The 223,056-nt window shown below is 40.8% G+C and overlaps 2 protein-coding genes across 10 annotated transcripts; one reads left to right on the top strand and one right to left on the bottom strand.

Moving 5' to 3' along the window:
- Positions 1–6,549: 6,549 nt before the first annotated feature.
- Positions 6,550–114,674, bottom strand: LOC121286909 (zinc finger and BTB domain-containing protein 46-like). 6 transcript variants are annotated; one of them, XM_041204166.1, is made up of 9 exons: positions 114,488–114,674; positions 102,580–102,690; positions 82,371–83,347; positions 61,471–61,725; positions 42,181–42,347; positions 41,819–41,882; positions 29,363–29,538; positions 12,130–12,247; positions 6,550–7,405 (listed from the first exon to the last, which is right to left on the bottom strand). In XM_041204166.1, exons 1-8 carry the CDS (start codon positions 114,661–114,663, stop codon positions 12,143–12,145), a joined length of 2,031 nt encoding a protein of 676 aa, XP_041060100.1. In that variant the 5' UTR covers positions 114,664–114,674; the 3' UTR covers positions 6,550–7,405; positions 12,130–12,142. The 6 variants fall into 6 exon arrangements, with proteins under 6 accessions (XP_041060100.1, XP_041060094.1, XP_041060097.1 ...); XM_041204160.1 differs by lacking the exons at positions 6,550–7,405; positions 12,130–12,247 and adding an exon at positions 19,847–22,232 and having other exon boundaries at positions 114,488–114,662; XM_041204163.1 differs by lacking the exons at positions 6,550–7,405; positions 12,130–12,247 and adding an exon at positions 19,847–22,232 and having other exon boundaries at positions 102,580–102,694; positions 114,488–114,623.
- A 35,115-nt stretch (positions 114,675–149,789) lies between these two features.
- On the top strand, positions 149,790–221,557 carry LOC121286904 (tumor protein D54-like). 4 transcript variants are annotated; one of them, XM_041204139.1, is made up of 7 exons: positions 149,790–149,941; positions 153,910–154,019; positions 157,059–157,207; positions 165,181–165,240; positions 182,453–182,554; positions 193,489–193,537; positions 220,111–221,557. In XM_041204139.1, exons 1-7 carry the CDS (start codon positions 149,923–149,925, stop codon positions 220,216–220,218), a joined length of 597 nt encoding a protein of 198 aa, XP_041060073.1. In that variant the 5' UTR covers positions 149,790–149,922; the 3' UTR covers positions 220,219–221,557. The 4 variants fall into 4 exon arrangements, with proteins under 4 accessions (XP_041060073.1, XP_041060075.1, XP_041060072.1 ...); XM_041204138.1 differs by having other exon boundaries at positions 149,792–149,941; positions 153,883–154,019; XM_041204141.1 differs by lacking the exon at positions 165,181–165,240.
- The last annotated feature ends 1,499 nt before the right edge of the window (positions 221,558–223,056 follow it).

Here is a 223,056-nt window from a genome sequence, read left to right as displayed (position 1 = left end):
TCATGGACAAAAGGACAAAGGGGTGTTCAATATATAGCATTTAACTGGGTGTGAGGTTTGCACAGAGTGTGACACCTTCAAGACAAAGTAGATGGATCTGGACAAACTCGACAATAGAGGCCCACACAAATACAAAACTCTACAACTCCCCTCCGGATGCCATGTAATTGGTATTTCAGCTCAACACGTTGATGAATGATGTAAAAGAAAGGACTTTCCCTGACTTACAGCATCTTTCATTCAGAACCTCAGGGTGTTTCGAAGAGCTTGGGGGCAAGGTTTAATCACAAAGCCACTCTAGCAAGATTAGCAGATTCTGTTACAGGATTCAGACAATTGAGCAATGACATTCAACTGTCCTACTCTGTTGGGTGGTGGGATGATTTTGTCAAGTCTTCCTTTATTATTCATCACCCAGGATAATTCATGACACGTGCAGAAGAGATTGAAAGACTGGACTCTTAGGCTTTGAAAAGGTTAATTTTGATGGACCAGATGTGGCATCAAGCACTCCAGAACCTCAGTTCCCCGCTGACTCTTCAGATGGCGGAAAACAAGACCCTGCCATCCTAAAAATTCAGGTCTAAGTGTCAAGGACTCATGGATTGCTTAACCTTGAAGTTTGAGACTATCTGCATAACTCATTATAGTGTCACTCTCTTCCAGAGCCTGACTTCTCCATAGCATCACATCGTGCAAACCATAACCTTTGTCATTCTGCAATCTTTGTCCTTCAACCTCTCCAAATATATCTATAGAACCTACCACCCAGCCTCATCTTGCGTAAGTCCTGATCAGCTAATTGCCTTTCTTTTCCCTAATGCACACACACTGTTTATCATTCCCTCTGTTCGGGATCATCATCACCATCGTTACTTTCTCCTTAAGAAGCCCATCTTTGAGCTTTTCTTGTTCTTTCCAGCTACTTCCTTTCCCTTGTCTCAGGCCCTTAAACATGTTGACATCTCCCAGCAGTACACTCACCTCTCCTGCAACTCCCTGGGGATGATTTTAATCCTACCCACTCAGCAGAAACTATTTAACTCTAGTTTTCAACCTGCCAACAGCACTGAAAATACCCTCGGGTAAAGTCACTAAAGGTGCCCTTTCGTGTAATAAAAACAAAAAGTGCTGCAAAAACTTAGCAGGTCTGGCAGCACCTGTGGAGAGAGAAACAGAGTAAATATTTCAAGTCTATATGACTCTTCAGAGCTAAAGAGAAGTAGAATTGTGATGTATTTTATACTGTTTAAGAGGGAGTAGAGCAAGATAGAAGGTCAGGGATAGGTGGGAGTTAAGGAGAGATTGACAAAGATGTCATGGACATGACAAGGAAGTGTTAATGGTAGTGGTAAAGACTAAAGAAGGTGCTGCTAGAGGCATAAAGGTAAGTGCAGAATGTGTTAATAGCAAAGCAAGGGTCAGCGTACTGTGAAAGCACAATGTAGAAACCAGTGACAGATGGCCAGGTGGTGGGAGGGGTTGGAAAAAAGATTTTAAAAAGAATAAAAGATTAAAATTAAAAAACTCAAAAAATTGGATTAAAAAGGGGGTAAAGAAGGAGGAGAAAGTTCATGGTCTCAAGTTGTTGAACGCAATGTTAAGTCTGGAAGGTTGTAAAGTGCCTAATAGGAAGATGAGGTGCTGTTCCTCCAGTTTACACTAGGCTTCACTGGAACATTGCAGCAGGCCAAGGATGGACATGTGGGCATGAGAGCAAGGGTGTGTTGAAATGGCAAGTGGCTGGAAGGTCTGGTTCATGCTTGCAGGCTGAGCGAAGGTGTTCCACAAAGCGGTCACCCAGTCTACATTTAGTCTCCCCAATGTAGAGGAGACCGCATTGGGAGCAGCAGATGCAGTAGCCCAAATTGAAGGAGGTGCAAGTGAAGTGCTGCTTCACCTGAAAGGAGTTTGGGGCCTTGGACAGTAGGAAGGAGAAGGTAAAGAGGCAGGTGTTGCACTTCCTGCGATTGCCATGGAGGGAGGATGAAGAGTTAGGAGTGAAGGAGGAGTGGATCAGTGTGTCACAAAGGGAACAGTTCCTATGGACTGCTGACAGTGGGGTGAGGGGATGATGTTTGGTGGTGGCATTATGTTGGATTCAGCGGAAATGGCGGAGGATGATTCTTGAAGTATTAATCTCAAAGTGGATGGACACCCATAGAGTTTAAATTAGACACAGGAGAAGGGGTTTTTATTGTAGCCGAAGAAGTAAAATGGCCCAAACAGATTCCATTGTAACCCTCATCCATTAAATTACAAGATGTTGGGTGGGGGGAGGGGCTAAACTAAAAGTGAAAGGCCGGCTTGTGGTGAAACTGAAATATAAAGATTGAACAATCCTCAAACCTCTATGGCATTCAAAATTAAGAATGCTCTCTACTAAGCAGGAAGGCATGCCTAAAACTGAAATTAATCTGTAAGGTGGATGAAGTTGCTGTTGAGAATTACAGCACTACACTCAAACAAATTCCAAAATTATTCACAGGGCTGGGAAAATTATAGACTGAGTACCACATTACCCTACGAGCTGACGCTAAACCAATTTACCCCAAAGAACCCACTCTTGGACAAAGTCAATTGCGAAGTAGAAAGAAGAAGGGGTTATAACTCAATGGTCACCATGCTAACAAAATGGTGTTCAGGAATGGTTAAGGTCCCAAAACCAAGCAGCTCTAAGATTCTGTGTGGATTTAACTCAGCTAAGCAGAGCAGCGGAACGTGAGATCCACGTGATGGCCTCCATGGATAAGAGCCTTTTATTTACCAAATCAGATGTGAACAGTGGATTTTGGCAGGTCTGGGGGATGTACACTTTCAATTGCAAAAATACAGCAAGCTTAGGCCAATCAACTATGCCTCTAGGTCACTGACAGAAATGGAACAAGGATATGCCACAATAGAAAATGCTTTGACAGCAATGTGGGCATGTGAAAATCTTTCTGATTATGTTTCAAAACCAAAACAGACCAAAAACTTCTAGTCACTCTTCTGAACATGAAAGAAATTGTGAAGATGCTGCCTAGAACCCAGGATTTCAGATTAGGACTGATAAGATATGACTCCATCACAGAGTGTGTGCAAAGAAAATGTCAAATGACAGCAGACACACTTTCACAAATACCATCAGAAGGAACTGAACAAGAGGATTTAGACTTCAGGTAGGTTGAAGTATATACACCATTAATCACTTAGCACTTACCATATACTGCAAGAAAGTTGCAGGAAATAAAGCAAGCCCACAAACGGAATGAAGAATGTCTTCAAATCCGAGAATATCGTCTGGAAGGATTGCCAGATTATATCTCCAGTAATCCGATGCTATGCCAGTATTTTGAACAGTGGAAGCACCTCACTGTCATTGACAAATTACTCATCTTCAATGAGAGATCAATTATACTGAGAGCCCTTCGGCTTGATAAGCTTCAAAGACTTCAAGAAAATTAAGGAATTACAATGTATTGTGCGAGGGTGCAACAATCAATCTGGTGGCCAGGTATTACTTACTCTATAGAAGAAATTATTTCTAACTGTATTACTTGTACCATAAACAGCCAGGAGCAAAAGGAACCACAATTGCATTCTTCATTTCCATCGAGGCTATGGGAGAGCCTGGGAATGAACTTATTTGAATTTAAGAGGAAAACCTCCCTTATCATTATTGATTATGAATCACAGTGGATTGACGTAAACTGATTCTGTCATAATACTATGCAATCAATCATTCCCTCAAGAGAATTTATTTAACGCATGGCATTCCAGACATTGTAATATCTGATAATGGACTGCAACCTGCAAATGAGCAATTCCAAAATTTGAAACAACATGGCTTTGTTCATGTATCCAGTTCACCTCGCTATACTCAAGCAAAAGAGGGGCCGAGAGACGAGTATGAACCATTAGCTAATTATTAAAGATAAACAAAGACTATAATCTAGCTCTAGAGTTATTGATCTTCACCACTACAGAATGGTTTCTCACCATCAGAATTACTAATGGTAGGAGACTGAGAACACAGCTTCCAACTCTGACACAAAAATTCAAACCCAATGTCACCACGAATGCCCAAGAGAGGGAAAAAAAAATGAGGAAGAGCAGAAAAGCAACCAAGTTTGGAACTTTAATCAAAGGCACACAGCACGTGAGACACCTGTGCAGAAGAAGAGACTATGGGTCTGGGACCCACAGAGGGAAGGTACAATTATTGAAAAAAATTGCACAACCAGGATCATACAGGGTTGAGACAGGCCAGGGTATCATAAGGAGAAACCACAGCACCTTAATATCCTGAAAAAGAAAGTCAATAGACATTTAACTTTACTACTCAGACCCTGAAGAAGAGGAAACTACAAGCTCTACAGTCACCCAGGGGAAGAACACTCACACCAACAGAAGGGAGAGTACATAATGTCATTGACCTCAAAGAGATCCGAACAAGATCAGGGAGATATGTCAAAGCACCTCAGAGACTAACGTTGTGCAGTCTGAGACTTTGGGGAAAGATGTAGGAGAATGCAAATATGATAGGGATAAAGGCTTGTGGGGGGCGGGTGGTGGGGGGGTAGATGTATGTAAAGGGTTAACATCAGAAGCATACATGATGATGTAAAAATGTCAGATCACATGACAGTAGTAAGCAAAATCTTGGAGAGGAGAAGCTCTTACCTTATGTGGAGCTCCAATTGTGTAAATACTTGCTATAAACAAACAGTTCTGGTTAAAAAGAGTATGGACTGAAACAGCATACTTTTGGGAGACACCTCCCACACAACGCAACACGCGCCTGGACACACACAAAACTAGTTGATGTACAATGAGAATAATAACAGGAACCATCAGACCAACAAACACCAACTGGCTTCTCAAATGTATAGCCTCCTTACGTCAGGTGTCATATTGCAGCAAATATTCTGCTTCTGAAAATCCTAGAAATGACACAACTGTCACTTTCCCAAGATATATTGGGGGCTCTTTTTTTGTTGCCTCACTATAGTGAACAGAATGGTGACAAACTGCTTCCTCTGGATTCAATTCCTTCCTCAGCACTTTGCCTAATGAGTGACTGCCTAGCATTGAGCTGTTACACTATGCCTACCTGAAGCTCAAACAGGAGCTAACATGGTGCCTTCATCTCGTGTTTCTTAACTCATTGCCTTACAATCATCATATAAAAACCCTCAAATGGAATCTAATTGTTTGTTGTTTACCTCTATCAGTGATCCCTCACCACTCCACCCTACAACCCCCTTCCCCATCACTTTTGACATGCAGGCTCCTGGATATTGCTATATTTCATGCTAACCAGATGTCACTCTCAATTTGTGTTTTTTTTAAACTGGAAAATAGCCCATAATGACCAGAAGACTTTGGTTACTGGTGGAATCCTAACTTTGTTTGTTTAGATACATGGAGAGTGGCTTCTGAACAGAGTGCAGGAGTCAGTGATGAACTTTTAACAAAAGAATAAAGCCTTTATTCAACAAGAAAAGATAAACAATATTACAATACTCCTTCACCCACAGCTATACCTTTACAGATATGTACAGATTTGTAAGGATAACACAAGTTACAAAAGCTAACTTATACTCTAATGTTCACAGTGAGTACAGTCCATGTAAACCAATTGGCAACCTGTGGTCAGACTCACCACACTCTGAAACCAACTGACAGATGCCACCTCAAACAGATGCTATCGATCTCTCCTCAACTCTCCCAGATGCTTCTTACACTGTGAGCCAACCAGTCTCACTTAACTCCATCTTTCACGAGGGTTTCCAATCTCCACTCTCCAATAACTTGCCTTGGAATCTTCTCACAAACCAAAACTCTCAGACACCTTCCGCAAGGGTTCACCTGCAGAGTTTCAAACTCTCCTTCCGATGTTCCTCTCCCCTGGGTCACCACATGCATTCAAATTTTCCTCCATGGACTCTCACTGATTTGGCCATCAACAGTACCAATGGCTTCACATGCCCTTAGCAAAGAGTTACAGACCTTAAGTTGGCTCTTTGGACCTTCTGACTTCTCTCAAACCTTTATATCACTTTGACTCTGCTTCCTGCAGCTTGAAGCTTGGAGCCTTTCTCTGCCCTTTACTCTTAATAGGACCTTTTCCAGGTTCCTGCCCTTCCTTTGACTGGGAGGCCTGCTTGGAATTTTCTCCTGTTCCACTCCCCTGGATTCTTGGCGACTTTCTTCTTTAGCTTATGGCTGGCTATCTGTCCCCTTTGCTCTAGTCTCTCCCTGGCAGCTACTTTCAACCAAGGTTAGCTTGGAACTGGCTAGCTGAGCCATCCAGGCTGCTTCTGCCTGGCAGCTGTCTTCAAAACTGAACTCAAAAATTGCCTTTCCAGTTTCTTGTGTGGTGTCTGTGGGAGGGACCTGCCTCTCTGGACCTCTGTTGCTAGGCATCAGCCCAGTTTTCTACACTTGTGTTTTCTTAACTTCTTTTAGTCGTAAACTCTCATTAGAAATGCAGGCACCTTTTAAAGTGAAACTAAAACTCAACTTGACCTTTTCTTAACACAGATACAGAAATACAAATCAAACTTAAATATTAAAGCGAAAACTCATTCCTAACACCCACAAACACCAATATAACTTACTCAATTATCTCTATTTCCGAACACTAGTTTTGAATATAATCAAGTAATGTGGTAATATTATTTAAATTATTGTGCCTACAGACATTTGGCCTGGTTTGGAAGTGGCATTAATGAGGTGGTGTGAATGGGAGCTGTAAGACCTGATGTCCACAGAGAAAGTCCTGTACATGGTGGCATATTTTTAATGAGAAGGGGACGCAGTATACCAAATATCATGTAAATCCACCAAAATAGTAATGTGGAGATCTCAGAACCCATAGATATTGCTCTCTTCATTCTATCACCCAGTACTTAAATTCTACCAAAGCCTATGCATTTAAATGGTGGGTTGGCTCCAGGCCTCTGTTTACTCTAGGTTGCTCTACATTGATGAGAAGCCCTCTCTCATATTGCCACAAAGGATAGCATCGGATTTTGCTGCCAGCCTGCCATTGACTAAACATTTTTGGAGGGGTTTTGAAGTATCTGCATATCAATGTGATGCTCTGCTAGTAATGGCATTTTGTTCACAGCGGCATCACATTGATGATTGTTCAAATGCTTTTGAGTAAAGGGCTGACATTTCCTTAGCTTCTGCTCAGTAACATTCTTCTTAACTTCTATTAACTCTTTCGCTGGCTTCCCTGTGTTGTGCAGCACCCAAAGCCCACTCCTCATCTATTCTATCTATTGCTTCCTGAGTAATTCTATCTGGGCCAATGAGCGTGATTGAGAGAGTGGATAATTTTCTGTTGAGTGCCCCTGTTGTTGAGGTTGTCAATATGGGATCACTTTTTCTGCTTATTTCTTGCATCCAAATCCTGTGGGGAGAAATATGACAGAGAAATGAAATGAGTTTCCTGCTTCCTTCCTGAACTGCTCAGCTAATGGCAGAAAACCTAATTTCTTTTTTTGCTCTTTGAATATTAGCACTTATTCTGCACAAAGCAATTGAGGATACAGGAATTTCTACATTCCCATCTCCTATCACCTCAGCTAAATGGGATCTCAATTTCCTCCTTCTCTGTTCCTGTTCCTGCCGTAAATGTCTATTAACCCGGTATCATGGACAATGCCAGCATTTATTGTCCATCTCTAATTATCCTTGAGAAGATTGTGGTGAGTCATCTTGAATCACTGCAGTCTGTGTGGCAAAGGTACTCCCAAAGTCCCATTGGGGAGTTCTAGGATTTTGACCTGGTGATATGTTTCCAAGTCAAGATGGTGTATGACTTGGACCCTGCTGCCCTCAAACTTTTAGGGGGTAGGAGCTGTGGGTTAGGGAGGTGCTGTCAAAGAAACTTTGGCAAGTCTTATAGATGGCATGTACTGTAGCCACATTATAGAGTGATGGTGGAAATGGATGTTTAGGGTGATGGGTGGGGGTCTAATCAAGTGAACTGCTTTGTCCTGAATGTTGTCAAGCTTCTTCATTGTTGTAGAATCCAGAATCAACCAGGCAAGTGAGGAGAATTAAATCACAATTCTGACTTGTGTCCTGCAGGCGGTGGAAAGAATTTTAGAAATCAGTTGGTGAGTCACTTGCTACAGAATACCCAATTTCTGATCTGCCCTTGTAGCCACAGTATTTATGTGGTTGGTCCAATTAAGTTTTTGGTCAATGGTAACCCCCAGGATGGTGATGGTGGGGGAATTTATGATGGTAAAGCTATTGAACATAATGAGGAAATGGTTAGATTCCCTTTTTGTTGATGTTCATTGCCTGGCACTTGTGTAGCTTGTATGTCACTTGCCACTTATCAGCCCAAGCCGGGATGTTGTCCAGATCTTGTTGCATACAGGCATGGACAGCTCATTAACTGAGGAATTTGAATGGAACTGAACACTGTGCAATCATCAGCAATCTTATGATGGAAGGAAGGCCATTGACAAAGCAGCTGAAGATGGTTGAACCTTGGACACTACCCTGAGGTACCCCTACAGTGATATCTTGTGGCTAAGAAGTTTGGCCTCCAAAAACCACAACCATCTTCCTTCATGCTAAGTATAAGTGCAGCCAGGAGAGATCTTTCTCTTCTGATCCACATTGACTCCAATTTTAATAGGACTTCTTTGTGCTCCAAACGCTGCCTTGATGTCAAGGGCAGTCATATTCATGTCAGCTCTTAGTCCATTTTTAGACCAAGGTAGTAATGAGGTCTGGAACCAATTGGTCCTGGTGAAATCCAAACTGAGTACGAATGAGAAGATTATTGCAAGTGCAACTTGATAGCACTGTTGACGACACCTTTCATCACTTTGCTGATGATTGAGAGTAAACCGATGGGGTGGTAGTTGGTGACATTGATTTGACCTACTTTTTCTGGACAGGACACAACTGGGCAATTTCCCACTTTGTTGGGTAGATGCCAGTGTTACAACTGTACTGGAACAGTTTGACTAGAGATGGGGCTATTTCAGGAGCATAATTTTTTAGCACCACTGTTAAGATATTCTTGGGGACCATAACCTTTGCTGTTTCCAGTGCGCTCAGTTGTTTCTTGATATAATTTGGATTGAAATGAATGAGGTAAAGATTAGTAGTTGTGTTGGTGAGGCTCTTAGGAGGCTGAGATGGATCATCAATTTGGCATTTCTGGCTAAAAATAGCTGTGAATGTTTTAATCGTATCTTTTGTCCTCGAGCTGAGCTTTGCCATGGTTGAGTTTGGGGATGTCCATGGAGGTGGGTGGCCAGTAGTTTGGTGAGAATAGGTTTGAAGAGCAGGATACATGTCTCATGGGCAAGATGAGCATGGAGTATGTGTGAGGTAAAAGAGAAACTAGAGAAATATGTGAATTCAAGGCTAGGGCAGGGGCAACCTTAGGGAAAGTTTGACTTGATGCACTAGGGGAAGGAAGAAACTGGCTGAGGCAGTTGAATGGGTGGTCTCGATCTTAGTGACAAATAAATCTATAAGTTCCTCACAATTGTTGGAAGGGTGTGGAGGAGCTGGGTCAGGGGTTTAAAAAAAAGTTTTTCACTGGAGAAACCGAGGGTTATCTTTGCATCCCAGGATGACCCTGAAATAACAATCTATTTTGATAGAGGAGAGCAGAACCCAATAGTGCTTTATGTGGTCCAGCTGGGAATTCTGCAGAGTAACTAACCTCCTGTCTCCTCAAAGTCTGTACACCATCTACAAGGCACAAAGTCAGGAGTGTAATGGAATACTCTCCATTTGTCTCGATGAGTGCAGCTCCAACAACATTCGAGAAGCTTGACACCATCCAGGACAAAGCAGCCGCTTGATTGGCACACCATCCACCACCTTCATCAGTCACTTCCTCCACCACCGATGCACAGTGGCAACAGTATGTACCATCTACAAGATGCACTGTAGCAACTCACCAAGTCTCCTTCAACAGCACCTTTCAAACCTGTGATCCCTGCCACCTACAAGGATAAGGGCAGCAGACACATGGGAACACCACTATTTGCAAGTTTCCCTCCAAGTCACACACATCCTGACTTGGAAACATATCGCCGTTCACTGTTGCTGAGTCAAGATCCTGGAACTCCCTTCCGAACCCTACATGCACTGCAGTGGCAACAGAAGGCAACTCACCACCATCAAAGTTGGAGGTTAGAGTATAATTGAACAAATCAGTAGCTGTCGTAAAGGCATTTGGAATTTTATAGGTCCATTATAATTGATTTGGGGGAGATCTTTTACCAGGAATAAGTACAGAAGGAAGTGGGATTGAAAAGGGGGGAGGGAGATGTGAATGGAGAGCAATTCAAGGAACTGAATGCTCTGTGATTGATACAATGGGTGCAGAGAGACCAAGCGAGGTGACAAGGTCAAGGGGATAGCCATGAATATGAGTAAAGGAGTATATGGAGGAAAAGTTTAAAGGAGTGTACGAGTGCTGTGAGCTCAGAAGAAATCATCAAGGATGAGAATTTATTACATGCAGAAGTTGAGGGTGGAAAACGATGATATCTCAGTGGGAAACTTGATGTGGTAGAGAATAAGGATTTTAAAGGAGAAAGAGGGATGGAACATTGTGAGATGCTCCAAGGAGTTTAAGGTTCCAGCGTAGGGGACAGGCCAAGATAATGGCTTGGAGATAAGAGCCACATGATAACCATGATGGTCTGGGCAGAGCAAGCAATGGAAGATATAGCTTGCCAGGGATACTTCATTAAGGGGAAAGGGGTTATCATCACCCATCAGCCAAGTTTTCATCAAGGCCACGAGGCAAATGCAATTATCCACAATAAACACACAGATGGCAAGTGAATGGAGGGAGATGCGGAAAGGGGTGGTGAGAACTCATCAACTGGCAGAGTTTATAGGGTAAGGGGTGTTAAATAATTGTTCCATAAGATAGCGCCTGTATACCTGTATTTCAATTGAGTTCACAGTTTACTATTAGGTTTGTTAGCACACTTTTAAAATTAATATCAGTTTAATGCTAATATCAGTGCTGCTTGATCGACACCTCATTCACAACCTTAAACTTTCATTCCCTGCACTGCTGGCGTACAGTGGCAGCAGTGTGTAGCATCTAAAAGATGCACAGCAACGCGCCAAGCCTCCTTTGATAGTACCCTCCAGACCCGTCACCCATACCACCTAGTAGAATAAGGGCAGCAGACACACGGGAACACCACCACTTGCAAGTTCCCATCCAAGTCACACACCATCCTGACTTGGAAATATATTGCCTTCACTGTCGGTGTGTCAAATTCCTGGAACTCCCTCCCTAACAGCACTTTAAGTGCACCTTCATCAGGTGGACTGCAGAGGTTCAAGAAAACAGCTCACCACCATCTCTTCAGGGCAATTAAGGATGGACAATAAATGCTTACCAGCAACACACATCCCAAGTTTCAACCCTGTGTTCAAAGCTGAACTGTGGATAGGTGATTCGTGGGTTTTTTCTCCATTATTTATGAAATAATGAAAGGTATGTGACTATCCAGTTCAATTTCAAAAGGCATCTGCAGTCAGTGCCTGGTCTGTTCTTGGGAAGGAAAATCAAGACCATTCCAACATACTGGTCAAGCAGAATACACTTTGCCTGTTCTGATCTGAACCATATCTGTATTTGCAAGTTTGTTAATTTTAAATAAACTGCGTGCATCTCAGCCATACACTGTCACCTCCAGCCCCACCAACCCCCCACTTCTCCAGGCAGAGTTTTGCACCTGGAAATGGAGGCAGAACCTGTTACTCTAAGCCTGAAAGGTCAAAAACAATAGTAATGGCTGCTGAACAAAAACAGAATTACCTGGAAAAACTCAGCAGGTCTGGCGGAGAAGAAAAGAGTTGACGTTTCGAGTCCTCATGACCCTTCAACAGGTCATGAGGACTCGAAACGTCAACTCTTCTTCTCTGTCGATGCTGCCAGACCTGCTGAGTTTTTCTAGGTAATTCTGTTTTTGTTTTGGATTTCCAGCATCCGCAGTTTTTTTGTTTTTATCTATAGTAATGGCTGCTGGCTTTGCAGCCTTCTGGCTGCTGACCAAGAACAGCAGCCAAAAGGCCTCGAGTGCAGATTCTCTTCTTTCTGCACTGACAAAAGGAAATATTTACCTTCTTCCCAGATTCAATAGATGGCAGTATGGCCTTGCTCAGATGCTTTGCTCTGAGAAGGGCTGGGCTCAAAATCTACTGTGCATTTCTTTTGGACAATCCTCCAATGGGCACAAAGCTGGCATTCAGAGAGAGAGAGAAAAAAGAGATGGAATTAGCCTCATTTCATACAAGCATAGTCCCAGAAATTAGAGCGATCCTAAAGTTACAAAACATGGGTGGAGTAATAGGATTGAGTTTTTGCCTGCTCGTCTTCAGTTTTGCAAACAGGGTTTGAAAATTCGCAAGGCATAAAAAAGCTTTACAATTGGAGCTAGGCCATTAGCAGTGAAATCAGGAAACATTTTTCTCAGTTATGTAAACCTGCCGGGATCCTTAAAAAAAAGGAAAAGTTAATTTTTAGTTAGCAATTTTATGAAGTACATACATGATGAAATTAACCCTTTTTGACCCTCAAGTATAGAATTTTACCATAGTTTGCACTTCATGGTATTGTTGCATTGCAGCAAGTATAGTAAATTCTATTTACAAAATGTTAGTTCTATATTGGTATTATAGAATACAGAAGGCCATTTGGTTCACTATGTCCATACCAACTCATTTAAAAAGCTATTGAGTTAATTCTGGTTCTTTTCCCACAGCCCTGCACATTTTTCCTTTTCAAGTATATATCCAATGCCCTTTTGAGGAAGCACTGGACTGATGGAAGTGCCATCTTTCAAATAAATGTTAAACTGACACCCCCATGTACCCTCTCATCGAGACATAAAAGTACCCCCATGTCAGTATTCGAACAACAGGGAATGTCCTAGCCAATATTTATCCCTCAGCCAACAACTAAAACAGATTACAAGAACAAACCACTGCAGATGAAAATCTGAAATAGAAAAAGGAAATGCTGGAAAGTCATTGACCTGAAACAGGTGATGCCAAAACTGCTGAGTATTTCCAGCATTTTCTGGTTTTACCTAAAACAAATTATCTGGCCCTTATCGTATTATTGCTTTTGGGACCTTGCTGTGTGCCATATTCAGTAACTTCAAAGGCTGTAAAGTGCATTGGGACATCCTGAAGTTGTGAAATGAATCTGCTTCCAACACCCTTTTGTGCTATGCATTCTAGATCATAAGCTGCATAATTTATTTATTTTTCATTTGTATATTTTCCATGTAATGATTTTTCAAAGACAAAAGCAGGAACTCTTAGGTAAAATTGAATATGATTCTACAATCAAGTATAACTCACATTATTAGTCTAGTGTTCCTGTTCATTCGAATACCTCTGAGCTGAGTGTAATGTTGTCACAGACTTGATTCATTTTGAAAGTTGTTTTTACATGCTTATTTTAAAACATTCCTGTAGCTAGACCTGACAGAACCAGATGCCTCCTGGCTGCTTGATCATGTGAAAGAAAGAGGATATCTGAGTTGACCCTAGAGGCAATTCAAAATCTCTTTAATGCAAACTTATCAGCAATATGCATGATGCCAATCAGAAAAATGAGGTTGAATTCAATGTCACACTTCCTTCCATTTATAATGCAACATGCATTGGATCAATCTGAGCAGAAAATATAACTGTTTATTTCCTTTTTGGTTCCTTCTGTGCAAGTTACTTCAGTGCAAGCTAGTCCTGCAGTAGATTAGAGGAAGAGCAAACACCTTAGTTGGAACATAAAAGGGCCGAAAGGGAAACCAAAAGTGTTCTCAGTAAAACACGAACATGATTTATAGCTGATATGTTTACTGTTATTTATATATGGGAAAATAATTTTTCACGGTAGTAACTTGACACAATAAGTGGGAAAAAGCTACCTTTGAAAGGACAGATATAAAGATCAAATTGGTACTTAAATTTCTAAATTGATGCAATTTGATAATTACCAAAAGTTCCACTTCGAGCCATTTGTAATTTTTGTTTCGAATCAGGGGATCTAATGGATATTTACAAAATTTTAAAAGGTTTAGAGAAGGTGAGCAGTGAACAGCTCTTTCCACTGATTGGGTAACAAGTAGCTGTAGATCAAAAGAGGAAATTACGAGCTTTCATAAAGGCCATAGAACAGGAAATGCTTTTCTGCACAGATGGTTATTGAAACAAAGATACTGGGAAACAATTTAACTTACTCACAAAATATGTAGCAAATCAGCGTAGTGATTGCTTTGCATGCCAGCCTGAGGCCTCTGACAAATTCAGCCTCCTTCAATAGATGACCAGATAATTTTCTTTTGTGTGATGTTGTTTGATGGATAAATATTGGCCAGGGATAATGCTAATGCTGTTCTTCAAAATAGTGTCATGGAATCTTTTCATCCGCCTTAAACAGCAGACAAGGCCGAGGTTTAACATCTCATCCCAAGGACAGCATCTCTGACAATGTAGCACTGCCTCAGTGGAGGTCAGCCTAAATTTTGTGTGTAAATCTCTGGAGTGGGCTGGGCCTTGAACCTACAACCGATTGGCTCAGAGGTGAGGGTGCTACCAACTAAACCATGGCTGCAGTATACACTGTACAACTGAATTAGTTTTTTTTTGTTCCAAGAACTTTCTGACTACAAGCATTTCTAATAATCCAGATAGATACCTTTAGTTGTAAGTGATACTTATGTTTTGAGCATGCAACAGCTGGAAAACCTCTGCCCCAATATATATGACAGTCTACTCCACCAGTACTTTGTGTGCACTAGTAAAGTTGAAACCATAACTGAACTGCAAGCTTCGTAATCATTCAAGAGATTTTAGAAGTCCTGGTGAAATTCTGATTCAAAAATTCATGTGGTCATATTAACTCAGACATTTGGATTATAGTAATATAAATGTAAATAAAATAATGGTTGTTACCAAACAACTGTTGGCATATAATTTGTGGGTATAACTAAACAGAAATCTAATTTATTTCATGCCATTTTAATGAACTTAGCTGTGCCATGGAAGACTTAAGTCTCAATTTTAATCCTGGGGGCAAATGAGTGTGATGGATTAAAATGGTAGCCAAGAGGTTTGCTCCCCCAACATTTTAACTCGGCAAAAATATTTTTCAAGTGGGCAACACACCACAGTCATGCAAGATCGATTAACATTCAAAGGTTTTGATCTGAATTATATCAGTTCTTCAACACAATTTTAACTAGAAATATCTGACTGCATGGTACCAAAGCCACCACTCTGAATAATTTTGTGCATTTTCTTTGATAAAAGAGCAGGAATTCCATAAGGCTTGCCTCTCTCTCTCTCCCAGCATTGGCATCTGTTTGGAAATGTCTTATGCCGGGGTAGTCCTTTTGAATATTTGCTCCTATCCTCCAACCTGGATGTAATTCCCACCAATGAACAAGAGACAGTTTAGAACATTTCCAATTAAGACTTTAGTTAAAATGGCCTGGGTATTACGCTCGATTCTCCATGCGGTTTCCCATCCATCCTGCACCCCATTTGCCTTGATAATACTTCAGGCTAAAACCAGGCTTAGCATTTGAATCGAAAACTCGTTAACCTTTGGTGCCAGCTTATTTCTAGTTTGACCAGATTATGATTGGCATTCAGCAGAGGCCAAAGGAAGGAAAAGAACCTTTATTACAATGCCTCCTTATGATCTACTGCAATTCTAAACACACCCCGAAACCAGTTCATAACACCCAGTTTAGTAGTCTTAATTAGTATAGATCTAGGTACAGTATACACAATTAGGGGAGCTGTTTGATTGGAATATAACGTCAAAACAACTAAGGAAAACTATAGAGAAAGAAATTCTGATTTCAGGATGTGGGCAGTAAATCAACTATTTGATGAACAAAAAGTAATTGTAATACTTAATGTTGCAATAGTCAATATGTAGGACAATTGTGTACTTTTATACAACAAAAACTGTGAAAGATTATGTGAATTAGGTTATTAGGGGTGAATGCATTCACACAGTAACATCTGAGAGAGGCTGGGGGTAGGCATGTTAGTTTCAGACTGATGCTACATTTACAGTGTACATGCACCATAAAGATAGCATCAGAACATGCCTGACCCGACACCAGAAGGAAGCTGTGCAAGACTCCCTGGGGAGGGTGGTCTCACACCACTTTGATTTGGAATTAGTTCTGACCTTGGCAATTGATTTGCATTCCAAGTTTAGCAATGGTGTGAAGCAGTTTCTGTTTCACATCGACACTAAAACATGAATACACCTCCAAACTTACTACTGGGAAAAATACTTTTTTCCGGTAACATTGAATTGTTGACCTATTTTGATACACAAAAATTTCTTGCAACATTGAAAACAATCATTTAAATAGTTAAGTAACATTGTATCTTTACAATTACAATATAGTATTAAAATTAAAGCATTGGCCATCGCTGGCAATAGATGGCATTGTTAAATGATCAGTGCTTGTGCCTCAGCTATTTATAGTCTATATCAATGACTTAGATGAGGGGGCAAGTGTAACATATCCAAATTTACTGACTAGGTGTGAAAGTAAGCTGCAAGGAGGATGCAAAGAGGCAAAGTGATATAGACCCGCTAAATTGATTGGGCAAGAAAGTGGCAAATGGAATATAATGCGCAAAAGCATAAACTTATTCTCTTTGGTAGGAAGAATGGAAAAACAAAATAGTTTTTAAATAGTGACAGACAGTAAATGTTTGGATTCACAGGTATTTTGGGGGCCCTTGTACATGAATCACAAAGTTAACTTGTATGTACAACAAGCAATGAGGAAAGCAAGTGGTATGTTAGCCCTTATTGCAATTTCTGGTGAAGAGCCATTGACCCGAAACGTTAACTCTATTTTTCTCTCCAGATGCTGCCTGACCCTGCTGAGTATTTCCAACGTTGTTTGCTTTTTATTTCGAATTCCAGCATCCGCAGTACTTTGCTTTTGTTTTATTACAAGGGGTTGCAGTAAAAGAGAAAGGAAATCTTTCTGCGATTATATAGGGCTTTGGGAACAGTTTTGGTCTCCTTACCCAAGGAAGGATATGCTTGCCTTGGAGGAGGGTGCAATGACAGTTCACAAGATTGATTCCTGTAATGAGATGGCTGTCCTATAAGGAGAAATTGTGTAGAGTAGGCATATATACTCTAGATTTTAGAAGAACGTGAGGTGATCTTACTGAAAGGTATAAAATTCTTAAGAGGGCTTGACATTGTAGATGCTGAGGTCATAATCTCAAGACAAAGGGTCACCAATTTAGGACTAAAATGAGGAGAAATTTGATCACTCAGTGAATCTTTAGGATTCTCTACCTTAGAGGGCTGTGGATGGTAAGTTGTTGAGTATATTCAAGACTGAGATGGATGGATTTTTGGGCACTAAGGGAAACAAGGGATATGGAGATAAGGCAGGAATTGACGTAGAAGTTCAGCAACAATTTCACTGAATGGCAAAGCAGTCTCGATGGACCATATCACCTACTCCTGCTTCTATTTCTTATGTTCATAATAGTTGATCCTGATTCCTCACCAATCACCAACCAGCCACCTCTGCTGGAAGTGCATGCATTGAAGATCAGTTAAGAACTGCATTAGGCTTGCGATAACACCCACATTTCACACATAAATAACGACCATTTGGATGATGGGCTGGAAGGTTATCGGTATCCTCTAATCCACACCTTGGCAAGGATTCCACACCTCAAATGGAGGAAAGGAAAGGGAAAAAATAGAGAGAAAAAATTCTTCATAATTTTAATTGGATTAACAGAAAGATTGCCTCAATTTGCATGAGTCTTTTTAGTTTTTGCATTATTAAAAATGTCTCAGCTGCCTTCAATTTACAATATAGGAATTATATGTAATAATGTGAACATATCCAGCTGATATTCCTTAAAAAACCTGCAGTCTACATCTAAATACCTCTGCAAAGATACCAGTACACTACCCAGAAGACCATTCCAGGTCTTAATTACTCCTGTGGAAAAAACATTTCCTCAAATCAATTCTGAACTTTATCATCTTTTTGTACTTGTATCCCTTCGGTTAATAGTTATGGTTTAATTTGAATTCGTACTTAGGACTAACCCTTTCTTTTCCACCTTGTATCTTACATACTTCTCATTCACCTCCTTTCAAGTTCATTTTTTTCCAATATTTCCTCACAACTTGTATCTTAAGAATAAGCATCACTTCTGGGGTTTTGCAGATTCTCTTGTGCCTTGCTGTACATGTTATTCAATTTATGTCTTAACCAGGGCATTTCAGCAGGATACTTTAAACTTGGGCGCAAAATAGTGCAGTGTCCTCTTTTACTTTGCAGACTTCTACTCTTTCTGATAAGCATAGAGTCTTATTATTCCAGCACATTTTCAACCTTGCCTCTAGTCTAGGCCTTTCAAGGCAAAGACTAAGCAGCATTGGCTGAAAAGGCCACAAGATTAGTCCAGCTAAAAGCCAAGTCGGGCCAATCTTCATTTAGCAGAACTTCCATGTTAAAATAGTTAGCCCATTGGGATATTTATTTACATGCTTTTAGCTGCCTTCATGATTCAATGGTTGCATCCATTCTCAATGTTTCATTACTTTCCTTGGTAAGAAACCAACTGAACCTGTTATTTTAAAGAAGGGGGAACTATATCTAGTCACTGTCGTATCTGTTAATAGAAATTGCATACACACACATTTGTATAAAAATGGTTAGGTTGAAAAGGAGATTATATTTTTACATTTCTAAATACTGATAGCAGACTTTTCTTTAAAGTGGAAATGCAACGCCCCCTTTTGATCTGTTTCTCTGAGGGCCATCCATCAAACATGATTCAATGGGTTGGTGATTTACTTAGATACCTCTGCCAATATTGTTCTGCACCACACTGCAGTGATATTCAGTTGTTCGGGCCATTAAACTGAATTTTTTTTAGATGGATTCACTAACATTGTTTGCACATATCTGTATTTTTTCAGTTTTTCTAATTTGACAATTGTGTTCACAGCGAGTATACTTGATGAGTGTAAGTGCTCTTGATTACTTCAGTATTAAGATAAAATCAACTCTAACTGCTACTCACATCTTGCTAGATTTCATTTCTGTCATGTAATCAAAATGTGATTAATTCAACAATTTCTTTCTCAGTTTGAAAATCTGCTTAAGGGCATTCTAGTTCATCAAACAGGAACAATGCAGTATTCTAACATAAGCAAACAGTTTCTTTCAGGCATTGCTAATACAGGATTTTATGATACCCAAAGCACAAGTTCTAGGACTATGAATGGTATTACTTAACTTTAAAAAAGACTGACATGCTCCTCCAAAGTGTAGATTCCTGAGAGAGAGCGCAAAGCTATGATTCCCATTGTATTGTTACAGCTCCAGAATGTTCAATGAAACTATCCCATGTATAACATTACTTTTCAATATTTTCAAATGGATAAAGTGAAACAATGGATTCAAAGTCACCTTTTTGCATTTATATAAATGACTGGGAATCAACTTTTTGCATCCATGTGTAGAGCAGTAATTTAGATGTAACTGAGAGAAAGCAGTCAGTGTAACATAAGACTTAAGAGCCATAACGATCCATGGCAATCCTTCATTATTTTACCCTGTGCAAAATTCCATAGCTGGCGGTTTTTAAACAATTGTTCTGTGTTTGATATGCTACTCTCAAAAGCAGTGCATATGGCCACTTGTATAAAGGTATACATATAGCATTCTCATGCCTTTATATTTGATGGAAACATAGCATCAAAGTTAGGTATTACAGAAAAGCTTCAAAACGAGCACAGCAATGGTTTGCTTTGGCAGCACTTCCCGGTTTATTTAAGATTGATTTGGGTGTGAGTATATCCAAGCTATTCCCAGCACATGAACTTTAGGCAGACCTTTGGCATGCCTAAGATACAGAAAGCATAATCACCTAAAAAAAAATGTAATTACTACAGTTACAGAGATCAGTACAATGCACAGTCATCTTCTCCCACTACTCATAACTAACTCTGAATATTAAACACATCTTGAATACAAACACAGGTTTATAATTACAAAGTCAGTATCATATAGAATAATATTCCAAGCAGAGAAGATTTCAACAGCTTTAAGCGCTTTTAACAAATCCAGCTGAAAGCATGTTGAAAAAATAAATATATGAGCATACTCACACAGCACTCTTAAAAACTTTCATCAGGCAAAACTCCTAATGTAAAAGGCAGAAATCTGAAATACAATATAGATTTCTAAAAAGTAACCATAGTTATGGCTTAATTTAGTAAGGATTTGCACATATTACCACTAACAAGCCAAAACATGATAAGATTTGATTTTCTGAAATATATTGAACAATTCCAGTTTTTTTGCATTTTCTAAATGATAAACAAAAATCATCAGTAAAGTATCCAAAGTAAATTCTATTAAAACATATAATTTGGTATATATTCAGTATTTAGTGTACATTATAACTAAAAAAAAGCATGTGCTACCTTTTTATCAATGCAACAAATAAGTTAACTCCTTACTTCCTTGTCTAAAGAGCAGAGAGATCTGGCACAGCTTTGAACTTTGTGAAAAGCTTCATGTCATGACACAGCCAAAATTAATCTCCACGAGAAGGCCAAAAATATAGACATTGAAATGTTAAAATAACACAACGCAGCACATGACTCACACCCGCCATAGCAAAGAAGCCCCATTATGAAACACTTCTTAAAATGCACTAACTCAGAAAACTAAATCTATGATAAAATTTGTGTGCACGGAGACGTTACAGAATGAAGGAATGTCTCATCTGTTTGCAAAGTGGAGAATCTTGTTTGGGAATGTACACCTTTCTTGTTTTTATGCATAATTTGACAGTGATGTCTAATCTATTAACACACAAAATGGTGGGGTTTTCACATCAATATTTTTGGACTGCAGGAGGGAATGAGAACTTCAACTATTACAGATTGATACTTGGGAAGCAACAGTTAGATAAACTCTGTTACTCAATGGTTGTTTCATTATCTTTCAACAGTAATCAATGTGCTTTGGATCCTGCATACACAGAGGCAATCCAGATCTGGTTACATTTTAAAGGACAACAATAGCTCAGAAAATGATTGAAAATCTCAATTTACCAATATTCTTCAAAATTATGATGAAATTTAAAAAGAAAGGTGTATAGAACCACTGGTAAAATGCCCCAAATTTTAACATCTAATCCTAAATTTCACAAGTGGACAATGAACCTGAAAAATCACTGGTGTACATATCTTTCTGAATAGTATTTTTTGTAAATATAATGTTCTTGTAAAACTGCCCGACTACAATTTAACATGTACATTAGTGAACAGCTAGCACTCTAAAGAACTATGGTGCACTGATGCACTCTAGAATGTAAAAGTAACCCAAAGGCTACATTTCTTGTGAAATCCATCCGAAATCCTTGTCATCTGCTACAGGAATTTCTTGATTCTCTTGGTCTTGTTGGGAATCTATCACTTCCTTATCATCTTCCAGAATTATATCAGCCTGTGGAATCACATCATCATCCTTCCACTTCATTTCCTCTTCACCGTCTGCCATTTCTTCATCAACCTCCCTTTCTCTGTCCTCATGATCTTCAGGGTACTGGCTTTCCCCATGTTCATCAGGGTACTGGCTTTCTCCATGATCATCGGGGAACTGGCTTTCCCCATGTTCGTCAGGGTACTGGCTTTCTCCATGTTCGTCAGGGTACTGGCTTTCCCCATGTTCGTCAGGGTACTGGCTTTCCCCATGTTCATCCGGGTACTGGCTTTCCCCATGTTCGTCAGGGTACTGGCTTTCCCCATGTTCGTCAGGGTACTGGCTTTCCCCATGTTCGTCAGGGTACTGGCTTTCCCCATGTTCGTCAGGGTACTGGCTTTCCCCATGTTCGTCATGGTACTGGCTTTCACCATGATCTTCAGGGTATTGATTTTCTCCATGCTCGTCAGCATACTGGATTTCCCCATGTTCATCAGGGTACGGGTTTTCTGCAGAGAACATTCCATCTGGAGACTCATCTGCACCATCCTGGTCTAGCTGAGACATCAGACTTCCACCGGCACAATCCACACATATTCCATGACGTCTAGAGCCGTGCTTAATGCCAACACTGGCTGCTGACATGAAGACTCTGTTGCAGACTTTGCAGACATATTTTTTGTCTTTGCTGTGCACCTAAATAGATGAAACAAATTATGTTTAGTGTTTTTTCTTTAAAAAAGGATTCTACCTAAAAAGCCCCTGGTGAAATAAAAAACTTGGTAAAAGTGGTTTGGGAGATCACTCAAAAGAGCAGCTTAGATGTGATGCGAGAGAAGTTTTGAGAAAATATTTCCATCACCCATTTTTTTCACTTCTTACAGCTTTCTGCAGTATGGTTTTACAGGCATCCTTTTATATCTCGGAAGCAGTCACTATTTAAATACGTAAGCTGGTACAGCAAGTGTTGGCAAGTTATTTGATCTCCTTGCCCTCAAGATCCACATGCACACTTCAACAGGGTCACCAGATAACAATCTGAAGCAGGGAGCCTGACTGATTTTCCTCTCAGTAACTCAGGGGTACAAGACCAATCTGACTCAACTACTCGCTTGATAAATTTCTCTGAACCATTGGACGAGCGACCTGACAGCATTTGATAATGGTAAGCGTAAATCTAGAAGTAACTTTACCATCACACACAATTGAGATTTGACAAATCTCTACTGAAAGAGGCTGAAGCAGATCTTTACAATAGACAAATTATCATGGGATAAAAACTAAAAACTGCGGATGCTGGAAATCCAAAACAAAAACAGAATTACCTGGAAAAACTCAGCAGGTCTGGCAGCATCAGGCGGAGAAGAGTTGACGTTTCGAGTCCTCATGACCCTTTTTGAAGGGTCATGAGGACTCGAAACGTCAACTCTTTTCTTCTCCGCCAATGTTGCCAGACCTGCTGAGTTTTTCCAAATTATCAGGGGAACCTACTGATCTTACAAATCCTCTCTACAACTCAAGCAGTGGTGTTACAGCCTAAATTGTTCTCACTGACTTGGCAGAATAATGGTGGGAAGGTGAAAAAAAACAATGAGAATTTGCTTTTCAGTTTCTTTAACAAGTATTCTTGAAGAACAATAAATAATAAAAACAAAAAAAATGCTGGAAATACTCAGCACATCAGGTAGCATTTGTGAAGAGAAATAAGAATTAACCTTTCAGTTCATGACCTTCATCAGAACATCTCAACCTAAAATGTTTAATTCTTTCTCTCCACACATGCTGCCTGACCCACAAGAGTATTTCCAGCATTTTTTGTTTTTTTTATTTCAGATCTCCATGATCTGCAGTATTTTGCTTTGCTGTCTTCAAATTGGGATTGAAGGACAGATCCTGGGTTGCGTACAGAATTAGTTCTGTTCTCATAGACTGTCATTAGTAATAGGGACTCTGTTAGGGGACTATTTACAAGTGGAGTTCTGCAGGGTTTGCTGTTAGGGCTGTTAGTCTTCACGATTTACAATTATGATCTGGATGAAGGCATTGTGGGTACGTATCGGGATAAAAGCATTGTGGGTAGTCTGCAAATTCATAAATTACTCAAAAATCTTTGCTGGTATCAGAGCCCTTGAGACACAAAAATGATGGTCTGATCTAGATGCAATGGGAGGAAAGGCCATCATTTGTGGAGTATTGTGGGGTGGTGAGGTAACATTTAATCCAGGTGAAATGTACTGTAATGCATACCATGCTGCATCTGAATTTAAATCTGTGAAGGTTTTATAATGCGATAGTCCCAAAAGGTGCACAATGTGAAGAGACGATAGTGAAAGATAGTTAGGATTATTTGCCACAAAACAAAGAGCAGTACAATGTTCAAAACCTCAGTTAGGTCACATCTGGAATACTATGTTCAGTTCTGGTCTCTTCACATGAGGAGAAATAGAAAGGCTCTGGAGATGTTTCAGAGGGCCACTAGGTTAATCTGTAGTTTAAAAACCTTGGCTATCATAATAGGTTCAGGAAGGTGGATCATTTTATTCTAGAAAAATATTGACCTTGGGAGGCGTGATTAATGCATTTAAAATTATTAAGGGACTAAACTGTTTGCATGTTGACAGACTATTTGCGTAAGAGAGAATGAGGGATGAATATACAAGTTATTTAAGCAGGAAACTAGGTCAGATGTCATGAAGCTTTTCTTTTTCTAGAGTCTCAGATGTTTGGCACGTTGCAAACTGGTGTGTAGTGGGTATAGATCCACAGCAAACATTCCAAAAAGGGAACTAGGCAAGCTCCTGGAGGAGGCCAATCTCACTGTGTACAAAAAGTAGGTGGGATATTGGATGATGTACCCTGTCGTCACTATTATCTTGTGGTGGAATTTGTTTTTGATTACCTTCCAGGGACAGGGAGGAATTTCCTAGGGTTTTATTTTCCCTGAACAGGCGTTAAGTTTATTTTTTAAACCTTCTTTCACCTCTGCCAGGAGATTACTTGGCTATTGGTAGGCAGGTGCATTAATGGTTAGTTACAACATGGCTGAAAGGGTATTACCCAACGGACCAGGTGATCTTTTTCCTTCTATCTCTTTAGTATGATCTCTTGGGGTACTACTCAAAGACACAAGTGAAATGTTTAGTTCTAACCTGGCCTACCTGCACTGTTCAAGTCGGAATGCAGGCAACTGGAGTTGCCTCTGAATTGTTGAGGCCAATTTAAATTGTATACAAATATCAGGTTCCTTGTCAGGAAAAAAAGCCAAACATTAAAATAATTTTACATCTGTATCTCTGCAAAGGACACATGTTAAACACAAGACTCGATATATCAAGATGTACAAGAGTTAAACTTTATGATAACTCCTGTTTCTGCATGTTAAAATTGCCACAGTAGGAGGTCTGGACATATTATGTGTAGACCCACATATGGCCAAGTGCATTAGAATGCCATACATATGTATTTCTTGTCATTTGGACCTACTGATACATATGTGCCATTGAGTCCAGCAGTAGCTTCTGCCCAAGCCAGGAAAACTCAAGTTTATTTTTAGCCCCCAAGTTCAGTTTATCAATCAAAAAGGAATGGGACTACTTTCATTGCCATGCCCAATTGCTCAAATTAGAGTTCATTTACTTTTTGCATTTATGCAAATCTTCCCCCTCCTGCTCTCCAGAAATTTTGAATGCTGGCCAGTCGTTTTTTTTTAATCCCTGCACTGATGTCCTGCCCCTTTTGCACTCCTGCAAAATGTTTGATCTTTTTGTCTCTTCAACCAGACTATATGACACTCAGGGAATAGGGAGTCCCTCGACATCGTGCAGATGGCATCACAACAGAATGGAACAAGTTACATGGACTTAACTGGACTTTCCTGTCCAGCTTTCTTTTTTAATTTAGTTATGGGATGTGGGCGTTGCAGGCAAGGCCAGTATTTGTCAACCCCTAACTGCCCTTTAGAAGGCAGTGGTGAGCCCCCTTCTTGAACCATTACTATCTGATTCATGTAGGTCAACCCACAGTGCTGTTCAGAAGAGTGTTCCAGGATTTTGGCCCAACAACAATGAAGGAATGGCAATTTCTTTCCAAATCAGGATGGTGCATGACTTGGAAGGGAACTTGCAGGTGATGGTACTCCCATGCGCCTGTTGTCCTCTGTCTCTATTATGTAGAAGAGATGCTGTCAAAGGAGCCTCGGCAAGTTTCTGCAGTGTATCTTGTAGATGTGACACATTGCAACCACGGTGTACTGGTAGTGGGAGTGAATGTTTAAGGGGTTGATGGGTGCCAGTCAAGAAGGGCTGATTTGTCCTGAAGAGCATTGAATGTCTTATGTGTTGATGGAACTACACTCGTTCATTCAGACAAGTGGGAAGTGCTCACTCGTGTTCCTGGCTCATGCCTTGCAGATGTTGAAAAAACTGAGGAGTCAAGAATGTTAATTACATATTAATTTAGTCTATAATTGTATTCAGATAGTAGACATTAACTGCGGATCCACTTGCATTTCCTATATTTCAGGGCAGATTAAACTGTGGTTTCTTAGGTTTGGAGGTGCACGTTTGTAATGTGTATCTCTGTAAATAAAAGCTGATAAAATAGTGTAAAGCTGAGACTTCAATTCTATCCTTCACTACCTTGCTATCTGTTTAGAGCTAATGTGGTACTAATGTTACTTCCCATTTATCAGCTCAAACCAGAATGCTGGCCAGATCTTCCTGTGTTTGGACATGGACAACTTCATTTTTGGCAGCGTTCAGACAAAACACTACTTCACAATCATCAGAAAACAAGCTGGAGATGGTTGGGCCAGGGACACTGCCCTGATGACCTCCTGCAGCGATGTCCTGGGCCTGAGATGATTGGCCTTCAACAACCACAACCATCTTCCTTTGTGCTAGATAGAACTCCAAACAGTGGAGACCTTTCCCTTTGATTCCCAGTGACTTCAGTTTTGCTCGGACTCCTTGATGCCACACTTGTCAAATGCTGCCTTGATATCAAGGGCAGTCACTCTCAACTCAACTCTAGAATTGAGCCGTTTTGATCATCTTCGGACAAATGAGGTTTGAAATTGAGTGGCCCTGGAGGAACCCAAACTGCATCATCTTATTGGTATGAATGTGCTGCTTGATAGGATTGTCGAGAACCGCTTCCTGCACTTCACTGATGATTTGACAATAGAGTGATGGGACGATAATTGTCTGGAATGGATGTCCTGCTTTTTTGTGGATGGGACATAACCAGACAATCTTCCACATTCTTGGGTAGATGCCAGTGTTGTAGCTTTACTGAAACAGCTTGACTAGGGGCGTGGCTAGTTCTGGAGAACATCTTCAGCATTACAGCAGTGTGTTGTTGGGGCCTATGACCTTCGCCGTATACAGCTTTCTCAGACATTTTCATATGCTATCAATAGATACGCCCAATCATGATAATGTGCAAAATGTGTTTTATAAACTCATTTTGTTTAAACTCATATTTTAGGTGACAGAAATTTCAGTTACTGAGAAATAAATATGATAAATATTGCAAGCATTTGCAATCATTGCAAGGAACCATGTGACAAGATTATGCAATCACAAGGTGAAATTCTCTCATCATAACAACATTTATCGCTCATGACATTTTAGCACTGACAGTGTCCACCACAGGAAAAAAATCTACTGCAGTTACATAAGTATTCAATGAAATGCTTGTTCCACATATTACAGTTAAAAGTGTGGCAAGCGGCAGGGAAGACAGAACATGAAAAGCAACAAATAAGATTGAGAGAGAGAGAGAGAGTTAAGAGAAATATAAATCATGTAATTGCCTCTCTGACATTCAATCAACCTCCACTCAATGGAGAGGAGTGGCATCAGTTTCTATGCCAGAAATGTAATTTATTATTTCAAATAAATTTAAGCTAGCCACATCTGGTGGGTTAATTAAGTAGGGCTTTTGATACAGAGCACTCAACTGCATTCTACTCAGGCGCATTTACTAGATGGGAAGGGGAGCAACATGAAAAACATTTTGATTCTGCTATTGCTTGTAATTTAGCCAATGATTCTCAATTTTTTGCACTATCCCACTTCAGGAATTATTTTTCTTATTATACCCATTTTATTCATTAAGCATGATGTAAGCTGTTCAGTGGGTATGGTTACATTTTCATTAACATCATTCAAAAATGACTATCTTTTGCAACAATGGACAGGAATAACAAAGAAAATATGACCTGTAAAATAAAGCTTCAGTTTAGAGGAAATACAGTTTTCTTTTAATCTTTGGTGATTGTGCAAAGTCTTCCTTGAGTCTATAGCAAGCAAGTAGTCCTATTCCTGACTTTCAACTTGGGTATGGGGCTGCTTGTATTTTGAGGTAAACCTGCCACTTGTTCAGCACTTGCTACTGTACACCAATATTAAACCGAAACATAGCATACAATTTCTCATTTATTCTAAACCACCTTCCACCTTTGTGCCATGTCATGCATGAGATTACAATCACCTATCAAAATTCTGGGGGTTACTATTGACCAGAAACTGAACTGGACCAGCTATATAAATACTGTGGTTACAAGAGCAGGTCAAAGGCTGGGAATTCTGAGGTGAATAACTCATCACCTGACTCCCCAAAGCCTGTCCACCATTTAGAAGTCAGGAGTATGATGGAATACTCTCCACTTGCCTGGTTGAGTGTGGCTCCAAGAACACTCAAGGAACTCAACACCATCCAGGACAAAGCAGCCCGCTTAATAGCACCTCATTCAAAGCATTCACTCCATCCACCACCAATACACAGTAGCAGTGTTGTGTATTACATACAAAATGCAATGCAGCAACTAATCAAAGCACCTTCCAAACTCAACATCTATCACGAAGAACAAGGACAGCAGATACATGGGAACACCACCATTTGTAAGCACCTCTCCAACACATCACCCTGACCTGGAATTATATCACTGTTCCTTCCGTGCTGCTGGATCAAAATCCTGGAACTCCCTTCCAAACAGCACTGAGCGTATCTACACCACATGGACTGCAGCAGTTCAAGGCGGCTCACCACCACCTTAAGGACATTAGGGATGGGCAACAAATGCTGGCATTGCCAGCGATGCCCACATCCCATTAAAGAATAAAAAAAATATTGGTCCAAAAGTAAACAGCAAATTACAACACAATATATATCTGGTTAATGAAGTTTCTGCAAAGGTGCCAGTCTGAATTTTAATTTAAGGCCCAAAATAACTCATACATTTTAACATAAATCATAGAAAGTTACAACATAGAAATAGGTTATTCATCCCAACAACATTGGTGATTATTGTTTTTAAAGAAAGACTAGTTACCTAGCTTAATCCCAAGGTTTAACATGCCACTAACTTCAAGTCTCTATTCTTAACTAACACCTCAAACACTTCCTAAGTCTGAAAAATGTTTAAGTAAAGCAAAAGAATACATTTATTGTGCAAAATGAAAAATCTTTTTATTTCAAGGATTCAAAAATTAACCTGCACATTTTACAAAATGCTGTAAGTTAAGTTGATGCTGCATTTAAGATCGAATAATAATAAATCTAATATCTAATTTTGATCAAAGTAAGCAAAGAATATTGAACACTTAGGCATTGCAATTATTCTTGCTAATAATTATTGGTTTCACAATTTAACCGAATCAACAATGCCAGGATTTTTCAAACTACAACTTGTGTGTTGTGGCCACATTTATATTCTTGCAGCACATTCAAATAATGTTAAAGCTAGTTTTAAAAACAATATTATATGCTTTAAATACAGTCTGCAGTTCTCAATTTTAGTACCGAATATGAAGAATGCTTACCAATGTGTGCCTTTTCATGTGTTCCCGCCGAGTAAACTTCTTGCCACAGATTTCACAAGGGTATGGCCTTTCACCTGTGTGTGAGCGCATATGTCTCTTCAAGATACATTGATGCATAGCAGAGAAGCTGCAGTATGGACACTTGAACTTCTTCCTTATCACAGTAAATTCATTAACTGTAAAATGTGAAGAAAAAGTTTTATTTAATTTGAACGTATGATCCAATAATTTTTTAGAATTAATAATTTGTACACTGCAATAGGTAGGCAATATCAAAGCCAACTAGAGCCTACAGTGCATTTTTCATTAATGATAACATTTGGATACTCATTTAGTTTCAGAGCAACCTTTCTACGTCAGTTTGTAAGAAGCAACTGTATTGCTACAAGGTGCTGAGCCATGGAGATAGGAAATTACACTGAAACCTGCAATTCCTGAAAAACTCCTGACTTGAACAATGTTGTCGGAAGAACTGGGAACTTGCAGAGATGTACACCTCCTCAACAAACACCCAGGCAATAAACTAGCCTGGACAATTTCTAGTGGCCGTTTAGTTACGAATAACTGCCTCTGCCAATAAATACTATATAGTCTCAAGGAGGAGAGAAAACAGAAAAATTGCAGCAGGTGACAATATCTCAGTTAAATTGTGTGAAATACCTGCCTCACTGAAAGACTAAAAACACAAATAATTCGCAAACATGGTGAGGAATGTTTTTTTAAGTCAAGGTTAAGAAGAACCCAAATAAACATCTTATCTGTTTTGTGCAGGGAGTGGGTGGGGGGACAGTAGTGGGAAAAAGAGAAGAATGTTGGGGCAAGAGGAGGAAAAGAGCCAAACTTTGAATAACAGTCAATTACTTTTTTCCAATGAATAACAGCTTAAGCAGAGACAATTAAGTGTTTTCATGGAAAACAAGTAACAAAACAGAATAGCAGTAAGTGTAAGCTATTCTTCCCGAAGCACATGGCTAGACAACCCCGAGCGATTCAACTCAAATGAATTTACATGAGTACACGCAAGAGGAAAATTACTGCTTAAACTACTGATGCATAGGGCAGCAGAAGGCTTGCTAATTATGTCCAGATGACTGATGTACATATATGGTTCAAGATTGTTAGGCTAAAGTCAGTGATTTAAAATGACAGCAGTGCTCACTGCAATTAATTTCTAACACGAGGTCACATACCCAGAAAGGCACTCATTTTTTACTTCATGGGCATAAATGTTAATTACAGATGAACTAGAATTTCCATCTCAAGTCTGATTAGTAGCATTGATGGATGCTAGCCAAAACTGGAAAAAAAATTGAGAACCAAATTTGATCTCAAGGAGATTAATCTTATTACTTTGACAAACTAATCAACCCAACAAAGTTGGTGCAACTGAACTGACTGTATGAAAGATTTCTTAAATTATTAGGCAATGTATGATTAAAATGGGAGTTCAGAGAGTGTCAATGTCTATATGAAGCTTTTGAAAAATTAAGTTTCACAATACTGAACAGTTTCTGTATTTGGTTTATTTCTTTAAGAGAAGATGCAGAAAAGTCAGTTCCTTTTGGATTACATAAAACCAATTAGCTGCAAGTCTAGACAAGGTACAATTCCTTAAGCACATTAAACTCAAATGTTAAAGAGCATCTACTGCACAACAGAAAAAAAAATACAAAGGAGAGATCTTGCATCAATAAAGCTTATGTCCCGAGAGTTTCTTAACACACTTCACATTGAATGAGTTATTTTTGATATATATACATTTTTTTAAAGTGGGTTGTGGGAGTTGGTTTGGATACAGGAAAAAAATCAGACATCTGCTTTGAATAGTACCAGGTGATCTTTATGGTCCAACTAAAAGGTGGACCATTTAACATCCCATCCAAAAGACTGCACCAATGCAGCACGCCCTCAGAGCTCCACTTAAGCATCAGTAAATTTATTACTGAGATCCAAGAATGAGAGGCAGTGCTGCCAACTGAGCCAAACTGACATCATGTAATGCATAACAGTACATTAGAAAGACTCAAAATTGTAATGTGAGTGAATGAGGTGAAACTTCAGAAGAGTTGCATCACTTCAAAATAACAGGTTGAAAGACAATCTGATCATATTGGAAGGGATAACTGCAACAGAAAGCTACTTTTATTGACTTTGATACTTTGTAATCATGTACGTTTAGTTGTCAAACTGTTTTGTGTATTTCTCTAAGGGTACCTTCAAGGAACATTACTGCAAGCAAGATCATAACTAGTTAGATTCATGATATTTTAATTTAGGGTAAAGAAAACCTTGAGGATGCTTTTAAAACTATGCTAAAGGTGAGGCTATCAAATGCCAATTGTCATAATTATTACATCAAGCATGCAGCTTTAATTTCCATACTTAATTTTGACTGTAAAACAATGCAAAGATAAGCAGCTGCCAAAGCATTCACTGCCATCCAGAAATCCAATTCCAATATACCAGAACCAGTTACTAAGAATTTTAGGAATATACAGGGAGTGAGGATATTCATGGGAGGGGATGTACCCAGGATAAAGCTGATGGATGGATCATCGAGAGATACAAGCAATGGGAGGGGAACAAAACTGCAACTACCCAACAAGGAAGGCGAGGGGAGAAAGGGAAGGGCGGGGGCAGGGGTTAGGAGGGAAGCAAATGGATAGTTAAAGGAAAATAGCAATTGTTCATAATAGACACGAGTATCACAATATTAACTCCACACACAACCTGCAATGATAAACCCGTAAAAAGGTGACAATACAGAAAAAAACATTTTGTTGCCAGAGTTAATTAAATAAGCTCTTGAAAAGATAATTTAGACACCAGCATAGTTCATTTGTCAAGTAGAATCAAAGCCAAAATTAAATTTCCTTGCTATTGCAGGATGTTGGTTTACACAATTGAACTAACACTACAATAGTCCCAACATATGTACTGGTTCAATAACTCTATAATCTATTACAGAGTGATAGCAATAAGTGCCATAGAGATGTATTAAATTTCAATATTGGAAATTTAAATTGTCTAAGCATTCTAGTTACTTCAGTGAAATGCCTTTTAACAGACATGTCAAGTGTGAAATCATATGGGACAAAAACAAAACAGAAATCAAAGAAAATATAAAAGCAAAATACTGCAGATGCTGGAAATTTGAAACAAAAACAGAAAATGTTGGAAAAACTCAGCAGGTCTAGTAGCATCTGTGGAGAGAAAAACACAGTTAACGTTTCAAGTCCACATGACTTGTCTTCAGGAGAGTCTGAAGAAGAGCGAAGTAGTAGTGTCATACGGACTCAAAATGTTAACTCTGTCTTTCTCTCCACAGATGCTGTTAGACCAGCTGAGTTTTTCCAGCATTTTCTGTCAGAGAAAATGTACTATCCTGCTATGCTTCGGAGACAGCTGATCAAGTGGCTTGATCAAATATTTCATAATTCTACCATGAAACAAAGTAGTATCAAGGCATTATTTTGTAACTATTATTATATTTAACGTAAGAAGCATCTGATGACTTGTGTTATGTGGCAGGTCACTTTGCGGTTATAATGGGTGTTGCACCCTCTGGCAAACCTGCCCAGGAATTATGATTTAATTTAAAGCTACATGTATTTGGAAATATCTCAACAGTTTAATTTCAATTAGACATTTATTAATTTGCACCACTTCCATGCCATGTTACTCTGTAGCCGCTTCACTTGCTCAACCGACGTAAAATTGAATTTTCCAAAATACTGTATCCTTGAAAGAAAACCATTATTCTTTCACAGAAATGTAAAATGGTTACTTTAGTAATTCTGTTCTTAACCAACTGTCTCCAAACTGTCAAAATAGCTACTACTCATACAGGGTAACATCTCTCAACCTGCCAACAGGAAAACAAGGACAAGTGACTAAAATCAGGGTTGTTATTTTACAACACATAAATATTCAAATAAACTTATTTATAATATTTGTGTCTCACACAAATGGAGGTTTGGCATGTGCTTCATTTCATAATTTATTAGGGATTAATAACTTATAGGATTTTGATTGTACATAATTTCACTCAAACTACTGGTATGTACAGGTGCCAAAATATCAGATTAAAGCATCCAACTTGCTTTGTTTCTAGTCCAACTTACAGTAAATTGTCTCAAGTGCTTTGAGACATCTCAGTTGGAAATGGTGCTAGCTAAATGAAAACATTGATATAATTCCAGAAAGTCAAATTTGGAACAGTTTTAGGGTTGGAAAAAAAAAAATAAAAATTCATGAACACCACTCCAAAGTTTACAGGATAGAATTGAAATTCACCTACAAAAATCAATAACTGCCAGTTAAAAGGCATACACACCATACCCAGCTTGTAAAATTTCAACTTTATTAATTAAAAGGACTACTATTCCTTTTAATCCATTCTTTAAATCCGTAATGTTACGTCGCCTGGTCCCCTACACAATTCTCCATAGTTTTATCAATATAGCCATCAATCTTGAATCAAAGATAACTTGTAAAATACTAACACTACCCAACTTCACTACCCAACTTCACTACCCAACTTCACTACCCAACTTCACTACCCAACTTCACTACCCAACTTCACTACCCAACTTCACTACCCAACTTCAATACAAATGTGCCATAGCAGCCACTCCATAGGACAAGCCTTTCTCAATGGTTATGGGAGCAGTATGAGTTAGCAGCATGCAAATAAACCACAGTTACAAAAGTACTGATATTTCTTAAGAGAACAAAAATTCATTTGGTAAAACTACGAACAGCATTTTGCTGGAGTTGGAAATCTCACACCATTACACACCATTTCTTTCCCACCAAGATCCAGCCTAATGTTGCTCTATGCTGGGAGGGAAAAAATTTGTGGAAACAGTGTCAACTTCTCACAAGTGATGTAGTCCTTAGTGTTTTCCTTGGATTAGAGGAAGTACCTCAACATTTCTCCACCCTCCCCAAAATTGAATTATGGGATGCAGAATACACTGGTTTATTGAATTAGACTTCATTACTTTAAACTACAATGGACTACTGGAAACTGATTTAATAGAAAAGCATTTTGCAAAACAGACCAGACACCGATGCTAATCTTCACAATTCCTAAGAATTTAGAAGAACAATCAAAATACTAGTATGAAAATTATTCCTGGTTCCAAATACTTTCAACATAGACATACAAAATACCAACATTACAGGAGCAAACCAACTGACCAGATTTTGTATTGATGACAACATAACGCATACTGGATGGAGACATTGTCAACTGCAAGAACTATGCAGGGGATTAAAAACATTCTTCATCTTCACAAGCATTTCACACCTATTACTCCAATGTATGAACTAGCAGCTGCACAAGCAAAGAAGATTTGCCTCTGCCCTTATAATGGTTTGAGAGATCAAAAAGGAAACAATAAATCATTTCACCAGTAACAATATGCTTGTGTATTTCACTCAAGCAACTGCATAATGCATTCATTCTTACACAAATAATTTAACAGCTTTTCAACAGTAAAGTCCTGAGCTGCTAGCAAATTGTTCTTCCAATGTTTAAGCTGGTTTATTTCTGAAGCAATTCAACAAGAGATCAGAGACTCCCAGGCAATTCCCTTTCTATGTAGTTAGTTGATTTTACATGGGGTGGGGACAGAAGTGCCATAATAGGCCTCTGCACCCATGGGTTGGGAAGGCACGGGGAGGGAAACAGAATCATAAAAATTTAGCCACTTGTAATTACTATCAAGTGTCCATTACCAGGAGGCATGCAAGGGCAATAATGGGTTATAAAAAAGCTTGAGCTGTAATATATGCCCTTCTTGATAGTCTCTGACCCCTTCCTTTCAGCCACCATCCCCCACCTCACTCCGCAAACACCTTGCTGCTCCAGGATTGAACTGAGTCATACTCACATGTAGTCTTTGCTTGGACAAGAATATTCCATCTTCTATTAGAACTATTAACAATTGGTGCATTCTAACTAATTTCTTTTATGAAAAAGAATGTCAAGCATCTTTCTCTTAAGACAAAAGTAATGCAAAAAGCCTACCATTGGCCACCAGCTCTTTTATAGCCAATGAGCTTATATTTGCAAAAAGGAAGATAGTTGTGGTTGTTGGGAGGTCAATCATCTCAGCCCCCAGAACATTGCTGCACGAGTTGCACAGGGTAGTGCCTTAATCCAAACCAACTTCGGCCACTTCATCAATGACCTTCCTTCCGCCATAAGGTCAAAAGTGGGTATGTTCACTGATGATTGCACAATGTTGAGCACCATTTGCAACTCCTCAGATACTGAAGCAGTCCATGTCCATATGCATCAAGACCTGGAGAACATTCAGGCTTGAGTTGCTAAGTGGCAAGTAATATCCACACTACACAAGTGCCTCCAACAAGAAATAATCTAACTATCTCTCCTTGATGTTTGCCATTATCATCAGCGTAACACCCAGAATCAACTTCTTGCGGCTCAGCATTGACCAAAAACTTAACTGGAACAGTCACAAATATTGAGGCTACAAGAGCAGATCAGAGGCTCAGAATTCAGTGATGCGTATCTCACCTCCTGACTCCCCAAACCCTGTCCACCATCCAGAAGGCACAGTTCAGGAGCATGATGGAATGCTTTCCACTTGCCTGGGTGATTGTAGCTCCAACAACACTTAACAACATCCAGAACAAAGCAAACTGTTTGATCAGCACCACATCCACTGCCTTTGACATTCACTCCTACCAATGCAAGTGGCAGCATTGTATACCATATACAAGATGCACTGCAGCAACTCACCAAACCTCCTTCAACAACAACCTTCCAAACCCATGACATGCCAGCTAGAAGGACAAGGGCAGCCGATGGATGGGAACATAAACACTTGTAAGTTCCCCTCCAAGCCACACACCATCCTAACTTGGAACTATATTGCTGTTCCTTCACTGTAACTGGGTCAAAACTCCTGGGGCTCCCTTCTGAACAACTCGGAGTGTGTCTGCACATGGACTGCAGCGGTTCAATGTGGCTCACCACCACCTTCTGAGGGGCAATTAGGGATGGGCAGCAAATGCTGGCCTGGCCAGTGTCACCCACATCAGATGAAAGAATTAAAAAGCTCAAGTTACCCTTCATACTGCATGGTGCTAAATGATTGCTGCGATGTCACTGTTCAAAACTAGTCAACATGCAAAACTCCAGCTTGTACTAACTACCATTTATTTCGACAAATAAGCTGGTGAAGTTTATAAACCACTGATAGAACCAAGAAAGCAACGGCAGTGAAAGAAACCAAGAAACAAGCCCTGAACCGACACAACTGAGACAAATTACATTCGATACAATATGTCTGAGCAAAACAATGCTTGTGATTCAGTTATGGGTATAGATTGCAAAACTTAAGAGAATTTATTCAGAAATTAACTAAAATTGGGGAAGGAGGTTGCAACCAGGGAAAGATCTTTGGATAAATGCTGAGTGGAAATATGTTGGAGAGGGGAGAGATAAAACTATGAATAAAAAATTAGTGGGGGGCTGTTGCTGGGGGCACCAGGCTGATTACTGGGATGGCAGGATTGTCATATGAGGAGATATTGGGTCAACTAGGCTTGAATTCACTGGAGTTTAAAAGAATGAGGGGGGGATCTCCTTGAAATGTATAAAATTCTTACAGAACTGGACAGACTGGAAGCAGGCTGGGGGATCTAGAACAAGGGGCCACAGTCTCAGGATACAGGTAGGCCAATTATGACTGAAATTAGGAGAAACTTCTTCACTCAGAGGGTAGTGAACCTATGAAATTCTCTACCTCAGGAGGCTGCGGAGGCTAAGTCACTGAATATATTTAAGGATGAGAGAGAGAAACTTCTGGAATCTAATGGCGTCAAAAGGTATGGGGAGAGTGCAGGAATATTTCATTGAGGTAGAGGATCAACCATGATCATGTTGAATGGCAGAGCAGGCACAAAGGGCGGAATGGCCTACTACTGCTCCTATGTTCTATGCAAAGTTAAGCTGATTTCATGAAACAGATGGAATAAATTTAACAGGAAAAGTAAAGTTTATTGTAATTAATTATTATTAATATAGTCGGTAGGGTCAAGTTTTGCTTAGGACACAATTGGGAAGTTGCGCCCAAAATGCACTCTAAATTGCTCCATTAGGTAAGGCTACACTTCAAGCTGCTGCTAAAAGTCATTAGCATAATCAAACAAAATCTCCCATGAAGCTGCACAGGGAGTAAAATAGAATGTAATAGTTTATTTCTTTTCATTAATAAGTATTCAATATAATGAAAACCTGACAGGCTTTTGAGCGTGCAGTGAATAGATTTATCACAAAAAGGTATCCAGCAATCCTACGTGTAAAGATTCTTTTAAAAAAAATCACTGAAAATGACTTAAAAAATACAGTGCTTTAAATTCCATGATCTTTTGCACTGATTTGGTTACTGTAAAGGAGTGTAAACCTAATCCTCTGCTTAACAAGTTGACTAATACAAGTTAGTATTAGGCTTTTGTACACGTTGAAAATTGAACATATTTTAAATCTGAACCAATTTTGTCCTTTTCAGATGCTGATGGCAGTTATGTATTTCCCGTTTATAATTCAACTTGAATTCAAATGGATCCTATAAAATAGGAAAGCACAATCTTTTTCATCCCAACATCCTCATTGAACATCCATCTGCGGCCGAACACAGTAAAGGATTCAATTTTCCTACCTTATTTTAAAAACAAAGTTAACTAATATACTGATAGCTGCTCTACAAATATGACCACAAAGGGTCAAATAATCTTGGGTAAAGCTGGTCCAAGATTTTGTCTTTCAAAACTCCACAAGTGCTTGGGACATATGAAGCTTAAAGCCAAGTTCTTATGAAATTGAATAATCTCAAATTGTTGATGCTTACAGATCTTGATATTCTGACTCAGGCTTTATTACATCATCAAGTTATCAGTGCCATAAAGATGGCATTCCCAAGTACCACAGTGAAACTCAGTGAATTAGAAATATAAGCATAAGGGTGCATTGCCTGAATTCAGGGGCTGCATACAACCCAAAGGTCACAGTTTGGACACACCTGTATTGTATCATGACATTTATTTTAAAGACCTATGAGGTGCCTGGATAATATTTATAACTTATGGATTAAATTAATTTATTAAACTTAGAGCAAATATAGGTACATAGGAAATAGAAGCAGGCCACCCAACCCCATGAGCTTGCTCCACCACTCAATTAGATCATGGCCAATCTTCTACCTCAACACCTCCATCCCCACATCCCTTGTCTTTTAACTAGAAACCTATTAATCTCTGTCTCAAACATATTCAACAACTGAGCCTCCACAGCCCTCTGGGGTAGTGAATTCCAAAGATGTACCATCCTCTGAAGAAATTCCTCCTCAGTTCTATGTGGCCTACCCCTTATTCTGAAACTGTACCCTCGGTCCTGGACCCTCACCCCAAGGCTGGAGAAACACCCTTCCTGCATTTGCCTCGTCGAGTTCTATAACTATTTTATAAATTTCAAAGAGATCACCTCTCATTCTTCTAAACTCTAGAGAATACAGATCCAATATCCTCAATCTCCAAAGAACTAAAGCTGAAAGAAACTTGTATTCATGCTGTGCTAGTCACAATCTCCAGGTGCCCCTAAGCACTGCATTTGACCAAGAAAGCATAAATGCTACTTAATTTACTTGATTTTTTTTTCAGTCAAACTGATTGATGGGAAGTTAAAATATTTTCCTAATTGCTCCTAGCAATAACCTTTGCTCAGAACAAGATTAGACAAAAATTCTACGAAGAGTACATTACCATGCCTTCTGTAACCACCAGAAGGAGGCAGTAAAAACGATTGTGAAACTAACGCATTTTAATTTCAACTTGCATCAGAAGTCAGGGATGCACATAGATGCATAAACTGAGCAGAAAGTATTAGTGAAACGGCATTATTCTTGGCTTTTCAACTTGTCACAAGTCCAAATTTCAGATTGTAGCAATGCGCTGAATATTGTATTAAGTTAAACAGCACTAGTATCTACACAAATGTTGAAATGCCAACACGAGGGAACCAAATCCTAATAAAATATGAGCATGTAATTAAAACTGGTTTTCCTGTTCTTTAACTGAAAGAAACAGTTTACTGAGGACAAAAACTGAACTCAATACATTTCATAGGTTGGTGGTATCTAAATTTTATTGAATTCAAAGCAATTTAAAACAGTGTGACTAAATACATCAGTGTACTATACAGCAACATATTGCTATTTCTACAAAAAAACAACAGGTGATACATTACATCCTTTGTGAAGATGTGTAGAGAATTCCATAATATACATGAATCTACAATCGAGTGACATAGCAGTTACATATAACCTCTATTTTTTTGTCTTGAACAAATTAAGTGCATAGCTATAGGTAAAGCAATCCAGTTTGCATCAAGGTAAACATTGCAAATATTGTATTAAAACCTAACAGCTTGGCTGAATTGTGGAAAAGGACTGCAGTTCACAATTAAAAAAGCAGGATGCTAGCATAAGCAGTTCTAGAACAAAATGTAAGAGTCAACACTAAATTTACAAAGCATAATATATACTCTATAGCAAATACTCAATGAACGCAACAACTGTAGACATATATGGCACGTTCAAAGCAAACTACCATTTCACTATCACATTTGTTTGGTATCCAAAAACAAAAACTTTCCAGTATTATGAATCTCAAGAGGTGGAAGCTCAACCCTTTCTTTGGTGGCAGCAGACAGAGGCGAGAGCTTCCTAGTAGAAATAAAAATGTTTTTCATCTCTTGTCACATTGACAAAAGAGTTTGCACTCATTCTGTCCCTGCAGTAATGGGAAGATTGACATAATGGATATTACGTTTAAAAAAGCTGATATAGGGGAAGCTCCTGAAAGTCAAAGAAGCTAATGCTGAGCTTTATAAGAGTAAAAAATGTAATTTCGCATTTATAAAGAGCTAGCAGCCCAGTTACATGGGATCAACATTCAAATAATGTACTTCTAGCTATGTAAAAGAAATTGAATACATAATACATCTGCAATTGATTTAAATTTACAACATGCTCTTGCATATATTGTAATCTTCAAGTCAGGAACTTCTATAAGAGTCCTATTAAACAGACACTTTTACATAGCCTAAATATGCATCACTGAGATTAAAAGTAAAAATTTCAGAAAAGAAACCACGTTTAGTCCAAAACCTCTCATTTAACAAGAAATACTAAACACCACAACTGGATAAGTGAACAAAAAATATGAACAGTGGACAAGAAAAACATTATGGGGCTGCAACCTCTTTCTTTAGTGCTGTATGATTAGGACAAAGACAAAAACCTGATCAATTCCTAAGTATATAGGATTTTGCACAAAATTCAATATAAAATACATTTAACGATTTCTAGGCACTATACTCATCCATATTTTTTAAAAGCGCCTAGTAATCTAAAAGAGTAACTTTGCTCTGCAAAGTCCATGTGCTACAAGTGCAAAGAGTGCACAGTGGGAAAAGAATAATCTATTCCTATTAATAAGATTTGAAAAGGCCTGATTAGGTGCACCAAGTAACAAAATATAATATTCTCTGTATACACTTGAGGACTTATCTATGTGTTAGCTATGCAAAAGTAGTAATACAAGAGTGAAATCCAAATTGTTATATATTAAATTATTCTGACAATTCAATTTCACTGGGTTGTGGAGTGGGGAGCTGCTGGATGGGGCCAAGTACTGGTGTATCATCATAACATTCAAGCTGCTCCTCAATTTTTAGGAGATCACTATCCAAAAGTTGGTCAGGAAGTTCAATATCAACCTGGGTGCTATCCTGATAGCAAATTCTCATGTGATTCATTAGGTTTTTCTGTATACCAAAACTCTTTCCACAGTTATTACACACAAAAGCACGGTCACATGAATGTACAGATGCTACATGACGATTTAGATCAGTTCTATCACGGAAAGATTTCAGGCAAAATGAACAGTGCAAGTTTTTGCGTTTGCAGTGGACAGTTTTCTCATGACGTTCAGCATTTGACTTCAATGTGAAGCTGGCAGGGCACCTTGGGCATCGATATCGTAAAGCTTGCCCAGGAAAGACATGGATGCCTGTGGTTGTAAGGTTTGGCCTTACAGAATCAGAAGTATCAACTGGCAGCATCATTAATGCATGTCGATACTCATGCTCCCTATGTTTTAAAGGGCTGCTAAACCCTAATTTGCAGAATCTACAGGTCAACTCATCTGGATGCAAATTTGTGACTGGCAATGGGAAACTGGAATCCTTTAAAACTTTGTCTGGAATGAAGCTGGTCCCCATTTTTGGATCTTCACCTTTCAATAAATCTGTTGCAATGTTGACATCAAGGCCTTAGAGAAGGAAATCCATGTATTAGATTTCAGCAGTGTTTCCAAGGGAAAATAAAATATGCAAACTTAAAACAATGCTGACTTTACCTGGATTGGAATTTTCATACACCTTTGACACTGCCAGGATTCCCTCTGTACTATCTACTTTGATCTGCAATTGCAAGATGGCACAAGTTAATAAATGAACTGTGATTTATACTTGTGAAAATTAATACAGAAAGATTACATTACTTACTAAATAATAATTCACATCATTTAAAATGAAGTGCACCCTTTACTGATGGTGTTTTAGAAAATATTTAAGATATAAAGATGTTTACATGGAACTAAAATCCTTGTATGTATATAAATTAGTAGCCCTGCCCCATCTGATTTACATTTTAACAATTATTTAACTTTTAAATTTCTTTGTATTTTGAATGACTCACAGAATGGCCTTGGATTCTTACCTGCGATGGTGAGTTAGTTGGTTTATGTGACATTTGTTCAGGTAAAATTTCATCATATTGCAACATCCTAGGAGGACTCTGTTCTGGAAATTGGGAAGTCAGTGGAGACAAATCTCTTGCTTGGAAATCATGTGCATCTTCTGTATGATTCAAGTTATTTCCGGGCCCTGAGGAACACAGGAAACGAGTCTCACCCACGTAAACTAGCACCAGCTGGCTTTCGACAAAAAAGAAACGCACTGCAGTAAAGTGTCTTTCTGTTTCTCTTCTGCCAGTGAGAAAGAGGAAAGGAGATCCTCAAGTTTGAAAGGAATTGCCCACAGCTTCAAAAAACTAAGTGTCTTAAAGTAATCAAGGTGTTCAAGGTTATTTCTTTGAATAAACGAAACATCCTAAATTGCTGCTCGTGTTAAAGAACGAAAATTGGCAAGTTCAATTTACCAATACAGCCAAAAATACAAACTCTTCTTACAATATCATAAATTTTCTTTACAAAGTGAATTACCAAAATTATATAATGATTTGTGGTTGAAGTAAACTTTATATTACAACAGTATACCAGTATTTTTTATGAAGACCCTTAGAAAAACACAGGTCATCTCACCTTCCTACAAAGACTCCTTTCAATATCTAAATGGTGTCAAACAAACATGCTTAATCTTCACATTTTCAGCACATTAGTTATGAAAATGCAAAAAATGAGCTTTATACTGTCAGTGCATCCTAAGTAAAATATTCAGTTTTGTGATTTTAGCTGTAATAAAATAGATAAACTGTAGGGAATTAAAACACAGCAAGTTAGGGGAGTAGCCTCAATTTCATCACCAACCTGCACATATTTGAATTAGCGTTCAAAATTTCTCAACTGTTCTTGACATAATCTTGACAATCATATTCTTGACATAATAAGACATTCCCTAATAGGACACATCTTTAACACTAATTCATCTTTAAGGTTCAAATTGCTCAGAATATAGAAAGTTAAGACAGGTTTGTTTTAAAAAGAAAACAACTTCAGTTTAACAAAAATGGTATAACATAAACTAGAACGTGAGCTGTAAAATTTTAGGCTTGAAATTGCTGTTCAAGAATCTGAAAGGGTTTAAAGCCACAGCTTCTGCACCTGAAATCAGAAAACTCTAAATATTTCCACACCACAATACAAAACAAAATCTCTTGGCCTGTTACCAAGTCTCAGCTCTACACAATCATGATAGATGCCACTTGAATAAAAAAGGACCAACCGAGTGTGCCTAGGTTATCACAGCAAAAGAACAAGCTCAGAACTAGTTCTAGAGTTTCATAATGGATTACTCCCAGAGGCCTTCTTGATAACAGACGACACTTTTATTAATACAGGTCCAAAACAACGCACAAATAGTTCTAAGTCCATTGCAAAAGAGCTTCAAGTACAGTGAACTCAGTGGAGGCGTTAACAACACAGAAATGCTTTCACTAAATTTCTTAGATCTTTTGTTAAGGTAACAAAGTTCATTTTTTAAAAAGACAGTGCTAATTTTTGAATAATGCTGGCAGTTCATGTGGATATTATCTAGCCACTGAAGCATGGGTATAGTGGTGTTTCAGGCAATATGTTAAAGCTATGTAACCTAAAACAAAAACATCTGTTTTTTGCATTCTTAGTCAATATAGGGTATATATTCACTATGGTATAACATACATTGAACTATATGTTTCACATTAAATTTAAATAATCTGAACTAAATTTAATATGAATTATAATCCAAAAATTTGAAATATTTTAATTCATGTAATTATTGCATTTAGTTTGTGCATCACAATGCACTGAAGTCAATCATATGCAACATAATCGCCTGCCTGCTTGTGATGTCAATCCCTGCGCATAAACTTGAAAATTTAATCAAATTCATGGATTACCTTTGTATTAAATCTAAATTCAATATTTAAAAAGGTAAAATTTAGATCAGTAAAAAACTCATTGCTCAACTTATTTAGCAGATGCATCGTTAGAGATCCAACCTAATGAGTTGTCTTCCCTATATTAGCTCAATTGTGCATTCAGCATATTCCAATCCTCACGTTAGTTGTCGTATCTTGCCAGACCATATTCCATGTTTCATTACTGAAACTACTTCAGGAACTTAATGCCAACCACTGAATGCTCACTGAAAAGGTTCTCTTTAACCTTTTATTCCTAATCTGGTCTATTTATTTGACACACCACATTCCTTTTTAAAGCTTCCTGGTGCAGATTATGGTTTAGCTAAGTGCAAACTGAATGCAGCACTATTCACACCCCTGTGGACATGTTTCTTTTCAATAAGAAATCAAACAAGTTTCAAATGGTTGCTCATCAAAAAATTATAATTATGTTAACTAAAATACTCAATGCTAATAACACAATCCCAAATGCTTCCTCAGATCTGCCTGCACTGACCCAAATGGTGATGCTATCACAGGCAAATTATGTTGCATCTACTATAAAAATGATGTCGCCTTATTAAAAAAAATGCCCTATTAAAAGATGGTGGTGCCCAAAATGACTTGAGAAGTGAAAACACTTTCTCCTGATGGTAACTGCATTTGACAACACTTAATGGGTTCAGTAACCGAAGAGAAAATCTCGAATTTGAGAATCAGTTTCCCCATTTAGTCACCTAAAATACAACACAACTTAACAGCTGAAGGATATATTGCTCAAGGGATATTATACAATACTGGCAATTACCTGTAATCAGCTGGATTTTTATTATGCTCTGATTTTTACATGGGAACACTGATAATCAGGCATATAATATGTCAAAGGAATGCTAATGCAATAGGCATTTGTATGCAGCTGACTTTCAACGGACATCAGATAAAGATAATTTATGCACTTCAATGTGAGCATAGTTGCTGCACATGACAGGGAACTCCTATCATAAGAATCTTCCCCGTCTCTTTTCTCTTGACAGATGACGGTGGACTCATGCATTTCCAGCATTTTTAAATCTTTTACACCACATGCAAACTTTCTTCAAGCAAGTTGCCTTTAAAGTAGTGCGTTCCCTCACTAACAACTCTCCTCCATTCCCATTACATATCTAACAGTTAGACATTTATTTTATTTTGAACAGCATGAGCAATGAATGTTTCTAGTTTTGTTGAATTGGCATTGGTTTAAAAAACCTGGAGCTGTTGGCTAAGTAAAATAAATCTTTCACCTCAAATGTTTTTCAGCGATTTGAAACACTGATTGACCAAAGTATTTATGCTACGACTGCGAGCCATACAGCACCTTGCTTGTCATGCCTTGCTTCAAATTTAAATTCTCCCAAACCAGGAAGAGAAATCTCCGCAAATCTGCTTATGTATTGAACACACCCAGGCCACCAATACATTTAAGTAACCAGGTTTGACATTGCACAGGAGTTATGCTCCATATACTGCCAAATTACAGCAGTACAAAAATTGCCCCTTCCAGGGCACCTCTCACTATTCACCCATAGATTCAGTTCAGGTCACGATGTCAACTCAATACTGCTTTTGCATCCGTGACACTGAATTTCTAGTATAAATGTCTTCAGGCACACAACTTCTGTATCATTATAAGCCCACCAACTCCCACAGCCAACTTGACTACACTTCACATCCCACGTTCTGCAAAGACTATTTCAATCCCTCGATTTCTCCATCACTTCTGTTTGGATTATGTCACCTTCCATACCCTCAGTTCAGATAACTCTCCCTTTTCCTCAAGTGAGCCCCCCCCCCGCCCCCCCCCCCGCCAAACCATTGTTCTCCCACCGTGGTTGACAAAGTTCTCAAACATATCCATTCTATTTCTCACACTTCTGCTCTCACCTTTTTCCTCCAAGAATCACAAGAGGGTTCCTCTTATCATTGCCTTTCACCCAACCAGGCTCCACATTCACCAGATAATCTTCCATCACTTTCACCACCTCCACTGCCAAACACATCATCCCCCTCCTCTTCCTGCATTCCAAAGGGATTATTCCCTCCATAATACCCTGGATCCACTCATCAGTCAACCCTAACACCCCCTTCCCTTCCAAAGCAAATGCAAGAGGTGCAACGTTTTTCCTTTTAACTCCTCTCTTTTCACCACCCAAGACATCAAAAACTCCTTCCAGGTGAAACAATGATTTTCATGTATTCACTGTTGTAGTTTCCTCTCTATAACAGAGCAAAAGCAGGGTGGATGGCTGCTTTGTGGAGCATCAAATCAGTACACAAGCATGACTCCAAGCTTCCAGTCCCATCATTTTAATTCTCCACCTTGCTCCCACTCTGACCTCTCTCTCCTTGGCATCTGCAGTATCAGAGTTCCTTTACAGCACAGAAGGAGGCCATGCAGCCCAACGACCACACTGGCTCTCTGAACGAGCATTCCACCGAGTCCCATTCCACTGCCTTATCGCCATAACTTTGCACACACTCTATTTTCAGGTAGCAACCCTTTTGAATCTCTCCATCACCTTCATGAAGTTTGTTCCAGACTCCAACCATTCTCTGGATGAAAAAATTTTTCCTCACATCACATTTACTCCTTTTGCCAATTATTTTCAATCTAGAGAGAGAACAGTTTCTCACTATTTACCCTGTCCATTTCCCTCAGGATCTTGAATATCTCTTATCAATCCTCTCAGGCTTCTTTTCTCCAAGGAAAAGAGTCCCAACCTGTCCAATCTATCCTCATAGTTACAGCTCTTCAAAGGAGAGCCAATGGATGTTATCTATTTAGACTTGCAGACGGCCTTTGACAAAGTGCTGCACAGAAGGCTGTTCAGTAAGATAAGAGCCCATGGTGTTAGAGGCAAGGTACTAGCATGGATAGAAGATTGGCTGTCTGGCAGGAGGGAGAGTGGGGATAAGGGGGTCCTTTTCAGGATGATGGCTGGTGACTAGTGGAGTTCGCAGGGGTCAGTGTTGGGACCACAACTTTTCACTTTATACATTAATGATCTAGATGAAGGAACTGAGGGCATCCTGGCTAAGTTTGCAGATGATGCAAAGACAGGTTGAGGGACAGGTAGTATTGAGGAGGCAGGGAGGCTGCAGAAGGATTTGGACAGGTTAGGAGAATGGGCAAAGAAGTAGCAGATGGAATACAATGTGGGGAAGTGTGAGGTCATGCACTTTGGTAGGAAGAATAGAGGCATAGAGTATTTTCTAAATGTTGAGAGAATTCAGAAATCTGGAGTGCACGGAGACTTGGGAGTCCTAGTGCAGGATTCTCTTAAGGTTAACTTGCAGGTTGAGTCGGTAGTTAGGAAGGCAAATGCAATGTTGGCATTTATTTCGAGAGGACTAGGATATAAAAGCAGGGATGTGCTGCTGAGGCTTTATAAGGCTCTGGTCAGACCACATTTAGAATATTGTGAGCAATTTTGGGCCCCGTATCTCAGGAAGGATGTGCTGGCCCTGGAGAGGGTCCAGAGGAGGTTCATTAGAACGATCCCACGAATGAAAGGCTTAACATACGAGGAACGTTTGAGGACTCTGGGTCTATATTCGATGGAGTTTAGAAGGATGAGGGGGGGTCTGATTGAAACTTACAGAATACCGAAAGGCCTGGATAGAGGGGAGGTGGGGAAGATGTCTCCATTAGTAGGAGAGACTAGGACCCGAGGGCACAGCCTCAGAGTAAAGGGAAGACCTTTTAGAACAGAGATGAGGAGAAACTTCTTTAGCCAGAGAGTGGTGAATCTATGGAATTCATAGCCACAGAAGGCTGTGGAGGCCAGGTCATTGAGTGTATTTATGACCAAGATAGATAGGTTCTTGATTAGTATGAGCATCAAAGGTTCCGGGGACAAGGCGGGAGAATGGGGTTGAGAAACTTATCAGCCATGATTGAAAGGCGGAGCAGACTTGCTGGGCCGAATGGCCTAATTTCTGCTCCAATGTCTTATGGTCTTATCATTCTTTGAATGTCCTCTATATTCTCTGCCTTCACATCCTTCCTCAGGCATGTCGCTCAGAACTCGACGCATTACTCTAGATGAGGCCTAACTAGTATCGTATACAAGTTCAACATGACCTTCCTACTCTTGTACTCAATGCCCCTATTAAGAAAGCCCAAGATACTACAGGCTTTATTAACTGCTCTCTCAACATGCTCTGCCATCTTTAATGACCTATGTCCATATACACTGAGGTCCCTCTGTTTCTGTACCTCCTTTAGAGGCTCTCCCTTTACTTTATACTGTCTCACCATAAGTTTCCTGCCAAAACAAATCATCTCACACTTCTCTGCAATGAACTGGATCTGCCACTAAAATAATTTTTATATATTTTTTCCCACCTATTTCTATTATTATTTTTAAAATTTATTTCCATTCATTGTTTTATCCCCACCTTTTAGCCTATTTTGATTACCCCCCCCACCCCAACACACCGTCCCCTTCCCCCACCCCCACAAGGGCCATCTGTCACTTACTCATATATAAAAACAAAAAAAACTGCGGATGCTGGAAATCCAAAACAAAAACAGAATTACCTGGAAAAACTCAGCAGGTCTGGTAGCATCGGCAGAGAAGAAAAGAGTTGACGTTTCAAGTCCTCATGACCTTTCAACAGAACTGGATGAATCCAAGAAAGGGGTGAAATATAAGCTGGTTTAAGGTGTGTGTGTGTGTGTGTGCGTGTGTGCGTGTGTGCGTGCGTGCGCGTGCGTGCGTGTGGTGTGGGGGGGTGTGGGGGGGGGGGAAGTGGAGGGGGTTGGTGTGGTTGTAGGGACAAACAAGCAGTGATAGAAGCAGATCATCAAAAGATGTCACAGACAACAGAACAAAAGAACACATAGGTGTTAAAGTTGGTGATATTATCTAAACAATATCCCCCCCCCAAATACATCTTAAACCAGCTTATATTTCACCCCTTTCTTGGATTCACCCAGTTCTGTCGAAGGGTCATGAGGACTCAAAACGTCAACTCTTTTCTTCTCCGCCGATGCTGTCAGACCTGCTGAGTTTTTCCAGGTAATTCTGTTTTTGTTTTGGATTTCCAGCATCGGCAGTTTTTATGTTTTTATCTCTGTGTTTAATTGACTGCCACTGCTCTTCAAGAAATGCCTACCTCCTTGAAGAAGTTCTGTTCGTCTTTGCGACAAGACTTCTGTATCTCTCTTTTGCCTTGCTCACCTTCATTGCCTTCCATTTCTCTCCTGGTGTTTGACAAGGTGTTTACTAAAACCCGCTTTCACAGCCATATCTCCTTTCTCAGTGACTGTCTCCGTCTCCGACTTACCCCACGTTGATTTCAACTGAAATTCCACCCCTCATGTTTCGAACCCACCCAGGATTACAGGTATCTCCGGGACATAAAACGTTTCTCGGACTGCTGTTCCCATCACATTCTGAGATCCACACTCAGTGCCATGCGCCGCCATATGAACACACTCGACCCCTCCCTCCAGCAGCACCGCCGTACCCTTTTTCAAAGCTGCGCGTGCCCCCAGTTTCATTTTATTCTTCGGCTCATCCGACGCCGCAACAAGAAACTTTTCCTCTTTCTCTCAAGTGCTAAGGAACGCAAGCTCCAACAACTCATTGACACCAACACCCATCTAGGACCCTCCACCCCTGCCTGTCCCTCCGTCCCCACCCCATCTCCCACTCTCAGCCCCAGCCGTGTATTCACTATACCCCCTGACCTTCCCCTCTCCGATGCTGAATGTTCAGTGCTCAGCAAAGGACTTAGTTTCATACCCTTACACCCTCACCTCAATGAATTTCGGGCTCGGCATGATGCTGAACTCTTCTTCCGCCTTCTTCGTCTCCGGGCTCACTTCTTTGGGCAGGAGTCCTCTCCCCGTTCAACGGATCCTTTCACCCACCTCCAATATTCTCCCTCCACCTGGACCCCTCCCTCTGGATTCCTCTCCTGATCTTTTCATTGAGAACTGTTGGCGCGACATTAGTCGTCTCAATTTCTCTGTTCCTCTCACCCATTCTAATCTCTCTCTCTCTCTGAACTTACTGCACTCCATTCTCTCAGGTCCAACGCTGACATCATCATCAAACCCGCTGACAAGGGTGGTGCTGTTGTTGTCTGGCGCACTGACCTCTACCTCGCGGAGGCTGAGCGTCAACTCACAGACACTTCCTCCTACCTCTCCCTGGACCATGACCCCACCACTGAACATCAAGCCATTGTTTCCAGGACTGTCACTGACCTCATCTCCTCTGGGGATCATCCTCCCACAGCTTCCAACCTGATAGTCGCCCAACCTCGGACGGCCCGCTTACACCTCCTACCCAAAATCCACAAACAGAACTGTCCCGGTAGACCGATCGTCTCAGCTTGCTCCTGCCCCACAGAACCCATTTCTCGTTATCTTGACTCCCTTCTCTCTCCCCTTGTCCTTCCCACCTACATCTCTGACACCTTACGTCACATCAACAATTTCCAGTTCCCCGGCCCCGACCGCTTCCTCTTCACCATGGACGTCCAATCCCTCTACACCTCCATCCCCCACCAGGATGGTCTGAGGGCCCTTAGCTTCTTCCTCGAACAGAGGCCCGAACAATCCCCATCCACCACTACTCTCCTCCGGCTGGCTGAACTTGTTCTCACACTGAACAATTTCTCCTTCAACTCCTCTCACTTCCTCTAAATAAAAGGTGTGGCTATGGGTACCCGCATGGGCCCCAGCTATGCCTGTATCTTTATGGGGTATGTGGAACATTCCTTGTTCCAGTCCTACCCCTGCCCCCTTCCACAACTCTTTCTCTGGGACATCGATGATTACTTCGGTGCCGCTTCATGCTCTCGTCGGGACTTGGAAAAATTTATTAACTTTGCTTCCAATCTCCACCCCTCCATCATTTTCACGTGGTCCATCTCTGACACTTCCCTTCCCTTCCTTGACCTCTCTGTCTCAATTTCTGGTGATAGACTGTCCACCAATATCCATTACAAACCTACCGACTCCCACAGCTACCTCGACTACAGCTCCTCACACCCCGCTTCCTGTAAGGACTCCATCCCATTCTCTCAGTTCCTTCGCCTCCATCACATCTGTTCCAATGATGCTACCTTCAAAAACAGTTCCTCTGAAATGTCCTCCTTCTTCCTTAACCGAGGTTTTCCACCCACGGTCGTTGACAGGGCCCTCAACCGTGTCCGGCCCATCTCCCGTGCATCCACCCTCACGCCTTCTCCTCCCTCCCAGAAACATGATAGGGTCCCCCTTGTCTTCACTTATCACCCCACCAGCCTCCGCATTCAAAGGATCATCCTCCGCCATTTCCGCCAACTCCAGCATGATGCCACCACCAAACACATCTTCCCTTCACCCCCCCCCGTCGGCATTCCTTAGGGATCGTTCCCTCCGGGACACCCTGGTCCACTCCTCCATCACCCCCTACTCCTCAACCCCCTCCTATGGCACCACCCCATGCCCACGCAAAAGATGTAACACCTGCCCCTTCACTTCCTCTCTCCTCACCGTCCAAGGGCCCAAACACTCCTTTCAAGTGAAGCAGCATTTCACTTGCATTTCCTCCAACTTAGTCTACTGCATTCGTTGCTCCCAATGCAGTCTCCTCTACATTGGAGAGGCCAAACATAAACTGGGCGACCGCTTTGCAGAACACCTGCGGTCTGTCCGCAAGAATGACCCAAACCTCCCTGTCGCTTGCCATTTCAACACTCCACCCTGATCTCTTGCCCACATGTCTGTCCTTGGCTTGCTGCATTGTTCCAGTGAAGCCCAACGCAAACTGGAGGAACAACACCTCATCTTCCGACTAGGCACTTTACAGCCTTCTGGACTGAATATTGAATTCAACAACTTTAGGTCTTGAGCTCCCGCCTCCATCCCCACCACCTTTCTGTTTCTTCCCCCCTTCTTTTTGTTTTTTCGAATAAATTATATAGATTTTTCTTTTCCCACCTATTTCCATTATTTTTAAATATTTTTAAATCTTTTATGCTCCCCTCACCCCCACTAGAGCTATAACTTGAGTGCCCTACCATCCATTCTTAATTAACATAATCGTTTAGATAATATCACCAACTTTAACACCTATGTGTTCTTTTGTTCTGTTGTCTGCGACATCTTTTGATGATCTGCTTCTATCACTGCTTGTTTGTCCCTACAACCACACCAACCCCCTCCACTTCCTCCCCCCACACCCCCCCCCCACACCACACGCACACACACACACACACCTTAAACCAGCTTATATTTCACCCCTTTCTTGGATTCACCCAGTTCTGTCGAAGGGTCATGAGGACTCAAAACTTCAACTCTTTTCTTCTCTGCCGATGCTGCCAGACCTGCTGAGTTTTTCCAGGTAATTCTGTTTTTGTTTTGTCACTTGCTCATCCCGCTTTCCACTCTTAATGTCACCATTAGCACCTCCTTTAGCCAGTATCACCACCATCAACACCCCTTTGACGTTTTATTTATGACATATTTTGTAATCTCTCCTTTGCCTCCACCTATCACTGGCCTTACATCCAGCTTCACCTGTCCCACCCCCCCCATAAACAATACATATTTCATCATATTTCTACTCCTCTTTAGTTCTAAAGAGTCATATGGACTCGAAACATTAACTCTGTCTTTCTCTCCACAGACGCTGTCAGACCTGCTGAATTTTTCCAGCAATTTTTGTTTTTGTTTCATCTGCCACTTGTCTGCCCAATCCACCAACATGTCTATATCCTTTTTAAGTTCAAGATTATCCCCATCAGAGTTAACAACATTTCCAATCTTCGTATCATCTGCAAATTCTGAAATCATGCCCTACACACCACAATCGCAGTCATTAATATACACCAGGAAGAGCATGTGTCCCAACACTGACCCCCTAGGAACACGACTACAAACCTTCCTCCAATCTGAAGAACAACCATTTATAACTACTGTTTCCTGTCAGCTAGCCAATTTCTTACCCAATTGCCTACTTTCCCTTTTATTCCATGACCCAGAATTTTGCTCACAAGTCTGTTGTGTGGTGCTGTATCAAATACCTTTATAAAATCCGTATACACCATATCAACAGCATTTCCTTTTATCAACCTTCTTGGTTACCTCCTCAAAAGACTCCAGCAGTTAAACATGATTTTCCCTTGATGAATCTATGCTGGCTTTCATAAATTATCCTGCACTTGTCTAAGCGATTACTAATTTTATCCCGTACTATAGTTTTCAGGAGTTTCCCAGAGCTGAGGTCAAACTGACTGGCTTGTATTTGCCAGCCTTATCCTTGCAATCCTTTTTGAACAAGGGTGTAACATTCGCAGTTCTCCAGTCCTCTGGCACCTCCCCTGTATCTAAGGAAGACTGGAAAATTACTAGTGCCACTGCAATTTCCACTCACTTCCCTCAGTACCTTTGGATGGACCTCATCCAGTCCTGGTACCTTAACTATTTCAAGCAAAGATAGCCTTTCCAGCACCTCCTTCCTCTCGATTGTAAGTTCTTTTAATTTATCAGTTACCTCCTCTCTCACCTCAACCTGGGTAGCAAGTTCTTCCTTTGTAAAGATAGGTGCAATGTATTAGTTCAATCCCTCCAGTATTTCTCCAGCTCCACTCGCAAGTCCCCTTTTTGTCTCTAATCAGCCCTATTCTTTCTTTTAACACTCTTTTATTATTTACATGCTTAAAGGCGACTTTGGGATTCCTTTTTATGTTCACTGCCAGCTTCTCTTCATGCTCTTGACTTGCTTTTCTTATTCGTTTCTTCACTTGCCCTCTGGACCTTCTATATTCAGCTTGATTCTCCATTGTACTTTCTACCTGACATCTGTCATTCACACACTTCTTCCTTTTCATTTTCAACTCTATCTCTCCAAGGCTCTCTTTATTTATCCGACCTTTTCCCTTCAAGGGAATATACCTTGACATTGCCTGCAATACTTTTTCTCTGAAGCCACTATTTTTTCTGCCAACATTTGATTCTAACTCACTCAGCTCGGATGCATTATCATCCCACTAAAGTTGGCTTTCCCCCAATTAATTATACCTGCTCTGGATTGTTCGCTGTCCTTTTCCATGATCAACCTAAACCTTATGATACAATGGTCACTTTCCCCTAGATACTCTCCCAACTGATATTTGATCCACTTGGACCAACTCATTCCCCAGAACCAAGTACAAAAGTGCATGTCCTCTCGTTGAACGAGAAACAAACCACTCTTAAAAAAAATTTTGAACACATTCCAAGAACTTTCACCCCTCTTGTTCTTTTGTACTAGTCCTACCCCAGTCTATGTCTGGACAATTGAAGTCCCTGTTATGATTACTCTATAACTCTTACACCTCTCCGTAATTTTGTCGCAAGTTTGTTTCTCCATATCTCTTCTACCAGTTGATGTCTATAGACCACACCAATGTTATTGCGCCTTTCCCACTCTTAACCTCTAGCCAGAGAGGTTCTGTCCTTGACCACTCTGGAACATCCCCTCTCTCCAGTACTGTAATGGCATCTTTAACCAATATTGCCATCTCGCGCGCAGCAGCCGCGCGCACCCCCACCCCCCTTCTTCCTTTCCTGTTTCTCCTAAACACCTTGTACCCAGATATATTTAAGGTCCAGTCCTGTCCTTCTTTGAGCCAGGTCGCTGTTGTAGCAATAATATCATGATCCCATTTGTCAACCTTGCCTGCAGTTCACCAATCTTATTAATCACACTCCGCCCCATCTAATGACTTACTGTTGCCTACTCTAATTCTGTCAAACACTCCAAGTATTCTAACTATCTTGTTGCAACTGTCTGGTCTATGCTCATTATTAGTTGATACTTAACTACTTCCCAATGCCAGTTTTTCTCCTCTGCATTCTGAATTTGCTCCCCAGGTTGCCATCCCCTTCCCAATCTAGGTTAAACTCTCCCAACAGCACAAGCAAACCTCCCCGTGGGGACACTTATCCCAGTCCTGTTAAGTTGTAACCTGCCCTTCTTGTACAGGTCCCAACTGACCCAGAACCAATCCCAATGCCTTAGAAATCTGAAGCCCTCCCTCCTACTCCATTTCTCCAGCCACATGTTGAACCGCTCAATCTTCCTATTCTTGTGTTCACGAGCACATGGCACTGGGAGTTATCCCGAGATTACTGCTCGTGAGGTCCTGCCTTTTAATTCCCTTCCTAACTCCCTAAAATCTGCTTTCAGGACCTCAGCCCTTTTCCGATTGATGTCATTGGTCCCAATATGGACCATGACCCCTGGCTTTTCACCCTCCCCCAAAACAATGTCCTGCAGCTGTCCTGTGACATCCTTGACCCATGAACTAGGAAGGCAACATACCATCCTGGAGTCATGTCTACAGTTGCAGAAACGCCTGTCTGCTCCCCAAACTATGAAATCCCCAACTATTGTAACACTTCCAGTCTTGCTCCTCCCCTCCTGCGCAGCTGAGCCACCTGTGGTGCCATGGGCTTGGCTCTTGCTACAGTCCTCTGAGGAACCACCTCACTCGCTAGTATCCAAAATAGAAAAGCGATTAGACAGCGAGATAGCCTCAGGGAATTTCTGTACTACCTGCCTGTTTCTCTTCGATACTCTGGCAGTCACCCATTCCCTCTCTGCCTGTGTACTACTTAGCTGTGGTGTGACCATCTCTCTAAATGTGCTTTCCATGTAATCCTTAGCCTTGTAGATGCACCACAGTGACTCCTACCACCAGTCAAGCTCCACGACTCGGAGCTCAAGTTTCTGCAGCTTGTGACATTTCCTGCAGATGCAGTCATTGAGGGCATTTTGTGCCTGCACGACTTGCCGCATCCTGCAAAATGCACATTCCACAAGGACGAACTGCATGGACATACCTTATACTTTATATAAGGCACTTACTACAGTATTTACTAATTTATTTTAATTATCTTTACTTAGAATAAATCCTATATATACACACAAGAATTTACTGCGTCTGTTTCAGTCTTGCCCCTTCTCGTGCTCTTTTAACTCTCTGGCTCCACTATCCAATGAAGTGCAACACAAGCTGGAGGAACGTCACTTCGTCTTTTGATTAGGCACCTGATAGCCTTTTGGACTCAACATAGAGTTCAACAATTTTAACCTCCAGCTTATTTTGTTTCATACTTTGATGGTTTGGTTTTCCAATTTCTTCTCTTTCATTTCCTTGAGTTTGCTTTCGGACAGCAACTATTCATCATTTAGCCATTCAAACCTCCTCTAGACCTTTTGCTTCTTTACCCATCCTATTACCACTGCTTTTAGCCATGTATCATGAAACCTTTTGTCATTTAATCTCTCCTGCCTTCCAGCCCTATCACAGGCCTTCCCTTTTATTCTTTTTCCTACCTTTTCCCCTTTCACTTGCTCAAAATCTATTAAATTTCTAACTTTTCCCAGTTCTGGTTAAAGGTCATAGACCTGAAACATGAACTTTGTTTCATTCTCCACAGATGTGAGTATTTTACCCTTTTTTTTATTTTTATTTCTGTTTCAGTAATCTCAAGTTCCTCTGCCAGTTCCAAATAACACAAATACACACCACACTGTTGCTCATTTATTTCCTAATGCAGGTCTCGTCTTCATGGACATGTACCATAGCACCTTCAGCTTCTACATATACACAACTTAAATCTGTACTCTCACTAATTTGTGCGTCTCAAACTGCTAATCCAAACAGGTCTTGCATTTTTGACTTAAAATTTATTCACCAGCTACACAGCTGTGCAAATCTCAAAGCCCACAACATTAAAACAAGTCTAACGAGCACAAAACAAACACATTCCTAAACAGGATTTATTTGCCTGGGCTTCACAAGGCAAATGGGCTGCAAATAAGACATTTGCACCCTACTTAAGTTCTTCTTAAGTTCTACTTAAGTTCTTCTGGTGCTCAAAGCTATTGAAGTCCTTCCTTCAGAGAAACTTAGAACACAGAAGGTGGCCCATCGCGTCTGTGCTGATCAAAAAGCATTTATCCATCTAACCTCACTTTCCATTTTCTGGGCTGTAACCCTGTAGGTTCTAGCACTTGAAATGCATATCTAAGTATTCAAATACAATTAGAGTTCCTGCCCCTACCACCCTGTCAGGCAGTGAGTTCAGAACGCTACCAGCATCAGTGAAAAAAAATTTCAAGCCCCCTTTAATCCTTCCACTACTTACTTTAAATCCACGGCCCCTGGTTACTGATCTCTCTGCTAAGGGAAAAGATTCTTCCTCCCACTCTGTCTCAGCCCCACAATTTTTACACAAATTCAATTTCCTCTCAGCCTGCCTTGTACCACAGAAAACAACTTCAATCTCTGAAATCTTTCCTCTTAGCTATAAATTTCCAGTCCTGGAGTACAATCACTCCTTCCTATTATTTGGTGACCAGAACTGTGTATAGTACTTTAGCTTAACTAGTGTTTGATATAGTTCCAGCATAACCTCTCTGTTCTCATATCCTATGCCTTGGTTAAAAAAGGTAAATATCCCATATGCCATCACCACCACCTAATCCATCTGTCCTGTTTGCTACCTATAGGGATCTGTGGGTATGAACTTCAATGGCCCTCTGCTTCTCGATCATCCTCAGCTCATACCATTTATTGTGTATTCTCTTGCTTTGTCATCTCCAAATGCATTATCTCATATTTCTCCAGACTGAATTAAATTTGTCACTTGTATTCCCACATGACTAGTCCATTGATATCTTGCTGCAGTCTGCAGCCTTTTTTCTATCAACCCTATGTAGCATCTGCAAATTTCTTAATCATACCACCTACATTTACATCTAAATCATTGACATTTACCATAAAAACAAAGGACCATGTCCTAAACCCTGTGGAACTTCATTGGAAACAACATTCTTGTCAACAATCATTGATCAACCAGTACTCTTTGCTTCTTGACATGAGCCCATTTTGGATTCAATTTACCACTTTGTCTTCTATCCCATGAGCTTTTCTGACCACTTCTCAGAAGTCTTGACGAAATCCATTTAGACACCGTCAAACCCATTACCCTGATCAACCCTCGTTACCTCCTCAAAATATTCAATAAATATAGTCAAACACTGCCTTCCCTTAAATGCATGCCAACTGTTCTCAATTAATCTGTGCTTTTCTAAATGATTAATACCACCCCTCAGTTTTTCCAGCCACCAAAGTTAGGTTGACTGGCCTGGAAAGACCATCTATTCCTTTCTCTCTTTTTAAAGAACTTCTTCCTACCAACTACAGGTGTTCAGAAGCAGTTGGACATTACCTAATTTACTTACTTTGTTTTACCCCAACTGTAATGGTATCCTGCACATGGGGCTTTGGCCCATCACTGTTTCTGAAGAAAGCTAATATTGAAAGTCTTCCAAATGTTGATTTTCTCTTAATTATAACTTCTCTATTTTGATGGACAACAAAAAACTTATAGTAAAAACAGGTTAAACAGTTCTACATCTGAATTTTTCTGAAAAGAGAGATATGTTGTCAAAGCTTTTCATCTTGCACTCATCAGGGCAAACGCAAGAATGCCAAATTTCAAATTATTACAATTTATACTACAGGAGAAAAGGGTGTTGATTGGTTAGGAAGTCGACTCTGATTAGTTGACACATTGTCATGGAAAAAGCAACAGGAAACCTTAAGCTCCTCAAGCTCCCAGGTAATTTACAAAAGAACAAGGCTTGCACATATTCCTTTTGTTGGCAGAGAATGGATCCCGACACACAATTTATAAATGCAGTTTTAAATGAGCCACATTATGATCTTAACTTAAAATCTTAACTTGATTCGTGTAGCTATTAGTGCACTCAGGATTGTTCAGCAAGTGCTGCCCAATCATGGAATCACATCTAACAGGAGACGCTTTGTTTTGGGTTTTGCAAGTGCGGGCTGGTTGAGGACAGTCTGTACCCTGCCTGTTACGAACAACCCAAAGAACATGCTGTTTGATTCAGCGAATCTTTGGGATGTACACGATACATACCTGGCAACGCACCGGCACTGAAATTCATACATGACGCTGTTAGACTGCTTGATATGCAGAATGTCTTGTTGGACTGACAGCCACATCCTTTTAGTGGGAAATCCCACTCACGTAGTCAACTCCATAGTAATCTGAATTTTTAAAAATGAACAGTTTATTTGAAATTTGGCATTCTTGCATTTTTCCTGATGAGTGCAAGACAAGAAGCTTCAGCACCAACTCTGTTTGCTGCAAGGCATTTACATCATGTTACTAACAGGCTTAAGGACAAGAAACAAAGTACAGCAATACATATCTATACAGCTTTGGGGAAAAAATAAGTTCGAGGTTCGATTGGCAATCCCATCACAGTCAGGTTATGGATTAAAAGCCTACATTCTAATGCTATTTTGAACTTCTTATCCAAAAGGCTTGTCAATTTTTTGGGCCAACTACTAAATAGAGAACTGTACAGCAGCTTAAACTCTAGTCTTCCTTCAGATGGGAAGGGAGCAATTTCACCAAAGCTTACCACAACAGGAGAGCTTTGAAAAGCTGCCTTACTTTCTCTGTGGGCTCAGTCACTTTGCAAATTAAATCAATCTTACAAATGTAACTACTCTAAGGAAGTTCAAATTCCAACTTTGCAAAGGCCAGGATTAAATCTCTGCAGAAAATTGTTCTCGCCAGGCCTCCTGTAACCCTACAGAGGGCCCCAAGCATTAACAATTGTCACAAGTAACCAGTCTGTTCCATCATATCCTTTTAGCTCCAACAGGAAGTACAGAAGTTTGGGAGGGGGGCAACGGTTACAGTTATAAATGGGGAATAGAGCCACATGCCCATACAAATAAAACACTGCTGCAACAGTCATGTAAAAGACAACAGATTTTCACTCCAATGCATAAGACAATTAATTATTCTCAAACTCTTTTAGACAATTGGTTAGAGGTCTTCCTTTAACAAAATGCAAACCCAGTTTAAGCAGAGAACCAGTTTCTTTCTGAACAGTTCTATTCTCTTATCAAGAATTCTGTACAAAGAACATTTCCAAACCATTTTTATGGGAAATCATCTGAAACAAGACCTTGATTTCCAGTTGTTGGGGTTGTTTATCACTGCACATGAAAATAAACAAGCATATATACCGTAAGTACCACCTGAATCATGTGAAACATTTGAGAAATTGAAAAATACGCATGTCTAAAAGTAATGCAATTAATAAACTGCCGGTGTAATTTTAAAAATCACAATTGTTTTCTTCAGTAAGTTTTGCTGCACAAGTTTCTCTGGTGCCAGCCAACACCCTCCCCCAGCCCGCCAACTATAATGGAATACATCGTGCACCTATGATGAACTGCCATACCCTTCCACCAAAACCATCCACAACTCCAGGATCATACTGGACGACACAGATGTGCCGCAACTCCTTTTCTCCATGACTGACTGCCTCAAGTCTCTTTCACCTCCTCATTTCTAATAGCAAATTCCAAGAACTCATGGAACTCCACGTAACTACATTCGTCACAACATTCCCTTTATCACCTCCCGTTACTCTAAGAACACAGGAACTATCTTTCAATTCTTTTTTTTTAAAAAACCTTCATACTTCAATGTCTCTGTAGACAGACCAAAAACATTGCTTTCAAAAACAATGCTCATTCATTTACTCAGCTGTTCAGAAAAATAGAAAACAGCTGACTGCTGCAGTCCGAAGAAACATATGGGTTAAGTTGCATGATTTCAAATACTATGGATTATACAGTAAGTATTACACCAAAGAACTACACAGGCAAAAACCACTTGAGACAGTATGAAGCAGTTGCAAAATGCTTGCTGTAAGGCATTTACATCATGTTACTGACAGACTTAAAGACAAGAGGCATAGTACAGCAATACACATCTACATAGCTTTTGGGGGGGGGGGGGAATAAGTAGTGACTATGGGGAGTAAATTAATCCGATTAAATTTCCAAGGATTAATGAGTTAAGCAATGATCAACATGTCTAGGAGAAAAACAGGACAAGGCAGCTCATTAAAAAAGCATGAAGACATTTTGAGAAAACCCAACTTTAAATCAGCCATCAGCAAGGCTGAGCATCATAGAAGCCCATTCATCTGAATTAATTTTGGTAGATTCAGGAGGACTGCTTTTAACAAGCATCTTATCAGTCAATACATCTGGCAAACACGCCTTCTGGTTTCTCTCTCCAGCTGAAACCAGTTATTACTTCAATGAGGAGTGGCAGTCTATCAAACTACTTCAACAACCACCTGGTGGAAATTTTGCCACTAAATATATAAAGCAAGCTTTCCTGCATAACCTACATGGGGAATTGTAAAATCAGTTGCTTCAGACCCTTTTTAACAGACTATATACAATTTACCATAAACTGTGGAAATCTTAAAAAGATGTGCGTTGTACCTTTAGGCAAGTATTCAAAAATAATAGGATTATCATCTCCTGGTTGGTCAGACTTGACAGATAAGAAGTTATGCTTGCTCAGAAGTGCAGCTCTCAAGTTAGCCACTGTAGATGCCTGCTGTTCTTCTTTTACGGAGGCAACAAACTGAGAAAGATAATTTGATTCTACACCGGCTAGTGGCTCCTCAGGATTCTGACAGAAATCAGGTCTGTCTCCCCGACTATCTGAACTGCTTGGTTCAGTGACATCTGCACCTAAGGAAACACAAGCAAGTTAGTAAGCTACTTGAGCTCTTTTTGCATGTATAAATCAAACTAGTCTATTTAAATGAATCTTGACACAAAAGATATACTGTCCCAAGAACATTACTATAAACATTTAAAGGGCTGTTCGAGTGGGCAAGTTTATTACACTATTGCGTCCATCTCTGAAGCACGTTTGAACAATTTTTTAAATAACAGCTTACCTAAGCGGAAGCAATTACCTATTGCCGGGGGTCTGGTGGGCAAATTTGAATATTGGTGCCAGATAGCTGCTGATTTCAAATACCAGTATTCAAGACTATAATCAACATTCTGCGGGAGCAGCATGCAATAAATTGTTACTTTTACTGTGAGAGAAAAAGTTGTAGCCACTGTTATATTCAAATTGGCCATGCATTTCCTACAAGAAGGTTCGACAAATAGCGAGGAATTAATACTGGCCAGGAACTCCTACTCTTCTTTGAAATCATGTCATTGAATCCTTAACTTTCCTGAGGGAAGTGACAATGTCCTGGTTTAAGATTTCACAAAGTTCAGCTCAAGACAGTTCAGCACTTCCTGAGTACTGTACTGAAGTGTCAGCCTCAATTGTGTGCTCGAATCTCTGGTGTGGGGCTTGTTCCCATAGCCTTCCGATTGGGAGAGCACAGTGTTACCACTGAGCCATAGCTGACACCATAAAATAAGTTCATTCATAAAAAGGAACAAATTTAAACAATGTCAGCACACCGCATTAAACATTTGAAAATACATGTCAGCAACATACTTGTCAACTAATGTTAAATATCACTCACTTCAATGCTTAATAAAAAGAAATAGATTTGGTACATCAAGGTGGAAGAATACATTTGCATCTTTAAAAAATGGTCTTGGGATGTGGGCATGTTTGCCTAAGTTATAACACAAAATGTTGCTTCAAAATGAATTCTTCATTTGTGAAGTACACTGTGATATCATAAGCAAGGGTTGCAGCAGGATTATTGTAAGCACAGGTTCCTTCTTGCATGAACAATTGTTGCTTCAGCAATGGTGCAAAAAATATTTATATTGATGATTATGTCTTTGGCCAGTGCTTGTAGGTTAAAGCTAAGCTCAAGCTACAATTTCAAACTCATAAAATTTTACTAATCATCCGTGTCATGGACAGTAAACTAAAATTCATTTCAGTTGAATATAAGGCTTTGTGGAGGCAAGCTTAACCTTGTTAAAACTAAAAGAAAATCTCAAAAACTAGTAACTGAACAGTGAGCTGACATGTGTCAAAGATATGCTATCAGTAATATCAATGAAAAACTGAAAGCGTTCCACAAATTTCTCTAAGCCTTTGTTGCATCAAAATGTTGATATGCCATTTTAATCATCTACCCAAAAAACGGTTACATAAAGCAAACAATTGATCACACCATGAGAAACTATTAAATGTCAACATATAGGTTAAATAGGTTTGGCATTTGCACAATTCGACATAACTATGACTGAACAGCAATTTTACATGCTAATCAACAAATTAGTATTATTATTGCACAGGTTTGAGGATGTTGTGAAATCTGAGTCAATCCACAACTTTGACAATGTTACAATTTCTTGAACACTCAAAGCTGTGATCCTCAAGCAAAAAGAATTCTACTTCTATAAAAATTCAGCTTCACCCACACTACAACCCCCCAATCCTTTAAAATTAACTTTGATGTTCTATTTGCCACAGTAATGCTGCCTTGGCTACCATGGCCACTTAGACTGGAGCCAGAATTGTGCAGGGGATCTGACAGCAGTATATTAAAGTAACAGGAATGCAAGAACATCATTGCAGAACTTGGAAAGGCGGAAAAGGCACCATGGGTTCGAAGTTTTAAACAAACTTGACAGCAGTTATACTTAAGAATTACCACAAATTCAGGTTTGTATGTGTAGACAGCAGTATCATACCAGCCAAATACCCTGTAGCTAAAGAAGCTAGCCAACCTGAAACTTGTTTTATTCTTGGCAAAAATCAAAAGCAGTGATGATAACTTTTAAAGAGATTAGCATTGCTGTTTCAGTTTAATGTTTTCTTCACCTGATCTGGGAACATGGGATTTGAATGAGGAGGCAGCAGGTCCCCAAGTACTTTCCAGCCATTTCCAAATGATCAAGTTCACAGCAGATCTTTGTCTAACAACAGCTTGCATTTATATAGTGCCTTTAACATAGTAAAGGATCTCAAGGAATTTCATACTTGAATATTTGTCGCTAAGTCACTTAAGGAGCTATTGAGGCAGATGAAGAGATACGTTTAAGGAGTATCGCAAAGGAAAGGGGTTTAGGGAAGCAATTCTAGTGCTTAGAACATGACTAATTGGGGAAGCAATTAAATTAAGGATGCATAAAATGCCAGAATTTCACTTGCCTGGATGAGTGCAGCTCCCACAACACTCAAGAAGCTCGACACCATCCAGGACAATGCAGCCTGCTTGATTGGCACCACATGCACAAACATTAACTCCCTCCACCACCGACACAGAGTAGCAGCAGTGTGTACCATCTACAAGATGCGCTGCAGGAATTTACCAAGGCTCCTTCAACAGCACCTTCCAAACCCACGACCACTACCATCTAGAAGGACAAGGGCAGCAGACACATGGGAATACCACCAGCTGGAAGTTCCCCTCCAAGTCACTCACCATCCCAAGTTGGAAATATATTGCCATTCCTTCACTGTCACTGGGTCAAAATCCTGGCACTCTCTTCCTAACAGCATGGTGGGTATACCTACATCACATGGAGTGCAGCAGTTCAAGAAGGCAGCTCGTCACCACCTTCCCAAGGGCAACTAAGGGTGGGTAATAAATGCTGGCACTGCCAGTGAAACCCACGTGCCATGAATGAATATATATTAAAAAAAATTACAGCTATTTCAGTGTTGTAGGGCTGGAGGAGGTTACAGGAATAGGGAAGGACAATGGAGGGATCTGTAAACAAGGGTAAGAACATTAAAATCAAGGCAATGCTTAACTGGTGCCAATGTAAATCTATGAGTGTAGCAGTGAACGGAAATTGGTGCAAGTTAGGATCTGGCTAGCTGAGTTTTGGATGAACTCAAATATACGTAGGGGTGGAATATGAGGGGTCAGTCAAGAGTGCATTGGACTAGTCAAGTCTAGAAGTAACAATGGCATTAATGAAGGCTTCAGCAAGAGGTGAGCTGAGGCAGGGGCAGAGTTGAGGGAAATCCATGGAATAAAAGGGACAGTGGCAGCATGGATACCAAGTTGGCCAAGTGAGAATAGTTTTTCAGACTGAAGGGAGGTATACAGAGGGGTTCTCCACTACCAGGGCCACTGCTTTTCTAGATACACAGTAATGACCTGGACTTGGGCGTAGAGGACAATTTCAAAGTCTGCAGATAACACAAAACTTGAAAGTATTTTGAATTGAGGACGATGGTGATAAATGGGTGCAGGAACAGACACATTTGGAGGTAAATGTGCATTAATTATTGAAGATAGGAGAGCAGCTTGAGAAAGTGGTTAAAAAGGCATACGGGACTCTAGCTTTATAAATAGAGGCACAGAGTCCAAAATCAAGGCAGTTATGAGAAACCTTTAAAAATCACTAGTGCAGCAAAAGAGCCACTGATATGAACAAATTATTTTCTAAATGCAGTGGTTAGTTAGGCTCTGGAATGCACTGCTTAGTGTGTGGTGAAGGCAGATTCAATCATGGCGTTCCAAAATTAATTGGATAAACACTCCAACAGAAAAAAATTGCTGGGCTGGGGAAAGGACAAGGAATAGGAGTAGTGAGTTGTTGTTGCAGAGAACTTGCACAGACACAAAGGGCCACACCTCCTTCTGTGGCATACCATTTTATGATTCTATGACTTCTATCAATTACAGAGGTGGAAAAAGTAAACCTAAATGATGAGGAGGCTATCTCGCCAGGGTCAAATATGATACCAAGTTTGTGAACAGTCTGATTCAGCCTCAGTCAGTTACCAGGTAAAGGGATCGATTCAATGACTGTGAAGCAGAGTTTGTAGCAGGGAGCAAAGACAATGCTTCAGTTTTACCAAAATTTAGTTCGGAGGAAATTCCTGCTTTTCCAATACTGAAGATTGGGCTCATAGTGTGATGCATTTACGTGTACTGGAAGTTACATATATTAATACACAGAGCCCCATTCTTTGGAGGCAGAAAGAACATGTCTACACATTGCGCCTGTTTCAGCTGAACAAATTAAGTGACAGCCATTCACTGACTCATTCCTCAGGGCAATGCCTTGACCAGTCAGGGTTAAGCTGCCTGGCTTAAATTTCAAATAACGCTTGGTAGTTAACTGTCAAGTCACCATCAGTGGTGCATTCTCCATGGCAATGCCACTTTGCCAACCAATCAACATTCTCTTCACATATGGTATAAATTGTTGTCTTCCCCTTACATTGATATTCTTGCGAATGTCCTGATGAGTGGAAGACGAAAAGCTTGGAGACATCTCTTTTTTCAGCAATACACAAGCTGTCTTAACAATTTAGGAGACAGTGGGAGGGGACAAGAGAGGTGGTGGTGAGATACAGCTGGATGTTGTCACTAATCTAAAAGGAAGATGGGTGCAATTGTTGAAAGCTAATCGTCTCACCCCCAGAAAATCACAGCCGGGGTTCCTTAGGACAGTGCAATGAGCCCAACCATCTTAAGCTGTTTTAATGTCCTTCCCTCCAAATGGGCAGAAATAGGGATATTGACTGATAATTGCAGTGTTCAACTTTATCCGCAATTCCTCAGAAAATAGCGCAGTCTGTGCCTACTTGCAGCAAAACCTGGACATCTTTGAGGCTTGGGTTGAAAAGTGGCAACAAGGGCATCACACAATCCAGGCAATACCAGCAATCTCCAAGGAGAGAGTCTGGCCACCTCCCATTAATATTCAAACGCACTACAAACCCCACATCAACATCTTAGGGATCACCATTGACCAGAACCTTAACGGGACTAACAAGACAAAAAACTATGGCTACAGGAACAGGTCACAGGCTGGGTATTTTGCACTGAGTAACTCACTCTGACTCCCTAAAGCCTTTCCACCATCCACAAGGATGGAGTTAATATTGTGACAGAATACCCTCCAAATGATTTGGTGCACAGCTCGCTTAATTGACGCCATTTTAAACATTTATTTCCTCCACTACCAGCGAGACTGCTTGCCGTGTTTACCTCCAAAAGATGCACTGCAACAACTTGCCATGGCTTCTTCAGCAACTTGCAGATTCACAGCTTGTATCACACAGAAAAACCCAAGGGCAGCATGCGGAGGGAAATGCCACCAATTCCCATCCAAGTTACATACAATTCTGACATGAAAATATTTCATCACTATTACATCAAAAAACCTGAAACACCCCAACAGAATCATGGAGGAGTGGTTACCTACACTACACAGACTGCAGTGGTTCGAGGCGGCGCTCACCAGCACCTTTTCAAAAGCCATTAGGAATGGGCATAAATACTGGACTTGATAGCAACACTCACATCCCATGAATGAAGAACATAGCTGAAAAATGATGCTGTTTTTAGCTATGTCACTGAGGAGAAGTATGTAGATGTCAAATAGAAGGGGGCCAAAGATTCTTAGAGGACATCTGAAATAACAGTGCAGGAACAAGAAGATAAGCCATTTTTAGTGATTCCCTGGCTCCGGCTGGATAGGGAAGAAAGCAATCAGGTGCGTTCAGTCCCACACAGCTGAAGAATGGAAGAGGGACACTCAAGGAAGGTGAGTGTCAAACTGTGTCAAAGCCTGCAGCCAGGTCAAATAGAATGGTTTACCACTGTTGCAGTATGATAGGATGTCATTTGTGACTTTGATTAGAGCAGTTTCAGTACTGCAGCACGGCAGAAACCTGATTGGAGCAGTTCAACCATGAAGTTCAGGAAAAGATGGGCATAGATTTGGGAGGCAACAGCATGTTGATCAAAGGCTTGAAAGAAAAGTGGGGTTGGTGATGGAGTGTTATTTTCAGGACAGCAGGGTCAAAAATTTATTCTTTTTGAGAGAATGATGACAGCAGGTTTCAAGCGAAGGATGAATGGTGCCCAAGGTGAGATAACTGTCAACGTTATCAGTTAACATGGGGACCAGTAAGTGAAGCTGGCTGGTCAGCAGTTTAATGGGAATAGGGTCGAAGGAACAGGTGGTGGGTTTCATGGACAAGGTGAACTTGAAGGGGGAAGATAGGAGAAAAAGGTGCAACTTCAGGTCGAGGGCAAGGGGAACCTGAGAGGAATCTTAGTCCAGCAGATTAAGAGCAGATGTAAGAACTGCCTCAATCTTAGTGACAAAGAAGTCCATAAGCTCCTCACATTGCTCTTAGGTGCGAGGGTGGAGCCAGCAGGAGAGAGAGGTTTAACATGTCAGTTTGCAGTGAAGAAAAACCAGGAGTTAACTTTGCAGTCCAAGGTAATTCTAGAATAATGAGCAATTTTTGTAGTTTAGAGCTAGACTCGATCGTTATCCAATTTTTTGTGCTTTAACATTTAACTTTGAATAGACCCCCAAATAATTCATTCAATATAGTATAGTAAACGAGAAGATTTCCGCATTTCTTTTCGGTGACCATTACAGTGTAATACCCCTGGGAGTTCTCCAACAAACTCACAGCACAAATTCACTACTGGAAGATCAGGTCATGCACCAGTCTAACCTACAGTGGCATAACGTCCTAGTAAATTCCATGTCTTCTTCATTATCATACTCTTCAGTGCCTCCTTTACTTCAATGTTCAATGTCAAAACTGCCTATCTCAAGTTTGCTGTTCATTTGGATCACCAAAGTTCAGATCATCTTTGTGCAATTCAAAGAGTCCCAAACCGAAGAATGCTATGCATGTGCCCAAAGCTGGCTTCCAGACCATTAAACTTCAAATATTCTGAGTGTGGCGAATAAGAGGGCCAACAGCACGTTTGAATAAACTCAAGGACCAGCATATCTCTCCTTCTCCCCCGCACCCCACCCCTCAAAAAAAAACATAACACACTCAAAGTCCTCAAAAAGAAACTGCAAGAACAATTTCCTTTGTTTTTATTCCATTGAAACCCGATGAGTAAACATTAGACATGTCGGGACAACACAATTAAAGAAAGAAATTCGAGTTTTGTTGTGCAATTTTTGATGTTTTCTTCTCACCCTCTGCCGTTTCGTTCTTATCTCCCCCATCCACCCAGCAAACACCAGCCCCCCGGACCCCCCGACCCTCAGCAGCTGTCACCTCATTCCAACCTACGTTTAAAGCAATCTCATGCCTTCAATTCCACTGTATGGCAGAAAGCTGAGTGGTACTTCTGCTATGCAAAACCCATCAAGATACAATCCAGGAAGCAAAACGCGCAGAAAATACTGACAGTTCAGCTTAAGGTCAATGAGTCAAATCTAAAAAAGCAAGAGATTTAAAGCAGTGGGAAAGATATCTTAATATCAACATAGATATAAACTTATAAATCACAATTTTAAAGCATTCCTCTTGAGACTAAGAAAAAATCCACGTGGCTGACTTCCACGGACTGATTTCCAACAAAAAGCTTTTGCTTATCTTTCCAGGAGGGCTCGAGATGTTCAAAAATTTTGGAAGCTTAATTTGTTGCATGGAGCACAATCTCGCATGTAACCCAGATTCCCAAGTTCAACAAGACTGCAGCTTTGCATTCTGCAGTTAGCTTTCTACAATAGAATAGCACCCATGGCCTGAACTTGGAATAGCTGGATAATTTGAAAGCCTGCTCATTAAACAATCTGATTTTATTTGTACAGTAAAGTGTTTGTAATCAAGTGAAACCATTTATCCAAGTTGGGTTTTGAACATCTTTGTTTTAATCATTGAAAAGACAAGTGGAAAAATAATGGAGAAACAAGGAGCTTTATGAGCTCAATAGATGAAATTCAGCAATACGAATCTGACAAGGCCTCCATCTACTCTGGCATTTGAGGATTGCAAATCTATTGACCATGCCAATGAGGGGACTGGGTAAAAGGCTCTTAGTCTCGAAATTGTGATCTTCCTGCAGATCTCAAAGCTTCACAACATTTACACTGTAATGCCACCATAGTAAAAACAGCAGCATAAAATTTGGAAGTCAAGGGTCAAATTATTGTGTAATTAAGCATCAGTTTTATGATATTAAAAGACAAATCAAAGGCTGTTAAAAAAAATCATTTTTTCTTCCTTTCTGACATCAAGGGTTATAAGCTTCTATGCGTCTCCTGAATATTCTTCACCCTCAGTTTCTTCTGGCCCTATCCCTGCTCACCCTTTTACATCTTTTTCCACTATCTCTCCTGACTTTGCCCTCTCTGACCCTGAATGGTCATATGTCAACAAACATCTCAATTTAATTCCCTTACGTGCTGACCCACCACCATCCCCCACGACCTTTGTGAATTTCATCATGCTAAGCCTTCTTCTGCCACCTTTATCGCTCTGTCAATTTTCACAAGGCGGCTTCCCCTGAACAACAGACCCTTTCTCTAGTCTTCAAAATTCTTGTTTTACCTGGACCCTTCTGGCCACTTACCCTGTCTAAATTTTTTCCATTGAGAATTGTCAGCATGACATTGGCCATTTCAATTTCTAATTTTTCTACTCCTTTTACTCAGTCCAATCTTTCTCCCTCTAAACTTGCAGCATTCCTTTCTCTCTGGTCCATTCCTCACATGGTCAGTGAATCGGCTGACAATGGAGCTGCTGTTGCCTTTGTGTGGATATTTAATTTCATTGCTGCATTGCGTAATACACCGATTCTTCCTGGTCTTACATGTCAAATTTCCACGTCACAGTGGGCACTTTAATCTGAATTTAAATCTGTCACGGATTCATCAAGTTGACGACTCGGGTTTATCTGCTATTGATGGAAATCAAAAACCAGGGAATAAATTCAAAACAAGGAAAACTAATGCAATTAGACAATTCAGATGAAATTCCTCAGAAAAGGGTAATGGCCAGTGCAGACAACTGAAGATAAACCTTAAAAGGGCTCAAGAATATAGAAAATACTGGCTGCTATTTTGAAGGGTTCTTAGCCAAGGTATTAAAATGAGATATCCTAGGAAAATAAGGAATCTGGATTTGCAAAATACACGGATTAAAGGTCGTCTTCTGCCCAAAATATTCTGCTACATAAGCAGTCAATCTTGTATCACCTACATGTTGCAACATAAATCTGAACAAGTCCTAGAAGGTTTCATCACTTCCAAGCTTTGTAATTCTACTCACATACAAGTTCTGAGCTCAGAATTGCTTGAGAAAAGCAGCATCAAGCACAGGAAAGCATTTTCATAAGGAAACACAGTTAGTCAGCTAACCAATGTTGTATGCTTCCTAATGGCAAGCTTCAGTTTAACAACAGGTCTTTACTGTTAACAGACTGCTTCTTACTCACTGAACTGGCAGCATAAGGATTCATGGCAGAAGTTATTAAAAAGGTGGGGGTGGGGGGCTACTTTTGATACCTAAAACCTAAAAAATGCCTTATTCAGATGGGATTCAGAAATAGGCGTCATCGTACATTTAAATTCCTCATTTAATTTACTTTTAAAAAGGTTGTTTAGCTTTGGCTAAAGGCTGTTCTAACTATTTAAATATATTTCTATCCATTGACACAAATATTAATCCTGAAACAATGAAGACAAATTCCTTTTCTTGCTCTTGTCCCTCCTGAAGAAAATGCACAAAGTGAGGGATAATTTAAATTCTACACTAAATCAGTACCAACATACTGCTAAACCTGAAATTTGTATTAACATCCCATGGATATAAAATATATTCCTTAATTTTAAAGTGGGAGTTGGCTAGTTTATGAAGAACATTGGCTATTTTATACCTTAAATCCCAATGTTAAAAACTGGCAGGGAAGGAATTATTTGCACCAAACAAGTGACTTTTTTTTTTAAAAAGGGAGGTTTATAGAATCTCAGAATTGGGATTTGTATCCATGGTTGCATTGGGAACACACAGGAGGCCACAGGAGAACTGAAGGGATGGGCTGGGATGTAGAGGTAGGGAAGGGTACAAGGTGAATATGATCAGGCAAAACAATAGATGGGTGAGTGAACAAGGATTTCCAATTCACCAAGCTGGATGTTAAGAAACCAAAGGAGTTTGGCAATGACAGGGCAAAGTTGAAGAAAGGGCATGGGTCATGTAGAGTGGTGCTTGCAAAGTTAGCAAGGAGGGCATCAAAGTAACCAAGTCCAGAAGTAACAGGAAAATGGATATGCTTTTCAACAGCAATGGGAGCAAGGCAAGGATAGAAAATTAAGTTATAACTGCATCCTTTATGATAAAAAGGATACGAAAAAACTACATTCCTCGTCCCAACTTGTGTCCAATAATCTTACTGCATGCTGCTGGAGTTACTAATGAAAGTGATATGAAACTTGGGCTCTTACCCAATAAGTGTGCAATCAGCTACAGTAGTGAAATATGGAAGAGTAATGTCACATGGGTAATATTCCACATCACGTATTCTGCAAAATTGTGTACTATGCTGAATTTTCTTACAACAAATGAAATCCCAAGTTTATAAATAGATTCATTACACATTGTTTGGGAATTGCAAATACATTTCCAAAACAACCATCATAAACTAAAAAGGAATCTAAACACTTGCTAAAACTAAGTTTGCTGAAAGGCACCCCTGACCGTCTCCGAGATTGGATAATTTTCACTAGGTATGGTAAATGTGATGCCTCAGTTTTAGAGAAAGGCCAAAAGATTACACCTTGTAGGATTCCTTTTGGAACAGATTTTATGAGGATTTACATAAAGCTTTATTGTTTGGATTAAAACTAATTGCCTTGGGGAGTGAAGATATTTCAGCAATTCTCTAAAATATTGTTTCTCATACATTATTAAAAATCCTTGCAGTAAAACATTAGGTGCTCAGAAAACAAAGTGAACACCCTCACGTGCAGATTACCACATCTAACCTCTATCGTTTTAACTTCAGGTACTTGGGTAATTTGGATACCATGTTTCCGATACTGACAAAAATTCAATTTTCATAACAGTTGGGATAGGTGTGCTGTTTCTGCTAATGCCAAAGTCTGGAAGCTAGGGTATGACCTACTTCTCCTAATTCTTATGTTCATATGATTTTAGGATAGGAGAGCAACATCTTCACCATTAAACCATCATTCTGACAAGACCAGAGAGGCTTCTTTTTTTCCCCCACAACTGCCAAAAGCTTTGATTAAACTGCATGCCATCTATTTTAAAAAACATTTATTCATTCACGGGAATGCAGACATCAGTAGCCAACATTTATTGTTCAAGCCCAGCTGCCCTTGAAAAGTAGGTGGCTGAACCAGTTAGATTTCTGGATGGTGGTGGCCCCCAGGGCTTAGATTGTGGGACATTCGGTGAGGGTAATACTATTGAATATCAGGTGGTTAGAGTCCCTCTTGTTGGAAATGATCAATGTTTGGCACTTGCGTAGTGTAACTCTTACCTGCCACTTATTATAATATTGGATGTTGTGCAGGCTTTTCATTGCAGATGGCCACAGACAGCTTCATCATCAAGGAAATGAAAGCAAACAGAATGAAAATCCTGTTTCTGGCATTATGATAGAGGGAAATTTATTGGTGAAGCAGCTGAATAAAGATGGTTGGGGCTCGAACACTGCCTTGAGGAACTCCTACAGCGATGCCCTCCAGCTAAGATGATTGGCATCCAAGCCTTATGCTAGCTATGACTCCAACCAACGGAAGCACCCCCAGCTCCGATTCCCATTGGCCTCGACCTTACGAGAGGTCCTTAATCCACGTTCGGTCAAATGCTGCCTTGATGTCAAGGCCAGTCACTCTCACCTCACCCGCGGAATTCAGTTTTTTGTCCATGTTTGGAACAAGGCTGTCATGAGGTCAGGAGCCAAGTGGTCCTGGCAAAACCAAAATGGAGCAGATTAATGTTAAGTGCTGCTTGATAACAATGTAAGTGGCACATTCCATCACTTGGATTAATGGAACACTAATTGGATTTGTCCTTTTTCTGGACAGGATATCGCTGGGAAATTTTCCACTTTTTTTCAGTAGATGCCAGCGTTGCACTGTACAACTCCACTGGAGGTATGGCTGGTTCTTGCGCACATATCTTCAGCATTAAACAAGTTGTATCCAGGGTGCTCAGCCATTTCCGGATCTAATGCGGAGTGAATCAAATTGGCTGAAGGTTGGCATCTGTGATCGTGGGGATTTCAGGAGGAAGCAAAGATGGACTGTTCACTCAGCAATTCTGACTGAAGATGGTTTAACCTTGTCTTTTGCACTCAGTTGCTGATTCCTGTTAAAATCAGAGGCCATGTTGGGGTTTCTTTCAAATATTCTTCAATCTAGTGTCAGTCAACGTTTTACCTGCTGGTTCTCTCTTTAGTCCAGATAGCTAGGTAAATTCACTGACTGACGTGACAAAAGCCTTTTTCCACAGAACTTGCAAGCCTATGCTGTTTCTTCAATTACACTGCTAATTTGAACAAGTTAATTTGGAGGTGGCTTTACATTGTACTAATTGCCAATGGCAAGCTAGATGTTTTCCTGGCATCAACTGCATTCCTGCTAATAATATTACCTATCCTACCCCTGCAACAAAGACAGAACTGACACCGGAATGACGGCCACCTCAGGTACTCGGCTAATTCATTGCACCAGAATACTGCTCCATGATGCAAAAGTGGTATCATGATGCAAGCATGTCGACGTACAGGACAAATTCAGCAAAATTATTCCACAAAGTACTTTTTTAAGCTTCTCTCAATTTATTTGCAGTCGCCACAATGTTGGTTGATCAACCTTCTCCAACTCCTCCTGTCAATACCCATTTCTCTTCCAATCCCACTGCATTTACATCTCTCATCACCACATCTTTCCATCTGGTCTTAGGCCTTCCTTTTCTAATTCTAGCTGGAAGTCCCATTTCCATCACTCACCTAGCCACATTTCCTCTCTTTGCAACAGATGACCACAACATTTCAATCTCTTCTCAGCTACTTTGTTCAATGCTCCTACAATCTTTACTGTCCCACTGGCTCCTGATATTGTCCTTTAGCGTCACTTCACACATCCATCTCAGCATCTCATCTCACTACGACGTTATTGTTCCTCTCTTCTTGATGTTTCCCAAGTTTCTGGACGATGTAATAACATCAGTCTAAACCATCTTGTAGATTCATCCTTTCAGTTTCAGCAATACTTTGCTATCACACAACACTCCATTGAACTTCTTCCAATTACTTCAACAAGAGCTAATCTGTTGCTTAACTTTCATTTTCATACTTCCATCTTCTGCCACAACTGACACTCCTTGTACATAACAAAAATAGAATTACCTGGAAAAACTCAGCAGGTCTGGCAGCATCGGTGGAGAAGAAAAGAGTTGACGTTTCAAGTCCTCATGACCCTTCCACAGAACTGAGTGAATATAAGAGGGGTGAAATATAAGCTGGTTTTGGGGGGGGGGGGGGGGGGGGGACAGAGAGGATAGGAGCAGATAATCAAAAGATTTCACAGACAAAACAACAAAAGAACACCACCCCCCCACCCCCCACCTTAAACCAGCTTACATTTCACCCCTCTCCTTATACTCACTCAGTTCTGTGGAAGGGTCATGAGGACTCGAAACGTCAACTCTTTTCTTCTCCGCTGATGCTGCCAGACCTGCTGAGTTCTTCCAGGTAATTCTGTTTTTGTTTTGGATTTCCAGCATCCGCAGTTTTTTGTTTTTAACTCCTTGTACATATCCTGTAATAATTATTTATATTTCTCAGGGACTCCACAAATTCTAGTACGTCTCCGGACTTCCCCCCTCAGCACGCAGTCATGAACCTTCTCTAGATCGTCAAATACAATCTTCATGTTGCATTGGCTTTCCCAATATTTTTCCATCACTTGTTCAAAAACAGAAATCACCTCCAACCGCATCCATTAGGCATGAATCCAAACTGACCTTCATGGATTTCCATTAACTTTCTCAGTTTCTGCTCCATGATTCTCTTCCACGTCTCAAAGGTGTATGCTAAAAGTTTAATTCCCCGATGGTTTTTTGCAGTCTTAAATGTCTCCCTTTCCTTTGAATATTGGTATCAAAATACTTCGCAACCCTTGGGATTTTCTCCCTTCTCAGAACACAATTGAGTAGCGTGTTCAGGACCAGGGCCCTGTATTCACCGAGGCAGATCCATACTTCTGCTGGAACCTCAAGTGCTCCTATGCTTTGTAGTTTTTCATTCCTTTCAGTGCTGTTTTGATTGCTTATAGATTGATGAGAGTTGTCACTTCTTGATTTGAAGCTACCTCTTTGTTCTTGGGTTTTCTTCATTCATAAAACAGTTGTAAAACTGGCCCCACCTGATCCTCTTTCATGAAGGTTGCTGAACCCGCATCCTCAATTGTATGTACATTTCCCACTAAATGAGATGTTACCATATATCTTAATTGAGTTGTTACCAATTGTTGAGTTGAATGGGCTTCACACAAGGAGCTAATTCTCAGAATTATTTTCCAAATGGTGCAGGAACTGAGAACTGTCCCTAAATCAAAACCAAATCACTGCACGCAAAGATGGAACTCTAGTTTCACCCAACATCTAACCAAACTGCAGGTGATTTCAAAATAGTGATCTTTTAGCCATCACTCTCATACTAGTTCAGCTGCCTAAACTATAATGTAAAAGTTGAGGAGAAAGAATTGGAGCATCTCAAGTGTGATATATCACATTTAACATTAAAGTTTCATAGTGGTGAAAAAGATATGCAAGCTATTTGCACGTTTGAAAGGCAACTGAAAAATTACATTTTAATTCAAAAATATTAAATATAATTCCATCCCAAAGATTCAACATTGGTGAAATTCCCCCTTATACAGAAAACAGCAGCCTATTCATCTTGCCCTAACTTAATATTTCTAGCTATGTCATGTACTTTCCTGGTCTAATTTCTATTTTTCCTCCATTTCCTGTTTTGAGTTTTTGCTTTATCCCTATTTTTTAATTCTTGCAAATACTTATAACTAATAAGCACATGGAGGGCAAAGCAGGCAAAATCCAAAGAGAACAGAGCTGGGAAAACAGAAATTCACCAAAGAAAGAAGGTAATATTAATAACTCAAGCAGGAATGAAAATTCTTTTTCACAAGGGGAATGGCAAGCCAACACCAACTCTAACACTTCCTCCTACTGCCCTGACCAAAGCTGCAACAAACATCAAGCCATCACTTCAAGGACCATCACTATTCACAATTCCGCTGGAGATGCAGAGGAATGTCAGTCCCTCATCTCAGTTGCATCTCCATTATCAGAACTACGCTCCATACTACTGCTTCTGATGTCTTCCTTTTCCCTCAACTGAGAAGCCCTCACACACACTGTGTTTGCCAAGGCCCTTGGGCATATCTATTATGTTTCACACATTTCTACTCTCACCCCTTCCCTTCCAAAACCAGGATACGATTCCCCTGATCCTCATCTTCCAATGTGCAAGTCATCATTTTGTCACCTCCAGCTTAGTGCCACCACAAAACACATCTTTTCCTTGCCTCTCCTTTCAGCATTCCAAAATGATTGCTTCCCCACAACAGCCTGGTTCACTGCGCAGTCACCCCAATACCCTGTCCCTTTTCCACAGCACCTTTCCAAGTGCAGGGGATACAATACAGCCTCTTACCTCCTCTCTTCCCACCATTCAGTATACCACTAATGCCCTTTAGAGAAGGAAATCTGCTGTCCTTCCCTGATCTGGCCTACCTATGACTCCAAACCCACAGCAATGTGGCTGACACAAAAAAATGCCCTCTGAACAAGGGCAATTGGGAAAGGGCAATAAATGCTGGCCTAGCCAGTGATGCCCACACCCCATGAATGAATAAAGAAAAAAACTTCAAATGCAACTTAGTGTAATTTACTTAGTGTACTTGGAATTCAGTATACCGTATTCACTGCTCACGATGTAGTCTCCTTTGCGTTGGGAGTGATGAAGTGCAGATTGGGTGATCCTGAGCTTCCAGTTGCCTGTCATTTTAATTCTCCACCATGTGACTCTGACCTCTCTGTTCTCGGTCTCCTGTAGTGTTCCAATGAACCCAATGCAAACTCAAGAAAACAGCGTCCCATCTTTGGACTTGGCACTTCACAGCGTTCTGGACTTGGCAAAGAGCTCAACAATTTGAGATCATAACTTTTGGCCCCATTGGCTTCCTTTTCCATTGCATTTCCTCCTCTTGTTTCTCTTTTCCCTTTTGCTTTTGCTCAGCAGCTATTCACCATTCTGCCATTCACATCTCCTCTAGACACATCTTTTGTTTCTTTACTTGTCCTATTTCCATCCTTTTGACCCTTTGTCTTTAATCTCTGTCTTTCACCCTACCATTGACATTCCCTTTTGTTCTTCATCCCACTCTTCTCCCCCACACCCCCCGCCCCTTTCACTTGCTTAAAACCTATAACAGTTCTAATTTTTCCCAGTTTTGATGAAAGGTCATAGGCCTGAAACATCAACACTGGTTCCCTCTCCACAGATGCTGCCAGAACTGCTGAGTATTTCCTATGATTAAAAAAAATTAACATTGCCAAATAACAGAATCATAAATGATCCATTAATGCTTGCTCCAATCATTACTGAACTTTTAATGAAGACTTTATAGTGCAAAGTGGCGATAACCAGAGTTTTAAAAACAAACATTCTCTCAGGCTCCCCATGTAGACAACTTAAAGCAAATTTAAGAGAATGAAGTACCATTCAGAAGACTAAGATACATAATCAACCTGAAAGATTGATTTAAAATAACCTACTGGCAGAAGGAAGGTGGTACTTTAAACAAAGTCTGATTTCTTTAATCATCTGAGTACAATTAGTTAAACATGAAATTTTAAAACATTGGGACAGGAAGAGGTTTTTTAGTATTGAATAATTCACTCGCAGATGCCTACCCCAGTACCACCACCTAGAAAATAAATTAGAGCAAAATGAGGTGGTGCTTGCAGGGCTCAGTGTAATCCATGCATATTAATGCAGCTTAATGGAAACCGTACATTGACAGGGAAGGCAATCATTTTAGACAGACAGATATAGAGTACGAAAGCACATGAGTTCTGCACTAACCATCCAATGTCAAGAAGTGCATAGAAAAGAGCAAACAAAGGAACAAATAAGACTCAAAAATCAGCATAACAAACATTTAAGGATAAATAAGGCATTCGCTAAACCAACAGAATGTAGATTAAGCTGATTTCGTTCACACTACAGAATTCAAAGAGTAGTATTTTACTTATTATATGGGGGTCCTCACCATGCAACCTTCTTAAGATTATGAGCTTTTCATCATCTGATGCACAAACTTGAAAATTACTGCATAAATTGAATTATTCAATGAGGTCAGTTATATCTGTATTCAACATTACTCACTCAGCAATATTGATATAAACAGGATTTCTAATTAACACCTACAGCATTTGGCTGATCAGAACTATCAATTGCTCATGCAGGTCAGTATATTTATTTTAGTTTAAAATCTAATGGATTGTTGTAAAGAAATCCAAGTGCAAGCCAGCAGTAGGTTTCACAAATAAAATTGGGGTACATAACTAATCGCGGAAATCTTAATCGAATTCCACAACTGTTATTTTCTTCTAATTCATTCATGGGATGTGGGAGTCATTGGCTAGGCCAGCATTTATTACTCATCCCTAATTGCCCTTGTTCAGAGAACATTCAAGAGTCAACCACATTGCTGTTATTATAGGTTTGAAATGGAAAGCATCTTAATGAACTGGATATGCTTCTTCAGAAATAAAAAATTGTACCCCATTATTTGATTGCAGAAAATGTAAACATCTGAAATATGAATAATGATCAAATGACAGACAGGCTTAAACTGAGAGATTCCGTAATAACTGCAAGGGGTTAAGCAGACATGCAAATGGCAGTTTCAAATTTAATTGTGCTTCAACTCTGAAAACCTGCATTTTCCAAGATGTAATTAATTGTTTTAAAGCAAACAACACGGTCCATTAAAAGTCAATGCTTTATAATATGCCTTCCAAAGCTATTTTTCTTCCTTTTATTTCATTCCCCTTCCTGCGTACTCTTCAGTTTTCTTTTATCCAGAGGTAAGCGCTCCCCTAGAGTTAGTCTTGCCTTTCTCTAAGGCATTTCCTTTTCCTTAATGGTTCTGAACTTCTCGAACAATGTAATTCCTATGAAAAGTTCTATCTGTAAAATTTGGACAGTTCAAACAGAAACTAAAGAGGAAAGATAAAAGCAAAATACTGTGGATACTGGAAATCTGAAACAAAAACAGAAAATTCTGGAAAAACTCAGTAGTTCTAACAGCATCTTTGGAGAGAAAAACACAGTTAATGTTTTGAGTCCATATGACTCTTCTTCAGAGCTAAAGAGAAGTAAAAATGTGATGAAATTTATACTGTTTAAAGGGGGGGGAGCAGGCGAAGCTGGATAGAAGGCCAGCAATAGGTGGAGGCAAAGGAGAGATTGAGAAAGATGTCATCAACAAAAAGGGCAAAGGGGGTGTTAATGGTAGTTGTATGGGCTAAATGAGATGCTGATAGAGGCATTAAGGTAAGAAAGCAGAATGTGATAGCAGCAGGACAAGGGTAAACACGCTGAAAAGAACAACACGAACAAGTGACAGATAGCCCTTGTCGAGCTGGGGGAGGGGACGGTGTTGGGGAAAAAAGATTGAAAATAGGGTAAAAGGTGAGGATAAAACAATGAATAAATGAATAAAAATGAAAATAAATAAAACTAAGTGAATAAAAAAATAAATAAAAATAAAAAAATAGAAATATATGTTTGAAAAGGGGGGTAAAAAAAAACATGAGGATAGGGGAAAGTGTACGTGTTCTGAAGTTGTTGAACTCAAATGTTAAGTCTGGAAGTCTGAATAATGCCTAATTGGAAGATGAGGTTCTGTTCCTCCAGTTTGCGTTGGGCTTCACTGTAATATTGCAGCAAGCCAACAACGGACATGTGGGCATGACAGCAGGATGGTGTGCTGAAATGGCAAGCGACAGGAAGATCTGGGTCCTGCTTACATTCACCTAGTCTAACGTTGGTCTCTTCAATGCAGAGGAGGTCGCATTGGGAGCAGCGAATGCAGTGAACGAAACTGAAGGAGGTGTAAGTGAAGTGCTGCTTCACCTGAAAGGAGTGTTTGGGTCCTTGAATGATGAGGAGGTAAAGAGGAAAGCTGGTTAAAGGACCCGATCAGAGGAGAAAAATATGTACTAATGGAGGAAGCAAACAAAAAAATGTTGAGAATTTTTTTTTTTAATCTGAATATTGTGTAGATTTCAGGGCAAAGAAATCAGTAATTTTATGGGCTCTAATAGAGCGGGTTTAATTTTCTAACTTACAGAAACATTAAAAACGCCACAAAATTCCACATGTAAGACACAAGGCAATAACACAATTGAACGCTGGAAGCTCTATGATGTTAAATCAGGCCTCAAGCATCAGGCAAAATGATTCTAAAATCAAGATAACGCAAAGGTAAAACAAGCATTACACCCACTGTTAAGATGAACACACATTAGCATTTTATAAAAGAGAAATTGAAATGATTGTTAATTGCACACTGATTACAGTCACCAATAGCAAACGTCTTAATTTATATCGTTCGGTGATTATACTCGGGAGAACACCAGTGAGTTACTTGACTGGAGGCCATGCCATGCTTCCACTTTCTAAACAACGCCAAGATGAAGAAGAACAAATTCAAAGTTGGAGGCTGTGGCAAGGGAGTGGGGGTTGAAAGTTGGAAACATTTTCTTGTTATTTATCTAACAATTGCTCTAAATGATCAATTTTGAAACTTCGACAGAAGATTCCATGACCAACTTATTAATGAAGCTATGTATAGAATAGCAGTCTCATGCAAAGTTGATATGACTAGGTTCCGTTCTAAGAAGGGGTTAGGAACTCACTCGAAAATAAACTGCAACTGAAAAATATTGGATTCTACCTAATCTAACAACTCGGAGAGAATGGTTGCAGCCTAATCTCTCCAGAAACAAAGATGTCAAAATCCTAATATATCTGCAAACCAACTATCATCTACTTCCAAATCAACTGAAGTAATAGGTGTGTGAGCTCATGTCCATAATTCCACCACACCTACCTGAGAAGTTAAGCCAGTTAAAAAATACAGTTACAGTCCACCCAATCAACCTGAAGGTAAAATGACAGCTGTGACTGGTGGTTATTCCATGTTAAACTTCTACGGCAACACTAATTTAAATTATGGATCTTCAACTGGCAAATTATTGAGTGAATATCAGTGGCGCAGTTTATTCAAAATTCAATAAAATTATTATTATTCATTTGCAAAGATTTTTTCCCAGCTACTAATTTGGCGCACCTCACATAGAGGTCATACTACTTTACTTAAATATTACAAAATTATAAAAACTACTACTCTCAAATTTATTGTAGTCTAGTGTTTGACAAGGTTTTGGGGAAAGAGCAAGCGTGGGACATGTTGGATAGTTCTATCAAAAAGCCAACAAAGCACTAGGAAATTAATAACCTTGCTGTGTGACCTTAAGATTTAATGACGGATAATAGTTATTAAATTTTAAACAAACAACTGAATATTTTGCTTACCTGCCCCATCACGGCTATTATATGGCCACCCAGCAACAGTAAACATTGAAGGCATTGGGGAGCTGGCTCTGCTATCCACTTCAACATGCTGTGTAATATGGCGTACTGTTTGCTTATTTTTACGATTCTTTTTCCGACCAGGCAGCTGCCACACCTCAGGGACCTGATCAGAAAAAGTGTTCTGTGAAGTGCTGTTCTTGCCAAGGTGAGATTCTCTCAGTTCAGCGCCTCCATAATGCGAAGGAGATATCTGCTCCTCCTTGACTCTAAATGAATTGTAACCAGCATCACTGGACCAGAGTGACTGTGACGAGATGTCATCATGACTGTCAGTTTTCTGCTCATGTTCCTCTTTGCTGTAGCTGCTCCCACCATCATGACAGCTTGCAATTGCCGAATCTCCAGAAGAATTTGCAGGACTTGTTCGTCGTCTTTCCAACCAGGGAGAGCTACTCCTGCCCACTGCTACTGGCGTCACAACATCAATGCTGCTGCTTGAGGGGGCTCCCATATCATACTCCATAATATCCTCTGATGGCTCAGTCTTTATACTGATGTCTAAAGCTGCCTTGATAAAACTGTGACATGCCTGAACTATGTCTGTCATCTGCAAATAACTTGCAGCTGACATCACCTCAATGACATTCTTGCTAGTCAGTGCTAGGTGTGCTGAATACATAAAATCAATGATTACTTTGAAACCTTGCGCTGTGACTATGTCCAAATGAGTCACTGTGGCCTGGTCTGAGGACATCTTCTGCACCTGACAGTACAAAGTCTTGAAGTAACGGCTACTACCAAGCAGAACATTTTTGTGCGCTTTAAAGATTTTCCCCTCTACAATGATACAGACATCGCATAGGATGCCATGTTGCCGTTGTTCATTCAATTCCTGCAGTAAGTGGCGATAGTGGGAAGTGATCTCCATGTCGTCCTTTCGATTGTTCATTGACAAATATTGTTGCTGCTTCTGAATCCTAACAACAGGAAAGAGTGGAGAAAAAAATTAATACCAACTTAGCAAGAGTCCCAATCCTAATTTAACAAGTAGCTGTGCTTAATAAAGGCAAAATAACTTCATATTATGTCCCAATATCCATTCACAATTCAAAGTACTGCGTATTATACTTTCTAGCAACTAAAATGTATTACAGGGCAAGACATTTCGTGAATTCAAATCTATTTATGGTGTTATCCAAAAAATATAACCTGTAAAATGATAGCTCTTTACACTTTTTAGTACAAAGCATTTAAGGAGAAGGGCAGCAGATACATGAGAACACCACTTCCTGGAAGTTCCTCTCCAAGCCACTCACAATCCTGACTTGGAACTATATTGCCTTTGCTATCGCTGGGTCAAAATCCTGGAAATCCCTCCCTAATAGCACCGAGTGTACCGACACCACATGGACTGCAGCATTTCAAGGTGGCGGCTCCCCACCACATCCTCAAGGACAATTAGGGATGGACAATAAATGCTGGTCTAGCCAGCGACACACACATTTCATGAACGAATAAAAAAAAGTCAGGTGGCAAATATGGCCCATGAGAGAACAGGACTGAGGGTACCATTAAGTTGGCAGACACCATCAAAGCTTCAACTTCCAATTTTCACACACTCAACTGCACATGGTTCATCTCTGCCACTTCCTTCCCTCCATCAGCTTCATCATTTCTATTTCTGGGGATAGGCTGTCTACTAATATTCATTACGTGCCCACCATCTCTCACAGCTACCTCGATTGTACTTCCTCACAACCTGCTTCCCATATGGACTCCATCCCACTCTCACAGTTTTTCAGTCTCCATCACATTTGTTCTGATGTGACAACCATCCACAGCAGTGCTTCTGATACATCTTCCTTTTGCTTCAATCGAGGGTTCACCTCACTGTGGTTGGCAGGGCTCTCAAATGTGTCCACCCCATTTCTCACACTTCCGCTCTCACCCCTTTCCCCAGAACCAGGGTAGAGTTCCCCTTGTCCTTACTTTCCACCTCACCAGCCTCGACATTCAAAGGATCATCCTCCACCATTTCTTCACCACCTCCAGTATGATGGCATGAAAGTTATCTTCCCCTCCCCTTTCAGCATTCCCCAAGAACCATTCCATCCCCTACACCCTGGTCCATTCCTCAATCACCCCCAACACCTCATCGCTCTCTTCACAGTCCAAGGCCTCAAACACTCCCAGGTGAAGTGGTGATTTACCCTACTTTTTTCAATTAACATACCATATTCACTGCTCATGATGGAGTCTCCTCAACATTGGGGAAAGGAAATGCAGATTGGGCGACCGCTGTGCAGAACACTTCTGCTCAGACTGCAAGCATGATCCTAAGCTTATGGTTTCTTGCCATTTAATTCACCACCTTGCTCATGTTCACTTTTCTGTCCTCGGACCACTGAAGTGTTCCAGTGAAGCTCCATACAAGCTCAAGGAATTGCACCTCAACTTCTGATTATGCACTTTACAGCCTTCTAGACTCAAAAGTGAGTTCAACAATTTTAGAATGAATTCTGTTCTTCGTTTTGATTTTTTTTTGCCATGTGCCAGTTTCAGCCTTGTTCTTCTGCTTTTAGACAGAGCTGTTCATTATGCTGGCACTTACACTTAGTCTGGACAAATGCTTTATCTCTTTACTACAACAATTACCATTCCTTTTGCCTTTCGTTCCATGACATCTTCGTCATTTGATCTCTCCTGCTCTCTTTTCTATCCCAGACTTTCCCTTTTGTTCTCTGCCTGCCCTCTTTTGACAGCAGATACCCCATTACACTTCCACCATCCTTCAGTTCTGTAGTCATATTTGACGAGAAATGTTAACTATCTCTCTCAACAAATACGGTCAGACCAGAGTACTTCCAACATTTGTTTTTTATTATGACAGACAAATCATGGCCTGTTCTTACCTAATTCAGGTGTCCTCCCAAAGAGAAGGCAATCATCTAAACCATTATATGTCATTCTCCTCTCTACTGCCTCCACTGAATCAAAGCTTACCTGCAGAATATTAGCATTGCACAAAAGCAGCTATGCATAGAATTAATGTATATTAATTAATAGAATAAAGAATTATAAAGAAAAATAAGAATTAATAGAAGTCACTTGACTCAAAACTTGAGTATTGCTGAAGAGATATGTTGCTCAAGCTTATCGTATTGCAATCAGGACAAATCCAAGAATGCCAACTATCAAACAATAACAACAATTTATACTACAGGAGAAAAAGGTGCTGATTGGTTGGCAAGTCAACTCTGATTAGCCATGGCAAAGCCATGGAGAAAGCAAGAGAACTATAGGCTGTCCAAGCTCATGGGGGAATTCAAAACAAAGGTGCAAGGCTTGAACAACTTTCTTTTGTTTACAAAGAATGGGTCCCTGTGTATCAAGGTATGCTGCTTCTAGTGAGGGTAAATGAACCACAAAACAGAATTAAGAAAGTCTTGCAAATAAACCATGCATTTGAAAATACAAGATATGTTGAAATAATTTCACACAAATGAAATTAACAAATTTTACACTTGACCCAATTTGTGCAGCCATTCCTGATTACAAGTCAAGCTGCATACATGACAATTTTATTCTGACTCAATGGCTAGGTACACTTTGTATTTTATGCTCATGTTAACACAGTTGATTAAGCTCCAACCATAAAAGGGATCATGGACAATTTTACATTCAAGATATGAATACACCAGGGTCACTAGACTCAAGGATACAGCTTTGGTCCAAAATAGACAATGGAGGCAAACTCCAGAGGCGAAGAAAGTGTGACTGCTCTTGATATCAAGGCAGCATTCGACAGAATGTGGCATCAAGGAGTCCTGGCAAAATTGGAGTCAATGGGAATCAGGCAAAACTCTCCATTGGTTGCAGTCATATCTAGCACAAAGGAAGATGACTGTGGTTGTTGTAGGCCAATCATCTCAGTCTCAGCACATCACTGCAGGAGTTCGTCAGGATAGTATCCCAGGCCCAATCATCTTGAGCTGTTTCATTAATAACCTTCCTTGCAAAATAAGGTCAGAAGTGGGGATGCTTGCTGATAATTGTACAGTTCCAGTCACAACTCCTCAGACAATGAAGCAGTCTTACCATTAACTACAAACTTAACTGGTCGCAATTATAGGCCAGTTAAGGCACAAGGGAGTTTGGCCAAGTTGGATGGCATTTATTTTAATACAAGGAGTCTGACATATAAGGCAGATGAGTTGAGGGCACAAATTAACACATGGAAGTATAATGTCATTGCTCTCAGAGACATGGTTGAAAGAGGGGCAAGGTTGGCAGCTCAATATTCCAGGGTATAGGGTCTTCAGGCAAGACAGGAAAGGAGGTAAAAGAGGAGGGGGTATAGCAATATTGACCAAGGAATCAATACAGCAGTAAGGAGGGATGACATCTTAGAAGGCTCCTCAAGTGAAGCCATATGGGTAGAGCTTAAAAACAAAAAAATGGACAATCACATTGCTGGGAGTGTACTATAGGCCCCCAAACAGTCAGAGAGAAATAGAAGAGCAGACGTGTAGGCAAATTTCAGAGAAGTGTAAAAATAATAGGGTAGTTACAGTGAGGGATTTCAACTTCCCCATTAACTGGGTTAGTCATAGGTTTAGAGGGAGTAGAATTCTTGAAATGCATCCAGGAGAGCTCTTTAAGCCAGTACGTAGAAGGTCATACAAGAGAAGGGGCAGTCCTGGACTTAATTTTAGGGAATGAAGATGGCCAAGTGGTAGAGGTATCAGTGGGGGTGCATTTTGCAGATAGTGATCAGAACTCCATTAGATTCAAGGCTGGTATGGAAAAGGACAAGGATTGGCCAGGAATTAGAGTTCTAAATTGAGGGTCGGCCAATTTTAATAACATCAGATATAATTTGGCCAGCGTGTGCTGGGAGCAACTACTTTTAGGTAAATCTATGTCAAAGCAGTGTGACTCATTCAAGAAGGAAATAGGGAGAGTAAAGGGCCAACATATTCCAGTAAAGATAAAAGGGTGGGACCAACAAATCCAGGGAACCCTGGATGTCGAGGGATATATAGTATTGGATAAAGAGAAAAGGGCAGGCTTAAGGCAGATACCGAGAGCTCAAAACAGCAGAAGCCCTACAGGAGTATAGAATGTGTAGGGGGGGAACTTAAAAAATGAAATTAGGAGAGCAAAAAGGGGGCATGAAAAAACATTGGCAGGAAAATCCAAAGTTACTTTACAAGGACATTAAGAGTAAGAGTAAGAGGATAACTGGGGAATGAGTGGGGCCCATTAAGGACCATAGTGGTAATTTGTGTTTGGAGCCAGAAGACGTAGGTACGGTTCTAAATGGATAGTTGTGTCAGTGTTCACAAGTGAGGGGGACAACATGGGTATGGAAGTCAGGCAGAAGGAGTGCGATATTATTAGAGAAATTAACATAGAAAGGGAGGAGGCTCCAAGTGGTCTGGCAGGCTTAAAAGTAGATGAATCTCCAGGCCCGGATGAAATGTATCCCAGGCTGTTGAGTGGGGCAAGGGAGGAGAAAGCAGGGGTGCTGGCAATAATTTCAATGCCTTTCTGGCCACAGGAGAGGTGCCAGAGGACCGGAGGGCAGCCCAATGTGGTACCGTTATTCAAGAAGGGAGGAACGGATAAACCAGGGAACTACAGACCAGTCAGTCTCACCTGAGTGCTGAGGAAACTATTGGAGGCAATTCTGAGGGACAGAATTAATCTTCACTTGGAGAGGCAGCAGTTAATCAAGGACAGTCAGCATGGTTTTGCTAAGGGGAGGTCATGTCTGACCAATTTGATTGAATTTTTCAAAGAGGTGACCAGGTGTGTAGATGAGAGCAATGCACTTGACATAGTCTACTTGGACTTCAGCAAGGCTTTTGATAAGGTCCTGCATGGGAGACTGATAACCAAGGTAAGAGCCCATGGGATCCAAGGCAATTTCGCAAATTTGATCCAGAATTGGCTGAGTGGCAGGAAGCAGAGGATGATGGTTGAGGGATGTATTTGTGACAGGATGCCTGTGTCCAGTGGGGTTCCACAGAGATCGGTGTTGGGTCCCTTGCTGTTTGTGGTTTATATAAACGATTTAGACTTGAATGTAGGAGGGTTGATCAGTAAGTTTGCAGATGACACGAAAATTGGTGGGGTGGTACATAGTGAGGAGGATAGCCTTAGATTACAGGAGGATATAGACGGGCTGGTCAGATGGGCCGATCAGTGGGAAATGGAATTTCCTTGGGCAGGAAAAACAAGGCACAGGAATACATGGTGAATGGTAGGACCTGGGAAGTACCAAGGATCAGAGGGACCTTGGTGTGCATGTCCACCCTTAAGGTAGCAAGGCAGTTAAGAAGGCATATGGAATACTTATATTCTATGCCTCGGCTAAAAAAGGTAAGAACAGGGAGGTTATGCTGGAACTGTATAAAACACTGGTTAGGACACAGCTGGAGTATTGCGTGCAGTTCTGGAATCCGCATTATAGGATGGATGTGATTGCTCGAGAGAGAGAGAGAGAGAGAGAGAGAGAGTGCAGAGGAGATTTACCAGGACATTGCCTGGGCTGGAGAGTTTTAGTTATGAGGAGAGATTGGATAGACTGGGATAAAAGCAAAAAACTGCGGATGCTGGAAATCCAAAACAAAAATAAAAATACCTGGAAAAACTCAGCAGGTCTGACAGCATCTGTGGAGAGGAACACAGTTAACTTTTCAAGTCTGTATGACTCTTCAACAGAACTAAGGAAAAATAGATAAGAGGTGAAATATAAGCTGGTTTAAAGGGGGAGGGTGGGACAAGTAGATCTGGATAGAGGGCCAGTGATAGGTGGAGATAGCCAAAAGATGTCATAGACAAAAAGACAAAGAGGTGTTGAAGGCAGTGATATTATTTCTTTCTCCCCTTGTCCAGTCCCTTCCCACCTACATCCGTGATTCTTCTGACACCCTACATCATATAAACAATTTCCAGTTCCCTGGCCCCAACCGCCTCCTCTTCACCATGGACGTCCAATCCCTCTACACCTCCATCCCCCACCAGGATGGTCTGAAGGGTCTCCACTTCTTCCTCAAACAGAGGCCCAAACAATCCCCATCCACCACGACTCTCCTCTGTCTGGCTGAACTTGTTCTCTCACTGAACAATTTCTCCTTAAACTCCTCTCACTTCCTCCAAAACAAAACGTGTGGCTATGGGTACCTGCATGGGCCCAGTTATGCCTGTCTCTTTATGGGGTATGTGGAACATTCCTTGTTCCAGCTGTACTCTGGCCCCCTCCCACAACTCTTTCTCCGGTCCATCGATGATTGCTTTGGTGCTGCTTCATTCTCTCATGTGGACCTGGAAAATTTTATTAATTTTGCTTCCAATTTGCACCCCTACATCATTTTCACATGGCCCAACTCTGACACTTCCCTTCCTTGACCTCTGTCTCAATTTCTGGTGATAGGTTGTCTACCAATATTCATTACAAGCCTACCGACTCCCACAGCTACCTTGACTACAGCTCCTCACACCCCACTTCCTGTAAGGACTTCATCCCATTCTCTCAGTTCCTTCGCCCCCGTCGCATCTGTTCTGATGATGCCACTTTCCAAATCAGTTCCTCTGACATGTCCTCCTTCTTCCATAACCAAGGTTTTCCACCCAAGGTAGTTGACTGGGCCCTCAACCGTGTCCGGCCCATCTCCCGCGCATCCGCCCTCACATCTTCCTCTCCCTCCCAGAAACATGATAGGGTCCCCCCTTATCCTCACTTATCAGCCCACCAGCCTCCGCATTCAAAGGATCATCCTCCACCACTCCCGCCAACTCCAGCATGATGCCACCACCAAACACATCTTCCCTTCACCAGCACCACCACCCCACCCCCAGGTGCAACACCTGCCCCTTCACTTCCCCTCTCCTCACAGTCCAAGGGCCCAAACACTCCTTTCAAGTGAAGCAGCATTTCACTTGCACTTCCCTCAATTTAGTCTACTGCATTCGTTGCTCCCAATGTGGTTTCTTCTACATTGGAGAGGCCAAACGCAGACTGGGTGACCGCTTCGCGGAACACCTTTGGTCTGTCCACAAGCATGACCCAGACTTCCCTGTCGCTTGCCATTTTAACACTCCACCCTCCTCTCATCCCCAAACATTCATCCTTGGCCTGCTGCAATGTTCCAGCGAAGCTCAACGCAAACCGGAGGAACAGCATCTCATCTTCTGACTAGGCACTTTACAGCCTTCTGGACTAAATATTGAGTTCAACAATTTTAGATCATGAACTCTCTTCCTCCATCCCCACCCCTTTCCGATCTCCCTTTGTTCCAATAATTTATATAGATTTTTCTTTTCCCACCTATTTCCATTATTTTTAAATGTATTTCCATCCATTGTTTTATCTCTACCCTTTAGCCTATTTCGATCCCTTCCCCCCACCCCACCGGGGCTATCTGTACCTTGCTTGTCCTGCTTTCTGCCCTTAATGTCACCTATTAGCACATTCCTTAGATAATATCACCACCTTCAACACCTCTTTGTCCTTTTGTCTATCTCCACCTATCACTGGCCCTCTATCCAGCTCTACTTTCCCACCCACTCCCCCTTACACCAGCTTATATTTCACCTCTTTTCTATTTTTCTTTAGTTCTGTTGAAGAGTCATACAGACTCGAAACATTAACTGGGTTCCTCGCTGCAGATGCTGTCAGACCTGCTGAGCTTTTCCAGGTATTTTTATCTTTGTTTTGGATAGACTGGGGTTATTTTGCCTGGAGCAGAGGAGATTGAGTGGGGACATGGTTGAGGTGTATAAAATTATCTGTGGCACAGATAGGGTAGACAGGAAGGAACTTTTCCCCTTGGTGGGGGGGAATCAATAACCAGGGGGCATAGATTTAAGGTAACGGACAGGAGGTTTAGAGGGTATTTGAGGAAGAATTTTTTCTCCCAGAGGGTGGTGGGAACCTGGAACTTGCTGCCTGAAAGGGTGGTAGAGGCAGAAACCCTCATAACATTTAAGAAGTATTTGGATGTGCACTTGCGATGCCATGGCAAACAAGGCCATGGGCCTAGTGCTGGAAAATGGGATTAGAATAGTTAGTTACTTGTTTGACCAGCGCAGACTCGATGGAACGAAGAGCTTTTTTCTGTGCTGTTGACCTCTATGACTCTAAGAGCAGGCTTGGTACTCGACAATGAATTACTCACTGCTTGACTTTCCAAAGCCTCTCCACCATGTACACGGCCCAAATCAGGAGTGTGATAGAATGCTCTCCTCTTGCCTGGATGAGTATAGCTCCAACAACACTCATGAAGTTCAACATCAACTAGAACAAAGCATTATATCTGATTGGCACCCACCCACCATCTTAAAATGGTCAAGCATCCACCACTGGCACACAGTGGCTATCGTGTGTAACGTCTACAAGAAGCATTGCAGTAACTTGGAAAGGCTTCTTCACCAGCACCTTTCAAACCCATGATCTCTACTGCCTAGGAGTTCAAGGACAGTAGGCACACAGGAACACAACCACATGTCAGCTTCCATTCCAAATCACACACCATCCTGACTTGGAATTATAGTGTTGTTCCTTCATCAATTGTTGGATCAAATATCCTGCAATTCCCTACTGAGCAGCACAGAGCACTTACACCATAAAGACTGCAGTGGCCCAAGAAGGCTGTTCAACAGCACTTTCTCAAGAGCAATTTGGGACAGGCAATAAATGCTGGCCTGGCCAGCAACACTCAAGTCCTGCGAATAAATAAAAAAATGCTGGCCTTGCCCAATATCTCATGAATACATTTTTTAAAAACAGTTGTAATACAGAAACCATACTATTTGCTATTTCTTTACCTGACATTTAGCATAGATTTTAACCAAGCTTTCTCTAAGTAATATCAGCACTCTCACTTATAAAACAGAAGGCTTTCAGTTCAAGCCCCACATCAGGACATTAACACAATTTACTCCATCATTTCAATGCCACGCAGTCTCAGTTTTAATGCTGCCCCCTCAGGAGCAGCAAGCTCAACTGCCCTATTTTATTTTCCCACTGAACTTCCTGCCCAGCTGCCGCTAGGGCTAACCTTGCAAATGTCCTTTGCATCCCACTCACCTCTCCCAGTGCTGATGCTGTTGACTCTGCCAGATCAACAACAACTAGTATTTACATGTTGCCTTTATGTAATAAAACAGTCCAAGATGTTTCACAGGAGTATTATCAAACAAAAAACAACACTGCAACGTAAGGAGATTATGAGGGTTGATATGCAAAAGCTTCATCATAGAGACAGGTTTATGGGCCACCTTAAAGAAAGCAAGGTGCATAGCAGAGAGGTTTAGAGAAGAAATTACAGAGCTGAGGCCCCAGGTAACTGAAGGCATGGTTGCCAATAGTGGAGTGATTAAAATCAGGGATACCAAAGAGGTCAGAATGAGATAAGCAGATATTTTTAAAGAGTTGGCGGACTGGAGGAAATACAAAGATGGGGAAAGGGCTTAGCTATGGAAGGATTCAAAAATAAAAGGTGAGAATTTAAAAAAAGTGAGGAGTTGCTTAACTGGGATTCAATCAGTCCATGAGTCCAGAGGTGATGGGTCAATCAGGCTTGATGCAAGTTAGGGCATGAGCATCCACCATCAACCATAGCTCCCGTCCTCACCTCCCTCCTGAATCTCTGTTCACATGAGCAAGGTCCTTGCCGTTCATAAGCTAATTGTGGTCAAATGCATTGACATCACGGCTTTGACGGATGATAACATTCTCCTCTCCCACCCAACTTAATGCAACCTCCTGCCCAGTTACACCTTCCACCATTTGCCCAGATTCAGATGACCATGGTGGCAGCATGGCCCTCATCACCATATTACCTTGATCTGCCCCCATTACTCAGCTGCCACATTTTTCCTCCTTTTTAAGCATCTCGCCTTGTTCCATCCACCTACCCCTCTCCCCACCATCTCACTTTTAAAATCTTTGTTCTCCAGTGCCCACCCAAGCACTATGCCAAGCTTCTCACCATCTTCACTGCTTTCCTCCCTCAGCCTCTGGATCTGCACCAAGAATTTCTGTGATTTGAAACTCCTTTTTAACTCATCATGGCTTCTCAGCTCTGATTCACTGTCCTCCGTTGTATGCTTCTCGACTCAGTCTATTTAAACTTCCCTTTCCAATCACGGCCATCCTCTCAGCTTTGCCATCCCAAGTGGCTTCTCTGTTCCCATCATGTCAATCGCTGACAAGAGGCCCTCTCCGATCACTTCTTTGCATCCCTCTGCACTCGAATCCCCTTTCCCCCTCACAAACCCACTTCCTTCTGTGTCCTACCTGGGAAAAAAACACTCCCAATTCATGTACAACTGCATTTTGGCTTTATTCACCATGACATTTGTACAGCCAGCAATCAGCTGAAATCACACACTCACCTCTACCTTTAATGCAATTGGCCCTAAGACTATTCGTCTCACTCACCCTACTCATTCCCCTTAAGTCCAAGGGATGCAGGCTTGAAAGTTTATTGCAGACAAAAGGTTTATCAATTCGTCGTCAAAGTTTGGCTGAACCACAAAAAGTACCATCGGCTCCAGCTCTCTTCAGCAAAGCTACTCACTGCATTTCAAGTGGATCCCTGAATCAAGGTAACTCCCAGCTTCTTTTCACTACAAGCTGTCTTCCAAAATCCCTGCCTCCTCCAAACATACCTTCAATAATTGCGAGGACTTCTCTGTCATAAAGATAGAGAGCACCTGTTGGTTACCTCTACTGTTTCCCTCCTTTTTCCTAGCCCACCATACCAAACTTCCCTTACAGGCTCCTCTCTGTCTGAGTCCTAAACTCACATCTTTCTTCAGATGCTTCATCTCCTTTCTTGCTCTCTTTGAGCTCATCTCATTCACAAGGTCCACCTCCATTCCCCGCCATAAATTCCAGCCCCCAGCAACAAGTACATCCTTCTCCCTGGACACTGTCTTAGGATGAACCAGACTGTTCGCAATTTTGGTGACCTATCTGAACCTGATATCATCCAGTGACCACATACCCACTCCATAACTAAGACCAACTACATCCATGTCTAACATTACACTGCTCCAGCCCTGCCTCTCTCTGCCGCTGAAACCCTCATCCATGCCTTGGCTACTCCAATGCTGTCCTGGGCAGCCTTCTATTTTGCACTCTCCGTTAACCTAAGTTCATCCAAAACTTAGCGCTCCTGTTACATAGCCTGCATTAAATCCTATTCACCTATTACCCCTATGTTTGCTGACCTACATTCACAGCAACACCTCAATGCTGAAATTCTCACCCTTGTTTTCAATTAACTCCACAGCCTCATCCCTGTATTACTCTAACCTCGTCCAACTCTAAGTCTATGACATCTCCAAGCTGCTCTAGTTCTGGTCTCTTCTGTATCCTCAATTTTAAATCATTCCACCAGTGGTCTCCATGCCTTCAGTTGCCTTAGCTGCAAACTCTGGAATTCCTTCCCTAAGCATCGCCACCTCTTTACTGTCTTAATATCTCATGTGACCTGGTATCATTTTATTTGATGACACTTAATGAAACTCCTTGTGACATTTTACTATGCTAAAGGGTCTATATAAATAAAAGTTTTTGTTCACGTTGTCAAAGACCCTGTATTTGCAATGAGAAGTTAAATCAAGGCCCTGCTCATCTGAGGGAGACAGAGGCATGGTGGGAATTTCACTGAACGAGTAATCCAGAGGCCCAGGCTAATGCTCTGGGGACATGGGTTCAAATCCCACCATGATAGCTGGTGGAATTTAAATTATTTTTTTTTTAAATTGTGTTAAAAACTAGTCTCAGTAACGGCAGCCATGAAACACATCGATTGTTGTAAAAACCCATCTGCTTCACAAATGTCCTTTCGGAAAGGAAACCTGTCATCCTTACCTGGTCTGGTCAACATGTGACTCCAGGCCACAGCAATGTGGTTGACTCTTAACTGCTCCTAAGATCAATTAGAGAAGAGCAACAAATGCTGGCCTTGCCAGTGGCGCACACATCCCCATAATGAATACATTTTTTAAAAAAGATGTAAAAGATGCATGTATTACGCTTGTGAAGAGCAAGGAACTGTCCTGGTCAACACTCAACTCTCAATGAGCACCAAAATATATGAACCTGTCATCCATCACTAATTTTTTTTGGATCTTGCTGCGTGTAAACTGGCTGCTGTGCTTGCTGCCAACATTACTTTGAAAATAATTTACTGGCTGTGAAGCACTTGGAGATGGATTGGTAATGTGAATGGCACTACATAAAACATATTTTTATTGTTTTTCCACCAACACACCCCTGATCAAGGGGCGCTCCATTCATCAACTTCACCAGTGAAGCAATGCCAAAATGTCATGAATTTTACAACTTCAAAGATAATACCATTCCAAGTTTAGTCAGCAATACATTTACATAGAATTTCATAGCACACATGGTAACCATTTGAACCATCATGCCTGCTTGTTGTCTATAACCCTGCAATTAGTACATACCCAAATTCGCTAGAAAATTACAGCTTTCCAGAAGTTCTAAACCACCTTATGAACAAATTTTCATGTTCTCTTGCATAACTTCGTGCACTCAGGGTTTTTTTTGTTAAATTAACTCCAGATTTCAGAAAAAACACACCATATGTGTGGCAATGACTTATCAGCATCAACTTTTTGGTTTATTTTTACCCATTTCAACCCCAACAGGTAATTGCTTTCCTCAAATGTTCCAACTCTGATTATCCCTAAACTCACTACATATGTGGCTCTAAGATCTAATTTCAGACACATTGATTTCAGGATATATTCATAGTAACTAAACTATCCAGATTTATAGTTAACTGTTTTATAAGCATGTAGTTTGTGTTTTAAACAAAGAAAGCAAATATTATGTCGACATTTCTTTACAATTTACCACATCCACATGGATAAGAAAGGAAGTTTCTGCCAAGCAAAAGTGTCTTCAGGTCAGTCGCAACCAACTATTTCAACTTAGTTATGGCTTTCACAACTGTTACCAAAATAATTTTCTGCAATCATCTGAAAGGGTTTAAGGCAGTGCTGTTTTAAAAATAAGTCAGTCAAGTGTTCTGAATTTCAATGTTAAGTAACTCAAATTGATCAATCGTTCGAGGAAAAGTAGAGCCATTTGTTGGTAATGCAGCACATACCTAACCAATTCCAGAAGTTCCATTTTTTCCAAAAAAAATCTCTTTATAAGGCTAAAGGTCATTCAACCTCAAGCTACAGTTTTACAGAACTCCCACAAAAATTACTTATGCCTATGAAAATTAAAGAATTAAAGAAAAGGTGCATTCAAGAATTAATGCAGAACAATACATTGAGTTTGCATAAAAATGTGTTGTTTTGAATTTACATGATTTACAATATAGATATCCCAAATGTTCCAAAATTAAGAGCCCATAGTTTTAAAGGCACATAAAACCTATACAATTATTACAGCAAATGTGATCTGAAATTTCTTAAGTTTTTGAACTGCAAGGCAGAGGTAGCTAGCTTTTCTATATTTTAATATCCCCACTTTTTAAATAGATGAATCTTGAATATATGTGCAGATTACATAGGTCTGCATACGCTCCCTTCCATATTTCAGACACATTCTTCAAGCATTCACGATACCTCCCTCAGCAGAGAATTTCTCCTCTGTCTCATTCTCCATCAAGAGATCTCTCTTTCAGGAATCAGTAATTACTTTTACAGGGCCTTAGTGAGGCCACACCTGGAGTATTGCGCGCAGTTTTGTCTCCCTACCTAAGAAAGGATATACTTGCCATAGAGGGAGTGCAGCGAAGTTTCAGTAGCTTGATTTTCTTATGAGGATAGATTGGTTCGACTGAGCCTGTATTCTCTTGAGTTTAGAAGAATGAGAGGGGATCTGATTGAAACGTTTAAAATTCTAGCAGGGCTGGACAGACTGGATGCAAGGAGGATGTTTCCTCTGGTTGGGGAGTTTAGAACCAGGGGCCACAGTCTTAGGATACGGGGCAGGTCAGTTAGGATTGAGATAAGGAAATATTTCTTCACTCAGAGGGTGGTCAGCCTGGAATTCTCTACCACAGAAGACTATGGAGACCAGGTCACTGAGAATATTCAAGAAAGAAATTGATAATTTTTTGGATATTAAGAGCATCAGGGGGTATGGAGAGGAGGCGGGAATATGGTGCTGAGATAGAGGATCAGCCATGATAATATTGAATGGCAGAGCAGGCTCAAAGGGCCAAATGGCCTACTCCTGCTTCAAGTTCCTATGTTTTTTTTACTTCTTCCAATTGTCCAACCTACTTTCCTGAAATGCAGTATATGTCTGGTTTGATATCCATAATAACGAACTTAGCTGCTCCAATATTGCCCCAGCACCAGCTATCCAATTAAGTTATTATTCTCCAAACGTGCCAGAGTGGTGCACAAACAATATTATCCATTGTTATCAACAGCACCAAATTACATTACAGGAGATTTGTTAGTTTACCAGTGTTGGACTGTGATTATAGGGAGGAAAATATCGAAGTCACAATACATAAAACATTAAAACAAGAAGCTGTGCTCAGTATAATAAATAAAGCGCAATATAAACAATTGATAATGGGTCTATCAGAAATGTGTATAATGTGGAGAAAAACATTTAAACTGGGAACCAAATATTTAAAAACATTTTTGTTACCTCATTAAAAAGATACTTGTGCTGTTTAATAGCAATCCTAACTTTCAACCGCAAGTTTAACTGGAAAGTAATACAAAAACATAGCAACTCATAAAACATGGGATGGTTGAGGGAGAGCTGATGTTTCTCAAGGCTAACGGCAGAGCACAAAGTCTTTCAGCAATTTGTGGCAATTCACAAGACATCTTTTCCTTGTCCCATATTGCTGAATAATTTATTAATAACAGCGACATTAAACTCGCCATTATTTTAGCAGCAAAATCTAGGCCAATTTATTTTTTGTAAGGATCATTGAGGTATTTTTTGGATCTGGCTTAACTTGTCACCCAGGTTGAAAATAATTATTTTGACTCTCTTTCTATCCCCACCATAGTACACAAATAATACACAAAGCATCAATAGAAAATTATAGATCATCACTTCATTGAATGTAATAAAATTAACATACAATTAACTCATTCCATAAAAAATCATCCAAATCAAGAATCCTCTTTGTTTGGATCATTCAACTGCAAGACCATACAGCTTCTTCTGGTTCTGCACTCAATAAGCAGTGTTGTCATATTTGTCACATCTCTGATATGATAGACAGCAGATTAAATTCAACTTCACAACATAGTTTTCCATTGATGTTTTATACATTGACACCATACTGTTTCTATTTTCTCCCAGTCATCATTATGTGCTATTAAAAGTAAAAAATCAACATTCATGGCATAAACCTCTGAAGTAACTTCATAAAACATAGCACTGGTCTTGCTAGGTTTGTTTTTAATTTATTTCAGGCTGGTCTGAAGATCTCTATCCACAGTCAATAAAGTAAATCTCTACTTCTTAGAGGCTTGCTGGCACAGGTGATCATCACACTCTCTTGCAAGAATTCAATGTTGACAGTGGATACCTGACATCGAAAAGATATTGTTCAGTCTCCCCTGAATTTTGAGGAGCGTAAAAATAATTTCATTTCACTCTCTAACTTACAAGTTTTGCGACTTTTGACTCAATTTCAGATGGATTAAAAATTATAAAAGCTGATTGCTAATTTGCAGAGTTCATGTGTTGAACAATACATTTTTGATTGACTGCAATGGATGATGTATGAATCGAACTTCAATCTGGTAATCAAATTCATCATACACAAAGAAAGCCATGCATCTCTGAGGCACATCTTTATACAACTACTTGACCAACTTCATAGAATTCATAAAGGAAATGCAATGGATGTGGTTTATATTGATTTTCAAAAACAAACAATTTAATAACTTGCCCTAGCTCAAACACTTGGGCAATGCAAGCAAATGACGCATTTATATTTACTAAAAAAACTGTGTGAAATTCCTGTGGCCATGATTTTTGATCATACTATTGTTTCAACTTGGAAAACTGCCTGTGAAAATATTTAGAATATGTAAACAGTCATCAGTAACAGTATAGCTGGTAGTGTTGTGGGCAGAATTTCTAATAGTCACTTATTTCCCTATAATACAACAGTGACTACACATCAAAAATACTTCATTGGCTCTAAGGTACTTCTGGATGTCCTGAGGCCTCAAAAGGCACCACATAAATGCAAATCTCCTTTTGTATAAAACTGCCAGGAACAGTTTACCATTTTTATTTAAATAAAAAGTTGCCTTTCCTGACCTCAAGGCATCCCAAAGTGCTTTACAGCCAATGAAATGCTTCTGAAATGGAACAATGATCACTATGCCAAAAATGGTCAGAACTGGTGCTCCTTTAGAATTTCAACATAGTAATGTGAAGCAGGACAGTGGCTCCATGATTTCTATGCCTCACAAACTGCTCCAAAATTTATCTCGTGCTATTTTCTCCCTTGGTTTTCTTCAGTTTATTTCCAACCTAACTGCAGAGCAATTAATGCCTAATGTTCCAAAACCTACTCCTGGTGTTCTCAGCCCAAATGCTTATTATGCAACAATTTTTTCGTGGTCATTAATCCCAATTTCATACATTGGGCACTTCACCTACATAACATGCAAGACGTGAAGTTAAAGCAAATTAACTGATTTGAATACTGATGTCAGCTGATGCCTTAGATATTCAGACCAAATACTGATGGTACCATTGGTCATCACTTGACATCTAGCTGTGTCACCTGGCTAGATGAAAAGTCTGCGGACACAGCTAGGTGTTAATTGGCAACTATTACCATAAGCTGCGAAGCAGCACATATGGCAGAGTATAAGCACAGGAAGCAGTTTAAACAGTTTAAAATCCACAATTCTTTTAAACAAGTGTCATTTTTTAATATAAATACATCACAAAAAACTTCCAAAACCTAAAAACCTGCTGGAGAATATACATTCCCTGTGCCACAGAGATGTTTTGGCTTGACACAGATATTGGTCTTGAGGAGCGGAAAAGTTAGCCAGACTATATAAAACAAAACCTAACTTTTGAATGCATCATTTTTATGATTTTTAGCCAATACAAATTGAATTGCAATTTCAATTTGATCAATGTTAGTTTTCTTCAATGTCAATGGTTTTCCACAAACTAAGTCTGTTGTGCTGTTATTATATTGATCTTCAGAGGGCTGCTAACTGCCAACATGCAGGTCTGGCAGCAAGCCCATCATCATCTTCCCAAATTTGTCATGTCAACTCTCCCTTTACCCTACCCTTAAGGCAAAAAGAAAAACACTTGCAAAGGAGGAAAGCATTTCTTGAACAGCAACTTAATCAACGAGCATCAAGCGTTGTACCCTTATTAGCCTCTATCATCCACAGATTTTAATATGACTGCCCAGAGACCATGTGGGATTAGAATTCTACATGGACAATATTTTGATTCCAAATGTCATGGACTACATTTTCAAGATGTTATAGCAAGGGGCAAGGTGTACAGAATGCCTGATCCAACACAATCTCTGACCAGCACATTTAAAGCACAAAACACGAAAATCAAAAAGAGGGGATGACAATCAGATACCCATTTATATATACATGGCTCAAACCTGTGTATAGGGAGGGACTTTTAATAATGTAATTGTGCGCAAAGGGGAAAAAACCCTTTGATATCCGCACAAACATGGAGCTCAGAAAGGCATTTTAAATTCAAGAAAGATGATAAAATCATGATTAAAACAAGGATCATATACCTCCTGCAACCCTTGTAGCATTGATCCAAGCAAAGGCTGAGGTTTAATTCAGGCCGTGTGTTGAGCTGGTCTGTCAGTTTAGCAGCATCAAGAGTGCTGCAGAATATGGCCAAATTAAGAGGAAGAAAAGAAAACTCAGTGCTTCCACTCTTGGCTGTTGTCCTGGAATACCTGGCTATGACTGCTGGAAAGTACGTGTGTTTGGGCAGGAGCCACATCAACAATGTACTTCCCAAAAGGTTACTGCTGCCCACAGAACCATTGTTGAAGTAACAACATTGTTGACTTTGACAATGTTGAGCAAAAGAACTTCTACCACTGTAATATTGATATTTTGTGGAACATAAAAATAATTCAGAACAAGAAGCCATCTGGTACACCTTCCTGTGACAAACAAAATGAATACATACAAGTCAAGTGGGGGAGAGACGATTATTCTTTGCTCATAATGTAGGTGTGCCAAATCACTCTGGAGTTGACGACTTATGATTTGACGACTTACAATTTGACACACACTGCTTTTGATATCAGTTGATTCCACCTAGAAAGCAACTGTGAATTAATCTAGAACAAAGCTCTACAAGTGTCTGAGGTTATGCTGGTATAAGTTATCCATAAAAGTAATGTGCTTGAATAAGTTGCCTCATGGTGGTCTCCATCTCAACTGTGAGTACACTGTAATTCTTAATCAGTGGCAAAAACATCCATTTGTAGCACTCAGCAGTATGAATTTCCCATTGCAATGAAACATTATTCCATTTCCAGTAAACAATGATGCACAGCTATCATGTTTACTCTGCCACCTGGCTGATTGCTTCTGACAAGATCATTATGGAAGCTGTTTTTCACCCTTAACACGTTGTGATCTTCTGGAATACAAGTTTCTGCATTTTGCAAATGGATATCAGAGACCTTTAAATTAATAGAAGATGGAAATGCAAAATCAAGCCAAATTATGATCAGATCTTTTCTGGTTTTCCCACCTTTTTTATTATTCGTTCACGGGATGTGGGCGTTGCTGGCTAGGCCAGCATTTATTACCCATCCCTAATTGCCCTTGTTCAGACAGCATTTAAGAGTTAACTACATTACTGTGGGTCTGAGTCATATGTCAGCCAGACCAGATAGGAACAACAGATTTCCTTTCCTAAGGGATATTAGTGAACCAGATGGGTTTTTATAACAATCATCATTAAACTTTTAATTTCAGAGTTTTACTGAATTCAAATCCAATGATCTGCTGTGGTGGGATTCGAACTCCAGTCCCCAGAGCATTATCCTGGGTCTCTGGATTACCAGTCCAGTGACAATACCACTACACAACCGCCTCCCCATATTTCCTCCTTTAAAATACAGTTAGACACTTAGTTTAAATAATGATTGCAACTTTTGTTGTAGTTTAACTTATTTTTGCTTACTGTCTTTCTTTGTCTCGCTGTCCCTCCCCTTCATCAACGTAGTGCCAGTTCCTCCCCATTCTGTCCCAGGATTGTTTGCGATCTCCCAGTGCTTTGAAATGAAGAGGAATTCTACCTGGAACCAAACAGCTAATTAGCAGATATCTCATTATTGCACATGAACACTATTAATGGAATGTCATTAGCAGCCAGAGATAAAGTAACAAAAAACAGTTGAGTAAGCTACAGTTTCAATTAAAGGCCAAATTTGGACATTTGGCCACATTATGAAATAGTTTAATAACAATGAACATAAAATGCAACCATATTATTCCCTGCTTCTACCTCATTTTGATCTGCCACTTTTTTAATATTAATGTAAAGCATAAAAGATGAAAATTAGACCACAAAAGTATAACAACAGCAAGGACAAATAATGAAAAGGCCACAGGGAATTGGAAGCCGTAACTTCTGCCTCAAAATGAGTGATAATTTTTTATTGCCTACTAATGCAATCTTTTGAAAAGGTCGTATTTTATTAATCTAAATTATAATTAGTGCAGACAATATACAATCTTGGATATATGTTAAGGTTTACAACTGAAAAACAGCCTATCGCGATCACTTTTATTGTGCTTCCAGCAGCAAATCTGTCAGCAGCACAGCATTTAAATCCACATCAAAACTAGGTTTCAATCATTTGTAAGACTAGCTGCAAATGCTGAATTAAGGAGTCCAAGTAAAACTGAAGTCTTTGGGTATTGGGGGAAAACATCTCCACTGACTGGACTCATACTGACCACAAAGGAAGATGGATGCAGCTGCTACAGGCCAATCATCCCAGCCCAAGGACACTGCTGGAGTCCCTTGGGGAGTGTGCTCGGCCCAACCATCTTCAGCTGCTTCATTCATGAGCTTCCGTCACGAGGTCAAAAGTGGCAAAGTTTGCTGATGATTGCAGTGTTTAGTTCAATTCACAACTTGTCAAATAATGAAGCAATCCTCCAGCATGCAGCAAGGCCTGAACAACATTCAGACTTGGCTGATAGATGGCAAGTAACATTCGCACCACAAGTGCCAATCACTGACCATTTCCAATAAGAGAGAATCTAACAAGCTCCCCTTGGCATTCAACAGCATTGCCATCCCACAATCAACGTCTGGAGGTTACCATTGATCAGAAACTTAACTGGACCAGCCATATACGAAACGTTGCTACAAAGGCAAGTCAGAGATTGTGTATTCTGCAGTGAGCATCTCACCTCCTGGCTCACCAAAGCCGATCCACCATCAACGAGGCACAAGTGACGAGTGTGATGGAATACAACCCTCTTGCCTGACTAAATGCGGCTCCAACAACTAAGCTTGAAACCACACAAAACAAAGTAGTCTGCTTGATCAGCATCCCCTCCACAACCTTAAATTTGACTATCTGCACCAAAGATGGACAGTGGTTGCAGTGTGTACAAGATACACCACAACAACTTGCATGACCCCTTCGACAACACCCTCCAAACCTGCGGCCAATATCACCAAGGAGGACAAAGGCTGCAGCAGCAGATGTACAAGAACACCAGCTTCAGGTTCCCCTCCAAATCATTGACCATCCTGACATGGAAATATAAAAGGCCATGCCTTCACTGTTGCAAGTTATAGTCCTCCTGGAAAGCCCTCACCAATAGCACCTACATCTCATGAACTGCAGTGATTCAAAAAGGCAGCTCACACCACCTTCCCAAGGCCAATTTGGGGTGGGCAATAAACACTAGCCTTGCTAGTGACAGCCATATCCCATGAAGGATTCAAGAGAGAAAAATTCACAGGTACTATCCAGTTCACCTTAAAACATGAGATCAATTTGTGCATGCCCAATAATTTTACTCTTAAAAGGGTAATATTTCATAAGCAATATCAAGTGTGTCAGGTTACATCTATACTACTTTCGGAAAGTTGTCAGACCATTTTTCTTCGACATACAAAAGTACAGGCAAATGGACGGAAACTGCCGGTAATCTGAGCTTGAACTTCCTTAATTAACAATAAGAAACCACACGCATTTATAGGGTACGTTTCATAACAAAAGGGTGCTTTACACCCCATGAGGTACTTCTGAAGTGTAATGGAGGGGAATATGCCAAACAACTGGCACACTGTACAAATGCAGCCATATTTGAGATTTTAGAAAAGAGAACAAAACATTTCTCATGTAGAAAAAAAACCATCTTGTATTTATACAGCGCCTTTCAAGTCTTCAAAAATCCTAATGTGCTTCACAGCCAATTACGATACTTCTGAAATTGAGTCACTGTTGCAATGCTAGCAAACATACACACATTAAGGTTCCACAAGGCACAATGAAAGAAATGACCACAAGATTGGAGTGGTGCTGGCTGAAGGTCATCCTTGTGTTTCCTCAAATAATGCCACCAGATCCTCAACATTCATCTGATGGGACAGATTTAACACTTCATTCAAATAACACACAAGTGAAATATTGTGCCTAGATGTACTGACTGGACTCCTTCAGCTATCCTTTATTTCCCTATTTTATACCTCCAAAATATTGGCAGAATGAACCATTTGTTGAGAATTCCCCAACAGTGAGCTTGTGATATTCTATCTGGAATTGAGACAGTGGGCTATTCCAGGTGGAATTTTTCAGCTGCTCTTGCTTTAAAGCAAAGAAACTAGAGTAAATAATTGAAATGCAAGAGGTCTTGTGGTGAAATCAGTAGCATCCTTGCCTCTGAGCCATATGCTTCGGCTCAAGTCCCACTCCAGGGCTTGATGGCCAAGGAAGGTGCTTACATAACACAGCCAAGGAGGCCGAGTATCAACTTGCAAGCCCTTCCATCATACAGCAATGGCAGGAGTTATGAGAGATTCCCGGTCAGCCATGTGACACTGGCTGACCAGAAAATTGAAGCCTCTACCAGTTTTACATGCAGACCACAACACACACATCATAGCGCACGTTACCACAGAAACTAAGACTCCTTGCCTCGGTTGGTGGTGGTGGGGGGGGATACGATGACGATTGGCTCAGTTGGTGTGGATCAGATTGGGGCAAGATCAGATTGGGGCAAGAGTACAGAGTTAAATTCACCATTCCAGCTGGGCTGGATTCAGGACCTGTCTCCTTGCCCTACCCGCAGTGGAGGTTGTGGTGGTGTGGGTCAGACCTACCTTTGGGCAGAGAACTGAAAAAGAATTGAAGTGGTTTCCCTTTCCAACATGTAAAATTATACAGCTCTGCAGGATCCATTTAACCTTTAAGAACAATTACCTCTGGTGTCAGCAATGTGTCACTATAGTCACAAGGTTACAAGAGAAAATGAAATTGGCCTGTCTTAGCTCTTCCACAAAGACCCAACTGGTTTCCTTAATTACAGAATCCATTTTTTTCTTAAATTATTTCACTGTTGTTGCTTCCACAACTCTATTCGTTCAATACATTAATCACTTGGTGTGAAAAGACTTCCCAATGTCAATTTTAAATACAACTGTGCCACCTTGTTCTACTGTTAAAAGCTGAGCTTGAATCAGAGTTCCAGATCCTTCATTTCCATACCACTTACTGTCTTAGATCTCTATATGAGGTCAAATCTCTGGCATCTTCTTTCAAACTGAAATGCTCAACTTTGTCAGGTTTTCCTCACAGCTTTAACCATGATTTGTCTCATGGATTTTATTTGAACCATTTTTGAGACCTGTCTCAGTCACCTCAATACTCGAGGGTGTTATCTCACTGGAATGCCAGCAGCTTCAGCTTCACTTCCTCAGACTTTCACTCTAATGTTTTGGCTATGTAGTTCTGCATTATATTTGCTCCACTAACTGCTGCACTGCAATGACTGCACCAAATTTATTTAAACAAATATTTTTCAATTTCATCCTTAGTTATATTGAAAAGTACTACTTGGCGCTCACATTTTCTCTTCCATACATAATATTAAGTTAACAAGACTTTTTTGGAAGAAAACTTAGTTATCAAAGAAGTCAACATAAGTCATATTTTGACTTTCCAGAGTCAGGAACCTATGGACCCTGACACTAAATTAAATTGACATGACTTCATGCAAACCATCAAAACACTAAATTAATGGCCCAGATATCACTGCCTGTAGGTATGCAATAAATACTTATAACAAAACATGGAATTTAGCCATCCCTCAATTTCATTTTGGAATTCAGGCATTTTTCTGCCTCTGCATTTCAAGAATTGGCTCATTATAACTTTTATTCAGTTGCATCCAATGGAAGGTAAATAGCTCATGGTTTTTGTCATTCACTTTTCTGATATGTACAAAGAGGGATATCCTTTGATGTTCAAAATACACTTAACTTTCATAAAGTTAATTTTGCTGCATCATTCCAAGGATAAAATTAAAAGGTGTTCAACAATTATCATTATTTCAGTCATACAACTGAGAAATGGTGTTTCCTACACTTATAGCAGACGTGTTTCCTACATACGTGTTTACTGTTCTTGCAAAGCTGACATTACTAGAATTTTCAATCCTGACGTGCAGTTACCATCACAGAGTCACAAACTGATTAGTGACATCTGATCCACTCACATTGAAGAGATTGGGGCTCAGGGAGGAGCAAGCAGCTCAATACAGGGAGAAAATAAAACTTCTTCAGGCATTATACCAGACATTATATTGCATACAGGATCTCCGTACAATTCTTTACACGTTGCCGCAAAGCTAATTAAGTCTAGAGGAACTGAAATTGAAAAAGTCCTTACAGAAAAAAAATCAGCGGCCTTTTCAGTGCCAAACACTGACAGTGAAAACCATGCAAGAATATGAATTGGGCACGAAGATCAGAATGCAACACTCCAGAGCACGCCAACTATAAGAAAGGATTGGATACGTAGGTGGATTTAATGAAAGATTAACTTTCATGAGGTGCACATAGTAAGTAAGCTGTCTCTGCCCAAAATAAATGGAGCACTTAGGTGCTATAACCAACAACTTTGAAACTGACATTACTGCAAGTGAGTAAGTTTTGGTCAATATAAATGACTGCCCTTTTTAAACATAGACCTTTTAAGTGTTGAATGTATTACCATTATTTTCAATACGACCTCACCACATATCAAAACAAATACCGGCACAATAAATCCTTCATCACATGGGTGCCATACAACTCATCATTTCAACAGATCACTCATCACTTTCATGATAGAAGATAGGGTTTGAAAAGACACAGCAGCAAAAATAATAGTATACAAGGTCATTGTCTTTGCTAATAGTATAACCCATGACAATAGACACACCATTGCTATTATCTCACTAAATAGCTAAACTACCTTCCTCCTCTACTTTTCAACATGAAAGCAGGAATATATAAAGGGCATAATTCCTTGAGTGTTGGTCATCCCGTTATACTTTGACAAATGGCCACTCTTCTTGTTGTCCAAACAAATATCAAGAAGCCATTTATCCGAGAAGTTCAAGCTTAGGCTCACTCAAAAGCAATATGTACCCTTTGGCAAGAGCCATTGAACAGTGACCCCTTTATCTGTACTGTTCAATATTGCACTGGGTGGTACATTTCCACTTAGTTATTGGGAGAGCTGTTATCTTGAACAATTTTTCACCATATTGTAACAAGAGTTTAAAAATAAGGCACAGTAAATCATAATCCTTAAAACCTGACTACAAATCTGTGAAAGTAGAACACCATTAATAATTACTGATATCATCAGACTTCTCTTGTTTATTTTCTTGTTCTCATTGAAAACTGTTTCACCAACTTCCTGTTATAAAGCTACAAATTACTTTAGGGCATCTGAAGTTTAGTCACAGAATAAAGCATCGTTCCAAAGGAAATGCAGCTAAAGCTCTCCCTCCTCCACCCAACCCAGAATTTTATCTGTATTGCTGTGGATACTCTGCAGAAAAACACAACATGCAGGGCTGGGCTCTTAGCCTCAAAAGGTCATTTACCACTTTTTACACAAAAACATATAGGAAAGCAAAAGATATTTTAGTCCTTTATATGCCCTATTGAACAAATCCTATCACAATTTCTTAAAATGAAGCTTTTCAGTTACAAGTGATCATTAAATATATGAGTTGGAACATATGAGTTGGGCTGCTGGTGGGGGCAGGGGCAGACGGGTTTGGTGTGTGGCAAGAAAACAGAACCATAGGAGAAGGAAAAAAAGCCAAGTTTCATGCTTATGAATGCAATCCAATCAAATGACCTCTGCTAGGAAGTGTACATGCACAGATGTTAGATGTGGGCAGAATCAGGCTCAGTTTTGATGCAGTTTTTTTCCTTTCCTCCCTCACTCCACTGTTGAAGCAGCCTGCTAACATTCAGTGCCTTGGCTCACATTTGAAGAATTGGGCGGGGCACTGGGGGCTTGCCAGAATACATGTAACTATACCCCAGCATGAACCACTCCCTTCAGAAGGGGAAGGAAAAACCCGAATAGACTAGCCCCACAGTTTACAGCTTGTCATTTGATTCATGCCAAGGTAAAAGCCACATTTCTCCTCCTACTCCAGCCAACAACTGAAATTACATATTCCCATAACAGTGAGTAGTACATTCTCCATCCATCTGTCTTTTCAGGAAACTTCCTGAAAGGCTGCTCAACCAACGAGACATTACTGGACCAAGCACCTCAAAAACTTGATCCGTTTTGTTAGCAATACATATATAACCTATTTCCTCCATATTAAACTCTTACAACATATCAGGACTATCTACGACAAAGCTATTCCAGAATTGGGATTTTAACTTTTTAGCCTGAGAAAGAGTTTGAACAGTCAGACAGAAGGTCTCTCGAATTCTATTTAGAAAGATTTCTATGAAGAATGTACCAACCCTGCAGAATATGGTTGGAGTAAAGGATATATTTGCATTACGTTTACCAATCACATAATATAATCATGCCAGGCTGCAGGTGACCATGTACAGTTACAGCAAAGCGATGAGACTGTCACTTCTTTGTCGATGGAGAACTCCATTAAAATTACCAATACAACTATCAAGAGACACATTTATTATATACACAGATAAACCTAGTTTCTTTAAGGATACAGCTTAATGCTGCCATCTAACTTGAGGTCACAAATATACAAACTTGGACATGGATTTCACTGCTACTGTAATGACATCCTGACTTTGAAATGTTTTAAAATACAAGTTAAAGCATAAAACTAGATGTCTTAATATTCCTTAAAGGTAACTATCACGAAATTAACTTGGCAAGACTTTCGATATATTTCAGATTTAATGACATTTTTTATTTTATCCTCTTCAAATATTTCTTTGGAAATGTTTCTATATGGAGATTACTAAAACTTTGTGATAGACATTTCCTTGCTGGAAAGCCTAATATATTTAGTTATACTTTTCTTTCCCTCCCCCCACCCCCACCACCAAGTAAAATAACGGATTTTGTACTCACTTCACTGCATCCCTGAAGTATTCAGACAAAACATTTTGAACACTTGGCTGCCAATTTTCATTATACATTGGATGGATGACAATGTACTTTGAAGGTTAACTTTACTTTCTCGTACATTTCTTCCTTAATTTAAAATACTATTTTTTTTTTTTACATCAAGCTGTTACTGCTTTCTGAAAAAGCACCGATACATCATAGCAACTAAAGTACAGAGCAGATAGAATCAGAAAGATTCAATACTACCCCAAGCTCATAAAAATAAAAAATTCCACCAGGTAAGGGCAAAAAATATGCTGGTTTATATCAGCAAACAATGGGAATGTAGCAATTCTTTTAGCTCCAATCCATTTGGCAACATTTGTTTGTATATGGAAATATAAATTTACATTTGGCTAATAAGTTAACTGAATAAGTGTTTGTAATCATTATCTAACAAGTTGGTATACGAGTGTTTGGGAGTGATTTTATTACATATTTGGACTAAAGATTACATCCAAGATTTGCCCTCAATGTTCCTGCTGCTCAAGTGGACAGCAGGAACCAATAAGCAGCACTCATCCAAAACTTCAAATAAAATATTATTTTCCCATTGTGAAGTTCACAGTGTTTGCAGTCCCAAACCACACTACCTGAAAAAAAACTTATTTCTTCAAAAGGTTCCCATGATCAGTTTAAGCACTGAACTATCAGTTAGCAGGATTCTCTCTCAGTGGGTGTTCCAGTCATAATGGCTTCCTCCCCCACTCCATCCATTTTGAACAGGAAATTTCTAACGGGAAACTCCCACTTGCACACAATTAAAAAATATTACCAGAAAAATCCCCAAGTGGAAAAAATTCTGGGCAAGTATTGGTACATTTTGCTGTCTTAATTTCAAGCATACAAATTTGCAGCTCTTTAGTACTACCAAAGAGATTGCAAAATTCCATGGATAGTCTGATACATCACTGATTACTATCGATGATCTTTTCAGACAATGGCGAGCAGCATTTGAAGCTCTGTCACAGCTTGACACGTGTGAGTCAAAATAAAGAGGTGTGGACAGTGAATATAAATTAAGCTGAGGTGTGCTTTTGTCAGAATTTACACTACTCTTCGAGATATTCTTAAGTAAAACTGAAATGGAAGCACTAATTGTTGTCCAAATGTGCTTACTTCCATAACAATACCAAGTCAAGTTGAACAAACCTATATAACAGATGAGACCACTCAAATCAAACTATGATGATCCATTACCATTACTGCAATAATATTTCCAATCCATCTTATTTCAACCAGCTGTGATTATTAGATTGTGCCTTTCATACAATTAACATTTCAAACACTTGGAAGTCATGGATTAAATATTCTTTTGCTGTGATGCAGAAATTCACCAAGCTATTTTAGTATCATCTAGATGAGCACTTGAAACCGCATAGCATACAGGGCTATGGGCCAAGTGCTGGAAAATGGGATTAGAATAGATAGGTGCTTGATGGCCAGCATGGACACGATGGGCCAAAGGGCCTGTTTCTATGCTGTGTAACTATGACTCTAACACAGAACTTTCAAGTGCAACGTGCGCCTTAATACATCCTGTGAAAACCATGCTCCATTGCCATTTCCACATATCGGATTTAAAGTTGAAATCATAGGAAAGGGAATCCATACAAAAGGATGTTAGGGAAGGGGGGTGGTGGGAGTAAAAAGACAGACAGAAATAAACCAAAATGCAACATTTAGGCCCTATTCTCAAAAACATTTAGAATGCATTGGTTCAAATACTCCACATTCCAAACATATTCCTCCATCCCCCTTATCTAAGAGTGTGTTACTGGATCAAAACACAGAAGTTCTCATTCCACCCATTTATTCATATATTGAGCCAAACATCTGTTCCTCTCATTGGACAGCACAAATAACATCCCAATTTTCTCATAATAAACACAAGATATGTAGATTTGCACAGCTTTGCAATGTTTTAAATATCGGCACCAATCTACTGCATTTCTTTTGAAAAAGGTTCCACGGGAATAGCTTCAGGACCTCCTCACAGCCTCTCAAGCTCCCAGACCTCTGGTGGTTTCACCGTATGGTACTTTTTTAACTCCAACAGGCCAAATGACACTTTTATTCTAATGGAGTTTAGCAATTTCTTTATATTTGGAATGAAAAAAAAGTCTATGGATCTAAATTAGTGCAGCAGATGTTACACTTAGGCAAATTTACTTGACACCAGTCGTGTTATAGTGATGTAACATCTACTTCATCTATTGACTCAGCCTTGTGATGTGGAGCACAGATCAATATTGCTGGCAGGAGGATCCTGGATATAATCTTAAATCTTGCACCAATTTTGCTGAACTAGCTAAGTATGGGGTTTGTTTCATTCTCCATCTTGGCCAGCAGCTCAACCCTTAATTTCCCTTGAAAATAATCACCACATCCCATCCACTAGAAATGTACTTGTGTTGTTTCTCTGAGCAGGTAATCATCTGTATACATGTACCAATAAATTTCCTTAAAATGACCATGTATTCCAAAAGCCACATTTGTACTAAGTCAGCAAAAAAGTTCACAACATCAATTAGGCAGAATGATAATCAATGCAAACTTCCAACTCTCCCAATATTTAAAGTATTCCGTGTTAACAACTTGTACGCTTATTTATTTGCACAGATTAATAGTCAAGTATAAATGTCTTCAAATTAGACAAATATTACTGTTGAAATTACTTCTGTTGCACATTCCACAAAATATACTCAGACACAACTAATAATTTCTAACACAAGTTATTAAAATCTAGTATCACAGCATAGGCTATCCCTTGCATAAAAGATACCTTCGAAATATGTTTGCACAAAATATGAACTGCGAAATCAAGCACATTTCCCTCATTATTTCAGGACCCAGCAGTGAAGCATTTCAAAGAATGGGGAAGCCCTTTCAGGGACATGTCTGCTCTCACTGGAAACTCCAACCAGGAAGTGGTTGAATAGGACTGCAACTGCCTCCACAGACCTGTGTCTGTGTGCATAAAGTGCTGGAGCACACTTGCACCAACAGAATGGAGGATGTGGGCAAACAACACCCCAGCTATGGCCGGTAGCCAATGTTTCAGGTTTTCCTACCAAAATGGAAAGCCCCCCACAAGATGGACTTGGGTATTTTAATATTTTAACTAACATATCTAAATGAGAAAATCAATCTGAACTACTGTCTTAAAAAGAATCAAACCTTGCTGAAGTGTATGCTTTTTATGTTTCCAACAAAAAAATATACTTTCACTCTTCTTGATACAGATTGATTTGGTACAGATTTCCAATTTATTTTACATTTCCAATATCTGAAGGTTTCATTTCCTGGTGGGAATAATCCATTTAGTGTGACCACCATAATAGGTGCATTATCCATTTTCTTTGTACAATAAAATCCTACATTTAATCAAAAAGGTTAACTGATTTAATAGTTTGTCAGTTTATGTTTAACTGAAAGTAAGGAAATCGAAAGAATCAAGCAATATACATAAGAAAAATCATTGAAGGAGTTCTGTATTTATTTTATAGTGGAAAGTAGTGCGTAAATACATTCATCTAGCTTTGCTCTCTACACTTAAACACCATCGCCACAAACTGTGGGTTGCACTTCCAACACGCTACCTGTTACAGAAATCCCACCTTTAAACAGCAAGTATTTAAAGGATGAGGAATATAATCCAAATCATCCTTTTATTTATCAGCAACCAAACGCAAGCTGCACATGGGCGAAATCATGTGTACAGACGAATAGTTTACATCACCAACTCTTCCAAATCTGAGTTTTGCATAATGAAAAGGGATTTTTTAAAAAAAAAGAAGTTAGGCATTTTTTGTTTAAAGAACACCCGTTAGAAATAGAAGTCAAATCATAAAATAAGGTGAAACCGTCTCCCAGGAGCAGACGGTTAAGCGGTTTTGCTGTTTTAAGTCGGGCTTGTTGGATAATCCACCCTCCCCCCCCCCCCCCCCCACCCTCCCCCCCGCCGGCCATTCTCACCCCCCACCCCCAACTCCCTCCAGACAAAGTCAGGCTTGAGTGGGAGACAATACCCGGGCAGGCCGCGGACTCAGCCTCACACCGCGCTCTCCCCGCACTTTTTAAACCGTTTCAACTCTCCCCGACTTTGGCCCAAAACGGAGGGAGACAGAGAGGGGGGTTAAGGGGGGCGGGGGGAAAAGAGATTTGGCCCCAGCTCGGCCGAGGCCGAAAGGGGGTTTTCTGGAGGCGAAAGACGGGCGTTGACGCAGCAGGAATGGAGTCCGGGCCTCTCCCCCCAACGCACCCCCCTCCCCCCCCCCACCACACACACACACACACACACACACCCCCGGCCCCGAGGCTCAGGCTGCACTCAGTCCGGGTCCAAACCCTTCCACTCACCGCCAACAGCGAGCAAAACAAAACAACACACACATACAAAATAAACCATTAAACAAAGTCTCTCAACGGAAAGGACGAGCGCCGCCCAACACTCACCGATTAACCCATGTATATGTGCAGCAGCGGAAAGGGCCCCGAAACCAGCGAGTCCAGCACAAGAGGGAAAAAAAAATGATCCCGAGAAGCTGTCTCCTCCTCCCAGCCCTGAGTAACCAGGAACCTGCTTCCCCCTCACCAGCGGAAACCACAGCCTGGTATTGTGGGTAAGGCATAGACCCACCCCTGCCTGCTTCAGCTCAGTGCACAACAGAAATACAACAGCCCCTGCCTGCTTCACCCCAATCTCACACACACACAAATACAACAGCTCCTGCCTGCTTCAACCCAATCTCACACACACAGAAATACAACAGCTCCTGCCTGCTTCAACCCAATCTCACACACACAGAAATACAACAGCCCCTGCCTGCTTCAACCCAATCTCACACACACAGAAATACAACAGCCCCTGCCTGCTTCACCCCAATCTCACACACACACAAATACAACAGCTCCTGCCTGCTTCACCCCAATCTCACACACACAAATACAACAGCCCCTGCCTGCTTCACCCCAATCTCACACACACAAATACAACAGCCCCTGCCTGCTTCACCCCAATCTCACACACACACAAATACAACAGCCCCTGCCTGCTTCACCCCAATCTCACACACACAGAAATACAACAGCTCCTGCCTGCTTCACCCCAATCTCACACACACACAAATACAACAGCCCCTGCCTGCTTCACCCCAATCTCACGCACACAAATACAACAGCCCCTGCCTGCTTCACCCCAATCTCACACACACAAATACAACAGCCCCTGCCTACTTCACCCCAATCTCACACACACAGAAATACAACAGCCCCTGCCTGCTTCACCCCAATCTCACACACATAGAAATACAACAGCCCCTGCCTACTTCACCCCAATCTCACACACACAGAAATACAACAGCCCCTGCCTGCTTCACCCCAATCTCACACACATAGAAATACAACAGCCCCTGCCTACTTCAACCCAATCTCACACACACAAATACAACAGCCCCTGCCTGCTTCACCCCAATCTCACACACACAAATACAACAGCCCCTGCCTGCTTCACCCCAATCTCACACACACAGAAATACAACAGCCCCTGCCTGCTTCACCCCAATCTCACACACACAGAAATACAACAGCCCCTGCCTGCTTCACCCCAATCTCACACACACACAAATACAACAGCCCCTGCCTGCTTCACCCCAATCTCACACACATAGAAATACAACAGCCCCTGCCTACTTCACCCCAATCTCACACACACAGAAATACAACAGCCCCTGCCTGCTTCACCCCAATCTCACACACACACAAATACAACAGCTCCTGCCTGCTTCAACCCAATCTCACACACACAGAAATACAACAGCTCCTGCCTGCTTCAACCCAATCTCACACACACAGAAATACAACAGCCCCTGCCTGCTTCACCCCAATCTCACACACACACAAATACAACAGCTCCTGCCTGCTTCACCCCAATCTCACACACACAAATACAACAGCCCCTGCCTGCTTCACCCCAATCTCACACACACAAATACAACAGCCCCTGCCTGCTTCACCCCAATCTCACACACACACAAATACAACAGCCCCTGCCTGCTTCACCCCAATCTCACACACACAGAAATACAACAGCTCCTGCCTGCTTCACCCCAATCTCACACACACACAAATACAACAGCCCCTGCCTGCTTCACCCCAATCTCACGCACACAAATACAACAGCCCCTGTCTGCTTCACCCCAATCTCACACACACAAATACAACAGCCCCTGCCTGCTTCACCCCAATCTCACACACACAGAAATACAACAGCCCCTGCCTACTTCACCCCAATCTCACACACACAGAAATACAACAGCCCCTGCCTGCTTCACCCCAATCTCACACACATAGAAATACAACAGCCCCTGCCTACTTCACCCCAATCTCACACACACAGAAATACAACAGCCCCTGCCTGCTTCACCCCAATCTCACACACATAGAAATACAACAGCCCCTGCCTACTTCAACCCAATCTCACACACACAAATACAACAGCCCCTGCCTGCTTCACCCCAATCTCACACACACAAATACAACAGCCCCTGCCTGCTTCACCCCAATCTCACACACACAGAAATACAACAGCCCCTGCCTGCTTCACCCCAATCTCACACACATAGAAATACAACAGCCCCTGCCTACTTCAACCCAATCTCACACACACAAATACAACAGCCCCTGCCTGCTTCACCCCAATCTCACACACACAAATACAACAGCCCCTGCCTGCTTCACCCCAATCTCACACACACAGAAATACAACAGCTCCTGCCTGCTTCACCCCAATCTCACACACACAGAAATACAACAGCCCCTGCCTACTTCACCCCAATCTCACACACACAGAAATACAACAGCCCCTGCCTGCTTCACCCCAATCTCACACACATAGAAATACAACAGCCCCTGCCTACTTCACCCCAATCTCACACACACAGAAATACAACAGCCCCTGCCTGCTTCACCCCAATCTCACACACATAGAAATACAACAGCCCCTGCCTACTTCACCCCAATCTCACACACACAAATACAACAGCCCCTGCCTACTTCACCCCAATCTCACACACACAAATACAACAGCCCCTGCCTGCTTCACCCCAATCTCACACACACAAATACAACAGCCCCTGTCTGCTTCACCCCAATCTCACACACACAAATACAACAGCCCCTGTCTGCTTCACCCCAATCTCACACACACAAATACAACAGCCCCTGCCTGCTTCACCCCAATCTCACACACACAGAAATACAACAGCCCCTGCCAACTTCACCCCAATCTCACACACACAGAAATACAACAGCCCCTGCCTGCTTCACCCCAATCTCACACACACAGAAATACAACAGCCCCTGCCTGCTTCAACCCAATCTCACACACACACAAATACAACAGCCCCTGCCTGCTTCACCCCAATCTCACACACACAAATACAACAGCCCCTGTCTGATTCACCCCAATCTCACACACACAAATACAACAGCCCCTGCCTGCTTCAACCCAATCAAACACACACAAATACAACAGCCCCTGCCTGCTTCACCCCAATCTCACACACACACAAATACAACAGCCCCTGTCTGCTTCACCCCAATCTCACACACACACAAATACAACAGCCCCTGTCTGCTTCACCCCAATCTCACACACACAGAAATACAACAGCCTCTGCCTGCTTCAACCCAATCAAACACACACAAATACAACAGCCCCTGTCTGCTTCACCCCAATCTCACACACACAGAAATACAACAGCCCTGTCTGCTTCACCCCAATCGCACACACAGAAATACAACAGCTCCTGCCTGCTTCACCCCAATCTCACACACACAAATACAACAGCCCCTGCCTGCTTCACCCCAATCTCACACACACAGAAATACAACAGCCCCTGCCTACTTCACCCCAATCTCACACACACAGAAATACAACAGCCCCTGCCTGCTTCACCCCAATCTCACACACATAGAAATACAACAGCCCCTGCCTACTTCACCCCAATCTCACACACACAAATACAACAGCCCCTGCCTACTTCACCCCAATCTCACACACACAAATACAACAGCCCCTGCCTGCTTCACCCCAATCTCACACACACAAATACAACAGCCCCTGTTTGCTTCACCCCAATCTCACACACACAAATACAACAGCCCCTGTCTGCTTCACCCCAATCTCACACACACAAATACAACAGCCCCTGCCTGCTTCACCCCAATCTCACACACACAGAAATACAACAGCCCCTGCCTACTTCACCCCAATCTCACACACACAAATACAACAGCTCCTGCCTGCTTCACCCCAATCTCACACACACAGAAATACAACAGCCCTTGCCTATTTCAACCCAATCTCACACACACAGAAATACAACAGCTCCTGCCTGCTTCACCCCAATCTCACACACATAGAAATACAACAGCCCCTGCCTGCTTCAACCCAATCTCACACACACACAAATACAACAGCCCCTGCCTGCTTCACCCCAATCTCACACACACAAATACAACAGCCCCTGCCTGCTTCACCCCAATCTCACACACACAGAAATACAACAGCCCCTGTCTGATTCACCCCAATCTCACACACACAGAAATACAACAGCCCCTGCCTGCTTCAACCCAATCAAACACACACATATACAACAGCCCCTGCCTGCTTCACCCCAATCTCACACACACACAAATACAACAGCCCCTGTCTGCTTCACCCCAATCTCACACACACAGAAATACAACAGCCTCTGCCTGCTTCAACCCAATCAAACACACACAAATACAACAGCCCCTGTCTGCTTCACCCCAATCTCACACACACAGAAATACAACAGCCCTGTCTGCTTCACCTCAATCTCACACACAGAAATACAACAGCTCCTGCCTGCTTCACCCCAATCTCACACACACAGAAATACAACAGCCCCTGCCTTCTTAAACCCAATCTCACACACACAGAAATACAACAGCTCCTGCCTGCTTCAACCCAATCTCATACACAAATACAACAGCCCCTGCCTGCTTCATCCCAATCAAACACACACAAATACAACAGCCCCTGCCTTCTTAAACCCAATCAAACACACACAAATACAACAGCCCCTGCCTGCTTAAACCCAATCTCACACACACAGAAATACAACAGCCCCTGCCTACTTCAACTCAATGCACATAAACAAATACAACAGCCCCTGCTCTTTGTATTTAAGGTTGACAAAGCACCAGGACCATATGAAATGCATCCAAGGATACTGAAGGAAGTGAGAGTGGACATTGCAGAGGCACAGGCCATAATTTTTCAGTCTTCCTTTGATTCAGGGGTGGTGCCAAAGGACTGGAGAATTGCAAATGTTGCATTCTTCTTCAAAAAAGGGTGTAAATATAAGCCCAGCACCTACAGGCCAGTCATTTAACTTTGGTTGTGGAAAACATCTAGAAAAATTAGTTCAGGACAAAATTAATAGTCACATGGACAAATGCGGGTTAATTAAGGAAAGCCAGCATGAATTTCATGCAGGAAAATTGTGTTTAAATAAGTTGCTGGAGTATTTGAAGGGGCAATAGAGAAGGTTGATCAGGACAATGTGGTTGATGTGGTATACATGGCCATCCAAAAGGCATTTGATGCCCCATGACAGGCTTGTGAGCAAAGTTATAGCTCAAGGAATAAAAGGGAAAGTAGCAACATGGATACAAAATTGGCTGAGTAACAGGAAACAGTGCAGTGGTTAATAGATGTTTTTCGGGCTAGTGGAAGATTTGTAGTGGAATTCCTCAGGGGTCTTGCTTTTCCTGTTATATATTAATGATATAGACCTTTGTGTACAGGGCACATTTTCAAAATTTGCAGGTGATACAAAATTTGGAAGCATTGCGAGTTGTGAGGTGGACAGTGTATAATTTCAAATGGACATAGATAAGGTGGTGGAATGGACAGATAGATAGAAGGTAAAGTTCTATGCGGAGAAATGTGAAGTGATTTATTTTGGGAGGAAGAACATGGAGAGTCAATATAAAATAAAGTGTACAGTCTAAAAGGGGTGCAGGAATAGAAGGACTTGCATATACTCTTTTAGTAAAACAAAATTCAATAAAACGAAAATCAATAAACAAGAGGGGATGACAGCCCCTGGCGGGGCACTGTAAGAAAAGTCAAAATGTCAAAGGAAACTTAACTAACTAAATGAAATTTTCGGGGTTGATGATACACCCCAGCCCTCACGGCGCCCACCGGTTGTGAAGTGCCTCAAGCGTACCGGTGTACACTGTGTGCCCCCTCTCCAGGGCCACCTGGCCACAAACATAGCCATGGGAGAGGGGCAGACAGTCGGGGCGGACGACCTCCTCAACCACCTGCTGCCTGGATCTGTTGATGGCCACTTTGGTCAGGCCCAGGAGCAGGTTAATGAGAAGGTCCGCCTCCCTCTCCGCACCGGGTGACCAAAGATCAGGAGCGTGGGGCTGAAGTGCAACCAAAAATTGAGGAGCAATCCCTTCAAATGTCGACACTCTACATAAATGTGGAACATGGACTCCCCTTGGCTGCAGAAAACAGATGCAGCCTGAGAGTCCGTGAACCCATTTAACCTACGATTGCATGGCACAGCTGAATGCAACACCCTCCTTGCCAGGTCCCTGATGGAAAAAGGGAGGACTCCCACCTAGAGACCCCTCCGCTGGCGACCTCCCAGGACCTGGGTATATAAGTGCATAAGTCATTGAAGGTGGCAGGACAGGTTGAAAGAGCAGTTAAAAAGAAGCATACAGTATCCTAGGCTTTATTTATAGGGGCATGAACTGCAAGAGCAAGATGATTATGTTGAACTTGTAGCTTGACCTCAGCTGGAGTGTTGCGTCCAGCTTTAAATGTCGCACTTTAGGAAAGAAGTGAAGACATTGGAGAAAGTACAGAAAAAAAATCACAGGAATGGTTCCAGGGATGATGAACTTCAGTTATGAAGATAGATTGGAGAAGTTGGGACTATTTTTCTTGGAGAAAAAGCAGCTGAGAGGGGATTAAATAGAGGTAGTCAAATGATGAGGGGTCTGGACAGAGTACATTAAGAAAAAAACTGTTCCCGCTCATAAAAAGATTGAGAATGAGAGGGCATAGTTTTCAGGTAATTTGCAAAAGAAGCAAAAGCGATATGAGAAAAAACTTTTTCTCACAGCCAGTGATTAAGTTTTGGAATGCACTGCCTGAGAGGCATTCAAAAGGGAATTTGTCTGTTATTCGAAAAGGAAGAGTATGCAGGGTTACGGAGAGAAGGTGGAAGAATGGCACTAAGTAAACTGCTCATTCAGAGAGCCAGAAAGGCTGAATGGCCTCCTTCTGCATGGTAACATTTCTGTGATTCTGTGAAATACAACAGCCCCTGCTTGCTTCAGCTCAAGCACACAAATACTGCAGTCCCTGCCTATTTCAACTCAATCTCACACACGCAGATACAACATTATTTGCTTCATCAAATCATATACAATAACCCCGGTTTGCATCATCAACACACACACATACAATATATATATGTGTATATATACAACAGCCCCTCCCTGCTTAATTCATGTACACACTGTCATGATCAGAAGATATGAATGAAAAAATGTTTCTAAACCTATGTCACCCTGGCTACTTTAGAAAATTATTTTTCTTTTAAAATGGAGAAATGGCTGGACTGATAAAATGGCCACTGCTGACCACATGATGGTAGCTCTGGAAGTTTCTGGGCGGTTTAAAATTGGACAAGGGCCAACACATCAAACCCTTGGAATGTAATACTCCTTGCACTGTATAAACTTTCCAGCCAAGCCAATACAAAGGATAGTAGACAAGATGCCTGTGCCAACCATGCATGGACAAATACAGAGCTATTTGTGATTCCTCATCTCCAAGTTGTGCAAATGATTCTACAGTTACCTGCTCAAACCACAATAGGTTTGAAAAAGAGGCCTCATTAGCTGAATAGCTCAACCCAAAACCACCCTGTCAAATGACCGAGGCTTGAGCTGTTTGAATTGCTTTCATCATACAGCTTTTGGATTCCAGCTTCAGTCTAATATCTGACAGGCAGGCCACAGAGAAGCAAGCTCTGGCCAACTTGGACACGAGCACCCATTTAATCTGTGTCTGCTGGGACAATTTGGTACTGTCGCCTACAGGACTGATTCAATCTCTGCATGCCTACTTGATCTTGGGACATCAACACCACTGGTCTTCAGCCAGCCGAACTCTGTAAAAGAATTACTCATTGGACTTTGATTCTGGACTCTGGGCTCACATGAAATCATAATCATTATTTTATCGTTGTCTCTGCCCTGAACCCCTCTCTTTCCCTTATCCCTCTTTTATTGTCTGAATGCAAAAAGGGGCGGATGTTGCAAAACTCCTTTCTCGTGTTTAGTGTGTGTGTGCGCAAAATAAACCAACCCTCTTATTTTACCTTATCTCGAGGTTGCTGTGGGGTTATTAATAGAGGATTGGAGCACTCCAAATTGAAGGGTTGGGGAACATAAATTATCACTTGGAAAAAGGGGAAATCAAAAATCAAAAACACCTTTCTGTTTATGGATTATAGTGAGTGGAGAAATCAGGGCTGTTCTAAATTAAACCCCTTCCTGTCCATAGCAACACGCATGCATATGCAGCACCACAGGTCATTCCTGCTCCCGCAACCCAGAAACATGCATACACATACACTGAGTAAAATTGCATGATACCAGGGGAAATAAGACTAAAGTGCTGGGAATCTGAAATTAGCTTTACAACTGGTAGCAAGTGCACAGTACAGCACTTCCTCCCCTGCAACAGAAAAGGCAGGGTGGCAAGGGGTGGAAATGATTTTTGCCCATCCATTCTGGCCCATATAGGGTACTAATACCATGGTGTACCTTTTTTTAAGTGACTTATTAAGGTGACACTCCAGCAACAATTGCAGAATTTTTCTTCTTCAGCACTCCCTCAGGATTGAGGATGACTTGCTTCCACTCTTGTTTGATAACTTCTGCAGACTCTGCCACTGCAGGGCAGTTTGTGCTTGAACGTTTGGGTAGATGAGTTGTTTGGAGGTTTGTGCACTCCCCCCAATGCCTGGACGTGGCCTCTGCACAATCCCAATAAAGTCTCTTGATGTAAAAACAGAAAATGCTGGATAAACTCAATAGATCTGGCAGCATCTGTGGAGAGGGAAACAGAGTTAACATTTCGAGTCTATGACTTTCTTCAGAGCTAAAGAGTAAAAGAAATATAATGGATTTTATACTGTTTAAGAAGCTGTGGAGCACGTGGAGCAAAATAGAAGTCAGGAATAGGTAGGAGCTAAGGAGAAATTTGACAAGGATGTCATGGACACAGGACAAAGGCAGCATTAATGGTAGTTTAAAGACAAAAGAAGGCACTAATAGTGGCATAAAGGTAAGATAGCAGAATGTGTTAATGGCAGAACAAGGGTCAGTGTTTTGTGAAAGCACAACATAAAAACAAATGATACATTGCCCTGCTGGGGGTGAGGGGCTCAGTTGGGAATAAAGGATTAAAAAAATTGAATAAATAAAAAGAAAATGAAAAATAAATAAAAATAAATAATTAGATTTAAAAAGGGGGTAAAGGTGGAGGAGCAAGTTCATGGTCTGAAGTTATTGAACTCAATATTATGTCCTGAAGACTGTAAAGTGCCTAATTGGAATATGAGGTGCTGTTCCTCCAGTTTGCGTTGGGCTTCACTGGAACAATGCAGCAGGCCAAGGACAGACGTGTGGGCGTGAGAGCAAGGCAGTGTGTTGAAATGGCAAGTAACAGGAAGGTCTGAATCATACTTGCAGACTAAGTGAAGGTGTTGCGCAAAGCAGTCACCTAGTCTGTGTTTCGTCTCCCCAGTGTAGAGGAGACCACATTGAGAGCAGCGAATACAGTCGACAAAATTGAAGGAGGTGCAACCCCTGAAAGGGATGTTTCTTCATGTGATTGATGCCTTCCTGAATGAGCTTTCGCCACTTTGTTCACAAAGCCGGGGTCTCCTATGAGTTGGCAGGTATGTTTGAACTCTTTAGAGATGGTTTGAGGGCATCTCTACAGCGGTTCTGCTGTCCTCGTGGGAGTCTCCTGCCATGACTGAGTTCTGAGTAGGGTTGCTTCGGGAGTCTCGTGTCAGGCATGTGAACATGTCCCATCAAGCGGAATTGGTTTTGAGTGATTAGCACCTCAATACTCGGCACATTGGCTTGGAAGAGGATGCTGCTATTGGACCGCTTTTCTTGCCACGATATCTGGAGGATCTTGCAAAGGCACCGCTGGTGGTATTTCTCCAGAGCTTTGAACTGCCTGCTGCAGGTTATGCAAGTCTCCAAAGCGTATTGGAGTGCGTCATTGCTGTCCAGTAAACCATGACCTTCCTCTTAGGTTTGAGATCCTGGTACTCAAATACTCTTTTCTTCACTCAGCCAAAGGCTGAGCTGGCACATTGAATTTTGTTGTCTTTGTCTGTCTTCATCAAGAGGAGGCTCCCAGAATTGCAGAAAAGCATTCTTTCAGAAACACTGTGTCTGGTAACTGTTGAGACATTGGTCACTCAGTTGCTGACAATCATTGTTGACTCAGAAAGAAGAGGATGTAGCTTGGAAATAGTAAGCTTCATTCACATTGGAGACACTCTAAAAGCTGTTCTATTGCAGACCTCTAATCTTCCATGTGAAGTGCAGAACACCAGCAGCCTGGCTTCAGAAAAGTCCAAGATATGGCTTTCCCTTAAAGGGTTAGATATGTTCCCATTCAAGCACGTCCCACTTAGCAGAGAACAAATGCCTGAAAAGAGCAGGTATTGACAACCGCAGCTACCAATCACACATATTTCTAATTGTTACAGGAGCATCAGGGCCCTTCAACCTAACCATCCTGGTAAACTCAGCATGCCAAACCACAACAGTTGCTTCTTGCAGTTGGAGAGCTCTTTGGCACAACTTAAGGTTAAGGAGTAGGACAAAGACACTGTTCATGGTCACTGATGGTTTAGCAAACCGTAGAATGAAACAGTACAGAAGGAAACCATTTAGTCACTGTACCTCTGCCAGAATAGTTTGTTTCCATGTTCCACTGGCACTGCAATAAATTCTGAATTTTTTCTCTGCTTTTACTTTGCATTTCAATGTTGGTCGGAGGGGAAGCAAAGGCTTAAGTTGCTGGGTATCACAGTCTGACAGCAACCTGACAGGTCAGCAGGAGTATAGAGAATGTGTTATTTATAGGGCTTATGTAAAATATCTTAGGTTGATAAAAGGTGGCAGATAAGAAGAGTGTACACTTACTGCAAATAGCCCTTCATAGCAGTTATTGAGTTATTGTCCATTTCTTCCTCTTTTTTCTTCTTGATACCCTCATCCTGTAGTTTACATGCTCATTCAAAAACAATAATTTGCATTTACATAGCGCCTTAACAGAAAAGACATTCTAAGATGTTCTATGCAGGCACAAACAGAGGAAAATGGACAGTAAAACAAAGGAGATATTGGCCTGTAACTTCTGAGCTCCCCAACATCAGATTTAGGGATTTCAATTGCAAACTTTGGATAGTTCCACCAGGGTTACACCAATAATTACTCAGATAAAGTTAGGAGAATTAAAACCTCTTCTAATTTCTGAGTAACTATTTTAAAGATCCAGACCAACCCTGCGGGACTCTCTCCACATCCCCACACGGGGGTCCCCCACATTCTCTGTCAAACCCCACACTCAAACTATATCCCCCAAATTCCAATCTTCCACCCCCCGACCTCTGATCCCCAGACCACTGGCCTCCAATCCCCCACCCCCCCGATCTCTGACACTCCTCCTGACCTATGACACCCCACAACCCCCAATCTCCGACACTCCCCATCTCCCACGGACCCCAGACCCCCACCCCTCCCCATGGACTTCTGAACCCCCATCACCCCCACTGCCATGGACCATCAGCTGACCTCCGCCCATGAAGATAGACACCCCTCACTTCCCAAGGACTTTTGACCCCCCCCCTGCTCTCGGGCACCCCTATGACCTCCACCCCAAGACTTCTGACCCTCCCCCAGGACCTCCCACCACCCCCTTCCCGACCTCGGACTCCCCACATGACATCCCTGGACCTCTGTTCCCAACCTCGAACCCCCCCACATCCACCCCCTCTGTATCTTGGACTGACTCCCCCCCGCACAACAGCACCTCTGACTGAGCATGGACCCCCCCACCATCCAAGTACCTCGGACACCCCCACCCCACCCCACCACGCACTTCGGAACCCTCCATGGAATTTTGACTCCCATCTCCCACCAGATCTTCAACTGACTCCCCTGGACCTCTGACCGAACCTCCCCACCAAACTCCTGGATCTCCGACCCATCTCCCCAGGCCACCCCCGGGCAATCCCACACCCCACCAAATCCTACCCACTTACCTTAGACACTTAACTTTCCTTGGACTATCAATTTCCCTGGCCCTTTAAATTTAACTGCTTTATGGCAACAAGTGCCGTAAAACGGGGGTGTGGCCTCCTTGAATTCGCTGGGGCCTGCAAGGATTCCTTCGATGCAGGCTCTAAGCAGCCCTGGCAGACGAAAGTGTCAATGTAATTTTCAAGATCAGGTAAGCAAGTATTTATTTCTTCTAATTACTGCAGGCCAGCACTTTCCGATGCTAATTGCAAGTGACGGCCCATTACATAAGTTATATGGCACAGAAACAGGCCATTTAGCCCAATCAGTCCATGCCAGCATTAATGCTACACTTGAGGCTCTTCTTGTCTTTCCTCATCTAAATCTCTCAGTGTAACCCTCAGGTGCTTGTTTAACCTCCTCTTAAATGCATTTATACTATTCTCTTCAATTGCTCCCTGTAGTTCTTGCAAATTTTCTCTATACACCTCCAGTGCTTCCTTTTTACAACTTGGCAATGAAAACTGCACGCAGTACTCCAAATGAGGTCTAACCATGGTGTGATACTGGTTTGGCATAACATCCTTACTTTTCAATTCTGTATGAGGATGTGTTAGCCAAAAGCTTGGTCAAAGAGCTGAGTTTTAAGAAAGAGCTTAAAGGAGAAGGGTGTAGGTAGGCAAAGAGTTCAGTTCCGAAGAAGAGTCATATTGGACTCAAAATGTTAACTCTGTTCTCTGCCCACGGATGATGCCAGATCTGCTGAGTTTTTTCCAGCACTTTGTTTTTATTTTAGGAAGGCAAATGGGTTTGGTGAGAAGGTTCCACAGAGCTGAAGGCACAGCCACTACAGGGGCAGAGAGGGAGGAATTACGCAAGGGGGGATAATCAGAGGAATGGAGAGTTTATGAGCAAGAAGGTTGTCAGGATGGAAGAAGTTACAGAGATAGAGAAGGGTAAGGCCATTGAGGGATTTAAAGACAGGGATGAGAATTTTAAATTTCAGGTAATGGTGGACCAGGAGCAAATGTAGATCAGTGAGGACATGAGTGCTTGGTGAGCAGCATTGAGTGAGGGATAAAACATAGGCAGCAAAGTTTTGGATGATATTTATGGAGTGTAGAAAATGGGAGGCCAACCAGGAGAGCATTGGAATAGTGGAGTCCAGAAGTTACAAAGACATGGATGAGGGTCCCCACAACAGATGGGCTGCAGCAGATGTAGAGGTAGGCAATGTTACAGAGTGGAAGTTGACAGTACTTGTGATAGACGGTATATGGGGTCAGAAGCTCAGCTTGGGGTCAAATAGGATGCCGAGGTCGAAGAAAGTCTGGTTCAGTTTGAGACAATAGCTATGAAAGGGGGCAGGGGTATGAAGTTTATGGGAGCAAAAATACTTGCATTTATATAGCAATTTTCACAATGAGTAGATGTCTCAAAGCACTTTACAGCCAAAAAAGTACTTTTGAAGTGCAGTCATTGTTGTGTTGTAGGAAATGAAGCAGCCAATTTGTACACAGGAAAATCCCACTAATAGCAATGTGATAATGACCAGATGACCTGTTTTTGTGATGTTGATTGAGGGATAAATAATTGCCAAGACATCATGGATAACTCCACTGCTCTTCTTTGAATTGGTGCCATGGAATCTTTTACATCCACCTGAGCAAGCAGATGGGGGCCCAGTTTAACTCCTCATCCAAAAGACAGCACCTCCCACAGTGCAGCATTCTCTCAGTACTGCACTTAAAATGTAAATGCAATTTTTGTATTCAAGCCCTGGAGTAGGAGTTGAACCTGGAACTGAGAGGCTCACAGGTAAGAGTGCTACCAACTGAGCAACTGGCAAGAGAAGAAGATGATCCCATTTCAAAGGACAAAGTTGTACAGCATGCAACAGAGATCTTCAGTAGATTATAGAGCAGTACCTCACTAAGTAATACAAGCAACGGAACTGATGCTTTCAACCACTCATTTATTGACATTGACTTGATTGGATCTGTGCTCTTTTCCGGTAGTTTCTCATTTTGAGCCTAAGTCAATAGGTGCAAAGGTTACTTAGATTCCCAATAGCCATCTGTTAGTTTACTCAGCACCCTGGAACAATGCAAGCAGTGTTCACTGCTGCAGAACAAAAGAATCATGAATATGTCCTGGATAATGGTCATCAATATGCACAGTGAATTTTTTGTGCACCTGCACGTGAATGGAGAGGTACCTCATCAAGTCCATCTATGCATTGAGATTGTTGTGAAGAACCCTGAATGCCATTTTGGTTTCTTCTGTAAGATTCTGCATTCAAGATTCAGGTGATAAAATTCTGTGGTGTGTCTGTTTCACATGGGAAGTGATAAAGATGTTTCCCTAACAAGCATGTCATCAGTCACTTGTTTTATGCAGGGATGAACTTGTAATAAACTTGGAGTGCAGGACAAGTTTCTTATTGGAAACAGTAAACTTTAAAAAGCTACTGATGAAGCTACATGCTTGTTCCAAGACCAAGGTTAAAAAACTCCACCCTTAAGATTCCCCACGCTCAGGGCTGATTCATCTATAGAGTCACATGATCCCCAAAACAGTAAGAAACTTACAATTACTACATTCCTCCCGCATTAATTTTGTTTTACCTCTCTTATTTACAAAAATATCTTAACCCATATCACAATTATATACTGTTCATGCAATTATAAATTTAGTCTTTGAGGTGGTTTTCTGATTTGGGTAGGGCAATGCAACTCAACAACTTGAGATCCTTCCATTGGATCAACTTGGCCAGGAACTGCAGTATCAGGGATATCTTTTGACAATGGCAATTCAGAATTATTTACTCCAGAGACATCAAGTATTGTCATTGTCAATTCATTATCAAACTGGCACCTCAGGGATCAAAGACTAAAACAAAAACAAAAACAAAAATACCTGGAAAAACTCAGCAGGTCTGACAGCAATATGCTTTTATCAAAGATTAAACTTTGATTTCAGGTGGAGCAACTGGTTGTTGGAGTGTGTCTCGACTTCTGAGATGATCCACATGTTTCCGAACAATCCTGTTTCCCACTTCCACCTGATATGATCAAAGGTCCTGTTTCGGAGATAATTGTACCAGGAACCCATCTTGGTCCAGTTGCAAAATTTCGCACAAAAGCTGTCTCTCCCACAGTAAAGTCTCAACTTTTCTTGTGAAGGTCATGATTCACTTTCTGACTACTGTTTTCTCTCCACATTCCCTTCTAAGTTAGGGAATACTAGACTCAATCTTGTACGAAGTCAGCATTTCATTAGCAGTTCAGAAGGTGTTGAACCCATGGTTGCATGAGGAGTCATGTGATTGTTGAAAAGAAACCTTGAAATTCATGTTTCTAATGACCCCCTGGATAATTTCTTCATGCCTACTTTAAAGGTTTGCACAGCTCTTCCTGCTCACCCATTGAATGAGGGATGATACCATGCTGTTCCAACATAGTTAACCCCATTTAGGTTCATGAATCTCGGGAATTCCGTACAGTGAAGGCAGTACCATTATCCAACACAATAACTTCTGGTAGACCATGTACATTAAAACATCAGCACAGCTTTTCAATAGTTGCACACAATGTAGGTTACCTCATTTCATCCCACTTTGAAGGTGCACCGATGATCACTAGAAACATGGTATCTAAAAATGGACCTAAATAGTCTACATGTAGTCTAACCCAGGGTCAACCAAGCCACTCCCATGTATACAGAGGAGCTGAAATGGGCGACTTTTGCTGTTGCTGACACTGGACACAGTGTTTATCCATTTTTTCTACATCACTGTCTATACCTGGCCATCAGATATAAATTCGTGTGAGCATCTTCATTTTTGAAACACCGAGATGCGCACTATGAAGCTGTCATGAGTGGTTCTCTTCCTTGCAAATTTATGATGACTCTTGCTCCCCAAAACAATTTACCATCTTGACAACTCAGTTCAGATTTAAGTACAAAGAAATGTTTTAATTCCTCAGAGACTTGCGCATTTGACCATCCTTGCAACTCCTGTTCTTGGACTCTTGATAAAATTGGATCACGGTTTGTCCAATTTATCTGTTTCACACAGACCAGTCAGGAGTCCAGGAAATTCAACACAAGTACAACTTCTTGAGGCACTGGAGCATGTGTAGTGCTATCTGGCAAAAGACGACAACTGAGGGCATCTGCATTTGCTATAGGTATACCTGGACAGTGCATAAAAATGTACTCAAATGCCGACAAAATTAGAACCCATCTCGGAATTCTAACAGAGGCTGTTGTTGGGATTGCTTGATCTTCACTAAACAAAACCAACAGTGGTTTGTGATCTGACACTATGGTGAAGTATCAACCATACAAATATTGATGGAACTTCTTTACTCCAAATATGGTGGATAAGCCTTCTTTTTCAATTTGTAAGTAACCTTTCTCAGCTGCAGAAAAGGCTCTGGATACATATCCTATTGGCCTTTCAGATCCATCCTCCATCTTGTGTGACAATAGTATTCCTTCTCCGTAGGGAGGTGCATCACAAGTGAGTATTAATTCCTTAGATAGGTCTAATGCACTAGCTGACACAACAAGTTTGAAAGCTTCTTCACTTTTATGAAGGCTTCCTCTTGCTGTGCCATCCAGGACCATCTGTGGTTCTTCTTTAATAATAACTGTAAAGGGATTAATATTGTAGATAGATTAGCAAGAATCAGCTGTAATAATTTACCATGCCCAATAAAGACTTGAGCTCAATGATGTTGGTAGAAGAGGGTGCTTCCTTGATTGCCCTGACTTTCTCCTCTACTGGATGCAATCCTTGGGCATCCACCCAGTAACCCAAATATGTGACTTCAGTTGCTTGGAAAGAGCACTTCTTTTTTTATAAACATACGCCAGCCTCCAAAAATCTCTTCAGGACCTCTTCTAGGTTGGCCAAATGTTCTGCTTCCGTTGATCCTGTGATCAGGGTGTCATCCAGGTACACTATAACTCGGGGAAGTCCTTGTAGTAGGCTCTCCAGTGTTCTTTGGAAAATCGCGCAGGCTGATGATACACCAAAGGGTAGGGTTATATATTGGTACAGGCCCTTGTGCTTGTCTGTGGTGACATACCTTTTCGATATGTTGTCCAGCTCTAGCTGTTGGTATGCATGGCTCATGCCCAGTTTAGTGTAGGATCTTCCTCCTGCAAGTTTAGCATACAGGCCTTCAATCCTTGGGATTGGGTATTTGTCTAATTTTGCAGCCTTGTTCATAGTTAATTTACAATCTCCGCAGATGCAAATGGTTTGATCTGGTTTCATCACAGGGATTATGGGTGCTGCCCATTCTGAAATGTGGACTGGCTGGATTATTCCTAACTTCTCCAAACAGCACAATTCCATATCCACCTTCTTCTTTAGGGCATATGGGACAGGTCTTTCCTTAAAAAACAAGGGTGTTGCTTCAGAATCCACATATATTTTAGCTTATAGACCTTTTATTTTTCCCAATTCATCTCAGAATACTCTGTCATACTTTTTTAACAACTCAGGAATTCCTCCTGTCCTGACCTGAAAAACTTCTGACTGGTTGAGTTTAATTTCTTTCAACCAATCACAGCCCAGAAGGCCAAATCCTTCTCCTGTTACAGCTGTCTGTTGTTTGTAGGATACAGGTACAGAGGTGAAACCTTTCACCTGTATTGTCTCTCCAGTATATGTTTTTAGCTGAGCTGTGGTTTGCTCCAAGCTCAATGGCTGGTACCTTCTCTTATGTATTTAAAGATGTGTTCTCCCACCACTGTGGTCAATGCTCCTGTGTCAACCACCAGACCAGAGGCTTTCCATTTAATTGAAGGTTAACAGTGATTGGTTCAGTTTTCCTGGCCTTCAGATTGTGTAGAGAATAGATGTCAGTATCAGCAGCTTCTGGTTCATCTATACTGTGCACTTCATTTAACTTGACCTGCTGTGTAAATGGCTCTCTTGATCTTGCCCTGCAGTGTTTTACAACATGCCCTTTTTTGTGACAGGAATATATTCTGCCTCTTTAAATCTCCAGGTTTTCAGTGCATGATTACCCCACATCGGTAACACTTTAATTTTGGAATTACTGGTGAGCTGCTTCCAGTATTTCTTTTTCTTTTTCTAGCAGTAGGGGCTGTGCCCCGCTACGCGGTAGCCTCCCTGGTCTTCGCAGCATGCCCGACGGAAGGTTCCCACCCTAACTGCAGAACAACACCATGTTGCACACTTTGCAAAAACTGAGAGTGCCTCTCAGCACTCTTCATTGCTAGTATTATTTCCATGGCAAGCTTCAGGTCTATATCAACTTCAGCAAGTAAGCAGTGCTGAATGGCATCATCATGTCCACCACAAACCAATCAATCTCGCAACATGTCGTTTAGGGTATCACCGAAATTACAGTGCTACATTAACTGTTTTAACTTTGTGATGTATAGTGCGATCAACTCACTGTGGGCCCTCACTCTAAGAGTTGAACTTGAATCTTTGCATGATCACTGATGGTTTAGGCTGAAAATGTGCCTTCACAAGGTCTACTAGCTCGGAAAATGACCTGGAATTTGGCACATTCGGAACCGTCAGACTACTGATTAGGTGATACGCTTTGGTCCTGCAGACACTTAGGAGAATTGACTTCTGTTCCTCCTCTGCCATTATTTTGTTCGCCAAGAAGGAGAAACCTGGGTGCTCTATGTACTGACTCCAGTCCTCGATGGATGAGTCATATGGGTCAATTCTACTGAAGAGAGGCATTGCTGATGAGCATACTTTTTTTCCTTCCCTTAAAAATCGAAATAATCACGGTCAAGAGGCAAGGTGCAGCATTGGAGTTATTTATCCTTGTTGCCAATTGTAATAAATTTGGAGTGCAGGGCAAGTTTCTTGTTAGAAACAGTAAACCTTATTTACAGTGCTATTGATGAAACTACATGCTTGTTCCAAGACCAAGGCTAGAAAACTCCGCCCCTAAGATTACCCGCGCTTAGAGCCGATTCGTCTATGCAGTCGCATGATCCCCATAGCATTATGAAAGGTTTAACTTACAATTACTGCAGAACTGCAAGCAGACTTATCTGGCAGATGCAGTTTACGGTGGCTTGGAAGAATCATGTTATGTCGAAGCTTAATGCTGTGGTAACCTTTACAGGAACAAGGAAAGCACTCCCAGTCCTTGAGATCATCTCTGCAAGTCAGGTTGCAGCAAACATCATAGCTCAGTTCCATGTTTGCAATGAAATGAAGGTGACAAAAACATATATTCTCAGATGTGCCCAGGTAGGAGTAACATACTCTGTAAATATGGATCCTATGGTAATAGCAGGAGGATACCAACACTTAATGTGCCTTTGCAACAGCTAATGATGTCCAGTGACTAAGTGGTCCTTCTTATCCAAAGTATGCAACAGTCTGGAAGTTGACACTGAATCTCCTTTTCACAACCTTCCAAGTGCTCGTTGTATTGTGGGAGAAATTTGCCACTCTTGTGCAAGTGTTGTACACTTACATAAAGCAAGGTGCAAAATGGCATTACAAGGGAGTCAAAAAAATGGCAAAATATTCAACTCAGAAGCTGAAAAATGTTTCCTGAGAAAACATTGGTACCTGAAAAACAATTTAATCAATAGCAAATTAGTTTTAAGAAGCAGTACTCAACAGGCCTAAGCTACTCAACATTCATCCACCGAGTTTTTTTACGTGTGAGGTTAATGCTGTGGATAAAGCCTTGCCTAAACTGTTGAATTGGTCTGAGGTCTTATTTGAGTGTTTACATAAAGCACTAGCATGCCAGGAATGAAACTTTTCCTGGCTACCATTCCAGGATTGCTCCACCAAAAACATTTCATATTGACAGCTAAGGATATAAGATCCATCCCTAATTTTCCAACCATGCCTGAGCAGAAATGGAGCCTTAAAATTTAACTCTGAGAATTATAAATATTCTCAACAATTAAGTGTTTTATTAAAAAGTGTTGCATTCTTTAATTTGAAACTATTGGTCTCAAGGGGTGGAATCTTGTTGAGGCATTGGTGGTCTTGCTGGAGAGCCGGCAAGAGACTTGTGCTGCCTCTTTTCAGGAAGGCCTGTCAAACCACAAGCCAATCAGGCACTGGCAGTAAAGGCCCCAGAGGCGAAAGTTTTGCCTACCGAGAGTTGCCAGGCAATCAGAGTCTGGCAGCTCTTGTGCTCACCAGTGCCACTGGGGAGACTGTGGCTGCTGTTGGAAGGACAGGCATTAAAGTCCCAGGAACAGGGAGTGACCCAGGCCACAGGAAAATAATGAGGGTGGGTGGGTGGGGGGGAGGGAGGCAGGTGGTGATTCACAGGGCAGGGTCATAGGGTGAGGGGTGCAAGGGGGTCAGTAACAAGGGCAAGGACGTGGCTCTCAAAAGGCACCCCCAACCCCCTGCTTCCCGATGTTGAGTCCCTTGGTCAGGCACTGAATGAGGGATCACCCCCAACCCTCCCACCACCACACACCCCACCCCACTAGCAGCTTAGAAGCTGGCCACACAATTGTTGTACAAACCGCATGGCGACAGGCCTGCCTTCAGCTAGGTTAATGCCAGCAGTGACAGGATGAGGCCCTTAAGCGGTCATTAATTGGCCTCTTAAGGGCCTCAATTGTCAGCAGGGTGGGAGGGTTGACCATGGACCTTCCCGTCCATAACTTAATAATGGTGGAGGCAGGAAGGCAGCGGGGTTCAGGTACACTGCCATCCTATCTAATTAAATGCACTTCCCGCCTCCAAGCTCGCCACCAGAAAACGAAGATTCCACCTAGTGTCTCTGTTAATGTGCTTTTATCTGTAATAATTGTTTAAAACATAGGTATTTAATTTATATTAAAAATTATGATCAGAGGAGAAACCCTATTGTTCCACGAGAGGCACTAGTTTACATATTTATGGCCAAGCAAATTGCAGCTGTACATTCCCACCTACTTGAAATCTAGTCTGCTTCCTAGACAGTGCGTGGCATTGTGTAGGTCAGACAAAACGGTGGTTAACAGATACACAGTCACATATGTCACAAACTTGCCCAGAATCCAACTTCACCAAGTTAGGAAACTAATGCTTTCTTATTTAAGGCTGTGCTGTTATTTAATTGAGGAATTCCCAGACAGACAACCTGCCCCTGTAATAGTCATGTTGTGTGCCACAGAAAGCGGCGCTACAGCAGATGTTGTAACAGCTGGAGGACAAACTTTTACAACATGGTTTCAATTGTTCTTGTTAATTTTAACTTGCAGTCTTTCAAAATTTGGAGGAAATTAGTGACAGATGTAGCCAGTGATGCAGCCTCTGCATCATATCACCAGTTATATCAAGTTTTAAATGTCACTGTCTTTCATTAATTACAATCAGAAAAGCACTTGTGCTTCCATACTGAAGTTTGAATCCTGAAATTGCACCTGCAACTGCACATCTACAGTCTTGACGCTTTTTAACTGACATTATATGGGAAAATAAGAGATGTAGTTGGTTCCCTATCACAGGGGTTTTCAAATGTTTTGTTTCTGGAGGTCCCCATTCCATGTTATAAAAATTCCATGGAGCGGCTGTAACAAAAGTGCACAAGAATTTTCTGAATATAAGTTAGTTATAAAATTAATATATGTTAATTATTATATTTGCTTTACTTGCTTAATGTGAAAATTGGGTGGTTGAATTAAGATGGGACAAATGGCCTGCCCCATTTTGTAATTACCATGATATTGTGTAAAGGATTTAAGATCACATTGTTTCCACACTAAATCAGTTTAATCCAACTTGGAAAATGCTGGTCCCATGCTACTCAACGAATGGGTTGCAGAGGAATTGTGGGACACTGTGACTAGAAAATTTCTGAGTTTGCAGAGGGGCAGGCAAATGTCCAGAGGAATTAACCCCAACTTTCACCATAGGATTTTGTTTTATTTGTTCATGGGAACATGAGCATTGCTGGCAAGATCAGCGTTTGTTGCCAATACACAATTGCTGCTGAGAAAGGCAGTGGTGAGCAGCCTTTTGGAACGGCTGCAGTCCAATTGGTGTACATGCACCCACAGTGCTGTTAGAGAAGGAATTCCAGGATCTTGACCCAGTGAAGGAACAGTGGTATAGTTCCAAGTCCGGATGGTGTGTGGCTTGGAGGGGAACTTGCAGGTGTTGGTGTTCCCATGTTTTTGCTGCTGAATGGTAGTGGTTACAGGTTTGTAAGGTGCTACTGAGGGGCCTTGATGAGTTGCTGCAGCGCATCTTGGACATGGTGTACACAGATGCCACTGTCCGTCGATGGTGGAGCGCGCGAATGCTTAAGGTGGTGGTTTAGGGGTAGGCGATGCCATCGTGATATTGTCGCTGGACTAGTAATCCAGAGACCCAGGGTAATGCTCTCCCGCCATGGCAGATGGTGGAATTTGAATTCAATAAAAATCTGGACTTAAAAGTCTAAAGCTGACCAAGAAACCATTGCCAATTGTTGTAAAAACCCATCTGGTTCACTAATGTCTCCCTTACCTGGTCAGACCTACATGTGACTCCACGTGTGACACCACAGCAATGTGGTTGACTCTTAAATGCCCTCTGAAATGGCCGAGCAAGCCATTCAGTTGTATCAAACCACTAGAAAGTCACAAAAAAGGAACGAAACCAGACGGACCACAGGGCATCGACCTAGGCACCAGAAACGACAATGGCAGTCTCAGCCCTGTCAACTCTGCAAAGTCCTCCTTACTAACATCTGGGGGCTAGTGTCAAAATCGGCAGAGCTGTCTCACAGACTAGTCAAGCAACAGCCTGACATAGTCATCCTCGTGGAATCATATCTGACAGATAATGTCCCAGACACGATCATCACCATCCCTGGGTATGTCCTGTCCCACCAACAGGACAGGCCCAGCAGAGGTGGTGGCACAGTGGTATACAGTTGGTAGGGAGTTGCCCTGGGAGTCCTCAACATTGACTCTGGACCCCATGAGGTCTCATGGCATCAGGTCAAACATGGGCAAGGAAACCTTCTGATTACCACATAGCACCCCCCTCAGCTGATGAATCAATGCTCCCCATGTTGAATGGCACTTGGGAGGAAGCATTGAGGGTGGCTCCAATGTCCATCACGAAAAGTGGCTTGGTAGCACCACTACTGACTGAGCTGGATGAGTCCTAAATGACACAGCTGCTCGACTGGGTCTGCAGCAGGTGGTGAGGGAACCAACAAAAGGGAAAAACATACCTCATCCTCACCAACCTGCCTGCTGAAGATGCATCTGTCCATGACAGTATCGGTAGAAATGACCATGGCACAGTCCTTGTGGAGATGAAGTCCCAAGTTCACATTGAGGATACCCTCCATTGTGCTGTGTGGCACTACCACCATGCTAAGTGGGATAGATTTTGACTAGATCTAGCAACTCAAGACTGGCCATCCCTGAGGTGCTGTAGGCCATCAGCAGCAGCAGAATTGTACTTGAAAACAATCTGTAATCTCATAGCCCGACATATCCCCCATCTACCATTTCCATAAAGCCAGGGGATCAAACAGGGTTCAATGAAGAGTGCAGGAGGGCATGCCAGGAGCAGCACAAAGCATACCTAAAAAGGAGGTGTCAACCTGGTGAAGCTATAACACAGAACTACTTGCATGCCAAACAGCACAAGTAGAAAGTGATAGACAGAGCTAAGTGATCCCACCCCAACAGATCAGATCAACCTCTGCAGTCCTGCCACACCCAGTCGTGGTGGTGGACAATTAAATAGCTCACTGGAGGAGGAGGCTCCACAAATATCCTGATCCTCAACGATGGAGGAGCCCAGCATTTGCTACAATCTTCGACCGGAAACGCTGAGTGGATGATCCATCTTGGCCTCCTCCGGAGGACCCCAGCCCCTCAGATGCCAGTCTCCAGTCAATTCAATTCATGTGATATCAAGAAACAGCTGAAGGCACTGGATATTGCAAAGGCTATGAGCCCTGACAATATTCCGGCAATAGTACTGAAGACTTGTGCTCCAGAACTTGCTGTGCCCCTAGCCAAGCTGTTCCTGCACAGCTACAACACTGGCATCTACCTGGCTATGTGGAAAATTGCCCAGGTATGTCCTGTTCACCAAAGGCAGCACAAATCTGCCTCAGCCAATTACTGCCCCATCAGTCTACTTTCCATCATCAGTAAAGTAGTGGAAGGGGTCACCAACTGTGCTATCAAGCAGCACTTGCTGAGCAATAACCTGCTCACTGACGCCCAGTTTGGGTTCCACCAGGGCCACTCAGCTCCTGACGTTATTACAGCCTTGGTTCAAACATGGACAAAAGAGTTGATATCCCAAGGTGAGGTGAGAGTGACTACCCTTGACATCAAGGATGCATTTGACCGAGTGTGGCATCAAGGAGCCCTAGCAAAACTGGAGTCAATGGGAATCGGGGGGTGGGGGGGACTCTCCACTGGTTGGAGTCACTAGCGCAGAGGAAGATGGTTGTTGCAGGTCAGTCATCTCAGCTCCAGGACATCACTGCAGGAGTTCCTCAGAGTAGTGTCCTTGGCCCAACCATCTTCAGCTGCTTCATCAATGACCTTCCTTCTATCAAAAGATCAGAAGTGGGGATGTTCGCTGATGATTGCACAATGTTCAGCACCATTTGAGACTCCTCAGATACTGAAGCAGTCCATGTCCAAATGCAGCAAGACCTGGACTATATCCAGGCTTGGGCTGACAAGTGGCAAGTTACATCTGTGCCACATAAGTGTCAGGCAATGACCATCTCCAACAAGAGAGAATCCACCCATCACCCTTTGATATTCAATGGCATTACCATCACTGAATCCCCCACTATCAACATCCTGGGTTTACCATTGATCAGAAACTGAACTAGACTAGCTATATAAATACTTTGGCTACAAGAGCAGGTCAGAGGCTAGGAATCCTGCAGCAAACTCACCTCCTGACTCCCCAAAACCTGTCCGCCATCTACAAGGCACAAGTCAGGAGTGTGATGGAATACTGCCCACTTACCTGGATGAGTGCAGCTCCCACAACACTCAAGAAGCTTGTCACCATCCAGGACAAAGCAACCTGCCTGATTGCAAGTTGAGAATTATGCTTCATGGAGAAGCAAAATGGCACCCCATCCACAAACATTCACTCCTTCCACCACTGATGCACAGTAGCAGAAATGTGTACCATCTGCAAGCTGCACTGCAGGAATTCACCAAGGCTCCTTAGACAACACCTTCCATATAGAAGGACAAGGGCAGCAGATAAATGGGAACAACACCACCTGGAAGTTCCCGTTCAAGTCACTTACCATCCTGACTTGGAAATATATCGTCGTTTCTTCACTGTGGCTGGTTCAAAATCCTGCAACTCCCTCCCTAACAGTGTGCACTCACCCAGGCAAACGGAGAGTATCCCATCACGCTCTTGACTTGTGCTTTGTGGACAGGCTGTGGGGAATCAGGAGGTGAGTTACTCATCACAGAATTCCCAACCTCTGACCTGCTCTTGTAGCCACAGGATTCATATGGTTGGTCCAGTTAAGTTTCTGGTCAATGGTAACTCCCAGGAAGTTGATGGTGTGGGATTCTATGCTGGTAATGGTGCTGGATGTGAAGGGTAGATGATTAAATTCTCTCTTGTTCGAGATGTCTTTGCCAGACACTTCTGTGGCACAAATAATACTTGTCACTTATCAGCCCAAGTCTGAATGTTGTCCAGCTGCATGCAAGCACAGACTGCTTCCGTATCTGAGGAGTAGCGAATGGTGCTAAATACTGTGCAATCATCGGCAAACATGCCCACTTCTGGCCTTAGGATGGAAAGAAGATCATTGATGATGCAACTGAAGATGGTTGGGCTTAGGACAGCATTATCCTGGAGCTGAGATGGTTGATCTTCAACAAGAACACACATCTTCCTTTATGCTAGCTATGAATCCAAATCTGTAGAGTTTTCCCCTGATTCCATTTGACTTCACTATGGCTAAGCTTCCTTGATCCTGTATCCCATAAATAGCTGCATGTTTCTAAACCCATCAAGCGTTGATATAACCAGATACAACTCTAAAAATATTGATAAATACTGAGCGTTGTTTTTTAAAGGTTAGGAAAACATATCAAAATTCCCAACAGGGTTTGTTAATTTTTAATCGAATGGGATCATGTAAGAGGCCCAGACACAGCATAAGAAGGTGGCAGCCAGTTTTGCAGCAGCAAAATAAACATTGTTTCTGCTGCAGCCACTTGAAGAAATGTTTCTCTATTTATTCAGTTTGCTTTCTAATAGTTGTTAAATTGAAATTCTGTTTTAAAAATAACAAAATCATAATTGATACAACAGCACACAACATGTTGCCGATGTTAAGGTCAGCCTGACGCGGTCCCTCCGCCCACATTAGTATTATTAATTTCCAGGAGCAGGATTGATTCCCATGAGTCATTAGGCACTTTACATACAGTACAAGCAAAATATGGCGGATGCTGGAGATCTGAAATAAAAACAAAAAGTGTTGGAAAAACTCAGCAGGTCTGGCAGCATCTGTGGAGAAAGAAACAGAGTTAACGTTTTGAGTCCAATATGACTCCTCTTCGGAACCCTTCCTGTAAACCATTCCCAGTTGAGAATCCCTGCCCTATCACATTTTCCTTTGCAAGTGATGTAGGGACACAGTGGAGTGAGACAGAATCAAATGGATTAAAGTACTAACTCTCTTATTCATTCAGTGTTAATTAAAAAGTAACCTCAAGAGCAGTTTACAATTGAAATAAAATGAAAAACACTCTTTTAATATTAAAATCCCCCAGTGCAAAACTAGAGAGCCACAGTGTCAGCCAGGATTAGTGGTAGCACTCTCATCTGTGAGTCAGAAAGTTGTGGGTTCAAGCTTCATTCCAAAATTTTGAACACAAAATCTAGACTGAAACGTTGGTGCAGTACTGCAGAAGTGCCGCATTTTTGGAGGTGTCGTTTTTTTGGATGAGATATTAAACAGAGGCCCTGTCTACCTTTGCAAGTGGATGCCTAAGATCCCATGACACTACTTCAAAGAACAGCAGGGGAGTTCTCCTGATGTCCTGGCCAATGTTTATACCTTAGCCAACATCTTTAAAAAAGCAGATTATCTTGTTATCACATTCCTGTTTGTGGGAGCTTGTGAGCATAAATTGCTGTTTCATTTCCTTCATTGCAACAGTGATTACACTTTAAATAATACTTAATTGGTAGTAAAGCACTTTTGAACACCCTAATGTTGCGAAAGGCATTAAACAATTCAAACCTTTTTTTTCTAATAAGAGTTGGGATGCTGTCTGCATATCACGCCAGTTAAAACTTTTGCATTCCAATTCACAAAGATCAGTGACCAGTGCCCTTAATTTCACAAAGTAGTCGTAAAAGTAACTAAAAGTTTAGGTATCTTCTTTTAGGGGTAAACTTAATCTTTTAATTAAAATCAGGAGAATGCCTGTGTTAAGATTCATGCTCTGTCCCAACGCTCATATTTAGGTAGAAGAAAATTCCGTTCAACTGAAATGTATGATTTTTTTGTGTAAATACAGAACATACTGCTGGAGTAACAAGTACCCGTCTAATAAACTTATTTCTTGAAAATAACAGAACATTTTTTCAGAACCTGTAAACTAAGTTCTGCAATGACCTTTCTGTAGGTCCTTGCCTCTGTCCACACAATTATTCCAACTGTTGTGAGGTTTATATAATTTAGTGAAGTGAACAAAATGTTTAAAGAGTTGCTACCTAGGTATGTTCCTCATTTCCTTTGAAGCAAAAGCTAAATTCTTTCAGGAAACCCCCAGTTATTTTAGAATGAGATGGTTATTCTCATGTTAATTATTTTATCACACAAGTATTTGAGGATCAGGTCACACCTAAAATCTTCTTAAGCAGCCTGTCAGGATCGAGGATGACTTGCTTCCATTCTGATTCAGCATGTTCTGAGATGGCTGATAAGTCCAACGTGCAACCTGCCGACTCTGCCAAATGCAGTGTAGGTAGTGCTTGAACGGTTGGGTATATGGCATGTTTGGAGGTTTGTGTGCTCCCTCTGATGCCTTGACTTTGCCTCTGTACATTCCCAATGAAGTCTCAATGTGTTTGGTGCCTTCCCAGATGATCCTTCTCCATTTTGGTTGATCACAAGCCAGGGACTCTCATGAGTCAGCGGGAATGTTTGATTGCTTCAGGGATGCTTTGAGGACATCCCTGAAGTGTTTCTGCTGTCCTTCTGAGAGTATCCTGTTGCGACCGAGTTCCGAATAGAGCAGTTATTCTGGTGTCAGGCATATGGGCAACATGCCCAGCCCTGTGGAGCTGGTTTTAAGTAATTAGCATCTCGATGCTGGGCAAGTTGGCTTGGGCGAAGATGATGCTTTTGGACTGCTTTTCTTGCCATTGGATCTGAAGGATCTTGCAAAGACACCAGCAGTGGTACTTCTCCAGCGCTTTGAGGTGCCGGCTATAGGTTGTCCAAGTCTTTGAAACATATAGGAGTATTGGGATCACTGCTGCCCAGTAAACCATGACCTTAGTTTCAGGTTTCAGATCCTCGACCTTATACACTTAAAATAAAGCATTTTAGAATTTCTGTCTTGCATGATATGCACTTAATGCTTGTGTCAATCACAGATATAAGATCTGTCCTTTACAGTGAGAAATTTACATACAACATCATTTCGTAAGACTGAAGTATTTAATCAGACAATCAACACCCAATACGTAACAGCTATGGCGTTAACAGAGATTGGCTACATTTGGACTTCACAGTTAACTCAAGATGACAATGGAATTGCAAACGATGTTTATCATAACAGCACAGGAGACCATTTGGGGCCTGTTATGTCTGCACTGACTCTCTGCAAGAGCAACTCAGCTGGTTCTGCTCCTCCGTTATTTCGTTTCCTCGTCACCCTGCAAATTCTTTTTCTTCAGGTGCTACCCAATTCTATGTTGAAAGCCCTGATTGAGTCTGCCTCCACCACAGTCTCAGCCTGTGCACTCCAGATCCTAGCCACTTGCTGAATAAAAATGTTTCCCCTCATATCACTGTTGTGTCTTTTACCATCACATAAAATCAGTTTTGTATAGTTCTTGACACTTTCACGAATGGGAACAGATTCCTGATACATATTTTGTCTAGACTTTTCATAAAATCTTATTAAGTCTTCTCATAACCTTCTCTTATTTAAGGAGAACCTAAACTTCCCCAATCTATTTACATAACTGAAGTGCCTCATCCCTGGAACCATTCTCATAAATCTTTTTTGCACACTTTTCTGCAGTAGATTTCATCTGCCTCATGACTACCCATTCCACCAGCCAGTCTTTGTCCTCTTGAAGTCTATCACGATCTTTCTTGCAGTTTACAAAACTTCCAAGTTTTGTGTAATCTGCAATTTTTGAAATAGTGCCCTATACATCCAAGTCTAGGTCATTAATTTATATTAAGAATGGCATTGGCTCTTCTACCAACTCCATTGTATACCTTTCCCCAGACTGAAAAACAACCATTCACACCACACTCTGTTTCCGGTCACTTAGCCAAATTTGTATCCCTGCCGCCCCTGTGCCTTTTATTCCATGTGCTTCAACTTTGCTCACAAGCCTATTGTGTGGTGCCGTGTCAAATGCTTTGTGGAAGTAGTGTGAAGTAATACATTTTGGTCAGTGGAAAGAGGGGAGACAATATAAGCTAATGGGTACAATTCTAAAAGGAGGTGCAGAAGCAGAAAAATTTGGAGGTATAAGTACACAAATTGTCGAAGATGGCAAGACAATTGAGAAAGCTGTTAAAGAAGTATGTAGTATCCTGGTTTTCATAGAGGCACCAAGTAAAAGTAAGGAAATTACATTGAACCTGTAGAAAAAACATTGGTTCGGCCACAATTGGAATATTGTGTTCAAAGGCAGGATGTGAAGGCCTTAGAGAGGGTGCAGATTATCAATTTGAATTGGTGAGCCTTGGCTTTGAATCCTCCATTAGCAACAGCTTGGAGGTTAAGATTAATCAGAAACTGAACTTGATAGGACATATAAATGCTGTGCCTACAAGAGCAGATCAGAGGCTGTGAATTCTGTGGCGAGTAATTCACCTTCTGACTCTCCAAAGCCTGTCCACCATCTATAAGGCATAAGTCAGGAGTGTGATGGATTACTCTCCACTTGCCTGAATGAGTGCAGATCCAACAACAATCAAGAATCTCCACACCATCTAGGTCAATGCAGCCAGTTTGATTGTTACCCCATTCACCACCTTAAATATTCACTCCCTCTACAACTGATGCACAGTGGCAGAAGTGTTTACCATACACAAGATGCACTGCAGTAACTCACCAAGGCTCCATCAATAGCACCTTCCAAACACGGGACCTCTATGACCTACAAGGACAAGGAAAGCAGATTTATTGGAACACCACCATCAGGAAATTCCCCTCCAAGCCCCGAACCACAACGACTTGGAATGATATCATGTTCCTTCACTGTTGCTGGGTTAAAATCCTGAAACTCCCTTCCTACCAGTGCACTGGGTGTACCTACATCATATGGACGGCAGCGATTCAAGAAGGCAGCTCACCAAGGACATCTTCTCAAGGGCAATTAGTAACAGATGCTGGCCTTGCTGGTGATACTGTGAAAAAAATTGAGAAAAGATTTACAAGAATGGTGACTTCAGTTACCTGGGTAGATTGGAAAAACTGGGGTCGTTCTCCTTAGAGCAGAGAAGGTTGAGAGGAGATTTTTTTTTGTTGGAGGTGTTGAATTCATGAGGGGTCTACACAGAGTAGACAGAGATAATTATCCCCTTTGACGAGGGCCTAAAGCCAGATAATGGATTTAAGGTCATTGGCTCACCTTAAGAACAAAAGGCATCATGAGGAAAAACAATTGTATGCATTTTCTGGATTGCACCAGCTGAAAGGGTGGTGAAGGCAGATTTAGTTGTGACTTTCAAAAGGGAATTAGCTAAGTACTTGAAGGGGAAAAACTTGCAAGGCTCTGGGGAAAGGGCCAGTGGAGTAGGACCAGCTGGATTGCTCATGCAGAGAGGCAGCATGGACTCACCTGGCTGAATGGCCTACTTCTGTGCTGTAACCATTCTAAGATTCTATGATTTCTTTAATGAATTATCCAATAGGTAAAAACCTATACACTTTCGGAACTAGCATAATGCAGGAAATCAGAATTTTCTGGTCTGTCACATTGGGTTTGAGGTTATGTTAATTAGCTAAGTAGGGCTTTGCTGAATGCAATTCAGCAGTGTCTGAAATGATTAAGGAAAATGACACAAAGTAACACTTTGGCATAAATTACTAACACTCATTATTTCCTTGGGAAAAATGACATGATTTTACCCTTGTGAATTGTATCCCAAAAGGTATTTATATTAGATTGGCATCTATCTACAATTTACATGCACTTAATTATTTAATTTATGTGTAGTATCTCTTATAATACATAGGATATATTTTACAATCTTACACTGCGGTGGACCCAGTCCATACAGGTGAAAGTGGGAACTGTGAGGAGGAAGGCAAAGGTGTAAGGAGGAATATGAATGATTAGAAAGGGTGGTCGGGATGACAGGAAAAGGAATAGATCTTGAAATTTGATAGGATGCAGGGTAGAGGATGAGTGAACTGGAAATGCATTTTAAGTGGTTTATCCCTCCCTAGCAATAACGCACCAACACTACCTTACAAGCAAAATGAGAAAAGAGAAGCTACTAAAGTGTTTGACAAGCACAGGAAGACAAAAAGACAAACAAAGAGAAATGCATCAACACAACCGAGAAAGGCAAGAGAAATACACCTTTCACGAACAGTGTGCCTTGCCAGCCACTCATTGCTGGTGTTCCTCCAACACTTAGAAGTCTATTGAGGTCCTGCTTCCAGCTATCGAGGCCTAATTCCCAGCTCTGGCTCACTCATTCCACATTCTGCTGCATTCCCTTCTGGTTCCATTTGAAATTTAAGGAAATTCTATGCCATTTCGGCCCCACACCAAGTTTTCGGTTGGCTCACTTATTCCAAACTTTACAAATTTCGGGTGTGAAGCTGAAACAATGAAGCATGAAATATCCACTCAAGCGTGAGTTCCACTTGATACTGATTTGTGATTTTTTTCAGCTCCTGACATTCTGTTGGTGTTTTTTTCAAAATCCTGCATGTGGCATTTATGTAGTTCTTTGGCTTTTGCACCCAATGTTTCTGTTTCTAGATACAGCACTGCTGTTTCCTTTTAGCTCCTATTTCCATTGTCTCTTTTTTTAAGTACAGGTTTACTGTTTCTTACTTGTCGCATTCTTTGTGAGCCTTTTTTTAAGCGGTTGTTCAAGGTATTTGTATTATTCATAATGTCCCAAAACCTGCTGTTAAGTCCATGCATTTTCAGAACCATTTATTTTTAACTGGCCCTGACCCTTTCGGCCTAATTCTCTTCCCTGCTAAAACCTTATCCCACTAACCTCTTCCATACTCACCACCCACATCATCAAATCCTCTGTGACTCACAACTTGCTATCTGAAACTTTTCAACATTTTCCATGACTTAATTTTAACCACCCAGCACCACAACTCCTTTTCCATTCACCATTATCATCCTCTCCACAGTCTGGCATAAGGATTGACCATAAAACTTAGGAGCAGAAGTAGGCCATTTGGCTTATTGAGTCTGTTCCACCATTCACTGAGATCATGGCTGATCTGATAATCCTCAATTCCACTTTCCTGCCTTTTCCCCTTAACCCTTGATTCCCTTACTGATTAATAATCTGTCTATTGCAGCCTTGAATATACTTAACGATCCAGCCTTTACAGCCCTCTGTGGGAAAGAATTCCACAGATTTACTACCCTCTGAGAGAAGAAATTCCTCCTCATCTCTGTCTTAAGTGTGCAACCCCTTACTCTGAGATTATGCCCTCTGGTCCTAGACCCTCTCAGCATCTACCCTGTCAGCCCCCTAAGAATCTTATCCATTTCAATAAGCTTGCCTCTCATTCTTTTAAACTCCAATGAGTACAGGCCCAACCTACTCAACCTCTCTTCATAAGAACATCCCACCATACCTGGAATCAACCTAGTGAACCTTCTCCGGACTGCCTCTGATGCCAGTCTATCTCCCCTTAGATAAGGGGACCAAAACTGTTTACAGTGTTCTAAGTGGCCTAACTAGTGCCTTTTATAGTTTTAGCAAGACTTTCCTATTTTTATACCCCATTCCCTTTGAAATAAAGGCCAACATTCCATTTGCCTTCCCTATTACCTGCTGAACTTGTTGGCTAGCTTTTTTGTGATTCATGCACGAGGACTCCCAAATCCTTCTGTGACTGCAGCTTTCTGCAGTCTTTCTCCATTTAAATTATATTCAGCTCTGCTATTCTTCCTGCCAAAGTGCATAACCTTACATTTTTCAATGCTATATTCCACCTGCCAAGTTTTTGCCCACTTACTTAATCTGTCTGTATCCCTCTGTAGGCTCTTTGTGTCATCCTCACAACTTGCCTTCCCACCTATTTTTATGTCATTCACAAACTTGGCAATAGTACATTTACTTCCCTCATCCAAGTCATTAATATATATTGTAAATAATTGTGGCCTGTTAACAGTGAGGTTGATGAGCAGTTATTCCAGCCGACCCCTCTGTTGACATGCAGACGGCTTGATGCTTGATGACCAGTCCAAACCATTTGTCATCCCCCATTATGTCAAGGACAAGAAGCTGAATAAGAAAAAAGAGGAGGCAAGAGGCAGGCTGAAACCCAGAAAGCGGTGAAAATGGGGCTAGGAGTCTGTACTTGGCTGGGGTGGGGTGGGGTGCGAATCTGCACCGGGCTGGGTGTTGCTGTGGATGTGCAGGGCTTTCTGTGTTCGCGTGTGACACCAGGCCTGGGATTGTCATGGCAACACCCTGTGATCCTTCACTTGGTTTAAGAGGATCCTGTGCACAATCATTTGAAAAGGAGACTATGATGTGTCTAGTGATATTTAAAATTGTAATTAAGGGACGATATACTGTTGGGGAATATGGCTACCCTCATTCCCACAGTGTTGCATCAAACCGAAACTAGTATGTGTTGATTTTTGGCTGCAGCATATAATTATGAAGGCATAATTTTTGTTCATACTCATGTACAATTTCATTTTCGGAAGTTAATTGTGGAGGGGGGGAGGGGCGGCTGGAATGCAATCCTGAAGGTTTCGCCTCGGCTGCCAAATACTCTTGCACTGACCCTGCCTCTGCTCTCCCTTGCTGTGATGGATTTGCAGGAAAGGAGGTTAAAAGCTTAGAAAGGGTAAACATTACTTCCTTCAGATTAAAGAGACAGAATGTTTTGGGAAGATGTCTCTGAGCTGGTCTACACCAGGATGCCAGGTAGAGTGTTCGGCGTTGGTGTAGTGTCGGTGTTCAGTCAATAATCCGGCACAGGCAATATGTCTCTGATCTTGTCATTCTCTCGTGGCAAAAGCAGATAGCCACCCCTTTCCCCCCATAGCTGTCCTCTCGGAGTGTGTGAGGGATTTAGCAGTAGTGATGGCCTACCCCTGTCAGGTATCGTGCACTATTTTTTGTAGCAAGCAGCTAGAGGAAATTGGGGAAGGTTAGCTGCCAAGGAGTGTGAGACCTGGGACTATTGAACAATGAAATGTTGAATACGGCTGATCAACCTATCAAAGTGAAGGAAGCGCCGTGCATATACAGGAATTAATTGCAGATGGGAGAGCTGGGTGGTCATAGTGTAAGATCTCAAGTTAGAACCCTGTTAAACAGGGTAAAGTGTGAAGTATAAGTTGTTCAAATATTTTAAGAGGATGAAGAGAGGCCAGGGAGAAAAGAATGTCCAGTTTATCAGCTTGCCTGTCCTGGTGAGGTTGCTGAACTTATTTTCTATTGTTCTGCGGTGATATGGAAGAAGGAATCACCATTCTGTGCCATTAGCCTCCCTCCAACTAGCATGACTTGATACTGCAAGCTGGCTATCCCCTCCATGTATTTTTCCAACCTTACGAAAATGATTGCCTTTTTTTTAAGCTTTCCGTCTAACGTCTTTTTTGGGGAATGCTGACTGACGTGTCGTTTGTATTCCCAGCAATTATTTTGTTAACTCGATATTTGAAAAAAAAGGGATTGTTTTCTGACAAATTGGTTGGGGGGAACGAAGGAGAAAAATATTTCTGAAAGGTTAACTCTATTTCTCTCTCCACAGATGCTGAGTTGTGTATCAGATTTCCAACATCCGCAGTGTTGTGCTTTTGGCGCATTTGAGGAGGGAAGTTGTTTTCTTTCCCTGAGCTTTGGCGGTGGAGCTGCAAACGAGGTGAGGGTTACCCTTGCAGCTCCTCCCTCAGGTGTTTATTTTGCAACTTGTCACTCACCAGGGTGGGGGTCACGTGCTGTTGCTGCTGACGTGGGGGGACGGATGACGTGTGCTGAGGGCGCCGGGCTGGTTGTTTGGCTCCTTTCCTCCTCAGTTCTGATTTAAGAGTTGGTGCAGCTGGACTTTCTTTCTCCATGGACGCCCCAAACCAAGGTATTAAACCCTCGCCATCCGGACGTGTAGTTGCTTCTTGTTTGTTCTGCCTGTGTGTTTTTTGTTTGTTCTTTTGTGCGCGCTTTAGGCTTGGCCGCTGCCCCTAGCCGGAAGTTACTGGGATTCAGGCATCAAACGCAGGAAGAGGGTTAGGCCAAGGCTAAACTCAGCACAACAAGCCACATTAATTGTACTGGAATGCTGCAGTTTAGGTTGGCAGCAACAGCAACAACTGATCATTTAACCATCCATTTCTTTCTTTATTTTTCTCGCCTGTATCACTCTCTTCATCGAAGTTTTGTGGACAGGCAATGTAAAAGAAAATGCAGGTCGCAGCAAGATTTAGTTAATTTCGTTACCTCGTTGAAGCTTTGGCCGTATTTGAAATCATTTATATTCTTTCTATCCCCATAACTTAAATGTTTTATTTGACCATTGTGTAAAATTTGAGTGTTTTTAGGCAGGTAGTAAAAATGTCAAATGCGCAAGAAATGTTTCATTCTTAGTACAAAGCTATAGTTCTATAAGTTAAAATACTTCAACTTTGACTCTTCCCAGGGATGTTTTCTTGCAACGTGTCTGGCATCACTGCTTTGCTTATAAGCAGCAATGCAATAATATAAAGTGCTTTTTCATTGTGTATGATGTGACAGGACAAGAAAACAATATACAATGGTTCCTTCTGACCTAAAAAAAGGTTTGGTGACATCTTTTCACAATTGAAATTTTCAGCAAAGTACATGCAGAGAAATTGGTTACCATCAGTTGGATGGCTTGTCACTCGAGCATGTGAAGCGAGCGAGTGGAGCATTGGCACAAGTGAGGTTAATGTGATTTGGTGACCTCGCCAATAGAAACAAAAATAAGTTTTATTTACAAAATTGGATTTTAAAACTGAGTTAGGAATTAAGCAAATTAAAGAGGTACCACTTCTTAGGATTTTTGAATTCTGTAGTTACAGACCCATGCAAAAGATTTACCGTTCTAAACTAATGCCAATAGTTTCTCCACCTTTTATATTGCAGTTCTTGTATTGTATTTTGACCTTGCAAGTTTGACATTCTCCCACTGCAAATACTGTTCTGCCAGGGGCAAAAGACCTACGGAGTAAAAAGTTCAGTCCACGTGATTTCAAGTATTCTGTATGTAATATATTTTGAGACTTGTGTTTGGTTTTATATGTAGAAGAGTTGTCAGTACAAAACAATCAATGCAGAACAGATTCATTGTATCAATTTACTTCAATCTTGGTGCAAGCATTCCCACATATGAAATAGTTTCTACATTGTTGGCAAGTCAGAACAGGCAGTGAGTAATGTTATGGCAGAGTGCAAGGCCCACAAATATCTGTTTCTGTGATAACTAAAGAATCCTGAAACAAATTCTTTGTTTAGGCATGCTATGTTAGCACTTTTTTTAATTGTTCATGGCATGTGGACGTTGCTGGTGAGGTCAGCATTTATTGCCCATTCCTAATTGCCCTTGAGAAGGTGGTGGTCAGCTGCCTTGTTGAACTGTTGCATTCCGTGTTGTCGGAACACCTACAGTGCTGTCAGAAAGGGCGTTTGAGTATTTTTGATCCAATGAGAGTGAAGGAATGTCGATATAGTTCCAATTCAGGATGTTATGTGACTTGGAGGGAAACTTCCAGGTGGTGGTATTCCCATTCATCTGCTGCCCTTCTACTTATAGGTGGTAGAGGTTGGGGTTTGGAAGGTGCTGGCGAAAGAAGAGCATTTATAGTTAATCTTATTGCAGGCCTTGATCCATTTAGTGAGTCTTAATGAACAACATAGTTACCCTGATTGTTCTAAGTAAATGTACCATTTTTTTTTTGTCGGATTCATTAAGAAGGATACGCTAGGAAGTTCCCACGTTTGTTGCTAAATTGCTGCTGTGATCATTTAGGATGAGACATGGCAATTGGGTCCAAGTTTAATGGTTACTTCCTTTCTCAATTGAGCAGCTACTGCTGGAAACATACAAGTGTAGATGTTGAGCAAGATCAAGCCCTGATGCTTTCCATAATTTATTATTTGACCTGAAGATTGACACTCGAGAGAGCTTTTTGAAAGGAGAGAAAATAACGAGTACATCTCTGACCAATTTAATTTTCAAAGCCTCCTAAGGCAAGTTAAATGTGATTGTTACAAAATGTTTACCTCAAGGTCTTTACAAATGCATATTATCTTTCCACAGTTTTGTACAGTGGCAGTTGTAACATTCAAACAGTGAAGATTGTATTTTCTAGAAAAGCTGTGACAACACTGAATAATATTTACAACATTTTCTTCAGCTGTGAAAAGGAAATTCCCAAACTGGAAGTGTGATCTCATTTCCCAGTACTAAACATGATGTCTTTCTGATTTAAATTGGTGAAAGGAATCTACCACAATTTTGTTTTTAAATCAGGCTTTTATTCTTTATAATTTTCACCTGGAAGTGTTGAACTGTGCTGGGATGTAAAACTACACAAGCACCAGTTCTCCTTCCAGTATCTTGCTGCTATTCAGGTGTAAGACTATCTAATGAATGCAAACTATTTGACCACAAACAAGGTATCAAAGCTCAGCCTAATTTCTCTTTCGTCTGATGTTCAAATATATGCCACTATGTAGGATCACTATGTAGAAATAAGAAATAGAACCGTAGAGAAGGTACAGCACAGAAGGAAGCCATTCGGCCCATCTTGTCCATGCCAGCCCGAGGACACCCAGGTCCCCTTTCTAATCCCACCTTCCTGCACCCGGCCCATAGCCCTGCAGCTTATAGCACTTTAGGTCCAGGTACTTTTTAAAAGAGTTTAAAGTTTCTGCCTCTACCACCAACTTGGGCAGCGAATTCCAGACACCAACTATCCTCTGTGTTTAAAAAAAAAGTTCCTCCTCATGTCCCCCTACACCTTCTGCCACTTATCTTGAATCTATGTCCCCTGGTTCTAGAATTCTCCATCAAGGGAAACAATTTTATCCTGTCCACTCTATCTATTCCCCTCAATTTCGTACACCTCAATCAAGTCACCTCTTAGCCTTCTTTGTTCTAAGGAAAATAACCCCAATCTATCCAATCTTTCCACATAGCCACACTTTTCTAACCCTGGCAACATTCTTCTAATGGGAGCTTCCTGACTGACTTCACTTCCCCTAATGCAGGATTGTTGAGGCAAGCTGTGGTAGTCCAACTGCTGCCCTTGCTGAGATTATCTACTCAGTACAGCCTGCTGTTCAAACTTGGGACTGTTGGCCTGTATGGCTTCAGGTGGTGCCTTTACTCTCAGACACTTTGGGAGCAAAAAGGGAAGCCCACTATTGTGTGATGCTTAAATTCTGCAATAAGATGTTTGGAAAATTATAAGTTGTGGAACATTACAAATAATTGATGGTGACCCATCCTTGATAAAAATAAAATGGTTTTGAAGGAAATTAGTCTGCAGTTTTATTTCTTCAAACTTATTTAGGTAAATATTATTTGTTGTTGGTATTCTGTAAGTTCTACCTCATTTGCATGCCTTGTGCTTGTCCTGAAAAAAGTGTTCAACCTCATTTGATTGTCATTAATGGGGCAACAACTTTCACCCTCTTGTTCCTTTTAGTTACTTTGTGTATCTAATTTACTGAAACTTAGTTGTTCCTATAATGGATTTGAATTTCTTTGGACATCTCCCATCTTAACAATATTTTTTATGTTCCTCTTTAGTAGGATTATACTTCCTTCTTTTCCCCTCCCTTTCCCAGAATTTGGTTTTGTCCATAGGAGCCAGCTGCACTTGTATGTCTATGAAGCGGCGAGTCATTAACAAGTATTTCTGTACCTGGTTCCCTGTCATGTTTATAGTGGGACGCTGTATAGCTGTTTGCAGTCATTGTGTTTGGGTTCACTGTTGCAGCTTGAGTCCCGTTGCTAGCTGTTTACTCGTTTGTTTGTTTGATTACCTGTGACAGATATCAACCTTAACTCTCCTAACAAAGGTCTGCCTGGAAACATGACGGACGTGCCTGTGGATACCCCTGCAAGTGGGGATGGAGTTGGTGTGCTATCTGAAGCTGAAACAGAGGAGCTCAAGATTGAACTTACCAAGGTATAGTGGAAGTACTTCTACAATATGAAGAAAGCTCTATGCTGCCTTTGAAGTGGAGCTACCATGCCACAATACAATTTTTTTGTCAATGTTTCTTTTCCTGTGCTGTGATTTTTTTTTCTTTGAAAGACTCAGGTCTATAGAGGCAGAAGGAAAATCTTTTGCCAATAGATTGGCAGTTTTTTTTTAAAAAAAAGTTACTTAAAGGTGAATTACCAACATGACATTTATTTTCTGTCTTCTGCCATACTTTTGTCCTTTAATTATGATATTCAATTAATCTTGCTGCTATTTTAACTGGCAGCTGAATTAATGAGCCTGTTTTAGCTCTGTGGTTTTGAGTGGGTTAAAATCAGACTCATGATGGGCAACGTAGCCTGTCGAGGCATTTATTTGAGATGCTAGTCAATGGAATAATCTGAGGTTTATTTTGTTAATTCCACTTTTATTGAATGAATCGGTTGTTTCCTATTATAACAATCTTTTAAGATTAATTGTTCAAATATAGGAGGAACAATTTAACACACAGTTGAGTAATTCCTACAGTTGAATTTTGGGTTGTGCAAGATGGCTGTTTGTGTTTGTGAGCATGGCAGTTAATTAGTCAGTTATAATAAGTTGGGTGTGGTATAACCACACTTACTGGCTTTTCTTCACTCTGGATGTTCAGCACAATTACTACCCCCATTTTGTGATGATCTGTCTACAGTTGAAGTCAAAATGGCTATCTACGTTTTGATACATTTTTACAATTACTCCGGTAGATCTGTGGCTTTCTGGCCTGTTCCTAACCTCTGTCCAGTTGCTGATGAGTCTGTTTGTATGTAAAACTTAGAGAATCAATAGCCTGCAAAAATATCACCAGGGGCATGGAATAATGTGTATTTGCATCTTTGTTTTTGGTACTTTTTTGGTGCAGATTGTCATGTGTTAAATAAAAGATTTATGTTAGACATTCCACACAGTTGAATTCAGTACAATAATACATTAAATTCCCATGTTCTGCTAGATAGTGCTTTAGCTGTACAGTCAGCATGGAAGCTGTTCATTTGTCAAGGTTCAAAAAAATGTTTTACATTGGCAACGCTTTTGATCCAGTCTGTTCCTTACACTTGGAAAATGGAAAAGTAATGAATGGAACTAAAGATTAAGAAGAAAAAAAAATGCATTTTCAGTTGTTATTGGAGCATTATTGAGCAATGCAGATTATTTTACTTCTTGCTTTCCTTGACACTTTTAGATATCGCCAGAAATATTTTGTGCTTCAATGACCAAATTGTTTGCAAATCTAGATCTGTAATACAGAAGTGCCACGTTTGAGTAACTATGGCAACTTTTGTAGTAATTTCTTGTGGAGAAACATTCCCGATTCCAGGAATTATCATTAGATTTTGTTTCCAAAATTGTCTATTTAACCACAGACTGTAATACATTTTCTAGTATCACAAAAGTGAGATTAGGGAGAGTGTTTTAACCTATCTAATTCATATTTCTATGGTAATCTATGATCTTGTCCATCACAGCACTCAACTTCCTATTCTTTGGTGGTTCCAGAGTTTAGTCCTCCACTACTGTATCTGGAAGAGGACTCCTGGTGCTGACAGTGATAAATGTGGTGAATTACTTATTGATGTCAGCCCTGAACTCCCCTCTTTCGTTTTTCCCATTGTGACGCTTTACTTTTAAGTAGCCATTTTTCTCCTTCATAAGCTTCTGGTGATATACTAAATTAAAGCTTTAGCTTTATTCTGTGTCAGATCTGTTGGCAAATGCTGTCAGTGTGGTAATACGCCATACAGATAAAGGAAATCCCTGGTTTTATCCCTGACATGTTCTACATTAACCTGATGTCAACTGGGCTGGTAGTAGTACTCCACTTATCCTGGGCAGGCCTGAGGCCAGGGGGAAGGGAGATTAAATCCAGGTTTCCAGTCCTGATTGCTATGCATTGATCCCTGCTGAAATAGTTGTTTGCACTTAAAAGTTGAGATCAAAAGCTCTGGATTGTCTGTAATAGGTTCTCTATCGTCAAAATCTCACTCTCCGGTTTCATGCATGATAAATAGCTGAATGAGAATGTATGGTTGCTAGTACCTTCTGAATTTTATTCCAGTATGAATCACTTGGGGTGGAGACAGGAAGGAACATAGACTCAAACAGTTCCCTTGGCTAGTAACAGGATGGACCTGCAGCAGCACTTTTTTTCCCTTTCCGTTTTGGTCCCCTGGGTCACTCATTAACTGACTGTGAGAAACTGTATGGCTCTTGGAGATCTGACTGACTTTTCGGTTGATTTTGTGGAGGTGTGTGAGAGTAGCCTTTTTCTCCTCTCACTAATGGGCACCTTGAAAATCGCTTAACTTTGGTTTTTTTGAAGTGGGGAATTTATTAGAATTTGCTGTGAGCATTAGTAAGGATGCATTATTTTAGTGTGGGGTTTGTCAGAGGAAGTGCCCTTCCAAGTATATTGTCAGTTAGTATTGTATTGAGAGCGCTGGTTATATATCGAATCACTGGATTTGATGATTTGTAATTTGTAACACAAAGTCCTCCTGCTGAACCAGTTTATCTCAGGAAGAGCCTCTGTTGGCAGAACATCTCTGTAGAATGATCTGCATAGTTGGTATTGTATGCTTTCACATGGAATGCAACGTTAATTTCTTTGCTGAAATCAGTGTTGACAACATTTTGCCAGACATTCACAAATGTACAATATTACTGTTCCTTTTGTGGCATTGAGATTTCTTTTGAGTGATTTCCAAAACCACCTCTGCAAATACCATGCATAACAGGGAATCATTCAAAATGTTTCCCTTTCTGTGTCATGGAATGGAGTGTTCTGAATGCAGCTTAACTGAGGGATTGATAATAAGCATTTTGTCAGGCACCTACAGAACATTTTTTAGGTCATGCATTTGAAGCTTATTCAATAAACGGATTTCGTTGTCTTAAACAGTAGAAAACTAAAATATTTATAACAATTTATCTGCTGAAAAGCAACTGATTATTTGTGATTTACAATTTTGTGTTTCTCTCTAGGTTGAAGATGAAATAGCAACACTTCGGCAGGTGCTGGTTGCCAAAGAAAGACATGCTTCTGAGATCAAGAGAAAGTTGGGATTAACTCCTTTCAATGAGCTCAAGCAAAACCTTAGCAAGAGCTGGCAAGATGTGCAAGCATCCAATGCGTGAGTACTTAGAACATGGAACTGGTACCTTTTCCATTGTTTATCTTTCTTCATAAAATCATGTTATCAGTATAACTCTGAGAAAAGTCAGTGTCCAGGATACATGTGGAGGAGATTGCTTGCTATTAACTTCTGCTTGCCCTCCTCAATCCCCTCTGAACCTTAGATATGTAAATCGCATTCATGCTTTTATTTCAGAGTACAATAGATTACAAAACTGAAATGTAGCACTTTTGACAATTGGAACAATTAGGACATTTTTTACTTTGTCTTACATCAAGCCATTTCAAGTGAGGTGTAAAGTAAAGAACCTTTTACTCTACCTCACCAGTGAGCTTCAACCTCAATCTCAGCAGAGCATTCACTTCTTCTTCAGTGCTGAATTGTATAAATTTGACTATCACCTAGGAGTTTTCCAGTGAGATTGCTAGAGTTGTATTTTTTTTGGTAGTTTGTTTTGGTCCTGGTCCTCTATCTGTAAGATTAAAACTTACAGCTGATCACCATAGGTACCAATTTTCAAAAGAATAATGAACAAGATTAATGTATTGTGCAGTTTAACTTTTGAGATATGCTAAATGTATACATTTATATACAATTTCTTTCATAGCAATAAGTGGACCGTAGATAATTTTTGTCATTTATTTTTCTTCCCATTTTCCTAATAAATAGTTAAAATTGCAGGATTGTTTTGTTAATTCTTATCTCTTTATTTTACTGAGTTATTTTGTGTAATACTTGGGGCTAATTGCTAGTAAACAGTAAAGATTATACAGCTTTATAGGTGTAAGTGATCATAAATGTTGCTACAGTCTTAAGATATTTAAAAATGAATAATTTTAAATATCAGGATGAGTTTTTGCATAAATCCTTTTTCAAGATATTCTGTACATACAGCTGAATAAAATGCATACATTTTTAAGTGAAAGAATGGATCCCCCCTCCCCCCTCAAAAGTTTATATACAAACTATCTTTTTTGAGCCATCCAATGCAAGTAATATTTTCAATTTCTTAAATGACTCCATTTTCAAGAAGTTCATATGATTTTTGCTATTAAAGCTGCATGGTTATTTTTCAATTTCTGGTGAAATAGGTCCACTGGCATAGTTAGCACGCTACTTATATAGCTACAGACCAAAATTTTGGCTAAAAGTCTATTCTATCAGGTTGTTTAAGAAACTGCAGCAACATAAGATCATATTTTGGAGATGTCATTGCTGTGCATTAGTAGATTAATTATTCTTTAAGTTACTTATAACTTTATGACAATAGCTAAGAAGAATGGAGCGTCTAAGTAACCTATTCAAAGCTTTTGAGTGCTACACTACATTTAAGAAAAAATCTTGCTACACCTGTTCTCATTTTCCCATCAAAATGTTCAATTTGCCTAAGGAGGAATTTGAAAGAACATGGAGTTTTGATTTGTTGTAACCAAAGTTGCTTTGCAGGCAATGACATTAACCTTTGGCTGACAACTTCATCACAAGCTCATGTCTGTTTTATAGTTGGATTTGTATCTCTGAGCAGTTTTCATTTCCAGTTGAAGGATTTACAAATGATTTGTACTCTTCATAAAGTAAAATTAAGCAGAGTGCACAAGAAATTTCTGTTGTGACATTGTGGTGTAGCAGTTTGCGAGTTGAGGTAAGGACTGATTGATCTAGATTCCACAAATTATTGAGCACAATGGTAGAATGTGGAAGGAAAGTTGAATGCGTTTTAAATAATTATAGTGTGATAAGAGACTAGGGTCTCTAAGTTTGGGATTTATGAATAAAATCTTTTTTATAGAGATTTGTATGCTTTGGATGTTACTCTGTATAAATAACATTGTTGGTAGATTTTAAACTGAAGGAAAAATTAGGCAAATGAAGTCTTGTAATCTGGTTGTGTCACCTGCATTTATGATCCATTACACTGATATAATTTTATGAATAATTAATTTAAACAACGTGGAAATGAATTTGTAGAAAATTGTCTGAGAACTTGATCTAATCTGGAGTCTTGCATTTCAGGAGCACTTATAAATGGGACATTAATTTGGACAGTGCTTGATTAGTTAGACAGAGCTGTGGACTATCATTTTGTTACAGTTGAGAATGTTTGCTTGCTGCTCGGAACCTGAGTAACACCTTACTTTAACTGTTGGTTGTTGCTTTTCTCCATTCACCTTGATTTGTAAAGGTTTTGCAAGTCCTTTTCTTAGACTTTATAAAAAATGCCAAATGATTTTTCACGTACTTTGTTCAATTAAATTATGCAATGTTCCCAAAAGTAATGACTGACATAATCGGTGGCAGATTTAATTTACTGGAGCAAACACTAGTTTACATACAATAGTTTGAGTGGTTCTTCTGGTTGAGCTCACTTGATTTGCAAATTGAGAGTAACACCTGCTCTGGAAAAATATTCAATTGTGCTGTATTCCCAGTAGGTTCAGTGAGTCTCCAATGAAACTGAACTGTGATATGCACGCACAATCTGCTCATTAGTAGAAATTTTCTGCTTTGTTCTTTTTCCTGTACAGAGCATAAATACAATCTTTTGGATAAAATATTTGCTTCCCTACTCGCTCCAGAAAAATCCCTTTCATTTTATGACCTTATGCTTTGCTTTTTTTAAGTTTCATTTGATGTATCAGTTTTAGTGGAAGCTATTTTGATTCCATTGGTTTTGTCTCTGATGCAACTGTTGCTGTCCTGTTTGTTCTGCAATTTTATGCTTTGAGCACAATGGCCTTACTCTACACTTTAATGTAAACTTGAAATTATTGGTGAGGCATTTTCACACTTAACTGCAGTTCCTGTGCAATAGCTTGGTAATTCGATGAGAATGCCAGCAAGTACAGTTTCATTCAACAGAATACATCACACAAGATTTGACTGACTTAACATCCTGTGTGATGAACTTAAACATTATTAACAACAAAAACAGAATTACCTGGAAAAACTCAGCAGGTCTGGCAGCATCGGCGGAGAAGAAAAGAGTTGACGTTTCAGGTCCTCATGACCCTTCAACTGAACATTATTAACACTGCTTATGGTGGACCAGCAACTTAGTCGGAGCAAATCAAACAACTGAATCTTGCTGAGAGTTTATTTCACTAATAGGACATTAGAAAACACAGGACATATAACTCATTACATCTATGCCAGCGTTTCAAATTGAGCAATTGATTCGGAAACCATGTTCTTGCCCTTGTTTGTCATACTGAACATTTATCCATAATCTTGTACGTGTGCTTTGGTGAAAGCTGTTTTTGGAATACAAGTTTCTTCCAAATTAGCAGCAGCTTCCACCCCTCAAAAGTAATGCACTTCAAAGTATACCACGAATTTGCTATGTCTGATATTTAGTGCATCAAAAAGTTCAAAATAAATTGTTAACTAATTGGATTATATGGTAGATTAACCTCGAGACATAAACAGTTCTACCTGAGTACCAGTGAAATTCAGCCTTTTAAATGCAAGATCAGAATATTTCAAACACCTGGGTTCGTTGGGAGCTAAAAGGTTGGTGAAATCTATCATTTTTAAGGAAGCCATATGAGAAATTATTCAGCTGCTTTTCATTTTCAGTGTGCAGGGTGATTCACATAATTATCGTCACAAGGCAATGTCACAATGAGATTGCTCAGCTGCACCTGTGCTCCTTTATAACTCTAATGGTAAACCTTTTGATATACACACTGGAAATGTCATGTGGTGTGGTCATATTGCTTGTGGTGTGACTACATTTCAAAAATCAGTTCTAGGCTGCCTGTTTAGGCACTGTGATAGTGGCAGATAGTGCAGAAGTAAAGTAATACAACAGTGAATGTTGTGTAACATCTGGAACTAATACGGTATCCCAGGATCCTGTGAATATTCATGTCCAACAGCTACAAATCTACCTAACGCTTCAATGTTTTGGAGATGGCTACAGCATACCATAATGTGCAGCCAATATAATCTAGCTGGTATGACTAAAGTTGGTGGTGTTGATTTGTGGTTCAGCCTGGCAAGTTACATCTACCAAAGCATGAGTGAGGGTACATTTTCAATAGGCTTGCTTCACCAGGATTTTGATCCAAAAGACTTGCATTTATGTAGTGCCTTTCAAGACCACTGGGCAACTCGGTGCATTTTACATCTAATGAAGTACTTTTGAAGTGGCATCACTGTTATAATGTTGGAAATTTGGCAACTAATTTGTGCACAAAAAGCTCCTGTGAACAGTCATGTAAAATTAATTTATCATTATTAGCAACAGTTAGTTTGAAGTACAGTTTAGTTGTTGGAAGTACTATATTTTAGAAGAGAGCTTTAAAACATCAACTCCAGCTGATCCTGACAGGTGCACATAAAGAATAAGTGCTTAATTATTTACATGAGGATGGCTAGTGTTTGACCATGCCTTTCTAAAACCTTTTTCACCTTTCCTAGAGGTGCTTTGGAAAAAAAGAGCTGTAATCTCCTGCTGTGAGTAGCATTTTTAGTTGAGGATTAACAGATGATTGCCGAAGGCCTAACAGCAGTGTAGGTCTGCATATGGCTCAAGCTGAAAATAGATAATGTTCTAGTTATTGTTTGAGTTGTTCACCTTCCTGTTGGAAAGTTAGTACCTGACAACAGCACTGTGGCAGAGGTGCATATCCCTGCTGAAGCTTTACACGCTAAATGGGCATGTACAACGTAAATAGCACTCATCATCAATATGTTGTTCTGATTGGCCCAGGGATAGTCGTAGATATAGGCCCATATCTTCCAATCAGGATTGGACACACTGGGCAGAATTTTATGGCAGTGGGATTTTATGTTCCTGTTGATGTCAATAGATTTTAGAATGGCTCACCCCATTTTAAGCTGTAAAACTCTTGCCCATATTTCTGACCCTGATCAGAAAGAAAATTCACACTTTAATTTAGTCTGATTTTTGAGTGATTACTTTTCTGATTGAGCATCTTCTGATGAAGGATCCTTCATAGCTGACCCAGTGCAGCAAACCTCGCAAAAGCAGCACCAAGAATCTGTGCATAAGCCCTTTTTACGGCACTAGTTGTAGTACTCCAGTGAGTAAAGGGTGTAAGTGTCCTAAAGCTGCTTCGAAAACAGCTAAGGAGATAAGTGTGTAAGATAAGGGGCTAGAGTGGCAGGTGGTTGAGTTGGGTTTTGGAGGCTGGTCAGTACAGGGGTGTGTCAGACAATGGGGTGTCAGTTGCATCGTTCCCCAGGAGGTAGACTTGGAGTATTTTATTGAACGTTTTCTGGGTAACTATCCTGGTAAGTAAGTCGGAAGTGTCAAGTCTCCAATTCAAACTCCAGTTGCATACTTTTCAGAGAGCCCCAGGGAACAGGGGAATTGCCTAGTGGAACTTAAGACTTCCCAGGGCATTTTCCACAGGAGTCGGTGCATTGCAAATTCTGAGGGATCTCATCGTGCATCTTCAAGGCTATGTTCGGTCTCCAACTATCCAGAGACCAGAAGATCTGGGCTAATTTTATACAAGGCATAAGATATCATATGCATTAGAATTTGATAACTGTAAAATACTTTTTTTAAAAATCCCTATGGATAAGTCAAAGACAGTTGTTGTGCAGACTATTGTAGGACAAATGATAGCATGTTGCTCAAGAGATTTAAATACATTTGCCAGAACTGAATCATGTAGCAAAAAAAGAAAACTGGCCTAATGGAAGGGAGGAAGAGCATACTGCGAATTCTTTCACTCCCTTTCACTTTTTTTCATGACTTTCTTATTCCACCATGGAATGCCAGCATTGCTGGCTTGGCCAACATTTATTGCACGTGAAAAGATGCTGCTGCGCTGCTTTGAACTGCAGCAGTCCATGTGTTGTAGGAACACCCACAGTGTTTTTGGGAAGGAAGTTCCACAGTTTTGACCCAGTGACAGTGAAGGACTTCACACCCATTCCCTGAAATGTCCTTGTGACAAACCTACAGTTTGCCTATTTTTTTTTTTTTAGCAATAATGTTAGGTTTGGATGCCAGAAATGTTCTTTGATACCCTCTGGGTTCAAGAACAGGATCCCTTTGTAACTTGAATATCTAATAAAAATGCTTAACCTATTTTGAAATGTTTGTAATTTCAGATCCTGACTAGGCATTATATATGAAATAAATCAATTGAACCAGGCAGCCTGCTTTCACTACATTCAGCTCTTATGAAATGGCATTGATACTATTCAGGGAGTAACCAGCAGTAATCGGTGTTTGGTCAAAAATATGATTCGGTGAATTCTGTGGGAGAAAATTAATAAAAGAATGGAAAGAATTTGCTTTCATTTAGCTGCATTTCATGACCTTGGAACATCTCAAAAGCAGTTTACAGTCATTGAATTACTTTTGAAGTGTAGTCACTTTTGCATGGGTAAAAGAAAACAATTTCTTGAACAGCAAGCTAGTGCAAATAACTAGATAGGTGACCAGATTATCTGATAAGATTTGATTTGAGGGAAAAATGTTGGCTGGCTACAGTGGAATATAGTGTAATTAAAACTGATCTGGCTCCAATTCAAAATTAGAAACCTAGTTTTAGAGCAGAAACAAGGAGACTTGAAGTGAGATGGGCAAAGTAAGAGCATGAGTTAAGTTCATCAAATTGACTGCAATTAAAGTGGCTAGTTCAATGTAATGTTCAACTGTGTTCTTTGAGTAGCATGAGTTTGGTTGACACTTTAGAGAAATGATAGTTATTATTTGGCAAAACTAGGGATTGGAGATGTATAAAGGTCCTTTTAAAAAAGAATGTGTAAGGTGAGCCGAGAGGTATGAAATGTTGGTCAGAGACCTGAGTTAGCCTGAAATACAATTAAGGTCAAAAGGGAGACTTGCATATAAAAAGCAGTGCTGGCCAGTGTGTAGAAGGATGTAAGATTACACATCAAGTCAGAGTTACAGTGCTCATAATTAAGTAACAGATGAAAATCTGGAGCTGTTGGAAAGATGCACTGATAGGTAGGGAGAAAACTGTAACAGACTTTATTTTGCATCCTTAGCTGCAATTGTACAAATGCAGTCTGCAGGTTGAAATGCTTGAAAATTGAGTGAAATGTTGAGAAACCAAATTTTTGTGTATAAAGTGTTCTCCTTTTATTGACAGTAATTTTCTTGCCAAGATAGAGACTTTAACTTGTTTCATCTCTTCTTCTCCCCTCCCTGCCCCCACCTCTGGCTATGACAATAACTCTAGACATTGTATTGGAAAGACTTGAGTGCAAATGGTAAGGGTGGAGTGATTCCTCATTGGCCCAAGCTCAGCTCTGGAGTTGTTCACCTAAGAGACCATGCTCATGCAGAAATCTTATTTCCCAATTTGAGGCGGAGCTTGGCTCGACTTGAAGTTTAGAAGTACGCAGTCACATTGTACTTGTGGCAGATCCTACAGACCTGCTGATGTATTAGAGCAAATATTGTTGCTTTGTACAGAAGCTTTTTATTGACAAGAAAAAGTCAGTTTCTAGCCTATTATTCTAAACATTGAACGTTGCTGTTCCAAAATACACGGTGAACTCCTTAAATGTTGATGATGAAAGCTGTCCATTTTAGCAGTGTGTAACATGGGACCTGGGCAAAAACCCATCTTTGAGCTTAATGGAGACTTTTTACAAAGAACTATTGGCTAAAATGTTTTGGATGTTCAAGAGCAATTTTTGATAGGTGCGCTAACCAGTTTGAGAGCCCTAGTAAAATGTTCTTATGTCTGATCCTTTTCAAATGTAAACCTTTCTTGATACAAATTCTGAACAAGGGAAGACGTATAAGTATGTAGATGCTTAAATTAGCTGCAACCCCAGAAGGTGGACGTTCATGATGTAAGTAGTTAATTGGGACTGTTGAGCCCAAATCTTTTTTTAAAAAAAGTTAGCGCCTTCTGCAAAAGTACTGCCTTATTAGTTTATAAAGTATTTCCTTTCTCTGCTTTTAAAATAATTTCATGATCTACTGAATAAATTTCTCTTTATCTTTATAGCTATAAAGGCGCATCTGAAAAAGTTGAAGATTTGAATAAGACAATCACTCAGTCTGAAGTGTGAGTGATCTTTCAATGGTTAAGAAATTGGTGCAAGTGAGATGGAATATAATCTTGGGTGTTTGTGTTCAGAGAACCTTGTTTATTAATCACATCGCAGAATACTGCATGGAATCAACATTTAAATCAGATACCTTGTTTAAGTTAGCCTTGCCTTCCTTTGTTGCTTAGTGGGCAAATACGTTGTCCACTGAGTTGAGCCAAATCACTTCTCTAAGGACATCCCAAAATATCTTATTTCCAATGAATTGATTTTGAAATGCAGTCACTGTTACCATGTAAGTTGATGTATATTGTAAGCACTGCAAACTGATACTGCAGGTGCTGTTATATGACAGACATCCTCACCATAATAAGGCTTCATCTTTTTTTGCATCAGTTGGGGCAAAATCACTGCTTAAAGAAGAAAGTGCCTTTAAATTTTTCAGTGACTAACTACCCCTTTTTGCCAGTTGGTATGTAGTTGGCAAAGATTAACTGTACTGAGGGTAATTCTATTTCCCTTTTGATTATGGTGTAAACATGGCTTAAATTTCCTCAGCCCACCTGCACTGAAAATAGTGACACATTCTTTTTTGAAATTTTGCCATTGTAAGCTGTTGACTGGGCCACCACATATGTCTTTCACCCACTTAGCTCACTTAATAGCACTTCTGCCTTTGTGTCAGAAACTTTTGGTTCAAGCCCCATCCAGGACTTGAGCACTTCAGTGCACTGAGCAAAGTGTTGTTAGAGAGGCTACCTAACCTCTTGTGAGATGTTAAATCAAGGCTCTGGCTCTGAATGCTTGAGGTCGGTGTTTGAAATCTTTTGGCATTATTTAGGAAATGTCAGAGTTCTTCTAGTTATCACTCTTCCCTCAACGATTCTCGCCAAGAAAAGATTAACTAGTAATTCATCCACGGCTACCACATTTACCCACATAAAGTAACTACACAATTTAATTCACTTTACGTGAAAACTTTGGGAAATTTTTGAGAGATGTACAAGATGTTTTTGGTTGGTTTCAACCTATGGACTGAATGGTCAATTGCCAACTTCTGTTACAAATAAGTTTCTCTGAAATGCAATTTTTCTTTTTGCATGGTAAGGTGTGTATGTATCTAGAGTTTTACAATGGCCAAATAAGGGCATTTAACATGTCAGGGAGAATTGGGAAGCTTGGTTTGGTGGGAAATGTAATTATGTTGGGTTCATTTACCTGATGTTAAATGTACAACCAGGGTGGTTAAACTCCGAATTAGGCTATTGAAATGCTGTTCCTTCTCAGGCTCGTTCAAAATATTACAATTTAGCTTTCTACTGTACAAGCTCCTGGTATTTTGAAATACCTGGTCTGAGATACTTTTTATTTAATATTACAATAAAGTAACTTCATTGTCATGCTTTTGTGTGCTTACACATGCCATTGGAGCTGGCCTCCACTCTCAATGCAATTACCACTCTGGATGCCAATCCAGTGTTCAGACCTTCTTGTCTTCGTTTGCTATGGCTGTCCTGAGTGGGACTCAAACCCGTAACCCTCTTGACTCTGTGGCAGGAAAGCTATCACCTGAGTTGAGGCCCACTCTGTAACAAGAGAATGGTGCACAGAAATTAGCACCCTGAGACCCACACTATAGAAGGGCTGAATATAGAATCTGTTATGGCTAAGGTGAGAGTGAGACACACAATTACTTTGATATTTGATGTGCTCCTCTGTGCTCGTCCAGTGTTCTTTTGTGCTGATGTCATGATACTTACATTATGATGTCAGGCCCTGGAGATGTCAAAGCTCGTTAGCTGCATTTAATAGCCTGACTTAACTGTAGAAATGGCTTTCTCTATTTTGCTTGGCTTGTAGAAACATTTGGGATTAATTTCAGTGGTGCTGCTAGCTTATTAGGAGTTGCTTGCTAGGAATCAGTGCTATCTATGTAATATAGCAATGTTTGTTTCTTTCAGTCTCTTTTGACAGCATCTGGCTGTTGTATCACATAATAGACAAAACCAGTCCTTAACTAGTGCACACGGTGAATGCAGATAGTTGAGACTATTTTCCAAAAAATAGGCCATGGAGAAGAAAAGCAAATAATTGAATAATTGTTGAAAATTCATTTTAAGGTAACATGCATTACTTATGATTTAGATGGCTGTTAAAACCTCTAGGTGATCCTAAAACGCCTGGCAATCTTTTGAATGATGGGAGTACAAGCAGGAAACATGCACGATGTTCTAGTATTTCCAGTTGAGTTCTGAAGTCAGTAGAATTTGTCAACTTCCACAACTAGGTAGAGAAGTGATCCACAAAAATTATAGTGCAAACTGTATCAGGCTGGTTGGTGTAATGGTACATTTCTCTGCTTTGTGTGGAGTTCGATCTCACTACTTTGTCAGTCTAGCTGACATTGCCGCAATGAGTCAATTTCTTCCACTCAAGTTCTTGAAGACCAATGCCGTTGTTTTCATCCCATCCTCTTGTTCTTCCTCCATTCCGCAAGATGCGTTGGGCCTTTTTCTTGATTAAAATGTTACATAAATAATGATTATTACTTGCTATATTCTTCCCTTTCACACTAGGAAAAAATTAGAAATGTGTTGGATCTGCAGGTGGGGATAAAATGTCTGTTCTAACCTCTCACTTGGGACTGCATTTCTGGTTTTGCCTATCCCTCATTAGATGGTGAATTTTAGAGGAAATTGTTAATCTACCCCCTTCAGATTACTATGCGTTTGGGTCATGTTCTTATTTCTTCTTGTCCAGTCAAATGTGCTTTGTAGCTCTTGAGTGGAATTCAAGCACTCCTCACTCCCTCTCTTGTGGAGAGAATGGGAGAGGGAGTGCAAGAGTCAGAAAGAGATTGATAGGCTAGCAGGGCTTTGCATTAAATCCATTCATACCTAGAGTGCTTTTATAGTAGCCATGTTTTATAGCACCAGATTGTTTTCCAAGTCTCTCACTTTTAATCTGTCCACTGTAGTGAGATGAGGTTTAAGTATTTTTTGTCATGTGCTCTCTTGCTCTGGGTATTCCCTTCATATAACAGTGACACAGTATGCATTATCCATTAGTGGCCCAAGAGGAGTTTACTTGCAGAAATTTAAAATAATTTGAGAGGAAATCACTACAAATTCATGAATCTCCGATAATTTGAGTTTTGTCAGGATCTTTTTGGACAAATGCCAAAGATTTTGACGTAATTTGTCGTCATCCTTTCATGATGGTGGCTATGGTATATCAGTTTTTGTCGTCATGAGTAACTGAAAGAGTGCTTCCAAAACTGGGGAAAATGTCTCTTTCCATGTACTGTGGCGTTTCCCCCAAATGGAGAGGGCTGAATCCAATAGATAAATAAACCACTTTTGCAAATTGGGAAAATTCGGTGTTCAGAGCTTCAGATTATTTTGAGCATTTTATTCAGGCCACTGATGTGAAATTAGGAGGTAGAGAAAGTCAGTATCACTCCAACTTGCTAGTTTATATTGCGATATGTGTGTGTGTGTGTCTCCGAGTTTTATTTCCAGGAGCAAAATTAACAACACAGGCTATTTTCCTTTGCCTTTACTTAGCAGCCAGGGTTTTCATGAAGTGTTTGTCTGTGATCAGTACATTTTTTGGGATGTAGTGCAGTCACCACAAGGATATATTTCTTGCTGGCTTCACCAGGCAACTTGGGAAGGGGAGCTCAATTCTGCAGATGCTCAAGCTTTTCCTCTAATAAGCTTCAGCTAACATCAAAACAAAAAATAATTGTTTTAGTTGCATTATTCCAAATTACCCACAAGGATGTTTTTCTATCTTGAGGATCAATCTTGCCCTGAAGGCACCCCCTCATGTGCTCCCTCCCTCCCACTCCAGTGAAAAATTGTATTCCAATTACAAATTAATGAGCTTTTTCACTTCATCGTACTGGTTTCATAGTTGTGTCTGTCTATTGAGACTTCTTCAACCAAATCTGCTCGGTTATTTGATTTTTCTCCTTTGTTTCCCCCCACCCGTCAACTATTGCACCCACCCCCACCACCACCACCTTCCTCACCAAACCATTGGATCCCCATTTCTTCAAACAAAAGCAAAACACTGAATGCTGGAAATCTGAAATAAAAACAGAAAATGCTGGAAATACTCAGCAGGCCAGGCAGCATCTACAGAGAGAGGAGTTGTTGTCATTTCAGGTCAGTGACCTTACACACTGGAAAAACTTGGAAACATATTGGTTTTAAGCAGGTAAAATGGGGGAGGGTGGTAAAAGAACAAAAACAAAGAGCAATCAGCGATAGGCTGGAAGACAGGAGTCGGTAAATGAAAGAGTTGGTTATGCAGAGCCAAAGGGACAAGATAATGGGACATGAAACCAAACGTGTGTCCAGTCTTGTGTCCTATTACCACCCCTTTTGGCTGTGTCTAACCAGTTCTCTTGTCATTTACACTTTCCTGGCTTCTGCCCTATCACCGATATTCATTTTTGTTCTTTTTCTACCCTCTCCCATTTAATTTGCTGAAAACCTATTACACTTAACTTTTTTTTTCCCCCAGTGCTGTTGAAAGGTCATTGACCTGCAATGTTAACTGTTTTCTCTCCACAGATGCTGCCTGACCTGCTGTGGATCTCCGTTTCTTACTTGAAGCTTCAGTTCTAAATATGGCATGGTGTTAGGGAAGTGAATAATATATTGGAAGGGATGCACTTTTTACAGCCATCATGGGTGATGGGTGCATCTTTGGCATGATTTAGAAACAAAGTGACTGGAGATCGAGGCAGTCCAGATAGCACATCAACTACTCAGTTAAGGGTGGGAGCATTTTCAGACCCCCAGTACATGTCAAATCACTGCTTCCGAATGAATAATCAATAGCCTGATTTCTGGGTGTTTGTTTAAAAAAAAAAAAGAGGACTTGTTCATGATCCCTTTGGCAGGCTCAATCTATTGGAATATTCTGTGGTTTTCTTTATTGTCCACAGCAAACCAATGGATCTAGTTGGGATAGGTGAACAAAGGGATCTCTGAGTACACAGGTTAGCAAACCAGACTCTGGTTTATCTTGGGAGGGATAGAATTGAAAAGTAGGCAAATTATGCTGGACCTGTTGTTAGCCCACACTCCGAGTGCTGCATTCAGTCATTGCCATTTTATAAAAGACTTGTGGAGGCACTGGAGCAGGTGCAGAAAAAATTTAGGATGATAGTAGAAATGCAAGGAAATGCATGACAAGAAAGGATGAACAGGCTGCACTTTGTTCTCTTGGAAAAAGAAGGCTGTGGGAAAAGAAGTCTTTAAAATTGAAACGTTTTTATACAGTGCAGCACGGTTGAGGAACTAAATGAGTACTTTTCATCCTTCTTCACCAAGAAAGAAGATGCTGCCTAAGTCATAGTGAAGGAGGGGTAGTTGAGAATTTGATAAAAAGGAGGTATTAGGCTGGTTATACTTAAAAGTTGACAAGTCGTTTGGACCACATGAGATATCGGGTCAGAGGGAATTAAGGGTGGAAATTGTGGATACAGTGGCCATGATCTTTTAATCCTCCTTTAGAAAACCTCAGTGTAGGAAAGCTGTTAAAAATAATTCAGGACAAAATTAACAGTCACTTGTACAAATGTGGATTAATTAAGCAAAGGCAGCATGGATTTATTAAGGGCAACTCTCATGTATAGCTGACTTGAGTTTTCTTGATGAGGTAACAGTTAATGTGGGTGATGTATGTGGACTTCCTAAAGGTGTGACTTGGTACCACATAACAGGCTTGTGAACAAAGTTGAAGCCTGTGGAATAAAAAAAACAGTGGCAGTATGAATACCAAGTTGGCTGAGCGACAGGAAATGCAGTAATGGTGGAAAGTTGTTTTTCAGACTGGAGGCAGCTATACAGTGAAGTTCCCTAGGGGTTGGCATTAGAACCACAGTTTTTCTTGATTTATATTAATGACCTTGATTTGGGTGTTTAGTGCACAATTTTAAAATGTGCAGATGATTAAACATTTGGAAGTATTGTGAACTCTTGAGGATAGTGATAAACTTCAAGGATATAGACTGGTTGATGCAATCAGTCAGGAAGCTGTAATAAGACACAAAGGGTCTTAGGCTTTATAAATAGAGGCATAGAGTACCAAAATAAGGTGGTTATGATGAACTCTTGTAAAACATTGGTTTGTCCTGAACAAGAGTCTTGTTCTGGGCATCACAGTTGAGTGAAAGCATTGGAGAGGGTGCAAAAAATATTTACGAGACTGGTTCTGGGATGAGAGATTTCAGTTACGTGGATAGATTGGCGAAGCTTGGTCTGTTTTTCTTTGAGAAAAGAAGATTATGAGATTTGAAAGAGCTGTTCAAAACCATGAAGAGTCTAGCCAGAATAAGTGGAGTGAGACTGTTCCATCAGCAGAAGGGTTGGGAACCAGAGGACAGTGATTCTCTGGTGATTGGCAAAAGAGGTGACATGGAAAATGCTTTTACACAGTGAGTGGCTAGGATCTTTAGTGTTGTGGAGGTGGATTCAATCATTACTTTGAAAGGAGAATTGGATAATTATCTCAAGAGAAAATAGTCAGAGCTATGGGAAAAGACAGGGGAGTGAATGTCGCTCAATAATCTTGCAAAGAGCTGGCACGGACATGACTGATCCAACAGTTTCCATTAGTGCTGCAATTATTCTTTGATTTTACTTGGGGAGGAGCATAACTGAAGATCATCAATATAAGATAGCCGCTAAGAAATCCAATTGGGATTCAGAAGAAACTTAGTTAACTGAAGAGTGATGAGAATCTGGAGCTCGCTACAATGCTATGGTTGAAGCAAATAATATTGATGCATTTAAAGGGAAGGCTAGGGAGAAAAGGACACAAGATTTCACTGAGATTTAGATGAGAAATGATGGGAGGAGGCTTGAATGGAGCAAAATCACAAGCATGGACTGGTTGGGCTGAGTGATCTGTTTCTGTGCCATATAGGATTTTCTTTTCCTTCCTCGTGCTTTTCCAGCTTACCCTTCAATAGTTTCTGCACGAGGCCACCATGAATGCAACTGTTTCCCTTCACTTAATGGACCCATCTTCCTAAATGGAAGATTTCTACAAAGATAATTTGAGAAATAACGAAGACCCAAAATGCTTTAATTTTCCCTGAATTGAGACCTCAATTTAGTTGTTAAAATTAATGTACCTTCCCTGTGGCCTAATCAGAAAGATAGAAAATTGTATAGTTATTAGCTTCACCCTCCATTTTGTGTTTGTGAACTGTATTTGAATTGGCTTTTAGACTGGGCATGCGTAGCTGTATTTTCTGCTAGCCATCCTCATTTCAGCAAACACCCCCTAATTTTGTTTGTCACCATCCAATCAATTTTGGCGTCACTATATATAGACTTTCACGTACATGTTAAGTCAGGCCGTGTAAAGTGTCTTCAAAACATTTAGTTATTGCCAATGGCTAACAGAAAACCTATAGCAAATCAATAGCTCAAAGATAAAAACAAAAAACTGCGGATGCTGGAAATCCAAAACAAAAGCAGAATTACCTGGAAAAACTCAGCAGGTCTGGCAGCATCGGCGGAGAAGAAAAGAGTTGACGTTTCGAGTCCTCATGACCCTTCAACAGAACTGGGTTCTGTTGAAGGGTCATGAGGACTCGAAACGTCAACTCTTTTCTTCTCCGCCGATGCTGCCAGACCTGCTGAGTTTTTCCAGGTAATTCTGTTTTTGTAATCAATAGCTCAAGTAAGTACTTACTAACCTGTGTATTTCCAACATTTGAGTTTTGTTACATTTACTGTAAAGAAAATAATCATAGAATAGTACAGACAGAAGGAGGTTTTTTGAGCCGTCCAGACTGCCAGCATTTAGTCCAATTTAGAGTAAGCTTTGTTGGAGAAACTTAGGTTAACTGAAACCAAATTCCTCCATGGTTAATGGTACAGAATGTATACTGCTACATGGTTATAAACAAAACTTGGCTTGTGTTTCACCTGTGGAATTTGCTTTCAGGAGTAGGTAATGAAGAGTAATTACTTGGAGGAGCTTAAGTTACAGTATCAGCAGAGCCTGTGACATCCCCTTCAGTTGCAAACTTTCATTACTTCATGATTTGGAAATGACAGTACAGAATAATGAATCTGTTTCTACTGTAGATTAAAGACACTGATTTTGCATTTCCATATAGACTATACATTATATTTGTAAAGATAATACATTAGCTGGGCATTACTCAAGATGGGTTTTGGGGAATCATGGTTTAAATAACTGGTTGTTTGTCATAATTTAAGACATAAGGGCCACAGAACTTGTGATGGCCCTTGGGGGCTGAATTCACAAATTTGGCCAGTATTCTGAGGAAACCATAAATGAATTCTAGAAATTTTTAATATCTGGACAAGGATTTAGGTTTGCTGTTGGATTCTTAGTTTCTATTAACATGAGCTGAAAGCCAGTGAGTGACAACACACAGGGAGGGGTGGCGATCACCCAAGTATGGCAGAACTGGAATGTCACCAATTCTGACAACCTTGTTATGCATAGCATGTTTATGTCCATCTTTGTGTGTTTGTCTCTGTTTCTGCACCTCTGTTTTTCTCTATTTGAGTGTACTTTCCCATGTATTTAGGAACACAACAGTATGTTGTTCAGTCCCTTGAACCTGTTCCTGTTCTGTCATTGAGTTAGATCATGGGTAATCTGTGATTCAACTTCATTTACTGAATATTGATCCCTATCCTTTGCTGTCCTGACCTAAACTAAAACCGAACAATCTCTTAATTTTAATTGGTCCAGAATCTACAGCCTTTTGATGGAAAGAATTCCAAATCTCCACTACCATTTGTGTGAAACTGTCCTGATTTGACTCTTGAATAGACGAACTCTAATTTTAAGATTGTGCCTCCTTGTTCTGGATTTCTCCACCTGAGGAAATTTTTCCTTATGTATTTGCCCTATTGAAACTGTTTATCATTTTGAATGTCTCAACTAGATCACTCAATCATCTGAATTTAATAGATTACAAGCCAAGTATATGGAACTTGTCTCATAATTTATCCTTTAGTCCTTGGCTGCATTCTGGTGAATTTGTGCTGTACCCAATGGCAAATGTATCCTTGCTCAGGTGTGGTGCCGAAAACTGAGTGCCATACTCCGGATGTGGTCTGATCAGTGCTGTATACAATTTGAGCATAATTTCTTCCTCTTGAAATTCCACCTCCTTTGAGATAAAGGCCAATCAATATTCCATTACGTTTTTCGGTTAAATTTTATACCTGTGATTTGTGCACCATGAGACACATTATTTTCAAAATGGCAAGACTGATTCTGATTTTTTTTTTGCATCCATGCTGGATTACCTCACACTTCACCACACTGAACTTCACCTGTGATAGTTTTATCCAGTCACTCAATCTTACTGTAACTTTCTAACTTCTTACTCCCATCTATGTCATCTACTGCACCTCCTGATTTAGAACCATCCGCCACCTTGAACTTTCTTGTTCTAAATCATTGATTATACTGAAAAGCTAAGGTTCCAGTACAGATCCCTAAGAAATGTAACAGGTCACATTCCACTAATCAGATTATATTCCCTTTATCCCTATTCTAACTCATATCACCCAATTCATGTACCAAGGTTACCTCCAATTCCATGTGCTCTCTTATTTTTGCAACTAATCTCTTGTACAAAATATCACAATGCCTTCTGGAAGTCCTTATAAACATTGATAAATTGTCCCCTGTATTCCTTGCTAGTGACATCCACAAAAGGTCCAGCTTTTTTGGTCAGGCAAGACCTACTCTTCACAAATTCAAGCTGACTTTGATCAGCTCATACTTGTTTATATGGTGAGCTGCTCTATCTGCTAACAGATCCTAGTAACTTGCCCACAACTGTTAAATTGACAGGTCTTTGGTTTCCTAGTACCTCCCTTTCCTCAGTTCTTAAATAGTGGCCTTTACAATTTTTCAATTCCAAGTTGTATTTCCCTAATCTAGCAAATTTTAGAAAATAATGACTAATTTATCTTCAGTCCCTCCACCTGTTTCTTTTAATACATTAGGATGGAAATAATTTTCTGGAGATTTGTTTTCCTTCAGTCCTGTTACTTTGCCCAATATTACATAAAATCCATTAAGTTGCTTCCCAAAATTTACTTTTAGGTTCTTGTTTCTTGACTATGAAAATGGACACAAAGTATTCATATAATTAAGCAGCACAGAAGGATGCCGTTGTACCTGTCTTAGTTCTTAGGTAGATTTATCCAATTAATCCCACTCTCTTATTCTTTCCATTTAACATGATTGCCATTTTGTTATTATCCATTATCGGTTATAAAATGTTTTGTTCCAGATAATTGCCCCAAAGAAATTCATTGGCTTTGCTATTGAGCTGGTGGTCTTCTCCAAGTGTGTGAAAATTAAAACCTTCCATAATAACCTCCATTGTTTCTGTTAGATAATTCTCTCATCTCTTTTTATATATTTTCTCCCCATTCCCTATTACATCACTGTTGTCATGGAATCTGCAAAAACTTCCCACCAGAGTCTTGTATCCTTTACTTTTTTGATAAATAAGTGTTAGAGTATTAGGTATTCAAGGAGGAGTTAAGAGGGCTCACAGCAAATATGTTCCTGCTATGAAAAAGGGTGTGACTCTAAACCTAGACCTTACTGCCCCACACCCTCTCTCCTCACGGATGTCAAGAAGCGCACAGAATAGGATAAGGCTAAAAAGCTATGAGGAAAGATTGGATAGATCTGTGGTTATTCGCTTTTGAACAGTGAAGGCCTGGGGTGATGTTAGCATGGTTATAAAATTGAGGGGCCTAGATAAAGTGGTTAGGATGGACCTTTTTGCAGAGCAGAGAGATCAATAACCAAGGTGTATAGATTTCAAGTATTCGGTAGAATGACTAGAGAAAACTTAAGAAATGTCTTCACCGAGAGGGGGGTGGGGGGAGTTCTACAGCTCACTGCTTGAAAGGATGGTCGAGGCAGAAACTATCATCACGTCTATTTTTTTTTTAAAAAGTACTTAAATATAGACTTGGAAGTGCTCTGACATGTAGGCTTAAGGACCCAAAAGCTGGAAAGTGGAATTAGGCTGGAAGATTTCTTTTTGGCTGGCACAGACACGAGGGGGCTGGTTGTCCACCACCTGTGTCGTAATTTTTTTTATTTTTCTACATTGTGTTCCATCCATATGTTCCCACTATCTGTTCACCATTAATCATGTCCTTTCTGATGTTGTGCTCATGTCTATCATCAAGGATACTGTTCCACAAAACCTTAAAATAAATAGCTTTTTATTTCAGTTGATTTTTGAAGGTGTGGAATGCTAGAAATTCAAAGAAATATTCCTTCATTTGACTATCTTAAATGCCAGTACGTCATAAAAAATGACACCTCGGGCACAGACGACCTGATCTCTCTCTCCAGTTTTCAAATGCATCATTAATTCTGGGCAAAATATCAAGCAGAAGCACAAATCTTTAGAAACATTTTGAAGCATTAAAGTCAAAATAACCAAGGTATTAAAACACACAAGTTCAATTGACTTAGCCATGTTCGTATGAAACCTCTGATTTTATTTAAAACTCTTTTTCGAGCAATAGAAATTTCAATCAGTGAGGAAAGAATTTGGAGATGAACTTTAGTCGACTGGATTCAGTTCATCAACAAACCTGGCTGTGAAATTCATGTACGGTTCTCCTGTTGTGGTATGTTGATCTATCAGTTCCCCATCACAAAATAGGCAGGGGGAGCAAGGTTAACGTGGACAACAAGTGTAAGCCATTGCAACATTTTTTTAGTGTATGTGGTGTTTATAACTGTTGGATCTTTCTGGCTATGGACTCTTTTTGCATTTTTAGCCCAAACTGCTGACTCCCTGTATCAGCTTCGTGTTTACAGAACTCATACCCTTCAAAATCCTTTAATGTTAAATATTACTACAATAGTTAACATGATATTTAGTTGCTTATAGTGGCTGCAGATTGCAATGACAGAATGTAGTTCTTGTTTTCCTTCAGGCGTTCATTGTTGCAAATCTGCTCTTTCCCTTCCCAAAATCATATTTCCTATTTTGCTTGCTTAAAATACTATTAGCACTACTCTGTATTGTCTGCGTACAATACCTTGTATTTAATGCAGATTATCATACTGGCGAAAATAATCCGCAATTTGGAACTAACATTATTAAACTGAAATTTGCTTAAGAAAAAAGTATGATTCTTCATTTCTTAAATCTAAAATGCTTCACTATTCTAGCCTGACTGGATGTGCACCCCAGTTTCCAGTGAAGAGGCCTGCCTGGAAATTAATATTTCATGGCCTGTAGTAATGGTGTTGTATGACAATTTGCATTTATATAATCCCTTTTATATAGTTATATGTCCCCAGGTGCTATTTATACTCGCCAGTTGATGGGGAAAGGAACCAGCTTTTTTTCCCAGTTGGATAAAGTTCTTTGGTTCAACTTGTTACTCCATAAAACAATTATTTACGGTTAGCAACTTGCCATCTGTTGGAAAACCAAATTCAATTGTTAATGATTAAACTTTAATCGCTGATATTTAAGCTGTGGGTTAGTACATTGTTGCATAGCTAATTGCCTTCCCGAGAACTCTGATATATACTTTTAATTATGAGCATAAATGAATGCTTCATTAACATTATTTTCATTTTAAAGTTCAATTCTTGCTCCTCGTTATGTCTTCAAAGAACTACCTCTTGAAATTCAATGACCAGTAGGAAGGTACAACAGCTGCCCTCGTTATGGAAAAGTCTCTAAAATCAGTGTAAAACTCTGGGAAGAAGATTTGGCATTGTAGCCAGAACGCAAGTGCAAGAGAAAAACTAAACCCAAGATTCGGATGTGGAAATGAAACACTGGATTAGATTGAGATGTATTAAACCTGATCTCTTATTTTGCTTAAAATCTTTGGCCGTTTTGAATTTTGCATTCATATTTTGTCCATAATTATTTAACCAGTATATAACCCTAATTGGTCAAACAGTTCATTTTTGCAAATAAGTAAAAAAAATTGTAAACTTGAGGAAGGATGTAGTTGCATTGGAGGCGGTTCAGAGGAGGTTCACTAGATTGATTCCAGAGATGCGGGGCTCCTCTTATGAGGAGAGAGTGAGCAGTTTAGGCTGTACTTGCTAGAGTTTAGAAGGATGAGAGGAGATCTAATTGAGGTACATAAGATGCTAAAGGGGATGGACAAAGTAGACATGGAGAGGATCCTTCCCCTTGTGGGGCATTCTAGAACGAGGCGCTATAGTTTTAGGCTAAGGGGTGGTAGATTTAAATCAGAGATGAGGAATTACTTTTCTCAAAGGGTCAAGAATCTGTGGAATTCACTACCTCAGAGTGCAATGGATGCTGGGACACTGAATAAACTTGAGGGGATACAGATTTTTAATGAGTAATGGGTTGAAAGGTTATGGGGAGAGGGCAGGAAGTTGGAGTCGAGGCCGAAATGAGATCAGCCATGACTGTATTGAATGGCAGGGCTGGCTTGAGGGGTTGAATTGCCTGCTCCTCCTAGTTCTTATGTACTTATGTAATATATGAATTGGTAATGCAGTTGCCTTTCACTTCTAGGACCTTGGTTGAAATTCAGTCTGGATTGGTGGAAATATCAACTGATGGTTTCACATTTTGGGCATAGCTTAAACTTTAAAAACTGTAAAGGAAACTACAAGTTAGTTAACTGTCAATCACCTGTAAGTAATTCCCTAAATGGAGCTGTTACTATGAGTACAATGATGACTGAGCACTTGGATATGACTCAAAGTTTTATTAAAATAAAGCGCATCTGACTGTTCGTAAACAGCATGGATCATAAGCAGAATGTAGATGTTGGGAATTGCAGAGACTGGATGAGTTGCTGCTTTTGCCTTCAGTGTATTTTGGAGTTGGTGGACTGCAAGACCATCCCGAGTGAGCACACCTGCAGTAAATATCTCTACCTCTGATCTCTGTGGTTCAGAGTCATTGAGCCTTGGCTGCTATTTCTCTCCAAAAGGCCAAATTAATGAAGAGATCCAACACCGGATCAGCTGCTCCAGCTCAACCTTCTACAAAGTATGGCAGTGAGTGTTTAACAACGAAGGCCTCCACGAGCCAACAGCAGTCCTAGTGTACTGAGCAGTTGTTGATCTGTACTGTGTATTAGTGACACAAGCGCTAGAGAAATCCCATCAGCAATGCTTGCGCCTCATCCTCCAGATTCACTGCGGGGGACAGTCAAACAAACCCTTGTGTTACTTGAAGCCAGCTCCACAAACATTTGAGCAAAATCAAGTTTGATGGGCTGATCACTGTCACCCCAACCAATTCCTGTTTTCTCAACTTTTAAATGGCCAACATTCCCTGGGAGGACGAAGCAAATGCTTCAAAGACACTCTGAAGATCTCCCTGAAACGTGACGGCATTGACATTAATGACTGGCAAGAATTTCCTTTAGTGGTTCAAAATAGATACAACTTGTCCATCAACTGCATCATGCTTTGAGTCTCAACATCTTAATGATGAGACCGAGGAAGAAAAGGAAACAAATCCTGCACTTTTATCCCAGGACATCTTGCCCTAGATGCCCAAAGATCTGTACGTTGAGAATTGGCCTGTTTAGTCACATGAAAACCCATAGCATAAACGTGCAACTGAGTATATGAAATCCCTGAATTGGGGGACAGTCAACAATCATGAGTTTAAAAACACTCAGCAACATAAAGGGGTGAAGTATCTGACTGTTTGCTCCAGACTTTGGTGTCACCTTTCTGGAGAGGTGCAGCTTCAAAACAATTTGGTTTGTAGTATATAGAGCAAGGGGCACCTAAGTGAAATAGAGAACAAGGGTCTGCAGAAACTATCTATCAGGTACATTGTACTTGCTGCCTATAGGAATAAGGATAAAAACTGACTGAAAGGATAGCAGAATGATGACTGTGGTACCTTGGAGCAGGAGGCTACCCAACGTGGGGAGAAGGGAAGCAGAAAGTGTTAGTTGTTGGAAATTCAATAATTAGAGGGAGGGATATCGTCCATTCTGAGTAGAATGGTATTTGCTGACCTGGTGCCAGGGTGATGACCATTTTGAACTGGATTAGCAGGATGTTGGAGAGAGGAGGATGCGGTATGTTGGGACCAAGAATATAGGGAAGAGTAGGCAAGTGACTCTGAAGAGTACAATGAACTCAGCTCAATTCAAGAGCAGTACATCGAGGGTTATTCATCATCTCTGGATTATCTCCCGATTTATGAGTGGAAGGATAAGCAGATTAGGAAGGTGAACATGTGGCTAAAGGATTGGTGAGGAAATGAGTAGTTCAATTTAATGGGACACTGGCAACAGTACTGAGTCAGGAAGGAACTATAATTTAGGGATGAGCTCCACCTGAACTGGACTGGGAACAGAGAACTAGCAGAAACGATAAATAGGGCGGATTAGTAAATGGAAGGACAGGTTAAGGAATGTGACTCAAGTAAGCGTTTGTTACACAAACTTGGAGTGTGAGAAATAAATTCAATGAATTGCAGGTGAAAATTAATCATGGAACTGCTGGATTGTCACAAACAATCTGGCTCACTCATGTCTGTCGGGGGAGGAAATATGCTGTCCTCAATTGGTCTGGACTATGCATGACTCCAGATCCACAGAAATGTGTTTGTCTTAACTGGCCAAACAAACCACTCAGTTGTATCAAACCGCTACAGAAACTGGGTGTGCCTAAAGTGCATGGCCGACAGCGTATGGACTGTAACGGTTTGAGAAGGCGGCTCACTACTACCTTCTCGAGCACTCAACCCAAGAATGAATTAAAAATTCATCCTGGAGGATATGACATTACTGAGATGTGATTGCAAGTTGGTCAGGACTGGGAATGAAATGTTACCAGACTATAAAATTTGTAGCAAAGGTCAGGGAAAATATTCAAGGGTGGGGGGAGTAATTTTGGTAATTAAGGATGAATTCACTTTAATGATAAGTGATACAACGAGGTAAGCAGGCAGTGGAGACTTTATGTTTTGTCTTCAGAAATAGATAAGCATTTGGCTGTCATGGGAGTTGTGAATAGGTTTCGTGGTAGCAGCTCTAAAGTGACAGATAGTATAAATGCAGTGATTAGTCAAGCATGCTGCAAAGGCAGACTGGCTTTGATGGGAGATTTTAACTTTCTTAGACTGGAAGAAGCAGTCTAGCACATGGCAAAGAAGTGAATTTCTTTAGTATGTTTAGAGTAGTATGTCCTAGAACCAACAAGGAAGCATACCTTAATAGATTTAGTGATGAGCTAGATTTAGTTCACATCCTAATGGGGAATTTTACCTAATGACAATTGTAAATAACCTCAGAGTGCTTGATGCTGATGGATGTTTTGAGTTGAGTGCCAGTCCTCAAGATTTCATTCCTCACCATATTGAGTACGATGTTTTTTTTATGGAAAGGAAACCAAAATAAATTGAAGCCTGTTCTATATTAGTAGAAGGGCTACATCTATTTTTCATTTGTGCACTTCATTTCCACATGTAGATCACGGGTTCACACTTATGGTTTGTCAGTGTTATGGTTGCATTCTGGCATAGGGGAGAGTTATTTGTCTAGGATAAAGAAATAAAGTTAATAGGTGAGAATCCTTGTACTTCACAACAGCTAGTAATGGAGTAATAAAGCCATAGGAGCCAGGTACCTGCTTTTGTTGTGGATGCGAAGAAAATTGGTGACCAGAAAGCAGAACAAGCAACCAAAGTGAAGGGGGTGAGAGTAATGCTAATTTCATCATTATTTTGATGACCAGCAAACCCTGTGGCTTGACACTGAACTGTTGAAGAGTTGGCTAATGTAATCCACAACCATCCATATTTATACTCTTCCTTCTGTCACTTAATTTTGCTTTAACTGTTTTCTTCAGACTTAATGCATCAATGATTTGATTTAATTTTCTTGTTTGATCTCCAATCTGTTTTGCAGAACCCCTCATTTGTATACTAATTTGTATTCATAATTAATTATTGTGCTTTGCTTCATTTTCATCCATATCCTTACAGGTTCAATGTACAGAAAACCACCTGCTAAACTGGGCTTTTTAACCCCTTCTTTCACTAGCTATTAGCAGATTGGGATGCAATGTTGTAGAATCACACTTTATTATTTTAATATTGTACTAAAATAAGCAGTATTACTTGAATTTTTAAAGAAAAACTAGTTTTATGCATAACATCTAAACTGTTGCGGTTTTTAAACGCAGGTACAAGAAGACACAAGCAACACTTTCTACTGCTGGATCTAAGACCTCCAGTGCCATATCTAGTGTTGGCTCAGCTCTTAGTAGGACGCTGGGAGAAATTAAGTAAGTTTGCTTTTGTCAGACTTGTGTAATTTCCAGTACAGAGATAATTAAACTGCATAAAGTAATGAAACTATATATTTTTGTAACAATGGTTTTAGAATGTATTGTCAAGTCCTTTTCAAGTGAAAGTACTAAAAATAATTTTTGTTATGCTCCTCTGTTAAATCTGCCAAACCAGTAGCAGTGAAACTCGTGTCATCACTAATTGCAGATTTGTGTTCTGCTTGTGTTATCTCCACTCCTTGAACTAAAAGTCAAAATAATTTGTATTAGATGGAGCCTGATGAAAAACTCCTTGAAGGAAAATTGAAAATTCATCCTGACATGTTGATTTAAAAAAAAAAACCCATTCAAAGGATGTGGGCTTTGCTGGCTGGGCCAGCATTTATTGCCTGCCCCTAGTTGCCCTTGAGAAGGTGGAGGTTGAGCTGCCATTTTTGAACTGCTGCAGCTCATGTGGTGGAGGTACACCTACAGTGCTGCTAGGGACTGGGGTGTGCGTGTGTGCGCAATGGTCACTTCTACTGATATTGTCATGGGCAGATGCATCTGTGGCACGCAAGTTGCTGAGGATGAGGTCAAGTATGTTTTTCCCTCTTGGTTCCCTCACCTGTCACAGACCCAGTCTAACGGCTATGTCAATTACGACTCTGCCAGCTCAGTCAGTTGCGGTGCTACTGAGCCACTCTTGGTGATGGACATTGAAGTCCCCCACCCATAGTACATTCTGTGGCCTTGCCACCCTCGGTGCTTCCTCCAAGTGGTTTTCAACATGGAGCACTGATTTTTCAGCTGAGGGAGAGTGGTGTGTGGTCATCAGCAGGAGGTTTCCTTGCCCATGTTTGACCTGATGCCAAGAAACTTCATGGGGTCTGGAGTTGATGACTCCCAGGGCTTCTCCCTCCTGACTGTGTACCATTGTGCTGCCACTTCTGCTTGGACAGGACATACCCAGGGATGGTGATGGTGGTGTCTGGGTCATGATTTGTCGGATATGACTCCATGAGGATGACTGGCAGGCTGTTGCTTGACTAGTTTGTGAGGCAGCCCTCCCAGTTTTGGCACTATCCCCCGATGTCAGTAAGGAGGACTTTGCAGGGTCGACAGGGCTGAGTTTACCATTGTCTTTTCCAGTGCCTAGGTCGATGCCGGTCCTTCTGATTTCATTTTTTTTGAGGTTTTGTAGCAGTTTGATACAACAGAGTTGTGTCTAAGATGCAACCGTGTTGCTGTGTGTCTGGAGTCAGATGTATGTCAGACCCCAGGTCAAATGGTCAGACAGCAGATTTCCTTCCCTAAAGGACATTAGTGAACCAGGTGGGTTTTTACGACAATTGACAATGGTTTCATGGTCATCATTAGACTTTAAATTCCAAATTTTTATTTAATTCAAATTCCACCATCTGCCGTGGCGGGATTCAAACCCAGGTCTCCCAAGCTTTACCCTGGATTTCTGGATTACTAGTCCAGTGACAATACCACTGCACCAGCAACAATACAATTTATGCCATCACCTCCCTACCCCTATCTAAGCTATCCCATTACAGCTACAACACTGGCATCAACCTGATGATTTGAAAAATTTCCCAAGTTTGTCCTGTCCAGAAAAAGCAGGGCAAGTCCAATTGGCCAGTTATCACTCCCAGTAATCAATTCCCAATCAGCAGCAGAGTATTGGAATGTGTTGTTGACAGTGCAATCAAGGTGCACTTACACAGCAATGACGCTTGGCCTAAATAGCCAAGTGGTTATGGTACTGGGCTTGTAACCCCAAGATCAAGAGGTCAAATCTCACAATGGCAAACTATGAAACAATGTAACTTCATCTGAAACAGATGGAAACGGGTTTGTACTCGAAAGAGTTACACAGCAATGACGCTTGGCCTAAATAGCCAAGTGGTTATGGTACTGAGCTTGTAACCCCAAGTTCAAGAGGTCAAATCTCACAATGGCAAACTATGAAACAATGTAACTTCATCTTAACAGATGGAAACGGGTTTGTACTCGAAAGAGTTACACAGCAATGACGCTTGGCCTAAATAGCCAAGTGGTTATGGTACTGAGCTTGTAACCCCAAGTTCAAGAGGTCAAATCTCACAATGGCAAACTATGAAACAATGTAACTTCATCTTAACAGATGGAAATGGGTTTGTACTCGAAAGAGTTACACAGCAATGACTTGCTCATCTATGATATGTTTGGGTTCAGACAAGACCAGTTGCCTCTGAATTCATTACAACCTTAGTCTAAACATGGACATAAGAACTGAACTTTGAGGTGAGTTGAGAGTGACTGCCCTTGACATCCACGCTGTATTTGACCAAGTGTGGCATCAAGGAGCCTTTGCAAAATTAAAATCAATGAATTTTGGGAAGAAAGTTCTCCACTGGTGTAAGTCAAACCTCGCACAAAGGAAGATGTTTGTGGTTGTTAGAAGCCAATTATTTCGGCCCCAGGAGTTCAGGATAGTGTCCTAGCCCCAAACATGTTCAGCTGCTTCATCACTGACCATCTTCTCTCCATGATGATCAGGTCAGAAGTGAGTATAATGACTGATTATTGCATAGTGTTCAGTACCACGTGCAGCTCCTCAGATACTGAAGTACTCCATGCATGTAACAAGGCCTGGTGGAACATTTCAGGCTTGGGTTGATAAGTGGCAAGAAACTCATGCCAAACAAGTACCAGGAAACTTGAGAACATAACCATCTCCCCTTGACGTTCAACGACATCACCATTGCTGAATCCCTCATTAACACCCTGGGTGTTACCCAGAAACTTAACTGAACCAGTTGTATAAATACTGTGGCTACAAGAGCAGGTCAGAGGCTGGGAATTATGTGGCATGTAACTCGCCTCTGTAATACCCAAAGCCTGTCTACCATCTACAAGGCACAAGTCAAGGGTGTGTTGGAATATTTGCTGCTTGCCTGGCTGAGTGCAGCTCCAAGGATACTCAACTTGCCACTATCCAGGATAAAGCAGCCTAGTTGATTGGCACCACAGTCAGCAGCTTAAAAATTGACTCCCTCCACCACTGACAGACTTTAAGAGCAGTGTGCACTATCTAAAAGATGCCCTGCAGCAACTCGCCAAGGTTCCTGTGACCTCTAACACCTAGAAGAACAAGATCAGAAACATGGCAAGATCCCCTCCAAGCTATACATTTATCCTGACTTGGAACTATATCATTGTTTCTTCTCTGTAATGGTACTGTGGCTGCACCTACACCACACAGACTACAGTAGTTCAAGAAGGTGGCTCACCACCACCTTCTGGAGAGCAATTGGGGATTGGGTTATAAGTCCTCAGTGCTGCAGCTTGGATATAGGCCATAGCCTTTCATGTATGCAGTGTACTTGGCTGTTTCTTGATAGGATTCACTCTGAGCTAATAGCTGAAGACTGACAACTGTGACGTTGGGGGCCTGAGGAGGCGGCCAGGAAGGACCATTGACTCAGCACTTCTGGCTGAGGATGGCTGCAAATGCTTCAGCTTTATCTTTTGTACTTGCATGCTATCATTACCCCATCAGTTTGCAGAGCTGTCTTCTCTAAATCGTTTAAGTGCCTACTACCTTTCCCAAGTGACTGTGGCAAGACTGCAGAGCTTTGATCTGCTCTGGTTGAGGGATCATTTAGTTTCATCCATAGAGTGCTGCTTCTGCTGTTAAGTCTGCATGTGTTGTGCTTTCACCAGGTTGGCACTTCATTTTTAGTTGTGCATGATGTTGTTCCTGGCATGCTTCCCTATACTGCTCATTGAACCAGGGAGAGACCTCTGACTTTTTGGTAGAGTGGGGAATATGCCCAGTCATGAAGTTGCAGATTGTGGTTGAATATAATCCTGGGCTGCTGATGCCTCAAAACGCCTCATCGATGCCCAATTTTGAGCTATTAGATCTGTCCAGAATCTATCACATTTGTTGTGGTGTGCAGTGCAGCATGATGGGCAATATTCTGTGAAGATGGGCCCTGGTTCGACAAGACTTGTAATCACCCCTGTGAATACTGTAATGGACAGATGATTCTGTGACAGGTAGTTTGTCAAGGATGTGGTCAAGAAGATTTTGCCTTTTATGTTGGCTCTCACTACATGCCACAGGACTAGACTGGCACATAGGTCCTTCAAGACTTTGCCAGCTCAGTCAGTCATGATGCTGCTGAGCCACTTTTGGTGAATAGACATTGACCTCAGATTATTTGCCCTTGCTACCCTTAGTGCTTCAACGTGCCGGACTACTGGTACATCAGCTAAAGGAGGGTAGCTTTCATGCCCATCTTTGAGCTGAAGTCATGAGACTTCATGGGGTCTGGAGTTAATGTGAGGATTCCCAGGGCCACTGCCTCTTACCTGTATCCACCTCTGGTATATCTATCTTGTCGGTGCGATGGGGCTGATTTGAAGAGTTTGGGACATCAGCTATGTATGATTCACTGGGCGTTACTGTCAAATTGTGCTCGACTAGTCTTCAGGACGGCTCTCCCAATTTTGGCATGTCACCAGTGTTGTTTTCTAGTGCCTAGGTTGATCGAACAGGTGGTCAGTTGGTTTCTAGTCTTAGACAAGTCGACTGTCGTGTTTCGATGCATCGACTGTCGTGTTTCGATGCAATAGAGTGGCTTGCTGGGCCGTTTCAGAAGGTGTCTAAGAGCAAACAACAATATTTGAGAGTCTGGAGTCATCTGTAGGCCAGGCCGCTTAGCGATGGCACATTGCCTTCTCTGAAGGACATTAGCGAGTTTTATTCCTTTTTACGAAAGAATAATCTTGCCTCTCATTTAATGGCAACATCACCCCACTGTCCATTCTGGAGTTTGAACCAATGTTGGTTCAAACTCCAGAATTTGGTTGGCTGGAAAACCAATTTTAATCAAGGATTTGGATCTTAGTTTCTCCTGATCATACCATTGGGTCAAATGTCAACATCTTTTCAAAGCAGACGTTAGAAAGGTATAAAATGCTGAAGATAATTTGCCAGCCAAAGGGAGCGAAATAATTTGTCTCTCTGGTAGTGACCGACGGTTAAGATAAAATTAATTGTTTCTATTCATTGTTGACATTGCTATGTGGATTAATGACTCTTTTGAACACTCTTTAAAAAGTACTGTTTCGCTGCTTTGGAAATGATTTAATGGTTAGGGTCACTAAATGTAGCATGTGCTTAAGACATAGCTTTGCATTGTTTTGTTTTCAAATTCTCCACATGTATGATTTTTAACATCAAATTCACCAAGCTATTAATTAGCGTAACTGTAACTGGCTTGATTTATATGCAGTTAAACCACTGAACTAAGGTACATAATATTTTTGTGGTGAATTGTAAGCATAACATTGGTAGGCAAGTACAAATTTGGTCTTTGTTCACATCGGCCAATAAGACTAAAGATACAAAACATTTGATTTTATTATAACCATTCATAATGAGCTGAATTTGATTGTTATCACTTTTAGTGTATGAACTGAATATACAAGCTATCCAAATAACTAGGTGCTCAGAAAATGTAGACAAAGGTGTTTAGGCAATCGTTAGTACAGTGACAATGCAAATATTGGTTCGGTATTATGAAGAAGTAAATTAATGAATAGCCAATTACACCAATTCTGAGTTTTTTTTCCTCTTTTTGCTTCGTATTGAGATTTTTATATTAATTGTTTGTTTCGCTCCTTGTTCCCTGTGTTCTTTTCCAGTGGTGAAGCAACTGAGTTATCATAAAGCATCTTCTCATTGTGGGCATAGTTGAGATTAAGAGCTAATGGGTGGAGGGTGTTGGATACATATTCCGTTCTACAGCTTTATGATACAGCATTTGTGTTCTTCTGCTGGCACCTTTTTGTAAGATGTAGATGTTAACTACATTTCCCTATTTCTACTACTGCACCCCAACCAAAATAGCTCAAACAGTACAAATGCTGAAATGTTCTCAAGTTTTTTTTATAGGTTAATATGGTTGAATTTTGTCTGAGTTTATTCAGGTACAGATTTTAAAATCTTGTTTAAAAAGAAAAAAATCCACTCAAGCGAATCGAGACTATAGTGCTGTGGTTTTCTAAGCTACCTTGCATGATTATTATGATGTGCTGTTTTGCATGTTAGAGCAAGTCAAATCTGGATTTTTTTAGTTTGAAATGTATAGCTGCATGTATTTTGTGTGTATTCAGGACACTCTGATTCTCTTGATTTGTTTAGGTGCTTAAACATTTATTCTGTTTCAAGCAAATCAATATATAATTCTGCAATAGTGTTGAGCATTTTCCCAGATGAAACATGACATTTGGTTTTTAAAGCAACACTATATTATACTATAAAGAGTAAGATTCAGGAATGTATTGCTCATGAACATTTGTGATATATTGGTCAACAGTTATTGGAAGGCTATAAAGAAGCATCAACTTGAAATTTGCAGAATATGGCTTACTGTTAGTTAGTAGAAAGACCTGCATTTATATAGCATCTTTCAGAGCCTCAATGTCTCCAAAGTGCTCTACTGCCAATGAAGCACTTTGGAAGTGAGGACATGATTTGAAATTTATGGAATGATAAAGCACAGGAGCAGTCTGTTCAATCTATTGTGCTGGCTCTTCCATGGTATCTATCCCCTTCCACCATCCTTCAGACAATGAATTCCAGATCATAGCAATTCAAGGAGTAATTTTTTTCCCCTCATGTTGCTTTTGGTTCTTTTTAGGAGTTGTCTTAAATCTGCATCCTCTGGTTGCTGACCCACCCCCCGCCATCCCTGCCCTAGAATCAGTTTCTCCTTTATCAGAACTTTCATGATTTGAAATCCCTCCAAATCCCCCTTTAGTCCAAGGAGAATAGTTTTTTTGTCTTGTCCCTCCACATAACTTAAGTCTTTTAACCCCTGGTGCCATTCTAGTAAATTTTCTCTGCACCTTTTCTAAGACCTTGACATCCTTGCCAAAGTTTAGTACCCAGAATTGGGCTTGCTATTCCAGATGGGGCCTAACCAGTGTTTCATAAAGTCTTAGCATAACTTTAGTTTTATATTGTATGGCTGGGATTTTCCAGCCCTGCCTGCTTCAAGATTGGAAATTCCTGCTGAAGTCAACGAACCTTTTGACTGGTCCATCAAATTTTCTGTCCTATCACGGGCTGGACCAGAAAATCCTTGTCTATAATCTCTATTTATGTCATAACGCCAATGCTTTGGAAGCACCACTGCTCATTCCTTCCAGTATTAAAAACATGTTCACTGCTACTACCTGTCCTCTGTCCCCAGGTGATTTTGTATCCATGTAACCCCATTAATTTATTAACAGGTCTATCATGTGGAACTTTATGACAAGGGCTTTTGAAAGCCTATGTACACTACCATTATTGCTGTTTATCAACCCTCTTCATCAAAGAACTGAATTAAGTTATGCAAATGTGATTTGCTGTTAACAAACAAAAGCCAGCACCACTTTGTTAAGCCATCTTTTTCCCCCCAAAAGTTACTTAATTTTGTCTAGAATTTTTATCTCAAAGTTTCCCTACCATTAGCTTTAGGCTGACGGCTCTGCAGTTTCAAGGTTTATCCCTCTCCCCATTTTTGAATGGGGTTGTAACTTTTGCACCTCTCTGGTCCTCTGTACCATTCCCATATCTTAACGCAATTGGATGTATGTGGCCAGAATTTCTGCAGATTTGCTTCTCTTAACAAGCTTGGATGCATCCCACCTGGACTGAGTGCTCTCACTGCTTTGAGCACTACCAATGTCCACTTTATCTATTTTTATCCAATCCAATTTCTGTACCACATCGTACTTTGCTGTGACATCCTTTTCACTTGTGAGATGCAAAATATTGATTTCATGCCATCTGCTTCCATAAGAATTTCTCCATTTTCTTGGTCCCTAATTGGCCTCACCCTTCCTTAGGCTACCTTTGATTTTTTATATGTCTATGAAAGACTTCTGGGTTCTCCTTGTATGTTACCCCAAACCCCCCAGTTATTTTCATACATGTTCTTTTCTCAACGCATTAAGTTGTTCGGTTCTCCTCTGTACATTCTGTATTCAGCATAGGTCTCAACTGAATTATAAACCTAATATTAAACTTTCTTCCCTGTTTCATTTGTCATTCTAAGAGCTCTAGTTTTGGATGCCCTTCCTTTCCCCTTGTGGGAATGTTTAATTTCCTGCCAATCTTTGATTCCAAACCATCTGAGCCAGATGCATTTTCAACTCAGTGAAATTTGGTCTCCAGCAGTTGAGCATTTTTACATTAGTTTTTTCTTTATCCTGTTCTGTAACTGCACTAAACCTAATGTAATCACTGTTTCCCAAATGCTCCTTTGCCCCATGTTCTCCAGAGCTGGATCCAGCATTACTTCCTTCCTCTTTTTGGTCTTGAATTAAAAAAAGCTTTTGCACACATTTCAGAAATTTTTTTCCCTTTGCTGTTGATACTGTTATGTCCGAATCTACGTACGATAATGTTCAATACGAATGGTGGAATTGTGTGGAATTCTTAAGTGTGATAAATAACTGGATAATGTTTATTGGTTGATTTTTTTTTTATGCAATCAAAAAAAAACAAATTCTCAATTTTACCTCATGCTTGGAATAAGCATGTTCTTCCATACTTGTGCATTATGTACTCTAAGATCAAATTTATATTCATTGGGGTTTATGAGGATTACTATTTGGTGGTTGTCAAATACTTAGAATGTTTGGCTGCCAAATTGAGTTAGTTTGGTAAAAACATAATTGCCTGCCTTGAAGTTGGCAACAGTGCTACTAAAAGCTTTATATGGCTTTGTAGCTTGACATTATTTTAGAAATGTGCATATTATCACTAAATTATTCACTCCCCTTAAATCAGGTCAATGCAATGCTAGCATTGCTTTAAGTGCCTACATTTTCAGAGTCAAGTATGGACACCGAGTACAGGTATTGCTCCTCGTACCTTTTTTTAGCAGTGTCTATATTTTTACATCAAATTGGAACTATTTTAGTGGGTATATTTGTATTTTTGAGTGTTATAATTTAACTGAGTTTTTTTCTGTAAGTCTCACAAGTAACTGAAAAATACTATCTTAATATTGGAGCTATCCCAGGCAGAGAGCTTTCATTCTAATTCTCTTTTGGTTATCTTCAATATGGCAGCCAAAAGCTTTCTGACAGATTCAGAGGTATGGTCCTGATATTTAATCATTCTGAAAAAGGACTTCATGAACATTAATCATTTGAGTGATGTGACGCTTTTACTGTTTTCTGTGGTGGAAGTTAGTGACATTATGGTGATATGGCCTGAATTCTCTTTGTGCTGGCTGACCTATCTTTCCTCTTTGTTATTGCCTTGTTTCAGGTCTCACCCTTTTTCTCAGTCTTTTAGGTAAGATGAATGTATAGCCTTTTCTGGGGCGTAGGCTCAAATCTGACATGAGCCTTTAGTATTCATAAAATGGTGAATTTTTCTTCACCATCGGCTCTTGCTTTTCTAAATTAACTCGAGTTTGAGGATACAATCACGCAATAACTGTAGCTTTGATCTGAAGTTTTTGTTTGCACAGGTGTTGCAGTTAGTGCAAATTTAGTCTGAGTTTGATTTAGAGCCTGACCCAACTTCAGAATATAGGAACAGGAATAGGCCATTCAGGCCCTCGGCCCTGTTCTGCCTCTCAGTCAGATCATGATCTCTACCTCAGTTGCATGTAACTATCTTTGATCTATTTTATTTGAAACCCTTAACTAACAAAAGATTTCAGTCTCAGCCAGGAAAATTTCAATAGACCCAACATCTTTTTGCTAGGAGATTGTATGGGGTGGGGGTGGGGCACCTCCTTCTGATTTCCATCTGGATTGACCCAGCAGAGGAAATAGTTTCTCTGTATCTACCGTATAGAATCTAAATAATTTTAAATATCTCTCATCACCTCTCAGCCATTTGAACATGAAGGTCCATGTGACAAGTCTGTCCAACCAAGTGCAGAAGACTAAGATTTCCTGGAGGAAATAGTCTCAGTCCACTTTCAGTTAGCAGTTCCAGATTTTACTCCAATGCAAAGTGGTAAACTTGTTGTCAGAATGCATCATTAATTATTTCTCCTTGTAGACACATTACTTGTAATGTCTAATTTGAACTTTGAATAGACATAAAGTTGAGGCCAGATGATCCAAACAGATTTGGGTGTCTAAAGATCAGTTTACTTTGCCGTGCTACTGTTTCCAGGCCTCTGAACACATGTCAAGTTCCCTAAACCATTGGGATTGGGCATGTCATGGGGAATGTAATGAAGGGGAGAAAATTGTCCTTTTTTTTAATATTGGTCATAGTTAATATAGCTTAAAAGACAATGCTATTCCTGTTTTTAAAAGGAAATTAATTTGAAGATTTTATTTAAGAAGCTTCAAAGTATGTATATTAACTTTTTTCTATGAGTTGCAGGTTTTTGTTTGTACAATTTTTGATCTTGCATTTGTAAAATTACTGTTAGGAATGTTTGCTATCATGAGAAAGTGATGCATACTCGCTCAAAGTTTGATAACCTTCCATGCCCACTGGGCAAACATTTCTTTTTATAACTTGGGCTATTTGTTCGTTTCTTAATGCTTCCAAGTAGCAGTTACTCCATACGTCATTCAATAAGCATGCCTGCTATGAGGTAATGTATTACTACATTAATTTGATCTCAGAGCCTTTTTTCCCTTTTCTGTTTAGTTGCTGCATTGCTGATAATACCTATCCCTTTAATTACCCAAAAGTGCGGGTATTTCATTTTGTTACAAGTTTTGTTGGGTATACTTCCAAGCTTAACAGCATTATTCCTCGTGCTTTACCCTAATTATATAGTTTTATGATATATATCAAATGTAGTTATTCAGTTAACTAGTTAGCATATACTTGTTGAATTGTCAACAGTTCTGAGATTTAAATACAGTTGGCTTACACAAACATTTAATTTCTATTTTTGTTTTGATTTCAGAGAATCTCCTACCTTTAAGTCATTTGAAGAAAGTGTTGGAAATCTAAAGGTATGAAATAAAAGCAAATCTGCCAACCACTTTTTGTTTTAGAACTTTGCTTTCTAATTGTAGGGAAAATTAAGTTTGGAGAAATAGGTTCTCATATGCTACAATTTCCAGCATTTTATTCAATGTATTAAAAGCAATTCTTGCCCAAGAAAACTTGCTCCTCATTGCATATTTGTATTTATTTTGATTGCAGTTTTTAATTGAGCATGACACCCCATGACATTCAAACTTTTCAGCTGTGACCAAACATATATTTCTGAGATGAAATATGAAATGAGTTTCTCTATTTTCGGGCTTTATTCTCAACTAAGAACTGATCACTGTCAAGTTGTCTGAGTAGGCTTAAACATTAAGCTTCAATAATGGTCAGAATATCCTCCCTTAAAAACAACATTGCCATGTATTTAGTGACTATATAGATCAAATTCCATTTTCATTGCATAGGAATCCTGGCTTTTTTAACTGTCACTTTCCATCCATTATGGCTGTTAATTTAATGTGATTAAATACTATTTAAAATTTATTTTTTATTTTCCAGGATTTTTAACCAATATTTTAGGGATTTGATTATTCAATTTTTCAGTGGCACTGCTCATCAGTGGATTTCGGTGTACCCTTGTAATGGGACACTCTATAGATTGCAGAAGTGTGCCTACCTGTAATTGTCCAGTGCTGATTTTATATCCAGATGGAGCCCCAGGAAATAATCTGTTAGAGACTTGTATCTGTCCTGATGTAAATAATATTGTACAAACATTTTGTACCTAATATGTTAATAACTTATTTATACCAATTGTTAAATTTGCCATGTATGTTGCACACTCATTATTTGAGTATTGCCATCCTGTCCTGTGTCTAAGAAGCATCTAAGATTTTTTCTATTGAAAGTTACCTATTGTGTAGTGATGTCTACAGTTGCACACGGTTATTGCTTTATCGAGTTTCCTAAGCTATTATCACAATTGTTACAGTGTAGGAGAAGGCCATTCGGCCTATTGTGTCTGCACTGGCTTTCTCAGCATTTAACAGTGCCAATCCCCTGTGTTTTCTCTGTACCCTTGCACATTGTTTCTGTTTAAATAATCATCCAATGTCCTTGAATACCTTGATTGAACCTGCCTCCGCACTTCCAGGCAGTGCATTCCAAACCCTAATTACTTTGTGATTCACCACCCTGCAATGTTATGGAGCTCCAACGCTTTATGGGATGGTCAGTCAGGTAGGGAAGTTGCTCCCTGACTTGCCTCATTCATATCTACAACACGGCTAATGTAACCTGAGAGAAATTTGCTTTGTTCAAACGGTGTGCATTGCATCACCAGAACCCACTTGTTTTAAAAAAAAACAGGAAAATATCCATCTTTGTTATCAATGAAAAAATATTCTCCAGTTCTGCCTTGAAACAGCTTCGGAAGAGATTTGTCTGGAATACTTAAGTGGCTGAGCTGCTACGTCTGAATAGTTGTGTCGACTGGAGATTCTAGCTGTGTCTGAGTTTGAAACTGACTAGCTGAATCTGCGAACTTCTGCTTTGGATAAATTTGAATAAGTTGTAAAGGCAAATACAAGCAGAATTTCTAAATTCATTTAATGGTCGTTTAGATTTTTTTCTCACATTTTGAATGCTACTTTAGCTGGAATGCTTCCCCTGGTTGCAAACCTAGTTCCAGCTGGTGAACATCAAGGAAGGAGATAAAGTAAAGTGCTGAGCTGAGCACTAATTCATCAAATCTTGGTGGCCCAGACTCTAAGGGGGATGCTTAACTTATTTAAGTAAAAATAATGATTGGTACTCATATCAAATTTCTATGGAGGCTAAATGTTAGTATGAGAACAACAATGATTTTCATTCATACTAAATGTCCCTTGATGAAAGAATTAAATTTTTGGTTAAAACAGACTTTACTTCTCCTTCTGAATAATTTTATTTAGGGGCTACTCCGTAGTTCCCATTGCACTTATTGTATGATTGATACATTCTTCCAAATGGATGTTGAAATAATTTTTGTTCCTGGATATGAGTTGTGAATATTTGCTTCATGGAATAGTAACAGTTGAGTTTTTCTGTTTGCAGTTATTTAACAAAAAAGCTTAGCCAGTATTTCTTTGAAGGATAGCAGCGAAATCAGTGGGTGAGTTAACCAAAGGTATACACGTTTGTATTGATTAGATTAATAGTAGCTGAGGCAGTGTATTAACCTGATACTCCAGTATATGCTGCCAGGGAATTTTGTATTCTAAGCAAAGATATGAGAAAGTAGGGAATATATCCATGTTTTTGGCATGAATTTATCAGGTCATGGGGTAGACAGTGTAAGCAATTATGTTTCTGAAAGTGCAATTGAGCAAATTGCCTACATTTGCAAGAAGTCTCAAGTCCCTGAGAATTTTGGCTACCTTTCTGATAATCAAAAATGTCAGCTTGAACCTTGAACAAAATTCTCAGTAATCTGCGTTAACATTGTTACTGTTTGGGCTGATTCCAACTTGGGATTCTGAGTCTCTGATTTAAAAGTTCATTTTCTTTGCTCTCGTCTCTTCTGGCCCCTTGTTCTTTTTTCCCCTTCCAACAACTCTTCAAATCTTTCTTAGCCAAAAGGACTGACTGCAGACCTGCTTCCAAGCTTCTGCTGGTGTAGCTTGACAGCAGATTGCTCGGAAATGCACAAGAACATTGAATGAAAGTCATCAAAGTGAAACATTAATTTTGTTTCTCACTCCACAGATGTGCCTGATCTGAGTGTTTCCAGCATTTTCTGTTACTTTATTTCCATCTGCAATATTTTGCTTTGGTCTCATGGTCTTACCATTGTGGCCTGGTTGAAATCTAAAACCAACTGAGAGAATGTCAGTTGCCATCATGAGTTTTAATTGTTCGGTAGTACAGAACTTATGTAAAAAGATATTTTGTCGAAGCTTTTTGCCTTGTACTCATCAGGACAATTTGCAAGAACACCAAATGTAAAGGGAACAACAATTGATACTGCATGAGAAGAGAGTGCTGATTAGTTGGCGAGCGAGCTCGGATTGGGAGAGGTGTTGCCATGGAGAATGCACCAGTCAATGGTGGCTGACAGTTAACTGTCCAGCGTTGTTTGAAATTTAAACCAGGCAGATTGACTCTGGTTAAGGCATTACTCTGAGGAATGAGTCATCAAATGGCTGTCACTTATTTTGTTTAGCTGAAATGGGCACAATGTGTGTACATGTTCTTTCTGACTGTAAAGAACAGTGCTCTAAAAGGTGTCCAAACTACCTTCGATTACCCTGGAAGGGCAACCTATCAAAAATTTCAGGAACAGGTGAAGCGAGCTGTTTCATGCTACTTACTGTGCAGTAGCAACATGAGTGGTGTTTGCCACTAACAAGATGCTGCCATCAAGCCAACAAAGATGTTCTATCACACAAATTAGTAATGTGGTAAATGAATTTTGGTGCCAGTGTGAGACCATACATCCCAAAGATTGGTGGATCGTATCAAATGGCATGTCCCTTCCGCTGTTCACAGTGGGCAAGGTACAAGACCATGCCCAACCAGCCCGTGCTTGCAAAACTCAAAACAATGTCCAATGTGAGACGTGATTCCGTGATTGGAGAACATTTGCTAAGTAATCCTCAGTGTTCTAAGAATTATGCTAATTTAAGATTGCCAGTCAGGCTTGCAGTGTGGCACATTTGCAAACAGTGGAAGCTACGTATATTAATGCACAGGACTAAAAGCAAAATACTGCGGATACTGGAAATATGAAACAAAAACAGAAAATGCTGGAAAAACTCAGCAAGTCTAGGAGCACCTGTGGATAGAGAAATAGAGTTAATGTTTCGAGTCCTTATGACCCTTCAGAGCAGATGAGACAAAGAATGAAATGAAACTGGGAACAAGGGCAGCTTTGAGATAGGATAAGTTGGTTCTTCTGGAGAGAGAGATAGTGTGTTTAATATAGCAACACATGACACTGAGCGTGGATCTCGGGGTGCGGCGAGAACAGCAGTCCGAGGAATGTTGTATGTCTCGGAGTTACCTGTAATCCTGGGTGGATTCGAAACATGAGAGATGAAACTTCAGTTGGAATCCACGTGGGGTTAAGTCGGAGACAGACAGTCACTGAAGAAGGAAATATGGCTGTGGAAGCAAGCTTTGGTAAACACCTTGTCAAACACAAGGAGGGAAATGGAAAGCAAGAAGCTGAACAGGGCAAAAGAGACAAAACGGAAATCCTGTTGGAGAAAAGAGCAGTACATCTTCAAGGTTAGCATTCCTGGAAGAGAAGTGGCAGTGGATTAAACACTAAGATAAAAGCAAAATACTGCGGATGCTGGAAATCTGAAACAAAAAACAGAAAATGCTGGAAATGCTCGAAGAAGGGTCATATGAACTCGAAACATTAACTTTGTTTCTCCCTCCACAGATGCTGCTAGACCTGAGTTTTTTCAGCATTTTCTTTTTTTTGTTAGTACACAGGTCCTTATTCTTTGCAGACAGAACATACATGTACATTAGTTGTTTCAGCTAAACAAAATAAGTGACAGCCATTCGCTGGTCAAGGCATTGGCTCATTTCTCAGGGCAATCAGTCGAGCTGCCTGGTTTAAATTTCAATCAATGCATGGCGGTTGACTGATAGTCACCATTTGACCAGTGCGTTCTCTGTGGCAATGCCTCTACCAATCAGAGTTCACTTACCAACCAATCAGCATTCTCTTCCCATACAGTATCAATTATTAACAAAAACAGAATTACCTGGAAAAACTTAGCAGGTCTGGCAGCATCAGTGGAGAAGAAAAGAGTTGACGTTTCGAGTCCTCGTGACCCTCCCACAGAACTGAACGAATATAAGGAGGGGTGAAATATAAGCTGGTTTAGGGGGGGAGGTGGGGGGGCGTGTGGAAGGGGGAAGAGTTGGTGTGGTTGTAGGGACAAGCAAGCAGTGATAGGAGCAGATAATCAAAAGATGTCACAGACAAAAGAACACAGAGGTGTTGAAGGAAGTGACATTATCTACGCAAATGTGCTAATTAAGAATGGATGGTAGGGCACTCAAGGTATAGCTCTAGTGGGGGTGGGGTGGAAAGACTAGCGGGGCATAAAAGATTTAAAAATAATGGAAATAGGTGGGAGAAGAAAAATCTATATAAAGCAGACACTTCCTCCTACCTCTCCCTGGACCATGACCCCACCACTGAACATCAAGCCATTGTTTCCAGGACTGTCACTGACCTCACCTCCTCTGGAGATCTTGCTCCCACAGCTTCCAACTTGATAGTCGCCCAACCTCGGATGGCCTGCTTCTACCTCCTACACAAAATCCACAAACACAACTGTCCTGGTAGACCGATCGTGTCAGCCTGCTCCTGCCCCATGGAACTCATTTCTCGTTATCTTGACTCCCTTCTCTCTCCCCTTGTCCAGTCCCTTCCCACCTATATCTATGATTCCTCTGACACCTTACGTCACATCAACAATTTCCAGTTCCCTGGCCCCAACTGCTTCCTCTTCACCATGGACGTCCAATCCCTCTACACCTCCATCCCCCACCAGGACGGTCTGAGGGCCCTTAGCTTCTTCCTCGAACAGAGGCCCGAGCAATCCCCGTCAACCACTACTCTCCACCGTCTGGCTGAACTTGTTCTCACACTGAACAATTTCTCCTTTAACTCCTCTCACTTACTCTAAATAAAAGGTGTGGCTATGGGTACCCGCATGGGCCCCAGCTATGCCTGTCTCTTTATGGGGTATGTGGTACATTCCTTGTTCCACTCCTACTCTGGCCCCCTCCCACAACTCTTTCTCCGGTACATCGATGATTACTTCGGTGCTGCCTCATGCCCTTGTCGGGACTTGGAAAAATTTATTAATTTTGCTTCCAATCTCCACCCCTCCATCATTTTCACATGGTCCATCTCTGACACTTCCCTTCCCTTCCTTGACCTCTGTCTCAATCTCTGGTGATAGACTGTCCACCAATATCCATTACAAGCTTACCGACTCCCACAGCTACCTCAACTACAGCTCCTCACACCCCGCTTCCTGTAAGGACTCCATCCCATTCTCTCAGTTCCTTCGCCTCCGTCGCATCTGTTCTGATGATGCTACCTTCAAAAATAGTTCCTCTGACATGTCCTCCTCCTTCCTTAACCGAGGTTTTCCACCCAAGGTCGTTGACAGGGCCCTCGACCGTGTCCGGCCCATCTCCCGCGCATCCGCCCTCACGCCTTCTCCTCCCTCCCAGAAACATGATAGGGTCCCCCTTGTCTTCACTTATCACCCCACCAGCCTCCGCATTCAAAGGATCATCCTCCGCCATTTCCGCCAACTCCAGCATGATGCCACCACCAAACACTTCTTCCCTTCACCCCCGGCCCCGGCGGCATTCCGTAGGGATCGTTCCCTCCGGGACACCCTGGTCCACTCCTCCATCAGCCCCTATTCCTCAATCCCCACCTATGGCACCTCCCCATGCCCACGCAAAAGATGCAACACCTGCCCCTTCACTTCCTCTCTCCTCACTGTCCAAGGGCCCAAACACTCCTTTCAAGTGAAACAGCATTTCACTTGCATTTCCCCCAACTTAGTCTACTGCATTCGTTGCTCCCAATGCGGTCTCCTCTACGTTGGAGAGACCAAACGTAAACTGGGCGACTGCTTTGCAGAACACCTGCGGTCTGTCCGCAAGAATGACCCAGACCTCCCTGTTGCTTGCCGTTTTAACACTCCACTCTGATCTCTTGCCCACATGTCTGTCCTTGGCTTGCTGCATTGTTCCAGTGAAGCCCAACGCAAACTGGAGGAACAGCACCTCATCTTCCGACTAGGCACTTTACAGTCTTCTGGGCTGAATATTGAACTCAACAACTTTAGATCTTGAACTCCCTCCTCCATCCCCACTCCCTTTCTGTTTCTTCCACCTTTTGTTTTTTCCAATAATTTATATAGATTTTTCTTCTCTCACCTATTTCCATTATTTTCAAATCTTTTATGCCCTGTTAGTCTTTCCACCCCACCCCCACTAGAGCTGTACCTTGAGTGCCCTACCATCCATTCTTAATTAGCACATTCGTTTAGATAATATCACTACTTTCAATACCTGTGTTCTTTTGTCTGTGACATCTTTTGATTATCTGCTCCTACCACTGCTTGCTTGTCCCTACAACCACACCAACACCAAAACCCCCCCCCCCCCCCCCCGCCCCCAAAACCAACTTATATTTCACCCCTCTCCTTATATTCGCTCAGTTCTGTGGAAGGGTCATGAGGACTCGAAACGTCAACTCTTTTCTTCTCCGCCGATGCTGCCAGACCTGCTGGGTTTTTCCAGGTAATTCTGTTTTTGTTTTGGATTTCCAGCATCCGCAGTTTTTTGTTTTTATTTCAGTATCAATTATTGTTCCCTTTACCCTTGGTATTCCTGTGAATTCTCCTGATAAGTGCAAGTTGAGTTTTTTTAGGCTGATGTCCTGTGTCAGTCCAGTCTTTTACATGCCTTTGTTCAAAAACCTGATTTAAGACCAATCCAGAAATGGAACTTATTCTGGTAGTGCAATGCCAAAAGCAGGGCAATTAAATCACATTCAGAGCTGACTACAAAATTAATAATTAGACAGATTCATTCTGCAGATAGTACTTTAAATGCATGTTTTCAGAATTTCTGGAATTATGTGCACCTTGTCAAAATGGTCATTGGTATAATTGTTAGAGATGGAAATAATAACTGAACTTGAATTGATGCATCAATAAATTGCAGTGTTGTTGATCTTTATCATCCCTCCAATTTTTTCTCTCAGGCAGCATTTAAGTGACATCCAGCAAGAAGGTTCCCACCATCAGCTGGATCCTGAATGGCTGCTGCAACACACAAAATGGCCACCAGCCTTCTGTGCAGTGCTGAAGATAGTGGTTATTTGCTTGTATATTGCCATCTGCTGGCCAATTTTTTTCCCCCTTTTTTTTGATGTGTTCTGAATTCTGGAAAAAGCATTGTTGTGTTGCATTGTAGGTTACTGTTAACTTTTTTTTAGATTAAATTAGATCTGTTAACAATTCTGTACTAACACAGGCATCAACAAATTCAGGAGTTCTCACCTGTGGTTTGTCTTTTCCATCCCCACACATTTTTCTCCCCACTGCACCGTTCCCCCACCCCAACCAACACTGGTGAACTATTTGTAGCAGTGAACTGTTGAGTTACACTTATGAATTTATTGCAAGAAATTTGCCTCAATTACCCTAATCCTGTTAGGTTAGAGGGGAAAAGAATCAGCCAGCGTTGTTGAATGCTATCTAGTGACCCCTTCTGTAAGTATTTGCAGATGGAGGGTGAAGATATGATTTTTTTTCTTCTCCACCGATGCTGCCAGACCTGCTGAGTTTTTCCAGGTAATTCTGTTTTTGTTTTGGATATCCAGCATCCGCAGTTTTTTTGTTTTTATCTATGAAGATATGATTGTGTTTCGCTGATCCCCTTAGGTTAGAATAGACCATTAATAGTCTTTCTCCAAGAAAACAATGTCTAAACCATGGCTCACAATCAAGAAGTGGTCCAGTTCTGTCTGGTCTGTGAAACCAAATTAGTATCCTTTGTTGTTGGTCCTTCTGCAGCACTGCTATCTGCTCAGTTTTAAATCTTATGGTAGAAAGGTGCCTCCTTGAGGTCAAATAGCTTTACATTTATACAGCTTGTAGGGATTTAAAGGTACATGTGAGCATGTCTTCTCATTACATGTGGCTGCCAAGGGAATTTTGTAAAAAAAAAAGAAAAATACAGACCAAGGCCAGCATTTGTTTATTATCCTTAATTGCAGTTGAACTGAGTGGCTTGTTAAGTCATTTCAGAGGGCAGAAAGAATCAGCTATGTTCCTGAGAGTCTGCAAACACATGTAGGCCAGACTGGGTAAGGATGGCAGATCTCCTTCCCTAAAGAACGTTCGTGAACCAGATGGGTTTTACAACAATCAATAATCGTTGTCATAGTCACCATTACAAAGACTAGCTTTACATTTCAGGTTTATTAACATTCCAAGTCCTCCCTTGCGTGAACCCTGCCCTTCTCTTTCTCCTCCCCCAACCCCAAACCCTCAATTTAGTTTAAAGCCCTCTCTACATCCCTAGTTATACAATTCCCCAGAACACTTCTCACTGCTGTTCAAGTGAAGACTGTCCCAACATACAGCTCCCTCTTTCCTCCATAGGTGCAAGTGTTCCATAGGTGCAAGTGTTCCATGAATTGAAACCCAGTTCTCCAAAACCAATCTTAGAGCCACGCATTCAACCCTCTGATCTTATTTACCCTATGCCAATGTGCCCATGGCTTGGTTCTGTCTTTTAATTTAGCTCCTAGCCATTCATACTCCTTTAGCAGAACCTCTTGTGTGTCTATGTGGACCATGACAATTGGATCCTTCCCCTCCTATTCCCAAGCTCCTTTCCAGACCTGAGGCAATGTCTTTAACCCTAGCACCAGGCAGACAACGCAGCCTTTGGGACTCTTCTCACTCTTGGCTGCAGTGAACACTATCTATCCCCATAACCTTACTGTCTTCTTCTAGTACTACCATGTTCCTTTTGTCTCCCCCAACTTGAATGGCTGCCTGCATCATGTTGTTGTCAGTTTGCTCATCATTCCTGCGCTCCCTCCTCCACACAAGTTGCAAGAATGTCGAACCTGTTGGACGTGTGCAAGGGCTAAGGCCACTCCATTGTTATCTTTTGGATCCTCAAACCTGCCTCACTTGCAGTGACATCCTCTTGTCCCTGAGCACAGACCAAATTAGAAGCACCTAGCCTAAGAGGTGTGACTGCCTCCTGGAACTAAGTATGCAGGCAACTTTTCTCCTCTGCATCGCAGTGTCCAAAGCTCAGGCTCCAGCTCATCAACTCTGACATGAAGTTTCTTGAGCTGCACTGCTGATGTGGTTGCTGTAGATCACACAGGTGTCCAGTAGTCCTCACATGCTACAGCTGCAACACATCACCCTGCTATCTTTTTTGTGTTATTTAACTAGTTAAATTTCAGGTTTAGAAATATCATTTATTTATTAAGTAGTTTAACTAGTTAAAGCTATAAATTTAATACAGTATTTTTAACAACACCCCCCCCCCCTCCATGCCACTCCAGCTTACCAGATAAACCTACTGCCCCAGTAAATTAATGCCTCTTGACATGTTCTGTTCTGTTTTACTTTTATTCATATACTTCCTGTTATAGTCACCTGATTGAATTATTTAATTTCTCAACGTTCAAGGAGGAAAGAGTTAAAATGCTGTCCAACCAATCGCTTACCTACTCCTCTCTGACGCCACACCTAAGATTATTTTCAAATGTGTACCTCCAACCTGTTTTACCTCCCCACTGGTCTCACTCTGTTCTTGTCCTCGGTGCTCTGTTACTGCTCCTTTATGCTCCCTGCTGGTCTTGCTCTGTTCACGAAATTTAGGAAGATTTTCCAAAGTGCAGAGGGCCAGCAAAATAAATTGTACCTAACCTCCTTCCTAAAAAGTGCACAACTGGTTGCGTTTCTGTCGCTGGATGAAAGAGCTGTATTGAATATTTAATATGTGCTTACTGATTTCCATTTTGTAGAACTCAAACAGCTAGGGACTGTATCAGGGAGGCAATAGTGTAATGGTAATGTCACTGGACTAGTGATCCAGAGACCCAAGCTAATACTCTGGGGGCACTGGTTCAAATCACGCCATGGCAGCTGGTGGAATTTAAATTTAAATCTGGAGTTAAAAGCTAGTCTCAGTAATGGTGACTATGAAACCATTGTCAATTGTCATAAAGGCCCAACTAGTTCACTGATGTGCATTAGGGTAGGAAATTTGAAATAAAAACCAAGTGCTGGAAAAACTCAGCTGGCCTGGCAGCATTTGTAGAGAGAAATGGTTAACATTTTGGGTCCAATATGTCTACTTAAGAAGTAGTAGTTCCGAAGAAGAGTTATATTGGACTCAAAACATTAACTCTGTTTCTCTCACTACAGATGCTGCCAGACCTTCAGAGCTTACTTCATACCTTCAGCATCCCCGATATTTTGCATTGATATCAGGGAAGGAAATCTGCCATCCTTGCCTGGCCTACATGTGACTCCCGTCCCACAGCAATGAAGTTGACCCTTAATTCTCCTGTGAAATGACCTTGCAAGCCAATCGGTTGTATCAAACTGCTACAGAAAAGTCCATAAGGAATGAAGCCAGACAGGCCACCCGGCATTGACCTAGGCATTGGAAACTAGAACGGTGTGCACAGCCTTGTCAACCTGCAAAGTCCTCCTTACTAACCTCTGGGGCTTGTTCCCACAGACTAGCAACAGCTTGACAGTCATACACTCAAAATCATACCTTGGAGTAATTGTCCCAGACTCTTCCATCACCATTCCTGAGTATGTCCTGTCCCACTGGCAGGACAGACCACCAGAGATTATGGCACAGTGGTATACAGCCAGGAGGGACTTGCCCTTGGCATTGACTCCGGATGCCATGAAGTCTTATGGCATCAAGTCAAATTTGAGCAATCCCAGGGCTAGATGGATTGTTTGTAAGGCTGCTGATGGAAGGAAGTCAGGGAGGAGAAAGCAGATCTTCACTAGATACAGGGGAGGTACTGGAGGACCGGAGAAATGCAAACGTTGTTCCATTGTTTAAAAAGGGATCAAAGGAAATGCCAAACAATTATAGGCCAATTAGTCTTACATCGGTGGTGAGCAAATTAGTAGAATCAATCCTGAGAGATAGATAGGATTAAATGTTATGTGGAAAGGCATGGACTAGTCAGGGATGGTCAACATGGATTTGTTAAAGGAAGGTCTTGCCTCTCAAATTTGATTGAATTCTTTGAGGAAGTGACAAGAAGGGTTGATGAAGGTAGTGCTAGTGAAGGATGTTGTGTACATGGATTTTAGCAAGGCATTTGACAAGGTCCCACATGGCAGATTGGTCAGGAAAGTAAAAGCCCATGGGATTCAGGGTAATGTGGCAAACTGGATAAAAGGTTGGCTTTGTAACAGGAAACAAAGGGTAATGGTCGATGGATGCCCTTGCGAATGGAAAGTTGTCTCAAGTGGTGTTCCACAGGGCTCGGTGTTGGGACCCTTACTGTTTGTGTTATATATTAACGATTTGGACGCGAACATGGGGGGCACGATTGGGAAATTTGCAGATGACACAAAGATTGGCCGAGTAGTGGATAGTGTAGAGGATAGCCATAATCTCCAAAACGATATAGTTGGGTTGTGGAGTGGGAGCTAAAGTGGCAGATGGATTTTAACATAGAGAAGTTTGAGGTCAAACAGTTACAGGGATTACAAAATAAATGGGAATATACCAAGAGGGGTAGATGAAGTGAGAGATCTTGGCGTACAAGTACACAGGTCCCTGAAGGCAGCAAAACAAGGTTGTAAAGAAGGCAAATGGAATACTCTCCTTCATTGGCAGAGGTATAGAATATAAAAATAAGGATATAATGTTGGAATTGTATAAAACACTGGTGAGGCCACAACTGGAGTATTGTGTGTAGTTCTGGTCACCACATTGTATGTAATAGGTTGTAATAGCTCTGGAGAGAGTGCAGAGGAAGTTTACAAGAATGTTGCCAGGGTTAGAAAAGTGTAGCTATGAGGAGAGATTGAATAGGTTGGGGTTATTTTCCTTAGAACAAAGAAGGCTGAGAAGTGACTTGATTGAGGTGTACAAAATTGAGGGGAATAGATAGCGTGGACAGGATATAATTGTTTCCCTTGGTGGAGAATTTTAGAACCATGGGACATAGATTCAAGATAAGTGACAGAAGATGTAGGGGGGACATGAGTAAGAACTTTTTTACGCAGAGGGTAGTGGGTGTCTGGAATTCGCTGCCCAAGTTGGTGGTAGAGGCAGAAACTCTAAACTTTTTTAAAAGGTACCTGGATCTTCACCTAAAGTGCTGTAATCTGCAAGGCTATGGGCTGGGTGCAGGAAGGTGGGATTAGAAAAGGCACCTGGGTTCTGTCAGGGCCACTGAGCTCCTGACTTCATTACAGTCTTGATCCAAACGTGGACAAAAAAGCTGAACTCTGTCTGACTATGCCCTTGATATCAAGGCAGCATTTGACAGTGTGGCATCAAGGAGCCCTGGCAAAACTGGAGGCATGAGGACAATTCTCCACTTGTTGGAGCCTCACCTAACACGAAGGAAGATGGTTGTGGTTGGAGTTTAATCATCTCAGTCCCAAGGATTGCTGCAGGATTTCCTCAGAGTAGTGTCCTAGGCCCAACCATCTTCAACTGCTTCATTAATGATCTTCCTTCCATCGTAAGGTCAGAAGTGGGGATGTTCGCTGACTGCACAGTGTTCAGCGCCATTCATGACTCGTCTGTGTCCATATGCAATAAGTCCGAGACAACATTCAGGCTTGGCCTGGTAAGTGCGCAGTAATATTCGCACCATACAATTGCCTGGCAATGACTATATCCAACAAGAGAATCTAACCATCTCCTTGACATTCAATGGCATTGCCATTGCTGAATCCTACACCATCAACATTGACCGGAAACTGAGCTGGAATACTGTGACTACGAGTGCAGATCAGATGCTGGGAAATCTGTGGTGAGTAATTTGCCTCCTGACTTCCCCAAGCCTACCACCTACAAGGTGCAAATCAAGAGTGTGATGGGATACTCTGCACTTGCCTGTATGAGTGCAGCTCCAGCAACACATAAGAGGCTTGCCACCATACAGCACAAAGCATCCCACTTGATTTGGCATCTTAAGCATTCACTCCCTCTGCCACCGCATAATGGCAACACCATATATTATCTACAAGATGCACAGCAGCAACTCACCAAGGCTCCTTCAATCCAAGCGTGACCTCAACACCTCGAAGAACAAGGACAGTAGGTGCATAAGAGTACCACCACCTGCAAGTTCCCCTCCAAGCCACACACCATCCTGACTTGAAACTGTCATCGTTCCTGCACTGTCACTGGGTCAAAATCCTGCAGTGGTTCAAGAAGGCAGCTCACCAACACCTTCTCAAGGGCAACCAGGGATGGGCAATAAATGCTGGCATTGCCAGCAGCGCCCACACGCTGCTTGATTTCAAATTACCAGTTGGGAATAAAAGCCATGATCAAATTTAAAATAAAAGGAACTACTGAACAGTGTAGGAAACTGCATGGGTCAGAAAGGTTACAAAACCTGACTATCAGTTGAAAAAAGACCTGATTAGAGAATGGGGAGAAAATGAATAATTGTTTTTATTAAAAAAAGCTCTTCAAACAAAACAAAAAAACAGTAAAAATTGAATTGAACATAGAAAACAAATTCCCTCTTGAAGTGTGCCTATAGTGTAGTGTATTCTTTACCATGATTTATCTCAATTTCCACATGAAATTCCCTGGGGTAATCCCTGGGGAAGAGAGTGTGTGGAATAGCAAAGATTGGGTAACACAGGGAATAGTCTTTCAACTGTAAATAATATAAAGGAGCTTCAGTATCAAAGACTGTTAATCAATGTGAAAGTCAGAGAGCCACTCATGAAACATGGGGTGGTATTTAATAACAGCGGCAGGGTCCTCGCCTGCCAGCTGAGGGCTGGCAAGAGCCCTATGTTACCACCTTTGGGGGAAGCCTACTGTATTGAGTGCCAGTCAAGCACTTAATTGGCCAACAGCAGGCCTTCCCAGGGATCAAGAACCCTGGGGTCCTGCTACCAGAGAGCTGAGGGCAATGTACCCACCTCCCTCCCAGGATCAGCGAGGGACCCCAGGACATGGGTGAGTCAAGTCTTTTTTTTGCCAAGTGATCATCAGGCTTTGTAACCTCTCTGACCCACCATGGATGCAGGGGAGAGAAGGTTTGGCAGCCAAGGCTGGCTGGGGGGGGCGAGGTGGGTTGGCTCGCAGCAGGTAATTTGACCCCCTTCCTGATGCTGGGTCCCTTTTGAACAAGAATTCCTCATCTCTGGGCTTCCCATGCAGCAACTATTCATGAATGAGGCCCTTAAGTGGGCACTAATTGCCTATTTAAGAGACTCAATTAGCGATGGGGTGGGAAGGTTGTCCGCCAGCCTTCCTGCCTTGAAGTTAATCGGGGCAGAAGTGGGAAGGCTGTGGGATTCCCATCAGGCACCCTCCTGCCTGATTAAATGCCTCCCCACTTCCAAACATGGCACGGGGGAGAGCATTAAATTCCATCCACGGCCATGTGAAGATCAGAGTCTGATGCCAGTGAAATAATGAGAAAATCCAAAGGTAAATAGTTTTCGACCTTGTGTAACATAAACGTTTTTTCAAAGAATGAATCTGCAGAGTATATGCAGAATTTATTGTGCATTACATACACTCTGAATATACTTTCATTAAGTTAACAGTAAAGGATCTTCAGTGCCAACCACTTTTAAAAGCTGGATTGAACAAAACTATCACAGTAGTGTGGGAGAAGGCTCATGTGGAGCATAGATGCTAGCATGGATCTGTTTGGCTGAATGGCTTGTGTTGAACTATAAATACTTTATGAAGGTTGCACATAAGGAGTCCAACAGGATTTTTTTCCTTTAAGTACCAAGTTGTTGTTGATTTTGAATAGTGTGGCCTCATAGAACTAGACACAGCTAGAGAAGGAATCAAGTTTGTGGCTGAGAATCATCAAAATTAGCCTGAGTAGGAAGTGAAACTGGGTCAGGAGATGAGGTAAAACATTGTATAAAAAGACACAATCTAGTTTGATCAATATTAGATCAGAGCTGGTATTAAATGAAAATGAACTAAGGCAGACCATTGGAAGCCCGATGAAAAGAAATAGTCTTGTACCAACTGTCAGTGTTACATGTGCTTTTGGCTTACTATCTCTCAATACAAAATAAAGGCCACTAAACTCTTTTTTAATTGCTTTATCTTGGCTACCTTGTGCAAATGTGTTACATGTTGGAGAAGTGGGGCTTTGGATTTGAGAGATTTTTTGAATTCATCATAATTGTACTGTAAAATTAGAACCTTTTATCTGTTTTCCTTTAATCCAGTAAATTAAAATGCCTATTTGTGGGAGTTGGCTAAGTAAACTGCACAGCATTAATAAGACAGCGAAACCAAGGAAGTGGAATTCTATTGGACCCAGTATAAAGCTACTGCGTTGCTAGGGAAGGAGGGTAACAGTGAAAAGTAGATATGAGCAGAAATAGGATTTGGGATTATTGGAAATGCAGCAAGGGCTGGAGAGTTTCAGCTATGAAGAGAGACTGGATAGGCTAGAGTAGAGAAGGCTGATGGGGTTACCTGATAGAGGTATACACAATTATAAGGGGCATAGATGGGAAGAAACTTTTCCCCTTAGTGGAGGTGTCAATAGCCAGGGGGCATAGATATAGATTTAAGGTAAGGGGCAGGAAGTTTAGAGGGGATTTGAGGAAAAATTTTTTTCACCCAGAGGGTGGTTGGAATCTGTAATACACTGCCGGGGTGGGGGGTGGTGGTAGAGGCAGAAACTCCCACAACATTTAAGAATTACTTAGATGAGCACATGAAATGCTATAACATACAGGGCTACGGGCCAAGTGCTGGAAAATGGGATTAGAACAGATAGGTACTTGATGGTCGGCACGGACACGATGGGCCGAAGGGCCTGTTTCTGTGCTGTATAACTCTGTCTATGTCTAAGGGAAAATACTGATGATGGGGTTTCAGGTGCTAGATGGATCCTGCCTGAAACAATTCCTGATACTATTGTGGAATACAAGGGTAGAAGAAAGAAATTGTTTTATACTCTAGAAACAATGTACAGCATGATAGACCAAGATGCATGTAAATAAGGTGAAGGTGATCAGAAACTGGTGAAGAGCTAAAATGGAAAAAAAAATTCAAGTTGCAGAAATATTAAATACCAAGCTTTAAATATGTTAGGAGATGACACTAAGTTGCACAGGGGGGCAGATTCAAATACTGGGGAAGATGCAAACAAGCTGAAGGAATGTGGTTAGATTGGCAAGATGGGCTGGTGATTAGGACAAAGGCATAATTTTTTTATTCATTCGTGGGATCTGGATGTCACTGTCTAGGCCAGCATTTATTGCCCTCGAGAAGGTGGAGGTGAGGCTGTTGCCTTGAACCGCTGCATGTCATGTGCAGATACATCCACTGTTGTTAGGGAGAGTGTTCCAGGATTTTGAGCTAGGAACAGTGATATAGTTCCTAGTTGACATCAAGTCCATATCGATGATTTGGATGAGGGGACCAAATGTACTATTTCCAAGCTTGCTGACTACATGAAACTTGGTGGGAATGTGAGTGGTGAGGAGGATGTTAGGCTTCAAGGTGATTTAGACAAGTTGAGTGAATGCGCAGATGCAGTATAACATGGATAAGTGTGAAGTTATCCATTTTGGTAAGAAAAATGGAAAGGCAGAGTATTATTTAAATGGTGATAAATTGGGAAAGGTTGATGTACAAAGGGACCTGGGTGTCCTTGTACACCAGTCACTGAAAGCAAGCATGCAGGTGCAGCAAGCAGTTAGGAAGGCAAATAGTACTCCCTTGCATCTGCCCCTGTCCTTCGAGGTGTTAGAAGTCACTGGTTTGGAAGATGTTGTTGATGGAGGCTTGGTGAGCTGCAATGCATCTTATATATGATACACACTGCTGCCACGGTGCATAGGTGGTGGAGAGAGTGAATGTTTAAGGCAAATGGTATGTTGGCCTTCATTGCAAGAGGACTTCAGTACCGGAGCAAGGATGCCTTACTGCAGCTGCACAGGGCCTTGTGAGACCACACCTGGAGTATTGTGTGCAGATTTGGTCTCTTTACCTAAGGATATACTTGCTGTAGAGGGAGTGCAATGTAGGTTCACCAGACTGATTCCTGGGATGGCAGGATTGTCGTATGAGGAGAGATTGGGCTGATTAGGCCTGTATTCACTGGAGTTTAGAGGAATGAGAGGGGATCTCATTGGAACGTATGCAATTCTGACAGGACTGGGCAGACTGGATGCAGGGATGAAGTTTCCTCTGGCTGGAGGGTTGGGGGGAGTGTCTAGAACAAAGGGTCACAGTCTCAGGATATGGGGTAGGCCATTTAGGACTGAGATGAGAAACTTCTTCACTCAGAGTGGTGAACCTGTGGAATTCTCTACCACAGAAGGCTGTGGAGGCCAAGTCACTGAATATGTTTAAGAAGGAAATAGATGGCTAGACTCAAGACATCAAGGGGTATGGCATTGAGACAGAGGTTCAGCTCTGATCATATTGAATGGCAGAGCAGGCTCAAAGGGCCGAATGACCTCCTATTTTTCTATGTTCTTATGTTAAGTCACAGCAGTCTGTGGCTTGGAGGGGATCTTACAGATGGTGGTATTCCCTTGCATCTGCCCTTGCCCTTCGAGATGTCAGAAGTCACTAGTTTGGAAGGTGCTGTTGATGGAGGCTTGTTGAGCTACAATGCATCTTGTATATTATACACACTACTGCCACTGTGCATAGGTGGTGGAGAGAGTGAACGTTTAAGGTGGTGGATGGGTGCCAATCAAGTGGGCACCATTGTCCTGGATGGTGTCAAGCTTCTTGAGTGTTGCTGGTACTGCAATCATCCTGGCAAGTGGAGTGTATGCCATCACACTTCTGACTTGTGCTTTGTAGATGGACAGACTTTGGGGAGTTGATTTACTCGGTATGGAATTCCTAGCCTCTGACCTGCTCTTGTAGCCACAGTATTGATATGGCTAGTCCAGTTCAGTTTCTGGTCATTGTAACCCCCATGGATGTTGATAGTGGGGGATTCAGTGATAATGCCATTGAACGTCAAGGGGGTGATTTAGATTCTCTTTTGTTGGAGATGGTCATTGCCTGGCACTCCTGTGGTGCAAATACTACTTGCCACTTAATCAGCCCAAGCCTGGATGTAGTCCAAGACTTGTTGCATATGGACTTGGACTGCTTCGATATCTGAGGAGTTGTGAATGGTGCTGAACACTGCAATCATGTGCAAACATCCCCACTTCTGACTTTATGATGAACGGAAGGTCATTGAAGCAGCTAAAGATGGTTGGGCCTAGGACACTACCTTGAGGAACTCCTGGGGTGATTCCTGGGACTGAGATGATTGACCTGCAGCAACCACAACCATCTTCCTTTGTGCTAGGTATGATGGGATCAAATGCTTAGTAATATTAAGAGAAATGGGAAGCTGGAAAATAAACTGAACTAGTTTATCTCTTGTGATCACATGAATAGTCGAGACCAATGGCATTTTCAGTTCAAACGGTGTTCGAGGGCAGCGAAATGAAGTTGTACCAAAACAGTGGGAAAAGAAAGGAAAGCAGATTCTAAGGGTAGGAAGGATGACGATTGGCAGGGAGGATCAGAAGGAACTTTGCCAATGTAGGAGCACGGAGTTGAATTTTTACGTTAGTGATCGGGGAGCAGGGAGATAACTTGTGCCTTTGATACCTGGGAGACAGTACAAGTTACATTTTGGAAGGTCGGGTGGGTGGTCGTGGTGTAATTGGGGCTGAGTACTTCCTGCCTGCAAGTGTGAGGAAAGTTTGTGGTAAACTATTTTAGTTTTCTACCTCCTAGGGCAACAGAAAAGAATGGTGTGTTTGCACTGCCAGAGTTTAAACCGTGTTTTGCCTTTTTTTTCTCTGCCAATATCACTGGTTTTGGATTAGTTTAAGGGTGGGAGTAAAGTTTCATTTATAGTGTTGGCATGAGGTAGTTTAGTGCTTTTATGTTTAGTTTTGCTGTGTTGGCAGTTGTCTTTTGAAATTTTGCAGCCAGCTACTGGTGCCTTTTAAGGGTATCAATTTGGCAAATTTCAGTCCAGGTGATTTGTAAGAATGAGTTAATTCACATTAAAAATTACATTTATGTAAAAAATAATTAAATCCTTGTAGTCTTTATCTAAAACAACATGGATGCTGTTTCAAAAATTAAGCTAGTCCACAGTGACACTAGCTGGCAAGAGTATGTAGTTACAATCATTAATTTTGTTAACTTTCAGTTGATCAGAAAGATACTGTTATGTAATATTAGGTGGTGCCCCATTGTTTTCCATGTCATGTAATGTTAACATTTACAACACCATTGACAGGTGCAGTACCTGATGAATATCAGACCATCCACTCTTTTGAATATATAATCAGTGATTCTGAGAGACAATGTAGGATAGGGGAGGGGTTAATTGTGGATGGGTCACTGAAACCAGCGGGCGTGTGATAGGTGAGGAAACTAATTGTTCTTGGAATTTATATCCAAAGGGAGTGGGAGGGTAGGAGTGGGGGAAGAGCCTTGTGGTTCTTTGCAAAATTGTGTAAAACTCAGCTTAATCTGAGTTTAAAGGTTGACGAAAATATGTGACAGTTTAATAGTTCCAAGCTGTTCCTTGGATTTAGCTGTGTGAAGTCTTTTCCTGGAACCTGGCTTAAAAGTCCAATATGAAAAGCCCTTTTGTTGCTAAAGTTTGTATCCTTTTCACTGCACAGAATAGTTGTTATCTGATTTTCTATGTAAAACTTCATCATTTTACTATTTGGGTTTTTATAACAACAACAGAAACTTGCATTTATATGTTACCTTTGTAGAAAAATGCCTACGGCATTTCATCAAGACATAAATATAGTGATGCCAAGCCAAAAAAAGCAGTTATTAGGGATGACTAAAAGTTTGGTCAAAGATGAAGCTTGTAAAGAGGATCTTAAAGTAGATGGAAAATGTCAAAACATAGGAGTTTAGGAAGTGAATTTCAGAGTATAGAACCTAAACAGCTAAAGGTGTAATTGCTGATGGAGCAGAAGGAGGGAAGGATACACCAGAGGCTGGAGTCAGAGATAGAGAGTTCACTGGGGTTGTGAAGCAAATATTGCAATGTCATAGGTGCAGTTAACATGAGGATGAGAATTTTAAATTTGATACATTGGAGAACCAGGAGCTAATGTAGGTCAACAAAGACTGGGATGGTGGAAGAGCAGGACTGGCCTGAGATAGGATGTGAGCAATAGAATTTTGGGTGTGCTGATTTTTAGCAATTGAGTCTGTAGATAGATATGGCTTGAATAAGGATTTTGGTGGCAAGACTAGGGCCAGCTGATGGTACAAAGATGAGGTAAGCTGTCTTTCTCCTGTAGGGTGATGGGAAGGACATGGGGCTAGAAATTCATATGAGCTGGAGGATGCCAAGGTTGTGGACAGAGTTTCAGCCTGAGAGACTGGCCAGGCAGAGTGATTGAAGTTTGTGGCAAACGTATGGAGTTTGCAGCAGGGCCAATGGTAATGGTTTTAGACTTTGATGTTCAGATGTAGAAAATTGAGACTCAAGACTGTATATTAGACCAACATTCTGATGGCACTGAGACAGTGGAAGAGTCAAGAGTTGATGGTGAGGTAGGCCTGGTATCATCAGCGTACGTGTGAAAATCATGAATGTTATTACCAATGGTATGTAGACATGGAAACTCAGTTACACAGCCCAATTTTGTTTTGAAATAATCTTCTGATTTTATTTTTTGTGGTGCAGGGGTTCAGGGATTCAAGTAATTATCTCTTTTTGAAGGATGTACAGACAGCACTTCATGCTTTGCTGGAATTCCTAGGATTTTCTGTTTCTTGAACTTTGTCAACAGAGTGTCCTACACTTGTCCAGATGGCATAATTAGATTTAAAATGTGAGTGAGACTTGGTAAAAAGGAGGTAGCTGGTTAGTCATTAATCATTAATGTTCACAGTGACTAGGCAACAGTTTCTCTGAGTTCTCAGTCTTTGAGATGATCTGTTGATACCTGTGCTGTATCATCTTTGTTTTCATCAAACCGAGATAGCTATTGATGGTGTATTTTTTTTTTTCACAATTAAAATTGTAAGACCAGTGAGTTATGATTGGTCTTTCAAGCTTAATGGGATTCCTGATTGTTTTTGGGAATGAATTTTGTGACTCTGTCCATATTTGTGAAGTCTATAAATCATTGGCCTCGATATCACAAGTAAACGATAATTGAGTCAAATTTGCCATTGGTACTTTCTTGGATACAGTGTCGGTCACTTCCATTTGCTTGTTGAAGCCCCAGGCCAAATTATGGTATAGCAGTACCCTCTTGTGATCTGAACTGGATATTCTTATGTATTTTTGCATGCGTATTGCTTCAGTCTCCAAAAGTAATGCAAGCAAATGCTGGATAAGATGAGGTTTTGTCGGCATCATGGGTAAGATGAGGTTTTGTCGGCATCATGGGTAAGATGAGGTTTTGTCGGCATCATGGGTAAGATGAGGTTTTGTCGGCATCATGGGTAAGATGAGGTTTTGTCGGCATCATGGGTAAGATGAGGTTTTGTCGGCATCATGGAGTTGCTTTATTTCAGAACTTAAGCATATGGAACCACAATTGTGAACAGAGTCACTTATATCAATCAATATAACTTCTTTGTATGAAAACACAAAATAACTGCGCTGTCTTCTCCACATCAATGGATTGCCTTATTTGATTTTAACAGCGTAATTCCTCTGCCTAGGGCAAAACCATTTTCCTGCAGTTTCCAGTTTCTCTCCTGTCAATGCAGAAAAGGCGTTCACTGGCATTGCCATCGCTAGGTCCCCCACTGTTGGTGTCCTGGGGGTTACCATTGACCGGCAGCTGATCTGGACTAGCCATGTGAATGCTCTGGCTGCGGGTCGGTGGGGGCTTTGAGTCCTGTGGCGAGTGACTCACCTGGCTCCCTAGGGCCTGTCTGCCATCTGTGGAGCATAGGTCGGGAGTGTGGCGGAGTACTACCTGCTTGCCTGGATGGGTGCAGCTCCTGCGGTCAGTCAGGTGGTGGGCGGGGCGCAGCCTGCTCGATTGGCAGCACATCCACGGGCTTTTGCCCCTTCTGTCATGGATTTATCAAAGGGAAATCATGTTTGACAAGCCTACTGGAGTTTTCTGAGGATGTAACTGGCAGAATAGATGGGGGTGATGACATGAAGCTTGTTGGGAATGAGTGATGAGGGTGTTAAGAGGCTTCAAGGCACTTTAGACAGGTTGAGTGAGTGGGCAAATACATGGCAGATGCAGTATAATGCGGATAAGTATGAAGTTAGCCACTTTGGTAGGAAAAACAGAATGGCAGCGTATTATTTAAATGGTGATTAGATTGGGAAATATTGATGTACAAATGGACCTGGGTGTCCTTGTACTCTAACCACTGAAAGCAAGCATGCAGGTGTGGCAAGCAGCTAAGAAGGCAAATGGTATGTTGGCTTTCAATCAGAGAGGACTTGAGTATAGGAACAAGGATGTCTTACTGCAGCTGTATGGGGCCTTGTTGACATCACACCGGGCGTATTGTGTGCAGTTTCAGACTCCTTGCCTCAGAAAGGGTATACTTGCCATAGAGGGAGTGCAATGTAAGTTCAACAGACTGATACCTGGGATAGCAGGTTTGTCATTTGAGGAGAGATTGGGTTGACTAGGCCTGTATTCACTAGAGTTCAGAAGGAGAGGGTATCTCATTGAAACATGTGAAATTCTGACGGCGCTGGATGCAGGGATGATGTTTCCTCTGGCTAGGAGGTCTAGAACAAGGGGTCACAGTCTCAGGATACAGGGTAGGCTATTTAGGACTGAGATGAGAAACTTCTTCACTCAGGGTGGTGAACCTTTGGAATTCTCTACCCCAGAGGGCTGTGGAGGCCAAGTCACTGAATATATTTAAGGAAATAGATGCCTCGACTCTAGACATCAAGGGGAATGGAGAGAGAGCAGATGTATGGTGTTGAGTTGGAGGTTCAGCCATGATATTGAATGGCAGAGCAGGCTCGAAGGGCCAAATAACCACTTCCTATTTTCTATGTTTCTAACAGCTTAACCTGGCAATACCCCTGTTGAGTTCAAATGAATAAAACTTTAACAGCAGTAGCAGCTGTGAGCAGTCAATAAAATGTTAAACTACATTTTATCATCTCTAGCAAAGTGCTTTAGACATCCCATCTGAACTGTAGTGTATATCTCCTAGCATTGCCCTCCTGTGAATTTAACTTGGAAGGTTGAATTTAGCTCAATATTACCGCACACTACACTAAATTCCCCCTGTAGCAACCTAGTCATAAACTCCTCCATGACAGAAATAAGACTGTCTTCCCCCTCCTGAAATGGTAAACAGAAAGGTGGGGGTGGTGGTGGGGAGGTGAAGAGAAGAGAGAACACTCTACTGAAAATTCTGTGCACAGTATTGTTCAACACACACAGACACATTGCTGTAAAAATGGAACTTGCGTACCATGACATCACAAAATGACTTTAGTATTCTAAGAAAGGAGTCTGTAATGTAGGATTTAAAGTTAATTTTCTGATGCTCTCATCTGAAATATTTATTAAAACCTCAGTTTAGACTAATTATGCTTTGGTGCTATTGGTAGTGTTTTGCCTGACTGATTTTTGGTTCAAGCGCTGTTCCAAGACATGGAATCTGCACTGACACTCAATATTGAGTGATTGCTGCTTATGGAAGATGCCATTTGCTTTTCAAATGGACATGAAATATCTCATGGTGCTACTTGAAGAGCAAGCCATTTTTCCAGTGTCCTGACTTTCATTTTTCCACAATATGGTTGGGGATGAAGAAAGTCATTCAGCCCATCTACATCCATCCAAAATTATCCTTTTTTAAAAAAAATCTAATTTCAGCACTCAACTGTTTCTGATGAATTCAGTTTTCAGATTCACTGTTGACCACTTTGTGGGGGGGAAAGAAATTCCAGTCATTAGCCCTAAATTCCTTTTACAAGTTTAAGCCACAATCTTATTGAATGGCAGAGCAGGCTCAAGGATGGCCTGCTCCCCATTCATATGTTTGCACATTTCCTTATCCTACTCTTGTATTTTAATTTAAAGTAATATTCCAGATTTACCATTTCTTGTAACTATCTTCTAAAATAGCCTCCAAATGTCTTTCTAGGCTGCAAATACCAAGTTTCTCCTCAGTTTTTCCTCATAATTCAAGACATTTTGACAGGGATTAGCCCCATGTTTTTTTTTAAATCTGCATTATCTCATGGGCTTGAATGTGCCTTACAACTTTGCTGCTAGAAGTTCTATGCAGTACTTGATATGATCCGACTTCCTGTGACTTTTATTTTGTGGTCTAACTGTGTAGTTCAGTGTTCTGTTGGCTTTTGTGACTGCTGCCTAACATTGGTTGGATATGTTGGGCCTCATTTACTCAATATCCTCAGCCAAGATAAAGCAAGAAGACTACTTCAACATTCATGGAGTATGCATTTTTTCTTAATTGTAGTACTTAATGCTTGCAATAAGTTTCATTGTTTTGCCTTGCATATTTTATCCAACTCATTCTGCAATACTTAGGTGCCTCCTGTGGTTCAACTTCTAGTTTGTGAACATTGGGAAATTTGACAACTTAGAGTTTCTGAAATCAACTTATGTAGACTATAAATGATCATGGTCCCAACACCGAGTCCAGAAATATGTTGTCTTGACATAACCCTTCTGATACTTGTTTTTACCCATCTAAATTTTTTCGACCAGAACCTAATGCTTAACCTGAACGTGTACAACATTGTTTAACTGAACTTTTGGTGTGGAATTTTAATAATAACAGCATTGTAAGGCTTTCCACAGTCCACTTAGATTGGTGATTCAGAGCTTTGGAAGAGGTTGCCAGGCAACATCTTCCCCTTAGAAATCCATACTGCCTAGTAGGTTTTTTGGAAAAGAAAATTCCATAATTTTACACAATTAATGGGACCCTAGTATGTTCTGCCCACTTTTCAAATATGGGCACCAGGCACCCCAATTAAATTGCTGGTACTGCCCCAGTATCCAAAAACACTCACATAATGATGCTGCTACCCCAGGAATCTCTGCCTTCTTTCCTTTATCTCGCACTTATCACTTTGTGATTAATGTTGGCTGTTTCTGAGAATTTGCTTGTTTTGAGCCTTTTAAGGCTGTTCAGAATTTTCATACAGTTGAGATGAAAGTTAATGAATTTATCTCTGGCTGCAGAGAGGGCATGTTGCTGATGACTTCCCTTGTGACTAATTGGAGAAGATAATTAGACACTGTATTTCGTTACTGAAAGTTCATTTGTTTCAAGCTTATTTTTTGTTTTAGGATTTTCGATTTCTTCTGATAGTGACCTGTTTTATTGGATCCTCCCTGATCATTCCTTTTCATGTGTTCCTGCAGTCTCTTATATTTATCCCAGTGAACCATTTTCCTTTGCCTTTCCCTGCAGGATTCAAAGAAATTGCTTTTCTTTATTTTCCTTCAGGTTTATTAAATAATTTAGTGAAATTTGTTTACTCTGAGCTTGTAGGATAAACACATTCCAAATGCCTTCATGTTCAGAATTATTCCTTTTTAAAATGTTCCATTTGTCCTTTAAAGATTAATTGGCCTTTCATTTAATTTGTTTGTGGGATCTTATGGTGTTCACCCACATTACAGTATTATGTTCCACGGAATAATTGGTTGTGAAACACTAGAGGAATTGCATAAATGCAAGTCTGTAATTTGTTTATCACTTTTTTCAAGGTGCTTATTTAAAAATATTAGCGCACATTCTATCTGAGAGTGTAATAGCACTACCTGTATTTTCTAACATTGCATTTTTTTTTCAGGCTAAGGTTATCGGAAATGAAAATAACAGCAAAGGTGGCTATCATACTCCTACTGCTTCAAGTCCAAGTGCAGAGGAAAAACTTCCACAGGACAATGCACCTTTCTGAACAAGAGCTGTTCTCTTCATACCTGACTCACTGAATCCCAAATCTACACAAATTGAATTTAGTGCTGTTGCAACCATCACGTTAATGTACATATGGTTATTTGATGCCTATTTGATGAAAAGTACAATACTGCTGATCTCCAGGAAATCTGATAACCATTTTGTAATATGTAAAACTTGAACAAAGATATTGACCTTCAGAATTCTTCTGTCAAATTTGAAAGATCATATTCCCTTTATAAAGTTGTTGTCACTATTTGAAAACTAGCTTTGACTACCTTAAAACCTCAGTTTCAACAAAGTAGCAAGTACTTGGCACACTACTATTAACTCCCATTCATATCATACTAGCCTTACTTTGTGCTTTAATGCCACTTTTATATGTATGGTCCAACTCTGGGATAATAGTGGATAGACTTTCCAGTACTATTTAAGCTTGTATAGGATGATTATGTGCCACAACAGACATCATTTCAAGAGTGTGTATTTGGACAGGGATTACTTCTGCTTATGTTGTACATCCAGCAGCTTTAAATATGTATGGTTAGTACATTTGTTAGTGATTGAAGCAAGCTGAAGTTTCTTTTTAAAAATAAAGCCAAAATACTAGATAGTTACAAGCTATGATTTATATCCAGTGGGCTATAAGGGATATAAATGTGAAATTTTGGTGGGTTTTAATGGAATGAATCACAACGTAGGTTTTAGTTTAGAATATTTTGATGCATTATGGGTAATATCTGACCGTTTCTATTTTCAAACAAAAGGTGGGGGTTGTTCTGTTCCATGTATGCCAGGATATAATTGTACATTTCCCTTTCTATCACTAGAATGCTCACAATAAAACGTTGGCTATTAAAGCATTCCAAAAGAATGTGTTTTTTTTTTCCCCTGATTGACCTAGAAGTCATATCCCTTTCTTTCTTCACCTGCCCTCCCCACTTCCCCCTCTTTGTAACTTAATTTTCTGAGAGTGGACAATACTTCCAAAATATTCAAATCTAATTTTTCTCTTACAATTTTCACTGGCAACTAGATGCCTGAACTGGATATTGTACATTTTTGAGTATCTGGTGGGTTGGGGGCTGGGGGTGGGACAGCCCTGGCACATTTGATGGGCTGAATGACCTGTTTTCAAGCTGTAACATATGACTCTGCTTATGTATACACAATGGCAGTCCAGGTACACAGTATAACTGGCTGGTCTCTATTATTGAGTTACAGAATTTACTGATGCTGTATAACTGGGTGTTTAAGCACCTAATATGTAATTTGTATTTGCTCTCCGCTGTTTTTTCATCCTACAAAAGAAAATTAAAAGAAAGCAACAGAACCATAAAGTGGTATAACAAATAATTTAACTGAAGTGTCATCAGTTGTGAATTTTATTTTTTTCGTGTTAAAATTGTTAATGTTTTGAGTGCTGCACCAATGTAACTTTAGAAAAGACTAAACCAAGGAAACATAAAAATTGGGCCACTGGGAAAAGCTTTCTCTAAACTCCCTTCCCTGTCCTTGACCTGAACTTAATCCAAGGTGGCTGCTGGGCAGTCAGCTCCTCACTATGCACATCAACCTGTGGCCATCTGTTGCTCTTTCTCCCCCTTAATCCGCTTCTGTTTTAAATTCCCCTGATCTAACAGTGGGTGCATTTTAGCCCAAACTTCAAGTCATTTAAATGGCCTGTTAGTTCAAGTCCTTTTCCCTGACTTTGATCTAATAAAGATTTGGAAAAGTCTTGTACATGGATTTTCTCTCAAATTCGGCTTCTAACTTCTGGACACCAAGACCGTGTTTTTGTGCTGGACTATGTAGGAATAAATCTTCCAAGACTCTGCTCCCCTTTGATCTGAGAGTTGTGGAACAGATGGAAAATCTATGTCTTGCTTCAAACTTGGCTTCATTATGCTGGACTTCTCGACATCATGAAGGTTCTTGTGCTTTGGACTACACTGTCTATACTGTAAGACCCAAGTTTGTTTCTGATCTCTTTCACAATATTTAAGTAACTTTGTGTTTCCTTTCCCCACTGCTGTGAGTGAAACTTCAGGCTCTTGTTGAGCCTGTGACTGGCTAATGATTATCCTGTTTTTCCTGCCCCTGGTGAGAAACTCACCATGGTCTTGCACCTTCCTATCTCTCATCTCCAGCTCCACAACCCTCCCAAGATATCTGTGCTCATCTAATTTTGGCCTCTGAGCTTACTCAGTTTTAACCACTCCACCTGTGGCTGTTCCTTCAACTGCCTAGGCCCTTAGCTCTAAATGACCTTCCTACACTGTTATGCCTCTATACCTCACTTTTCTCTGACACTCTTAAAATCTATCCCTTTGACCAAGTTTTTGGTCATTTGACCTAATAGCCTTATGTGGTTCGATGACAAATTTTGATGATGTTCCTGTGAAATTCTTTGATGGTTTCAATGACATAAATGCGCATTGTCATAACTATATCATAAATTTTTGAGATTTTAAACATTAAGTTTAGTTGTCCAAGGGAATTTGTAAATTTGGTGGGCAGCACTGATAGCATTCTGAAGTTAGAATTAATATTTGTACAGAAGAAAGGAACGCTTCCAAGGTATTAGTTGCATTGATCAGAAAACCCATTTGGCCAATGGAAGCTCACCAATCTTTTTGCATTAACTCAATATGCAACCTAATTGCATTTTAAATAACCCTGATTTTGCCTCTCGCTTTGCTCAGTAGCTTATTCCAGCAATTTCTAATTCTGATGATTTTCCTGATGTAGGTTCTCTAACTTTTCACTCATTGATCGTAAAATGGTGTAATATCTTTAAGCAAGTCATTGTCATGGCCACGTAAAAGGCAGTTCCTTA

Source organism: Carcharodon carcharias, chromosome 14, assembly GCF_017639515.1.
Source record: "Carcharodon carcharias isolate sCarCar2 chromosome 14, sCarCar2.pri, whole genome shotgun sequence".
Taxonomy (NCBI): domain Eukaryota; kingdom Metazoa; phylum Chordata; class Chondrichthyes; order Lamniformes; family Lamnidae; genus Carcharodon; species Carcharodon carcharias.
The sequence above is the reverse complement of the archived record's forward strand: the minus strand, read 5'-3'. Positions and strand labels throughout refer to the sequence as shown.

Excerpts from the sequence above, each read along its gene's own strand:
- LOC121286909 (XM_041204162.1), bottom strand. The coding sequence starts at position 114,663 with ATGCCTTACCCACAATACCAGGCTGTGGTTTCCGCTGGTGAGGGGGAA. Across the intron at positions 83,348-114,487 it reads ACATATACATGGGTTAATCG|GATTCAGAAGCAGCAACAAT; the intron begins GTGAGTGTTGGG and ends TCCTGTTGTTAG. Across the intron at positions 22,233-29,362 it reads ACATGAAAAGGCACACATTG|GTGCACAGCAAAGACAAAAA; the intron begins GTAAGCATTCTT and ends TCATCTATTTAG.
- LOC121286904 (XM_041204138.1), top strand. Across the intron at positions 165,241-182,452 it reads ACAATCACTCAGTCTGAAGT|GTACAAGAAGACACAAGCAA; the intron begins GTGAGTGATCTT and ends TTTTAAACGCAG. Across the intron at positions 182,555-193,488 it reads AGGACGCTGGGAGAAATTAA|AGAATCTCCTACCTTTAAGT; the intron begins GTAAGTTTGCTT and ends TTTTGATTTCAG.